Raw genomic sequence first — 288,358 nt, forward strand, 5'->3', positions numbered from 1 at the left:
CCTGTGGGAAAGGGGTATAAGGAACGAGAATTCACTGAGGTCAAAGTTGTGTATGGAGTCTTCAGTGGCAGTTGGGGGTCATACCCAGATAAAATTGGAATTCTGTGCTCCTGTAGATTTTATTACCCCCATCCAGTTTGGTTTCATACCCGTTCCAGAGTCAATGGATGCCAGGAAAACAAGGCCTGATTCCTAGCAAGGACCCACTGAGCTCCCTCTCTGTCCACAGACCTCACTAGCATATGTGTATACATGCTGCTGCGTGTTTGGCGTTGGTTCTAATTTCCTTAAAATAGTCAGAGATAATTTTGTGTGATAAAAAAGGCTTATTTCTTTGATAAATGCAAGACCCATAGACCTCCTTCTATTTTAAGCAAAATTAGCTTTCTTTCTTTTTTTTTTTTTTTTGTAAAATAGGAGGAAAAAATATTGCCCATCCTGTGTGTGGCCTGAAGGCAACCCTCAAAACATCTGAAAGGTTATCTGTCAAAGTTTTTAAAAGGAAATATATTGTTCTTAATTATTCTTATCTCATTTTTATATAATACTTGGTGGATTTATTTTTTTAATCTATAATCTTATGCCAAAAGAGGCCATTTAGGCTCATTTTTATTTGCAGACTGATACAGAGACAAAATCTACAGGACTATGTTTAACCATTTTAAATTCTCCTTTCCATTCCTTCTCCTTTCAACTAGAAAAGGACTTTTGTGCTGCAGACCACATCTGACCTAGGGTCAGTGCCTTCCCTGCAGGCCAGTGGGGAAGGCCTGAGAGAGCTCTGGGCCAGCAGGCAGCCATATATTTCTTCCATAATCCTGTGTGCGTGGGCGAAGTATCAGGCAAAGGTATAAATAAAGTGTTCTGACTCCACATATGGTATTTTGGGTTTACAAATCCTTCATAAACTTTTTCCACTCCTATCAGCAGTTTTATTCATTATGGGACATCCAGCGAGTCTCCTTTCGGGATTATTTGAGAAGCAGCAAAGACTTCCTGTGAAAGGAGCATGTTTGCTGTAAGATTTGTGCGAAGATTGAGTGCCTGTGGGAGAATAATCCCGATGTAGTCAGATCTCAAATGTTCGGTGGGGTTTCCCCTGTCATGGACTTTCATGTTCTCAGCACATGGATGCTATAGGAGCTCAGCCCCTAAGATGGAAAAGTGCATTTTCGCTTTCCTCTAGGGTACCAGGGTCAGGTCCATGATCTGACTGACGTGTTTTCTCCTTTCTGTCTGCCTTCAGTTTGTGTTTTTACTGATTTGGGGGGGGGGGGGAGTCCAAAATGAGAAATCAGGCCTGAAACTTACAATTTTAAAATTTGAAAACTGAGGTAGGCTCAATGTATCCAGACAAATTGAAATCACGTTCGTATTTCCAACTCTGTGAGCCACTGGGCTTTGGCCAGGTTTTAGAAAGAGTATATCTTGGATCAAAAATAGCCAATAGAGGAGTGTGTCCCAGGAGGAAAAGTATTTAGACACAGATCCTTGGGTGGTCTCATTCACAGGAACAAAGAGAAAGATCCCCTACTGACCCATAACTGGAGTAACAAATGTCCATGGCCAAGCTTGGCATAGGATGCTACAGCATATCAGTCAATATAATTCAAAGCCCTGATATCTCTCTCTCTCTCTCTCTCTCTCTCTCTCTCTCTCTCTCTCTCTCTCTCTCTCTCTCTCTCTCACACACACACACACACACACACACACACATACACACCTGTCTGCATGATTGCAAACTCTGTGCCCCAACCTGGAATTGATTGAGGATGAATGTACTGAATAAATCAAGAGTACAAGTGCCAGACTAGATGGTGCCATGCTTTTCTGTTTGCTTCCATCCCTAGTCATCATCAGATGATGTTGATCCTACCTACTAGGGACAATACAAATGTACCCTTTTAACCACAGGGGCACCACATTGCACTTCAGTAATTCACTCTCAGGGCTCTTTATTATTATTCCAGGAGGGCATCCTCAGCTGCAGTCAGACCAGCATGTATGTGGGAACCTTAGAGAAGGACCCACCTTGTAGCTAATAAATGAATAAAGCTTCAGCTTTGGCCCTTTTCAGTTGCACAGGCCTCTTCCAAGAGCTGGGAGGAGCCCTTGTAATGTGTTCGCACGGTTGTGTATTCTTGTAAAATGTATTATAAGCAAGATATATTTAGCCATTGTTGGTTAAGACTGTTTTCTCTTTCAGTTCCAACTTCCCCTCCATGTTCCTACTGCGGGGGTGTCAGTGCAGTCACGAGCACTCTGGGTCTCCAGCTAGAGGGAAGTTGAGTTGGGAATACATTTAGTGTGGGCTAAGGAGGGGATATTTTTGTGGTTGGTAGTTGTTTCCAAGTGCACTTAGGTTATTGCTAACCCTCCTGGTGTAAGAACAGTTTCTAGGAACACTCCTACAGCCCCTGCACAGACGCAGCCAGCCACATGACAGGAAGTAGAGGGCCAGCATCAGATCATGATGTAAAAGCGCCCTACCAGCCTCTGACACCAGCCATATATGTAGAGTCAAGGACAAGCAAAGTTTAAAATGCACAAAGCAGGAAGCTTGTCTGTGGGAAATTCTTCTGAAGTCTGATGACTAAATTGTAAGCATTGGACTTTATTTTCAGTAACAAATAGAACAGAAGTCCTCTCCTTTCAGGAATATAGTATGCCACATTATGTATAAAATCGCAAATGCATGGTGCCTGTTTTCTCTTTTAATGAGAATTCTAGAGAAAAGTGTTATTGGAATTCCCATGCTTTGACCTATGAGGATGGTATTTGTTATCATCCTAAAATTTGTATTTTATTGTGATTTATTTCCTCCTTTTAAATAATTATTCCATTTTGTACCAAATTGAGTATTCTTGGCTTTGAAATTTCTTTTCCTTAATGAGGACTCTCTAAGTCTTCTTTAAGCAAAAGGCCCTAGAAAGTCTGAACCAGAAACAGTCTGTCCCCCAGGTTGTAGTCAGGCGAGTCTTTCTAAAGCAGGAATTTAATAGGTGACAAACCTCTAATACAAATCCTTTGATGATTTTCATCTCTTTATAAACTGGCACCTGCTACTGCACCCTCTATCTTCCTCCTTCCTCTCCCTCCCTGTGCACCAGAAACTGGCCAGCCCCCAGCACCTGGTATGCACAGCTTTGTCATTTGCTCCACCTCCTGTGCCCATGTGTTTCCCTCTAATCACAGATTATTTCAAATATTTGTTTGCTTGTTTGATAAACTATTGGTCCTTCATAATGTAGCAAGGCAAGGCTGAGGGTTGTAGCTCAGTGATACAGCACTTGCCTAGCATGCATGAGGCCCTGGGTTCCATCCTCATCATCACAAAAAAAATATATAGCAAGGGAGAAAATTACACTGATGAGCTGGAAACTGGCCAGGAGTAGCACTGGCATAGGGTGGCCTGAAGGAATTTAAGTGATACAGCCAGTCTTTGTGAGCTAGCTTAGGCCCAGAGCACAAGGATCAGTAGGAAGTTTCCCAGATATACCCGGTGCCTGGGTTCTGGCTTGACATAGAGCAGATGCAGAATGCAGGCTGTTAACGGAGTTCAGGAAGCATTCCGCAGCCTGTCCATCCCCTAGTGCTCTGCAGCAGAGCGGATGCACCCTGGGCGGCTAGCTCCTTCCTACTTTATATCCTGTGATGCTCTTTTGCTTCAATGACTGTCTGGTCTGGATTTGGGACATTTCTGGCCACTCTCATTCTCATCCTCAAATCCAGGGATTCTGCTTTGTCCCTCTTTCAAGACCAGAGCTATGGGGATGCCCTGGAGAAAGCCATTTTTTTTTTCCTCCTTCATTCTTCATTTATCAGGGCTGTCTCATTTTTCTTTTCATTCTTAATTAGTATCTCCCAAGGAAATGATATCTATAAATAGAATTCATCTTATATTTGTGACTCAAGAGTCCAAACCACATGTGTCCAAACCAGTGTGGTAAGTGCAGTTGTAGATTTTCTTTGATTTCGTGGGATGGTATTATTAGCACCAACATTTATGATAATAAAGCAAAGGCCAATTATTGTTTACAACATTTACTGAAAGCCTTTTCAAGCAAGCACTTTTTCATTATTTAGTGTGGGCTTTAATTAGTCACAGGACTGTTATACTAAATTAACTCAGAGTTCTATTAAAATGTGCAGATTATGTCCCCCTCTTTATTTCCTTTCCTGTCATCTTCTCTCTGTGTGTCATCCAATCTTTTCCTTCAGTTCAAAGATTTACATGTAAGAAAGATGGCTCCAAGTCCCAATCCTCCCCTGCTGCCTTAGAATGACATTATGTATCAAGAAAAGATATAAGGAGACTCTGGGAAATTTCCAGGCCAAAGAAAGCAAACGTTAAATCTGTCATTCTTTAGGCATGGCCTCAGAGAACTTTGCAGAGCAATCTGGTGCTTAGTTTTTTGGGGAATAATGGAAACAGTTTCCTTCACATCCCCAATATTTCATTTTCTACATATTCAGTTAGCTAATAAATAGCCACTCAGTTTCTCTGGCCAGACAGAGCGACAAATACTGCTCTTCCTCTGAATCTTACCAGCTGCAAATACACATAGAAAAATTTGCTCTTCAGATTGTGTTATCTTCTGTGTTACTTCATTTAGAAAGCAGAGGGAAGAGGCCTTAAGGACAGAGTCTGGCATGTACCTGTCCTCAAAGAAGGTAGAAGTTCACCCATTGTATTGGTTCATTTTCTGAAGCTATAACTGATACCAGACTGGGAAACATTTTTTTTTCTTACAGTTCTGGAGACTGGGAAGTCCAAGATTGAGGAGCTGGTGAGGGTATTTTTGTTGGTGGACTCCATTGCAGAATCCCAAGGTGGCAAAGGGCCTTACATGGTGAGACAGCCCAAGCAAGCCAAAGACAGCTCCATTTTATACTAGTCATGCCCTCAATAACCAATTAATCCACTAATCCATGAAATTATTAATCTATCCATGAGGGCAGAGCCCTTGTGACCCAATCAACTCTTAAAGGTCTCACCTTGTTCTGTCTCCTAATACTTCAAAATGGGGATTAAATTTCACCATGAGTTTCAATAGGGGACAGTCAAACACAGTGCCATTGTTCTGTCAACTTGACCTTGAGGAGTAAGTAAGAGAAGCAAGCGTGTCTCTCAGCCTCTTTTCTCCAGGCCAGAGATCTATAAGTAAGATCAGTTTGAAAGTTGATCTACCTGAAGTGTACTATATTCTGTTGGATTTTCCTTTAAATCCCTACTGGATGAATGGGTTTGGGAGCTATTGATAGGAGATAGACTACAACTTCCAAAATACAATTTCACCCAGCTGGACTTGATATCAAATGTCAAGGACCAGAGAATCATAACAATCTAGACATTTTTTTTTTAAGAGTGAAATGCTTTCAAGGACGTTTGCTGTTATTCTAACAAACTACAGTCCAATTTCTTATTCCACAAAATGCTGATCCTTCTTTCATCTCTTGTAAGAAATAAGGGTTACAGTAGGATCAAGGGCACAGGCTGGGAGTATAAGATAAATGACAACTTACCACGCCTTCTAGAGGATACAGAAAGGAGGTTATTTATTTTATGCAAAAATAGTTATAACTCTTATATGTGCTCAGATCTATTTTGCCCCAAGAGATAAGTGATCTTTTTTTTTTTTTTCTGGAAGATAATTAATAGTTTCTTATCTAGATTTCCCTTGTCCAAATTAAGCTGCTAGGCAGGATAGGAGAAAAACATGGGCATGTTCAGTGTGTTAATTATAAGGTTATAAAATGTAACCCAAATGCAATGGACTTAAAAATTCTGAGATCTGTACCAAAAATGAATCACAGAAGGACAGAGATACTGCAAAACATTCAAGAAGTGACCGTTGCCATTCAGAGTGAAAAACCAGCCTCTACTCAGAGCAAAGCCTGTCCAAGGAAAGGGGAGTGACCTTTGTCCTTGGAAAGACCCAGGGAGCACTCCTAGGCACAAATCCACCCTACTGAGTTGTTGATCTACAAATACCAGGAGAGATCTTTTGCGCCAAGTGTCCCTGACTCAGTCAGGCTAGGTGGAGACCCATAGTAACTCCTTAGCAGCCACCAATCAGCCTGAGACAGGGAAATACCTGCGATGCCAGATGACTCTCCCAGTAGTTTATGGTGGTTGATAACATGTAGTTCCCATGGTTTCCCAACATGTTATCATGGCCTAAACCAATCAGTTCAAACGAATCCCCCTCTTGGATTAACCAATCACCCCTACCCAACTCCCCCGCCAGTGAATGTGCTAATCAATGTTAAGAGTTGTTTTATGATTTTCCCTTGGTGTGTAATGATATGCTAAGAGATGCTATGATGTATGTAAAGTCCCTGCCTTCTCCAAAGAGTGTATACAACTGCTGCAAACCCTGGGCTTGGGGCCTCTCAGCGTCACCAGTTGCTGTGTGAGCATGGAGGACCGAGCTAGCTCACAATAAACACCTCTTTGCTGCTTACATCGATCTTGGTCTCCGGTGGTCTTTTGGGGGTCCCGAATTCGAGCATAGCAATTGCTTATTTATAATTTCTTTGAATAAAACTTATGTTCTCTTCTTTTTAATTTTTTGATTTGTCCACTCTTTCAATGGGTTATATCAAGTGTTCGGTGGAAGGATTGGATACAACCACACCATGGATATTTTGAGACAGAGATGTGTTCAATGCTTTGAAAAGTCAATAGACAAGATAAGCAAATAAAGACTCTGACTGGCATCAAGTTCTCCGGCATCTACATTGCTTATCTGCTCCATATCCTGCACACTAAGGGACTGAGAGCACATGGCAAGCCTAAGAGGTCAGCAGGCAGCCTGGCCTCCACTGGATAGTTTTTTGCTAATGTAACTGTGAAGGTAAGGAAGGACTAACAAAGAGACAAAGGGAAAGTTTTTCTACTTCCAAATCTTGTGATAACCTGGTATTTGGACTTGAAGCCATGTCCTCCTGGAGTTGGGGTGGATTCCTCTTGTTTTGCTTTCTCTGGAGCAAATCCCTTTAGTGCTAATATCTTACATCAAATCTGATGCTTTCATTTTCTTCATAAATCTCATTGCCTCCCACAAATTGCATTTTGTTAAAAAAAAAAAGTTGGAGATAAGTTTGAAAATGAAAAAAAAAACTTCATATTGCATATATGATATTCATTTTTATATTCTTAGTTGCTCAAATTCTATCCTTTTGCTTAATTTCCAGGGCAGAATACTGCAGGGAAACCATTTAGCTATTTACACTTCTCACAAACACTCAGGGCATGTAAGCAGTGATCTGGATGCCCAGGCCCACCTCTAGGTGCCAATACTCTTCTACTGAAGCCAGATTTAAAGATAGGTTAGTGTAGTTAGGTAGATTGGGGTCTAATATCCAGTATAATAAAGAAAATGAAGACCTTAAGGAGAATGGAGTCCAGGCAACTAGAACAACACCTGGGGAAATTGAAATGTTAATGTCCCCAAGGCCTGGAACCCATCCTAAAGAATTGCTAATGAAGTAGCTCCAGCAAACCTGGAGGTGCTAATCAAACCACCCCAGGCCCTTTCTTCCCAGATTACTCCTCCCTGTCCTATCACTAGATCTCCCACCTTTTGGCCTTCCCACCTGCATTCTATCACTGCAGGATAGAGGAAAATAAAGGACAGGAATGTGGGAGGACTAAAAGAAGACCTTAGCTATAAAAAAGGAAAGACCTCCCCCTTCCAAGGATTATGCCTTTCTGGTCCCCTGATTCCTCATGGAGGAAATCTTTTCTGTGTGCTTCTCTGATGTTATACTTCAGCATTGGGAAACAAGGACTCACCAGTAAACAGTGGTAACAATACCTTGCAGGTGGAGGGAGTGGAGCTGAGACTTTGGGAGGAAAGGATTTCTACTCCAAACAAAGTCAGCTGCCTTAGTTCCACATTTCTTTGTCCTCTGTTGCCTTCCCTAATACATTTCTGTGTTCTACCACACTTCTCACCACCTCTTTCTTTCCCATCCTCCTCCTTTTTCTTTTTGGTACTGGCGATTGAACCCAGGTGTGCTTTATCACTGAGCCACACCCCCAGCTATTTTTATCTTTTATTTTGAGACAGGGTCTCACTAAATTGATAAGATCGGCTATCCATCTTACTCAGTCTCCCAAGCCATTGGGATGATAGGCATGCACCACCATACCTGGCTCATCCTCCCTCTTGAGTTTAAATCTGTATTCCAGAATCTCTCCACCATGGGCCCACCTGTCTCTGCCACCCAATACTGAATGTCTCCCGAGCATCCCACTATGTTTCAGGTGTGGCACATACCAGATATGATTATTCCAAGTGGCTGGTTTTTGGCAAGTCCCATATTGTACATTTTTCCCCCTAAATCTTCAATCCTTTGTGTATTTTAGGAGGAAATTTAATCCATCTGTTTCTGGTTCATTTGCTATTATAGTAATTCTCCAGAACCTTTTGTTTTAAGACTTATTTGATGTTCAAGAAGCCTTATGAACTTTTTCACAGGATTTTGAAAACATCCTTCCTAGAACCAGGAAGCAGTCTTTGGCCAGTTATCAATCAATTTCAACATGACACTGTGTGATTTTAATTTAAGACCTTCATTAGCTGAAAGGTGTCTTCTCACTCCTATTATGCAATTGTTCAGACTACAACAGGCTATTGCATCCCTCAGGAAGATACCTAATTAGGAAAGATTACTTGTACCTAATTAGGAAAGTTTACTTGTACCTAATTAGGAAAGATTACTTGTATCTGGAGGGCAAAGCCTTATTATATATCAATAGTTACAGGGTTAGGTGGATGGGAAGCCCTAAGAAGATGGCTTTAGAGTTTAAACCGTTTATGGTAATTCTTGCACTGTTATGAATATGAAGAATCTAAGAGCCAATCATCCTGGTTACTGACAGAAAGACTTATACATTACATCATTAAAGCTAGTCAATAGAATTGGATGGTGGCTAAAGTGGGATTTTGTATGAGATTAAGTCTTTAAGGATGTATGTCACTGTAAGTGGAGTTTCTTGTACAATGATATGTAGACAACGGGGGGCTAGAGTTTTCGTTCCAAGAAAGTGAAAGAAGTGAGAATAGTTTTCACAGTTGTAACTTTGCTACACCTGGGAAATTGTACACGAAGTGAAGTGTAGACTGGTTGTTGAGATGTCTAGACCATTCCTTCTGTAGGTGTGGATAAGGAATTTGCTATAGGAGGGAAAGTTGCGGTAGCAAGTGTTCTCTGGGAAAATTAGTCTCTAATGGTGCATGCATGGCATACAGTCATGGCATCCCAAACAACTAGTACTGAATGCTCAGTCTATGAAGAATATGAGTGGGAACTGGGGCTTGGTGGTGTTCACCCTTAGAGGTCGGTATGCAGCCAGTATGAGCTGGGGTCCATCCTGGTGGGTCATTGCCCATGTTTTGTTGGTGGCTAATTACTTTGTAGCTTTCTCTTTTGGTTTACAATTTGTAAGTCATGCACAAGCTTTCCGGAACATAGTTGGGGTTTGAGAGCCATGACAAGCAGTAATAAGCAGCAATTGATTTTGATACAAAACATGTATCTTCCACCAGAACAGTATTACACAGATTGCATGGTAGGAATCACACCAGGAACAATTAGGAGAGAAAAAAGTTAATTGGTTGAGAAGAGAGATCCAGTTTTATCACAGTTAGGAGCCCAGCTATAGGCCACCTTCAGACCTGTACCACCTCTAATTCAAAAAGTGAATTTTCTGTGTGGTCAAACATGAGCCTTCTTTCCAGGGAATGGAAAGCTTCTTAAATGGCCAACTTGGTAAGAGCAGCAGTCAGTCCAGGCCTGTCCTTGTCACCAGAATCTCTTCTCCTTCTTCTCCAAGTTTACAAATCCTATATACACCTTTCAAGTGCAACTGAAGCCCCAGCTTTTCAGACAGCTTCCTTTGGTGTCCTACGTGACAATCCTGTTCATTTTCTAGGTGGACACTGACAGTACATGAAGTTTTGTTGGTGTTACTTTGCATGGGTAGGTAGTCTTCTTATAGATGTGTGTCTGATCTTCACTATTCTGTGGTTACCTTCTCCAGGACTAGGATTCTATCTGCCCTGCTTTGGTTTTCAATGCCTTACATAGAACCTGCTATACAGAAAAATCCCTGAAGCTCCCAACGCCTTCTGAACACTATTGTCATTCCACGTGGCCAGGCTGCATAGTTTTTTGGTGAATTTTTTCATCTGAGAGAATATACTGCTGAGAAAGAAGGTAAGAAAAAGGGATCAGGCTATAGCAGAAATGAGAGTTTGAGAGGTGGCCATGGTGGAATGGGAGGGATGGGTATGGTGGTTCATGCACAAAAGGCCACTTATCTGTGTGTCCTGGGCATGATGAGAACTCAAAGTCCATGACAAAACAAAAACAAGCATTTGGCTTTGGGTTCATGAGGTCAGATAATATGGAGCAGCCAGAATTGCTGTCTTCTCTTTTGGGAACTTTCTGTTTTCCTGCCTGGTATATCTCACCAAAATGAAGATGCAGATCAGCAACATGATAACTGTTATACCATATTTTCTCTGCCCCCTTTCTCTCTCTAGTACAGAGAACATATGCCATCCCCATGAGGGGCACTTACTAATTCAATATAATTTAAATCAAACTTTACTTACAGTGTACATTTTATGAAATGCCCAGTCTCCAGACTACCATAATTTTAAGTCACTCTCGGAGCTCTACTATCTATATATAATGCCACCTCCTTTTAAATTTATTAATTTACACTATTTTTTTATTGTACTGGTAACCCACTGTAACAAATTTTCAATGTTAGGGACTTTCTTCTGCCCAGAAAGCATGCCAAGAGATAATATGGTGTGAAACCAAGGGAAAAGCAGAGATGTCGACCTAAACAGTCTCATGAGAAAATGTGACGATTTGCATCAGTAACCGTCTTTAATGCCACTTGGAGGCCATATGACAAGTCAGAAAAAGACATGTTGGATCTGGATCTGTGAATGTAGTTGTTCATTTGGACGAGCACAGGATCAGGAATATCTATGGGAAAGAAGCTAGAATGGAATTTTTTGAAGAGTGAACTGGAGGTAAAAATAGAGACTTTTGCAGAATATTTTCATTGCGATTTTTATTCTCCTCCTATTAAGCAGATGACAAGGGCTACATGTTCGTGTTCATGAAAAACTTAGGAAGAGAATACAATGCACAGACTAGGAAGAGAGAACAGAGAATCAATGAAAGATACCTCTTCAGGTAATTATTCTCGTGTCCAACTGCATTTTCAGGAGGATATGTAAAAAGATCTTACATCCTCCAATTCCATTCCAGTGACATCCAGGCCTGAAAATCACTGGACAAGATATAATTGTTATTTATGCTTTTTCCATATAAATTTATTTTAAAAGATTTTCCATAAATCTTAGCATTTTCTGAATGCACAATAATAAGCAGGAAGAATGTTTTTTCTTCTTCCTAAGAGTTACCTTAATTTCATTTTTTTTGGCTAATTTGCAAAGCTAAAACTTTAGATCAATGACAAATAAAATAAGTAAGAGTGGACATCCTGGTATTCTTTCTGAATTCTCATGTTTCCTGTGCAAATTATGATATTGGCTATTGATTTATTATCCATATTCTTCCCTGTGTCATGAAAGTATCCACTTAGTAGCATGAGCCTTAATTTTGCATAACATAAAAAATGAATGCTTCTGTTTCAGGATTTACTATAATGATAATATGATTTTCCTCCTAGAACTTACTGTGACAAATTATAATGGAGTTTGCACTTCTAATCCATTCTTGCATTCTTATAATAAATTCAACTTTCACACAAATATTTGTTGTCTCATTAATTAGATTTTGTCTAAGAATGTTTAAGAATATATAAGACAATTTTTTATTGTTCATATTTTACAAAGGCCTGTTTTCTTTCTTCTATTACATTGTCCAATTTTGACATAATAGCTGTGCTAAAATGAAATAGATTGAAATAGATTGTTTCTCCTGTTTTTCCAAGTAGCAGATTATATTAGTTAAGGTGGCTCTGTCTAGTTGTTACCACGAGCCACCCTCAAATCTCAGAGGCTAAACCCAACATGTTTATTTCTTTAATTCTCAATGACGACAGAGTTGGATGTGGGCTGGGGGCTGTGGCATGGTAGAGCTGATTCATTCTGGCTCATGAGAACTGGTTGTGTGTCTCTTCCCAATTTTGTGATCACACTGTGACATCACATTGGTTACCTAAATTCTGCCAGAGTGGGAGCACTTCATTATAGAAACTGACAAGTGCTACCAAGAGAGTCCCCCATCTCCATCACCAAAAGCTGGTTGTTCGACATTTACCAGCTCATCACCACTTATTGGGTGGATCTCCTGGGCCTCTGAGCGATGACTCAAGGATCCTGTCTCTATTCCATCCTATGATTCTGAGCTCTCAGGGTGCTTCACTTTGAGCTGCAAGAAAGGGGAGGGGAGCCTATAAGAGCCTCTAGGACCTTTTTATAGGTCAGGACTGGAAGTAATTTCTTTCTTTTTTTTTTTTTCTGACATTCCACTGGCCACCACTTGTCAAAAAGATCCTTTTAAATGTAAGGAATATGAAAATGGCATCCTTCTATGTATATATCTTCTTTGGGACTTTTCATTTTGTCTACTTATCTGTCTATTCTGGCCCTGGACTAAGTTTTCTCATTGCTACAGTTTCCTATTTTGCATGTCCATTTCTCTTTCCTTGCCCTCACCTCTGCAATATTTTATTTTATATCCTTAACACTTTGATTTTAGCGACCATTTCTCAAATTCTAAGGAAAAAAATCCCATTTGTACTATATTCAAACTGCATGAAATTTATAGATTTTTGAGGATAAAATTGACATATATATGTCAAAATAAATCCATATTACATTGTGAGGTTGACTAACACTAAATAACTCCTCAATTCCTAGAATTGAATCTGTTAGAGCACTTAGGTATTTTTTAATAATGTATTCAATATAGAATGAATGCAAAGTGATTTAGAATTTTCACATGTAATTGACAAATAGGATTGCTTTTTAGTCCCAGCCTTGATCTTTCCTCCCCAGTTCCCTTTTTATATCATTGTCAGATTTTACTAGACACCTGAGAAAAATAAATCAAGAATGATCCCATCCTTTTCTATGCATAATAGCAGTTCAAATGGCCTGATTCTGTTCCTTGAATCATCTGACATTATTTACTAACTTTTAAAGTGTATTCTACCATTTTGTTTTCTTCCATTGTCTATTTCTTTGCATTGATTATTTTAGTTATTTGAGTCTTATAAAATTATTCCTTTAGTTGAAATTTTCAAAATCACTAGCACAAAACTGATCATGGGATTTGTGCCAGGGGAAGGAGGAGTGGGGAACATACTGGGTTGGGGCACTTTCTGAGATAATGGGAAGTTCTACATCTTGGTTATGGTGGTGCTTTCGTGACGTGTAAATTTGCCAAAACTGATGGAAATTTACCCTTGAAACTGGTGCATTTTACTGCAAACAAGCGGTAATTCAATAAAGCTGATTTCTTTACAAAGTCTTTTATATTCACTTATTTTCAATGTATCAGTCAAATACAAAATGTAGTCATATTTTTCAATTTTGTGTTTGTGATCATAATAAGAATGCTTTCATCTTTCATTTGATTTCATTTTGTTTTGTTTTCTGTTTTAAGGTTTTCAAGCAGTTTCTTTTGTTTACAGCTCTTGTTCTCTAAATTGGTTTCTTTTTTTGATTTTTTTTTTTCAATAGAGAAGGAGAAGATGTGAACTTAATTTTCAATTCTGATTCCTCTAATTCTCAATGTCAACAGTTAAGCAGTATCTACTGGCCTCCTGGATGATGAAAGCAGCTATCTTAACTTCTTCCCATCATCAGTCTTTCCCATCATCAGCCACATACAGTGGGCTCAGAGTAAGAGCACCATCATCCATGCATCATCTTTGGGTTGATGGCAAGTATCTCCTCATAGAAAGGACAAGTTCACTGGTACAATATCCATTACAGTGTCAGGTACCACATGTGCTTATGAAATGAATGCAAATGTGTATTAGAAAATAATTTTATTGGTAGGACACTAGAAGTGAGAAATAGTGATCACCTTGGTCTCAATTTCTTGCTTCTTATTCAGTACTAATGGCAACTGGAAGCTCTCATCCTGCCTAACATTGACTAAGCAATGTGTCAGTTTTACGAGTTGGGTAAATGAGGAAAATAACTGCTAAATATCTAATGTAAAACAGGAATTACACCTAGTCTCTGGAGAGGAAAGCTTAGTATACATACTACACTACCATCCTCTCCCCAAGAATTATAATCTGTAATTTATCATGGAAGAGGGTGACCCAGGATCCTGGTTGGTCAGAGGTTAAAAGAATATCCTGGAATGAAGGGCTCTCATTGTGCTAAAACCCAAGGTCTCCAGCAAACCAGGGAAGTTTGAAAAAAAATTGGAATAAGCTGACTACCCTAAATATCCAGCTGACACATAAGGCATTTATTTCAGTGACATAGATGACACAACATGTTTTATAGCAACATAGAAGAGCCCCTGCATAAGTCTGAAATTTTAGATAGCTGGCTATAACACTGCTATACACCATGGTCACTATAGCAGATGGAATTTACACAGTAAGTAATTTTTCACATGATCTGAGAGGGTTTCAATAAAGGATCAAACTTTGATGGTATTTATAGATCTTGAGGACCTGGGGACCATGCTTGCCCTGGCAATTGCACGTCCTCTCTTGGGTTTTGGAGACTGTGTTGAAACTTACAGACTCTTTCTGACTCTGCTCTGCTGTCATCAAAAAGTACCACACATTGAACAAAAGTGCTAAGTCACTGGGCCCATGGGGTTAGCTCATTTCGAAAACGGAACTGGCCTTTCTACCCAAAGCCAGAGAAATGTTGAAAACATAAAACAACAAAAAATCTGTGGTGTGTTTGTAAAACCCAAGACTCTAACCCTGATCTAAACCAGACTGCTCTCCTCCTGGCTTCCTCCCTTTTTCCCTTAATTAAGCTAACTGGAAAGAAAAGGCTTTCATCAGAGCAAGACGGCAATCTTCCTACCCTCATCTCTAGGACGAAAACAGAGAATCTGGTCTGGAATTGAATTTGAAATATTAAAGAAAAATGACTACCAGCTTAATGCTGTCACTGTCCTATGTTTATTTTTCTTTCTTTTATGTCTGATGTCAAGGAGAAAACAATGTCATCTGCTGGAAACTTGAGCATGTTTGCATTTTGAGATAATTAGAATTAATGTTGGAGGGCCAAACCAGCACCGAGCAGTCCCTGTGCTTCCCATGTGTGTAAAACATTTTGTAATGACTTTCACTTAATCTGGGAGCCTGGCAGGCTGCCACAAGCCACCTAGATCCAAGCAACAAAGTTACTTTTTCAAAAAGGAAAATTGAGACGTTGGACATTAGAAATTAGGGCATCGGTAAAGTAGTTAGGACTCTGCAGATTGCTTTATCGTTTTGCATTTCTCTTCCATCTATATTTCTTCCTTTTGCAGCTTGGAGGAATGTGCTTCCAGCACACACAGCATGCAGCAGCAGACCTGCATCATCCCTCAGCTATTGTGAAGGAGAGTCTATCAGAGGAAGGCAGTGGATGTCTGTAAGGATCTCTAAACCCAAGGAGTCAGGCTCTGAGAGATCATCTGTGAGATTTGTTCAGTGAGAGGACCCAGACACAATGAATACTGGTTGGAGGGCAGGCAGTAGTTGACAGGATGTTTAACTTTTCCATAAACTGTTTTGCCAACTGAACACACAGTCTGTGTGATTCATGCATACGAAGCTCTTGCTTAAAATCTTTCAGTAGCCTCTCATTACCCACAGGGTAAAAACCCAAATTCCTAAACCTCTTGGTATAAAGCTCAAGTCTTTTCTTGAATCTTGTCATCCTCAACTCCCTAGATTCATTTCTTTAGTGCCACAAGTCACAGATACCAAATGCCTGGCAGTTCCCTGAACATAAGATTCTGTTCCATGTACATCATTCCTTTCCATTGAGGAGGCTACGATTCACCTTCATGCATAATCTAGCACTTTGCATCTGGTAGGGGAGGGGCTCAATATTTTGTTGTACAAGTGAATTTCAAAACTTTATGCAAGCATCACTTTTTCTGACTCCTCTACATGGAATACGGACTCCATTCTCTGGGCTTCCACAATTTTTAAGAGGTCAGGAATATTGCTAAATATTCCACAATATATAGGATAGCCTCCACAACAAGGAAATATCCAGCCCAAAATATCAACAGTGCCAAGGTTGAGAAAACTGTTCAGCAGAACTCATTTTTTTTAGAATCGTCATCTTAGGGGACATCTGTCTCCTCTGCTGATTGGTAAGCTCCTTATGTCAGGGTCCATATCTCAATTATCATTGCATTCTCATTGTTTAACACAGTGTCTAGCATTTGCAAGATAAATGTTGAGTGAGTGAACAAAGGGTCAGAGCATTGCAGAACTACTGAGTAGTAATCACTCTCTGAGGAATTATGAAAAACACAGAGCTCTTTTCCACATGGAACAATATGAATTCTAAGTTGCCCAGCTTCAAGAAAATGGCATCTCTCCACTCTTTTCACTCCATACGGATTTTTTTTCCCCCCAATGGTTCATAACTTTGCCAGTAGTACTATGTTGGGGAGCCCCTTCTGCCTTGGGAGAAGTAGCTTCTACCACGCTGCACTTTTCTCAACCCCTAAAAATTCACACTAAAGGTTGACATTCTATTTTTATGCCAACTCTCAAAAGCTTGGTCTTTGTAATTGGTGTCAGCTATAGCATTTCAGAATGCCCCATAAATAGACCCTGTTTGGGAGCTTTTCGAAGTGCTATTTTGATACTTCTTCCCCGGGTATTCACTTGGACTCCAGCCATTTGTCAGGGGAACCATTTGAAAAGGCAATTTGGAAGCCCACCCACATGATCCTGGTACCTCTTTCTTCTTGCTGATGGTATTAGACTAAAATTGGTCTGGTTTTGACTTTACCCACCCCTCTCACTAAATAACTAGATTATGTTTAGAATAAGAACTCAAAGCATAATGGATTAACTGTGGAGTTTGTGTTTCTCAGAAGCTTTAGCAAGAACCTCCTCTTTGCATTGTAATTCCTCCATAGAATTGTAGTTTGCTTGGAAGCACTGCAAGCAAATTATGGTCATAGTTGATGTTTGTCATAATAAAAATGTGAGGGGTACGATTTTTATTTAAATGTGTCCTCCCAGGAGTGGCCAGGACATTTAGGGAGAATCATCCTGCTTTGCTAAACATTTGGGGTGGGGTTATCCTTACCAAACAAATAAAAGCATGCACAGTTCTGCTTAGATCCCTGTGAGAATTAAGCTCACTTGGTAACATTTTTTCCATTGTTCCATGAGAGAATTTCACCCAACAGTCTTTGTGAAATGTGAATTTATTACATTGAAGATTATGTGTTGGACTTAATAAAATAATTTGTGAATCTTAATGAGCATGTTTCACAATGACCATTTGCTTTATTTTAAAGAATTAACAAATAATTATCACGCATTATGACATGCAAACAGTAGATGAGGATTTAAAGAAACATAGCACTTGAAATTGACATTCTACCCAAAGAACTTGGAGAGGGACCAGGATGCATAGCTGCAAAAGTCGTACAGAGAGACCATGACAATGACTGATTGGCAGCTAAGTCGGGGAGAAAGGCAGAGTTCATAAAATGAAGTAGATGCAAGTATGGATTAAAGATCTTAGAGAAGCTTTCATCAAAGAAATAGAATTGATGAATAGTTTTTCAAACCCTGTTCTGGAGCATCCTGGTGCTTAAATTTGGAACCCTCAGAATGGTCATATGATGGGTTTGCTTATTGTATGTCTTCTCTTTCTCTGACCTTGTCAGCATCTGGAGGGCAGAAGCTGCAGTTATCATCTCTTATCTGCATAGCAGTTGGCACAGTGTCTATTAGTGAGAAGATCTCAGCAAAGGTTATAGTTGAATAGAAATGGACAATTCTCCGTGGTGTCATTTCTTAAAAGTGCCCACTATCATGACATCAGAACCAGACACCAAAGAATTTTTTGTCTTCCATAGTGTCAAAGGAGGAGGAGTAGCCAATTGCAGCTCTGCAATCATGACTCAACACCATCGTTTTATTTTGTTTTTATTTATTTTTTTATTTTATGTTTTTTTTTTTTTTTTTTGCTGGATCAAAGTCCAATTGCTTTTGTTCTTTTCAAGGGTTATAAAGAATTAGAATTTGTCCTTTGTGCCCACTTAAAATAGTTTATTCAGTTTTAATCTCCCATCCACATTCTTAAAATGACTCAATACAAAATAATTCAAAGGCCACATTTAAAATAAAATCAAATTCTGCAAGTCAATGCCTTCATCTCTTTTTTCATGGCCTAATTCACAACTTCTTTAGAGCCTGGAATCTACTCCAGGGCAACTCTGCAAATATTCGGTATTTAATTGCAGTTTGTAGTTTGGGATCGTTATTCATGCTCATGAATTGCATTGCATTTACACATAAATTTTACTTGTCTAATTTACTAATTACTGAGAAGGAGTAATGTGGCGGCATCTTAATCTAGGAAAAACATCTCGAACGCTTTTGCACACGTTTTGTATTTGGCATAACCTAAAACACATTTCCCCACAAAAACTTTTCCCCTTAACTCTTAAGCCCCTGAGTATTTCAATGGAAACACAATACTTTTTATCTGGATTCATTTACACTCTCATTTACTCATCAGCATGGTGTTTTGTAAGAGATATTTAATATTCTCCAAGAGCCCTTTTTTCTCCCGCACATTTCAAAGTTTTTCCTGTAGGAAACACTGTGTTCCAAGCCATAAATTGAGTCTGAATCCAGAAAACAGGAGTTGGGGGAAGCCATAAATTTCAAATGAGTTCCAAGTGGTACTGATCTAAACTGCCCATTATACATATAATGTGGTTACCAAAATGAGGATTGAGTGCTCTGAATGAAGAAGACTTTTTAAATTTGGTGGCATTAATTTACCACCAGTGCAGATGGTTAGGAAATAGTAACTTGCATCCTCTCTCTCTCACTTGGTTGACTGAAGATGGCTTCTTTTTCAGGAAACAGGTGTCACTACTGAAGAATTCTCTCTGAGAGTAATCAGCTTCCCGTGGAGTAACTTTCTCCTCCTGGAAATGAAGTCTCAGCATCACGAGTAACCAGCCTATCACAGTAGCCAGAGGATTCTCCCACACAGGACCTGCTGAATAATACCATACTGGTGCTAACTCTTCCTGCAACTCATGCATGGCTGATAGCTAACTATCTTGGTGAATTTATTTTTATTGCAAGTATTGGAAAACAGTTCTAGTGAGCTAGTTAAAAAGGACATTTGTTGGAAGGATACCAAAGCCTTCCTTAGAAAGTCAAAGAAAAGTTAAAAATCCAGTTCCTTAAGATACAGGACCAAAGGGACAGTGTCAAGGAGGCTGCTTAGGACCCAGTGGGACAGATGCATTGGACAAATCACAGAACCCAATACACAGGTTGGGCAGTCAGTCACCCAGGTGAGATCTAATAGTACCAACTATTATAATAGCTTCCTAACTGCTTAAACTTTGATCTGTTCTTTCTTTCTTCTTCTCTTCAGTGGGAATATTGTGGCCACCCTATTCACTTTGATTTTAAAAATACTTTTTCCTTATATTATTGTAATTACAATACTATTTATCTATAGTGCTGAATATATTATTATCATTTACAGATTTTACATGAAAAATTTTCCTCTTATTTTCTATATTATTTGCTTATGTTGAACTCCTGAGACTATAGGTTTTCAACATGATCAAACAATTTTTGTAACTAACTCACTCTGGGAAGATAGCTTTCTCTCCATCACAGTGAATCAAAAAATTCTCTTCAACTCTGAAAGCTTATAACCAATGGGATTTTTTTCTTTGTGACAAGAATATCCCCAAACCTAAGAAACCTGGCTTTAAGGAATTTAGTTTCTTTCTTTCAAATATTTGGTTTTCAAATAAAATAATTTTAAAAGCAATTATTTCATCAATACATCTCCCCGAATGGATGCACATGAAACTAATACTTAATTACTAATCACATAAAGTCATAGATTAATGTTTTTCAAAAATAATAGGATTTATGTAAGAATTTATTTATGAATTACTAATGGAAAATCAACAGTCTGTTTTGAACTACTTAAGTCTATGCATTTCAAATATGGTGAATTTCTGTTTGTGGCCAAAGGATGCTGAAGGCCAGGTAAAACTTACTCCTTACAACTCTAGACATTGTAAAAAATTTTATCCTACATCTAAGAAGTAGACCTATTTAAGGACTGAAAATAAAACACAGCCTTATTGAAGGCAGATCCTCCAGCTACCCTATTTACTGGTGTGCTTGCCAACATGAATCCAAAGTGCTCTTTCTGGGGAATCATCACATCCATGTTCCAAAGGTTTAAAAAATCCTTGCAGAGAGGAAAGTCAGTAATGTGGTCTTTCTCTTTTCTCTGATTTTACTGGGTCAAAAGAAAAACCTGTAAATAGAGCTTGCTTTAATCATCTGCCAAACACATGGACTCAAGGTTTTCTTCCACGGGGAGGAGGTCTTGTGGTCAGTCCAAGGGAACAGTACCCACAAGGAGGGGAAAATATGCTTCAGGAAGCACCTTCTTCTTAGGTGTACATACATTCAACATTTTTAACTCTCTTGGAAGATAATATTCAGAAGGCAAGAGGCATCTATAGTAAAGAAATAAGTTATTGGTAGAGAGCACTGAGGCAATATAATATTTCATCTATTCTCAATAGTGCACTGCACATGCTTATAAATTTAATGGGTCTGAAAGAAATCAGGCTGTGGTCAAATAAAAATTTGAACTTAAAATGCCTTAAAACATGTTTCTAATCGATTATAGGTTTTTGCATAGAAGCTTTAGAAGGATATTATGGTTTGGAAATATTTATAATCATAAAGCAATAAAGCAAAAGGGCATGAAGAGAGACATCAGTTCCATGCTCCGGTTTAGCAGATGAGGGAGTCAAGAACTAGAGAAATGAGTTCCTCCAAATGACCTGGTCATTATTTGGCAGGTTGTAAACCAGAATTGGATTTCACGACTTTTAATAGTATTTTCCAGTTCATTTGGATTGAAGTGTGAATTCTGATTTAAGGATTTGTGAAAACAATTTGCAATTCCACCATCAAATATGGTCTGTGAACTCTTTATGCTATGAGCTTTCATAGAGGACATGAAAAAGAGTAGGATAATTTCTGCCCTAACTAATCTGTGAATTAAATAATAATATGAATATCAGGTTCCATCAGTCATAGAAAGTGAAATTCTTAGTAATATTTTGCATAAATTAATTGAATTAATAAATTTGATTAGAACTTTATATTTACTTCTATTCAAAAGCAGAATGCAGTTAAATATGTGCAATGATTACATTGGAAAAAGGAAGCAGTTTAGTCAGGCTTAGTTTCCTTACTTGTATCATAGGGAAAATAATTGCTACTTGCTATGATTGACAGGAGTCTTCAATAAGATAACTTCTACATGTGTATTGGCTTATTGACAGAAGTTATCAATAAGGTAACTTCTACATGTGTAAACATGTTCCATCTACTTTGTGGATGCTAGTTTCCTTGAGGAATAACTAATATTCTTTTAGGAATATTAAAATCCTCATAATTTCATGACTTCAATTCTTTAGGATGAGACATAGCATAAATTCATTGACACACAAAGAACTCAGAAATGAATTCAAGGACATTGGTTAAGAATATTAATTTAGTTCTCCTTAATTTTATCTGGACTTGTCAAACGGCTATACAAGTTCAGATCTCCAGTCTTTTGTGTGTCATTGCTTCATGAGGCTGGCTTTCAGCTTTGGTAGGTAAGGGCATTCACCCCTCAGTACTCGAGTTATTCCTTCAAATACCTACTGATCTGGTTCTCTCCTCAAAATAATGTCCATGAGCAATTTGTCAATGTGACCTTATTTAGAAATAAGTTCTTTATAGATGTAATCAAGTTGAGGTCATACTGAATTACTGTGGGCCCCAAATTCACTATGACTATTGTCCTTGTAACAAGGGTCATTAGAGATACAGAAGATGCAGATAAAGAATGCTCAGGGTTGCAGCAATCACCAGAACAAACAAAGACAGATCCTTCACTAGAGGTTTCAGAGAGAACCTGTCCCTGCTGACTTTTTGGTATTGGACATCTGGACTCTTAAGAACTGCCCGAGAATATACTTTTCTTCTTGAAAGACACTTATTTTGTGGTTATTTGTTACAGCAACCCCAGGAAACTAATGCACTGGCTCGTCTGAAGGTCATGAGGTTTGCCAGTGATTCTGTAGACCATCCTCTGTATTATACCAGTTTGAATGGAATTCCCTTAATTTTCCAGCCTTGATACAGGATTTGGATTTCTGTAATCTACACCATCCCTATTGTTTCCTTCAGAAAGAATGCTGAAAAATGAGGTCACCTCAAGTCTCTCTGCCAAGGAGTCCAGACTTATATTCTCCTCTTCAACATTATGGCTTAGATTCTCTTTGGGACCAGACAAGTTCCCAGTCCTAATGAAGCAGAGAACTGCAAAATCCAGAATGCCTTGGAGAAGTATCATTAGTGAGCAATTATGACAACTGGGAATTTTAGGCAAGAACATATTTGTGGTTAATTGGCCTTCTGGATATTAAAGTGAGTTTTAGCATTTGGGCCTTCCCTATTGAACTTCCTCATTAATCCCGTTCTATAGTGAAGGTGCATAAGACATGGTGTGAGAAATGGGTTTCTATTCACTGGCGTGCACTGTAGTTTCTCAGTTAATGTCAGATTAAGCTCATATATGCCATCTTGGGTGAGTGTGACATATTTGACTTCATTCATATGATATTAATATTAAATGTAAAGAGCAGTATATTAAAATGTATTATATAGAGTAAACCTCCTTAATATTTACTAGCCATATAAAGAGTATGTGCACGTAAACATTTAATATTAATCAGTATATTTTATCTGTCTTTTCCATTCCAGTCTTCACTCCATTAAAAAACAATTGCAGGAAACTTCCATTTGGGCCTCTGGGTCATTCCTCATTCAAAATGTCCTTTCAACAAACAAAGCTGTGTGCAGCCCTGAGCTGGAACAAAAAACTACAAAAAATGAAGGCCAAACATAGTTTTATGTTTCAGAGCTAATATTTTTGTAATGGGAAAATACACACACACATACAACACACACAAATTTAGGACAAAATGGAAAAAGACTGTGCATATGAAGAAAAAAGATCAATTAGCTCTTTATGAGAGAGTCAAATCAATCTTCAGAGATAAAATGTGAATATGTGAACTGGTCTTAGGAAGTGAGAAGGTGCAAGAAGGGCCAGGGGAAGGTCTGAAAAAGTAGGTTCTTAAACTCATATCCTGTCCAAGCAACACTATTTTCAGACCCGATTAGTCTACCTGCAGCACAGTTCTGCACATCCCTTGACACATCTCTCCGTCCCTTAATCTGTACCTGTTGCTTCCATAGCAACGTTTTGACACCTCAGCAAGAATTTAAGACATTCCATAATCATATTTCAATTTTATTTCTGTTTCTTTCCTATCCCCTACTCTGCTCCCTCTGCACAGCATTTCCTAGGACGTTGCCTTCATACCTGCAAGTTTCTAATCCTACTTCCTTTAACCATCTTCATCCAAGTTTCCAATATTTCAGAACCCAGCTTAACATCACCTCCTCCAGAAATTCTTCTTTTTACTTTCAGTTTGAAGTGTTCTTCATGTTTCTAAATTCCCAAACCACTTTCTCCATTCCTCTCTCATGATATGTGTGATGAATTGTATTAAATTTCTCAAATATTTGCAGCCTGTGCAATGGTGCCCACCCCATGTCTTCTCCCTGGTTCTCTACTGACATCAGAGGGGGCCTATGATGGTCCCTGGTCAATGGAACCTGAGAGAATGTGGTGTGCCTTTTCTATACAGAAGCTCTCTGTGCTGTTCCACCTGATGCTGCCATAAAGCCAACATGTCCCCCAGGGGCCATTCCTTCTGCCTGATTCCATGGACGATGGCAACATGGAGCAGAAGAGCAGCTGAGCATGAAGCACTGTTACTACATGAGAACTGTTGAAGCTATTTGTGGTTGTATTATCAATGTATAGTCTACTGTAAGATCATCTGTATGACAGGCCTTATTGTCCTTCATAAAAGATCAATATTTGTATTTGTAACATTTCTTCATTATTAGGCTATTGAGCTCCTTTAAAATCTATGTGGGATTCCCCCAATGAACTTATCATTCCCACCACAGGGATGGGCATTCAGTAGTTGTTGACTAAATATTTATTGATTTGCATGATAAATGAATGTGTAATTTCAGAAAGTAGTGTACACATGCACTGGTAGGAGCCTTCAAAGAGGGGTAAAGGAGGCTGTGAAGAAGAGGGGAAAAGAATCAGCTCATCTTTTAGCCTTAGCTTGGTCCAACTCTTTTTCCTTAATGACTCTGTGACCTGTGGGCTGCATTATGAATTATCTAAAGAGAGATTTATTATTAATCTATCCCTTTCATCACAAACCCAGTGAGAGATGTCCATGGGATGACTGGAGCATTTGCAAAGCACTCCTTGCACTGGGGAGAGTTGAAGGGCTTGGTTGGATGACTGGATTGCTGAGTCAGGCCTTAGTGACAACATGTAGATTGCTGTGATAAAATGTGCCTGGGACTCCAGTACTTGTAGGGTCAAGTGATGCTTGTTTGTTTCTAATGGAGCTGAAGAGACTCACAAATATGCATGCACATGCACACACACACACACACAGAGAGAGAGAGAGAGAGAGAGAGAGAGAGAGAGAGAGAGAGAGAGCGCAAAGCCAGGAATGTGGCCACCTTCAATAGTGAAACCCATCAATAAGAAGCTGAAGGTTAATAGAGATATTCCCTGAGATTTTTTTTACTTGGAGTGTAGATCTTTAAGGATCAAGCAAAACTAATGGAAACTCTAGAGAACAAAGGAATACCTGAAGGGAAAGAAGTAAGCCTCACTCATCTACGACAATAATGTTCTTCATTTCCTCTTTCCACTCCAACTTCTTTCTATTCTGACCTGATAATAAAACATTTGGCAAGATTAGGGCCATTGGAGGGTGAAGTCGCAGCAGGAGAAAGAAGAGATTACTTAACCTTAATTAAGGCTGCAGGTCTCTAGATGAGGAAGGTGGAAATCAGACATTAAATAAAGTTTGGTGTTTTGATTAAATCTTTGGGTATTTTGACTGTAGCATTAAGACTTTCAAAGTTATCACTTACTGTAGCTGGGGTGTACTTCAGGGGTGGAGCATGTGTTTAACAAACAGGAGGCCCTGTGTTTAATCCCCAGCACCACCTCCCACCCCGCAAAAACAAGTTTACTTAGCATCTATTACCCATCTGTTACCTAGGATTAAACAGAAAATTCAACTGATGTTTTTATATAGAGGTCATTGAAAGTAACCTCCTTAAATAATTGTAATGAGATAGTAAGGGAGGAGTAAATAACAATTATAATAATAAGTTGCATAACAATTACATAACAGTTGCCCTTATTATCATACTGGTTAAATTTATCTTGGAACTAGACTCCTTCATGACAACTGGGCCTGATCCAAGGAGAAGGTACCCAAGGAAGATAGTGAGAAGCTAAGAGCCTGCTAAGAGAAGGATTGGAACCACCTTGGGTGTCCCATGGAAATAAGCATCTCTAGAGACTGGGGAATCTGGATTTATGTAGAGAGAGCTCAAGAACCAAAATCAGATCATTTTCACCCAAAGAAGGGGCCTGGGGCAGAAAGAGAGGTATTCTCATTACCATTATGAACACTCGATAAGCCGTGACTGTCTGTCTTCCTGCTCCCCTTCCCCAACCCCAGCGTGGGGACAGCAGTCGAAGAAATGTTTCCAAAACCTTAGAGTGAAGGCCGTCTGAATTCCAAACTGATGATGTGATTTTAATCCTCATTTTAATATCTGGTTCAGGTCGAGTCAAAGAGGCAATTATTAAGGCACAAATGCATTGTTCCTGAGTTACATGAAAAATCATCTGGATTCCTTTCTCCCTTGCTCTCTCTCCCAGTGGCAGCCCTTAAACAAGCCTCCCTCCCCAGCCTCCTTTTTTGCTCCTGACCTCCCTTCATCTCCAGAGAGTTGAGCAATTTTGATACCTCTCTCAGAGTGATCTTATTTCCTGGCTGTATTCTCTTAAGGCACTTTTTTTTGTTTGTTTTTTACCTTACTAGGGCAAAAAAAAAATGGAGGGAGTCCTGAGGTGTCAATATGATACAATGCAAAAGAGGAGATGGATCTCTCCTCTTTTGATGAAACTTCTGGGAGTGGGGCTCTTCAGTAGGCACCCTTCAGACCACTCTTCCTTATTTTTATACATTTGAATGTGTGAGGACTGCAAATACATTGCATTTGTACAATAAAGTCTGTGTGTCACCGCAACAGAATATCACGGCTCCTGATCTCTCCCTTAGAGATCACCCTACAGTAGGAAGAACACTGGCTTTAAGAATGGACACATCTGTCAGAGTTCCAGCTGTTAGATTTTGTACCTTCCATCACTGAGCCATTTATTACTGCAACATAATTTCCAAAAACACTTTCTCTGTGGGGAGTGCTGGGGAGACATTGGGGGCTTACTGATCTAGAATATGAGTGCTTGCCTTCAAGCAACCTTTAGTATAATGGGGGAGATGGACATAGTGACAAATAAATAGGGAGCCATGTGACTAGCATAAATTTGGAGGTATGTGGTCTTCCTGTTACTCTGTGGGGAACTGAAGTGGACGTGGAGAATGGTTATGAGCTCACTGGTTGGACATCACACCAAGTGGAGGACATGCCAGGTATGTATTGATCCACAGGGGATTGGAGTGACATGGTGCATCTGAAGGAGTGTTCATTTTTCCATATGAGCTTAGCACAGGGTGGTGCTGGGAAGAGGTGGAAGGTGAAGACAGAAAGACAGGCAGGGGCAGGATCTTGATATTATGCAGAGCCCTGTAAGCCTTGCTAAAGAGACTGTATTTTATCATGCATACAGTGGAAGTCACTAATGAGTTTCATGCCAGGGAAAGTCTGTGATCATATTTATGTTTTTTAAAACTTTCTTTGAAGGAAGGGTTTGAAGGAAAAAAAAATTGAAGACTGTAAGAGGAAAGCTAGGATATTGCTCAACAGTTAAAGTGCAATAAAATGAATTTATGACGTACAGAGGGAATGGAGAGATGTCTTAAGTTACGTTATCTGAGAAGCAGACACAACAATATTTGAATGCAATTAGTTTATTTTGGAGAGCACAGAAATAGGATAGTAAGTTCGAGAAGTGGCAGAAAGAAGGAAGCAAAAGAGGATGCAAGAATGATCCGTTTCCCATGGTGGAACTGAAGCTGAATCCTGCCAGTACCCTTTATGGAGTCTGTTAAGCATTGCCCCATTCCTTTAGGGGAATCGAAGGTTATTTATGGACCAACTTCCATCTGTCATTGATTGGGGTTCTCTCCCAAGAGTACTAGCTTCCTGACACTTTAGGCTTGCCTTGGACATATGCAGAATAGGTTTCCGAAGACACCTGAATCCCTTAGGTGGAGAAATTCGAGGTTTTGACGTCAGAAACAATTGACACACCCTGCTGTGATGTGTGTCCAGGGGAAACAGGGTGCCAACAGTGTCTGAAGTGGGAGGTAACAAGTTAGGAGGCAGAATGAGTAAAGAATATAAGGGATAAAAGGGAGGGAACAATCTGGAATAATTTCCAACTTTCTGATAAGAGTGCCTGTATAAATATTAATGAGCTCTAATTAAGTATAAGGAGGAGTTGAAGACTGTGGATTGAAAACAAAAATTGAGTGCAAAAAGTTTCTTAAGCTCTCTGAATTTCAAGTTTTCTTTTTTAAATACAAGAACACCTATATTAAAGTGTTAGTATAAGAATTAAATGATCCAATATTTATGAAGAATTGAGTTAGGTCTCTAGGATGAAATGAATGCTCAATAATAAGCAATATTTATTGGGTGGTTGTTATATAAAGAGAAATTATTTTTATGAACTTTATTTGCATTATCTCATTTAATTCCCAGGAGCCTACAGTAGTTACCACTCTTAGTCCCATAATATTTAAATGGATTCACTGCAGTGCATTGTGAAAACCCATCACATATTATTTGAACAACACCAAAATTAGTGGAAGAAAGGAAATAATTAAAAATCAGGGCTGAAATCAATGAAGTTGAAACAAAAGAAACAATTTAAAAAATTGGTAAAACAAAAAGCTGGTTCTCAGAGGAGGACATACAATCAATCAATAAGTACATGAAAAAATGCTCACTATCGCTAGCAGTCAGAGAAATGCAAATCAAAACCACCCTAAGATACCATCTCACTCCAGTAAGATTGGCAGCCATCATGAAGTCCAACAACAACAAGTGCTGGAGAGGATGCGGGGAAAAGGGTACACTTGTTCATTGTTGGTGGGACTGCAAATTGGTGCAGCCAATTTGGAAAGCAGTATGGAGATTCCTTGGAAAGCTGGGAATGAAACGGCCATTTGACCCAGCTATTCCCCTTCTTGGTCTATTCCCTAAAGACCTAATAAGAGCATGCTACAGGGACACTGCTACATCGATGTTCATAGCAGCACAATTCACAATAGCAAGATTGTGGAACCAACCTAGATGCCCTTCAATAGATGAATGGATAAAAAAAATGTGGCATTTATACACAATGGAGAATTACTCTGCATTAAAAAATGACAAAATCATAGAATTTGGAGGGAAATGGATGGCATTAGAGCAGATTATGCTAAGTGAAGCTAGCCAATCTTTAAAAAACAAATGCCAAATGGCTCCTTTGATATAAGGGGAGTAACCAAGGACAGGGTAGGGACGAAGAGCTTGAGAAGAAGATTAACATTAAACAGGGATGAGAGGTGGGAGGGAAAGGGAGTGAGAAGGGAAATCGCATGGAAATGGAAGGTGATCCTCAGGGTTATAAAAAATTACATATAAGAGGAAAGGAAGGGTAAAACAAAATAATACAAGTGGAAGAAATGATTTACAGTAGAGGGGGTAGAGAGAGAAAAGGAGAGGAGAGGGGAGGGGAGGGGAGGGGGGATAGTAGAGAATAGGACAAACAGCAGAATACATCAGTCACTAGAATGGCAATATGTAAATCAATGGAAGGGTAACTGATGTGATACAGCAATCTGTATACGGGGTAAAATTGGGAGTTCATAACCCACTTGAATCAAACTGTGAAATATGATATATTAAGAACTATGTAATGTTTTGAACGACCAACAATAAAAAAAAAAGATTAAAAAGAAACCAAAAAACAGAAAAACCCAAAAAGCTGGTTCTTTTAAAAAAAATAAAATTGACAAACCCTTAGCCACCCTAATAAAAAGAAGGAGAGAGAAAACTCAAATTTCTAAAATTCATGATGAAAAAGGAAATATCATTACAGACACCACTGTAATATAGAAGACATTTAGAAACTATTTTGAAAATGTATACTCCAATAAAACAGAAAACCTCAAAGACACCAAGAAATTTCTAGAGGCATATAATCTATCCAAACTCAACCAGGAGAATACGCACAATTTAAACAGGTCAATTTTTCAAGCAAGAAAGTAGAAGATGCCATTAAAAGCCTATCAATCAAGAAAAGCCCAGGACCAGATGGATTCTCAGCTGAGTTCTACAAGACCTACAAAAAAGAATTAATTCCTATACTCCTCAAATTATTCCATGAAATAGAAAAGGAGGGAACCCTTCCAGCCTCATTCTATGAGACTAGTATCATCCTGATACGAAAAGCAGACAGAGACACATCAAGGAAAGAAAATTTCAGACCAATATCCCTGATGAACATTGATGCAAAAATTCTCAACGAAATTTTGACAAATTGCATAAAAAACATATTTTAAAAATAGTGCACTATGATTAAGTGGGGTTCATTCCAGAGATGCAAGGTTGGTTCAACATATGGAAATCAATAAACATAACTCATCACATCAATAGACTTAAAGAATCATATGATTATATCAACTGATGCAGAGAAAGCATTTGACCAAATGCAGCACTCTTTCATGTTCAAAACACTAGAAAAACTAGGGATAGTAGGAATATACCTCAACATTGTAAAAGCTATCTGTCCTAAACCCAAGGCCAACATCATTCTAAATGGAGAAAAATTGGAAGCATTCCCTCTAAAAACTGGAAAAAGAAAGGGATGCCCTCTTTAACCACTGCTATTAACATAGTCCTTGAAACCCTAGCAGAGAAATTAGATGAAAGAAATTAAAGGGATACAAATAGAAAAAGAGAACTCAAACTATTATTATTTGCAAATGACATGATTATATACTTAGAGGACCCAAAAAAATTCCACCAGAAAACTTCTAGAATGAATAAATGAATTCAGCAAAGTAGCAGAATATAAAATCAATACCAATAAATCAAATGCATTTCTATACATCAGTGATGAATCCTCTGAAAGAGAAATTAGGAAAAGTACCCCCTTCACAATAAAATTTTTTCAGAAAAAATAAAATAAGTGGAAATCAATTTAACAAAAGAGGTGAAAAGATCTCTACAATGAAAACTACAGAACACTAAAGAAAGAAATTGAAGAAGACCTTAGAAGATGGAAAGATCTCCCATGCTCTTGGATAGGCAGAATTAATATTGTTAAAAATGACCACACTACCCAAAGCACTACACAGATTCAATGTGATTCCAATTAAAATCCCAACATCATTCCTTATAGAAATAGAAAAAATAATCATGAAATTCAGTTGGAAAAATAAGAGACTCAAAATAACCAAGCAATCCTTAGCAAGAAGAGTGAAGCAGGAGGTATCACAATACCAGACCTTAAACTATACTACAAACCTACAGTAACAAAAATGGCATGGTATTGGCCCCAAAATAGACAGGTAGGCCAATGATACAGAATAGGAGACACAGAAACATACCCACATAAATACATTTATATCATACTAGACAGAGGCACCAAAAAGATATTTTTGGAGAAAAGATATTCACTTCAACAAATGGTGCTGGGAAAACTGGAAATCCACATGCAGTAAAATGAAACTAAACCCCTATATCTCAGCATGCACAAAACTTAACTCAAAGAGGGCCAACAACCTAGGAATTAGATCAGAGACCCTGAGCCTAAGAGAAAGAAAAAAAAAGCCCAAATCTTCATCATGTGGGATTAGGCCCCAACTTCCTTAACAAGACTCCTTAAGTGCAAGAAATAAAATCAAGAATCAATAAATGGGTTAGATTCAAACTAAAAAAAGCTTCTTTTCAGCAAAAGAAACAATCAGGTAAAGAGAGAACCTAGATTTGGGGAACAAATTTTTGTCACATGCATGTCAGAGCACTAATCTCCAGGATATATAAAGAACTTAAAAAACTGAACACCAAAAATAACAAACAACTCAATCAATAAATGGGCTAAGAAGCTGAACAGACACTTCTCAGAAGAAGATATACAATTGATCAACAAATATATGAAAAAAATGTTCAACATCTTTAGTAATTAGAGAAATATAAATCAAAACTACTCTAAGATTTCATCTCACTTCAGTCAGAATGGCAATTATCAAGAATATAAGGGGGCTGTAGCTGTAGCTCAATAACAGAGTGCATGCCTGTGTGAGGCATGTGTGAGGCACTGGGTTCAATCCCCAACACCATATAAAAATAAACAAGTAAAACAAAGGCATTCTGTCCATCTACAATTACAATAATAAAAAAAAATACAAGCAACAATAAGTGTTGGTGAGGACATTGGGGGATAAGGTACACTCATACATTGCTGATGGGACTGCAAATTAGTGCAACCACTCTGGAAAGCAGTATGGAGATTCATTAGAAAACTTGGAATGGAACCACCATTTAACCCAGCTATCTCACTCTTTGCTCTATACCCAAAGGACTTAAAAATAGCATACTACAGTGATGTAACCACATCAGTGTTTATAGCAGCACAATTTACAATAGCCACACTGTGGAACCAACATAGATACCCTTCAATGGATAAAGAAACTGTGATAAATATATATATATATATATATATATATATATATAATTATTCAGCAATAAAAGAAAATTATGGCATTTGCAGTTAAATGGATGGAGTTGGAGAATATCATGCTAAGTGAAGTAAGCTAATCCCAAAAGACTAAGGGCTGAATGTTTTCTCTGATAAGTGGATGCTCATCCATGGGGGGTGAGGGTGGGATGAGTGAAGGAACTTTGGATTAGCCAAAGGGGAGGGAGGAATGGGGAGGAGGCATGGAGATAGGAAAGATGGTAGAAAAATGAGAAAGTAATGTAATATAAACATAACATAAATATAAACATATCATATAAATATAAACATGAAATATAAATGTCCACTGTATAAACTACAGGAGCAACCAACCCAGTAGCTCTCATTACTGATAAATTAAGAAATTATTGCTCCTTCAGTATCAATGGCCAGTTTATGTCAAACTTTTATGGTTGGTCTGCTAACATTTTAAATGTTTGAACTATAAGAGTAATAATTTTTTTTTAATGAGACTTTGGAAAAATAAAGCTATGGTAATCGAGATAGTATGGTATTGATGAAAGAATAGAGAAATCAATGAATAAAACAGAAAAGAAATCTCCAAGTTTTAGGGTGGTAATATTAGTTTGTATCATACTATGATGATAAATACTATGATGATACATATATTGCAGTATATATTTATCAAAACCACAGAGTGTATCACCTAGAGTGAATCTTTATGTAGGCTATGGTGCTTGGGTAATAATGGTGTGTCAGTGTAGGTTTTCAATTGTAGTGATACACTATTCTGGTATAGGATGCTGATAGTGGCGTAAGTGGAGGTTGCATTTTTGTAGAGGCAAGGGTCTATGGGAACACTGTAATTCCTGTTCAGTTTTGCTGTGAACCTTAAATTCCCTTAAAGGGCAAATTCTACAAAAGGGGAAAAATGGGCAAACTACATACATAGACATTTATTCAAAGAAGATATACAAATGGCCAAAAAGCACATAAAAAGATTCTCAGTATCACTAATCATTAGAAAAATTAAACCCCTATGAGATACCAATTTGGAGTGGCTAATATATATATAAAATTTGTAGAGACAGAAAGAATGTTGGTTTCCAGGGGTTGGAGTAGAGGGAAAAGTAGGACTTCCTGTTTAACATATACAAAGTTTCAGATTGGGAAGATTCTGGAATTGGATGTTGGTAGTAGTTGCATAAGAGTACAAATGTACCTAATACTACAGAATGGTTTACTCAAAAGTGGTTAAAACAGTAAATTGTATGCTAAGGATATTTCGTAGCAACAAAAATAGAATGAGGAGCCTTAGTATCTAGAGATAAAGAAGACAAGAAAAATGTAAAACCAGACACACGCAAATCCACCATATATGAAGCCATTGGCTTTAAAAATAAACTAGAAATGTTTAAAAATATGAATTGCATAATCAATAGCACCATAAGTCTTAATTGATAAATTGAAAAATGCATAATGAGCGAATGTTCTGGAACTGAAGGAGACAACATTGTAAAAGTCAAGGCTTTCTTTTATTTTTGTGTTTTAACTTTTTTATCTAAAGAAATTCTATTCAAAAAGTGAACAAAGTGTACCAAATAGCCATCTGGTAAGAAAAAGGTAAATAATAGTTAAAAAAAAAAAAGTAATAATAGCCAAGAAAATGTTGAAAAAGAAGAAATTAGTGTTGATAAAAAATTACAGTACTGAAGGTAGTGTAATTCTAAGGCATAAAATAATCACTGGAAGAATGAAAAAGGAATCTGGGAAACAAATGCACGAGAAACTGCCTTTGTATACAATTAGGTTTGTTAAAATATTTGTACATAAAGGAGTAGAAGAAAACATAAAAAATATTAACAGTAATTGTCTTGTTTTACAGATTACCCATGATTTTTACAACTTTTGCTTCTTTTTGTGTATTTTGTAGGTTTTCAGCAGTGATCAATATAGACTTTATAGTCAAGGAAGGATATTGTTTTCAAAAAGGAAAAAAAAAAAAAAGAAAATGTCTCCTGCCAGCCTGGAATAGCCTGGCTCTGCTCTTTTGAAACGTCCATTAGCCTTGGTGCTGATGTCTCCCCTGAGCAGCCTTGTGGACTTTATACTCTTTGCTCCCACATTCAGCTTAATGTGTGGGCAGAGAGAGCAGAAAATGCTGATCTTGAGGAAACACTGTGAGATGCTATCGGGAAGAAATTAAGAAGTAGTTTTAAATGAAGATCGGGGGATTTGTCAACAAATTGGAAAGAATCCAGAGAAGAACCAAGGAATGACTGAGGACCTGGGGCTGAAGGCTAGACTTGAGAGCACAGATGAAAAAGAGGATATGTTTTACTTGGCTAGACACTGAGTTGAGACTTTAAAACAGTATTGGAGCCCAATCAAACCACCATTAAGAACTGCCAGGCAGATCCCCATCCTGAATGACCCCCAAAGGTTAAAAAAAATAAAATAAAATAAAAAATAAACTCTTACAATTTCCAGTACTTTTTAGTTCAACCTGAGGTTAAAGACGATATCTTCTACAGAGTACAGATTGCTTTTGCATGAATGCCAAGAGCTCATCTTCATTAAGGGATGTGTATTAAGAATGCAAATATTGTATAGAGGAAATGAGCCTCTTTAGCTGAAGAGACTCCTGGTGACAGAAGGTGCTGACATGGCTGGAGTGAGTCAGAATTTTTTCCAGGTATGCTCAGTACAAATGCTCTGACCAAATGGTCTTTTCTTTTTGTGGTTCACTTTTCCTGCTTGTTTTCTCTTCACTTGGTGAAACAGAGGGTTGTTGAGAAAGTGATGACTGAAAAAGAAACAGAGACACACAGAAAAAAGTGAGGCTAAAAGAGGCCCTGGAAGAGACCTGGGGAGGCCCCCAGAGGGAGAGAGGGCATACCTGACAATGAGCCAGAAATTCAGGAATTATGCTGAGATAAATGCTGCAGCAGAGAGAATCCAGGAGCCAACAGGAAGGAAGAGAGGGCTCAGTGATCTGTCCTGGGGTGGGGCACAGCAGGGGATCTTGACTCATTTGTACTTGTTCAGACTTAAAAGGAGAACAGAGATCTGTGGCAAGCCAGTACTGGTTATTTTTAATATGCCATTGTAATTGGGTAACAGGAAAGAATGCAAAAGAAAACTTAGAATGGAGCCTGTATTACCTCTTGAGATTTTCTCAAAAAAAATGATGATTTCCCCTGCATCCAGGTAGCTCTGCTAGTCTCCTGTGGCCTCTTGGCCATCCTGTGCTCTAGCCAGGGAGAGAGGGTTGGGCTTATGAGTTCTGTTCTTCCCTATTCCTATGGTTGACATCTTAAAATAGATGCTGTCAGAGGTATCAAGCTGGGCAATTCAAACGGGTTGCTTCACTCAGAGACCCTTAAATCCCATCACAAGGGCAGTTAATTGGAAATTTGTATATTTAGATGAACTCCTTTTTGATCTTGCCTTACACACCATATCTGGTGAGTTGAAGATCTGGGATTTTCTATCAGTAAACAAAAGCATGCACTTAAGATTGTACTCCTGGTCATTTTCCTCTTGCTTATTCAGGGACATGTCACTAAAGTGACATAATAAAACAAACATCTCTACTTTTCTATCTTTTCATGGTTTGATCATAAAAATACAAAAATCTCTTGAGGAAGAACATTTTAAAAAATCCAAATTTATCTTGATTAATTCTTCACTAACAGGAATATTTTAATTCAGTTTGGGATTATCATCATGTCAAAATGACAGAGATGATGGTACAAGAAACAATGTATCATATTGAAGGAAAATACAAATCTATGACACTACTCAAAAAAATGTTTACCTGTTTCTACAGTTGGAGCTGCCTATCCGAAGATCTGTTGAATTGTTTGCTTGCTCTTCAGGGTTAATTATTCTGGATTGAAACATGGATTCTTTTGAAATATGATGCATTTATACATTAATATGCAATTAAATCAACATGCTTGCCTTGGTGATGTGCTCTCAGTGATGAGGACAAGACCCATACCATTTGGATTCCACCTCTGTAGTCTGTGGTGTAGGGCAAGAGTTCTCAGAGCACATCACATAAGAAGAAAGCCACAAAGGAACCGGAGCCAGATCAGACATATCTGCATACCAGAATTGCTTTGGGAACATTTTGAAACATACTTTTGGATTTAATGGGAACTCCATGGTGAGACCTAGGAATTTATAATTTTTTATGTATGGACTATCATTGTGAACAACTGAACTGGACAACCTTTTATTTCCCTGCCTAGAGTTTTTGAACATGTCCTCAAGTATGATTACCAACTTAATGTACTCAGATGCTAATTATATCCTTCAGGAGCAAAAAAAAAAAAAAAAAAAAAAAAATTCTTCAATATGGAAATTAGATGATATCTCTCAATGTTTTGATCACCAATTCTATCTAATAGCTCTAGAGTTACATGAACGTCATGTAGTGGGTACATGTTTGTTTGAACAAAGATAACCATGTTGATTTTATTGGTTCATTTTTTTTAACCATATCAGCTTTATTAGGGTGAATTAATTTGAAATCATGTTCTGATTTCAGGTGAACATTATTTTGAAACTTTAGAAAACATGGCCCTTTAGTAACTCTCCTGAGGCCACAAGCAAATTAAGTTTCATGGTAGCTGTTTATTGCATGATAACCTATTTGCTAACTTTTCCTTAATAAGTTTATTTTAAGATATTCATGGGTGTTTTATGATGGGACAGGGATGTAGAAGAAAGGAAAAGAAAGAATGGGGGATGTGGGTATTCTAAATAATGCTCCAAGTCTGTGGGCCTAACTGTGGGTTAGTGCTCAGACTGTAGGCTGAAAGGCAGAGGAGGATGGACATTGACTCACTGTCACCAACTCTGAGTAAGACTTTTGACCTTTTGGTGTCTTAGTGACTGAATCCAAAAGCAAAGAAGCAGTGGGAAAAAGCAACACGGTCAAACTGTCCATGAAATCTCCTAGGTAAATACGTGATGATATTGGAGTTGAGTGTTCTTGTGACCTTCTGTGGCTTCTTTAGTCTGGGGAGTTATCTTCATTGCAACAGACAACCCTGTCATTTTCGCTTTGTGGTAACAAGGAGAAAGTCTCTGATGTGGAACTCTGGATCACTGTGTGAGCTAAGAAAAGAATAGTCATCTCATCCTTCCACCCACCAGCTCCAGGTCTATCCAGAACAGAGGCAGAGAGTCTCCCATGTAATTGGTTTTTTTTAAAAAAATCAACTTTATCATGTCCATTTTAAGCTCGTAGTTTGAAGAAGAATTTTGACAAATGCAAACACTTGAGTAATGGCCACTAAATCACCATATACAATCGTTTCTTCAATCCTTAAACATTTCTTTGTGTTCCTACCTGGAAAACCTTTCTCCCTTCCCAGTGTTAGTCAACCCCTTATCTGCTTTTAATCATTGTAAATTAGATAGGTCTTTTCTAGACTTCTCTCTAGATGCAGCCATATCATATGTATTCTTTTACATCTGGTTTCTTTAATTCAACGTGATGGTTTTGAGATTCACCCATGAAGTTGCCTCTATCAGTAGTTTGTATACTTTTATTGCTGAATAGTCTTCCATTGTATAATCATATCACAATTTATATCTTTATCTGCCAATGGACACTTGAGTTATTTCCAGGTCAGGTCGTTATGAATAAAGGTATTATAATCATTTTTGTGTGCCTGCCACATGAACATCCATTTCAATTTCTCCTGGGTAAATTTCTCAGGAAGAAATTGTGCTGTTTGTAATAGGTATTTGGTTAACTTTGGCAGACTGCTGAACAGTGTCCCCAAAGTGACTGCCCCATTGCACATTCCCACCAACAGTGTATGAGGGTTCTAATTTCTCCACAACTTCTCTAACACTTGTCATTAGTTGTCTTTTTTCATTCTAGCCATTCTTGCAGGTGTGTGTAGTGCTATCTCCTTGTAGTTTTACTTGAAAAGTTCCTGATGATGAAGGATGTTGAACAGCTTTTCGTGTGCTTATTGGCCATTTCATTGTTCATGCTATTAGTTGTAGATCAGAAACTTTTTAGTTGTTAATAAGTTGAAGAAGCTGTTTACTATGTGATGTGTCTGGCCTTCTCCTTGTGAGCAGAGGAACAGTAGACTCCACTGCCCCACCAATGGTGGAATCCCTGAGGTCTACCCCATGAAGTCAGCCCATCCACTGCCACCTCAGCCTCCCAGGAAGGATGAGTACAGTGAGCCTCACCTCTACCACATCCTTTTCCCCAAGTTCACTCTTCCTTCTCAGTTCACTTATGGACATTACAGAAGCCTTTTATTCTCCTTCAAGTCTTCCCACAGAGTTTGCCTTGGATTTGCCAGTTAAAAAAAAAAAATTTGCTTTTGTAAAATCAACTCACAGAGATCCACTCTGGTTGATCTATTTTCCATGGTCTCCATCCTTGAGATGTTTCTTACTTGGACAAAAATAATAACCATAGCACAGCCTTTGGTTATGAGGTGCCAACCAGATTCCCTGTTTTAAATTGATACCATCATTTCCCCAGCTGCTAGGGATGTTGGCTACTGATAGCTCACAATTAAGTCAACCCAATGGAATTGCGCTCTGTTGAAAAGAGCTGTCTTGTCTTGTGATGCTTCACTCTCTTGAGAGTTGCTGTGCACAATACAGAGAATGAATGCTTTGGTCCGGAAATAAGTAGTTCCGGCCTTCTTTCCTCAATTCAGGATATCTTTGAAGGGTTAGGTCAGCTTTAAGCTTTCAGTGGGATCAACTGAGCCCTTCTTGCCAAGGCATTGGAGTTCACATTGTCCCTCTTCCCAATCCTGCTTCCATCTGCCTGCAAATCTGTCTCAGAGTGTGTTTTCCTGGGCAGATTAGTTTCCTGTGGCTGTAATGACAAAGCATTACCAACTGGGTGACTTAAAACACTTAAAGCAGAAACTTATTTTCTCATAACTCAAAAATTCAGAAATCTGAGTCAAAGTGTTGGCAGGATTGGTTTCTTTCTCCTTTTTTTTTTTTTTTTTTTTTTGCTTCTCTTCCAGCTGCTGGTGTTTGCTGGCAATCATTAGTTCTTCTAGGCTTATGGACCCATCACCCCAATGCCTGCCTCTGTCTTCACATCACTTTCTCTTCTGTGTGTTCCTTAAAAGGACACTTTTCATTGGATGTTAAGTCCACTCGGATAATTGGGGATGGTCTCATCTCAAACCCTTTCATTTCATTTTATCTGCCAGATCCTTTTCCCGAATATAATTGCATTCTCTTGTTCTGGGCAGACACATCATTTGAGACAGCACCATTTAATTCATTACCCTAAAAATCAGTTAGTATGGTGGAATATAGAGCTCTAAAAAGCATATTTAAAAATTGGGTTTAGGAGCCCGAACCAGTCACCAACTGACCATCACTAGGGGTGAATGAAACCCCTGGATTTCAACAGGAGGGGTCAATTATTTAAACTTTCACTGTGGTAAACTGGGATGGAAAAGATGTACTCTGGCAAGCTGTCTCAGAGGTTCAAGTCAAGCAGTAAATATCAGGGCTGTGGAAGCAAATGGATATTATATTAGGAAAGACAATGAAAGCCTGATAGTGATTAGTCACAATTTAAAGTGAATGTAAAAACCATACCTCCTTACTGGCAGCATATAAAAGACTCTCATCTTCTGCAGGTGGTGAGCCAAAAAAGTCTAGAATCAGTTTCAGGATCTAATTAGAAGAGTAGCCAAGCCTCAGAGGGGGCTATTTTCTTTATCTTGGTAGACTGTCCCTTTCAAGGAAGGGCCCTGATTGGAAAGGAGTGGGACCCTAAGGCTTGGAATAGCTTGTCCAAATTGATGTACACAAAATCTTGAGTTCCTGAAAATCTGGGCTTACAAAGGTAGATAATTCTCCTTGAAACAGTCTATACTTTAGGTAATATAGAGAACTCTGAAAAAAATAACTTGTTTCTCTCCATTAGAATCAGTGCCCACCTCCACTCCTGGCCATCAGAACAATCTCTGGCTTCATGTCATAACACAATTACGTGGGAAAGTTCTGGATCTGCTAAAGGAGGAAGGGACTAGATCCCCCAGAGAAAGGAAGATCTAGACCACAGTTACTGGAAGACAGCTGGAGGTTGGGTAGGAACTGGATGCTGAGGGTGTTGGCTCAAAGGGTAAGCATAATATATTTGGATAAGTTGAGAGGTTCTTTTTAAAAAGCTTGTTCTAATTAGTTATACATGACAGTAGAATGTATTTTGACACACCATAAGTAAATGGAGTACAACTTCTCATTGTACATGATGTAGAATCACACCGATCATGCAATCATATACACATAGGGTAATAATGTCTGATTCATCCTACTACCCTTACTACTCCCATACCCTCTCCCCTCCCTTCTTTCCCCTCTGCCTAAGTCAATATACCTCTATTTCCTATACCCACGCCCCCATTGTGAATTAGTATCCATATAGCCAATAAAACACTCAGTCTTTGGTTTTTGTGGATTGGATTATTTCACTTAGTATGATATTCTCCATTTCCATCCATAAGCAAATTCCATAATTTTGTTCTTCTTTAAGGATGAATAATATTCCCTTGTGTATATATACTACATTTCCTCATTCATTCATCCTTAGAAGGTCATCTAGATTGGTTCTGTGGTTTGGCTATTTGTGAGTTGAGCTGCTAAAAATATGGCTGCTTCACTGTAGTATGCTGACCTTAAGTCCTTTGGATATAAACCTAGGATAGGATAGCTGGGTCAAATAGTGGTTCCATTCCAAATTTTCAGAGGAATCCTGCTTTCCATAGAGATTACACCGATTTACAGTCCAACCAGAAACGTATGAATGTGCTTTTCTCCCCATATCCTTGCCATCGTTCATTGTTGCTTGTATTTTTGATAGTTGTATTGTATTTTTGATAGTTGCCATTCTGACTGAAGTGAAATGAAGTCTGTATTTATTTATTTATTTATTAGAGAGGATTGAACTCAGGGGCACTCAAACACTGAACCACTTCCTCAACCCTATTTTGTATTTTATTTAGAGACAGGGTATCCCTGAGTTATTTAGTGCTTTGCTTTTGCTAAGGCTGGCTTTGAACTTGAGATCCTCCTGCCTTAGCCTTCCTTCCAAGCCGCTGGGATTACAGGCATGTGCCATCACACCTGGAAAGATGAAATCTTAGAGTAGTTTTGATTTGCATTTCAGGTGAGAGTTTCTAAATATGGAAACACTCTACTGTGATGTGGAAGCTTGACCCTGGCATAGCTTGACCCTGGCATAGCTTGACCCTAAACGATGGTGTTAATATATTGCTTTAATGGCTTCTGAGGCTCAGAGAAAGCAACAGCCCATGTCAAGATGGAACTGCCATGATTCCTTTATTACACACAGGGACAAAAGGATCAACGAGTTTAGAGAAACAGATGTGCTAGAATAAAGCCAGAAAACCCAGCTGCCCACTGTACCTCAGGAGGTCCTGGAGAGCCTCATTCTCCAAAGTGACAAGGAATGTGCTGGGGAGAGTGGCACAGCATTATTAAGAAGTACCCGTAGGAGATGCCATTTCAGAACTGATAGCCACAAGCATGAAAGGCTCCTAAAATAGTAGAGGGCAGGTGGTGGAGCATAACTGTCAGAAGAAAAGTGGCTGCTTGAGTATCCTCAAGACCAGGCAGCTGGCTTCCTACAGGAGGCAGCATTTAGGAGAAAGAGCGTGCCAAGTGCAAGGTGCCCTTGAAAGGACCTGGTCTTGGATGTAATTTCCACAGCATTATATTTGAAGGAAAGGAATCACTATGATAGGTGCACACACAGGGAAGGAAAATCAGTTTTACCTTTTGAAAGGAAAACTGTCAAAGATCTTGAACTTGCAAGTATATTTCAAAACGACCTAAGGGAAAGTGTTGGGGGAATTAATGCTTCTTATCATGGCAACCTAAGAGTCTGTGGGTATCAAAGTCATGGTTTCCAAAGGGAACATTGTCACTGGGGACATTGAGATTTAAGCTACAGCTGTTGCCGAGTCACTAAAGGACCTGTGTCAAGGAACCAGTAGGTAAAGGAAGGGGCTGATATCCTTGCTTAGGGACATTGGCCCAATTACTAGATGGAGAAATGGTTGCTTTACTGAATGGGGAATGCACAAATTTGGCCCCCACTGGGACATTTATTTTCATTTTCCTATTCAATTTTGTCAGTCAAATGACCCCAGCCTAGGAGTCTGAGAAATACCACCCAGGTAAGCCACCTGGAATGGAAAAGTAAAAAAGTAATCTAAAACAAATAACAGAGGGAGATGATGAGCATCAGTTTAGTCTCCAAGAATAAAGACTGCAGCCAGTTTGCAGTTCATCTCACTAAGCTTTGTGCAGTTTTCCTGCAGAACAAGAGCATTTGCAATCTTGGAGGAATTTTATCCACTTGGGGTCAATTTATCTCATGGAGAAAGTACCTCTGGGTCTCTTCAGGACTCAAGGACTCATTTCTCCAGTAGGTGGATGTTACCCACTGGTGGCTTACACCCAATTTGCTCAGAAACAGCCCTTAGCTGAAAAATGGAGGCTTGCCCAATGTAATACCTCCCTCTCTGGGGGCTATTGCATCCAGTGACTAGTGGGATCTGAAGGTATGAAGTCCAGTCCCCTTGACTCAAATTGGGAAATTTCTGGAAGACTATCCCAGCTACATAGCTTTTGGTGGAGTCATAAGATAACCTGCTGCAATTTCACTGTAGTTCACCTTCCTCTTCCTCTGCCTAGCCCTCTTGTCTTCACTGTCTTGGGCTGCTGCTCTCAATTACATTCCCATAGGGTCCCAACACTGATAGTGACCTTAGCACTTGATTCCCTTAGAATGCCATCACTGATAGTGAGCTTAGCACCTGATTCCCATAGAATGCCATCAGTGACCCCACAATTTATATAATGTTTACTGAGCCAATTCATAGGTCTAAGTTCTTTACATATATTGTCCCTTTAGGTCCACTCAATAATTCTATAAAGAAGCTATTATTTTGGGCTGGGGTTGTAGCTCAGCGGCAGAACACTTGCCTAGCATGCATGAAACACTGGGTTCGATTCTCAGCACCACATAAAAATCAACAAATAAAATAAAGGCATTCTATCCATCTACAACTACAAAAAAAGTTAAAAAAGAAGCTATTATTTGTATTTGCATTGTACAGATAAGAAATTGAAAATCACTTGTTGAAGTTCACAGAGATAATAAATGGCAGTCACCTTTAGACTCAGATCTGACTCTAGAACCTGAAGTCTTGACAGCTACCTTTGAATTTCCCTTATTTCATGGTCCTAAGATTATGATATTTATGTAGCATAAAAACTTGTTCATAATCTTGGATAGGCTCCTAAATGATAATACAGACATATTAAAGGTTTGAGTTAGCTTTGCTGCAGTAACAACCCTAAAGTCTCAATGTTTAGTAAAGACCAACATAGATTTCTCATCCATCCTATGTGTTGGCAGCTCTGACTAGGCTGTGATGACTTTCCTTCCCACATCTTCTTCTAGAACTGATGCTCAGAGTTCAGTTCCTGTTTGGGGTCTGATCTCTTTATGGCAGAGAAAGAAGGTCAAAAAACCTGATGGAAACTTGTGATGGGATATGTTACATTTACTCACTTCAACAAGTTACTTTGCAAGCCCAGAGACAATGACCTTCTCACTGGGAAAGGGAGAGTGATTATAAACAATAATGCCATTGACTGTGGTATTCATGTCAGGGTAAAAGCAAATTAATAATCCACTTCCACCAGTTAAACAATTTAAACTCAGAAAATATTTCCATAATGTGTCTTAGGTGCTGGGGTCACCATGATTGTCAACTGTTTCAGTAACTCATGGTGTTTATTCTTTTGGCTACTTATCAGAGATGCAGTATACCTCAGGGACCCTCTTCCCCACTTACTGGGATTCTCAGAAGAAATGCTAGTGTGTTACCAGCCTACAAAGACTTCCCTATCAGGGAACTTGTGAAGAAGAATGGGAAACTTAGTTGGCCACATCACTTTTGAAAGAAGGCAACATTTTTCAAATTTCCATTGCCTAAAAAATAGGATTACACAGAGGGGATAAAGTTCTCAGCTTAATACAAGTGCAGAGGAGTTGAAAGGGTCTACTTAAATTCAAGTTTCAGGGGGCTAGCAGAGAGGCATTTACAAAGTCAAATACCCTGTGCTAGAGAGGGGACATAGCAAGTAGAGATGCTTTGAGGCTTTACCAGACAAGCTTCTGTGATTGTGCAGTAAATCTTGTCTTTCCTCCAAGTTGGGGATCCTTTTTGTGGCTATAAGAAAGACCCCTGTTCTCACCACAAGTGTTAGGGAGATGTAAGTAAGCAAAAGCAGGATGCCTAGATTTAACATCATGGAAGAAAGCAAAGAAGGATAGTAAAGTTCTTCATTTTGCAAGAGAGGCTTTTGGCCTTATATTTTTGATGTGAAAATCGTGATTTGAAAATACCTTTTCCTCCAATGTGCTTTCTGTCAATTTTGGTACCACTGAGACCCAAGGAACACTACTTGGCTGGCTGCCAAACTAAATACATCTTGGCCAAGCTCCTAATAATGGAAACTAACATGTGGTGGGAAAACGTCTTAAGGATGTTTTGTAGAATAAAAAGTTCCTGATGAGATTGCAGAAACAATCATTTCTTCTTTGCTCTTTAAACCTAAATAAAATAGATTAAATCTATCAGCTTTCTTTTGTTCCCTTAGTACAGACTTAAATTCCAAATGGTTAGCTTCAACTAGTAACATTGTAAGGATTTTCTTAAGTTTGTATCTATTAAAGGGAAGCTCATATATGATAAGGAAGTTTCAAAATACAGTTTTTCCCCCAAATATAAAATACTTAGTTTCATATTTATTCAGTTGGATTCATATCCGGGTGCTATTAGATGAAAATTATGAATTATTTAAAAAATTTTTTGACTAGAACATTAAAAAAAAAAAACTAACGCACCCACTTTACCATAACAACTGCAGGGATCTAGAGTAAAGCTAGTGACATTGACATGTTGTCTATTCACTTGACTGAAGTTTGTGCTATTGCATGACAGCAACTGATGTTTCTAGTTCTATAAGCACCCTCATATCTGCCTGTACTGATGAGTATACTTTGTCTCAGATACAACATCCTCATTTGGGAAATACAAATTTTGTGATTATTTACATGCATGTCACCTTCATTTTGGCTTTAGAAAAGATAATGGCATGAGTCAGAGCTATTGGAATCATCCACAGCATCCAGCGCCTTTTTTCCCCCCTATCAACATCTGTTTTATTTCTATGTGAATGGGGCTAACCATCCCTTTATTTTGAAATTAATTAATTAGAGTCAAGGAAAGACTTTTAGAAACTTGTCCAGGGAGCAAAAGTGTTTTACTTTTTGATTTCAACAAAAACAGAAGTTTAAATTTTGTTTTTTGAAAAGTACTTTTTCTGAAGACTGTTTTAAAAAGATAATGGTCCAAAGAAACAAATTTCCAAAGTTTTGTGAGTTTGGTGACTGACTTGCTGGCAGTTTGCTGCTACACCAATGCCCTGAGTCTGTCTTTCAGACACTGACTCCATTAGAAGCAGGGTGAAGCAACACCTTAGAGCTACATGAAACTTTGATCCATGCATCATGACAGGTTCTAAGATATTTACTAATGAAAAATATTGCTCAGGTCATGTGCACATGCAATACTCATAGAAAAAGAAGTTAAAATCCAGGAGGGGATGTGTTAGATTTAGAACTAAGAAGATGGATATCATGTGAATTTTTTTTACTTTTAATTAATTAATTAATTAATTAACTTTGGTACCAGGGATTGAACTCAGGGGCACTTATCCACTGAACCACATCTCCAGCCCTTTTAATTTTTTTATTTTGAGATAGGGTCTTCCTAACTTGCTTAGGGCTTCACTAAATTGCAGAAGTAGCCTTGAACTTGTGATCTTCCTGTCTCAGCCTTTCAAGTCCCTGGGATTATATGTATGTGTTATTGTGATGGGAAATTTGTGAATTTCTGAAGAAACATTTTTAAATTAAGAAGAGTCAAGTGATATGCAAGTGGCCCCATTTTCAAGGATTTCACACAACATCTCTTCTTAAAATAAAAACTACTTGATGTTTGAATATACCTTATACTTTGGGGTTTTATTTTTAAAATTAGGCTTACCTCTGCTTTTGCAAGGCCATACCTAGTGGTATAAGTTATTCATTGTTTTAATTATTTATTTGTTCAAAAGATATTTATTGACTTTCTATTATTTGTTGGCAATGGGAATACAATAATTTGGACTTAGGCACTAAATAAATAAAAGAAGAAGCTTCAGTTGTGAGAAGTGTCATTGAGGAAGTGAACAGTGGTATTAGAAGGACTTTGAGGTGGTGGTGGTTGGAGTATGGGATGCCTGTGTTCAGGGTGGTCAAGCTGGGTGTACCTAAGACACAGAAAGGAACCAACAGTGCAAAGATCCAAGGGGAAACCACCCAGGCAGAGTGGGCTAGCACAGGCAGACTCTGAGATGGTAAAGGGCTTGGTGTGCATTGAAACAGAATGGAGCCCCCCGTGGCAGGTGCACCGTGAGACGAGATTGTTAAGAAGCGTCCATTTTCTTCTAAGTGCAAACCAGGGGGGTGCAGGTGGGGGAACCATGTAATCTGATTTAAATCAGAATCATAACAACATTAAAAGATAGCAGTTATGGGCCTCACTTACATCATTAAAATTATTGGTCTTTCACGCCACCAAATTTTCTCCTTTGTACTAGATATTTACAGATATCTGATTCCTTATATGTGTTGCGAAGTTTCCAATTCTTGGGATCTGCTCTCCTTTAGTCTTTCCTTCTCAACACTCACAGCAATGTCCCTGATCATATTCTGCCTTTATCCTTCTTGGTTCAAGATGTTCTTGTCACTGGGTTGACGATGTACTCCCTGGATAAAGCCATTACTCTGTCATTTTCTCATGATGTCACCTCTGTAACTGGCTTCAACAGTTTTCCTTTACTGCACTCTGACAGTTTCTACAAGCAAAATGAAGAACACAGTCTCCTTCTATTTGTGTTCAAATGTGTAAAGTGCAAGGAATAGGCAGGGTTGGCTGGCATGGGAACAGCCCTAGGGGAAAGACATTACAGAGTACATGGCAAAAAGGGTTGAAGAAGCAACCTGTCCATACCAGTCACTGTAGATACACGTTTCCCAGACCAGAGCAGAGGTAAAATCCAAGAACATCTATTTGAACTGTTGCAATTCTAAGACTGCTGTATTCTAAGAGGATACTCTCAATATAAATCTTCCGATTTCTGAAATTAAAAAAACTATGCCTGAAGCATCTTATTTATGTCCTGGACAATACTGGAGAAAGAATTTGCCATTGGTACTAATAGATGGGCTCAGAGTTGTCACATGTGATTAGACATTCAGCAATACTGTTGTCAAGGGTTTCCCTCTGGGGAGGGTGAAAGCCCAAGGGAAATCCATCCTTAAGGTTTGACTGAGGTTCTCAGAGTTCATTGTATTTTATGGGAGAGCAATCTTATGGTTCACAACTCCTTTCAGCAGAGGAAATTCATCCATAGCGTCCATGCATACACCATGAGTTAGGTCAGGGAATTTTAGGTTTGACTAGGCAAGGGCTGCTCTGCTTGGCAGAGTTCTCCAACCTTCTAAGGGAGGAACTCTGTAGCCCTCTATAGATTTGGAAAAACAGGATAAAAAGGGAGTATTGTGGTTAGAGTTGCCTTAGGAAAAAATTATTATGGGGAATTCATGGAAAAACATTGCTTTCCAATTTCAGAACTACTCAAAATATCTGGTAGGCTAAATATAGAAAACCGTTCACAACCTTGCAGGTCCTAAGGTCTGGTTAAATGTGAGCTCTCGGGGGAGGGTTTCCTCTCCTCCCTTTTTCTCTTTCATTCTTTCTCTCTTTCCTTATTTCCTTCTCAAGCTACCCTGGAAGCTTAACCAAGAATAATTGTTAAATAGAAATCTTAATTGTTGTCCTAGTACAGCTGTTATTTAATTTAAAAAAATATTAAGTGATGTTAATGAAATTTCCCTCTGAAAAATAACAGCTGAGATGAAACATGGAATGTTTCTCAAACTCAATGAGGTCACAAACACATCTTTCAGAAAATGCTCTATAAAGTTTGCGCAACTCAAAGGAATGCTGCAATCACCCAGTGTTCTACTAAGAATTATAGCAGAGGTAATTCAAAGAATTTTGTACATTGGACTGGAAAAATATTGCTCTTTGTGCCCACTAAAATAGATATGTATCCACAGGAGGGAATTAAGATTGGTGTAAAGTAAAACTCCATTCTATGAAGTGTGAGGCCTAAAATTCACTTCTAAATAGAACCAACAAAATGAATTCACTGTTGATATAACTTTTGGTTATCTTGTTCCCTTCTCGAAGGATGTGTGGGGGGATATCCATAATATTCAAGCGTTTTCTCCTACTTTACAATGGATGTAGAGTCTAATTTCATTGTCTATAGTAGTTGTGTAGAGTCTTTGCAAACCAAGTGAACAAATATTGAGCAAATGCTTCTGGGAAAAAGACTAAGTTAGAGCCCACAAGTCTCTCATCACAACCTGTTCATCAACCGATCAATGCATAGTCTCTTATTTTAAGTATGTTTCTGTTCAAAGACTCCTTATTTAATATATATGGTTAGTTCATCCCATGGTTAACAGCTCCATAACTTATTCCTGCATGAAGATTCTTTAACACACATACACATTTTTTTTCCACAAGGCACACGACAGCCTCCTTGTGTTTTATGAACATCAGGCAGCATTTTAGCACTAAGCTTAGGGGACATTTTAAATACTAAAATCATCAAGAAAAATTGCAAAAAAAAAAACTCGCATTAGATTGACAGTGTGAAGGACTCTTGTTTAGAATAAAAGGACTGGAATAAGGAGGCAGATAATGATCCATCCTTATTCCATCTCAGCTAGAATCAGGCATTTTGAATTTTTACCAGTCTGTGCGTGTCTATGAATGGCCATGAAAGCCCAGGAACTGTTGCTTTGGGAGTTACAAATATATTTTAGGCAGGTGGATTTACAAATAAAAATTTTGTTAATAATAAGAATCAACTGTGTATGCACATATACATGTATTTCCCATTCTTTTCAACTCTGTCCTTGTCAAAAGTTCTTCTACATATGCATTGGGGAAGACTCTAGGCAACTACATTCCGTTGAAAGAGAAACTAGATGCTGGCAAGTGCACGTCTAAGAAGGGTAGAATTTACAATAAGTTGAAATGTGCTGGTTCATGCTGTACCCAAACAATTCATAGATTTGGAAAACTAGACGCAGTAGGACCATCTCTGTGTGTATGTGTCTTTAGTTTAATCCTCAAGGCATGGTCACACACAGAATTTTTGAGGGTTACTGGTAAAGTGGAAGACTGGCAGGTGTCAAAGGGACCTTCTCCTCCCATAAACAGGATGGCTGAATCCACTCGAATCCATTCTAATGCTTCAACATGATTCCTGGCTAATAGATGAAAAGGCAATTTTTATATGACAAAAAAAGAAGCAAAGCTAACCTCTTGGGAAGCCTGGAGTGATGCTGAAGTAGCACGTGGGCTTTGGGGTTTAGGACAGAGGGAATCAGACAAGGGCAGAAGGTAAGCCTCACCCACAAGACCATGAAGCTGGAATCCAGCTTCTCTGCACTAACTAGGAGCCTCACCGTCTGCCATCTCTGTGCAAAGGGGTGAAGAAACTACCCACAAGGCTTGAGAAATGACCAGTGTTGTCATTCCTAAAAGATAAAAGACGATAAATCTGTGCTGATGGGAGTAGCCCACACGTTCTCTTCCCTTGATGGGAATTCATGTGAAAGAATAATAAATCAATGGACGACATTTCTGAAGCCTAGCTAATTCAGTCCTTTTCCATTACCAGAGGCAAATGGAATTTTTATAGGGAACATAATCATCCTAATTGATAAACACTAATAAAATATTATAAATCATGTGAAAAACACCACCATTAAGGAGACACAACCATTACAGCAAAAGGGAGAATTAGTATTCTAAACTTATAATAAAAATCTTGAAAGAGAATAGAAAATATTTTAAAATTGAAACATAAAAAGAAGGAAAATAAATTATAACAAGAGAAAAAAGGCAATAGTAACAAAGAACTCTATGCTGAATTAAAACAGAAATTTTAGAAAATTATGACTATATTAAAAATTCTGTGCTTAATTTAAATCCCAACTTAGACACTTTTGAAGAGAGATTCAGTAAGCTGGAAAATATATCTATCAAAATAATACACAAAAAGAAGAAGAAAAAAATGGAGAGGGCGTGTTTTAAAACCAAGCTTTCAAACATGTGGACTGTTTTAACATAAAAAAATATACAGAAAAACCGCAAAAATGGGAAGTTACACTCTATATGTATATTAATCAAGATACACTCTACTGTCATATATATCTAAAAGAATTTTTTAAAATGATAAAGAAAAGTAAAATTAAAGAATTCTTAAGTTGAAACATTGTTCAGAAGGCAGATATAAAAGTTGATCACCTTTAAGTTGTGTTGAGTCAAATACATTTTTAAAAATTTTAGTGGTGTATAATAATTTTTTCCTTAGTTCCTGAGAAGGGAGCCTCTAACATTTGGAGTTTTCCGAATGATAGGAGTGTCTTTATTATTCATATATAATAATGAAAATAATAAATAATACAACTGTAATTTTAAGTGTACTGCTTTCCTATGTTTCAGATCACTCTAGTGAATTTCAGAAGTTGAGTACTCTGAATGGTGAGTGGAAACTTCTAGTTTTAGTCAGTTGATCACAGCATGGGTGGCTTGGAATCCCCAGGCATGTGACTTGCGTCTGAGTGAGGGTAGACTTGTAGAGGACTCTGCCCTGCTCTGTGGCATATGACCCAACTCTGGGTAGTTGATCTCAGAAGTCATTGTAAACAGCAACCACTGAAATAGGAATGAAATGAATAACTTCCAACTCTGTCGATGATAAAAGAAGAATAAAGTAAGCTTGATTAATTCACCAGAAAACTGAAGAGGAGAAAAAATAAACCAAGGAAAATCATGGTAAAAAGGGAAATACAAGGTAAGATGGTAGAAATAAAGCCAAGTGTATCCACCCTGATGACAATGAATGCACCTTTCTTTCATCTTTTAACTTAGGACTTCTCTCAGCTATTCTCTTAACCTTTTCCAGGAAGTAGTCTCTAACACACCTGTGTGGGATTGGGTGTCCCCTGTGAGCTTTCATGTTGGCTCCTTCTATTACCTGCTCCTACCCCAAAGACGAAAGGGGTTCAAGCCTTAGGGTGGGGACCTCCACTTTGCAAGCTCACTGCAGAGTGAGCCTCTCCCAGAGCCTGGCCTACTGCAGAGATGCCAAGCATTTTTCTCATAGCAACTTGATGCATTTTTAGTTATAGATCTTAAAAGTTATTTCAAGTTCATTTAAAAACAAGGGCATCACAGAGGGGGGAAAAAAGCACAGAATTACCAAAATTTTCTCAGAAGCAATTGTGATTGATATACATTTTCTGACTCCTTCTTAGGTACGCTTGGAATCATACAAAGATGTATGTGATATGTTCTCTCTGTTCTCTCTTTTTATTTCTGCTTAGAAATGTATTTTGGTCATTTTTATCATGTTCATAGAGGTTGTCTTTCCTCATCAGTTAATATAGATGTATGTTCTATATGATCATTTTAAATTTTTGCATAGTATTCCATTAGATGAAAATAATTACAATAATCATCAACATTTATTGAGTGACTACTTTGAGCTATGTATTATGTTAAGTACTTTGTAGTCATTGCTTTATTTAATCTTCACAGGAATTTATGAGACCTATCTATGATTAGTTTTCCACTTTGCTGTTGAGGAAACTATGGATCAGAGATGAGTATTGCCAGGGACTGTTTGAGACCATTGTCTACATCCTTCACTACTGCTTTCTGGTATCCTGCCACATTGAACATGCCTCTACTGGTGGATGATTAAGGTTTTTCATTATTATTATTTTTGCAATAATAAACAAAATGTTGGAAAATAGAGATAACATGCGAGTTTATTATCGTGACCATTTTGCTGTTCTATCTTTCCTCTCCCTTGGCCTTTTTCTTGTTACTTAAATGTGGAAAAAAGAAATTCAGAATTCCATCACACTCATTTTTATGAAATATGCTAGTACTTGGTATAGGCAGGCCCTCAAGACTCCTTGGAATCAGGAAATCTTTAGCTCATTGTACGCCATTTAAAACAAATTCCTTGGAAATTCTTCAATGCTCACTTCGAATTTGATTAAGATCCTACTTCATGGCAGTTACTGTGGATTCAATTACACCAGGAACTTAGGTTATTGCTCTTTGAGAAGGACTGAAAAGTGGTTAGCTTCCCTTTTATAAAAAAATATTGTCATGAAGAATAAAGCAACAAATTTTCTCAGTTGGAAAGGTGTTGATACACATTTGCCAAACTTCCCAATTTATAGTTTGTGAAATGAAGACAGATGACATTTCCTACTTCACTATAACATGTAATTTAAGGAACTAGAAATCTGGAGATGGAGGACTCAGAGAACGGGAAAAATTCCTTTTGGATTAAAGTTACTGCTTCATTTCCCCCCGCCCAATTATAATTACCATAAACATTTTCCCATCTTTGTCCTCTTTTTAATGGTGACTCAAAATGAGATAAAAATTAAAATGCAGAACTTCCTTTATGTAATCAAGTTGCAGTTCTCTTCAGCTCGATTTATTTCACCTAAAATGGGTGTCTAGGAGAAACAAGCACAAAAGGCATAAGTTGGCCTGAGTGATGAGAATTAATTCACGTTTCTTACATAAACAATGCTAATATGCAGTCACTGTTATCGATTTACAGAGAAGATGCTACATTCAATCATGCCATCTTTTTAAGAGAATGTATACCTGCCTCTTTCCTGGAGTACCTTGTAGCTGCTCAGAGTTGCTGGGAAAACAGGTTGCACTGAATTGATCTGAACCAGAGTCTCCATAGACCTCATGACTTTTTGTTTGCAAATACTTTCCCATTAATTCCTAATTCAGTTGCCTCTGGCTTGCCCAGTGCAGACTCTTTGGTCCCATTTCAAAGTTTTGCTCAGTTGTTAAGGAAATATTTGGAGATGTCTTCTGTGAAGTAGCCAACATTCTCACATATTTTTTCAAGTTAGCCCCTTGTGTTGTTCTCTAGGGCTCCTAGAGATGCCAAATATTGGCACACATGCCCACAAAAACACCTGCTGTGATCTGTGTGGAAATTCAGAGAAAGTCCCTTCCTTCCATTCATTGGTTTGGGCTTTGGTTTCCTTTGCATCTCATTTACAATGTTTCCTTAGTCTCCCTATAAATAGAGGCCTAAAGGAGATAACTGTTCATTCTGTCCCCAAAAGTAAACTTTTAACACACTTCCTTTCCCTGGTATAGAGATTCCAAATGATACTAACTCTGTAGAGTTACTTGGACATGCATGAATTCTAATGAGCACAAATATACCCAGACTGAGGTTGCTGTTTTAGATTTAGAATGAACTTGGATAAGATAGAGAATTTCCCTACTCTACTCTCAATGGCTGATCCAAAAACTCTGTGAATCCTGTTTTACAATATTGGATATTAATGAAATCTGAAGTGTCCAAGTGACTTACTAATAACTACAGAACCTTGGAAGCAGAGTTATTATACATGAATATTTGGTACACTAAAAAAATGTTCTTCACCAAAAAACGTAGGAATGTGGTTGTTTGACTGTCATAAATATAGGGTTGACATATGAGATCATTGCAAGTTCAGAATAGCATAATATTAACAAACTGGAAGTTTTGATACTGGGAGAGAAACATTTCATGAAATAAAAAGGGTAAGACTTAATCTTGATCACTGTAGAGATGTTTCTTTTTATACCATTTGCAGTTTCTATAGACTTAACCTGGGTCAGAAAATACACAGTAGAGATGAGATTTGCTGCTTTCCAGAAAAGAAAAATAAAGGTGATTATTTTGGTGAAAAAGAGGAAATCATTTGCTTATGCCTCAGGCCTTAAGAAAGCACTAGGATTACATCCCAAGTTAGCATGATAGTCCTATCTACTTAGAATCAGTGGAGTGGCAGTAATTATCTGGTTGAAAAATCAACACTTTCTTTACTCGTTTCTTCTCATCAACTATGAAAACTGGTCCATATAAGCAGAGAAAATAAGTTGAAGCCATATAACTGCCTTTCTTTCCTCTTGCTTGATCTAACTTTGCAGCAGAAAATGTATTCAAATGAAGACAAGTGACATTAGTAAAATGAAATAGGTTATATGATCTCATCACTGTTTCTTAAATTTTAATGTGAATGTACATCACCTAGAGTAGGACCTTGTTAAAATGTTCATTCTGATATAGCAGGTTCTGACATGACCTGAAATCCTGAAGTTTAGCAAGCTCTGAAATGATGTTCATGCTGCTAAGGACCCAGATGTTGTTAATGGTGCTGAAGACTACACCTTGTACCGTGCTATAGTTTGGATCTTAATATTCTCCCAATGTATGGAAGGTTTGGTCCCCAGACCATGACATTATTGGGAGGTGGTAGAACCTTCAGAAAGTAAGATTTAGTTAAAGAAAATAAGATCAATTTGTTAAGTTAGGCCCTTGAAGAGGATATTAAGCTTCTGGTCTCTCTTCTTCCCTCTGTCTGTTTTGACGCCACCATGAGAAAAATACTCTCTTCGGCCACATGTTACCACCATAATGTACCATACCACCTCAGGCCAAAAGCAACAAGGCCAGGAGATCATGATCTGAAACTTCTAAAACCATAGGCCAAAATAATCCTTTCCTCCTTTTAAGTTGATTATCTGGGGTGTTTTTTCACAGTAACAGAAAACTGATTAATAAGTAGCTAAAAATAAAGAGATGTTTAAGCTGTTTTTTTTTTCCTTTGCCATTCTTTATATAGCCACATAGCCAACCCATTTGTACCTCTGAGATTTAAAGCTGAAAACTAAAAGTATTTGCAGCTTAATGTTTGCTGGTTAAGTAATTGTGGTAAAGGCTTAATGTAAAGAAGCTACAAACTGAGAGCATTATGTTAAGTTTAATAATCCAGGCACAGATAGACAAATGCTCTGTGTCCTTACTTATTTGTGTAAGCTAAAAGTTGTTTTCATAGGAGCAAAAAAAAAAAAAAATAGAACAGGGGTTACCAGAGGCCAGAAGGGGAAAGGGAAGGAACATAGAAAGAGGTAAGATAATAGGTTAAAAATATATATATTGTTAGAGAGGAGGAATTAATTCTAGCATTCTATAGAGCAGTGGGATGACTGTAGTCTAGCAGAATTTATTATTTATTTCAAAATAACTAGAAGAGTCCAAAGGTTCCCAACACATAGAAATGATAAATGTTCGAAGAGACAGAGATGGTAATTCACTGATTTGATTGTACACATTGTATACATATAACGAGTTATTGTACTATCCCCCATAAGTATTTACAAATATTATGTGTCAATTAAAAAACAAAGATTCTAATTTAGTAGGCAGGGGTGAGGTCTGAAATGCTGCATTTCAAACATATTGCCAGGAAGCATCAAAGCTGCTGGTTCAAGGATCAAACTTTGAATGGTCAAGGTCTCTAAGGAACAGAATTTACAAAAATCTGCACCCCCCCTTTTTCTTTTCTTTTGTCTTTTTGCTCATTGTTTCACAATGTTCGTGCCTGGTGCCTGTCCTGCGATCCCAAAGCCCGGAGGTGTCCAGACTGGTGTGCATCCCAGGCCACGTGGATGGCTGAGACAAATTATTGTAACCCAGAGAATTCCCTACATGACCAGGACTGCCTCTGTTTTTTCCCATTTTGAATAAATTGAAGTCAGCAGGATTTTTGTCACTTCTCACTTCTGCCCAATTCAAGTTTCTGTCTGCACATGTGTGTACGGATTATGTGGAAGCAAAGGAAAAGTCAGGTTCCATCAGCCGCACACCAGACAGCTCTTCATTTCCTAGGTTGGCAGTGGCAACCCAGTGCAGTTTTCCATATGTACTTCACCTTTGTTCCCCCAAGTTGCGTCTACAGTGCATCCTCCCTCACCCCTCTCTGACTTCATTGTCAGCTTCCAGTTTCAGTCAAGGCTCTAACTGTTGGCCACTGACCCTGGAGGAGAAACAACACAGAGCAATCCCAAGACCCTGTTAACCTGTGCCCTGTGACGTTACCCTATCTTCTTTCTCATTACACATCCAGACACCTCCAGATGGTCTTTTGTTTCTGTGCTAAACAAACATATACAGGGAGGCTTTTCTCTATGGATTTCTTCTGAACTCATATTGCACAAGCGTGAAAACCGGAAAACATCCCACTTCCTACCAGCCAGTTGAAACTTTCCTGATGACAGTCCTAAGTAACCACAAAAGGCAATGAGTTCACATTTCAGTTGGGAGGATTTCCCCTCCCCTCCTCTCCTGTCACTGAGGCATAGAGTTCCCAGCTGATTTCTCCATCTGGTCCAGCCATTCCTGGAAACCTGCTTCCAAAGATGTCAATGAGAAGATGCGGAAGAGTTGCCTGGGAAAGGGAGGTTATGTGGTCTAGTGGCTCTTTCGTGGGCCTGCTGCCTATTTTATTTTTATTGTTATAATTATGTTGTTATATTAATACTAATAATGACAATTATTATTTTGTGGTGCCGGGGATTGGACCCAGGGCCACATAAGCATTCTCCCACTGAGTTACATCCTCAGCGCTGCTGCCTAGAAACACAATTCTTACTTTGTTAAAGAGATATGAGCCACTAACTCCATTTCTTTTTCTTTTCTTTCTTTCTTTCTTTTTTTTCTTTCTTTTTTTTTTTTTTTTTTTTTTGTAGTAGGATTGAATCCAGGAACACTTTACCACTGAGCCACATCCCCAGCCCTTTTTATTCTTTAGTTAGAGACAGGTCTCACCAAGCTGCTTAGGCCCTTGCTAAATTGCTGAGGCTGACTTCAAACATGTGATTCTCCTGCCTCAGTCTCCAGAGCTGCTGGGATTACAGATGTGACCACCATGCCCAGGTAGTAAATTCTTCCAAATAAAATAAACAATAAAGAATAAAAGTGGTGAGGACATACAGAGGAGTTACAATTCCTCACTGGGTACACCTTAGGCAGTAAAAATTTCAAAGATTGATCTTATACATAACATCTCAATTGACTTAGACAAAATACAAACCATAATTCTAGCAAAAAAGGCCTTTACTAAACACACACTCACATTATATAGAAAACGGCCTTAATGCAATACAATGTCTTCAATATTGAAGCGCATACCATAACTCCTGCCACTCTCTAGCTTTTCTCAGTGTTTATCCAAGCAGGAGGGCTACATGGTCTCAGAGAGAACAAATCAATCAGTGTTTCCAGGAGTTAGTTTTTCCAAACTGGGTGAGAAAAAATTTTAGAAATGTAATTACTTGTGGGTCAGATTAAGATGCTGTATGATGGAATGATATTATGCAAAGCAAACTGTGTCATTGAGAGGCAAAGAGTTAACACAGGAGGATCACAAGTCCAAAGTTCAAAGAAGTTTCAGCAACTTAGAGAGGCCCTAAGCATCTCAGGGAGACCCTGTCCCTAAATAAAATATGAAAAAGGCTGGGGATGTGGCTCAGTGGTTAAGTGCCCCTGGGTTAAAGCTCTGGACCAAAAAAAAGAAAAAAAAAAAACACAAAGCAAAATGACTGTAATGGTGGTATGGATGCAGGGAATGATCAAGGTTTCCCCTAGGACCTTTTATGGGACAGAAAATATTCACCACAATGTAGAATCCCAGGAATTTGAGGAAACCCACATTCAAAGATTGCATACACCTAACCCCACTCTAACCCAATGGGTGCCTTCTTGGAGACTGTCTGCGTGTTTTACCACATTACTTCAGCAATTTCCATTACAAAAGAAGACTGTATCCTTTACCCATGGCATTGATGAGCACAGAAACCCAACTTTTTTCATGTGGCTCTAGAGGAGATACCACTGTTATTCTTATTTCAATCAGACAGAGAACAATACCTTCCTGAATGGACAACCAGTTGTAGTACTTGGCCTTTTGATGTTCCAGACTTTGTGGAATATGGCAGTAAACACACTATTGTTCCCTTTATGCTTTTCAAATTCAGAGCTAAATAATTCACATATGTTACCACTTTTATACCTCTCCATGTCCCTTTAAAGTAGATGCCAGGATCCAGACATTACAAATCTTCCCTTTTGAAGATAGAAGAGTTGAAGTTACTTAGCTGAATTGGTGGGATGGTTGGATCCTTAGAGGATGGCTCTTGTTCTCCCTAGTAAGGATCAGTTGCTCAGGAAAGATCTTGAGAAATCTGCAAGAGACTGACTATAATCAATTCATGTAAAAAAATAAGGCAGTCCTCATTCTTCTATCTGATCATGTTCAAAATTTTTGTGGCAGTTACTTAAGCAAATTTTATAATAGAATTTTTTTACCACAGGCTATAATCAATTCCAGGTAAATTAAGGGATTAACTGTCAAAAGCAATCCCTTAAAAACCTTAGAAAATTATTTAATTGAATGTCTTTTAGATATTAGGGTTGTTTCTTTCTTAAGCAATAACTACAGAAGAAAATATCAATGAGTTTACATATGAAATTGAGAGTTTCCATTCACCAAATAATACCATAAACTTGAACGACATATTTTTAACATATCAGTAAAGAACATAACAGGATATGAGAAAGATTTCTATAAGTAGATGAGGAAAAGAAAAGCAACCCAATAAGAAAATTTAAAAAAAGAACTATATTGATTTTTTGCAGGGGAAGGGGCTACCCAGGATTGAACTCAGGGGTACTCAACCACTGAGCCACATCCCTATCCCTATTTTGTATTTTATTTAGAGACGGGTTTTCACTGAGTTGCTTAGCACCTTGCTTTTGCTGAGGCTGGCTTTGAACTCATGATCCTCCTGCCTCAGCCTCTCTAGACACTGCGATTACAGGTATGCACCACTGCACCTGGCAATACTGGCATTTTACTAAAAGATATACATACAGTTTAACATAAACAAGTGACAAGTTGACAAGGTGCCTTCTTTTTATTTTAGGGGAAATATTGTATGGGTAAAGATGAGGTGTAATAGGCACTCTGATACATGCTGTTGATAGAAAAGCAAATTAGAACCACTTTGTAAAGCAGTTTTGCACTATTTAATGAAATGGATATAAATTCTTATGATCTAGCAATTCTATCCCCTGACACACACACCACACATCAGCAGGCCTGTTTCGAATAATACGGTGTTAATGGAAGCTTCTGCACATTGGAAACATGTCCTTGCTTTGTACAGTTCCATGGGGACCAAAGTAACAGTGATAAGTTACCTCTGAATCTGCAGAGAGGACACAGCACTGATATACACAAGTTTTAGATAACATGGCACTGTGAAAAGTAAGGATTAGATGTCTGTGTGTATATATATATTCAAAAGAAATTTATGCATATGTGGACCAAGATAAAGGACAGGAATATTCATTGCAATATTTTTTTATCTAACACTTGGAAAAAAAGTCTAAATGTTTATTAAAAATAGAATGGGTATCATATTTTTTTTAGAAGATGCAGTTTTAGGGAAGGGAACGGGGAATTAGGGGAGGGAGAAGAGAGAGGAGGACAAGAGGGAGTAGAAGGGAAGGTAGATATGATCAAAGTACGATATGTACATGTATGAAAATGTCATAGTGAAAACCATTAATTTGTACAGTTAATTTTTGAATAAGTATAAACAAAAATAAATTAATTAAATAAATCAAGGGAAATAGAATAGATGAGCAAATGCAGTATATGTATGTTAACTGAATAGTGAACAGCAGTGAAAGAGACAGCTACTGCTGCACAACAAGGTGCATGAGTTTTAGAAGCACAATTTGAGACAAAGAAGTAAGACATAAAAAAGAGACTATGTAATATAAATCAATTTTTATAAAATAAAAAAAATATTTTATCTGTGGATTCACACATATTTGCTCAAGAAAAAATCAGAAAATATTATTAACAAGAGTTAGCTAGATAGTGGTTACTTCTCCTTGGGAGGGAAGAATTAGTTTCGGGTACATACAAAAGGTTTTCTGTGCTTTAGGATCATTCTGCTTCTTGGCCTAAGTTTTAGCTATATATGATACCATAATGTGCTAATTATTTAACATTTTTTGAAAAACACAGAATATTAGAATATAAGACCCATTAAGTGCAATTTAGACTAGTTCCATTCAAAGTCTAAATTAATTTAAAAAAAAATGGAAATAATTGAATTTTGGTCCTAAAACTTGTATGCTTTCCCAAAACCTTGGGAACCATAAAAACAGATTTTCTGATTTCAACAGAGAGATTTCAACTCAAAGGTTTTGTGGGTGGGGACTTATAATCTAAGGTTTAAAAAATTCCCTAAGTGATTTTGAGGGAGCCAGCCCAAGGACTATCATTTGAAGTTAATGGTCTGGCTGGCACTGAACACCTGCACTGAACACCTGCACAGATAGAAAGATTTACTTTTTGCACCTTAAATAAAGCCCCATGACTATATTTAGAAATTTAAGTGAACAAAAATAAAATAAATGCAACTATTTACTGTCTTTCAGAAGAGATATTAGCTTTTATTGTTATTTAAAGAAAATTTCAATGTCCCTTTCTGGATACCTGGTACAAATTTGCACAGAATCGTTCCCAGTTTTCATCAAGCTACATTGGTGAACTTTTGAACAATGCTACCTTATATCTTATGGAATAGAAATACTCTGAACTTAAGAGAAATACTGCTTAATACAAATAATTTGCACTTTGTTCACTTTCTATTGATTATTTCTTTTGCCTACATAAAAATTATAGATGTTATCTTTTAAAAAATATTTTCAATGTATTTTTTGAGGAACTGTTGAAATGTAATCATCCCTTTAAAATTAAGTAGTAGACAAGATTGCTTCTGTCTCTAGTCTAGTCAAAATTGTGTTGGAGATCCTAGCCTACAAAATGACCCAAGAAAAGATATTAAAGACTTCAAGTTTGGGAAAATGGGCATAAAAAAATGTCATTATTTCAGAGGATAGTATTGTCTATGTAAGAAAACATAAATGCATCCATGGATAAATTACTTAGAAATAGGTGAATTCAGCAAGTTGACAAGATCTAAGACCGATATTCATAAGTCTGTTGCTTCTCTTAGTAGTACTTGTTTTCAATATGATGAAAATTTAATGTTGACTAATAAGGGAAGAAGTATGTCTGGGTAAAACAGCATTCTCTAAAATTGCAGTGAGTTCTATGGTTGTGGCTTACCACTTAACCAATCACTTCAGAAGTTAAAACTCTTAATTAAATTAATTGCTAGTTGGTAGTGAGATGGGTTAACATTGGTCTATCCCAGGAGACAAAGGAGATTCTTTACTGCAGAACTTTATAAAAAACAACAACATTGACAAAAATGAAATTGAGGATTCCACACTATGAAAAGAGCCTGTATGCAAAATACTCAATTACTATCAAGAGTAGTTATTCTATGAATACAACAAGCCACAATAATAAAATATTATTCTGACTGCAACTCCCACTTTCTTCTAATAAATTTGGTGAAACACAAAAGGATGGGAGAGTGGAGGATCATTGTTTAAATCCCTTTTATTTTATTGTTGTTATCTTGTCCAGATGCTGAGATCCCTGTGGCTTTCTGGGTATCTGGTACAAATTTGCACAGGAAGGGTTACCACACATCAAACTTAATTAGAAGTATTAGGTTTGTTTTTAGTTGCAATTGCTTAGTGTTCTTGAGTTTAGTAGAAAAAGATGTAGTGGCAACAGAAAAGATGAAATGCCTAGGAAAAAAGCAAGAATTGTGTAAAATCTATGTGAAGAAACTTTAAATCACTGAGACACATAAAGATAAAATTGAAAACTTGGAAAGGCATATCCTATTCTCAGATGAGAAGACTCAACATTCTAATGAGGCCAATTCCCCTACAATCAAACTACAAATGTATCATGAGCCTAGTAAAAGTACTACTGCAATACTTTTAGAACTATATAAAATTATTTTCAAGTTTATAAGAAAAATAACTGCAAAAGAATTATCTATAAAAACCAAAGAGAAAGAATAACTACAGAATTATAACTATGTTAACTATATAGGTCTATAGTAATTAAAATAGCATGCTGTGAGACTATAAATAAACAACTAGATCAACAAAATTGCATAGACATCCCAGAATCTTACCCAAAGAAATATGGGGATTTAGAATAAAAAAGCTATTAGTGTGTATCAGTGAATAAATATATTTTTTTAAAAAAATTTTTTAGTAGTCAATGGACCTTTATTTATTTATACATGGTGCTAGGAATCAAACCCAGTGCTTCACATATGCTAGGCAAGCACTCTACCACTGAGCCACAACCGTAGCCCAAATATGTTTTTTAAAATAAATGATTTGAAGACATTTGAATAATTACTTAAGAAATATGACAATTGATTTTTGTCCCTTTCCTTACATTAAAATAAATACAAATCAAATTCAAAAGTAAATAAGGAAATTACAATACTACTGGAAGAGCATTTCCATCTATTCTCACTAAGGGACAGATTTTTTGAAAGTGTCACATACTAAAAAAGGAAACACTGATAAATTTCATTATAAATCAATGAAATATTTCTGTGAAAAATGTTATGTGCTATTGAAGAATACAGTTATGAGCTTAACACTTAAAAATTATCTGAATAAATACTTTTACACTTGTTAAAATCAAAAGACAGTTGCATAGAAAAGAGATTATATGGGCTGGGGGTGTAGCTCAGTAGAAGAATACTTGCCTTGCAGGTGTAACTCAACCTGTTATAATAATCACTAATAGAAGTGTAAGGCCCTGGGTTTTTGCTTTAGTCACTGAAGGAAACAAACAAACAAACAAACAAGATTTTATTTGTCTCTCAAATGCTAGCTGTATGAATCACAAGACTACTTTTGTACTTTATATAATTAAGTTTTTTGTTCCTTTGCTTGTTTAAGACAAAATAAGCAGAAAGAATAGGTTCCTGGATGCTAATGTTGCAAACCCAAGCCTACCATTCCAGTCCTGTGGAATCATACTATACAGTTACTTTGAAGGAAAATAGGATCCTTGGATTGCACTGGAGTGATGTATCAGTAAATCTTGCAATATGCTACAGTTATTAAGAAAGGAGAGGTAGAACTCTTGAGTACTTTCAGTCTTATATTTACTTGTTCAGTCATTCTATAATATTGCTAAAAAATATTTGTTAGAGATGGGGATGATAGTCATGGACAAGATGCAAATTGACTTGTCTGCTTCAGATTAGGGCAGTCTTTTAAAAAAAAAATTACTGGGACCAAGAAATTGTGTCATTCTTTTTTTTTTTTTTTTTTTTTTTTTTTTTTAGAATTGCCAGTTGAAGGTGGTCAACAAATTTAAATTTATGTCCTTGTTTAAATATAATTTTTGAAACAAACATTTTTCCTAAATTTTAGACTTGGTAATAGTATGAATTACTGAAGATATTTGTATTCATTGCTTATTGTGGCAACAATAATGTATTTGATTAAGTAACCAGAGTGGCAAATTTAATCTTGAGTATTCTATGGTTCATCTCTTCATCTACTTTTCTGGTAGTATTACTTAAGAAGGGGAAAACTGTGAAGCTCATCTATTTGTGAGTTCCAGACTCTTTTAGCATTAGTTGTGAGTTGGTTTTTATTTGATGAAAGTGTTTTGGGGGGTCAGTTGTGTAAGGTACTCCTAAATTAACATAAATGTATTCACCTGGGTTTTCTCCTTTATATAGACTAGATATTATTTTATATTACTTTTATAGTTAATAGATATTCAACTAACTTTGCAAGAACATTTCACATACCTTTCCTTCTTCCTTGAAACCCATTTGCTTTCTCAGATAGCTTCTGCCTCTTGGAGTCCTAAAGTACCCTAAGAAGTGGTTCAAAGGTGAACTAGGTACTAAGCAGTATTTTCAAAGCAGAGTAATAGCCTGGTATGTGTCCTTTTGAGTTCCATACAAATAAATCAACCACGGATCATAAAACTCAACCTGTAATAACAATCACTAATATTTCATAAATCGCCAACTGGTTTGAAAACCTGTTCAAATATTTTGTACCACCCACAAAAGCTGTTGTAATAAACTGCTTGGTTATAAAAATCACGTAACACTTAATTATTGGCATTATCATGTTTATTTGTTCTCTCATTCTCTCTTTTTGGAAACAAAATTCTTGGTTTGAAAAACAACTTTCCGGTGGCATTTCCTATTCTGAATTGTGATGTGAATTTTAAGTTAAAAAATAAACTTGGGCAATGATACAAATGAAATTGGATCTTTTTAAAAATAAGAGATCCCAAACTATAATTTTCAATGAGTCACTAATGATTAATATAATAACAATTTTCATAGTGAATTTACTGCAGTATAGAAAAGCCACTATGGAAACCCATAAAAGTGCTGTAGTTTGTCAAAGTTTTAGATTAATTTTTTTTTTTTGCAAGAGTAATAACTTGGAAACTATAAACATGTGCCTGGGTGTAGCATGGGGAATTTTGGATTTAAAAAATAAAGGAGATGAGGTCCTGGCTTATTTCTACTGGCTAGGACTTTAGTTTCTGAGGTACTAAGAAATATTTGTGTGCTTTGCATTCTACTAGAGATGGATATTCCAGCAACCATGAGGCTTTGCCATTGTGCCTGTCTATATAATGAGTATATTGTTTTAAAAAAAATCCTCAGGTAAGTAGGGAATCTATTTTGCTCCACAAGCCAGGGTCAAGAATTTTGTTAGCTCAGCCAAGTACTAGAAATATGTAGGAAAAAAAGAAGAGTTTCCCAATTTCAATGAAACGTGAACCAGTTAGCTGATAATATATTTAATGGGCATTTTGTTGCATAGCAGGGATCTTTGCCTTTCTGATGGGTACTGATCTCAGGAAATCAAGTACAATTGCCAAGCAACTGCCAAGCATCCTAATCATGGTCTACTTGCAGAGTGCCTCTGCTCAGTGTCTTAACTTCTGGGATAATGGGTAACCTCTTTTGTTCACACTTTCCTGTATAAACTAGATTAAAATCTCAGGCCACTTCTGGAAAGATGAATTAATTAAGTAGGAAAGAAGTACCCATGATAAAGTGGGAAATCTAAATGAGGGCAAATCTAAATTTGCCTTACAGCATCTATGTAAAACCATCAATCAAAGAGCAAATGGACATTTCACCGATGGGAATCAACATCTACCAGGTGTGGGGGAAAAGTGTGAAAAACACCTAGCACCTCTTAAAAGGCCTTCAAATTAATTTCAGCTGTTAAACCCTCTGAGCCCACATTATGTAATTTCTCTTTCTGTGGGGTTGCAGCCATCCTGTATCTTAACTATGCAGAAGGAAGTTAAACCACAGGGATGGGCGACTTACCAAAACATTGGGAGAAGTCTAATTAGAATTTTAATTAGGTTTGGTAACTTCTTTACTTTTCCCCTACAAGTTATGTTTTGGCTTTTGGGTGGTCATATGAACTGTTTGGATGAGGAAGTATGTTCTAATTCTGAATAAGAGTCATTACCCTCATGGCACAGCATGGACTACCCCATTCTCAGAGGAGCCTCACATGTCAGATGAAGATCTGAGTAGTAAATTCCTGCAGACCATAAGATGTGGACAGATGGAAACACACCTGAAAGAAGAAGATAATATGTTATATTACTATCATTCTGTAGTAGATGTTTGGTTGATATTCCCCAACACCCACATCTCCATCCACCCCACTAGTACACACTAGTGTGTTAGACAGCTTTCTGTTGCTGCAACAAAAAGCCTGAGAAAAACAACTTAAAGGGGAAAGGATTTATTTTGGCTCATGGTATTAGAGGTTTCAGTCCATGATCACTTACCTCTGTTGTTTCTAGACCTGTCTTGAGGCAGAACATTGTGGCAGGGAGTGCATGTTAGAGCAAAGCTTCGCACCTCAAGGTGCCCAGGAAGCAAAGAGAGAGAGGAAAGGCCCAAGATTCCAGTACACCCTTCAAGGGCATGCCTCCAAGGATCTACTTCCTCAAACTAGTTTCCACCTTCTCCCATTAGCCCATTAAACTATTAATACATCAATGGTTTAATCCATTGAAGAGGTCAACACTCTCATGATCCAATCACCTCGCAAAGGCTCCACCTCTGAAAATTGCTGCCTTGGGGACCGGGCCTTTAACACATGAGCTTTTATGGAACAGTTCAGACTCAAACCATAACAACTAGTAATTTATCCCTCTGGCTGGTGATTGCTTCTGGAATTGTCAGGCGTAAGCCAATCAGGGTCAAAGAAGTATGAGGAGAATTCAGAAAAGTTTAAAGAATCAGAGAGAATCACACATACACATACAGTTAAAATGGGGCACAAGCACAGCTTCTACGCTGCCAGGAATGGAAAACCAACCCTCAGATACCGTGTTGCCTCCTGGTCCCCATTCTTACCTAACAGTCCCCAGATCAAAGATGCATATGTTCTTTACTGTAACTAAACCAAACTCAGAATGAAGTTGCCCTCATCAATATCTAGATGAGGGGATGCAAACACCTAGATCTCTTTGATGGTATTCAAGAACTACCATATCAGTCCAAGTTCTTTACCTGTCTCCCTGTCATGTGAATTAATATATTTTCTCATTATACAAGTCAGTTTGAGTTGGGTTTTTTCTGCTCTTGAAATAGAAATCCTAACCAATATACAATTACACTTCACTTATATTGTTTTGGGGGTCCGTATGTTGTCTGGTTACCCTCCCCCGCAGGGGATCTGCTCTTCTTGGTCCCAGAAGGTGGACCATCCTAGACCGACTGGTCCCAGTGTTCTCTGATCTCTGATTCAGATCAGTCTGCAGTGGGGCCACCAGGAGGACATGGGAGGACAGAGGAAGAGTTGGGATGTTTCTTCTCCTGGCTTAGAAGCTTTCTACTGGCTTAGAAACTGACTCTCCATGACCACAGCTCCTTTAGGGTGACCTTCCTCCTTGTCTCAATAACATGTATTTCCTGCTCTCTTCCTTCTGTCCCAGGGGTGGTGACAGTTCTCTGTTCCCTGTCCCAATATCCCTTGCTCAAATCTTTAAATTTGTCCATACCTCTGGAAGTGGTCCTTTCACTAAAATCTCTGCATTTGAACTGTTTGTGGGGAATTCTGTTTTCTTCTAGAACTTTGATGCTCTCTGCTTTCTGTTTCAGTTTCTGGCTTTCATTTATTTAAAGTGATGAAATTCTTCAACCCTGATCCATAAGCAAAATTGATTGGGGCGGAGACTGGCATTTGATAAGGATTTGAAACCATTTTCATTCTGCTTATTGGCTGACTTCGAGTGAGAGGTGAACAAAGATTTTTGCAAGTATTTTAGACTTTGTGGGACAAGCAGTATCTGTGGCAACCATCAACTCTGCCACTTTGAAAGCATATGTTGCAGTAGATTTTTATTAAAAAAAAAAAAAAGGTGGTGGAGCCAGATTTGATGTCCAGACTACAGACTACAGGCTTCTTCTGACCTCTGAGTTAGTTCATTTGGTTTATGGCTCCTGAGTGTGGGAACAAGATTTTAGTCTCCCAGACAGATTCAGATGAGAATGCTTTGTGAGGAAAGTTTTTTGTTTATAAGGTGAGGTTTGCATATGATAAAGCCATTCCAGGGAGATGATTTTTATGTTAAAAATAGCATGGGAGAGTAATTTCCTTTTTCTACCAGCAGAGAGACACAGAAAAACGTGGTAATGACCAGAATGGGAGCACTCCACACTTGGCCGTGCCTTCCAAACTCCTCTCTGGAGTCTGAGATGGATTCCTAGGTCCAGGGAAAAGCGTTAGGTTTGAGAAGCCAATTTACTACTTACTACTTTCTGTCAAGAACAGACAGGAACTCCCAAGGTGGCCCCAGAGACTAGAGGAAAGTTTAGATTGGCAAGCAACATGAAGATCTACTACAATGCCATATATTCCCAAGAGCCTTTTTCTGTTTTTCAAGGTCAAAAAATCCCTTCCCTTTGTGGTTTTCCCATAGGACTTTCTCTGCTATAGCTTTCTTGGAGCCGTTATGACGTAAGTGTGGTAATTATCTTTGCACATCTATGCCCTTCACTGCTAGGTAGCAAAGACCTGTGCACACACAGACTCAGCTCATCTCCCTGTGTACCATGAAGCACAGCACTGTTCTTTACCTAGGGTGGATGCTCACTACCTACTCAAGTGAGCTGAATTTTAATTTTGAAATAAATTCTAGGCCTGTCTTTCATATATCAGAGCCTGGGATAAGATCATGAATGCAGACATGACTAAATATTTAATAGGTGCACATTAAACTAACTAGACCTTTCTATGCCTTTAGCCTGGATTGTGCTCCCATCCCTGACTCTACGGCCTGCTCAGTGGAGATTACCCTTGGAATCTGGAGACAGTATCCCTGGGCCAACCCTGTTATTTTCAGTGTAGAGGTTGCAAAGTCTGGGGACAGAGCAGGGGGAAACTCAGTCCAGGCTCAGGACCTCTAGACGGTTCTGGGTGAAACTGGGGAGTCCAGTGCTCAAGCTTCCTGGGGAGGCTAGGTCAGGAGACTTTCCTTATGCCTCATTTGTCTAAATTGAGATTTCTAGGTAGTTCTAAAGCTTTCCTAGATCCATGCCATCAAAGAGGAAGGGGAGAACAGAACAGATACCTAAGGAATTGGTTTGCTATCCATCTGCTTTGGGCAATGGGGGAGGGGCAGGGGCCGCAGCCAGCTTAAGCAAAGCAGTTCTCCCAGGGCACGGGTGGAGACCACATCCTTCCTGTCATCCCTTGTCCTCTTTCCCTATAATACTCTCAATCATTCTCATCTTGCTTTTTCTTGATCTGGGGATTCTGTTCAGTTCATGTTTCCTTTTTGCATGATTTGCTCATTCAAATAGTTAATGAACTTCCTAAAATCTTTTGGCACAGAAAAAAAAAATCAAGCATCTTTTTTTGCACATTGGGATATCTGGGGCGCTGGGCAGAGATCCTCTCAACCCAGTCCATGGATACCTGGAGAATATTGTATCTTCCCAGCGAATCTGCCCACTGAATCATTTGCTACGGTTGGTGTGTATCAGTGATCAGATTTTCTTTTTGGCTTGCTGAAATATACACCACTGGGCCCCATATCCAGAGTTTCTCATTTAGTGGACTGGGATAAAACCCCCAAATTCACACATCTTACAAGTTCCCAGGTGATGCTACTTGCTTGGGTCACCACGTGAGACCCAGGGGTATATAGGATCGTGTATTCAGAGACCCCAAAATAACTGTGTCTCATAATTCTACAGACAAGCAGTGGGTTACCCTAGCTGGCACTGGCCCCAAGATATTGTTAGAAACTTGATCTTTAGTAGCTGGGAAAAAAGGGAAAATGTTTAAAGCTGCAAGCAATTTCCAGTCTCTAAGGGTAGGGACATGAATTTACCTCAGAGGCAAATTGTTGCTTTTGGTCTGGGAAAACCACTTGAGTCTGCCATTTATTTACAAAAATGTAAATCAAATATTCACCCACTGTTCTAGAGGGAAATGTGGAGTCAGTATTAACCCGAACACAGATGTTTTAGACTGAGAAGTTAAGTGTTCTATTTGATAGCATAAATTTTGGTGCAAGAATGAGCCAAACTTCTGTCTCGGAGACATACTTGTCTGGCGGGGAGGGTGTGTATATTCTAGGGTTTTTAGGCCTGTCTGATTTTAAGGGTACTTTTCTATAAGCGGTTGCCTATTCTTATAGCTCTGTGTGTGCAAGTTTGTGTGTAGAGTTGTTTTCCAGAACTCCAGACCGAGACCCGAGGACTGAGGAGAGAAGAGCATCCATAGAACCACATCTCCAACAGGCACTTGGTATGTCTTACACAGGGTTACTTCTGCAGAATAACTCAACACATAGACTGTTACTGACTATTATTTTCTAAGGTAATTTTTCTATTGGGTGGAGGAGTTTTCTCTGGTGGAAAAAATATTTCCATTTTCAGTCTACGTGGGAAAAAGTTGATTCTCAGCCTCAAAATACATGAAGGAAAGAGATGGTACTCTGAGAGAGAGAAGAGATTCTCCTCTTGACATCCAAAGGCAGATGGTCCTTGATTTTCAGGACAGCTAATCCCTTGGGGGACCTCAGGTGATTGTGGGAGAAGGAGGTGGCGTGAACTGGAAGCTAGACTGGGGGAGGAATGCAAACAGATGGTAGGGGTTCTTGAAGAGAGTTTGGGGACCATGAGCCACAAATTTCTTTGCTTCTATTCCAAGATTGCACTTCTTTCCTTAGAACTTGGGTTTTTGGTGAAATATTGTTCAAAGTTAGAGTTTAGTCTCTGTTGGAACATGAATATTTAAAAGAAGAATAATATGTAACAAGCTTGGAACTAATTGCTAAAGAGAGGACAGGGCTCATGTCCAAGGCCAGTTCTCAAGGACAGTGTGAGGCTCAGCTAAGGATTACTGCAGGGGTAACACAGAAAGTCAGGAGGGGGCAAGCCAGGCATAAATTGGAAGACATGTAAGGAGGGGCAAATATTTTTATGGACAGGTTGGACTTCAAGATCAACCATGATAAACCTGGATATTTGAGTTAGAAAGGGAGTATAGTTGGCTCATTTGGCTACACATTACAGAGAATTTGCAAACAGGAATTATAGATGAACACCCATCCAAAAGATCAGATACCAGTAGAAAGAATTCCCTTTCTTTAATAGGATAAGGTAATTCAAATCTTCATGACAAGTGAATACATCCAAAGCTACATCAGCAAGAAATGGAACTCTTTATGTGCAGATTTTAGATAAGAAATAAAGTTTCATTGTATGAGCTTCAAAAACTCCCTCTAATTAGGCAATATGATTTCCATCAACTCAATTAATCTTCCATGGCACCTATATAAAAACCCTAAACATAGAAGGAAATAAAACCAAGTTAGAGCAACATGAAGGGTTGCGTAGGTGCAGGAGGTCACTAAAGAAAATCAATTTTCCTGTAATTTACTTGAGAGCTCCAAAAATAACAATCAAAGATCAATTTGGAACCAGATTTTTCCCTACTCCATCATGACTCCTTGAGCCTAGCAGACTGACCAAGGCCATCCAGAAGGTGGGACATCTTGACTTTAGCCAAAGTAAGCATATTTGTGCAGAAAACCCAAACAATTTGGGGGGAAGAAGCCAACATGTAACACATGCTGATTCAGTGAAAACGTGAATATATATCTAGTACATCAAAGAGTTGGAACAAGGACAGTACAATGTGGGTGCAGGAGCCTTCACAGTGACCACCAATAACTCACTCTGGGAGAGCTGTGGATTTTGCAGAAGACAGTATTGCCTAACTAGGAGGGTTAATCTAGTTAATATCTCATTGTATCCATTGGTTTCTTGATCTTACAAAACTCAAAACAATGAGTATCCTACCCCAATGTTTTGATGAAGGTCAAAGCTATTATGTTCTTTAATAATTACTCTTTAGGAGTTTTAATAACATTTCAATGGAAGGTTCATGTGACTAAATACAGATTGCATACAGAAACATTTATAGACTTCATTGAGTGGCCTCCTGTCTTATGCCTCAATGTCTCCTTTTGAAAAAGATTTGCATTTTGTTCAGACTATGAAACATTTAAAAATTGTTTTCCCTTATTAATAGGAAAATTGAGGCACACTGTTTTCTACTTAGAATATATTATGGTCTAATTGGCACTGGACAGTATTTCTTGACTGTATAATTTTTCCCTGGTTGCATAATTTCCTTGGGAAAAACCAGTGGTATGTAATTATCTTTTGACCACATTTTTCTAGTAGACATTTCAGAGAGCTTTACCAATATTTTCCTATCCATCTCCCACCTCTCTGAGCAAAGGAGACAGTGAAGAACACACAGCAAAGTAGTTTGTCCAGCACTATATGACGAGTTTAGCAGGGCTTGGGCCCCATGCTTCTAACCAGGGCCAGCACACATGTTGATATTTTTATGGTGAAGCTACTGTCTCTATGATGCCAAGAACAAAAACAAAAACAGTGGCATTCTGTGGGTGAAATTTATGAACACTTGAGAATTGAAGACAGTGGACATCAGAACTAGAGGGCATCTGGCTTTGCTTGAAATAAATTTGTTTTTTTTTCTCTTGTCATATGGACTGTACACTTTCTTAAGACCCTTGGTTTTTAGGACCTTTGTATTTCAAAGACCATCAAATATTTCTCATTAGCTTACCCTTCACTCATCAGAATAGTTGTCTTGCAAGGTTCATTTTGATGCCAAAGTGTTTGGGTGACTTTTAAAAGTATGTTTTGAAAGAGTTCTCCTTTGAAGTTATCAATTGACCTTTTTGGCAAATGCGAGTGGAATTAAAATTCTAATTCAAATTGACACGGATAATTCATTAAGTTTTTAAAGACTCTCATCTTGAAGATATTTATGATATATTTGGCAATTAGATCCTTTAGCATGTTACCCGAAATATTGGCTGTTTAACAGTCTGAAAAGAAAGCAGTAGAGAAGAGTGCCAGGAAACTTAAAGTTCCATGGTTGATTTAATTCATTTCTGCAGCAGCTACTGCTGCTTTTCAAGGCACTGAACCCTGTGTTTGGATGAATATGAAGCATGATCTTTGCTTTCAAGGGGGTTTACCTTTGAATGGGGGAGAAAGAAACTCACACACAAAGGTAATAAAAGCTGTACTGGGTACAAAGAGCCTTGAAAGCACAGAGGTGGGAGAAATCATTTTATGTTAAACAAGAAAGGCTTGGTGGCTCAGGCTGCCTTTGAACTTTGCAGTGGTTTGGGAATATTGCCCAGGGAGAAGAGGGCTGGGGTACTCATTCAGGTGGACTAAAGGAAACAGGAGCTAATTCAGGAAAGAGTGATTGGTCTGATGAGAACCAAACCCAGGTTTTCCATCTTAGTAGCCCTCTCCAAACATACTTATAAAGCATTAAGCAGAGATAATCAATCACAATGAACTACTATAAAGATCTGTGTGATCTTTTTACCCTCCCCATTTTATAACAATGACTCAAATAGCCTGTCACAAAGGACAAATGGCTGGTTGAAACTTAAAGCTTTGGGTCCTGGACACCTCCAGGCATCTAGATGACCAATGTCATACCCTTGATTCTCATGCAGTGATCCTGAATCCAAGTCTGTTTGCTGGTCTGGATATTGGCCTTTCTTTGGCTCTGTATCTTGGAAATATTGCTATTATATAATAAAAGATTTAAATATAAGTTTGTCTGGAATATTTGCAATCCCTAATTAGCATGTTCTCTCTCAGTGTGGGTTTTTTTTTTTTTACTGACTATAGGGGATTTATCCTTATGGTGAATAAAATGTTAGTCAATGATGTGCCTCCCCACAGGTATGTGTGACTTTCCATTGAGTGCTGGGAAGACAATTTAGACATTTCTGTTTCCATTCAAATGTGAAAATAGAAAAGAAGTTTTACTAACAGGTAGTGTACAACAACAGGGGTGTGAAGCTCAGAGTCTCATGTCAACCTCTCCATGTTGAGTGTGAAGGCAGAGTGTCAATGGGTATGACCTTAGGTTTTTGCTCTCACTGGGACTTGCTGCGGTTTATTTTATATGTTAAGTGAACTTCTTCAGCATGGGTCTATAATGTTGTCATTTTGCATTATTACATTTTATTATATTATCAGTTTAAACTCAACAAAATGCTCAGACATCCTAAAAATTTTCTATAAAGAAGTCATGAATTGAAGATTCTTCTAATAACGCAAGCCCGAGTGAGAAGCATGAATGGGGGCAGAGTGACCAAACTTTCTCAAGTGCTTCTGCCATGTAATGATGTTAAAAACAGGGCAGCCTATTCTGATCTACGAAATTGGCCACAAAATTAATACATGTATGTATGTATGTATGTATGTGTATATTTATCTTTCTTTATCTCTCTAATGATATATATATATATATATAATTACTAGGAAAAACATTTAGATAGGGATTTTCAAGACTTATTGTTAAGGATGATTTTGTTCTAAGAATATATGTCATTCCCTGAGTTAATAGTAGTAAATATAATTTATAAATAGACACATATTAAGATATATGCTTAAAATGTTGAAGATCACTAAATACAAACATTCTCTTCTCTGTGTCCCATACCTGAGAGGAAAAGCATCCCAATGAGCATTATGTCATAGATGGGGTAACATCTGATGCTATTTCTCTGTTCTGCAATAAAGCATGACCTATGTGCTATTTTCCTGGGCCACACTGCCAAATTCTTGCAGTTTGGAGTCTCTTTTCTAGATTTCATGCTGAGCATCTCCATTCATTTTAGCATTCTATCTTTAGCTGTCTTAGTCACACCCTGTTTGTTTTTCTTTAGGCCTGGGACCATTGGATTATAAATTATATTTTGCCAAATATGTTTCTAATCTATTATATTTGGATTGTGCCAAGAGGTCACTGTCAATGTGCTATCTGAAAAGAGCACCTTTATTTACATTTAATAAAGAAAAATTGCAATAAAGACATTGATAGACTAAAATGGAGAATGGATTTTTCCCCAAATCTGAGCTTTTTCTGTACTATGGAATTTCATTTATAATGCAAGAAAAATTAGAGTGGAAATAAAAAATAATTACATGTATTTTTACTAAAGATGGCATAGAGTTGACATACTTCCAAGGTGAACAAGGGTACAGATGTGTTTTTCTACTTTCTCAGTGGCAATATTGGAGCAAGTGGTTACAATTAAATGACATGTCCAAAGTGGATCCCATACTAACCACTTGATTAGATTCTCCTAAAGTCTGTGTTTCCCTCCAGAATTCTTAGGAAGGGTAAAAATGCTTGGTACTGAAAGCTTATGTATTTTTCAAGTTAAAAATAGTTAAAATTTTCTAATTGTTTTTAGTCTCCTCTCCCTTTTCAGCCAAGGGTCCTGGGTAAAGGATATAATACTCTTCCAACTCCTGGGATTTAATAAGAGGATCTGATAATATAATGTTCTTTGAGATCTGCTGGCCTTGTAATGTGTCCTCCCCTCTCCACTTGAGTGGAACCACAAAACACTAAGAGTCAGAGGATAGGAGAGAGCTCATACTTACCACCAGCTTAGAAGTAAAATGTCATGTTAACAAGATAAAGCTATCAAATGAGATGGTACAAACTAGAGTAGGCTTCTCACCATTGATTGATTAAACCTGACAAAAGGAAAGAACTATGGGGGAGGTGAAGCACACCATTTTAAATGATGAACCTGAGCACCCTATTCCACAATGACAAAAAAATGGTTGTCGCTAGACTCTCTCAGAAGAAATCAATAGTGAAGACTGAAATCAATTAGTGAAACAGTGAAATCAAACCAAAAGTGAAATTGGTGAGTGAATCAATGCAAAACGGGTTTTATTGTTTCCTGCTAGGTGATATCAAGTACCTGATCTGAATGAGTTAATTTAGTTTATCAAACTCCCTAATTTACAGGAACTAGTGCATATCCTAAGAGAATGTTGCTCACTGTCCCTCTGCAATTTATGTCACCCTACAGGAATGTTAATTTCCCTTCAGTGCCTTGTCCACATTATGTAATGTGCCTTATCCTTCTGCATTTACCATTTAAGGTTTTGGGAGCTCTGCTTGGGGAGGTTAGCTAGTGGGGTCTTTCTCCAAGGTTCACTGAAGGCTTTAATCTAACCCTCAGTTCCTCTGCAGGCTGTATCAAGTTCTAATTGCAGCTAAGCAACCCAGAAACTAATTTTGAGGCCAGAGTCCAGCCTCATGCACATCTAGGAGGCCTGAGCCACTTAGCACAATGAACATATTTCCTTCAAACTACTATAAGTGTCATATCAATAAGGCCAAATAGGCCCCAACAGGCCAGCCTGTCAGCTTTCTATCATGGGGCAATGGGGGCCAGAGAAATGCCTTAGCATACATTGGAGGAGGTTTATTTGCATGGAAAAGTGCAGAAAGAAGGCTCACCACAAGAGACTAGACATTTTGGCAGAATGAGGACTTAAGATTTTTAGATTTCTTTTTAGCTTAATGCAATTAAGATTGATTGTCACATTATCACCATGAACAAAGTTGGGTAATGAAAGATTGAGTATAGCAACATCATTTAGAAGAAGGATCAAGCACATGCCCGTCTCAAATATAGGTGCCAGCAATCAACGTGGATACTGAGGGGCAGTTATTAAAATTATGTAGCTTACTGTAATTATCTCAAAAAATCATTTTCCTTTTTCTCAAAAGATAATAGAGATAGGAGTATTTTGTGTGTGTGTGTGTGTGTGTGTGTGTGTGTGTTCCCATTCATGTGCTCATGAGTACACCCTTGCTTTTGCCTGCGTGTGTTTGTCATATAACTTGAAAGAAGTGCAAGTTTTAGCTGGAGGGAAAGCTTTTTATAGCAGAGTTATAAATCACTTCAAGGAGTGAGTTGCTGTTAAGAGCTGACAGCTCACGAGTAGAGTGACCATGCCAGACATGCCATTCAAAGAAGGTTGGACACCAGTCTTATTTGTCATCTAAAATGGAAGTGATATGTTCTTGGGAAAACTACACAAGCAGGCAAGATTTAGCATTCCTGTCATTTGCACTATCTTTGGATGGAACTAGAAGGAGGTGTTAGTATGATGTAATATATAATATTGAGCATGAAGTGATTAAGCAGTTGTATGTGGAGCTACTGTTTGGGCAAGGTAGAGACAGAAATATTGTTTATTGTTACACCAAAATTCTGGCTACCATGTTGTTCAATAAATGATCCATTTGCAGTTAGGACTCCAAGAAGTAAGTTATTGGATCTGTGTGCCACACTTTATAACCTTTTCTCATCATATAATGAGAACTCCAACCCTAGAGAGAGCTAGAGATGGAATGTGTGGTACAGCAAGAGTTAAAGCTAAAATCAATAAAGAATAACAGAAGTGTCTTGTCTATTTTCTGTTGTTAATAATACAATCCCACAGACTTAATAAATTGTAAAGGAAAGAGCTTCATAGTATTGGTATGTCAAGGGGCTGCATCTGGTGATGTCTTCCTTGTTGGAAAAAATCTAAAGACAGCTCAAGATCACAGAGCCATAGACAGGGAGCTCAGCAGAGACTTAGCCAAACTGGCTTTTATAGTAGACCCCTGTGGTAATAATCTTTTAATTCACTAATCATATATGTGGGTTGGTCCATTTGTGAAAGCAAAATCCTAATTACTTCTTAAGGGTACCTCCTGATTCTACCTCTTAACTCTCATAACGGGGAATTCATTTCAACATCAGTTTCAGAAGGAACAATCCATATGCAAACCATAGCAGGAAGTCAAAAAGAGTAAAAATCCATTGAGAGTTCACGTGTGAGGGTGCAAACCTGTAATTCTAGAGACTTGAGAGGCTGAGGCAAGAGTATCATGTATTCAAGGCCAGTCTCAGCAATCTAATGAGACCCTGTCTTAAAATAATAAGAAGAATTTTAAAAAACAGAACCAAGAATATAGCTTGGCAATAGAGAACCCCTGGATTCAATTCCCAGAAACACAAAACACACACACACACACACACACACACACACACACACACACTAACACACACAGTCCATTGAGAAAGAATCCTCTTTAAGCAAGAGATTAAGTCATTGGTCTAGGAAGCAGGAAGTAGGCCTCCCAGAACTCTGGCCTAACAGTCATGAATAATGGAAGACACACATGTCTAGACCAGATAAGAACTCATCTCTATTTCCCCTTGTAGCACAGTTCCCGAATGCAAAGGAACTGGAGACTGGTATCAGAAACCACCATATTTTCCTTAGATTTCATTGGCTACAACTTTGTAACTTGACTGGTGTGAAAGTTGGACTTCTGAAAAAAAAGTGGTTTAAAAAAAAAAGGACAATTAATATAAGAAAAAAACATGCTCTGTTGCAAAAAATTCGTCTTTTTTGTGCCATATCAACTACTTCATGCAAAATTAAATATTAGGAAGAGCTTATTTATGAAAGAAACAAATCATGCACAATATCAGTTATAGGTAGAGGTAGTTCAGCAAAAAGGATCTGGAAGTTGTTCTCAACTGTTATTAAAAATTCTCTCTGAAGAAGCCTCTGTTGCATTCAGTGTTAGCCAGACTTGACCTTTAATATGGTTTCACCATTGTGTCTGCTCTCCTGCGTCTACCTCTAGGTGAAGCTGGGGTCAAGGTCAGCAGCATGTTCACTGTTTTTAGCCTAGCAGAGAACCATCATTCTAGCTGGAGCTGTGTCTCCTGCTTTTTTTTCATTTATGGTCCTTCCAGTGATATGAATTAATGCTTTCCTTGCTTAATTTCAGATTGAAAAAAAAAAAACTACTGGGCAAATACATGCAACATTTCAGAAATTATTGCCTTCGTATTTTTGAACAGTATTAATTTCTCCCTCATTTTCTTCCTTTATATAGATATGAGTTTTAACATATAATTTATATACATTTAATTTACACATAGCTTTATGTATCTATATAAATCTCGAGTAAATTGAGAAATGGCTATAATTCTCATTACAGAGTTAAGGGTTTATTTTTAAATTTTATCATATGCAAATATCTGAAGCAGTAGACTTTCACTGATTATCCCAGCCAAGATCCTATTGTGCAGAACAGGCAAAACCAGATAAGCAGCATCCTTTACAGCCCTCTGCCTTAGTGAGGCTTATTTCTGTCTGGGAATGCAACTTGCTATAATAGCTCCACCAGATGGGACACTTAACACTGTCAGCACCCCGTTCTGCCCCAATATGCCACTGTATATGCTCGATGGATGAGGATGAAATGAGGGCAGTGTTCTCCTTGAATTAAACATGGAGCATTTGCAAAACATCAGGATGAAGATTTAATTCAATAATTTGGAAATAGAGGTGGATTTAGGTAACTCGTTGCATTGCCTGAGTTATTCCCTTTTCCATCACGTAGCAAAGTTTATTCTGACCACATTGATCCTCTTCTGTCAATCTCACTGACTTTACCCTTTTGTAGAATTAAAATAAAAATCATGGCACTTGTTATTAAAGTCTCAGTGTTCACACTTCAAGATGCTCATAGAAATTCCTGCACATTAATAGTTCACAAAATCCAGTGTCTTTTCATTTCCTTCAGGTTCCCCTGTGTCTGACAAAGAGTCAACTCTGTAAATAAATGAAGGAATGCATCATAGAGGCCTTGGCATAGTGTCCTCTTTGTGTCTCTGTTTTGGGAAGATAGAATTTTAAAAATCCATTGATAGCAAAGATTGAGAAAGAGTCCCCTCTTTGCTACCATCCATTCCCATAATCCAATGTTGCTGCCTCAATAACTGGTTTCCTTTTTCTTTTCATTTAAATAGTGTCTAACCTCCAACCCTCACTACATTCTTTCGGTCTGTGCTTTGTGTGATATTTAGATACAATCGCTGTGGAGTTCTTCTTCCCCTAACCAAAGTTCCATAGGAAGTGGCCAGAATGAGGGCTGACTATCTGTGGGTACTGCTTAGCTGCTCTAAGCATGTAGGAGCTGCAAAAGGTATTTTCTTGCTGCATTTCCTTTACACTCATGCACTTGAAACTCTAATAATAAGGTTTCATTTAGGGAAAAGTAAGTTGTTCTCTGTCAATGAGGCAGATCATTACTTTTCCATTTGCTAGCGTGGATATCATGCTGTCTTTCACAATTCACATGCTACAAACACACCGATCAATGAGAGGCAATATGAGTTATTTTTTCAATAAACAGCATACGATATTGTGCTGATCCAGGCATAGTACGTCATTCAGACCCCTAGTGAGCAATAACACGTATTTATAAAATTACTGGCTGGTTTGGAAATATGGCTTACAATATCTCTTTTCCTCTGTGAAGCTAAATTATTTATTTCAGTTCAACTCCAAGGCATTTCATGATTAGACTCTATGAAAAAGCAGCAAAACATTGAGGTTAAGAGAGTCTGAACTTTGGAAACAGAAAGGTCTTGATTAGAGTCCAGGCTCTGTTGTGAATGTCCAACCAACTTTCTGCAACTTACACGTCAAACCCACCTGACAGAGTTATTTGTCTTTTCAAACCTTGGAATAAGAAACAAAGGAGACATGAGTTGTGTAGTGCCTGATACCTAATACGCGTCTAAGAAAGGTAACTTCTAACTACATTCAACTGATTCAATCTTGGTATGGTAGACAAACCTCATCCACAGAGTATAAAGGAATTCTTCATCTGCTTAACATTATTATAACTTCCCAGGATAATATTCCACCTCCACCCTTGGACTTTTATGGTATTATTCCAGTTGGCTCTCTCATACCTCTTAGGCTTCTCACTACCACATTGTTCTTTCCTAGCCATTAAGTTCATCCTTGGCATCTTATTCTTGTTTTCCCACTAAGTCAATCCATCAGCACCCCTGTGAATTAGTCCTCTGAAATTCACTCACTCCTTTCCATGTCCATAACCTCTGCTGCAGCCCAGGCCCCGTAAACCAACTGAAATTTAAATAAATTGTCCCCAGTCAAATCTCTATTTCAAACCCTTCTTCAGTCTCATCCTCAGATCACGGATGTTACCACCATCTACCAGGCTCTGTGGGGCTTTGCTCCACCTGTCCAGTTTCACACGGATTCATTTCCCCTCTTTATTTCAACCATGCTGGCCTCCACCTCTTAGAAGCCAGGGGGTTTTGATGAAGCAATGATTGATTTTTCTCTTCCTGCTTGCACTTAGCATTTCTAACCAAGAAAAAAGAAATTTAGAACTTCCTTTTCCTTCCAAATGCATGGAGAGGTTTAGTGAGTTCTTATTTTCCATGGACTTTTGAAGAGTCTCACATAAAATGTCAAAAACAAGCCCAATATATTATTATGATTTGAATTAGGTCCAAACAACTTTGATATTTCCAGTAGGAATGAAATTATTAAACCAACTGCCATTCCCCTTAGCGTATGTGAACTTCAATTTCTAGGCCAAAGTCCAGCTACAAAAGTGCTGACATTTTGAATGTTATATAGTTAAAAAAAAAAAAAAAAAGGTAATGGAGTGTTTAGTTGCTTTGAAAATGTATACTTTGGGATTTAGTTGCAGGTGTCAAAGCAAGTTAGTCAAGTGACAGTGAAACATTCAAGGTGTATACATAATTCACCAGGAGGCCAGCAGCTTCAAAGTACCATTGGAAGTGAAGTCCCAGTGTATACAGCAGAAATCTGTTCTGTAATAATTTCTGGGTGACAATCTAACAGAGCCTCCTCCTCTATCCCTGCTACTATTCTGGTACCTCCATTTTATTTTTGTCTTGACTGGCAAGCACTCAGAGATAACCAAAAATGAGGCCAAATGATGGTAATGATAGTTTGGACTATAGTTTAAAGCTCGGAAGGTACTACAGACAGCTGTTTGAGGGCATCCAACTACAAAAATGTCTTTATGCTATGAAAGCTGCCCAGGATGGAAATTCCTGGTTCTTCTGACACTTAGAGATATCTTCTGGAATATATGGCCAACACTTTAGTGGTGCTACCTGCTACCCCCTTGGTCACAACTGGGCAGGGACATGGCAGGGGGTGGTAGCATGTGTGTTGCTGACATCTGGCCTTTTATTAATTCTTTTTTCTATCATCATCTAAACTTCCTAGACATGAGTGAAAAAATAATGTTGAACTTATTGTTTTCAGTTTTGGTCAGCCAATATTAATCATTAAAGACTTTAATCTTCAAAGATGAACATTTCTACTAATACCAACATCCATTGGCCACTTATTGCTATGGGAATATTATGACAATTTTTGGAGATTGAAGGACCAACCCTCTGTTATATTGGGCCCCTTTGCTATGCCCTTCAGAGCACTTACTCTATTCACAAAATTTATACCATCTATAATAATTGGCACTACCAGACTGGAAGTGCTTTATGAGTACAGGAGTCCTGCCCATATTATTCATTGTGGTTTCCCCACACATTAGATCTAAAGTAGGTACTGCATAACTTTTTAAAAAGAATGGGTAAATAGAAGTAATCCCAAACCAAAGAAAACAACATAAAATGAGACTCCTTTAATATTATAGGGTATATATAGAGAAAATTTATTGCTGTATTTTTAATTAGAGTAACTTTTACTACTTCCTAAAAATAATGTAAAAATAGTTATTTATAATAGCAAAAGGTAAAAAGAAAAATAAATAATAAACTGGACTTTGTTAAATTAAAAAACTTTCTGCTCTGTGAAAGACACTGTCAAAAGAGTGAAAAGGCAATCCAAGACAGGAAAAAATATTTGCAAAAGACATATCCAATAAAGGCCCATCATCCAAACCATGCAAAGTACTCTTAAAACTCAACAATGAGAAATCAAACAACCTAATTTAAAAATGGGCAAAAGACCTGAACAGACATCTCATCAAAGAAGATGTGCAGATAACCAATAAGCATATGAAAAGATGCTCAACATCATATAGTCTGAGGGAAATTCAAATTAAAACAAGAATGTGATACACATAGTGGAATGGCCAAAATTCAAAACCCTGACAATAACAAGTGCTGTTGAGGATGTGGAGCAACAGGAACACTCATTCTTTGCTGGTGGGAGTGTGAGATGATTCAGTCACTTTGGAAGACAGTTTGATGGTTTCTTACAAAGTCAAAGGAACTCATCATACGCTTTGATACAGTGATCATGCTACTGGGTATTTATTCAAAGGGACTGAAAACATGTTCATGTAAAAATCCGCACATGGATGCTTATAGCAGCTTTAATAATTTTGTCAAAATGTGAAGAAATTAAGATAAAAAGTAGGTGGATGTATACATAAACTGCAGTATAACTAGACAATGGACTCTTATTCAACACAAAAGAAAGAGATGAAAGTCATGAAAAGACCTGGGGGAAATTTAAACATATATAGTAGTGCCTCCTTATCCTGGGTGATTCATTCCAAGACCCTTAGCAGATGTTTGAAATTGAAAATAAGGCTGAACCCCATAGGAGCTATGTTTTTCTTATATGTACTTACCTTTGATAGAGCTTAGTTCATAAATTAGGCACAATAAGATATTAACAAAAATAACTAATGATAAAATAGAACAATGACAACAATATACCCTAATAAAAGTTATGTGTCTGTGATCTCTTTCTCTTAAAAAGTCTTATTTGAACACTAGCACTGTGATACCATGGACACGAATCCGATAATCAAGTGACTAATGGATGGGTATGGTATTTGCTATGGTACAGACAAAAGGATGATTCACATCCTTAGAGGAATGAAGCTGGTTGGCTCAAGATTATATTATGATACTCAAAAGAGCAGGCAAGTTAAAACTTATAAATTGTTTATTTCTGGAATTTCCTATTTAATATTTTTGAACCATAGTTGGTTTTAAGTAGCTTGACTCTGCAGAAAGTGAAACCATAGTTGCCAGGTATGGGGGAAGGGAGGGCTACTGTACTGCTAAGTGAAAGAAGCCAATCTGAAAAGGTTAATATTGTATAATTTCAGCTACGTGAGACTCTGGAAAAGACAGAAAAAAATGCAGACACTAAAAAGATCAACAGAATACAACAGACACTAGTATGGCAATATGTAAAAAAGTGGATGTGTAACCGATGTGATTCTGCAATCTGTATATGGGGTAAAAATGGGAGTTCATAATCCACTTGAATCAAATGTATGAAATATGATATGTCTAGAACTATGTAATGTTTTGAACAACTAATAACAAAAATTTTTAAAAAACAAAAAATAAAAAAAAATAAAAAGATCAGTACTTGTCAGAGGTTAGGAAGGAAAGGGAAAAATTGGTGCTGTAGAGATTTCTGGGGCAGTTAAGTATTCTGTGGTGGTGGGATCCATGCTATCAATTTGTCCAAACACGTATACCACCATAAGTGACCCATAATGTCTCTGGGTAAAAATAATGTGTTCATGTAGTAGGTAGGTCAATTGTAGTAACAAAGGTATCACTCTGACAGCAGATGTTGATAATTACAGAGGTTTTACATGTGTGGTGGGGTTGTCGGCTATATGCAAATCTCTATACTTTCCCAAGGTCTGAATACTGGTCCATATCCAGCTGTTTTCTTAACCCTATTCTTTTAGAGAAAGAAAGCAACTGATAAGATGAGGAGAATATCAAAAGAAGTAGGTTCTGAGACCTGCTCTGACCAAGGGACCCAAAGACAGATGGATAGGCTTCTATCCCAGCCCTAAAAGAGTTGCCAGGAGATATGTAGCACTGAAAAAAAAAAAAAAACTAAATAAAAACACAGGACAATAAAATCCCTCTTGAGACAGGGCATGACTAATTGTTACATGAATTTTACTAAATGTCAGAGTACAGAGGAAAGAGAGAGGGATGGATGAGGCCTGGAGCAGCCCAGCAAGAGGATTCCATACAGAGCAGCTGATCCTGAACTTAGCCCAGAAGGATGAGCACAATGAGGATGGGTGGAGGGGATGTAAGAGATGCAAGGGGCAATGTAAACAAATGTGGCATATTGGAAGTTGTGTTCTGCAGTGTGTTCTCAAGTGAATAGTTCAGGTTTCTCTACCTCTGAGAAAAATGTGACATTTTTGGTCAAGTCAGCAGTATTTTTCCCCTTTTGTTTCTCCAACTATAAAATGGAGATGTTATTTACCGTGGTCCTTCCCCACAGATATGTTGAAAGGGTTAAAGAATTCTGCAAAGCTTTAGGGTCTCTCTAAAGCAGTTATGCAAAGCCAAATTGTAATCACCACTGTTGTCTTTTGTTGTTGGTTTTTATTATTGTTATTATAAAATAGACCCTGGGGAAACATAACTTTAAGGATGGTCATAGCCTGCTGAAACAATTAACTGTCTCCTTGTGCCCCACCTGATGGAAAAGCCTGGCAGAAGCTTGGCCCCCACAGATCCTTCTTTAGCAGTCTCTGCTGTTGAAGATGTCTCTCCTGGGGCTGGGGCTAGAACCTGCTTCTGTCATATTTTGTACAAGAGTAATTCATAGATAGGTTTATGTGTGTGTGTGTGTATGTGTGTGTGTTTATACACAGATTTATATATATATACACACACACATGTTTATATATACATATATATAACATACATACATATATATATATTCCATACATGCAATTTATTAGAAAATGAAATAGTTACTGACATTTAATTATCAATAAATTTCAGATAAGAATCTAGAATTCTGGCTTCTTTGTCATAGATATACATAAATGGGCCCAAATTTTAGTGCCTATCACAGCAAGAATCAGTCTACTGAATGTATGTTCACACCTTGACCAAGCTCTATTTGGCCTTAATCCTCATGGGTCAACTGCCAGCCCTGAGAAAGGTTCATTAAGATCCTTTGGCTACATCTGCCTACTTTCCATCTGAAGCACTGTCTGAACGAGGTAGGCTGCCGGTAAGGACTGCACTGGGTAAGGGAGCTGCCGGGGCTGAGTTGAACAGGACAGAGGTGGCATAGCTGTTTGCCAGTCTGTGGAAAACAAGCCAAAGGCAGAAAGAAGGGATCTGAATTCAGAGCCTGGAGCCAAAAACCAGAGCCAGGAAGTTGGGCATTAATGTCTCCCCTTGGAATATGAGAGCCAACAGCAAGAATTCTGGAGCCAATTCCACAAGCCCTGAATATCTGCCAGAACATGCTCTTTAATGACACTGCTTATTTTTATAAGGTAGTCCACACTTGTACATTAGAACACTGGAGAAAATGCACATGTGTCCTTACATCTGTATGCAATTATACCCAAACCAAAGCCTACCACCAGCAATTCTGACATAGCAATCAATATATCAATTCTGATATAATAGTTTCATTTCTGAAAAGCTCCAGAAATTCTTCATGTATGATCTGAAGCCAGGTTTGAAAGCTCCTCTTTTAGGTGAGGCTAAACTTCCTATGATGCACCCACTCCATTCTCTAAATAATGAAAGCTAGTTATCTGGAGATTCCTCTTTCTTTTTTGGTTTCCTAAGATTTCGTCTGGGTGAATGAAGGTGGATTACTGTTTCTTAGGTGGGAAGGCTGGCACCTCTGTTATCGCTTTTGTCTTCCTAGTCACTGCAGCTCAAGCTCATGCTGGTGAAGCATGATTTGGCCATTCTTGACATGGTCAGGACATGACAGCCTCTGTGATTGACATAGACCCAGACTGGCTTATGTGAATGCCATGAACTCCTCAGAGCCTATGTCAGCCTATGTTTAGCTGTTCTCCTTGGCTCAGACAGTCAACCCAGAGGACTTTTCTACGCTGGGTCCCACACCAGTCCCTCTATCTCCTGCCCCTGAGTATCCCTCAGGGTTTAGGCCAATTATGCACTTTGTTTATACCATAAGAAATTAACCTGGCTTTCCAAAATGTAATAGACCACTATCACATTGAATCATCTATCATTTTACTTTGAAGGGGTATTGCTTGTGTGGGTGTGAAGGCAGCCTTTAAAGGGGATTGTAACCCAAAATCTTATTAAAATTAGAATAAACACACCCTGACCTCTGTTTCCCCCACAATCAGCTTACTTTACTCTCCCTCCTATTCAATTGTAAGTATTAGATGAAAAGTTTATTATTTTAGAAAAAAGAATGTAAGTCCAAAATCACTCTTATTGGAAAAGGGAAACCTTGCACACTGTTGGTAGAAATGCAAATTAGAACAGCAATTATGGAAAACAGTATGGAGGTTGCTCAAAAAATTAAAAATAGAACTACCATATGATCCAAATCTACCACTTTCTCCAAAAGAAACAAAATCACTATCTCCCTGTTTATTGCAGCACTATTCACAAGAGCCAAAATGTGGAAACAACCTAAATGTCCATTGATTAATGAATAAAGAAGAGAGAGAGAGAGAGAGAGAGAGAGAGAGAGAGAGAGAGAGAGAGGAAAATAGAATACCATTCCATCATACAAAGAGTAAAATCCTGTTTTTTTGTGACATCTTGTATTATGGTTTGAATGTGAAGTGTCCCCCCAAAGCTCATGTGTGAAAGAGAGAAAGAAGGTTTAGAGGAGAAATGAATGAACCATGAGAGCTTTAACTCAATCAGTAAATTAATCCCATAATGGGGATTAATTGAGTGGGAACTGAAGGCAGGTAGGGTGTAGCTGGAGGAGCATGCCATTAGGGTATATATGTTATATCTGGAGAGTAGAGTCTCTCTTTGCTCTCTGATCACCACGTGAGCCACTTCCCTTTACCACACTCTTCTGTCATGTTGTTCTGCCTCATCTCAAGCACCAAGGAATGGAGCTGGCCGTCTAAGACTTCTGAATCTGTGATCCCCCAGATAAACTTTTCCTCCTCTATAATTGTTCTGGTCAGGTCTTTTAGTCACTGCAATGAAAAAGCTGACTAAATTGGTACTGAGAAGTGGGGTTGTTGCTGTGACTAACCTGACCATGCAGTTCAGAAGCTTTTGGAGCTTTTTAGAATTTGTGGGAAGAATTTTGACATGTTTAGCAGAGCAAGCTGGAACAGATGTAGATTGTTGTAAGCAGAGCTTAATGGATGATTCTGGTGGGAATTCAAAAGACCAGAATGCCAATAGGACTGTAGACAGTGAAGAAAGGGCTCAAAAGAGTTCAGAGAAAAAAATCTATTTGGATTATAGGCTATTCATGTTATATTGTGCCTAAAAAGTTGTCTGCATTTTGCTGGTTTTCTGAGACTTTGTGTGAGCTGATTTTTAAAAGTGATGAACTTCTTTATCTGGCGGAAGAAATTTCTAGGCAGCATAGCATTCAGACAGTGGCATGGCTTTCCTTGGCAGCTTTTAGGCAAGTTTATTTTGATATTCAGGGGCAGAAAGTAGAGTAGAAAGATTTGAAAACTTGGACTTGAAAGATGAGAGTAATACTGGGGAAATTGAAGTTGTTAAAGACATTGCTGCCACTAAAGAAATGCTAAAGACTTTGCCCAGAGCCAATAAGAAAGATGGCTTGAGGGCATCTCAGGATTTAGCAAAATTATACCCATCTCAGACTCTGGGGAGTAAAAGTAAAAATTCTCTTGAGAAGGAACCAGTGGGGAACCCTTCTTGCACAAGGGGGGCAAAGAAGTTTTTTTTTTAATGTGTTCAGCCCCCCTCAGGCTACTGCAGCTGAGGTCCCTGGAGGATTGGTTGCAGTTCAATATGGCAGCAGACCTTGATAGCAACCATGAGGTACTGGTTCTGCAGGAATGAAGCATGCTAGAGTTAGGGGGTCATGGAGGCTTCCACCAAGATTCCAAAGGAAGTCTCAGGAGGTTAGGCACAGTGATACTGGGATGGAGTTCCAAAGAAAGCCATCCATGGAAATGCAAGAAGAAAACAGAAGTTGCAGTGAAGACTCCTGAGATTAAGAAATGCCAGTAATGTGGGATGTCTGCCAAGGAAAGCTGCAGGAATTGAGCAGAGAAAAAATAAGAGAGAGGCCATGTAGGCTGAAAGCAGAAAAGCTACAGGGGCAGAATTGTACAAGTCTTTTGGAGAGAACATTATAATGCCATGTATCCCTGATGCTCAACATGGAGCTACAGGACTTGTTTGCTCAGCTGGATTTTGGTCTTGTTTTGGTCCCATCCTTTTTTTCTATGCCCTGATTTTTCTGAGTGGAAATGTTTACTCTATAGCTTTATATATTGGATACTTGTAAATTGCTTTTTTTAAAAAAAATGTTTCAATAGTCTATTTTTTGTATATTTTTTATTTGTTTTGATTAGTTGTACATGAAAGTAGAAATGCATTCTTTTTGGGGGGTACTGGGAATTGAACTCAGGGGCACTTAACCACTGTGCCACATACTCAGCCTTATTTTGTATTTTATTTAGAGATAGAATCTCACTGAGTTACTTAGTGCCTTGCTTTTGCTGAGGCTGACTTTAAAATTGTGATCCTCCTGCCTCAGCCTCTGGAACTGTTGGGATTAACTGGTGTGCACCACCATGCCTGGCAGTAGAATGCATTTTGACACATCATACATAAATTATCATGTTTATACACCTTGAATATATACAATTTTTACTTGTCAATTAACTTTAGGGGGACTTGGGGGGAGCCCAGGGATGCTTTATCACTGGGCTACATCCCCCAATCTTTTTATTATTTATTTTGAGACAGGATCTCTTTAAGTTGTTGAATCTGGTCTTGAACTTGCATTCCTTTTGTCTCAACTTCCTGGGTCACTGTGCCCGACTGTCTGTTAAATATTTTTAAATTAAAAAACAAACAAAATCACTCTTATGTATTGAAGAAGTGGTCTAAAACAAGATCTGGGGTGAGGGGGGAATGAACAACTGAAGAAGGAAAAATAACAGGAGGTTGGTGCTCTGTGTCCTGCATATTGTTGGCCATATTTCCTTAGAAATATGGAGAAAAGAGTACTCCAGGCACAGCGCGCATTTCCTTAAGAGACAACCTTTGGAATTCTGCCCTATCTCTTCTTGGATCCCTACCGTGTAGTGCAGAAGAAAACCTAAGGGGCTCATTATCACTCCGTGTTCCTAAAATAAAACATAGGGCTAGTGGGTCTCCATCAACTTCCCTCTGAAACTTCTTACTTGAGCCTCCCATGATTTTTCCAACCAAAAGACACACCAGAATTTGTAAACACTCACTTTCCCACCACAAAGCCTATGATTTCTTCAACCAAAGAACTGCAAAGCAAAGCTACTCATCCTTCTATTTACAAAGCTCCAGATTGAAATATTACAATAACTAAGTGTCTTTAAGTATCCTCAATCACTGACCCCCTTCCTATGAGTTCCAAGCCACCTGCCTTTACATTTACTAAGAAGATGGAAACTACATTGGCTCCCTTATTCTATTTTTAAGGGATTTATCTTTTTGCCACTTCATGGTATTATCTTTTTATTCAAAATTTACTTAAAAGAGGACTTAAAGAGGACATGAAAGATCAGTTTATATTTCACTATAAAAATAAATGAGATATAAAATATATACCATAAGAAAGGGGAACAAAATAACCCAGAGCTAGAATGAATCATGTGCCACTTAATGATGGGAATGTGTTCTGAGAAATGTGTCCTTAGGTGATTTTGTTGTGTCGTCATCACAACATCTACCATACCACATACCTGGGCTGTCTGGATGGCCTGTTGCTCCCTGCCTACAAACCTGTGGAACACAGTACTCCGTTGAATACCGTGGTCAATCATAGTACAGGGGTAAACATTTACATCTCTCAATATACTTGAACATAGAAAATGTATAGCAAACCATAGTAGAAAGGATAAAATGGGACCCCCATATAGGGCACTCGCTATGACAGGAGCTCACAGGACTAGAGACTTCCCCAGACATGCCAGTGAGTGGTGAGGGACTGAGCAGGCCTAGGCTATGACCTCACACTCCTCTAGACTTACAAACACTGTGCATCTATGCCACATTAAATTTACATCAAAACTATCCTTCTTCAATAATAACCTAACCTTAACTCCCCATAATGGTTTTACCATATGAAATTTTAATTTTTTTAAAACTTTGACTCCTTTGTAATGACACTTTGCTTAAAGCACAAACACATTATGTAGCTGTATGAAAAAAAAAAACATTTTCTCTCTTTTATCCTTATTTTCTAAATTTATTTTGCTTAAAAATTATTTTTATTTTTAATTATTTTGATTTTTAAGCTTTTTTTTTTTTTGAACACCAAGATGCAAACACACATTAGCCTAGGCCTACACAGGGTGCAGAGGGTCATCATCAATATCACTGTCTTTCATCTCCGCACCTTGTCCCACTGGAAGGGCTTCAGGGGCCATAACATGCATGCAACTGTCATCTCCTAAGACAACAATGTATTCTTCTGGAATCCCTCCTGAAGGACCTGCCTGAGGAATTTTTGTAGTTAAATCTTTTTTTTTTTTTTAATAAGTAGAAGGACCGCACTTTTAATGAATGACAAAAAGTATAGTATATCAAACACTTAAACCAGTACCACCATCATTTATATCATTGTAAGTATTGTATACCTGTAATGTACATAATTGCATGTGCTGCACTTTTGTATGACTGGTACTATAGTAGGATTGTTTCACCTGTATCACCCCAATACACGAGTAAGGTGCTATGCTATGACACTATGGTGGTTACAACATCACAAGGCAATGGCAAGTTTTCAGCCCTTTTATCATCTTATGGGATCACCATCTTTTATGCCATCCATTGTTGACCAAAATCTTATGCAGCATACAACATTAGTGACATGGATGTACACACCTTGGAATTTTTCCTCTTGCTAGATGTGGGCCCAAATATTATTTTTCTAAAATATCTTTAAAGTTTCCATAGTGTCCATAAGGTTACACAAAATTAGTTCCATAAAAGAGCAAAGATTTCCTAAAGCGAGACTCCACACAGTTCTCCAAGACTCTTCATGGAAGGAGACTGTATAAAGAAATGACAATATCTTCTCAACAGACATATGATAGATATACAGAGTGGTCAATTCCAATTTCTCCAAGTAGAGGATGAGGTCATCATTTTTTGTGAAACAATCTACAAGTGGTATTATGCCTATCCAGGAATTCAACTTGCTAATCAGCTGGCTTGATACAAGAATTAAATTCAAGCTATCTATTAGGGTAAGTCCTCCGTGGATTGATTGCCGTTTATCTGGTTAAGCTTTTGAATGGTGCAGGATTACAGTGAATTTAAGAATATCTACCTAATCAAACATGCAATTCAGATATTTGACAGGGCTAGTTAAGGGTAGAGCCATATGGTCTTTGTAGTCACCCTGTCCACTTAACGCAAACAATCCAAGGGAGTAAGGTCAAAAGAAAATTCACATAAAAACTCTAAATGTCTAAAGATAAATGAAGGTACCCTTAGACCGTGCTGGTAGCCTCATAGGTTAGCATAATATTGTTGCTAGGCATTGTGTTAATAGGTGGACTGATGTATATCCTTTGGTCAAAAAATTCTATCTCTAGATTGTTACCTAAGGAATTACTTAAGAATGTGCAGATATTAATGTATAATGATATTTGTCCTATCACTGTGTAAATTTATGAAAAAAAACAATGGAAATACTCTAAAAGGCCATCTCTATAGGCAATGGAATACTATCTCATTATCAATCATGATGTCTTAGATGAATATTTATAGTCATGGTCAGTAATTATTATATATTGCTAAATTTTTTTAAAAACATTTAAAAAAATTAAAAAAAATTTTTTTAATTTTTTTTTTTTTTGCTAAAAAGTAGAGGTAGTGATCCAATTTTATGAAATGAATTACCTGTTTATCATGATGCACGGGTAATAGTTGACTTAGTATGAAATGAGTTTCCCTTTATTGCCTTCCAGGAAGCCCTATCATTACCCAATTCTTTCTTCTTTAACATTAGAGTTCATATATTTCTACTCACTTTCCATAATTAAAAATATTCTCTAGTTTGAAATTTCAATCTCAAATCCAGTCCCAATGTCATCCCCTGTTCCCTGGGTGTCAATTTGAGAATTTTGGAATGAGAGGAGGCTGTGCTGCTCTTGCTAGGGAGAAAGAAAAGGAAACTTCTTTCTCCTTACTGATCTGCCTGTGTCTCTGATAAGTGCTGACATACTTTTCCATCAAGTACTCTAAAGACCCCACTTGTCCTGAATTCAAGGTTTCCTGCTCCATGATCTTCTCTGATCACCAAAGTCCCAAATAGTATCTCATAAATAAAAACAAATTTATCATACACCTGTAATACCAGTGACTTAGAAGGCTGAGGCAGGAGGATTTCAAGTTCAAGACCAACCTCAGCTACTTAGTGAGTCCCTGTCTCCAAATAAAAAACAAAAAAAGGGGTAGGGATGTGGCTCAGTGGTTAAGCATCTCTGGGTTCAACCCCCAGTACCAAAAAACAAACAAAAACCCACCAAACAAACATATCTATCCACTCCCAGAAATAAGTTCTGAAAGATTACATATTGATGTGCTGTCCATAATGTTTATTTAACAAACTATGGTATCTATAATGTTCAGCAGTCTTCTTGCCTACGTGCTGTAATTTTTTTAATCCTAAACCTGCTTTGCTCTTATGATGAAGGGGATAAATAAGAACAATCTTATTTTAAGAAAACAAATGTTTATCCTAATAGGAAATAATATGAAAGCAATAATAAAAAAAGAGCAACAATAACAACAACAACAAAAATATCAAGCTGAGCAACAGATATCTGGCATAAAGAAGCACTATGTGTGATTTTATCTATGTAAGTTTCGAAAACAAATACAACTGATATATAGTGATACATATCAGATTGCACAGATAAAGAGAGCAGTAGAATGACTATAGAGATCTCAAGGGAAATTTCTGGGGTCATAGAAACCTCCATCTCTTTTTTTTTTTTTAAAGAGAGAGTGAGAGAGAGAAAGAGAGAGAGAGAATTTTAATATTTATTTTTTAGTTATAGGTGGACACAACATCTTTGTATGTGGTGCTGAGAATTGAACCCGGGCCGCACGCGTGCCAGGTGAGCGCGCTACCGCTTGAGCCACATCCCCAGCCCCAAACCTCCATGTCTTTATTGTTGTGATTATTTGAGGTAGATATGTTTCTCCTAATTCAGTGAATTGTACAGAAATATTCATGTGTTTATTGTGGTGATTATTTGGGTAGGTATATTTGTCCTAATTCATTGGATTATATACTTAAAATGGCTGTTTTTGTCTATATAAATTATGGCTATCACGTGGATATTTAGAGAAAGGTTTTTTTTTTCCTTTGTGTGAAATTTGTGAGGTATGAGAAAACTATAAAACTCTTAAGAAAAAATATTGGGGTTAATCTTTATGACCTTGCATTTGGCAATAAATTTTTGAACATGATATTAAAAGCATAAGCAGAAAATAGGAAAGCTAAATTTTATCAAATTAAAGTTTTGTGCATTGAAAAACACTATCAAGAAAGCAGAAAGACAATTCATAAAATGGAAGAAAATATTTGCAAATCATATAGTTGATAAGGGTCTATTATTCAGAGTATATAAAGAATGTTTAAAACTCAACAACAAAAGACAAAGAATCTAATTTTTAAAAATTGTCCAAAGACTTAAAAGGACACTTCTTCAAACAGACATTCAAATAGGCACAATGAAAAAGTGCTTTATGTCATTAGTCATTAGGTAAATGCAAATCAAAACCATAATGTGGTACTACTTCACACCCACTAAGATGGCTATAGTTAAAAAAAAAAAAAAACGAAAACAAGTATTGGGGAGGATGTGAAGAAATTGGAACCTTCAAAGATCACTGGTAAGAATGAAAAATTATGCAACTGCCTTGGGAAACACTTTGGAGATTTTTCCAAAAGTTAAACATGGAATCATCATAAGACCCAGCAACTCCATTTCTGAATATAAAAAGAATTGAAAGCAGGTGTTCAAACCAAAATTTGTACAAAATTGTTCAGAACAGTACTGTTCACAAAGCCAAAAGATGAAAACAATGCAAGTGTCCATGATGCATTGAATGAATAAACCAAATGTGGTGTATCCATACAATGGAATATCACTCTTCCATTAAAAGTAGTGAAGTACTGATATATGATAAGGGAAGTAAAGATTACATGCTACAAGGATGAACTATAGAAGCCAGACTCTGAAACTCAAATACTGTATGATTTCATTTATATGAAATATCCAAACTAGATCAATTCATAGAGATAGAATAAAGACTAATATTTGCCAAAGGATTGGGAAGGGGGAAATGGTGGGCATGGTGTTTCCTTTAGGGTAATGAAAATGTTCAGATGATAGTGGTGACAGTTTTATAATATTGTGAAGGTATTTAATGCATTGAGTTTTGCACTTAAAATGGCTAAAGTGATGAATTTTGTGTTATATGTATTTTATCACAATAAAAATATCAGTGAACCAAAAGTCCAGAAACAATCACATATTCTTCACTGTATTTATATTTCCTATCTTGATTGAGTTCCTTGTACCTTTTTTCTTTGGGATTGATCTGTTCCCTGTGGTGGAGACCTGATTTTTCTCAGCCTGACATGGGCTTGAATGAGGCTGCCTCATTCAGGCAAGTAGTCTTAGCAAGACCATTTAGCCCCTATCTAAATCCCGTCATCTACAGTATTAATAATAATGTGCTTTTTTGGTCTCATTTGATTTCTTCATCTACCACTCTACATTTCCCGTTTTAAGTTGGGAGGGAAGAAGGATACTACTTTTTGAAACTTCCTCATAAACACTTTCCCCAACTAAAAGCACTCTCACTTAATCCATAGTTCTAAACCATAAATCATGGCCACAGTTAACCTCTGAACTTCCTAAGTTAGGTGCAAACACTCACCTTGATTATTCAAAAATATTTCTAGCCAGAAACAAAAACCACAACAAAGTACATCTATTTTTGAGCAATGAAACTTTCTGATCTGGCTAAAAGCTAAACTTATAAAATGTGCTTTATATAATCAAATAGATTGGCCTACTCTAATCATAAAATATTTAAATGCAGGGAGACATTTAAAAACAACATTTCAATGTTTTTTATCTTTCCTTGTTTTTCTGCATATCTCTATCTTCTTTCATCTGTACATCACTCTTCCTTAAAGAGTGTGACTTCAGGGAGGTAATCCAGGGCTGTGAAGGAAAAATATTATTTACAACTGTAAAATGAGTTCTCAATATATCAGTAAGTATGGTATTCATTTCAAACTTGAAAACTTGCTATTGGAAATCACCAACTTCTTTCTAAACAAAAAGTACCTATATTTTATAAAACTGATATCTGAATTGGATGCTTTTAAAAATTCTTAGTTTCACACCAAAAGGGATATAGAAATTTTGTGTAACATACAAAGAGGAGGTGAGGAGTTTAAGAAATGGAAAGATAAAATTTGGAGAAAGAAATTCTGATGGGCAATAAAATAAATACCCTTAAACATTTGAAGAGCTTAGCCCCAGGGTTTAATGGGCCATAGATTTTGTCTCATTATCCAATTTTCTTCTAGAAAAACAATGATTTCTTAACAACGAGAATTACAAAATAGAGGAATAAACTCCCATCAGAGGCAAGAGAGTTTGAAGGAAGATGGTTTGTGTGACAGGGACATTCTTCTTCTGATGGATTGGTGCAAGCTTGTTGAAGCCATTGATGATGGATATTGCATGCTTTCCTTCCTCTCCTCTAAATCTTTGTTTTTGGAGAGAGGGCTGCCAGGGACTGAACTCAAGGGCACTCGACCACTGAGCCACATCCTAAGCCTTATTTTGTATTTTATTTAGAGACAAGTATAACTGAGTTGCTTAGCACTTTGCTATTTTGCTGAGACTGGCTTTGAACCCTCAATCTTCCTGCCTCAGCCTCCTGAGGCATTGGGATTACAGGCCTGTGCACTTTCAGATATGGAGAAAATTGGAGAATCCAATGGCTATGACTTCAAGGAGGAAGGAGTGTGGTCCACAGGACTCTCTTTCTTTCTTCCTTCCTTCTTTTCTTTCTTCCTTTCTCTATCTCTCTTTCTTTTTTTGTAGTTATGCTAGTCAAGTGCTCTATCACTGACCTATACCCTAGCCCTCATTACTCTTTTTTTTGGGGGGGTGGGTATTACTGGAGATTGAATTCAAGGGCACTTGACCACTGAGCCACATCCTTCGCCCTATTTTGTATTTTATTTAGAGACAGGGTCTCACTGAGTTGCTTTTGCCTCACTTTTGCTGAGGCTGATTTTGAACTCTCTATCTGATCCTCCTGCCTAAAAAGTGTTAGTAACAAATGGGCCATACACATTGTTACCATTTAGGTTTGTGTTCCACTTTAATATTACAAGCTGTGTCCTCAGACTTGTAGTATTTAGATATAAAAGGTATCTTAGATACAGAGCTAAATGAAAAATCAATTTTCACAAATATTAAAAGAACACAGTTTTATTTATGTAAATAGCAAAACATCTCTATATAGAGATACAGATTTAAGATATATATAGAGATACAGATTTAAGATTGAAAATTTCTTATATTCCAGTCACTGTATTAATTGCTTTATAAAAACAATCTGATTTAAAACTCAAAGGAGATGCACATGATGCTTACTATTATTATTGTTGTTAGAGAAGAGGAAACTGAGGCACACAGGTCAATAACATGCCAAATGGTCATTATGTAATTATATGAAAATACACAGAAAAAGCCCAAGAGAAAAATTCATAAAACTGATAATAGTTCTATCATGACATCTCTACCTTTATGACCTCATCTTAACATAATTACCTCTCAAGTATAAGTACCATTGCTTTGGGGATTAGGTTTTCAGCATATGAATTTGGAGAGTACCCCTCAGAAAGGGCAGAGTTCAAAGATCAGGGAATAATTTTATTCATCCCAAGTTTCCAGGCTGCAGCCTGGAGAGTCAGTGAGGCTCCCCTTAAGTGTGCATCATGTACCCGGAAGGGTCCCAGATGGTTGAGAGATTCTCTTTTATGATTGTCCTTGTGTTCCTATCTGAACACAACCCCGTTGCCCACCATGATGTGACTATATTCAACACTCCTCACTTGCTTGCTACCTTTGGTTCCAGGTCTGCATCAATGAAAGAATTTTCTCTGCTACTAATACTGGCATTTTAAATTGTTTAGTGTGTGCACACAGGTTCTGCAGAGAAAATTGTAACATTTTCTACAAAAATAGCACTGCTCTGGAACAAATTGTGTCAAATCTTCCCCAGGACAGTCAGAGGATGCTTTAATAATACTAGCTAAACTTCTCTCTTTATGCCATCTTTAACTGGATTCCAATGGTAGTACCCATGAACCTTGGGGTGCTTTGACCCTGAGCTGTGTTCCCTACTTGGACACTCTGCTCTGAAGTTAGGGGAAAGCATTCTCTCCTCTCTTCTTTCAAGAGTCAACTTGTTAGTATCTTAAGAACTCAACTTTAATTTCTTCATTATTTCTTCAAGAAAGCCTATCAGAGGCACATACAGACATTACCTGCCAGTATACAACTTGGGATCTTGTTTCCCAAGTTAGACATGCAGATTCGGTTTCCTGCTCTTCTTTGTCTCCAGATACTTATAAAACACTTTCCTGAAGATAAAGTTGGAAAAAACAGGACTTGTATGGAATGTGTGTACTCCTTAATCACTTGAAAAGTTAAAAAAAAGTGATGTGTTTGTTTACCTCAGCCTTAATGAGGATAAAATATGGAAAAATACATTTATATGAATATTCCATTGTAACCCAAACATTTATCCTTCTTCCTTACTGTGCTTTTGCATATTGAGTATTTTCTAGTGTCACTGTGTGTGTATGTTGCACTCCAAAGTTAAAGTTCTGCTTGTAGCTTTGTCCTCTAGAAAACTGAGGAAGATAATATTTAACTATATCAGTGACATAGACATTCTGGTGTGTTCTTTGCTCAGTGAATACATGTGAAAGAAATAGAAATCATCTTTCATGAAACTCTGCAGGACAGGACACCCATTAAGTTGACCAGAATTAAAACAAAGAGGAAACTGGTGTTGGTGAGGATGTGAAGAAATCAGGATCCTCATGCATTTCTGTTGTCTTTATTTGGTTCTCAGTCTTTTGTGAAAGATAGACCTTCTGGTACACAATTTCAGTGGGACCTTTCAGCTTTTAGAAGCATTATTCGGAATTTGAAAGATATTACTCCACAGGCTTCTGGCTTCCATTATAACTGATGAGAAGTCTGCTACCAATTTACTTGTTGTTCCTTGTAGGGGTTCTTTTGGTCTTCTGCTTCTATCATTAGTATTATTATCATTTTTTTGGTATTTAAAGTTTTAGTAGGCAGTGTTGTTATAGTCTATAAGTTGAATGTCCCCCAAAGGGCCATGTTTAAGCACTTACTCCCCAGGTTGGTGTTTTGGGGAGGTGGTGGATCTTTTAAGAGGTGGGGCCTAGTGAGAGGTTTTTAGGTCTTTGGGGGAATGCTCTTGAAAAGTACTGTAGGACCCTGGACACCCTATTTCTCTGTTTTGCTCCCTGACCATTAAGTTAGTGATTTTGTTTTACCACATGCTCCTTACCATGAAATGCTGCCTTACCACAGGCCCAAAAGCAATGGAACCAAATCATTATGGACTGTAACCTCCAAAAGTGGGAGCCAAAATAATTGTTTTTCTCATTATATGGTAATTATCTTATCTCAGTAATTTGGTTCTAGTTATGGAAAGCCTAGTGACACAAGAGTCTACATATTATTATTATTATTATTATTAGTAGTAGTAGTAGTTAGTAATAGTAGTAGTAGTATTTTAACTGCTTAAAATTTATTTCTTCCTCCCTTCCATTTTTCCTTTCTTTTTTTCCCCCAGTATGGCTTCTTTTCTTCATGCTCTCTGAAATATTTTTCAGTCAGTGTCTTTTATATGTAACCTCCCATTCATTCTCTGCTTCTGGTACTCATATGATATTTTCTAGATCTTCTTACTCCGTCTTCCAAATCTTTTAATTTTTTCCATCTCTTTGTCTTTGTGTACAGCATTTGGAATAGTGTTGCTCCATCTATTTTCCAGTTCAACAATTCTCTTTAAATTCTTTAAATATTTTGTGCAATTTTTTATGACCTCTCTCTTACGATTTCAGTATTTGAAATTCTATGAAGATCTAAATTTGTTGGCTCTGTATATGACTTCTCTTTACTTTCACTTGAGGTTTTTCTTTTTTTTCTTACTTTTATTTATGTTTTCACTTGTATGCTTGGTTGACTTTAATCTGTGGAAAACTTGATGGCCTAAATTGATGACGATTCTTTTTCCAGGGAGGGTTTACATTTAATTCAGCTGGGTGATGGCTATTCTGGGACAAGGCTAGTCTTTTGGATCAGAGTGCCTCAGAACCAAAGGCCAGTTTTCAGCTCAGGGTATTTTCTTTTGCTTTACTTTTAGAGACATCTTTGCAATCTGTCAGCCCAGCAATACCAATTTTCTTTTAATATAGAATTTGAAGCAAGAGAGCCACTAAGGGCTTTGTGTCCTTTTATTGCTGGCAATAGACAGTTCTACTTTAAATTGGTTGACTTTATATTTTGCCAAACTTATTTTGTATACTAAGGGGCCTAAGAAATAAACAATAGGAAATATTAGATCTTTTAACCCTTCACCACAAGCCAAAATCCTTTCAACAACATGAATTATTATTATTATTATTATTTTGCACTCAGAGAGTAACATTAAGCTAATTTCTCTGTGAACATTCTTTTGATTTAGTCACAGAACTAAGCCTGGTTTCTTTTGTTAAAACAAGAGCCAAACTATATGCTTTGGGCCATGTCCCCATTTGGTTAACAGCACCCCATTTTTTATTTGTGTTTGTCAATCTAAAAAAATGAAAAATTATCCAAAGAATAATGCTATTTATTTGGGAATAACTGACCACTGCATTGGACATATGCATACCATAGTGAACTATAAGCATACTCAAAGAAGTCCAGGAAAAAAAAGAAGGTGTTAAAGGCAAAAAGAAAAAGTGAGTGTGAGGAGTTGGGAGAATTTTTGTAAGGTGCTTTAATACAAAATTCATTGACTTAGGAGGTTTTGGCAGGAGTTGACAGCTGCTCTTCAATGGAGGTGTCACTGGGCCAATGGCCTGATGAGAGAATCTTGTCTGAATTGTTTGGTCTTGAAGAATGATAAAGATAATCTTTGTTACAGAAATCTATATATACATGTGAGGCATGGAGTGCATGGGTGTGTGTAGAGCAAGAAGAAATCTCTTTGGGGCCTTTAAAAGTTCTTGAGAATGTTCTTTTCTGAGGCAGGCATGAGTCTTTCCCTTTCATAAACTCCTAGATCTAATTCTGTCGGGATCTGACAAGAATGGTTTCATTTTGGTTTTATTAACTTTCACATATTAAAGAATACACGTTAAAGGGTTATAAAATCATGACTCTTATACAGATACAAAATGAACACCTGTCAGTGACTGTATTTAACACATACTTATGTAAACATTAAAATACACGTATACATAGGCAAATGAGGAACGCTGACATGAGTTTATAAAAAGATGGAAAACAAGTCTAAACAAGGCCAATAATCATTGTGTTCTACTGTGCACTGTTCATTTTTTATTTTTATGGACAAAAATCATTTACATCATCAGTTTTGTCTTTTACAACTTAATACAATTTTGAAATAACAAAAAAATAATAGTAATTAAAGTTGGAGATAATCTGGATGGGCCCATTAGACAAGACTCTAGTAAATTTTTTAGTTCATTTAAAATTCTTTCACAATTTTCCCCTACATTTCTTCTTTGTGTGTTTAAGTGTCTTTCACTTCCTTAACTAAATATTATCTTAAAAATGTGAGGCATGCTGTATCTCAGAAGCAGCTGGGCAGTTGAGGAAAGAGAGAAATAGTTTTCATGTTTGATTTTAGACTATTAAGAAGAATTTTTAAAGACCTAAAAATAAAGAAAAAAAAATTCTGGGTGCCCTTTCAGTGGAATGGCAGCACCACCCAGCAGATCATCCTGTGGTCACATCCTGTGCTCATATCTTACTTTAGTATGTTCATCCCAATCAGACTTAATAAGGAGTACATCATTGACTCAGTCACTAGCAATTCCGACAGGCGGAAGGTGACATCTAGAAAGATGATCATAATAGAAATTATTTCTGCCCATTGCAATACAAATAATTCCTGTTCATAGCTATTCAAATAGATTTTTTTTCTAGTAGAGAATATGTCTGTGTAATCATAGGCTCATTAGAGCCAGTTTTGACATCTTACTGCTACTAGCACTAATTCATGAGTTAAATGAAAATCTTCAACACGTTCAATTTATATTTCTATGAGAGTGATGACTCTACTGCTTTGAAAACTATCTTTTAGTGATATTTTGATTAAACATTATGGGGCTATGAAAATGCTCCCAGAGCATTCTCCTAGCCCCTCCCTAAATTCATAAAAACATAGAATACAGAAATCTTAGTTTAAAGGGTCCAGAACCACTTCCAAATCCCTCTTTGAGATTTACCTGGAGAATCTGAAAACCCCCTAGCTATTTTCTGTTATCCTTTTCTCTGTTACTATCACTTAGTATCGTTCTTGAAAAAACAATGGTCCTGCCCAGGCGGATGCAATTCCTTGCCACCTTTGAGATGCCCCTGCTGGTCTTACACTGCTGCCCAGTGTGTAGTGAGGGGAAGGAAGGGCAGAAGAGGTGCTTACTCTTGCTGTTGCAGTTCTTCCAATGTGGTGCTGCTGCGGGACAGTGTCGGAACAGGCCACGGTGGTGCTTCCAGCAAGGGCCACTCCATTACTCTACAAATCAGACCCCAAAGGAAAACATTTGCCAAAGGGGAATAGGGTTCTGGCTCCCTGATATAGGAGGCACTGGGGCCTGTTCCTAAGCAGATCTTCTGGAAGTGGGTCAATGTTCTGGGGAGGGGCTGTTTGTGTGAATCTAAATTGTAGCAGGTTAGATGTTCAGAACATGCTCTTAATGAGACCATTTATAACCAGGAAGTCTGTTGGCTGCTTTTTGTCCTTCTCCATCCAAAGATTTAGGACTTGTCAACAAGAGTCTTCACATCTTCCCTTATCAAGTCCAGTTGGCATTCCCATGAGAATAAAACCCTCTGGCAAATTTGATGCTCACATCTTACTTTAGTATGTTCATCCTGATCAAGGATGATAGCCAATAGCAGGGGATTCCTCATTCCACTGAAATATCCCATTCATCTTCTTTTGCATTGTTTAAAAAATATCTTTAAGGAAATAAATCTTAGGATAATAATAATGATTGCCCATTAGCATCATTATTCATGTTCCCCTTATTTATACTCTTATAACATCACAAGTGAACTTGCCTCCCTATCTGAAGCCTTTTTTTCATTTCTACTTCTTTATTGCTCTTATTCTCATTATCAGTGCTTCATTTTCTCACTAATGTCCTCCACTGAAAAGTGACATTTATATTTTACTCCAAATAACTGCTCTGACCTTAGTCCCCTAGAGACCTTCTTCATGTTCTCTGAAGGTCGACCTTTTTATTTTCTTTTTTTCCCCCAGCACTTTATAAACCCTCCAATGAACTCTTGAGAGTTTTTAAAATAATTCTCTGCTAATTAATAGACCTCTTTTCTACTCTGTAAGACTTACATATTGTAGAAATCTTTATAAGTTTTTGATCATTTTGCAAGAAGAAGCTATAGATTCTCATTATCTTCAGAAGTATACATTTCTTCATTACAAAGAGAAAAATGAATGAATAGATGCTTTGTTTTTCTGTCTTTCACTATACTTATCATTCATTTACTTCTTGGAATATATTTATTAAGTGCAAGGCAGTGTGGTCAATACTTGGAATAAAAGAGGGGATGAAATGATCATTGGCCGTTAGGAAGTCCTTGTCTATTGAGTGCTATAGACACATAAACCAAGGCAATATCATGCATTTTATTAATGGAATGTGAAGAAAGCCCTCTGAGAACAGGAAATGTGTCTGTGTTAGACCATTGGAGAGGAGAGACAATAGGAGTTTTCCTGGTAGGACACACAGGGAGGCATACATAGCACACCAGGAAAAGAAAAGCAGCAAGTGAGAATAAGGAAAAGTGAAGAACTATGGCATCTTGAGAAAGTCTCAGTTGGCTGTAAGCTTTGGGGAATAAAGGCATGTGGGAGAAGAATGTACAGAGGGGCCAGAAAGCAATAATCCTTATATGTGATGTTGATAAATTTCCATTTGTTCTTCAGGGGATGATGAGATATTGGACACTTTAAAGTCTGAATGGGCTTGAGGCATCGAAGCAGTTTGAAAGGTTATTGGAGGAATGCAATTTCCAGGACACAGGAACTATTTAGTAGTTTAGTTTAGGTGAAAGATTAGTGAACCATAGAAGTAGAGATAAGAGTGGGAATTCATAATAACAGGCATACAACAAAACCTTGTTAAACATACAACATAGAGATTAAAAAGGAAACGGTCAGAGCCTGTGGACCCATGATATTTGTGGAGGGAAAGGCAGAAAAGAATCAAGGATTTTGAGATTTTGACTTGGGGCATCTGTGTAAATTTTGGATTATTGATTGAGACATGTAAATTTACGAGGAGGAAAAGGATGGGCAGTGGAACTATTAACTTAGTTCAATTAATACCATAATAAAATATGAGTTTCCTGGTGGTCCTCAACTTGAGAGAGAAGACAGTACTTCAAAGGAAAAGTGAAAACAACAATTTTATTTCAGATGCTAAACCTTGTGCGAGGTGCTTCAGGCTGGTGTCGAGGGGACAATGTAGAGATTTCAATGATTTAGGAAAGGTATTGCCTTTCTGGATTCTGGTAATTTTCTTTTCTAGAGGTTCCTCTTGATTGCAAAATTCACACTACATCCTCTGGTCACATAGAATTAATCCAGAAATTACTCCAGGGTTCTTGGAGAAAAATGTAAAAATTATTATAAATACAAAACCAGAAGTTATGGCATGAGATATTAAGTGGTCTGGGTAACCATGTAAGTTGGGTATATCTGTGGCTGACCAAAGTTCTTGAAGGCTTACAGGCAAGTTTTCTATAAATTCCAATTTATACTTGACAATTGGTGTTTCCCACATAATATATTTTTAAGACATTAAACACAGATTTTGACAAATTCATGGTCACTTATGGGCTGTGGAAGACAAAGGAATGCACAGTCTGTGAATAGAACAAGGCAGTGGGTGTTCCTGGAAGAACCCATGGAAAACAAGTAAGATTCTATCCCTCCTTTCAGTAAGTCTGTGGTAGAAATAGATAGCAAAATAAAATCTGAAGGAACTTGGTGATTTTGGTGAAAGAGACAGAGATTCAATTGAGATATATGGAACCCTTAAGGGATGGGATACCAGACTCAGTAACAGTTAGAAAAAGGCAAGGGTAGAGTGGAGACCCTGCTTAAGAGTAGGTGATATCGGTCCCAAGTTTTTGATGGTGGGAAGTGGCTAGCCAGATCAAAAAGGATGCATGGAAGACATTTCAGAGAGAGAAAAGGCTGCAGGATACAGAAGCAAGACCAGCTGCCATGTGGGCGAGTACATGGACCTTTGCACACTACCATGTGCAGGAGTCTAGAGGCAGAGGCAGCTGGAACAGGAGCATTGAGGAGTTAAGGGGGGGGTTGTTTGGGGTGAAGAACTTGAACCACACCCACAGAGGATGGCTGAAGCTATCCAGTGATACTAAGCAGGGGACCAATGTGCCACCCAGCAGCTCTGTGGAAAACTGATGGGAGAAGAACCTGGAGAAGGGGAACTCAATTAGCACTTGCAGTAGACCAAGTGAGAAATGTTGAAGGCCTGAATCAGATTACAATAACAGGGATGGAGAGGTGGGGCAGATCCAAAATATATATTAGGGTGGTAAAATGGATGGTGAGCTGAGACTTTGAGGCTATTGTTCAAGGTGGTGAATATGAGAGATGTGGAATGTGAAGCCCAAGTTCTTGAAGAAGCCCTGTCTACAGTAAAGATCTTGCAGACTGTTTAACCTTGGCTGAGGAGAGCATCTTGATTGTGGGTGATGGAAACCCAAGGGGCAAAACCAAAATTACCTTAGGCAACCTTAGTCCCTTTAATCACCATTCACTTTCAACTTCTATGTCTGACCTAATCTCCTTGTGACTATTAGCAAACCTCTGGAATGTATCTCTAAGTTTGGCCACCAATCCTATAGCCAAGAAAGCTGAAACCAAGCAAAAAGATTTCCCCCTTTTGATGAAACCTTATCTCATGCTGCCACCAATGTATTTGATAAATGTGTTGATTTATGACCTTCTTTATTATATGGCTGTAAAAGTACAGGTAACCTTTTCCACAGCACAACATATCATTTAGAATAATTTGAATCCATGTTCCTGAAACATGATCACTCATATTTGGCTTGGAATACTGCCTTATTTCCTTAAAGCAGAGTTTTTATTTTACATCAATAGGAAATTTGATGAATTTAGCTATAGGCATGCTAAATTTGAGGTCTCTAAGAATACCAAGAGAGCTGTCCAGGCTAGAAGCAGATTCAGGCCCTTGACTACAGGTGAGTGTTGCAATGGGGACAGTGATGACAGGGACGATGGTGCAGGTTCACTGGGCACTTCCTCTGTGTGAAGCACTGCATTGTTTCACATTCAATAGCTTAGGTGATTCTTGCTCTGCTTTATTCTTCATAGCTCCTGTCGTTGTTGATATTGATCCATTTGCTCATTTGTTCAATGTCTGTGGAACAATGTAACAGAAATGCCACATGGACAAGGATTTTTAAGGTGGTTTTTATCTTTACATAGTATAGAGGATGTACTCAAAAAATGTTGACAAATAAATGATGGAAACTTTGTGATAACTGTAACACATAGGGGTGATTGCTTTTCCAATTTCATGAATTTTTAAAAAAAAGGAAGCTCAAGGAATTACATATATTATCCCAGGTCACATGGCTCATTAGTAGAAGTTTCCAGATTCAAATGAGGGTCTTTATGATTCAGAAGTTAGGATCTTAACCACTCTTCAGACCAATACTAGCACAAGTGTTTATTAAAACCACAAGAAGATATGAATTGGATTCCCCAGGAAGAATGTGTAGAGTAAAAAAGGCAAGAAAGGTAAAGAGGAAATCCTACATAGCCCCAAATGTTGTGAAAGGAAGAAGCTCCAGAAATAAAATAAAATAAAATAAAATAAAATATGAAGAGCAGTACTAGAGAAATAATACAAGATAGATAAAGGAATGATGTTCCAGAAACTGAAGAAGGACAGCTTGCCCTTCTTTGGTGAGGGAGTACTCACTAGTGTCAAACTCAACTTATATTTTTTAGGAAGGAAGGCTATGGAAAGGAAAAAGTCTGTAAATTGAGTGTCCTGTGGCTGACAATGGTTTGAGGAGTTAGGTATAGTTGTTCATCACAGCAGTAAGGAAGAGTGGAGACCATGGAATGATGTAACAGAAGCCAGTCTACAGGAAAGGACTGAGTGAAAGAGAGTGGGAGTCCTATTGTGGACAGTAGTGCCCATTAGTTGGCCATGAGAGCAAAGAGAAAAACAGGACAGTGATCAGTAAGAAAAAAGTGAGGAAGCATTTCTTTATTCAGATGGGAGAGGATCCAGCTTTTTGGCTTATGCTTGACTGAGAATGAAAATATGCTTGTACCTGGGGTATTTGGATGGTTATCCATGTGTTTAAAGAGTGAATGAATCAACAGAATCTAATAATGGCTTTAAATCTGCTTTGAAAATTGGAAAATGCTCTGCTCGGCTTGATCTTTGGAGAATTGTGCCTTCAAAATCCCCACCTTATACTTCATCAGTGGAAGGTTCTTGCCCCATCACTCCTTACCCTGTCATGGGGAACTATGTGTCCTGCCCCACACCACTATTATTATAGGGAGTTTACAGGGGAAACTGTCTTATCTCTCAAGGAGAGGGAGGGCATCCTGCATTATTTATAGCTCTGCCAGTGTCTCTGTGCTTTGAGGAGATCCAAGAGGGTCTGACAGTGCAGGCCCTTGCTGGCCACAAGGTCAGTCCACGCCCACTGTGGTGAGGCACCAGCTTGTCCTTCCCCTGCTAACAAAAAGAGGCTGGAGATTGTCCATTCCATTCCAGGGATGGGTTGCCTGAAGTCAGAAGCAGCTACATTACTGGCACAACCCAGTGCAAAATGAAAACAGGTGGGACCTTGTTAAACTACAATTATGAACTTCCAGTCAGTGACAGCAGAACATTAAATCAAGTGCAGGTTCTTCTGAGCATAAAGTCCCATCCCAACGTCCCAGAAGTGAGCTCAGGAAGTCATCTTTTGCAGGAACGGCTACTAAAGGTCTACTGTTTGAATGTTTGCTTTGGTTTTCAGAGTATGAGGTATCTTTGCAAATGTGACCATTCCTGAAATTTTTCTATTAATTAAATTATTTACTCAGACTAACATATATACTCATGTGGTTTATCCCCCATCTTTCTGGCAAGTCCTTTTCTTTCTCCTTTGTGGGATCCTCATCACTGCTTCCAAAGTCCTATCCTTAAACTTCTTTTCTCCTTTCTTGCTACACTACCTAGGGAGTAACTCATTTGCTTTCATTCCTGGGAACCAAGGCAGGAAATTTCCCTAGCTTACAAATTTGGTGAGTTCCTGATAATGTGAACCTATAGCTATTATTTGGATTTGATATTATATCTTCCCTTGGGTGTCCATTAAATGTTCAAAGATTTTCCCACAGGTGACTGCAGAGCAACACAAATACTTTTAAAAATGCAGGTCTATAATCTCTTATCCATAATTCAGGGGGAGAAAAAAACAACTAGACAAATATTTTTAAAATACATTATTTGAACTGATATGAGATGATTTAGTAGCATTTATCCCACTTATTGTGAATATTTACATTTTTTAATGAGTTTGAGTGTTTTCCTGGCCCCAGTGGGGGTGTTACACAATACACAGTGTGTGCTCATCTTACCTTCCAAAAACTACAACCAATCCTGAATTTTGGCCCACACAGGTTATGATTTAGAAATTGTAGCCCTGTGTTAATATTCACATTGGGAAACGATTTTCACTAGTCAATGCATAGTGTATTACCATTTGATTTGTAGACAAACTCTTTGGGAATGCAATTCAATGGACGTATAAGGTACCTCTTTCTTTTATATTCAAATAAAGGCTAAAAACTATGGTTACATTCTTCCCATATAGTTCCATTTCTTTGGGAATATTTGGTGACTACATGGGGTTTTAATATTTAAGTCTTAAATCTTCAGCAACCAATTAGTCACATATTTATTAATATTTATTTTGTTGAGTTAATAACCCTATGTATAAATACTATACTTAAGAGGTAACTCTTCACAGAAGAACTATGATCAGTCAACAAATATATGAAAAAAAATCCAACCATCTCTAGAAATTAAAGAAATGCAAATTAAAAGTACATTGAGATTTCATCTCACTCATCAAAATCATCACGTGACTGCAATTATAAAGAATACAAGTAACAATAAATGTTGATGAGAATTTGGGGAAAAAGGTATTCTTACACATTATTGGTGGTACTACAAATTGGTGCAACCACTCTGGAAAGCAGTGTGGAGATTTCTCAGAACACTTGGAATGAATCCACCATTTGACCCAGTTACTCCCTCCTCAGTATATACCCAAAGGACTTAAAATCAGCATATGATAGTGACATGGGCATATCAATGTTTATGACAGCTCAATTCACAATAGCTTAGCTATGCAGCCAACCTAGGTACCTTCAACAAATGAATGGATAAAGAAAATTTGGGACATACACAATGAAATTTTACTCAGTCATAAAGAAGAATTAAATTATGGCATTTGTCAGTAAATGAATGGGACTGGTAACTATCATGCTAAGTAATAAGCATGATAAGCAAATAAGCCAGTCCCCCAGAACAAAAGGCCAAATGTTTTCTCTGATATGTAGACACTAAATTACATGAGGCAGAGAGAAGGGAAAACTAGAAACATTTTGGATTAGACAAAGGGGAATGAAGGGAAATGAAAAGGGATGGGAATAGAAAAGACAGTAGAGTGAAGAGAACATAGTTTTCCTATGTTCACATATAAATATACTACCAGTATAATTTCACATCATGTACAACCACAAGAATGAGATGTTAAACTCCATGTATGTGTGTCAAAATATTCTACTCCATGTTTAACTAAAAAGAACCAGTTGGAATTTTTTTAAAAAGAGTTACCTACTTTCAAAAATATGACATTACTGCAATCAATGAACATTTTAACTTCATTGGACCCAAACAAGCCAACTGCAGCCATCAAACAGATTTAATTGAAGGTGGAGTCATTCAAGGAGCAATGAAATTATTTTCTTTTCTATGTGAAGTGTATGTGCCTGATGGGAATTTACAGATTTGTAGTGAATTAATACTGAGCAATAATAAATTGTTCAACCTCAAAAGTAGGTTGATTTGAGATGAATCCCTGTTTACCAGATAAGCAAACTGACAAACAGGAAGAAAGAAGATACTCTGTATTATACCTTTGAATTTACTGTTAGCCCAAAGAAAAGTTGCTTAGTACTTTGTCATCATTTTCTTCCTCCTCCCCTTATCCCCCCCTCTCTCCTCCTCCTTCCTTTTTTCTGTAGTTCAATGCCATTCGCTAACTGTTCATTCTTTTTTGATTTAGACTTTCTATAATCCTCATTGGCTCCAGGCATTTTTATGTTCTCTTGTAAAGCATACACCTGATGTCTTCAAGGTAAATGATTATCATTTTGAAGACAGAACTAAAAACAGTAAGAATTACATGAGGCATAGGATGAGTTTTATGAGCCAATCTAAGAAACCCATTAGTTGATTGAGCCATTGAGGTTTAATACATAGAACTCTGAGGAAGATTGAGTGACTGTGATTGTACACATAAAAATGGGTGAGATTTTTTTAAACAGTCCTAAAATTAGGATTTGATACATTTGATAAACTTTGATTCATTTGATACAATTATGTTTTGATACAATTTACTAAGAGTGACTGTTAACAAAGCATCAGAGAGACTGATGCTAGTCAGGTTAGAGAAGGATGCCAGTCTCCACTGAACTTCAGTAAAGACTTCACATTAATTTGATGTTCTTTACAGTTTGGTGCCATAAATTACAGTTGAAATTTCCCTTCAAGGAAACAGAGGCATGGAGACATTTAATAGTATACCTATTCCAGAAATGAAGTCAGAGCACTAAATTAAAACGTAGGGCATCTGAGGATTCCATATCTGATATCACCCATTTAGCCATATAAAGGATGAATTGAGTCACCAGTGAAAATTCTGGGGGAGGGGGGACCCTAAAATAATTTCTTCTGACTATGCTACATCTTATCTTGCCACACTGTGGGTGATAGAGCCTGTCCTCATTATCTTATGCCCAACCATGAGCCCTTGTGTAGGAGAAGTGAGAAAAGTGAAGTCTGGGGTGTGATTTTGATTGTCATGTGGGAAGAGAATGTAAACGACTCCCTCCCGAGGACCAGGGATCTGAGTGTGCAGGCCTTTAAAGATGGATCCAGGGCACGGCACTCTCTTCTCTGCCTGACAGCCGAGAGCGCACCTCCTACTTGCTTGGCCACGAGCACACATTTTTAATAAGGCATCAGTTGAGCAGCAGAATAGCGGATATGAGTTTTAATTGCATTCTGCTTCCCATAAACTCCATCCCTTCACTGTGAACGAAAATATCACCACCTTGAGGGTCCACAAGGTGACCTGGGAAGTCACCAAGATTTGCATAAAAATTCTGGTGAAGATTCAACCCACTTCACCAGCCTATGGTGCAAAATCAGGTCTCCTTTACGCTGGTGTCCAGATCATCTGGTGTCCAGCCCTTGTCCTAGTGATCCTGACAAAGCTGTCCTTCTGGAGTTCCCTAACTCCCAGAGGTTGGGGGGGATCTTTAGAAAGGAATCTGATAATGAATAACTGTGGCAACTGGGGAAAATGAAATGTTTGGCCATTTCCCTTGAGGTTGACCCTTTCTCTGGGCTGCTGCCTCTGCATGGTGCTGCCAACTGAACCCGGGGTTTGAGAATTTCAGAGCAAGTTTAGAAGCTCCAAGGTACTGAAGTGCACCTGGCCCTGTTTCTGAGCACAGGGTGTGGAAGACACTGCTTCCCCACTCAGGCTAGGCTCATTCTTATTCATGATTGCTTCACGCCAAACTAGGTCCCGATTAACACATAGTCCTATCACTTTACACTCACACACTGACATGTTCCCTTGGGTATGCCATTTTACCTTTACAGGGATCCAGGAAAGCTTTTAGAACTTGCTATGCCAGAAACAGCTCTCTCCATCAGCAACTCGGGCACTGATGTTGAACCTAAATCCAACTCCCTTGGGACCACCATGTCTCATCTCAGGCCATTGGATATCCTCCACTAACTTAGAAACTGGATGCTTTGATTCCTTTCCTTCTATATGGCTATTTGTTCCTTCATAAGAATCTGTTGATAGAAACAGATGCAAAGGAGAGAGATAACGCCCAGCTTTATCCACTGTGCAAACTGTGACTCAGCAACTTCCTATGCCAAGGAGAAAGCCAGCATGTGCTTGTCTCATATCACATTTTTAAACATGACTACCTGCTTTTTCCCCTGAGAGTCTGCTAAGCTGCTAAAATTAGAAACGACCAGAGATGTTGGATGCCAGTTTTCCAGAAGAAAAAAAAAATTACAAGTGATACAAACAAGCAAATTCAAATAAATAGATTCTCCATCCCCCTAAACAGTGCTATTTTGAACTATGAAGTCATCTCAGGAGAAATACTATTATTGAGGAAGAATAGATGATTTCTGATAAAAGTAATGTTTTATGTGTGAAAAAGTAGCCACCAACATAGATATTCTGTTAGGGACCCAGAGAGAGTCCATGGGACCCAATACAGATTGCACAAACCAGGTCAAAAAAGCAGCTCCAAAAGCCAAAACTGTTTGAGTGCTGACATGATACCACAAGTGAAAAACCCCACAGCATGAAATTTTGTTTCATGCACACAAGTATTCACAACATTGTATAAAATTACCTTTGGGCTCCGAGCACAAGGTTCATATGGAACATAGATGGATTTTGTATTTAGACTTGTGTCCCGTCCAAAGTATCTCATTATGTATGTGTACATTTCCAAAATCTGAAAAAATCCAGAATCCAAAACACTGCTGATGTCATATATGAAGGGATACACAACCTGCACTATAGCCAGGAAATTTGAGTGTAGGATGAGGAATATTCCACTTGAGTCATACAATGTTCAAAGATGCTTAACTTGCTGGACAATGAGACGTGGAACACAAGGGTAACCTGTCAAGTCCCAAGTAAACTAGAGCTAAGAGTATTCCACACACATTTCCTGTGGATAGATATAAGGCTGGACAACTTTACCCCATGCCAGTTCAGACAGGGTGGAATCACATCAAACATTAGACTAGATTTCAAGATCAGCAAACAAAGCAAACATTATGTGTAATTAAGATGGAAAAAAAAGTGCTCCAATGCACCTGCAGAATGTATTGTGTGTGTGTGTGTGTGTGTGTGTGTGTGTGTGTGTGTGTGTGTGTGCACCAACCCAAAAGAACATCAGAGTCATATCTGTTTCCACTATTCTTGGGCATATGCGTTGAGTGGAGTGGCAGGTGGAATCACCCACAATATTGTAATGTTCTATTTCTTTCAAGTGCATCTGAATTACAGATCACATTACTTAAATGTGCATATGATGCGACCACACTGCAAGTGGGAAGGGGAGATGTGCACACGCAAGGTCTTAAAAAAGTACATCACACAGGGAGAGGCAATGTTCACCAAGAAGTGCAAAGGAAAATATCCTTCTTAAAATAATTTTTTGTGTCAAAACAGGGAAAATAATTTTGGGGTGCTCTCAATAAGTTGCCAGTGTGAGATGAAGCCAAAAAATAAAAGAGGCTAAATGAGAGAGTGACACAATTCTTGAAACATGTTCTAAAGTATTTCTAGATTTTCTAAATATTTTATAGTGTTTCTCAGTCCAGGCGACCACACAATTTCTCCTATTGTACTAGTAGTTCCTTGTCTGTCTTTTTTCTCCTTCCCCCTCATCTTCCCAGCCTCTAAATTTTGGGCTCCCACTGGTCTTTGTCTTTGGATCTCTTCTTTCCTATGTATATAATTGCTTACTTGATGTTGCTTCCATTCCCATGGCTTTATAGACTATGTATTATGGTTCAGATATGAGGTGTCTTCCAAAAGCTCATATGAGAGACAATGCAGGAAAGTTGAGAGATGAAATGATTGGGTTATGAAAGCCTCAACCTAATTGGTGCTTTAATCTCTTGGGTAGGGATTATCTGGGTGGCAACTCTAGGCAAGTAAGTTGTGGCTGGAGGAGATGGGTCACAAAGGGGTGTGACTTTGGGGTGTATGGTAAGCCCAGCTTATAGGTTCTCTCTGTTTTCTAATTGTCATGTTCTGGACTGCTTTCCTCTGTTATATCCTTCTGCCCTGATGTTCTGCCTCATTTGGGATACAGAGCCAAGGAATCAACCACCTATGGACTGAGATCTCTGAAACCATGAGCCCCAAATAAACTACACCCAACCCCTGTAATTGTTCTTGGCAGATTTATTGGTCACAGTGGTAAAAATGCTGACTCAACCACTATATATACCCTGATGGCTCTGCATGTATATCTGAAGCTCCAAGCTCTAGAGTCACCTATCAATCACCCATCTCACATTCCCACTCTGATGCAGTAGGCATCTTAGGCAAATGTGTCTAAGAATGACCCTTTGATTCCCCATTTCCAACATACTCTCTCTTCCTTCCACATATCCCATCTTTGTCAGTGGTCACTATTTATCCAATTGCTCAGGTCAAAAATCTGGTATCAATCTTCATTTTCTCTTTTTTTATTTATTTATTTTTTTCTCTCTCCATGTGTAATTCACCACCAAATCCCACTGCATAAATATTTAACATATATGCACCATCAACCTGATTATCATCTTTCTTGGTACCATCCTGGTCCAGGCCACCAGCATCTCTTTCTTGGATCACTGCCATCTTTTAACTGGTATTCCTTCTTCTACTCCAGACTCACCCACACTGTTCTTCTCATAGTAGTCAGTGATACCTTTTTAATCTACAAATCAGAGCATGTGTCTCTTTAATTCCAAAGTTTCAGATGGTTTCCCCACTGTGGCTAGAGTGAAAATTTCAAGTCTCCATGGCTTTTAAGACTCTCCCTGACTCCTCCATCTGACCCTTGCCCAAGTAGTCTTCAGTTAAATCTTGTGATTTTGTGACTTTGCCCCCAGCTACCTTTTTTTTTTTTAACTAACTTTGGATTTGGGGCTTTTAATAGTTCCCAGAACCACATTAAACTCTTCATCTTATAGGAACACTTTTGTTTGCTAGTTCCTTCATCCTGCAACCCCCTTTTGTAGTTTTAATACAACTGGCTCTGTACAACAATGACAAAAAGCCATTTGCAGAAGAGAAGAGTATAATCAAAAGAACTAACCAGGATTTACTCCACACTTCAGATCTTCAGCACCATGGATTCAACTGTGTTGGAAAGAAGAGGGAAGTTGTTGTTTAAATCAAATTTGTGAGTGAATTGTTAATCAAAATACATTTTTAATAAAGCAAATATTGCGTGATTTGCTCAACTGTTGTAAAAAATACAGATGGAAAATTCACTATAGCATAGTGGAAGGCAAATTTTGAGGTGATATTTAGAAGAAAGAATTAAAAATATTTTGTATTCATGGCACCTCCAATTGATACTTCTCAACAAGAGTTCCTGTGGTTTCAGAGAAAGCCAGCTATGCATACTTTTATCAGAAGCAACCACATTGCAAAACTTCTGTATTGGTTCTAATAATAGTTGATTCATTTAAGTTTTCTCAGTAGTGTATCTGGGATATATTACAAGAATATTATACCCCAATTGAGCAGTAGTATGCATGAGGCAATGGAAAAAAATCTTAAAATGTGGATAGTCAGAAAATGGAACTTTCCTTTAATAAAATAAAACAAAACAATGACATACTTCAATTGATGAAGGTGGAAATTTAAACCATAAACAACTCAAGAAAGGTAAAACTCTATGAAAGTACCTGAGGTAAATATCAAAATCAATAAATCTACAGATGACATACATACTTGTAAATGTCAATTAGAAATATAAATGCATCACTCAAAGCAGCTTTTTAAAAATAATTGCATATTATGAAATTAATCAAGCAATAAAAAAATGGATCTATTATTCCAAGCTGATTAATACTAATTAAGAAAAAAAGTAAAAATATACCAAATGTTTTATGGCAAATATTATTAGACTCAAGAGCTACTGAAAATCAGAAATGTGTAACTTAAAATGTCTCTCCGATGAGAGACCAGGAGACTTAAAATGTCTCTCTGAAGCAGGCTCAGTATAATCAAAAGCTTTTACTTTCAAATCACTGTAGGATAGAAAATAAAAACCATAATGTTGATATAATTGTTAAGTATCTTTGTGAATTGAAAAACACCACCACCACATCACTTTCATTTTGTACAATGTTGGTTGTAAACATAGGGATACAAACATAAATGTAATATGTTGTAGTCATTAACACTATATCCACTAATTTTTTTTTCAAAAAGCTTGGGCCCATAAAAGGATGCTAATATTCAGAAGATAAATTAATATATATTTATTTAATTTTTATTCAAAAAGCATGAGTATGTTTTTTGTTTATAAGTTCATAAAACGCTTAGAACACACTTAGCAGTATTAAGATACAAATCTTCAATAAAAATTTTCAAGTCATAGATATTGAACAGGTCAAAATGCCCTGAAGTCATACATGAATAAAAATATATTTTATTGCATTTATAAACTTTAATATCATTATTTTTATGCCTTTGTTTAGTATTTAGTATGCAAAATTTAATATGCCCAAATATTGGTGTTCTCCTTTTTCTTTATTAATAGAACAGATCACTTTTAGCGATAAACCAGAATGAAGACTTATTTCCCACTTTCCCTTGCAGCTAGGTTCAGTCATGTGACTACATTTTAGCACAACTTCTAGTAAATATTCTTCCAAGGATGGGGTGCACTTTTCTTTATCACTTCCTTCTTCCTCTTGGTGGATTGGCGTGCAAGCAGCTGTCTGCGACTCTGGAGCCTCAGTGGAGGATAGCTAAGCGACAAAGGTGTAAGTAGTTGATGAAAAGAAGCAGCAAGGAGTGCAGGTTAATCTTCCAATAGGGCAGTAAAGGAAGTCTGGGGCTGAACCTTGTGGGAGAGAGTCAAGTTTGGGAGCCAGCGGATGGTGCCTTTTCTGGGATAGGGAGGGGAGGAGAGTGGAGAATCTGCAATGTTTGTAGTCTGAATTCAAAGAAAGATTTATCACACTAATTAGAACAAAGAGAAAAAGAAAGAGTTACCATTGAAGGGAGAGAAAAAACGGAACAAACTATTGGAACAAATATCTAAGAAGAGTTGGAAGATTATAGCAAATGGGGATATCTCCCAATGAATGGAGATAAATTTAAATGTGTAGGGTAAGGAAATAAAAAATTCAGTAGCATCAGTTTTTTTTTTTTAACTTAAGTAAACCATATGATAAAAAGCAGGGAAATAGACAAGCTTTAATAATATTTGAGGGGTTAGGAAATCAGCAAATGGTAGAGAGGAAAGAGAATGGGGAGTTTTCCCGAGGCCTTGGCTGTAAAGACCTGTCATGAACAGGAAGCAAAGCAATACAACTGTCATCGGCAGCACTTTGCAGCTCAGAAAGTAGAGTGGGTCATAGTGAATCATTAGGCTGTGAGGGGATCGACTACTTGCTGAGGCTTACAGAGCAGATCAAAGGGTCGGTGGAAATGAGTGTGTTGATGACAGCGTGGTTGAAATAACAAGTCATGAAGTCTACACAAGCTAGAGAATGAGTTGGAATAGGAGGGATTGAGAACCTGGTTAAATAGAGACAAGCAGGGAGCTCAGGCGTGGTCATGCAGTCAGTGGGTAGAGCAGACGTGAAGATGATGTGGCAACCAGGGAGCCTGTTGGTCCACCCAGGGAGACATAGAATGCAGGAGTTCAGAGGCAGAGCAGAGAGTCCAGGAGGTAGCAGTGGATGGAGTTAAAGCAAAGAGAGAGGGGAACAGTAAGAAGAGAAGGAATCAAAGCCTGTGAAGCTGAGATATGAAATACCTCATCCAAATGAAAGTTGAAGTCACCCAAGGTTTTGAAAGGAAAAAGTTTAAAGAAGGAAATTGATCCAGGCCCCAACTTTGTTCCAGAGGCCGTGGCTGTAAACCAAAAACTAACAGCATGGAGATGTACAGTCACTGGAAATAAGCCAGTGAGCCAAACAACGGGTTTTTTTGTAAACGTAAAACCCACAAAATGTGTACCATTAGTTCCATTTTAAAGTATTTTAAGAAAATGTTTTTATTACTCTTTGGCCACTGAGAGTGAGATATGTTGAATCCTTACTGTTGTTATTATCTTCCTAAGAATAACAATATTTTGGTGGTTAGGACAGAGCCATGCAAGACCTCTGTGCTATTGATTTCTTACTTTTTTCTTATTCCAGTAGAGGGCACTCAAAGCTCAAATAAATGTGTATAATCATTTTTACTGCAATTGATTTATATAACTAAAACTCATATTTACATGAAAAAAGAGAAATTTTGATCTCCTAAGATTTAATTACTAGTCATGCATGGACATTTCACTAAAATGAGATGAGATCTTATGAATGGCAAAACAAGGACAGGCCTCCATGGACATTGCCTCCATACTCACTTAGCACCTACTAAAAATAGAAAGGACAGACTCTGGTCTAAAAAACAAGATGGGCTTCTAAACATCAGGCCTACAATAGATACTAGATCCTCAAGTTCCATTTCATTCCCACCTGGACCACTTTGAGAAGGGTTTTCAATAAACTAGGGATCATCTTGTAGGCTATAGGGCAGATAATATCGTTTAGTGAAACAAGTCTAAGAATTAAGGCAGAAATCATTTTGTAACTAGAGAAGCCACCTCTGGCAAATACATAGCACAGATGAATGAGATCACTGACAGAGAGTTTGCAGCCACTGTGAGCAGCCCACAGGAAGTACTTAGGACAGTGGTGTTTTAGAGAGCTGTGAAAATCTAAGTATCTTCAGTACTTGAGGGGAGACTATCTTCCAAGCACAAGATTAACTTCATGTGGCTTTGGCTGCCAATCTGGCAGGATGATAGTAGAAGATGTGAACAGTGGTAACAAGTGGTAACATCGCTGTCAGCATTTCATCAAACACCCTTCTGGAGGAGTTAGACCCTGGGGTCAAATGATTCTACAGTAATCATCTCTGACACAGCTGATCTAGGCTGCTATGATCCAAACACCGTGGCTTTTCCAAACAGAAGATGGTTTGGTTTGGCCTTACTTCTTATGCCATATAAGGATTATTTGTGGGGAGTGAATAGGAATCTCGATAGCATCCTTCGATGGTGGTGATCTATCAGTATGAATTAGCTTCTTTGGTAGAATTCAGTTAAAGGGAAGGGAAGACTCTTTCCAGAAAAAGTCTTTTTTGGCAGGATGGTAACCCTGGCTTTCTAAAGAGTGTGTCATGACTTACTTGCAACATATTTTTTTCCAAAGCATTTGTTGCAAGATTCTGAAACATTACGATTTAAACAACTTCCCTTATCTGCCCTCTGCCTTCACCAGACATACAGCCATCCAAGCACTCATAAACTGAGCCTTGTCATTTCTGGAATATCTTAGGCCTGGGGTTTTCCAGTCATATTATAGCTGCATCAACTCCCCTACGCTCAGCGTGCACATGCTTGTGGGATGAAGGTCTGAGAAGCTATGCAAAATGTATTTTTTTTAAAAAACGTGTTCCCTTTTCCCTAATAACATGACAACACAAGATAAAGGATTTAGAATTTAAGACCCTGAGGGTGTCCAAACATCAATAATGAAAACTGAGCAACTTTAAGATTATGAGTTAAATATAGAATATATATTTATGTCTTGGTGTAAATGTTGGGCATGTCTAGCCTTGCCACATATTGTTGAAAGACCAGGGGCAGCTGTCTCATTGTTTATTCTTTTTCTCAGCTCTCTGACATTGACTTGATTTATAGTTGTTAAGTGATAAATTACAAGGTTGAGTCTAGTTTCTAACCCTCTGGTTAAATATTTCCCATTACCTGGTTAGGCAAGCTAAATATTTTATTTAAAATGACCGTGATGATATTAGAGCAGATTATGCTAAGTGAAGTTAGCCAATCCCTAAAAAAAAAAAAAAAAATGCCAGTATAAGGGAGGTGACTCAAAATGGGGTAGGGAGGAAGAGCATGAGAAGAAAATTACCTCTAGATAGGGAAAAGAGGTAGGAGGGAAAGGAAAGGAGAAGGGGAATTGCACAGAAGATGGAAGGAGACCCTCATTGTTATACAAAATACATGTATGATGATGTGAGGGGAAAAAAACAGAAATGTGTCACATTAGATTGGGTAGAGAGAAGTGATGGGAGGGGATGGGAGGGGAAGGGTGGATAGGAAGGGCAGCAGAATAAAATAGACACTAGTATTGCTGTATTGTATATACGTGTCTGTATAACCAATGTGATTCTGCAACCTGTACACTCAGAAAAATGAGAAATTATACCCCATTTGATTCAAATGTATGATATGTCAAGATCATTGTATTGTCATTTGCAAGTAATAAAAAAAATAAAATGACTGCGATGATCATAAGAAAATCATTCAAATGTGAGTCATAATTTAGGTAGGACATTTTTTCCTCTGTGAATCTCAGTTACTCCTTTTCCATCTTAACCAAATAGTCTCCAGATTCTGTGCCTCTAGTGATGGTTTTTGTATCAGTCAGGATGGATTCTGCTGCAAGCAGCAAAAGACTTGTCAAAAAGTGGCTTAATAAATGAAGGCTGGGTATGGTCTTACCTAACAGGAAGCCTGGGTGCTGGGGGTAATTCTGGGGAAGTTCAGAGAGTCACTCAGTGATGTCATCTGTTCTGCAATAACCTTGGCTTTTTCTTCTTCAGGGTCACAAGATGGCTGTTCCCAGTATCACATCCTCACACATTGATGTTCAGAGACAAGGCTATAAGTATTTTTCTTATTTCCATTTTCTTAATGGCATGAAAAACTTTTTCATGAGTTCCAGACTTTACCTCACTGGTAAGCAGAGTGTAATGCACCCATCCCTTGGTAAATCACCTCTCCAGATAATAAAGTCACCAGAGATATAGATCAATCAAGATGCACCGGCGTAGAATTCCACCTGCCCTGGAATATGAGGTGAACATGAACAAAGTGAGGGTTCAGAGAAGAAAGAGTGATGGTGAGCGCTGTGAACGGTGATCCTGTGTGTATGACATTCCCTGCTCATCTATGCTGCTTGTAAGGATGTGCAGAGACCTGCTCAGTCACCCACTGAATGACAAGTATTTGTATCCAATGGATATAATTACAGTAGGTAGACACTGCCCTCATTACTCCACAGTTTGAACATATTTGCAGTTGGTTAAAGTACTTGGGAGCACACAAAAGTCTCCACATGTTCAATTCCTGCAGAAGGATCTCCTAAACCTCCTTTCACTCAATTGAATCCTGAACCTTAAAGACATCCCATGATATAGATCATGGTAGAAGTTGCTGCATGGTTACTTCAGGAATCTCGCTAAAGTATGAAATCAGAGGTGACTTATGACCAGGAGAAAAGCCACACAGCTCTCACTTTTGGTCCTTTCACCTCTGGCCTCACTGCGTGAGGGGGATGGAGAGAGAATGGGGCAAGAGGAGACTAGAGTTCCTCCTTCTCTGAGTCCAGCTGAGCTGGGCCTGTAATTTGGAGTTCTAAGAGACTGTCACAATGGAAGAGAAACTGAGTTCATCAATTATAAGAGAGCTGAGGTCCAAAATACCAGAAGGTGAATCAGGATGTTCTCAACAGTCAGAGGAGCAGGGCAGAGGCGGATGTCAGTTGAGAAATGGATCAAAAAATTCAGAGCCAGGACACTGTGAGTAAGAGAAAGCACACCATGATCAAGGGAACAAGTGGAGAGAGGGAGAACTGAGCCCTGGATGGACATGTGGGTCCCTCAGCCTGGCTGAACTGGGAGCAGCTGAGATAAAAATAGTCCTGGGAGTTGTTTACATCATCCAATTATTGAGGTTTTGACAGCACCAGCAATGAAAACAAGAATACATTTCTAATTCTCTAGAAGTTGAGAGTGCTTTTTTTGGAATCCAAAGCTATTTATCCTCCAAATAATCTGAGGTTCTGTCAACTGCTTTGCTCTTGTATTTTAACCTCATCTTACTCAAGATGATTTCTAGATTTAGGTATCATTATTCACAGACAGTAAAAATATGTCTTCAGGACAAATGAGTTGACATGAAATCTTTTGTGTCTGCCCACCTATTAATGCATAAACTCTCAAAGGAGTAACCTAAAGATACTATGCATGTAAATTTGGGTTCAGATGACAATTTAGTCTACAGATTCTCACTATGTGGAACAAGTAAGCTGTCTTTTCTTTTATGAAAAATCAGAATGGTTTTGGAGTGGTGTGCTTTCTCTTACTCTCTAACCATATCTGTGTCTATATCGCAGTTGGGAAAACTTGTGGTTTCAAATGACAAGACTTGAATAATAGTAACTTAAGAAGTAGAAGCTAGCATTTCTCAGGTGACAATATGTTTGAAGGCAGATAGTCTGAGAACCGCTCTTTTATCTTTTTGCTCTGCCATTCTGAACATGATGGCTTATTGCCTCAATGTTTAAAAAAAAATGTCTACTTCAGCTCTAACCATCACATCTCACATCTGTGTTCAAGGCAAAAGGAAAGAAAATTGCTGACACCCTCTGTCTTTGTATCAAGAAAGGATATACTTCATTGGCCAATAGTGAGTCCCGGTGCTTGCTACAAAGAAAGCTGAGAAAGTATCTTTATTATTTTTTCATTCTTTGGAAAGGAGATGGCCAAAGAAGAATGAGGTGTAAATGAACTTGTCTAACAATGACTGCCACACCTTGCTAAAATAAAGGCCCGGCACAGGGAAGCTATTAAAATCCAAATGCTTATTTTTGTTTTAACTTGGAGACTTTTATAGGTTTTTCCTATTTAAATGAAACTTTGTGTGGCATTCCATAACAGCCCCTGAAAATTACGAGTGACAACTAAAGCTTCAGAGACTGGATTTAGAAACATTCTGGGAATTGACAAGTAGAAATACAAAAAAATAAATAAATAAATAAAATCTAATACATTTACTTCTTTGCCTTCTAATTTTTCTTATACCTGTCTTTTCATAAAAGGATTTCTGTAGTCTTATAAAAGTTTACAAATTATTACAAAGTAGGACAAATTAAAATTGGAGCAGAAGAAGTATAAATATGGAGCACAAGGAGTACAAGAGGCAGGGAGTGACGGGAAGAAGGACTCTGACTGGATATGCACTCGGTGTTGAGTGAACTCCAAAATTGCCTTTCAACTCACTTTCAGTCAATAAGAAAAGTCAAGGCAGTTGCATATACAGTCCACTATTCATATAAAATGAAAACAGAACAAGTGTTTTCAGGAAGAACACAGAAAAAGGGTCCTCAGTCCATCTATTTCATTTACTTGTCAAATTTCTTTTCCTTTTCCTTTGACTCAGGTTTCTTCTGGGAAAACAAAACAAAACAAAACAAAACAAAAAAACCCTGTTCTGAATTTCTTCCGTTGTAGTGGGAATTAATTATTTCTGGGACCTGGAACAGAAACCAGCTGGGAGAGAAGGTACCCACCCATAGGTGCCTTCCTCCCTCCCCAGTGTCACTCGAGCTACCTCTTGGTACAGAGGTCTTTGCAACTGCTTGGCCACATAAAATGTTTTTTCAGTACTTCTCCTGTTTAGGGTCATCTTATTATTATTATACTGTAAAAAATATATATATATATATATATAATAATTTTATTGTACTTCCTTTCTTGGGTTGAAAGAGAAATGAAATATATATTTTTGGCTTGCTCCGTGTCTTCCAGTGGCTCATTCAATCTTCCTGCTGCCGTGGGAGGAGTCACATATTACAGTTGGGTTAAATTATTTGCCCAAGGTTAGAACTAATCAATGGCAGAGCTGGGATTTGGGTTGGCATCTGACTCCAAAGCCCAGGTCCCTCCCATAATACCACTTCAAAGAGACTGCATTTATTCATAAAGCTGAGGCCCGCCATCAGAGTCGGACATCTGAGGTTAGGTCAATCTCTCCTACTCCCTCTGCTTCTCTGCCAGTTTCTCTGAAGGCTATAGTAGGAAGATTCCTGGACTTAAAATTAGAAAGCTGTGTGACCATGTTATAATTCACTGAAGACTTCTCAAAGCCAAGTTTACTCATCTGTGGAGTGGGGACAATGATTACACCCCCGCTCTCTTCAGGGCAATAAGGGTAGTGGCCGGGAGGGATTGGCATCAAACTCCGATGAGGTCCTATTTGTTGAAAATGCTTTGGAAAATTTATGAGCTTTAATCACATCCAATGAATTATTATTTTTCTTTTATTTATTACTGTGATCTCAAGATGTTGTAATAGAATCCTCCTTCTTTGGTTTTCAGCAATTGGGTCACTTTTTAAGGAAAATATGGATGTTCTTTTCAGAAGGGAAAGATAAATGGTTTTGACTTCGACATTTTCCAAGGCTGAGCACTGACTCCATGAGCCTCCGTTACTCTTGACACTTAATACAATCTGCAAAGAATCGATTGTTCATTTCTGCCTTCCCGCTAAGCCTCAGGTGAGGTCGCCCGTTATAGTCAGAGCTGTGTTTCCAGCACTTACCATAGGGTTAGGGTAGATCAATAGGAATTTGGGGAATCTTAATTTTGTGAGGTTACTTAGGCAGTTTCTCAAAGATTGCCGCAGTCTTGGCTGCGCACAAGATCACGAGCCACTCACAGCTTTGTAGATTCAAACAGCAATTCTTTATTCCCGAACTCACACCGGCCTCTACACACGTTCTGGGGAAATTCGCGTTCTCCCGCACAATTCACGTCCCAAATCTTTCTCAATTCCCACGAGAACTCAGTGGGAACTCAGGCAGCAGGAACGCCCTACTCCCAGCAGCAATAAACTTAAACCTCGAACTTCCCTAAAACCCATATTGTCTTAAACCGGGAACGCCCTAAACTTGTCTTAAACCAGGAAGCCTTAAACCCAAGGACGGGATACTCCCTAAAACCTGATCAGCTCTAAACCCGGATCCACCCTGGTCCTTGAGCAAGGTCACCTTACTAAAGCATACATGCAATGTCCCAGCGAATGTCCTCTAAGCCACATGGAGTACGCTGGCAAGGAAATTTCGATGCATCAATCCTACTTGGCAATGGCCCTCAGCAAAAGATAAAGAAGTAAATTTTTCTTAGCAGTTATTTACCTGCTACTGGGGTTATAACTTTGGAATTGAAGGGCATTGAGGATCCTGTCAAAGGTGAAGGTGGTCTCATGAGGCTAAACCTACTCAGAGGTGAGGGAGAAAGGACTAATGCTGGAGGAGTAAGCAGAGGACCTGTTGGATAAAATTGATGATAACTGATTGACATTTTAGTGCCTCCCTAAAACATGAATTATTGTATTTACACAGACACAAAGTGATGCATATATAGGCCTATCTGAGTAGGCTCATGTGCATGGACACATGAGACACTTAAGTCTGAAGAGCATTCCTTGGGAAGATGGACAACTTTGGAAAGTCAGCTATTAGCAGAAACAGTAGCCATCACTTGGGCACTTCCTGTCACTTGCCACTGTACCACCTCATGGCTTTCCAATCCTCTGCCTCTGCCTCTAAGGTTTCTTAAAGAAATTAATATGTAGAGATTTCCTTTCTTTCCTCCTTCCTTCCCTCCCCCGTCTCTCTTTCTTTTTCCTAATAATGAATGGATGCAAACCAAATTCAGCTGGTACCTAGAATCCAGGAACATATTCTTGGACTGGACTACCTGGAAACAAGAAATTTGAAACAAGTTCCTCCCAGCATGATGCCCTAACCACTAATGTAATTTTGGGTGGTACACATATGCAAGACAAGGAGTAATGGGCTGAGTCTCAAAAGGAAAATGGAAACATTCAAGAGACACAGAAGGGAAAATCTTTCTGACTGTGTGCTCAATCCAGCAATGGAATAAATTACTTGGGGAAACATTTATGGCTCCCTAAATAGAGGTGTTCAGGAGGAAAGTGAGATGGAACACATGCTCTTGCTGTCATCGTTAAGCAGAGTTTATTCAGTGTGGACAGGGTTGGAGGTAGTGTTCCAAAGGCAAAAACACCCCCATTCATGTGGAAAGGTGTAAGAAAGAGCTGCATTTTGGTAACTTTGGGCTGTGGTGGAACTCTTGACTCCAGAAGAGCCTGTAGTTGGTTAGCCACAATGACTCCATGGCCCCTTTACAAACTCAGAGATGCATTCTGCTTGGAAAACCGTGTCTCAGTCATGTTACAAATACAGAGACATCAATTATTGCTGTGATCACTAAGATGTTTAGAATTCTACATGTTGTCTTATTTGTTACCATATTTTAACTAATTACCAATCAGTCACATATCTTGCTTCTTGGGTATTTGACAGAGAACATTGTGATTAGAAATGGCAACTAAGTCATGAGGTGTATTGTCTAATTTGAATAGAAACATGATGGGTAACAGAAATGGTTTGAAAAATGGGTTGGGAAAGTATACATGAGACATAGAGAAAGGTAAGAAAAGTCTAGAAAGGATTTTATCCTTATCCAGAATCTTATAGTATATTAGAAGGAAAAATTGGTTGATCAATTTTATTCCATAAAAAACTGCTCTTTCTTAGAATCCCTTCAGGGATAGAAAACAGAAACATATTTAAATTATTTCATTGTTTCACAGAAAAGCCATCGTCCTGATTCCATTTTTTTGTTATCTTCACTACCTATGTGAAGCTGAAGTTCTCTGAAGAAGCTGACTCTATATTGAACATCCTGCAGACTGTTTGATCTTGGTTGAGGAGGAGAATATCATGATTGTGAAGAGATAGAATCTATACTTCAAGGGCCAGAATTACCCTGGGCTATCTTAGTACCTTTAATTGCCATCCACTTTCAACCTTTGAATCTGACCTAACCTCCTCGTTACTATTTAGTAAATCTCTGGAATGCATCCTTAATCTCAGCAGCCCTCCAGTCTCTACCAACCTACAGCAAAGAATGCTATAACATGACATTAGAAACTCAGGGAAAAGATTTCCCCCTTTTGCTGAAATCTTGTCCTATCTAATGCTCCCACCAATGTATTTGGTTAACATATTCTATATGGGCTTGCTTGTTCTGTGGCTATACAGATATATGTAACCTCTTTCATGGAACAACATATCATTTAGGGCAACATGAATCCATGTTACTGGGCCATGTCACTCATACTTGGCTCAGAATATTTTCTTATTCCCTTATAGCAGAATTGTTCTTTTATATTGACACTGACAGACAACCAGGTAAAGAATTTGGGGGATATTATTATTAACTCTGATTTTCTAGGGTCTGACTAGCCAACATGCATTGACCCACAAAATGAAACAGCACTTATCATCAGAAAAAAAAAAAAAAAAGAAAAATATTTTCCTCCCTCCATTTCTGGACTTCTGGCTACAACTGAATATTCTTCCCCCTTCTAGATGAAATAGATGAAACTTCCCCAAGGGCCTAGGATATTTCCCCTTTTCCTCTTTCTCCTTTCTTCTGCCCCTTCCATGTTTACAAAAATATTGGGACTCTTAGAAAATAAAAGGACCGATACTAACTCATTGAATCTGGCATCATCCCATTTGTGATATGCTCCTACAGAATTGGACATGGAAGCACCTGTATAAAAGTGTGCATTGAAAATTGTAGGATTTCACATTTACTACAGGTGAGACTATCAGAATCATTGATCTTTGGAAGAATGCTTGCTAGAATCTAAGAATTACTAATTACCTTCCTTCCAGGGCATTTTGCCGGCTTACAGAAGTCAGAGAAGTTCTGTAATAGAGGCACAGAGTTGACATTCTTTAATTTCAAATAGCTCTCTATCAAACATGTTTCAGCTCTTTACAGCTAAAAAAAAAAAAAAAAAAGTTAAAAGAAAAAAGACCAAAAAAAGTTATGTAGTTGAAAAGTTCCCATGATGTTTATTTTTCAGTGGAAAAGGATTCTTTCTAAAAGTATTTACTAATAGAAGCACATTTTTAAATTTTGGAGTTTTGAAACAGTCAAAGCAAAAGTAGTCAAAGCAAAAGTGATCCAAAAAGAGAAAATGATATGATAAAAGAAATAATCTAGAAAGAAATAAAGGTTGAAAAAAAAGAGCTAAGAGATTTAAAAAGGATTTTATAGAAACTAAAGTTACAAACAGCATTAAAAGATGCTCTGGAGGTTGTGAAGGACAAGGTGACTCCCCCCCCCGCCCCCCCAAAAATTCAACACTGATAGGAGTGACACACCTTACTGACTCTTTAGGGAAGAAGAAGAAACCACCAACGGTGGAATCCTGAGAGAAGGAAGATATGGGGTTCACAAAGTGGAAATCCAGACTAGGAACCGGAGAGGAAGTCAGGCTACCTGAAAACTTTCTTGAGCTAAAAAAGAAATACCAGGGTGTACCGATTGAAAATAACTAAACATTTTTCAGGAAATGTTAATACAAGGTGTCACCTACCATTCCATCATGAGTTTCTGAAATATAAAAGTCAAAAAAAGAAAAAAATAAAGATAAATTTTAAGCATCTGTGAGAAGAAAAAAAAGTTAAAAAGACTTTAACAGGCTAACTTTGAGCGTATGAAAGATAAGGCTGGCTTCAGCCTCCTTCAGAAGCAAAAGGAAAACCACAGAAAGAGAACAACAGAATATAAAGATTATGGGATTATTACCTGAGAATTTGATTCAGTTGAGTTTGTATTCATGTGTGACAATCAGAAACATGTTCTTGGATGTGCTCCACTTCAATGAGATGTGTAATCCCAGGCTGTGTTTGAGAAACTATGGGTAGATATATGCTATGGTATGGTTTTGAGCTTAACCATGAAAGTGGGTGTTGGGTATTTGTAAAACATTTTATCTAAGGTGATGAAATATCTTATAAAATATTTCCTTGAATTCCCACAAAACCCTGGGAAACAAGCAGTTGATTTATGGACTCTATATTTAGAGAAAGAAGGGTTTAGTTAAGTGATGCATCTTAAGATCTCTCTAGTACAAATAAAATCAGGATCATGTCTTCCCATTCTTAATGCAGAGGATACTGCTTATCAGATTAGTATTGCCTCTTTCTGTCTTGATTTAATATTAGAAAGTTTCTGTAATAAAAATTTGAAAAAAGAAGGAAACTGGCTTGAAGGGTTGACCATGCTTAAAATAAATTCCTCTTTCTTTCCCAGGACTAGGTTAGTGCTTATGTTTCATTAGAAGCTTTCTTTAGAGTCTAGTAACAATTCGTTAACTTTAACAGGGAAAGTCTTTCCATAACAATGTATTTTTTTAGTTTGGGGGTTCTTATGATGTGCCAGACACTCTTCTAGGCAATAGGGTTAAGACACAGAGAGCTAAACCAAGTCAGCCCATAGAATTAGAGTGAGAGGACAGATACCTACTGAGCCTACTGAAAAAGGCACCAGCTCTGGAAAGCAACAAGCCAGCTCTGGTAACTGACATATGCTACCTTGAAAATGAAGGGACAACCTAGGACCAGCAGGCATCAGGAAAATCAAAGCCGTAAAGGGTGAACAAGCAGAAAGTTTGATGATGCAGAAAACAGAAATTATTCAGGGTAAAGAACGGAAAGTATCTTTTCTAAAGGCACTTTTAAAATGTCCTTATTAATCTTTTAAATGAGATTAAATCCAAAGACAGAAAAAAAAAACAGACTAATACAAACACTTTTACAATAATTTTAACAGAATAAAGTTAAAACAAAAGTAGAAGAGATGGAAGGCAAAATTGAAGAAGTCTCAGAAGACACAGGAAAAAATATGGAAAATAAGAAAGAAAAAACAATGGAAGTATTAATCCAAAGGGTCCAACATATAATTAACAGCAGTGATCTGTGGTGGTACAATGTACTTTTATTGTGTGACCATTATTGTTATTGTTTATATATTAGGAAAAAAAGAGCAAATATTTGTTGAGATTTTAATTGTGTTAGATCCTGGGCAAAGGTCCTAATCATAATGTCTTGTTTAATTATCCGATCAATTTTTAAAAACAGAACAGAGATTCTATATTAAAGAAATATTTAGAAAGTATATGGTTATAATGTGTTTCTTAACTGTATTTAGTTTCAGGAAAGTGAAAATAGTCAAGGGATAACTTTTTTGGGTGATTGGATGATAACAATTGAGATTGAAATTCAAAAGTAGAAACTGGTTTTGGGGGAAACAAGATGAATTAGTGTTATCATGTTGAAGCAATTTAATAGACATCTAAATGGATAAAACCAATGGATGGGTGTAAATAGAGTCTGAAGTTCAGGGGAAAGGAGGAATCAGAAAGTTTTGTGAATCACCAAAGTCATCTGTTAAAACCAGAGGTTGGACACAATCACTGAAATCCAAATCTAGACTGAGAAGAACAGAAAGCCAAGAAGAAGGAAACCTAGTGGAGAGGCTGGGAGGAAGCCCTCAGTGAGTGGGGACACAGGGACATTAGAGTCTATCTAGACAGCTGTGGAATGAGAGAAGTTTGGGGAGGGCGTGGCCAAGGAAAGAAACAAATACACTGAAATTTTCTGTGTAGAAAGTTGTTAGTAATGTTTGTCAGAGATATTTATTGGCTTTCTGGGAATGAGCCAGATTACAATTATAAGTAAATGAGGATTTAATTCATCAAGTTCTTCATCTTCATGGATTTTGATATCTATGTATGTGTATTTTTAAGATTAAAAGAGATACAATGTCTGAAGAGCATTTACCAATGGATTCAGCACATAGTACATGCCCCTCAAATGCAGATTTCATTGATAACTTATAGTGACTGAATGCATGGATTTGGAACCTGGATAGAGTTAGATTCATAGTCTAGCTCTGCCATCATATAATTGTGTAAACTAGAACTTATCAATTTGTTAATATGTGTTTTCTTTCATTTGTAATATTGGAGTGGTGGAGCATCTACCTTCTAAAACAATTTCAGGTATGTATGTTATTTTTTCATATTTTGAATGGTATACAAATAACTAAATATTTGTGTTGTGTCATTGAGCATTTTAGTTTGTGAATTGGCATTGTGAGGGTTTTCCAGGTAAATGGGGAACACAATTTATTTTAATATTGGTTTGTATTTGTTCACCCTAGCATTCTCTTTTTTTCTCAAATGACTGGTAGAAAGCCAGGTCTTGCCTTGGGTACTTTGGTAGGGTAGATGCTTCTTAAATCTGGAAAAAGTAATAGTAGGTGTCTGGTACAAATGAGGGAGACTGGCACCTACCTCCCAGCAGTATTGGAGACTCTCAGGGGGCTGAAAAGTTCCCAGGGAGGGCGTCAAGGACTCAGTCCTTGAGAACTTGTGCAACCAAGACTCTTGAGTCTCAGCACTGACTAGTGGAGACCTTGAAAATCTTAGAAAGAAGGACTTTTCTGTGTCTAAGACCCAGAAAACTTTAGGATAGGGTAAGGGAAAAAATTTCATAATAGGTCTGACATCCCATTTATTTGGGTTCGTTTGAGGACTAAAGAAATGTAATGTGTCTGGCATATGAATCTGCATCCCAAAAAATCTTACCAGTGGGCACATTCATATCCATATCCATCTACCAAGAAGTACTTGTAACTTTTTCTCCATGTTGCTGAGTTTTGCTCATATTTTTATTTCTTTAGCTATTACACCAACCAGAAGTTTAAAAAATAAAAGGCCTCATAGTTAAGAATGAGGAACAATTTAGCTACAATCTGCATAGAACAAACAGAAAGAAGGATACCTGTGAGATGATGAACCACACTTCATGCTCTCCAGCCCAACAAGACAGTGAAGAAGTTAGACAACTCTTTCATTCTTTATCACTACCCCAACCAATTCCAACCCAGAATTATGTGTTGGTAGAAATTTGGTGACTTCAGACAGAGTGAGATTCACTTACTGGCATATGTCAAATTGAAATCTCATGATGGACATGTAATGCAATCATATAAAAATAAAGTTGCCTCTCCTGACTATATATAAATTAAGATTTCTCCCCACTCTGATACTTCTAGAAGTTTTTGTCTTGTGTAATACCTTCATGGGAGCAGGTATAACAAGAACCAGATGAATGGTACTATACTAACTAGACAGATGTTCTAAATTTATATTTTTATTCATCGTTAGTACTCTTCTATTATCTATTGATAGATGTAAGCATTATACTTAAAAACTTATTCATGGCATGAGAAGTGACTATAGTACCTGCCATATATATCATATTCTCAGTGTGACAGTTCAAGATCAATTAATCTTTGCTTGTCAGCCTTTGGCACCACCCCAAATAAAGATCTTCTAAGAATCTGTCCTTCCCAGGAATTCCATCCAATAGACTCTGGGCTTCTACCTACCTCTCTTCCTCTCTCCCTGCACCCTTTGCAAATAACTCACTTGTTCCATTGTAAATAAACTGCCACTCACTCTCAGTTTTTACCCTAAATCTTCGCTTTATCATCTGACTTTTTTTTCTGACATTGACTCCTCCATGGGGTTTCTTCCTCCAATCAACCATGCATATTTTCCTGAGGTTCCCAGATCTGGAAGACATAAGTGAGAATTGGGGTGAGTAGGAACCACTACTCTTATTGGACTCTTATTGCCATCCACTGCTGCTCCAAATGAGAAGACAACAAAACATAGTGTTAAAATGGATGAGCCTTATTGTCAGTTTTCCTGGATTGAACCCTAGCTCCATCCAAACTCCCTAGGACAAATTATTTGGTCTTTCTAAGACTCAATGGCTTTATCTGTAAATGGCAATAATAAGAGAACCTACTTCAAAAGGCTGCTCACTGGACTAAAGATTACACATAGATCAAACACTTTGTACCATGACCAGCAGACATGAGTGCCTGACCATTAATAACTCTTGATAGCAATATCTTCATTGCATTTTCACCCTCATATAAAACAGCCTTGAGGCTCTGACTACCCCATTGTGCATCTTGGTGCCTGATACCCACTCCAGGTTTATTATTATTTTTTAAAACTCTCTCTTAGGACTTTCATGCCCACTCCACATAAGAAATCCATCCCCATGACCATGCCTTACACTGTTTCACTATTCACAATTATTTACCCTTTGAAATCTTAAACTTCAGTATTCTATTTTCTGAGAACTATTTTCCTTCCTATCAGCTCTATGTCATTTCACACATTATGTACACTTCACCCCATTAATACTTCTGATCCCTAGATATTTTTCACAGAGTATTCATTCCTTTCTAGCTTCACTCTTTCCTTCACCAAAATCAGATAGGCACCTATCAGGTTGTTTGTTTGTTTGTTTTTTAAGACATTTTCTCTTACTCTCACTTTTTTTTTTGGGGGGGGGTCCTGTTGTGGCTCCTGCTCTTCCTGACTTGGGAACACTCTGCATGTACTGTCCAAAATAGCCACATTTCACATGTAACCAATGTCTACTCAATTGCACAGCACAGATTATTGGACATTTCATCATGGAAGAAAGTTCTACTGGACAGCAATCCTTTATCTAAGCATTTGATTTTCTCTCCTCTACATCTTGGGATAAAAAACATTGCTGGGTGAGATGGAACAGCTTCAGTGCATCCACTTTCAGTGGTCTTTATGAGGACCTGGAGCTCTTCTAGATTAGCTTCATCTCTGTGTTTGCCAGCTTTCCATCACTGCAGGCAAAATACTTGAGCTAGTCAACTTAGAAGGAGGAGGGGCTTATTGTGGCTCATGGTTTCAGAGGTTTCTGTCCATTGCTGCTTAGCACCATTGCCTTTGGTCCTGTGGCAGCACAGTACAACATGGCAGGAAGCACATCGTGGAGCACGTTGCTCACCTCTCTTGGCCAGAAAGCAAAGAGAGAGAGAGGAAAAGGAGGGGCCAGGGTCCATATATGTTCTTCTAGGAAATGCCCCAGTGACCTAACTTGCTTCCACTAGGCCATACTCCTGAAGGTTCCACCACCTCCTAATAGCACCATGGGCTGGGGACCAAGCCATCAACACATGCAACATTGTGAGGATGGGGACATTCCATATCTAACCATAGCAAGCTTCTACTCCTTCTACCACCATGATAAAATTTCCAACTGTCTTTGCATGTCTCCTACCCCATCACATTTACCCTCTTTGCATTTTTCTCAGCAGGTGAACTTACTCTTTTTCTCAATGAAAATGAATGAAAACTCTCATCATGTCCTCTGACAATTATAATCATGTTTCTATATGACTTTTTATCTCCTTTCACCCATGCTTAGAATTCATTCACTAGCTAACAAATATTTTTGAGCCTCTACTACATGCTACATTTTAGGTGCTGAGATTTAGTTGTTAACATAAATTTTTATCCTTATTTTACAGTTGTCAAGTAGACAATAAATAAATATTTAAGACAGTGATAAGTATGATGTAGAAAAATAGAACAGGGAATATATTAGGATATGCGAGATTGTTGTTAGTTGATATTTCGTACTGATGAATCCAAGAAGACCTCATGGAGTTAGCTGACAAGAAAATCAGAGAGAGCTATGGGATACCTGGTGAGGAGTACCTAGGAGAGGAAGAGAGTTGCAGAGGCTTGAGGCATGCATAGGATTGTGTATTGGAGGAGACCCATGTGGGAATAAAGAAAGCAAAGAGTAACAGAGAAAAAGATATGGTCAAGGACATACCCAGATCAACTAGCCCAATTCTACCATGGTGAGGACTTTGAAACCATGGTAGAGTATAAGTATAGAGGAAAGACCTTATCTGGCTTATAATTTTGAAGTGTCATTTTGAGTGTTGAGTCCTGAATACCCTGTAAGGGTAAGAATGGAAGAAGAAAACATTCTAGGAGCATATTGTAATAATTCAATATGATGGTGAATTTAAGTCAATTGGGATGGTGGAATGGCAGTGATGGAGGGGGTCAGAAATGGTTTGAAAAACATCAGTCCATCATTTTGGGGGAGTACTGGGGATTGAACTTGGGAACACTGGGCCACTGAGATATATCCCCAACCCTATTTTATATCTTATTTAGACAAGGTCTCAGTGAGTTGCTTAGTCCCTCGACATTACTAAGGCTGGCTTTGAACTCCTGATCTTCCTGCTTCAGCTTCCCGAGCAGGTGGGATTACTAGTTCATCATTTGTTAGTACTGCAGGAAATTTGCTTCTCTCCCTTCTCTTAATTCTCGGTGGACACAACATCTTTGTTGGTATGTGGTGCTGAGGATCGAACCCGGGCCACAAGCATGCCAGACGAGCATGCTACCGCTTGAGCCACATCCCCAGCCCCATCCCTTCTCTTGTATCTTGAAGCTATCCTTCTTTATTTGCTTATTTCTCTCAAAAGAGAAAATGTTCAACTTTTTTTTTTTGGGGGGGGGGGTGGAGTAACTGGGATTGAACTCAGGGACACTCGACTGCTGAGCCACATCCCCAGCCCTATTTTGTATTTTATTTATAAACAGTGTCTCACTGAGTTGCTTAGTGCCTTGCTTTTTCTGAGGCTGGAGTTGAAATCATGATCATCCTGTCTTAGCCTCCCAAGCTGCTGGGGTTACAGACAAGCACCACTGTGTCCGACTCAACTTTCTTGTGTCTTAAAATTAAAAGATTTGTTTCCAATCTGCAATTTCCCCATCTCTAGTCCTTATTCCATTTCTTTACAACTTTTCAAAGAGTGTTCTATCTAACTGAATCCCTTTAGTAATCTCATCTCCTTTTCTTCCCACTGAAATTTGCCTCAAATCACAAAGTTCTGGCCTCAGGCAGGCCAAAACCAACCGGCACTGGTCTGAATATTGTCAGATCTGTTAGACTTTTTTTGTTTGTGTCTTAATGATTGCCCTACTTCATCTGACACCTCAAAATTCTCACTTTTCTTGGTTTCCTTGACAATGCTGCCTATCCCATTTTCTCTTCCATATCTGGATCCCTCTCAAAATTCTTCATGGGTTTCTCTTCTTCCACTCATCTCTTAAATATGAGACTGTCTTTAAGTTTTGATTCCTCTCAAACTCAGTACATGGGGTACTGTGAGAAATAAACCCCCCAAATGATGATTCTTCCAAATCAATAATAGGAAATTAATATTCTTAGTCTATGGTGTTTTAAGATTGAAATTCTAACTCAGGGTCCGAGATACCAGATAGCTATCAGAGACTCCAGAGTGAGCATTATGTAAAAGATCATGAGAGAGAACAGAGAAAAGTTTTGTAAGATGCTTCCAGTAAATGCATCTGCCTTGTGTGAGCCCCCGCTCTATCCAACTGCCACAGTTAATCTTCAACTTGAGTGACAGAACATAGTCCCAACAGTGGCCCCTGCAGTTGAGAAGAGCTACGTATTGATGTTTGACTCCTACCTGATAAAATATACATTGGTCTATGGCAAGGTAGAGGGGAAAAAAGGAGAGGATTATGTTTGTGAATAAACCATCTTGCACCAATGGGGGACCAGAGAAATGTATGTTTTCCATGGACCAAATTCAGTCTCTGTTGTAGGGAAGGGTAGGGCATAGGACTGTCTCATTTCTACTCAAGAGGAGGACCCAGGAGGAGAACACACCAACCAAGAGCTGTATGTGGTTGACTCTGGGCAAACAAGGCCTGTATGGGAGCAGACAGCCACCAGAGGAGCATGAACCATGTTGGGACTACTATAAGAGAAGGGAAAAGCAAGAGGGGAGCAGCCAGCCAATAGAAGGCTACAACCCATAGAATGGCAGCTGCAGGTGGAAAGACCCAAAGATTAGAACACAAGCCAGGTGTAAGCATCTGCCCTGCCTGGAGTGCACTCGGTCAACTTAGTTCTCCCTCAGTATGTTTTGTTAATGGAGGTACAGGCTCATCTCTAGAGATGGAGGAAAGGAGGACTTGTCAAAAGTTGAGAAAACAAAATGAGGCACAAGAGCTGTAAATATGGGGGATAAGGTAAAATAAAGTACACATAGCAGTTAAAAAAAATGGGTTGTAGACTTCAGCATCTTTTGAACCCAGTTAATTTCAAAGCCAGGTGAGGAGCCAAGATCTACAGGATATTCCCCCAGTAGAAAAGGCTGTGTTCACAACTTGGCTGTATAGACCCTGACCACCCAGGTCACTTGGGAGCTCCTGCCTGTGGTCTCAGCTCTTTTTTTGAGTCTCAAGAAGCCTTTAGTATTTGGTCCTCCAACTGAAGAGCTAAGACAAGGTTTAAATGGTATTCAGAAAGGTAGAATACTTTTTGGTGGGCAGAGTGTGTTATTCTATTAAAAACTAGTTAAGAGAAAATAAATAAAATGGCAACAAAGAGCTTATGCATACATCCTGCAACTAACAAAAAAAAGAGCTAAACCAAATAGCAAAGAAAGCTAAAGTGCAAACTCAAAATCTGAAGAAATTTTAAACCAACAATTTGCTTATACATTCAAGAAAACTTTAGAAAGAGATAAAAAACACCGTCAAAACCAGTAGAATTGAGGAAGGGGATCTGAGGGAGGGAGGAGGGGTAAGAAAGGAGGAGTACTAGGGATTGAGAATGAGTAAAATATTTGCATTTATGACTATGTCAAAATGAACCCCATTATTAGTTACAGCCATCATGTACCAATAAAAACATTTTTTTAAATTTCAGTAGAATTTTGGGAGATGAAAAATGTTCTCTCCATTTCTGAAGGACATTAACCATGTCTCCCATTTTCTCTGGATAGGTAAATTCTAGGGAACTAACTTACCTATGTTTCTTCCCTCCTTCCTGCTCTCTCTCTTCCTTTTCTTCTTTTAGCCCCCATAGTGCTTGCATTTTAAAAATGAATAACTATCATCATTATAATCATAAAAATCCACTTTAATGAAAAATAAATACTGTTTAATGATATACTGTCATTAAATGACAAACTTTAAGTAGCTACAGGTAGAGAAACCTAGAATTATCTACAGTTGTTATAAAGTCCTGGGACTAGGGAATACTATTTTAATCAAGATAGCTGCTGGATGTAAACTTGAGTCAGATACACAAAAAGATCTGAGATATATAAAACTACAATTAAAAGAACAACATTAGAACTGGAAAAATGTAAATGGAATTAGACAGAAAGCTTAGCAACAGACACCTGATCAGCAGAACAAAGTATGGGGATCATACTTGTGCATATTCAGTAAGTGATAAAAATACCTTCCCAAAAGAAAATTCCCTAAGTGGTGCTTATTCAGTCTTTGGAAAATAATTTTAAAAATTTTAAGAAGTGTATAGCTTTTCTTTTTTCTGTTTATTAAACTACATTTCATATATTTTGCACTAAAAAGTAAAACATCATACTTTGAAGAAATAGAGATGAATATAGATTTGATTTCCTAAAACTCAGCATAAAAAATATTCCTAGAATGGTCTATGTAAAAATGTAAGCCCTATTTTGAGTTTAAACACTGTAAACAAAAGTTATATGCAAATGAAAAATGGGGAAAAATCACAGTAAGATATATTCATACAAATTTATTTATGTAATGAAATACTATTTAAAATGTAAATAGTCATTACATGCCTATAATCCCAGCAACTCAGGAGGCTGAGGCAGGAGGATTGCAAGTTCAAGGCCAGCCTCAGCAAATTAGTGAGATCCTGTCTCAAAAATAAAATTAAAAAGTGGCTAGGAATGTAGCTGAGTGGTAGAGCACCACTAGCTTCTATTCCCAGTAACAACACACACACAAAGTATATGACATGAAGAATGACTCAATAGAAATTTGTGCAAATGGGCAATAAAATGTTTATTCTTAACTAATAACTTAAAAACCCAGATTGAAACAAAATGTATACCAAATTTGGCCTGAAAGAAAAGTGGGGGGACTATGATAATATCAAAGATAAAACATGGCCCTTATAATATTAGTTAGAATGTAAACAGTTAAAAACTGTTCAGAGGGCAGTTTATGTATATAAATAAAGTTATATATATATGTATATGATGTATATGGATCTTAAATATGTTTATGTTCTTAGATTCATTATACAACTTCTAGGAATTTAAATCAAGGAAGTAACCAGAGATGCACTCAAAAACGTAAAAAAGATGTCTGGATACTAGTAATCATTACAAAGTTTAGCTATGTGAGTGGTGCATATCTGTAATCCCAGCAACTAGGGAGGCTAAGGTAGGAGGATGGCAAGTTCAAGGATGACTTTAGCAATTTACCTATACCCTGTCTCAAAAATCAAAAAGAAATAAAAAGATCTGGGAATATAGTTCAGGGGTTAAAAAAAAAAAAAGGAAAAACCCTGGGTTCATTCCCTAGTATTCCCCCCACCAAAAAATAGTAAATGGAAAAAAAAATAGTAAATGGGTTTTAAAATAAGCAATTTACTTGATAGTTTACTGCCCAGTCATTGTTTTCAAGAACTAATTTTGGCCATTGATAGTACACAACATATAATAATGGGTGAAAAATATCATTTTACAAAATTACAATTCAATTGCAATTTTGTTTTACACATACACCAAAATTTTAATAGTTATTTCTGAATAAGATCATCACATGTGATTTATATTTTTAAAATTTTCAAACATTTTCTATATTTTATAAAGAATAAGTACTACTTTTAAAATGAGGATGCATGTTATCTAAAAGCAATGATCTGGGGCTAGATGAAGAAAAGGTGCCCCTCTTCGCTACCTTTATAGGGTTTCCTTCTATCCAGAGGCACCAGAAGAGGGAGCCTCTGCCTCTTCCCACTAGCATAATATATCAATCACCTGGCAGGTCTGGAATATTCTACATGTCAGTAGGATTCACTTTCCCTGGTGGTCAAATTTTCCAGGTCTTTCAGAAATATTCATAAAAGGATTACGTAGTTTTAAGTAGCCTTGTGAAAGCTTCCTCCAGTGGTAGTATTAACAAACACTCTGTGTTAATGATTTGTGCTTGAGAAACCCTTTGCCCTGGTTCCACGTAGGCAGCTGCTGGAATTCAGAAGTATCTCTGCATCTGGAAAAGACCAGAGCAAAATATGGATCTACTTGAAGACTTTGCCTTAGCAGCCACAAAAAGTTTCATGGAAATGACCAGTTTCACAAATGCAACCCAAGGGGCTGATTTAGCTACCAACAAGTAACTATACCTGAGATCTCTCCTATGCTACTTAAAAAAAAAAAAAAAAAAATGTGTGCTATTCTTCATGGTGCCAGTTAGGGGCAGCAGATATCCTGGCATTCTTTGTCACTTGAAGGAAGCTTCCAATCTGAAGATCTTAAAGTTGTTATATTTTATTATTTTATTTACTACGTTACATGGTCTGGCAGTTCTTTCCTGCACCAGCATATCATTCTGGAAGCCAAACCTGCCTCCTAGTCAAGTGCTTATAATTCAATACAGAGCAAAGGTGAACCTAAGTAATAAATTATCCTATATAATTACTGCATTCTGCAATAGCTGAGTTTCATCATTATCTAAATATTACAAAGCCACAGCCTTCTCTTTTGGTCTTCTCATTGTGTCTCTCATGCATGCCTAAGTAAGCTTTATTTTGACTCTTTAAAATACCCTCAGGATGGGACTGCAAAAAAGGGGATGAGTGAAGACATCTATAAAATGGCTCTGTAAGGGCCCCAAGATGCTGGTTTAAAAGGATGAAGCACAGCTCTGACTGTGATAAAAACATTTATTTTTTCTGATGCATATAATATTATGGAGACACACCTTTTCATATATCTATACACACATATACTATATATGTATATATATATGCATATATATATATATATATATATATATACTATATATATATATATATATATATATATATATACATTCACTATTAAATGGCCGAACAATTTTGTCTGTTTAAAAAGAAATGACAATAACAAGAAGCTGAGATCTTGAGAATCTTTGAGTCAATGTCTTTTTTTGATTGTAATCCTGTGCCTCTTTCAGTTTTCATAAGTTCTTCATAATTAGTAGTAGGTGGGAAACTGGACCACAAAGAGGTAGGCTGACTTACAACTTTCCACCAGTGACATAGCTGAGTGTGTGACTGGGTGTCCCCCACACCAGTCTACCCTGGTGGCTAGTCACAGAACGTGTGTGCATCTCTCCAGAGCACTACAATGCTGGACACAGAAAGTTCAGTTCAGCCAGCAAAACTTTTTAAGTAAAAGAACAGAAATAATGCCAGTGAGCAATATTTACTGGCACATTCTATGAGCCTTACATGTTTTAATTCATTCATGCCTCACAGCAATCCTATCCATGAGGGAGGTGCATTACTATCAGCATTTACTAATCATCTACCGCTGAGAGGTACAGTTATTCACTTAGCATCCTCCAGTTTGAAAGTGGTGAATCTTGAATTTCAATCCAGGTTATCTAACTATAAGACCCATACTATTAACCACAACCTTTTACTACAACTCCAAATGGAGTTTTTACATTTCAAAGCCCAGGTGTGCAGAGCCATGCAAGGATCACCATGAGGCCATGCAAGGCAGTGCCCATCTGGACCCTCAAGGTCCTCTTTATGATGGCTGTCTTCTCCAATCAGATGTCACCACCAGGATTAGAGAGAACCCAGAGTCATCTGAGATGCTCTCATTCTAGAAACTGCCTCCATCTCAAGCTCAGCAAGAAGCTATTTGTAGGAGGACATTCCTTCCTGGAACAGGATCCTTAGTGAGATTTGGCCCTTCCATGTCTGCATCTGAAAAGCTAAGCTTTTCTCTGGGAGTTTGAATTGAAGGTTAGGGATGATTGCTCAGAGGGGGGAAAGTGTGAAATGGTAATCACTTTCATATGACACTTGAGAAATGTTATAATAAAGCTGAGTAAATTGGAGCATGAGTTAGCCGGTCCTTTGCCTAATGATGTCACCCACTTTGTGCTTCCTCCAGCTTTATGATTAATAAAAGGGGATTATTACAGTAACTCACTCCTAGTGGGCAGCAGTGACGTCAGCAGCAGCTGAGCAAACTGACTGCATTTAGTCGTGCGTGTGTATGTGGGCATTTTTTTTTTTTCCCTGTGACTAACATGAAGCTAGCAGCATCTAATAAAACAAAACCTCCTTGAAAGTTGAGGAACTTATTGGTTGAACTCTTTTCTACAGGGAGCACCATTTTAATTATTCTCATTTCATAACTAAATGATGTTGAAGTTGGCCAAAATTAATATATTGGCTTACCTCCCCCATTTCATTAAGTGATCACGAATTAACCCCTGGCCTTTGGGAGAGATTTACTGGGAATTTTTTTCCTTCTAGTATAATGGCTCTTCTTTCATTTATCATTCTATTCCATAATTCAAGAGCAGCTCAATTCATCTATGACAAAGGACTATGGTCAGATTATTTCTTGAAAGTTTAAGGCTAGTTGTAGAATTCAATGATTCCAATGAAACTCCCCCAAAATATCGTACTTACAGTTTGCTTTTCCACATCAATTGAGACTGAGAGAAGTCCTGCTTGCTATTTCACCTTTGCAAACTTGACCTTCCTAAAATTAGAGTGGAACACCTGGAAATATTTACTAATTGAGCTGTTGCCAGAATGCCCGGTCAGTGTACGTTCATGAGAGTACACAATGCCCGTGGACAGTGGCACTCTGCTCTTGCTGGCCTGGATGTGCCTGTGAGCTGCTCCCACAGAGGGGTAGGACCTTTGGACTCTATTAGGACATGAGGGAGGCAGCATACTGATAAACACACACACACACACACACACACACACACACACACACACACACAGGGCGGCACTCAGGCTTTTCCATTGGCTTTTGCCCTCCAAAGCTATAATTTGGGAAGAGGTTGTGGGGGTATCTTTGTGGATAAGCAAAACTGGATTAAAATCAAGATCTCTGCTCTTATCAATCCAATGGAATCTATATGCTAAACCTCTGTGTTCTCAAATCATCAACATGGAACTTATTACCCGAGGGGATCCAGGTGAGAAAAATGATAATGACAATCTGTTATATGTTCCTTGGGGAGTATTTTTCAATAGTCTTCTGGGGAAAATAAGAAGATCAATTGCTGTTGCAGATGTTTCCTGATTGGGTTAGAAGTGAGTTATGACAAACAATTTAGAAATACATGTTGGTTAAGAAGAACTTTGAGAGCATTTTTATTCAGTCGAAGTTAGTGTGTGTGTGTGTTTGTGTGGGGGGGTGTGTTTGTGTGTGTGTGTGGCTTTTATTCAATATATAATTCTCTATAGAGATTGTAAGTGATTATTGATTACTCAATATTGAGTTTTTTGTATGTATTAAATGGTTGCTTCTTGGGAAGAAATCCAAGCATTTCTGAATCATTTGGAAGTTGATTGAAGCCTTTGGTTCCAAAATGACCATTTACCTGAGGAGACTGTGAATCATATCTTAGAGGAGATGACAAAGCGTCGGAGTATCTAAGATGTTCCCCTTGTGGCTCTCTTCATCTTAAAATGAACTCTGACCTACCTTCTCCTTTCTGCATGACCCAAGTCACTCAGGGACTAAGCCATGAACCAGGGAAGTTAGTCCTCATCAGCTGCACAATAGCATTTCACATGAAAGCTAGTTTGATCCAGGAAACTTCCCTTTTGTGAGTTTCACTATTTGTTGGTTATTATTATTTTCTGTGATGAGGGCTTCTTCTCTATATCTTCCCAGACCTCTCAGGAGAGCAACACCTGGAGGAGCATGGCTTTCCTTTAAAACCCACCACTTCCTTATGAAAAGGAAGATTAGAGAATATAATGTTCCTTGGAACAAGCATTAGGATTTAGCCAAGCCCTCTACTTTATCTCTTCAGATATTGATTGTCTGTCATTCCCTAAGGTATTAAACAAATAAAATCAAGCTATATCATATATATTTATTTTGTTTTTAAAAAATATTTATTTATTTTTATTTGATTGAGAGAAAAGCATGGTAATCTCATGCTTGTGAATTTGACTTCAGGGAATTCTCTGTTGCATGGATTTATCTGATACTGAATTGATAAAATGAACAACCAATTCTCCATTCATTTACTCTTTTTCATGAGTCCGTTGCCTCCTAACAGCTTAGGAGTGGGCCAGCTCATCTTACTTTGTTGCTGATCACCAAGATCCTGCTTTGGGTTTTAACCAAAGCAGGAAATGCATTTGAGGCCATATAAGAAAACTGGTTGGATTAACAATGTGCTGGTGAGGAACTCTGGTATTGGTAGTCTGGTGTGGATTTCCAGAGGTCAGACAGCACATTTGCAAGAGAAAGCAGAATCACTTGAACTATTAATATTTTGCATAGCTGTAATATTTTTGAGTGTTACAAGTTGGATTTCCAAAACCTCTTGCAGCATGGATGGAAAGGAAATTAGATAAAACTTTATCACTCTAAATCAGGATTTCTCAACTGCAGAACAATTGACATTTGGGCCAGATCCTTCCTCTGTTGTGGGAACTGTTCTGTGCAATGCAGAATGTTTAGCAGCATCCCTGGCCTCTACCCACTAGATGCCAGTAGAACCTCCCTACCAGTTGTGAGAACCAAAAAATGCCTTCCAATGTTGTCAAATGTCTGCTGGGGAGCAAAATCACCCAGTAGGAAACCACTACTCTGGGATGAAGAATAACAGTTTACTTATTGGATAGTTGTTCTTTTTTCTTTTCCTAATTGTTTTAGTTTGAGCATCTGGTGCACCCTCTCTAACCCTCCCTGCCCCAGAGCCTTCAGACAAGGGCATTCCCAAATACTCTGAGAATAGGTGCTCTTACAGAGCACAAGGCCTTGTGGGATATTCTGGTGATTCTGAGAAAAAAAAAATGTGAGGCTTAGGAACTGAGTTCTGGATTAACCATTTCTAACCTTGTTGTTGTGGATGGATTTGGAAGGAATTTTAACGTTTCCTTCTTTCCTGGTTTTCAACTATTCATTCAGTGATTTAAGTTAAAGGCAAAACAGCTTCCCAGTTTAATTTTGACTGTGAAATGCTAATCCATCTTTGTCCCAAATCTTTCTTCCTAACATTCAGCCCAAGCTATGTGCAGGCACGCTGTCCAGGAAACAGGCAGGGTTTGCCAGTCCCATATTCAATTTAAACTATTTGATGAAACCCTTAGGCACCAACTCCTGCAATCTACTGCAGCAAATACCATTCTGGATCCTGCCCACGTTTTCTGGATACTGTGCTGCTTCTCTGAGGGAGTCACCACTCACCAACCAGGCCAGGTTTTCCTGCCTGAGCCCAGAATAACTCAGCTGCTAAGAACACCTCGCCAGTCCTTTTGATTTCTCTCCATAGTCACGTTTTATGTTCAGTTTCCCAGACGGGATGAAGCAGAAATCATGCTTCTTTGGAAACAGATTTTTTTTTTTTTCCATAGGAAGGAACTAAAACACCCTGAATCGTCAGCAGCCTCTGAACCCCCAGCCTTGTGTCATTTAGCTGAATCAGAGGACAACTTCCCAGTCACCTGCTTGGGGTGTTCACATCTCCTGGCTTGCATTTTTTTTTTTTTTTAACTGAATCACAGCAATCCGTGAGCAGCAGATAAAATAACAGGGCCATGAAAAATGGCCCCCTTTTCCAGGCCTGTCTCCTTGTTCCAGGAGTAGTGAGGAAAGAGACCAATTAATAGCCTGGATGGAAGCCGAAGGACATACGGTTTGCTTAAGAAGAAAAGTGAACATTCTTGCTTCCTGATCTATGCCAACTTTGTATGGGGACAGCTGCTGCCACGGGTAAACACCACTAACAGTACAGGGTTAGCCATGCCCCTAAGGTATGTGTCACCCACCGAAAGCCACAGGCCAGCACCGGGATGCAGGTCTCTCCCCCATGCACACAATTGAGCTCTTATCCTCAAACGAACTTTGTTTTTTGACCAGCTCGCTAATTGTGATTGAAAACACCAGCTCCCCAGCAATGCACAAGCATTGGAGTTAGCAGCAGCAAGACAGGCCCTAATTGCTCCATTTACATAAAAGTAGAAACATACAACTTCTAAATATAAATCTCTGGCACATCTTTCCTTTTGCAATTACAGTAAAATAAGGTACCAGTTTCCCTCCCGGCTCCTTCTCGCAGCAAGCTGCTCCACCGGGTTCGCTAGTGGCTGCTCTTCGAGGCGAGCACAGAGCCATGCAAATGCTCCAGCGTGGAGTTGGGAGCTTTGTGAAGTAGCCAGTAAATCAGACCGCCTCCGCTAGGTGAATAACGCGGTGGCAGCGGGCCACTCTGCTAGTGCAGTAGCTGCTAGGACCGAACTCCACACTGAGAAAGGGGCCAGTTTGCGGGTGCGGGTGCGTGAGCGCTCCCCAGCTCGCCTCTGTCCGCTGGGGAGCCCGCCGGCCCCACTGCAGGTCTTGGTCCCTGACATTTGCTGTGGTTACAGTCCCTGGCACTGAGGGCTGGGTTCAGAGATTCCCAGCTGCACTCACTGAACAGTGATTTTTTTTTTTCCTCCCTGAATTCTTTAGCTGCCAAAAGGGGGGAAAAATCAAGAGCTGCTCTTAAAAGAAGTTGCCCTTGCTGGTGCTCAGGGTAAAAATAGAGGCGGCCGCTTGGAACGGCTTGGCCCTGACTCCAGGCATCCCGCGAGCTGGGCTCGAGCAGCGCGTTCCGGCGTGATCCCTGGAAGCTGCCAGCAGGTGTTGCTCAAGGTACAGTAGCAGGGCCGAGAAGCCGGGACCCGAAGGGCCTGGGGTGTGGGGAAACTCTGGGGGAGGGGGCAGGAAGTGAAAGAGAAACCAAACCGAGGAAGGAAAAAGGAGATTCTTGTCAGGAGCTGAGCTGACCAGCTCATGCCCTGGGCCCTTGAGTTTGGCAGGGAAAAGCTAATTCCTAGTCCAGAATATTCCACAGAAGCTATTTTAACCTGCCTGCTTCCACTACCACCCCCACCTTGATTTGTACTGACTGAGGAGGCTTTTCCACTGTGGTTTAGCTCTGAGGTTGGGGATTCAGGTAGAGAATGACATCAGAGCTGCTAGGTGGCATTAGATAGCCAAGGTGGTTTCAGAGCCACATATATGGCATGGCCCCAGGAGTCCAGGGTCTTGTGACACAGATGTTTCAAATGAACCTCCAGTCTTATTGAGAACATCACTTATTATTTTCTGAGCACTGGGCTTGACCCTGCAGTTTAGTAGTATGAATCCCATTACATAGATGGGAACGCTAAGGCCTGAGTTTACCTGATGAGGGAGCATTGGAACTGCAGTCTGATCTGGGTTCCTCTGGGGCCCCCACACTGTTTTGGGGGGGAGGTATAGTGGTACTTAGCACAACAGGATTCATGCAAATGCCAGGGGGTGAGCTTAGATGCACTGGATGCCATTGGTCTCCACTCAGTATCACCTCCCCCTCCCCCCCAAATGGGGAAGTTCCTTTCTTATAAGGGGTTTCAGTTCATCCCACTCTACACTGAAGGGCAGACATGGAATTCATCATCATTGATCCTGTTTCTGTCGTTGCCACTCAGATCCCCTCTCTTCCTCTACAACCGAATGACTTTATTTCCTACTTCAGTTCTGTATATGCAGTTCTTAGAATACTTTTCTCCCCTCCTCCTCCACTTACAGCTAGCACCCACACTTTCTCTGTATCTAGCCAAGAGAGACCCTCTCACATAGAAAACTCCTGGTGTCCTAAAGGAACCTACTTCAGACACACATCAGGAGGCCAGAGCCTCTATATTTTGCTTGTGGGCACAGTGAAAAGTTTATTTTATGCATGTTAAATCCTGCATACAAAACAACATATCAGGTCATATGGCTTTCATTAGCTCCCAATTTTGCACATTTTATCCAACTTGTCATGGGAACCCTGCTTGTGCTTCAGTTATACTCCTTCAAACAACCCTTCTCCATCAGACTTGTCTGAGGATTCCCCCCTCCTGTGTTATTTTTGAGACTTGCCAGTGCCCTTCCTCCCAAACCTAACTTTACCCCTGTTTCAAGGAGCATTTGCCTCTTTTCATTAATCTCATTTTATATTTGTAACAATTTAGAAATCATAGGACTTGAAGTTCTGGTTAAAAAAAAAAAAGATGTGTGATTTTTTTTTTTCCCTAGTTAGAATGGGATTCTAAAGACCTGGGAAGGATACTTATGAAGTTCATTTGCAGAGAATGAATATTTCCCAGGTTCTTGGTGATAAATGATTTATGAAGCAGGCATTCAATTTCAAGATGTAAAATAATAGTGCGGGTCAGGGGAGGCAAGACCATCATCGTATGGGTATACATATTTTCCCTCAATGAAATAGCTATTTAAAAAAAATTAAATTAGAATACCTATAAAGAACACTGTGAATTTTCTTCCTGTAAAAGACAATAAAATACTCTGTAAATAGAAACAACCTCACAAAGTAACAGATGTTTTATGTAAAGACATAAAACTGAACCTGAATATAACGAGACGTGTGTGTATGAGTAGTAAAAGTTGAAAGTTGGACATTCGTTGAGATCTATTTAATTCCAATATTTTTGTAAAAGGTAGACTAGTCACAGCCAGAGGTTTCACTGGCTCGGTGCATCACCCTAGTAGTGTCTCAGAAGCTAAGAGGGATTTCCATTAGATAATGAATTATGAAATGTCTCACACTGGAAAAACCAGTCATCTGCTGATGTCATTTCTGATTCTAACCAATCCCAAACAAAGCCCCAGCCCTCCTCTGTTCGAGTGGTACCAATGTGTGAGTGTACAAATAAGTAGTACAGTATAAAACTTCACAGTGCCAATACCATGAAGAGGAACTCAGACAGCTCTTACCACATGATACAAGAGCCGACTGGTGAGAGAGAAGGGACCAGAAAGGTAATGCTTTTTCCTTCTTACTTATGAGCTCTTTGCACATTCTGAATCAGAATGGATAGGAAGAATTTTACAACTTATTGGCACTTCCCTGGGCATTGTAATTTGTACCTTTTAAATTTTTTTTCTATTCAGGCAGGTTAATATAGCTTTTAACAGTCCTAGAGCATGCAAATAGATTATGTTTATACAACCCACTCAGCACATATATACAAGTACATATGCCAAAGAGAAAGCTATTTTTAAGAGTTACATTTGCAAACAGTAAATTCAGGGAACACACACATACTCACATGCAGAGAGAATCCAAATATTGATAAGTTGCACTTATCTAAATGCTACTATTAGGTCTCTTGAGTTGTTTGGAGTCATTAAACTTTTAGTTCTATTTCAGACTCTCTTGTAAAACTTAATTGGGCTGCAACAGGCTTTGGGTACTGTATCTGTGACTCCAAATAGGTGGGCAATGTTAAATATTAGACTACAATGATGTTTTATTAAACCATTATAATGCAAATACCCCCTCTTCCCTCATCTTTTCACCATCTCCTGCTAAAAAACATGAGACTTCTAGGTAATGTGGACAAAGTCTTATCCCCAATAGCAGAGCAATTAATGTTCCTGGAGCTGAAACCCCAAAGATGTTAGAGAGCCTACTACAGAGAAAGTCTTGCAAATAGTTTTTTGTTTTTGAAAAGGGGACAGCCTATGCAATTCAGAAAAGCACTGTTACCTCTGCAAACTGTAATTTTAACTTAGTGTCACAATTTTATCGTTATCTCCCCCTTGTACTCAGATCTTATGTGTGTAGTAATACTTATTAACTCTTTTCCAGCCAAGCTACCTTGCTTGACTAGAATGCTCTGAACACACTAGGTGTCAGATATAAGCTGACTGTATCTACAGAAACCAAGAGGGCTTATGTGTGGGAAAGAAACCGAAAAGGAAGGAAAGCTTTAACAGATGGACCCCTTAAAGATACTTCTGCAAGATAAAAGCAATAAGACAGAAAATGAAAAAAAAAAAAAAAAAGGAGCTGGGGGGGGGGTAAAAAAAAAGCCTCAGAAAGGCATTGTTTAAACATGCACATTTTTCTTTTTCTGTGAGCACTAAAATCCATGATGATTTCATCTAGGCTGTTCCTTTGAGGGAAAAGGGAGCAGTGGAGGAGTCTCTCCATGAATGTACTGGTCAGGACTGGGCAGGGGACAAGCTGAAAAAACTATCACATGACAGAGAAAAATAATTTGCCAATATATTTTAGAGATTCTTTCCCCATAGGGCCAGTTATTCACGTCATACGAGTACACTCTTTTTATGAAAGAATGTGGGAAAGGCCAAATGAATTTTGTGTTTTATCTGTGAAGTCGGGGCAAGGGGTGGTAGGCTGTAATTTGTGAAAGGGGGCAGCGAGAGAGAGGAGAGAGAAAAGTGCTTCCTAGAACTTAGACATGTTAAGTGCTGTCTGTCCTTTGGCTCTTTCTGTGCCCTGCTACATTGCCCAGTTGGGAAAAGTAAAGTATGTTCTGTGGCCCCAAACAAAAGTTCTGTTGCACTCCCTCCCATCGCCAGCCTGGGGTTGAAGACCCTGGACATTTAAATATGAATGAATGGGGGAAAAGGAGCCACTCTGGATTCCCTGGGGCAGAGCTCACAGTAGCATGCCCCTGGGCCCCTCTCCCCTGACCTCTGCTACCTGTCAGCCCCACCTTAGCCAGGTGGGTGGGTCATCACCCAGGGCAGTGGAGGTGGAGTGGAGGGGCTGCGGGGGCAGACTTTTCCAATCAAACTATCCCTGTGGATTGAGATAGTGCCTTTGGTTGGGTTTTATTTTTCCCCCTCCAAAAAAGGAAGAAGGTGAAGCAAGGGGACTAGGCTGAGAAAGAAGGGGGGGGGGGAAGAAAGAAAGAAAAAGAAAAGAAGAAGAAGTGAACAAAATGAGGAGAATTTATTGTAGAGGGAACGTAGAACCCCCGAGAATGGTGATATTTGAAGAGAGGTGTGTGAGAGGGAGCAACGAGCAGAAGGAAAGCAGCCTGTCAGAAAACGGGCTGTCCCTCCCTCCCTCCCTAATCACAGCCTTTACTCACAGACAAACTCCCTCCCTCTCCCATTCACTCACTCACTTAGGGCCAATCGTTCTCTCTCTCTCTCTCTCTCTCTCTCTCTCTCTCTCTCTCTCTCTCTCTCTCTTTCCCTCTCTCTCTCTCTTTCCCTCTCTCTCCCTCTCCCTCTCTCTCTCTCTCCCTTTCCCCCCCTTTCCCTCTCTCTTCTCTCCCCCTCTCTCCTCTCTCTCTCTGTCTCTCTCCCTCCCATCCTCTCTCTGTCTCTGTCTCCCCCCCACCCTGTCTCTCCCTCCCTCCCTCTCTCCCTCCCTCCCTCTCTCCCTCCCTCCCTCCTTCCTTCTCTTTTACTCGGAGACAGTCAGAACTCTCCTCCCTGACAGCCACAAACCTACAGCACTGACTGCATTCAGAGAGGGAACCTGCAAACAAAACTTCACAGAAAACTTTTTGCTCTTGTTCCAGAGAATTTGCTGAAGAGGAGAAGGAAAAAAAAAATCCAAAAAAACCTGTGCGTGAGGGGGGAGGAAAAGCAGGGCCTTTTTTTTTTTTTTTTAAAAAAAGGCAATCACAACAACTTTTCCTGCCAGGATGCCCTTGCTTTGGCTGAGAGGATTTCTGTGGGCAAGTTGCTGGATTATAGTGAGGAGTTCCCCCACCCCAGGATCCGAGGGGCACAGCGCAGCCCCCGACTGTCCGTCCTGTGCGCTGGCCACCCTCCCAAAGGATGTACCCAACTCTCAGCCAGAGATGGTGGAGGCCGTAAAGAAGCACATTTTAAACATGCTGCATTTGAAGAAGAGACCCGATGTCACCCAGCCGGTGCCCAAGGCGGCGCTTCTGAACGCGATCAGAAAGCTTCATGTGGGCAAAGTGGGGGAGAACGGGTATGTGGAGATTGAGGATGACATTGGAAGGAGGGCAGAAATGAATGAACTTATGGAGCAGACTTCGGAGATCATCACGTTTGCGGAATCAGGTTGGTGCTGGCATTTGCGGGGGGTGGGGGGTGGGGGTGGAGGGAGTGAGGGCGGGGGCAGTAAAATATATTTCTTTTGCAGTCCTAGGAGGAACTTCTTTTCTCTCCCGCTGGAAACTGCCTGGGAAGGTTATTAGTTGTTAGGTAGCAGACAGGGAGGAGTGGGAGAGGACTCCACAGAAATGGAATGATCGGGTGAGCTCTGCCTGGAGATGACTAGCTTACACTTGCTAAACTCAGCCGGTCACCCAGGGAGGAAGCTCTTGGGCCAATCTGGAGCTAGAAGCCAATCTGAGAGGGGCTCTCTCGCTGCCCTGCCTATGAAACCAGATCTGAGCAGTCAGATGGAAGCTGGGCATTTTCGGATGCTAGAGGAAACAGAGTTGTTCTTCAGGTCCTCATCCAAAGTTTTTATTGGGGGTGGGATGCGAGAGTGCAGGGGATCAGAGTAGATTGGCATAAAGTCATTACCTAAAACAAACCTTTCCTTTGAAAGTCCAATCTGGGGCCACATGAGAGACACAGGACATACATACTAGTGACAGTCATTTTTACCTTTAGAAACTGTCTGCAAGTGCACAGCACATACTAGGCAGTAAAAAGCTACTTTAGTGGACAGTTGACAATGAACCAGCAGTCACTTTTGGAGCAGTGACTTTTGCTCTCTGTACAAAAAAAAAAAAAAGCCAAAAGAAAATCCCAAAAAAACCCCAGTTTTGTTCTTTGTAAAGTTACCAGGAACTCTCTGCCAAGGAATGCAACCTTGACAAAGTGCTCTCAGATACTACAGTGAACTCTCACTCTATCCTTAAGAGGAAGAACTTTAATAAATAGATTCTAATTGTTGGCCCACGACCACAGTAACCTGTTGCTGAATAGAAAATACCTGTCAAAACTATGGGTGGTGGACTTGGAGCCAGGCTATTTTTATAGTTACAGGACACAGATCTTTTTGCATGCCTACAAGCCCATGCACGCTGGGCACACAGATGTGTTAATACCATGTTGCTTTCATGGTAATGCCAGGCTAAAGAATCAGATCGCTTGCCAAATCCGTTTGAAAGGAATGCCATTGTTTTGTTTGGTAGAGCATATGGCCAGTAAAGTATGTGCAGGGACTCCCAGCATTTTGTTTAAAAGTTTGCCGCAGCAGTATAAACAATTAAGGCAACACTCAGAATTTCCAATCCTGAAAACCTGTTGACTCAGATGTTCTGTTTTCAAGAAAGCCATGGGAGACCACAGCATCTTTTTGGGGGAAAGGATAGCCTGCAGGTTTCATGGTTTCCCCCTGTGGAAGAAGCCTCAGTGGCCCTAAGCTTCCTGGGCAGGTTAGATATCTCCCCTGAAGCCTCTGTGGTTTAAGGAAGATCCAACTTACTTCCTGAGAGTTCTTTTTGGATGCAGCCCCCCCCCCCCAAAGCATTGTGACTTTATCTTCTGAAACTTATTGAGAAAAAAGTCAGGTTGGAGTTTTCAAGTTACCACCTGATTTTCCTCAAGCTTTTCTTGTGGATATGAAGGAAAGGAAATACTGTGACATTGAGCTGTGCCAGTAGAGTGAATTCCAGTGGTCTAGAGGTTTGCTGTGTATGAAGGGACCCAGGTTGTGTTTTTATATGCCAACCTCCACCTCTGACGGCCATGGGTGCAGCTTCTACTCACTTGGCTCTAATCACATAGGTTAAGTATGCCTATGCTTCTGATCACTTTTAACTGTACATGCTAGCAATATGTCTCTCCTTCTGACTTACTGGACTTGTACAGAAAAGCACTCTCTTGGCATTTAGAGATTTGGCAGCGAAAGAATTGTACCATTTACATTCCTTCTTACTTATGGCCCTCGACTCAGTGCTAATCGATCTCTCAGTTATATAGGATCTTGTCATTTTTTACTTCTCTGTTTGGGATTTAGTTTGGGAGAAAATGAGTTACTTTTTAAAAAGGCAGTTTATGTTGACTAAAGTTTAAGGTTTGTAATGGGAAACTTCTCCTGGTTGAGTTTACGTCTTGACTTTGGATTCTTACAGGAGGGCTTAGTACAATTGCTTACTTTTCTCTTCTGAGAAGTTATAGACATCAACTTCAAGTGGATTTAATATAATTTCACAGATTTTATGATTGCTATATGAAATATAGCAATTTATATTGCTATTCTCTAAACCGTACCATGCAAGCATTTTGTTGCCGATTTTGCCTACCTAGGAAACATATTTGTCATTTGAATACTTGTAGTGAATATATAAAAATGATGGGCAAAGATCTATGTCTTGTTGCTTTTGGAATAATACAACTTTAATGACATTCCAACTATGTGGAACGTCCTGGTTCTTAGAGAATAAAGAGGGCATGCACTTTACTTTTCTTTATAACTATTTGGACAGAATAAAATTCAGACATAAGTGTCACCCATGAGCATGCCATAGATGTGTCTTTCAACATCAATATTCCTCAGTCTTGGGAGGCATGTTTAATTTTGGCCTCCCCCCCCCCCTGATTGTTTAATAAAGCCACGGCATGACCACTGCAGTGGAGAGATCACAAAGCTGAAGGTGCCTTGAACTCTTTTAACTGAATTTGTTCCATTGTGCTCAGCTTTTCAAAAATGATGTGAGTTATTGGCTGAACAGCGAAATCATTCTAAGGCTTTCTGAAATTTATCCAACAAATAAGAATGATTTTCTTATTATGGCTATCACTCAGGATTGCTCCCCAAAACTAGTGTGTTCTTTGCAGGGCTGGCCCCAAATCCTCAATGTTTATATAAGTCCTGGCTTCAAAGGGAAGGCAGTAGGGATGAGTAAAATGAAGCCAACTACCACTTTGTCAATGAAACTAAAGCAGAGGCCTTTTTGCTTGGTATATCTCATTTTGCTTTCTCTTGATTCATGACAGTAGCCTGTCAGTCAACATACAATAACAGTATACCGTTGGGTTTCCACAGGCTGCCAAATCTAGATGCTGATTCTCATGGTTAACTTAGCAATTGAGAGCGCTTATTTCAGAAAGATGGGGAAAGACAAAGGATACACCAAGAAATGGATAATGCTCCCCTAGCCTAGGCATTGTTGAAAGCAGCACGTAAATCTCCTCTCTTGGAGGATGCCACTTACAGTACATTTGAGATAGAAGTGTGCACTGCTCAAACAGGTGTCTTCCCAGGATTCCTTGGTGACTATTTTCCCTACCACCACCCCAGGAAAGGCATCTCAAAGTGGAGTTGACTCCCACCCTTCCATTCCCCACCTGTCTTCTGAGCTGTCCTGTGAATCACTCCTCCGCTTGAACCTCTGAACTTTTAGGGGTTACACACTTTCTTCTCGGAATAATGGGGAAAGATTGGCCACAAGAGGGCGCATTCCAAAGACTTTTGGTCTTCATCTGTTCATCTGGGAAAGGCAGTCGCGCCTACTGGAAGCCCCAGTCTGTAGCACCCTAATCTTGGTGATTATCAATTACTTCCTGTCCCTTCTCATCCTGCTGAAAAAGTTAGGATTTTGTGGGATGGGAGAAACACGACTACCTGTAATACATTAAAAGAGACGGAAGGCGAGGAAATGGGAATGCTAGTGATACATGTGAACATTCCGGAGCTCTATGGAAGGCAGACGAGTGATAAATTTCAAAAGCAAACAAAGCAGAGCATGGAGAAATGTGACCATGAATCATCAACGATACTGATTTGCTCACGAGTCTCTCCCTAATACGGTCGTCTGAGTTTTACAAAAACATCTTCCATCTCCCCTGATTCTGTTGCCTGGTTTGCCTGACTTATCAACACTTCTCACCAGCGACAAATGACAAGTGACTTCGAAAAGGGAGGAAAAAGGCTATTTATTTAACGCCTGGTAGGAACATGGTGTTCAGCTGCTGAGGATGCGAACTGGGGGTGTGGAGAGGATTGGAGGGGGCGAAGATGTGGAAGAGATTAATAGTGGTTTTCGGCCTGTGCAGTAGGTGAGCAGGAATGGGGGTGGGGGAGATGTCAGGGTAGAAATTCAGTTTTTACATTTGAAGAATTGGAGTAATGCCTTCCCAGGCACTTTCCTTGAAAATACTTATTTATCTTGGCCCCTTCTTCTGCTAAAAAATACTTCAGCATGATCTCTTTAGCTGTATGTAGTACAGAATTCTTCATACTCGATTGGTTCTTGGGTTCAAAACCAAAAGTGTAAAAGTTCTCAGGAACTTTAGAAATCTCTAAAATACGGTAGGTTGACCCTTGAGAATTTTTTTTTTTTAGGAAGCTAAGACCCCCTCATTAATATCCCCCAATATTTAACCTTCTTATTCATTACCACTTAAGTGGAAGAGTCATATGCGATGAATGTTTGTGACTGAACATTTACAACTGAACATTTACAATAATGCGGATTCCAAGGAGAGAAATTGAGACTAAAAAGTAAAAGCAGTCAGTCAAGATAACTTACAACCAAACCCATAGTTCTTCTACAGGCAGGATCCTCTACTGTAGGTCAAAGGAGGAATAACCCTTAAATACCCTGCTTGCTGCCTTTTGCAGAAACTCCTGGAAGCAGTCCAGATGCAAAGTTAGTGCTTAGAGAACACACACGCTGTAAATGGCAGCTCTCTATGCTCTGCCATTGACTATGCCATATCTAGGCACAGGGAAACCTTGATGAAGAATGGAAAATTAAAGTAACAGACGCTTTTTACAGCAAGGCTTTCCTCCCCCCATGGTGAGTTAAATAAGCTCTATAAACAGCAAGGCTTTCCACATTAACATTAGAGACATAATTATTACCCATATATAAAAGGGCAGCATACTTTACGCAGGACCCTGGTGAGCAAAACAAAACAAAACAAAACCGAAACACTGCATGTGTGTATTGCTTATTTAATTGGAAGTGTTAAGACACCCACAAATCTGAGATGCTGGACTTTTGGATGAGCAGCCTTTTGCATTCTAAGGTGGGGGAAGGGAACAACAAGGGGGCTCACCAGCTTAACCCTTGGCATGCCTTCATGATTGAGTTATTGAAAAATTCTGAAAGCAAAGGAGAATGTGTTACAAACACCTTTCCTTCCAGCTTATGCAGTCTTTCCTCCATCCAGCCCTCCCACCAGGCAACATTTCAAAGATATTCTCTGTAAGGTGCAAAATTGATCCCTACCCAGTTTTCTGCACCATTTTTCTCTCCCTTTGGGATGTGTCCACCAAGCTCACAGGGGTTTAAGTGATGAGATATTATCACCCACATGGGTTTGCGTGGGACTTTCTTAGTGAATTACTCAGGCAGAGCAGGCTGTGATACAAACCTTGCTCACCAGCTTTGGGAGGGAAAAAAATAGCACAGAAGATGAAAAGAATATTATCAGAGAGTAGGTAATGAAAGGTTAGCAAAGCAACTAGCTATATCTGGATAGCTAGAAAACAGTGTAGGAACTCAGGGCACACCTGTACAAACTCATGTCGTACCTGCTCACGAAGCATTATGGGAGGCTTCCATTTCAGGATTTTTCAGCACCAGATATTTAAGTCAAACCTGAAACTGATTAGTAATTGATCCTAAACATCCCAGCCTTAGGCAACCTTCTTCCATTTTTCAAATTGTTATGCGTAGAGATTTGCAGATTGGGGGCATCCTGAGAGCGACACTGCAGTACAGCAATCTCCCTCAGATAATATAGACATAGAGGGAATATAACAAATTGACTATTTATTGTATTTTTTCATCCCTAAGAAATCTAAGGGTTGTCATAGATTTCTGAAACCGACAGCCCTGATAAACAGTAATTCCATGTCAGCTTCTAGCCAGCTCATTCTCCCCACCCCCTTCTGCAATGAAAGCTAATGTAAAAGAAAAAAAATATGCACTGCTTAATCAGTCAGAATACAATAGAACCTGTAAAATGTACCTGCATATGAGGTAGACATTAGGAAGACTTGACTCTCTCTCTTCCCCCTGTCCTCCTGAGCATTATGGCAACAGCATTTTCATGAAATTGGATCTCAGTTTTATTTTTTTCCCTGATAAAATATCATGCAATATACAAATAGCAGTTCCAGAAATGGACACCAGGAGAAGGAGGCGACAGGCATGTCAATTAGTAAGGGGAAAATCCAAATGTCAGAAATATGGGGGAGAGAGAAAGCAGGCAGGCAGTGGATGCAGCTACAGGGAACAGTCTTTCAGTTCAGATAATTAAACTGATGCATAAATCAGCACCCGTGCTTCCCCACAACACACAGGCGATGCCATACAGTTAATTATCAGCCAAGACCAGTGCGAAAGTCATTTTATGATGACTCTCTGATCCTAATATAACAGCACCTGACAGATTGAGCCCCCTCTAATGAGTACTCTCTTTGTACAATCCTCTCTCAGGAACACTAAATCATTTGCTTCCAAGTACAGCTGCCTGTGAAGAAGGGGTGGGGCTAGATCGTGCATTAGAAACCTGCTCTTGTGAAACGAGGGGCAGTCCTGCAGGGCTGTGTGATGGGCATCATGTGGCCTTGCCCTCCCCAGACCCACAAAAGCAGTTTGCATGTGGTTGTCACTTGTTTGGGTTGACCAATTAACCCTCCCTTGTCCCCCCACCCCCAAGCCTCTGTGCCTGGCTCTGGATTTTATTCATGGAAAGTTCAGCATGAGGATTATCATGGCCATCTAGCCACCTTCACCCTTCCCCACTTCCCCCAGGTCAAGCATGTATGAGGGCAGAGCAGAGCCTGGGGTGGAGGGGATGTGTTACCTGTTACCTGAAATCCAATGATCCTTCCCATCCAGGGCATTAGTCAGGTTTGCTTTCCTAGCAAAACAATATACAAACTTATGTCCTCTGGCTTCTTTTAGCAGCTACTATCTCTCTGTCTATTGAGTGACACTCTGTCCAGCTTAGGATGTCAGAAGCTGTCCTGCACAGAGGCAGAAGGGGAAGCAGCATGCAGCTTGTCAATATTCTCCACCAAGTAGGGCCGAGGTGCCCATACATAGGAGCAGGAACCTGCAGGTTCTTCTGGGCCAGTAGCAGAGGCTGGGAACATTTCTGTCAGCCTCTCTCTCTGGTCTCCATTGGACCTTATCGCCTGAAAATCAGCTTCTGATTGCCATTTTAGATTAAGTGATCTTCCTTAATTGTTTGCTTTCTTAAAAACAACAACAAAAACACCATCAATTCTTAGCAAGGGGTAATATAGGATTCACATTTAAAAAAAAAAAAGTCATCATGCTTTCTAAAATAAGACAGCTTCCCCCTCTAACTGCTCCCTGCTCTGGTGTTCTCTCTAATCACAAACCCTGCTTTATTATTCATTTCAACTCCTGCCAGATACATGAGGTTGGAGTCAGAGGAACTCCCGTGCCACCACCATCATCATCGTGGCAAGTTTGTACAAAGATGCCAGAGAACCCTTCATATCCATATGCAGCACTTCTTGGCCCTTGCCTCAGTGAATTTACCACTATCATAATCACAGTGTGCAGAGCGTGTTAAATTAAGAACAGAATCGACAGTGCGCGGTGCACAGAAAAGCCTGCCTTCTGCCGCAGAGAACTTGAAACTGTGCCTGAAATTTATAGTACCGTAAACATCTCAGGGCCTCGAGTGATAAGTACGGCTGGATTTCCGTTAGCTAGGCAGGGAGATCCTCCTAGGGAGTTGTGACTTCTAAGATGAACTTCTTGAAGATTGCTCCCAGATTTGTACCTGGGATCCATGTACAGTGGACAGTTGTAAATAGGCCCGGTGCTCAGGTAAAGAGGACCTGTTTCTATACACCACCGAGTGGTAAACAGGGAAGCGAGGGAAAATATTTGATTAATCAAAGGATTCTAGTCAGAACACCTGCTTCTTGGAGTAAATGGTGCTGCATAATAAACATACAGGTGCATATGAAAAAAAAAAAGGAACTGGATGACTTTCTAATTTTAGAATGAGGCTAGAAATGAATGGTTGCTGAAGCCACTATTCTGACAATGCAAGGATTTCCCTTGTGTTAGCAGCCGTTCCCATTTGAAATATGTTTTGGGGGCTCATTTAGTACATTATAAAGGGGCAGAGGCAAAGTGAAGGATTCAGAGGTAGAAGGTGGCTCTTACTTTAATAGAACTCAATGCTAAGAATGCCTCCATTTGTTAAGTAGGGATCGAGTAATTGCCTACTCTGTTCTAAACACTAGACTATGGCAGTGAATGAGATATTCAAATAAGACCTCAGACCTCTGGCATCCTAAACTAGACTGGCAAGAGGGTGGTGGCCAAGAAGATGAGAGGGAAAACTTTTGGAGGAAGTGTAGTCCAATCTGAAAACTGAAACATTATTAAGATCAGCCACTCAGGGCAGTGAGCTGGGGATGGGGCAGCAGTATCTAGGCAGCAGGGACAGCAGGTATCACTGCCTACAGGTGAGCCACAGCATGGGATTCATCACCCCTCAAGGAAATACCTTGAAACTGGACCACTGAGAGCAGGGTGCTGGGTAAGAGCTGGAGTTGAAGGCTGACACAGAGTTCAAAGTCCTGGGGAGTTGCCTTTGGATGCTGAGAGCTATAGGAAGTCAGGAAAGGACTCAAAAGAGTGGGTGGTGTGATCAGATCCATCTTTGGGGAAGAATCCTTTAGTAGCTTAATGGAAAAAGGACTAGGAAGAGCCTGACTGGATCCTACAGAGTTCACTTTAAAGAAAAGCCTGCTGCAGTGAAAGATCCCAGGATTGAGGTGATAGAGGAATGAGGGCAGGGAGTGACAGGGAAGGGGAGGCCAGCTCAAAGTGCTGCCCATACTGAGCTATACTTCGGGGTGGGGAGAGGGTGTTGGCCTGTTCATGTGAGAATATTCCCATAGCTTTCTAGAGTGTGTGGAGTGCTTTCATTTTGTTCTCCTACTTGGTCCTTCTGAGCCTGTGAGATAATAGGTCAAATATCATTATGTCATTCCCATTTCATAGAAGATGAAATTGAGATTAAGCAGTGAGGCAATAGACACAGGACAGCAGGCCCTCTTCATTCTAAACCAAGGGATTGCAAACCTTTTTTTTTTTCCATCAGAGGCCAGAGGGCAAATATTTTAGGCTTTTTGGTCCAGAGTCTTATATCTACTCAATTCTGTATTATAGTGCAAATGTGGCCTTAAGCAACTTAGAAAGAGATGAGTATAGCTGTTGCTGTAGAACTTTATTTATGGGCACTAAAGTTTGAATTTCCCATGTTACAAAATATGAGTTTTCTTCAACCATTTAAGAATATAAAAACCAATCTTGAGGGCCAGTCTGAAATGGATTTGGCCAATGGGCTGTCCAATTTGCTGTCCCCTGTGTTAGACCCTCTATAGCAGAAGACTCTTGCTTGCCTAGAAAAATAGTGAGTAGATGCAAACACTGGAATTAACAACTGTTCCTGTTCTATTTTGTGCTGCGTTTTGTCTTCAGGCACAGCCAGGAAGACTCTGCACTTTGAGATTTCCAAGGAAGGCAGTGACTTGTCTGTGGTGGAGCGTGCGGAAATCTGGCTCTTCCTGAAAGTCCCCAAGGCCAACAGAACCAGGACCAAAGTCACCATCCGCCTCTTTCAGCAGCAGAAGCACCCACAGGGCAGCTTGGACACAGGGGACGAGGCCGAGGAAGTAGGCTTAAAGGGGGAGAGGAGTGAACTGTTGCTATCTGAGAAGGTGGTGGATGCTCGGAAGAGCACCTGGCACATCTTTCCTGTCTCCAGCAGCATCCAGCGATTGCTGGACCAGGGCAAGAGCTCCCTGGATGTGCGGATTGCCTGTGAGCAGTGCCAAGAGAGCGGCGCCAGCCTGGTGCTCCTGGGCAAGAAGAAGAAGAAAGAAGAAGACGGGGATGGGAAGAAGAAGGATGGAGGTGAAGGAGCAGCAGATGAGGAGAAGGAGCAGTCACACAGACCCTTCCTCATGCTGCAGGCTCGGCAGTCAGAAGACCACCCTCACCGCCGGCGACGGCGGGGCCTGGAGTGTGACGGCAAGGTCAACATCTGCTGTAAGAAACAGTTCTTTGTCAGCTTCAAGGACATTGGCTGGAACGACTGGATCATCGCTCCCTCGGGCTATCATGCCAACTACTGCGAGGGTGAGTGCCCGAGCCACATAGCAGGCACGTCGGGGTCCTCACTGTCCTTTCACTCGACAGTCATCAACCACTACCGCATGCGGGGTCACAGCCCCTTTGCCAACCTCAAGTCGTGCTGTGTGCCCACCAAGCTGAGACCCATGTCCATGCTGTACTATGACGATGGGCAAAACATCATCAAAAAGGACATTCAGAACATGATCGTGGAGGAGTGTGGGTGTTCCTAGAGTCACCCACCCTGGGGGGCGGGGGGAAGGGAACTAGGGTTGATCAGAGAAGACAGTGGCAAAATGAAGAAAAAAAAAATTTAAGGTTTCTGAGTTTAACAACCAGAAAAAACAGAAATTAAAAAACAAACAAAAAAACAAAAAACAAAAAAAAATGAACAAAAAAAAAAGAGACAAAAACTAAAAACATGATGAAATAGATGAAGGAGGATGTGGGAAAAAAAAAAAAAATCCTTAGCCAGGGCTCAGAGATGAAGCAGTGAAGGAGACAGGAATTGGGAGGGAAAGGGAGAAGGGTGTACCCTTCATTTCTTCCGAAATCAAACTGATGACCTCAGTTGTTTAACCGGGTATTGTCCTCTCCCCCCTTGCGGTTCCCCTGTGAGCTCCAAGTCACCTTGTCTAGTCTGCAGTAACCGTGGACTAGCATGATCCAAATTATGTCTAGAAAGCCATGAGTTTGGAAGGGCCAGTCCCACCCAGCTACCCAGGTCACATGCATGTCTGTGTGACACTGTGTCTGCATGTCACCAGACATGCCCACACAGGCGTTTCCACACACCACATACACACACATACCAGTAAAAGAACAGGCGTGTGCAGGTGGTCACACTTTCTTTTTCTGCACCACTTTCGCAACAAGACAAAACAAAACAAAACAAAAAACCAACATTAAAAAAAAATTGAGAACAAGAATGGGAAGAATGAAAGATCAAGGAAAAAAGAATACCAAGTTACATTTCGTTAAGGTGCTTATGATCTTAGAACTATGCAACCTAATAGGTTTGAAACTGTTTACCTGAGAGAGAACAAAAAGAGAGACTTTTTTGTATCGGAAGTAACCTGATTAATTTTTATTTTCTTCAAGGAGAGATACTTGAAAGGAATATGTTTGTCCATCTGTTGGATCCAAACATTTCTATATTTTGTAAATGTTGTTTTTTTTTTTTTTATCGTTTACTATTTGCACTACAATGGTGTTTGACCTGTCTAATCCTTATTTAACAAGTATTTTCTTTGGGTGGGGGTGGGGGTGGGGTTTAAGAGCTGCACTTAATGTGAGCTATAAAAGAACTGCTACAGCACACAAAATAGCTATTTTTATTATTATAATTATAATTATTATTATTATTTTGTACCTTAAAAAAATAGACACATACACCAAAGACATTTGTGTGAGCCTTTAAACAGTCTGTCTGTGGTTGGTATCATTTACCATCAATGAGTCAGGGGTTGAGATTCAAGGTTGAGTAGGGGGGGGATTGTGTTCAGGCTTAAAAGCCCTGAGAAGTTTGGTTTTTGACTCCTTTTACATCCATGAAACAGGACATTTCATACTGGATGTGCAGTAGTTGTACACTGTTGGATATCAAGTTCAAATTCATGAGACTACATGCTTGTATGTGTATATATACATTGCTTGTGCATACGCATATCTGTATGTATATATACATGTATTGTACCATGTCCATACACATTTTAAGCACTTCAGGCTGTCATTTTTTAATGTTCTTAAAGCAATGAATGTTTGTGTGCAAAACACAGTATTTTTAAGAAGGATAGGCTATAGTTTTTGCTTTTACTCTGAACTAGGTGGGCACATTTCAAATATTTGGTTGGGAAAAAGTCTGGAAATTCCAGTGAATATTCAGCAAGGCCCTCTTTAAATGTACAGGGATCAAACTCCCTCCTCTTTCTTGTCCCCACCACCCCTACAAGTTATCCCCTGTGGGGAAAACAGGATATTAATCAAAACTGTAGGTTAATTTTTTTCAATTTCTATTTATTATCTATTGGAATCAATCTTAAATCAGAAACTTTTTCGGAAAAAAATTAATCTGTAGACCAGAATAAAAGAGTTGAGTGCATTTTTTTTTTTAATGGTGTAGGCCTGATTTTGAGAGATATTACTTGCACCCACTAGATTAAGTAATGTCAGTACTTAAATAATTTGGAGGAAGATGTATAAGAGAATGGGAGTTAAGGAAGAGAAGGGTTAAAAAAAAAGTTGGGATAAGGGCAGCAGTATGAATTTCTAATATTTAATTTACATTCAAAACTCGATATGTAAGTTTGTATGTATCAATTCAGATTCAAAAAGGGAAAGAGTATTTGTCTTATAAATCTCAAAAGTATTGCTTAAAGCTAAGTTTCTAATTTATTCAGTTTTTTGCTTGCCTAGAACAGCTAATAAGTCATTCATTTATGTGCTGATGAAAATACAGAGCCTTCTTTTTACTGACTTGTTTGAAACTGCAAACATTTGAAAAAATCGGAAAAATTTCTAATTGAGAAAAATTACATTCATCAGTATTTTGTAAGATGTTGAAGCTTTTAGCCTTATGTCAATCCATAGTTTATAAAAAAAGGAGTTTTAGGAAAACGAAATATCAGTGAGAAACCAAATATTACAAGAGGTGGTTTATCTTGTCAAAAATTATATTAAGTCAGTATAGTATAAAATTAGGCTATGTGTAGGAAAATTTGCCTCATTACTGGGGCAAATATACTTACCACATTCGAGGGGCCTGCCTGTCTTATGCAGGAAAGAACATGGACTGCATGAGAAGCTCATTAGTGGATTCTAATTAAGGTCCTTTGACCTTGGATATCATGCATGTGGGGAAGGTAGGTATGGGGAGGGAAGTTAGGGAAAGAAGTAGATGGCATTTCAACTTCACCAGTTTTTATGAAAATCTTGGAGGGCCTCAAACTGCTGCTTCTTTGGTACTGGAACTAATACTGGAACCTGTGGTCATAGTGTGAGGAAATAGGTCCTACTTCATCTTGTGCTAAGAGATGGTCAAGGCCACAGGAAAGAACAGGCACTTGCAAAGGCAGCCATGTGGGGTTCCCATTCATCTCAAATGAATTTGCCATTTCGTTAAGTCCTTTCTTTCGCTCCTAGTGGTAAGAGGGGTTTGATTAGTGCCATAGCAATTTAAAACTGAGTGAAATGAAATTCCATATGACGATATTTGGATTAGAAATTAAATGATAGGTTGGTCACACACCCACAAACTTTAACCCTGTTTCATTAAATTTTTATGGCCTTGTGTTAGAATTATGAATTGCTACATCTTTAAAAATACAAAGCCCCGGTGAACCACTGCTCTTTACACAGCCATATGGGGCCAAAATGATCAGCTTTTAATTCCTGTCATATTGGGTTCTTGGCAGTAGGTTTTACCTTATAGAAGGGTGGCTGTGTTGTATCCCACTATCTCTCCACTCCTTCTCTAGGGCTGATATCTAGGCTCCTAAATATTTGCCCACACTAATTCTAGAAACCTGGAAAAGCACTTGCCCTCAGTATATCTCTTAAAGAAAAAATAAGTATTTTGTAGACTGAATCGAAATTTTCTTTTTTTTTTCCAAAAAAGTAAAGTGAATTCTAGCACACCGAGTTGTGATTTTCTTATCTCAGAAGACCAGCAAATTTCACATATGTTTAAGATTGATTCCACACTCCATTTTCAACGCAAGTCCTTGCATTCTCCTCAAAGGAAGAGCAAGTAAAAATTTTTCTGCTCTTGTAGATTGAACTTTAGGAGGTGACTCTAAAAAAAACAGAGCAAATATGTCTCAGTTGTATTAAACATAGATTCAAATTATCATGTTCCCTTGAAAATATGAGTTCCTGTGGGCCTTTTGGCAACTTCCCTTTTCAATGTAGAGAAAAACTTAGTCACCCTGAAAACCTACATAATAAATGAAACTTGTAGATGTGGGCAGAAGGTTTGGGGGTGGACATTGTATGTGTTTAAATTAAACCCTGTATTACGGAGAAGCTATTGTATGGGTCAGAGAAAATGAATGCTAAGAAGCTGTTCACATCTTCAAGAGCAGAAGCAAACCACATGTCTCAGCTATATTATTATTTATTTTTATGCATAAAGTGAATCATTTCTTCTGTATTAATTTTCAATGGGTTTTACCCTCTATTTAAATGCTTTGAAAAACAGTGCATTGACAATGGGTTGATATTTTTCTTTAAAAGAAAAATATAATTATGAAAGCCAAGATAATCTGAAGCCTGTTTTGTTTTAAAACTTTATGTTCTGTGGTTGATGTTGTTTGTTTGTTTGTTTTTATTTTTATTTTGTGGGTCCTTTCTTTTTTGCATACTACATGCAGTTCTTTAACCAATGTCTGTTTGGCTAATGTAATTAAAGTTGTTAATTTATATGAGTGCATTTCAACTATGTCAATGGTTTCTTAATATTTATTGTGTAGAAGTACTGGTAATTTTTTTATTTACAATATGTTTAAAGAGATAACAGTTTGATATGTTTTCATGTGTTTATAGCAGAAGTTATTTATTTCTATGGCATTCCAGCGGATATTTTGGTGTTTGCGAGGCATGCAGTCAATATTTTGTACAGTTAGTGGACAGTATTCAGCAACGCCTGATAGCTTCTTTGGCCTTATGTTAAATAAAAAGACCTGTTTGGGATTTATTTTTTTATTTTTATTTTTATTTTATGTCTTTCTTATTGATTTTCCACGATCAACTTTGCACACATATTGCCACAATCTTTGCTGGATGATAATTTTGTTTCTATGTGTTTATCCAGAAGAGGAGGAGAAACAGACTGGTTATGGGGACAGAGTACAAACTGTGCAGTGATAGAGCTCAAGTATTTCCATATCAGAGGCTGGCAATAGGCTGTACATGCTTGGGCCAGCTATATTTTTATTTTATTTATTTTGTTCTTTTCCTATGTCTCCAACTGTACTAGTAACTACTTCTAGGAAATAAAGAGGTATTATTTCCTTTCCTCCTTCCTTCTTTCTTTCTACCTTCTTTCTTCCTCCTTTCCTTTCTGGCTAGAAAACTAGAAAGATATAGCTCAACCAGAGGTCGAGAACTATGTACATGCAAAAGAACCATACTTTGTCCTAATACCATGACCAAGAGAACCAATTTGGAAGTGAAAGTAAAGTGCAGTATTAATTTAACTGTTTCTTCTTTAGTTTTCGTCTAGTATCTATGTCCATCCCTAAGGTTATATGGGGAAAATAGCTTTCATAAATGTCTATATGGACCAAGAATGTCCCTATGCATAACTTTATTTGATATTTGCATATCATTATTTTAAGTACCCTGCACAATAGGTGTGACCCCAGCTCTGACAGAGGAATCTCAGGTAGAGTTAAGTGACATTAGTAATAACAAGGTTTCCAACTCAGGTCTATCTATTTCACTTCTAAAATTAATTTTCTTTTAGCTTTTCCCTAATTTCATTTTTTGTGTTAATTTTTTTTTCATACATGAAGAAAAAAGGGAGATTGGATTGAGTATGAAACACACAGCTTCTTAACACAGGCACTTTATAATCTCCAGATAGTTCACTTGCACTTATCTCCATGTGAAATCTAAATTTATGTAAATTCACCCCAAACTCTTTATTTCAGCAGGAGAGTTCCAATTTTCTTGAATTAGAAAATGAGAATTATTGGAGTTTTGCTCCATATTTTTAATTTTGTTTTAGTTTTCTATTTTTATTTTTTTTTGCTAGAGGAAATCTTTTGTCTGAAGTACTCTGAGTCCAGTTGCTATCTGTGTGTGCGCATGCATAACTATGTGCATTGACCTCCATTTACTGCCAAGTTTAATAACGAATGCATGTTAGGAGTGAGGTAAAAAGCACACTGAATTATAAATGAGTAATATTGTTATGAAATTTCTATAGATGTTATAATCTGGACAAAAAGAACTGAAAGAAAACAAAATATTTTAATATGTATATATATATGCACCCATGTACACACACATACACACACAATAAAAAAGGGAGTGAGAATATGTCATGATTCCACACCTAAATCCACATCATGTAGGGATTTAATCCTTTCTCGGGAAAAACAAAAATTTTGTCTGAGGAAGGGATTGCCAAAAAGGACTAGAGCAGTGTAATGATTCCTTTTTGTGTCAAATAATTCCTTTTTTTTTTTTTTTTGCCCCTTTTCACCAATCCAATTTTAAGTCTTCTCTTTGGCCCATAAAAACACAAGATTCATTAGAAATTCTCCATTACGCCCTCTCAGGCTTTCTTTAATTGTCAAGTAATTAATGCCCACAATAAGGAAAATAGAAAAGGCAAATTTGTTTGTCCATACGCAAAGAATCATGGAGTGGTTTTAAGACTTTTTGGAAGTACACAATTGCCCTGCTTGACGAAGTTCAAGTTCAAGAAGAGCCTATGATCCTAGGATTTCCACCATGACTCCAAATTCACCCAGTGGACACCAGGGAAACATTTTTCTTGCAGAAAGCTTGGCAATTGAGATCTAGAGGTAGTTTGGGGAAAAGAGTAGGCTGAATGATTGAGTAAAAATAATGTGGAATCTTCCGTTTGTTTTTGTTTTGTTTCAATTGATTTTTCCTTGGGAAGAAGTCATTGCTGAGGGAAGGTTCATCACTGTCAAAAAGAGGGTTGAGAAAGCCACCCAGGGCCAGAGTTAATTTGCTGCTGTAATGCTTGCTGCCATGGTGGTAGTCCTGCCTGCATCTCTGTGATGTGGGAGACACAATGTTCTAACACAAATACTATAATGTGGCAACAAAAGATCTCAGGAATCCGCCTTTTATTAATGAAGTTGTTTCAGCACAGTGGAGTACCAAAATCTAAGTCATTTGAAAAGCTTGGTACTCACATGGGATAGAAGCAGTCATTAAGGGGAAACTGTCCCATTGTGAGAGAAAGAAAGAAAAGAAAAGAAAAAAAAAAAAAGACAAACATTGCTAATCTATGCCAGAAACAGGCAGGCCTAAGGCAGGAGGATGAAAAAACACTGTGCTTCAAAGTGTTTATTGTGCTGGAGCTTCCAAGCACTTTGAAGACGGTCATCAAACCCTTCTAAATGGAACCAGGGAGACTTCTTGCCATTGAGCTCAACAACAAATGTTTGTGCTTCATGGCCATCTTATTTATCCCTCAAAGACTTTTAGTAATGTTGTCATACAAAAACTAATGTTCCATCTGAGTAATCATAACCTAAACACAATCAAATTGCCAACTAGATGAAATGGTTTGGGTTGTTGCAATAGCATATCTGTAGTAGCCATTATTATACCAAGATATTATGGGGTTCACAATTCTGAAATCAACTCACTCTAATGTCTGAAATAGTGAATTGAAGCAAGTCTTCTTTGGTTTGTGGACTAGCCCATAATGCCATGAAGTCATTTTTAATGACCTCAGGTTAAATACTTGGTGCAGGCAAGTATAGCCCCTTCCTTTTAGACTTTGGACAGGATGTCAATTACATTTAAAAATCTAGCAACTTGGGTTCTTTGGATCATTTGATTAGCTACTATATGAAAATGGTCTGGGTACAGGACTCAAGAGTGGTTTCTGAGCTCAGTATTGCTTGCTTGGTGGATAGGATGACTCTCTGATTCCTTTAACATTGGCCTGACCAATATCCCCAGAAAGCCAAGTATCAACAGGTATAGAAAAAAAAATATATAAACTTGCCTTCCTTTTCCTAATTTATCCAGTTCTCACTAAGGATCCAAGCAACCCACATCCCTCTTGCAACTAGGCATTACAGTAGGGTGAGGGACAGTGATACATGAACAGCTTTTATCTTTGGATTATAAACAATTCACAAAACAGGAAATATGATTCTGACTAAATCTATCTATCACTTGGGAGCTTGATTCTGAAAGTAGCCCAGAATTGGTACTACATAGATTAAGCACTGGAAGTTAATGCTATGGAAAATGAAATCTTTGTAATATTTAGCATTCAGATGATCAAAAATGGAAGGAAAGGAGATGAAATCCAGGGGTGGTAAGGACAAGGGTGGTTGTTTCTCAACTGTGCCAGGGATTTGTCAGAGAATAATCTGAGGGAGTTATGGATAGATTTCCTCTTGAAATTAAATTTTGTGAGGTTTTTTTGTTGTGTTCCTGAAGGATGAGAAAGGGTCAGGGGAAATTGATGGGGGACCACATCCTCCATCAGCAGTCTTCAGAACTCAGATCTAGACCCTTGGAAAGAGGCTGCAGGTGGAAATGGAAGGATTTCCTTACCTCAAGAATTCATTGTAAAGGCACAGGTCCTTGGTTCCTATGTAAAAATTGTGATTCTCTATGAAAGAGAGGGGCATTTTTCTTGATTTTGTTGCAAAATCACCACCATGTATGTTGTATGGAAAATGAGCCAACAACCTTGGGAACCATAGGAGAAGGGACCTTCATCAGAGTTTGACGTTCACAAGGTGGCCTCTGAAAGTAGTGGCAGTGTGATAGGCCCCAAAGAGAGTGGGGTGCATGAGACATCTGAGGCTTCTCAGACATAAATGTGCAAAAGTTAGAGCGAGGGTCTCTTTTCAAAGTTCTACTTTGAAAAGATGAGTTAAGAACTAATGAAATTTGGTTGATTTATTTTTTAATATAACTTTGCTTTTACAAATTTGCAATGGTGGAGGGAACTAAATTTATATCAGAATTGCATACAATGACAGTAAAGTGTGGTAGATCCTCAAGAATGTTAGTTGTTGAACCCAATCCAAACAAACAACAAAAATACTTGTCTTGCTAATGAAGATCTCTAGAATAACTTGAAAATTTGCATTAGATTTTGCATAAGAAGTGAGGCCCAGGAAGCAATACCTATGAATTGCTTGAAGGAAGGACTTGGACAAAATAAAAGCCAGACTTGGAAATAGTTTCCCCTGTACAAAAGTACCTGAGAGAAACTAATTAGGAAGTGTATAGATATACCACATATTTATTTAACAATCTCCTATAAAGTTATTATATGCTGGGCCCTGTTCTGAATACTTTAAGTCTTATAAGAATTCTACCTCCACTTTTTCAAAGATAGATCTTAACTTCCATTTCACAAATGAGAAAAAATGTTATAGAGAATAGTTAAGTAACTCCTTCAAGGAGAAACACCTGGGTTACAACAGAACTGGGGTACAATCCCAGAATTGAACCCCATCCTGCACTGGCTTTCTACCAACAGCATGATTGCCATTCCCCCATATTTCTGCTGATGCCATACAACTGCCTTGGTCTACTTCTACATATGGTTTGCATATTTATAGCTGTTGCAACCAACAAGTTCTTCAGCTGGTAATCTGCACAGAGGAGGCACTGTAGTGAAGAGGAAAGGATGCTGGATCATGAGTTGGGAAATCCAAGCTTTATCCTGCTTCAGTCACAAAAATGACTGCCATATGAAGTCACATTGACATCTTTGGATTTCAACATCTACATCTATAAAAAGCACTGAGTGAGACTCTTTCAAGCACATTAACCTCAAAATTCTAAATTCCAAAGAAGCTAGGCACAGGCTAGACACAGATCTTTTGGCCAAAGTACCCACATTTCCCTTCATAACAGATTATTACCATGGGCACCTGACAAATCATCAGATTTATACATTTAAATAGACTGAGGGTTTTTTTTAATGTTACAATAATTACTTTTAGTTATAATGGCACCAACAGTAAAATATCTGACTTAATTACTTGTTGTGGGAAAAAAATTGTCAAAAACCACTCAACCAAGAAGACTAGAGAATTGCTTCAGAATTATCCACGTAGTCTTTAAAAAGAAGAGGCTGAAGCAAAGAGAGGAGGTGTGGAGACATGAAATGTGTCTCATCCTAGGTTGTGATGAGACATAAATGTTTCTTTATCTATCCCAATCCCCCCAACCAATGTTTGGCCATTATGGTTATTTTTTTGCATGATTTTTTGTGTTTCTGGATCCATGTTTCACTTGGCATATCATTAGCTTTCTCCTGTTTTTCACTGTTCATTGAGAGAGTATATGTTTTTACTGCTCTGTTTTATTTGCTATTATTCTTGATATTTCTGTTGGATATTCTTCTTCTAGTTAGTTCTGAAAGTCTACAGAGAAGTTCATGAAGAGTTAAATGTTTAGGCAGAAAGATTTCAAATGGAACACCAGACCCTACACCAGAAATTCTCCTAGTTAATGTACATAATCACCTGGGAAGCTTATTAATATTCATATTGTTATTTTTCACCTACCAGAGATTTTGAGATAATAGGTTAGAATAGGACTTGGCAACACACAATTTGTCAAAGTTCTGGAACAGTGGCTTGGTGCTTCCCACTTTTATAATTATCTGGCAGGTCAGTAGAGGGGAAGGGCTCTGTGACAACAAGATTTTTAGTTGTTTTTTTTTTTTAAAGAAGATGGAAATATACCTATTAGAAAAACTGGAACATGCTCTACCATATTAATGACCTTGAATTCTTCTCTGAGAGGAAGTAGATGGTCTATTGGCTCAAGCTTGCCATAAGTTACTCCTATGCATGAACAGGGATTCCTCTTCTCAGTCTTTTCCAGAGTCATGGGTAGTATGTTAGTCATTGCTATAGTTTGGTTAAGTGTTCCCCAAAGACCCATGTGTGGGAGGCTTGGTTGCCAATTCATGGCACTATTGGGAGGTGATAGAACCTGTAAGTATGGGGCCTACTAGGCGGAAGTTAAATCACTGTGGGTGTGCTCTTGAGTGGAATATGGGGACCCAGCCCATTTCTCTCTCCCTTTTACTTTCAAGCTGTATCATGAGGTGAGCAGATCATTCCACCATATATTCCTCATGATGGTATGCTGCCTTGCTACAGGCTTAAAAGCAATAAGCCCAACTAACCACAGACCCAAACCTCTGAAACTATTAGCAGCAATAAGCTTTTCCACTTTTGAAGTTGATTATACCAGGTATTTCCTTACAGCCACACAAAGCTGACTAATAGTTTTCCATCACTATAACAGAATACCTTAGATAACTAATTCGTGAAGAGAAAAGGCTTATCTTTGCTCATGATTTTGGATGTTTCAGTTTCTCATTGGTTGGTAGCATTGTTTGGGGCCTGAACCAAGGCAATGTATCCTGGTGGGAGCACTTGGTAGAGCAAAACTACTCATATCATCAACCAGGAAGCAAAAGAGAAATAAGAGCCTGTGTCGCACAATTCTCTTTGCAGGCATGCCCCCAATAACCTAAAGAACTCCCATGAGGCCCCATCTCTTGAAATGTCAAAGCATCTCCCAATAGTGCCACCTTTAATACCAAACTTCAACATATGGGCTTTGGGTATTTGTTCAAGATCTAAACTACAGAAGGTAGAAAGCTCATAGTATAGTGACATCAGAATTGAATACATTTGCCAAAAGATTGTTAACCATGGTCCAACTAGAACTGGACATTTTTTTTTAACTGTATATTTAAGGCTTAGCGATATATTCTCACCATTTTGTTTTTTTTTCTTTTTACATTTACTATGAAGCAAGTTTAATAATCTTATAGTTCCTCTCTGAGAAATGTGAACTTGATTTCACATGCATGGCAAATGTGCACCATTAACTTTACTGCAAACTGTATATACATGAAAAAAAAAACTGGAATTGAGTTCTGGACAGAGTGCTGAACATACTCCATCCAGGATGTCCTTTTCCTCTGTGATATGATCTTGAACTAGATATTTTGTTGAACTAGTTATTTTGATTTTCGATTTATTCCTCTGTAGGGTAGAGCAAATGGTACCTAGTTTGTTGATGTCCCTGGGGTACTGTAAGGGTGAGAACATGTCAAACTGCTTTAGGGATTTAAGAATCATAAACACAATCTTCCAGGCTATTAATTTGTTTCTAATCTTTATTTTATTAAATCCAACGATATAATGTATACCAGTCACTCATTGTACGACTAAGAGATGAACTTATGATAAAGGAGCACATCTGTTCAAATATGAATATTAAGGAACGAGAGTGAGCATGCAGTACAATCTTGGTCAAGCTATATTTCTGACAGGACATTTTTAAAATCAAAAGCTGTTTTTCCATAAAGTTTTCAAGGAAAGCCAATCTCAAATTCTCTTTGGATTGAATGGTTCACATTTACTCTATCACTCTAATGTAAATTCATTAGAAATGCTTTTTTTTTGGAGATCCATCATCTTCTAGAGACATACTGCAGAAAATTTTTCTATTTGAAAAGACAGAGAGCTGCTTTAACACATGGAGAGGGTACATGTTATTAGAACAAGCAGAGCTGAGTTAACTGTCAGTAGAGCAAAGTGTTGGAAGATGTTTCTAATCATTATAGTTAGGCATGCCCTATAATGTTTGACTTACAAGTTTTTCTTTTCTTTTTTTTTCTTAGCCAGTGTATTAAAGTATAAGTAAATACAATAAAATGCATACCATAATGATGAATAGAATAGCTTCCAGATTAGATAATACAAATTTTAGGCTTAAAACTTAGCAGCTATTTGGCATTGGACAAACTATTTAAATTCAACAACCATTTTTTTTTCTTTCCCCTCTTTAAATTTGGGAATGATAGTATCTACCTGATAGGGCCATTTAGAAAAGTTCAAGTGAAAATTCATCTTAATAGCAGAGCTCAGTGTCTGACATGGTGAATTCACTATCAACCCCTGTAAGAAGTATTTATATTTTTTATATCCCTACCCTCCAAGGATTATCAGAAATACATTCTACAATCATATCCTGAACTTATGAATCCCAGGACTTGAGTTCCAACAGTGGCCCCATAGGATGTCTTGGAGCAGATGTGCTTCTTGTTTTCTCTCTCTGTTGTTAATCATGGAGGGTTGTATTTTACCCAGACAGCTTTCTTTAATGATCTTGCTGTTAACAATCCATTTCAGCTTAATCCACTTCTTGGGGTAGTAAATTTTATTGTGCAATGTATAAATTAAAGTAGTACCTAGTTTCTTTGGATTGATATAAATCAAAGGGTCTTATGTAAAGAATGCTTTTTTTCATAAAAAGAACTTTTTAAATATTAAAAATAAGTTAGTGTATATTTGTTTAAAAGTAGAAACATGACCAAACAGGTACAAATAATAAGGATATGTGTTGCTTATGTAATTGAAGACCACATTTTCAGGTACAATATAGTTGTGTCACTAGTTCTATCCATAATTCTCTTATAGCTCCATTTATTAGTGTTTTGACTTTACCATTAGGCTCATGATGCCAACAAGGCCCTTAGCAGATATCTGGGCCTTGTTCATCTTCACTTACATCCAACCACAGATCACTTCCCATAGCTTTCCTTTAAAAGCAAAGAAGAAATTACTGGTAAGTCTTTCCTGGTAACTTTCAGGCTCAAGTTAGCAAAGGCCAATTCTAAGGGCAGAAAGCTATATTTGACTCAGACAAATAGAACCAACTACTGGAAGATCAGTTCCCTAAGTTATATTGCTACTAGATAACATGGAATTGGGTTGGGTTCAAGTTGATGGAACTCTTTGTACAGCGTCTCCATCTTTTATATCCTTTTATATACATTCCTGAATGTAATTTACCCATATTGATGATGCAGAAATTACTCAGTAGTAATCTCAGTGGCTTCTATGTAATTGGGCAGTATTTTCTGTTTTCAAACTAAATAGTTCCAGGCTCTTTTTGAATTCATGACTGCTCTTCTAAATACTTTGTCTACTCAGTCATTGTGATGTTAACAATTAAAGTTCTGGTAGACAGAAATCCCCTTTCCCAATTTTGCTTTGGTATAGGAGAAAAATCATAGGAAATCTCTTTAAGGACCCACTGACTCTGGGAGTCATGGACAATCCTTGTGTCCACTGTAAGACACATTATCTGATGCTCTCAGAAGGTTGAACATGTATAGCTAGATGGTCATTCTGAGTAATACCTGTGCACATTTGCTCTCACTGGTGGAGTTGTGTGCTTACTAAGGCTCAGGTGTGTTTGTTCCCAATTTTTTAATGCCATTCATATTTGTGACTGTACCACAAGAAATATTGAAATATGAGGACAGCATAAACAATATCTAACCTACATATAATTAATTGATTCAGTAAAAGTTAAAGGGACCAGGTATGGTAGTGTATACCTGTAATCCCAGCAGCTTGGAAGGCCGAGGCAAGAGAATCTCAAGTTCAAAGCCAGCCGAAGCAAAAGCAAGGTGCTAAGCAACTCAGTGAGACTGTGTCTCTAAATAAAAAGTACAAAGTAGGACTGGGGATGTGGCTTAGTGGTTGAGTGCCCCTGAGTTCAATCCCTGGTACTCCCCTCCAAAAAAAAAAAAAAAATTAAAGGAAAATCATGAAAACATTTGCAACTAAATTATCCCTAGGAGAGACAATTATAAAAGAATAAAGAAAAGAAAGGCAACCAAATATAGAAAGGTAGAAAGGTTCTACATTCAAATAATTTTACAGGGTTCTTTAAGTTCTTGTTCTGTTGTAGAGATTATAGAAAATGCATTGGAAATGTGATTCACACAGGAAACATGATGACATCTTCTAATGGGCAGATCCACTCTCAAAGAAGAGGCCTTAACCTTTAAAAACAGCCTGATAAATGAATGTACAATGAAATATTTAGGTTAAAACCAAATATTAAGGGCCTAAGTCATTTGTACAATTACCTTTTTTTACCCTTTTTAAGTGACTTCTCCGTTAACCAGCTGATTTCACATCAGTTAAGAAGGCTTTTATGATATATTGGAAAAATTAGGTAGTGGAAGTTTGTAAGTGTGTGTGTGCTGTCTGTGAGTGTGTGTGTGTGGGGGGGTGGAGAATAGGTGTGATGAGGAGTGGTGTTGGTCTACAAGAGTAAAAAATGCTGACATCATGCAAGGTTTAAGTCATTGAGACTTCAGGCAATGTTTATATTTAATAAATAGAAAAGCATACAAATGTATATTGTTTAGTACCGTTGAATAACTACTTAAAAATGTTAAAGGTGTTAAAAATTCTTTGTATTTGGAAAGAAAGGGGACTGATAACAGTGGAGAGGGGGCTACTGAGAGAGGAATGTTGTTCCTTTATATGTTTAACGATTCTGATTTTTTAAATTGTGTGCGAATTTTATTCTTCTAAATATAAAATATCAAACAATAGCATATATTAGAACTGATTTGTTGGTTTGGTAGCCAGTCTCAAGCAGAGCTTCCAGTAAGTCTTGCTTCTTGGCATTCACACCCTTGTGTAACCTCCTTTCTCATCACACATGATCTCAGGGCTGCTCTGTGTCACCTATAACTGGATGTACAGATGTGATGGTAACTCACTTCCAAGATCAGATTATAAAATACCCTCTGGCTTCTGTCTCCATCTTATTTTCTCCTCTTAGTCTCTGTCTCAGTATGACTATCCCTCTCCTTGGATCATTCACTTTGAGGGAAATCAGCCTTCATGCCATAAGAAGCCTTATGAAAGTTCAAGGGGAGAAACTAAAGCCTCCTGAAAAGTTCTTTGAGTCTCATTCCTTATTTATAAGTTTTAGATAATTGGGCTTTCCTTGTGAATTATTGTGAAATTTGGATTGCAAATATATACAATTCGAGACAAGGTGTAGACCCTCAACCACAGCTGACTTTATCATTCTAAGCATTATTAATACTACGGATATAGTTATTAAAGTTGCCAAAGTCATTCAGCTTGTGTGTGGCAGAGACAGGATCCAGCACAGATCTATCTGCATTCTTAATCCATGGCCTCTCCAGTATTCACTGGTAGAAACAGACAACCCTGGGATATTCAGGTAAAAATTCATGTTTTGTGAATTGTGAGAATTACTTTATTTCTCTTTCAGTGACCTCTGCAAAGAAGGAACCTCCAGTTAGTCTAAGGGGATCCCTAGTACCATAAGACAGAGTAATAAAAGTCAGAGTCAGCTTTACAGAATTGCATGCTTAGAGAAAAAGGAAAAAGAGAAGAAAATAAATACTGTATAACAGCTTAAGGTGAAGGAAATGTGGATAAAATGACCTGCCAGAAAGTGTTTTGATAAGAAAGGTAGGGAGTAGACTTAAGGGGGGGCCAAAAGATGGTTGCAATAAGAGAAAAGACCTATATACTGGCATTGATGAGTGGGTGTGGTTAACTATATATGGAAAGATTTGATGTCTATCACTAGGAGAAATATAAAGGAAGGCCCCCTGTAGATTTGAATCCAGAATCTATAAAGCTCCCAGGTTTGCAATAAGGCAAGTCAGGGTCAGGGAAGATATTAATATTGAGCCAAAACCAGAAAATGTTTCTTTAACAAGTTAGAAGAGCTCATCTTGCCTAGAAGGTACAAATGAAATCAGTCAAGCCAGATGGGTAATATCCTCAACTGTGAGATCTGGAAAAGACTGACAAAAAAGAAGGGATGGGATGAAATGCTGTATGTTTGTGGTGATCAGCTTTCTGTCACTCTAGCAAATATCTGAGATAAATCAACAGAGAAGAGTTTTATCTTGGCCCACATTTTTGGAGGTTTCAGTTCATGATCAATTGGTGCGATTGCCATGGGTCTATGACAAGGCACCACACTGTGTGTGGCAGAAGTGTGTGGCAGAGCAAAACTCACGGTCAAAACAGAAGAAGAGGAGAGGGTTGGAATTCCACTATCTCCTGCAAGAACACACCTCCAGTGACCTGAAGAGCTCCCACTTGGCCCCACTCTCAAAGATTCTACCACCCGCCTATACTCCATGGTGAGAATTGAGACTACATCACGTGGATCTTTGGGAATCATTAAAATCCAAACAGCAAGGATTATTCTTGGTTTTGTGAGATGGGCACCAAGGGATTGGTTGTTTTACGGGAACACACTGTATCAAGTGTGGTAAAAATTAGTTGTTCACTTAACTATTTTGCGACTGTATAGGATGAATATTCCTCAAGACTCAAGACAGAGGCATTTGATGTCAGTGGTATAGAATCTGGGAAGGACATTTTCCATCCCCCATACTTGGTCATCAAACGGGATTCTTAACTAATGGTTAAGAGACAGCCCACAGTACAGGATGGCTGTACTGATGGAAATGGTCCTCGATAGGAAAGGAAATAAGGAGGCACCATGATTAGGTGTCATTGAAGAAGAGGAAGAGTACATTTCCTGAACCCAGTGAAAAGCAGAAATGGCATGTTATAAATGCTTGATTAACTAGAGCGTGAGCTCCCTAATGGGCAGGAGCTCTGTCTGCTTCCTTTAGAACTCTGGCCTTACCCCTAAAGAATGTCCATCACAAAAATTTCAATATATACTTAAATGAATAGATGAATGAATGATGAGGGAGTGGCACATCCTGTGATGGAGTTAGACATGTGGATCTGAACATGGGAGAGAGGTCTTCGCACAATGTAGATGTGGGAGCCATTTAATCAAGGATTTGGATACAGTTCCAAGGAGAAAAGGGGAAATAAGGAGCATATGAGGAAACCAGGGAGGACTGAAGTTAGAGGAGTGAAAAGAAGAAGATATGAAAGATTCAAGGATGTGGCCACTGAGGTGGGAATAATGCTAGGAAAGAATTTTAAGAGAAATCACAGAAACAAAGTATACAGAAGGGAATATTCAAAGGGGACAAATACCACAAAAACTAAGAAGACTAAGGAAAATACTGACTAAAAAATAACTCAAAGACTTTGGCCACAGCCATTTCATTAGAATAATAAAGACAAATTAGATTATGTTTATTTAAAAAAAATTTTCGTGCTAGGGGTTGAACCCAGGACCTCATACATCTAGACAAGCCCTCTACCACTGAGCTACAACCCAGCCTGTACTCATTATTATTATTATTATTTATTAAATTTTGAGACAGCACTTACTAAGTTGCCTGGGCTGGCCTTGAACTTATGGTCCTCCAGCCGTAGTTTCCCGAGTTGCTGAAACTGTAGGTGTGGGCTACCATACCAGGTTCACAGATTATTTTATTGAAGAAGTTAATGGAAAGTCAAGAGGCAAAACAAAGGAATGTATTATTTCAATGAACTTGACTGATAAGGGAAAGAAAGACATCAGACAGTCATATGAGAAAGGCAGAAAATGTGGGATAGCTTCTTTTAAAGACTGATGTCAGCATACTTGAACTTTTAACTCAGATTTCAGCTTGGATGGTTTAGACTCTTGAGGCCAAAATAAAATGACCCCAATAACATTGCAAAGTAGGGGTTGTTGTGAATGTTGGGAAAAGGGTTTTCAATTGATTATATTCTTATGATCTCCTCTGGCTTCCTCTAACCTCATACTTATTCAGATTTTTCAACTATCACTGAATTTACCAGACTAGGGTCAAGGAAATAAAAGTAAAAATGGTGCAGCACTGGCTCCGGGCTTAAAATGGAGTTGGAAGCACTAATCAAATGTGCAGAAGACACATTCTCTGCTGAACCTTTGAACTAAGTTACACACACACACACACACACACACACACACACACACACACACCTAAGTAAGAGCTGACCTTTGAAACATTGTTCATCTCTGCTGATCTTCTGTGCAGTGAACTCTTTTCCCCAAACTATCAAGAGATTGAGACATGTCCCAATCCCTTTCTCACAGAACAGCTTCACTTCTGCCAGTGTCAATCATAATTCCTGACTAACAAATGATGTAATTAACAACCCTCTTGTGGCCTAAAGCTTTAAATACAGCCACCATTTTGTAGTACCTGGGAGCACATTTTCAAGATTGTTGAAATCTGTGTTTTCCAAGATTGAAATGATAATTGACCCTAAATAAATTTAATTTCTTTCTTCTCGATGAGGTTATTTTTTTTCTAAGTCAGCAACAGAAACTCATCTCTTTTGTCTTCAATTAAATTCTGTGTCCATTGGTAATTAATGGGTATTTGTTGGGTATTGCTGAGAGCATGATATTAGCCATTTTATACTTCTAGAATAAGCTCAATTCCCATTTTCTAAGAGCCCATTCTTGATTTGGATGATTCCTGACTCTACACATTAAAGAGAAATCCTTTCTCAGTTACCTTTGGGAATCCTCCTCCTGTAGTAAACCTCAAATATCACTGTTTCCTCAACTCAGAGCTTACTTGAATTTTGGTATGGGATTATACATGTATTTGAATTTGTGGCCACTGCTATGTTGAGTGTTCCACTCCAAAAATACAATATATATTTGGTGTTTATTCAGCTCTTCTTGGATTTCTTACTTTTTCCTCAGGATTTTTCCTTCTCTTTCGTACCCTTTACCAGAGAATTATAATCCATCATACCCCATGGTTCATTTCAGATAACACAAGACTTTTCTTGACCTACAGAGTATTTTTTAAAAGTTTTACATTTAAAATATATTTTGAGATTGACATACGGTTTTTAAAAATAATACAGAGCTCTCATGTATTCTTTGCTCAGTTTACCCAATGGTAGTGCCTTGGAAAATTTTAGTGCAATATCACAATAAGAATAGAGACACTCAAGATACAGAACATTTCTACCACAAAAAGATCCCTTTGTTGTCCTTTTTAATGAGAGTCATGTCCCTTGTACTCCCACTTCTCCTCAATGTGTAGAAACCATTAATCTGTCCTCCGTTTCTATAGTTTTGACATTTCAACATATTATGTGAATAGACTCATATATTTTATTGGATGGATGTACCACAGTTTGTTTAAGTGTTCACTTATTGAAGCACATTTGAGTTGTTTCTAATTTTCATCTATTATGGATAAATGTTCATTTGCAGGCTTTTACAGGAAAATAAGCCTTCATCTCTCTGGAATAAATGACTAAGAGTGCAATTTCTGGATTATATGGTGGTTACATGATGAGTTTTATAAGAAACTAACAAACTGTTTCCCCAGTGGTAGGTACCATCTATTTTATATTCCTACCAGCAATGTATGAGTGATCCATGTTCTCTGCATCCTTGCTACTATTTGGAATTATGATTATTTTTATTTTAACCATTCTGATAGTTGGGGAGTGGGATCCTACTGTAGTTTTAATTTGCATTTTCCTAATGGTTCTGATGTTGAATATCTTTCCAGGTGCTTATTTGCTGTATGTCTTTCTATTTTGATATCCCTGAATTCATCTTTCTCTCCATTCTCTAATTATGTTGTTACTCTTCTTTTGAAGAGTTTGGAGAGTCTTTTCCAAATTATATGGTTTGCAGTATTTTCACCCTCTCAACAGAATCTTTTAGAGAACAGTATTTAATTTTGAAAGAGCCCAATATACCAATTGTATTTTCACGGAACATTCTTTTAGTTTCAAGCCTAAGAGTTCTTTACCTAATCACAGATCCTCAAGTTTTCTCCTATTCTTTTGTTGGGGGAGGGGTACTGGGGTTGAACTCAGGGTCACTTGACCATTGAGCTACATCCCCAGCCCTATTTTTGTATTTTACTTAGAGACAGGGTCTCACTGAGTTGTTTAACACCTCACTTTTGCTGAAGCTGGCTTTGAACTCACAATCTTCTTGCCTCAGCCTACTGAGCAGCTGGAATTATAGGCGTGGGCCACCACACCTGGCTTCTCCTATTCCTTTTGTTTTAAATTTTTTAAAAATAATTTTGTGTTATATGTTTAAACCACAATCCATTTTGGATTAATTGTTGTGTAAATTGATACACTTAGGTGGAGTCATGCCTGTTGATCTGTCCCACCATCATGTGTTGACAAGTTTTCTTTCCTCCATTGAAATTCTTTTGTACCTTTGTCAAAAATTAGTCAGGCATATTTCTTTGACTCTATTTCTGGGTTCTGGACTATGTTTCCTTGATCTATATCCCTCTCCCAATATTGCATATCACACAGTCTTGCTTATTGTAGGTGTCTAGTAAGTCTTCCACTTTGTTCTTCTCTTTTAAAACTGTTTTAGCTATTATAGTTCCCCTGTTTTCACATAAGTTTTAGAATAATCTTATAGCTACAAAAAGCTCACTTGAATTTTGGTATGGGATTATACATGTATTTGAATTTGTGGGCACTGCTATATTGAGTGTTCTACTCCATTAATACAATATTTTTTTTTTATTTATTCAGCTCTTCTTGGTTTTCCTTTAGCATATAAGCTCTGTGCAGGTTTTATTAGTTTTATTTCAAAACAATTCTTTATTTTAAATGCTATAAGTGGTATTGTATTTTTAATTTTAGTATCTAAATATTCATTGCAACTATATAGAAATACAATTTATTTTTGTATGTTTTCCTTATATACTGTGACCTTGCTGAAAATGCTTATTCATTCTAGGAATGTTTTGGTACATTTCTTGGGATTTTCTGTCATTCATAAAGGGATGCTTTTATTTTTCCTTTATATCAATATGCCTCTTTTTTTTTTTTTGCTTTATTTCACTAGCTAGAACTTCAAGCTCTATTTAAAACAGAGTTGAATAGAAGTGGACTTCCTTGCCTTGTTGCTGATCCTAGAGAGGTTTTCCATTCTTTACTATTCAATATAATGTTAGCTATAGGTTTTTTAAATTGATTTTATTTTTTTTAAATACATGACAGCAGAATGCATTATAATTCTTATTACACATATTAAGCACAATTTTTCATATCTCTGTTTCTATACAAAGTAGTCTGACACCCAATTCGTGTCTTCATACATGTACTTTGGATAATGATGCCCATCACATTCCACCATCCTTGCTAATCCCCTTCCTCCTCCCATTCCCTCCTTCCCCTCTGCCCTATCTAGAATTCATCCATTCCTCCCATACTCCCCCTCCCTACCCTACTATGAGTCAGCCTCCTTATATCAGAGAAAACATTCGGCATTTGTTATTTTGGGATTGGCTAACTTCACTTAGCATTATCTTCTCCAATGCCATTCATTTACCTGCAAATGCCATGATTTTATCCTCTTTTATTGCTGAGTAAAATTCCATTGTGTATATATGCTACATTTTTTAATCCATTGATCCTCTGAAGGGCATCTAGGCTGGCTCCACAGTTTAGCTATTGTGAATTGTGCTGCTATAAACATTGATGTGGCTGTGTCCCTATCAAACTAAAGATGTTCCCCTCTATTCCTGCTCCATCCCCAGCTCCCTCACCCACACCAACTTCCAAGAGTTTCTAACCATGAATGGGTATTAGATTCTGCTGTGGTTTCTTTAAAATTATTTTTTTTACCCAATTCTAACATTTTTCTCCCTTTTAGCTCTTATAAGCTATTGATTATCATTTTTCATTTAGTTTTACATCTTCTTGATTCTTGGTAAATGAATGATTATCAGTGGAAACATGAACATTTTCATATCCTGATGTGCAACCAACTTCAGGTCATACTAAAACCTCCTATTTTTGGTGCCCATTGTTGTCTGTACCACCTCTTTAATTCAACAGCACCACAGATTGGTTTCCTGGGTTTACTACTTCTGACCTTCCAGAGGCATATTCATTTCATCCAAACCAAATGTGAGATGTGAGATGAAGAGGGGAAAAGCAAAAGTGAGAGATGTGAAGTTCAAATATTTAAAAAGGTCACAAAGCTATCCTGCTGTAAACAAGAGTGCCGGGTAAGTTATTGTCCACAGGCAGGGACGGGAAATATAGGTTCACAGTGAGCCCTGCACATGACTTCAAAGATATGAACATACCAGTTGGCAATAAATATTTATAAAATGAGACTTAGATTGACCATTAGCCCTCCACATATTCCTTCTACACAATGAAATATGAAGCTTAATTCATGACAAAGACAAGCAGAAAAAATAATAGAGGACCTAAATTTAGGCTTGAGTAAATGTTCAGATTTATTTTAAAATATGGATATAAACACATAACCATTATAGTCAAAACCAGAACTTTAAATAGTCACAACTGGCAGGGTGCGGTGGCTCACACCCATAATTTCAGCATCTTGGGAGGCTGAGGCAGGAGGATAACAAATTCGAGGTCAGCCTTTGCAACTTAGAAGACCCTCAGCAACTTAGTAAGACCTTGTCTCAAAATTAAATAATAAAAAATGACAAAAGTACTAGGAATGCAGCTTAGTGCACCCCTGTGTTAAATCCCCTGTACCAAAAAAAAAAAAAAAAAGCCACAACTAGTTTGCATTCATATCTCTTGGTTTCTTCTATGTTTCTTATGAAATAATTTTTTCTCAATTTATAGTTTCTTTTCATAATATCTCATCACATCCAATACAACTACAGATACCCTCGCCTTGTGAAGCATGTGACTCAATTGTTAAAATAAAGAACAGAAGCTCTTGACTCAAGAGAGGGCATATTTATTTCATCCAAACCAAATTTTCAAACTGCCTTCAAGGTCTAGGCTAAGCAATTCCCAGCACAGCTTCTAATGTAGAGTCTTCCTTTTATGCTGATCTTCCTCTAAATCTATCTATTATGAACCAAAAAGTTTCAGAATTGAACATAACAGAGGGGTTTAGGTGAAATGCAGTGCTTATTCCAAATTCTGGTCTTTCTGAACTCCTTGATGATTGTGCCTCATTTTCTTTACTTGAAGACAATAAGAAGCAACTCACTAATGAGACAAACTAATTTAGGCTAAGGAACTGACATTTGCTATACCTTCCAAATGAGAGGATTGCTTTCCCAGGGACCTTCCGGGTCTCTACCTCTGATGTGTGACTGTTGTGGTCACCCAGTCTGAGGTGCTATCCAAACTGTATCATTTAGGCAAGGTCTAATAAACTAGTACAGTCTTTAAAGTTACAGGTTATGGTATAGAAAAACAAGTATACTGTTTAGAGTTAGGTGATACAAGATCACATCTCACAGAGATGAACTTAAACCCGTTATTTAGAATTTCTGGGGATTCTCCTGAACTCAAGAGATCCTCTGGCCTCCGGCTCCCACATTGGGGCTAGCACCTTGCCAAGTTTTTATGAAGGTTTTGAAAAACATTGTTTCATCGTCTACTTCACTGTAGTCTTTGAACTTCCTGCCCAGTGAGGTCAAGTAAAAGAATTGTGATCACTCCCCTTTCACTAAAGTAAAAATTATGTAGATAAATGGAGGGTGGAGAAAGAGAAGAGTTATCTAAAGCCATGTGGCTAATTTGTTTAGAACCAAGTCAAGAAACTTCTTTATGCTGATCTTTTATATGTAGTGGTTCAGTTTAATAGAATTCAAAGTCTAGTGATAATGCCCTTTTCACTGAACAAAAGAAATTAAGATATTTCCAGGCAAGAGCACTTTTGTTATGGCACCCACCAAGTTCTTTGTAGAACTCATTTGCAGTTCACTGAATACAATTCCTATACCTCTACAATGGTTAGTTGTGACATATTAAAGTGTATACTTTAAATGTTAACAAGATTGAAATCTCTTCTTTAATTCACCCTCCTGTAGGCTGAAACATCACTACCAGTTTACAGATACACAGATTGAAGCAGAAGAGAGTTAAGCACCTTGGACTGCAGTTTGCCTGCAACCAGGAAAGAAAGGAGTGGGGTCTCAAACACCTGGCTCTAATCCTGCCTGGTTAATCCCCTGCCTTGTGACCTTGACCAAGTTATTTGGTCTCATGAGCCTTGGTTTTCTCAGATATAAAGATGTGATGAGGTTGAGGAGGGGGATGATAACTACCTCATAGGAATATTGTGAAAATTAAAGAAAACATGCTTGAAAATTGTTCACACACTATCAGAAACATAATAAACATTCATTCCTTTGTTTCCTTTCCTCCCACATATTGTCTTCAGTGTTATCTTTTAGGGGGCTGAGATCAACGTACTAAATTTCCAATTTGCGTAGAAGCTCAGAATGTTTGCTCTTCTTTACAAACTAGGAGTTTCAACTAGTTAGATCTCGTATTCAATAAATGCCTAAGTAATTTACTTGAATGAAGAATTCGCTGTGAACATTTCTTATATTTGTGTGTTTGTTTGTTTTTTAACATTTCAAGGGGGCTAGAGCATTGATGAACTTTTAGAGAGAGGCTTTGTTTGTTTGTTGCTTTCTATTTTGAAAATACTTACTAATGAAATTTGTAAAGGCAGCTGGTCTACCCTCAAGGCAACCCCAAAACAGAAAAGAACAGATCCACTGAAAGTCTGACCTGGAATCCAAGTAATTGAACTGATGAGCCCTTCTGATAAAAAATAAACTGTGTTAAAAACTAGACTGGCTCTTTCTTCATGCTCTCTTAGAGGGGAAAATGATCCTATCTCTGAAGTCGCCAAATATTTTGTAAGCTACAGCGAGCTAAAAATGAAAAATAAGTTGTTCTCTATACAGAAACTTTTTTGTGTTACTAAATATTCGGTTAAGATAGTCAAAAGCATACATGGAATTAAGCACATTAGCTTGTAGATACAAAGATTTTTGAAGGTGTGGGAGTTGGGGGAAGTCCACAGGTTTAACAATATGTGGAGACTTGAATTTACCTTTAGGACTGTAAAAACACATATAAACATGGTGGGTCTACCACATGCTGTAGACTGTATTAGTCTATGGGATAGCTCCATGTAGATTTAGATTCTTGTTTGCTTATCTAGTTATTGTATATGCTGGTGAAATTGGGAACTCATCCATTTGATAAAAATTTACTAAATGTTTACTAGGTTCCAGACAACGTTCTAAGCCCAAGGGACACAGTAGTGAAAGAACTTTAGGTAATTTATTTTCTAGCACAGGAAGATAGTCATGTGTTAATACATAGTATATACTAGTTAGTATATTAAGGTAGGGTATGAGTGTATATAGTTATTATCACAACTTAATGTGTCCAAGGCTCAAAAATGAACAAAAGAGATCGCCAGATGTCTATTCAGTGAAATGCCTTGTCTTGAAGGTTCTCTAGGGATTATTTGAGTCTATATGCTATTTACCTTGGACAATATTTGATTGACTATGCTATTTTATAATGCTGTAGGGATGGAACTGAAGTTGCAAAAGCTGATAGGGGTGCAAAATTCCTATCCAGAGAAAAGAAAATTTTTACTGTCATGGAAATACGTGTGTGTGTGTGTGTGTGTGTGTGTAGCATAATGCTAATGTATAATTTTCAAAAAGGCCAAAGTCATGAATCTCATATAAACATAAAATAATATAAATCTTGGTGACCTAGTATAAACATCTTACTGGCTCATTCATTAATGAACTAAACAGAATCTTTGGGCTGTGATGTACCTTAGTGGTAAGCCACTTGCCTAGCATGTGAAGGCCCTAGTTTGATCCTGTATCAATTTTTTATTTTTTACTTTTTTTAAAGTTTATGTTTGAATGACAATGACAATCATGACTTTTGCCTTTTTCAAAATTATACATTAGCATTAAGCTATAGGTATGTGAACTATTTTGTTTGTGTATAATAAGGTGTATTATAAGGTAAAATGTGCTAGAAAGAAACAATTTATAGAAAAGAGATCAAGGAGGAGAATTCCAAGCAGAGGAAACTACCTGGGCAGAAATCCAGGGATATAATCTATCTATGTGTCCTGGGCACAGCGAAAAGGATCAAGGGTCAGGAGCAGATGAAGTCATAGAAGGATAGAAGGCAGATCTAAACTTGAAAAACCAGAAAAGACTTTGGCTTTTGTCTGGATGCATGGAAAACTCAAAGTTCATAACAGTTGTGGGGTGTGGATAAGAAGAAAAAAAGAGAGAACCATAGCTTCACCCTCACCTTTGCCTAGGCCATCTCAAGAGCTGCACGATGTATGTAGGGCTTACCCAGTTCATCCTGGAGAGGGCACATGGGGAAGAGGCTCTCTCACAGCAGTGGTCTCTATTTCCTGGTCAGAGGACTCCTGCCTAGGTGCTCAAACTGCATCAGGTGAAAAAGAGGGAGAAAAGGAAGGCTCTTACCATCCCCTTCTTATGGCCTGCTAAGAAAATTATCAACCTGAGGAGGGTCTTGAAACTGTGGGGCCCATAGCAGGAGCACTAAGGGTTGAACTGGGGCAGGTTGGAATATTTTGAACATAGTTGTGAAATAACCAGATCTGAATAGTAAAAGAATCCTTGTAATCACTGAGTAGAAAATATATTAATAGTGGGGGGAAAAAGTATAAACAAGGGTTCAAATTAATAGTCTCTGTTATTACAGGAAAATGTGATGTTTGATTGAAACTAGTGGTAACCTGGGCAGTCCTGAATAAGGCTTGCATTCTGAATATGTGCTGCAGATAGAGCAGATTTACAGCTGCTTTGGATATGGCCTCTGAGAGGAAAAGGGAATTCAGAGATGACTAGAAGTTCCAGCCTGATTACCTGGAAGGATGGAAGAATGAGGTTCACTTTACCTGAACTTCATGTTTTTCTTTCAAAATGCTGCATTTTCACTTTCTCAAGAGAAGATAAGCTGGGAGAGAACCCTGTGAGGACATGATTAGGGTTTTCTTTTTATTTGGGAGTGTGGTGCTTAAGACCAGAGTTCAGGAGAAGCTCTCATTGGGGGACATACCTAGAAAGTTCAAGATGAGGGAAATCTGGGAGTGAGGCAAGGGTGTTACCCTTCTCAGTGAGTCAAAAATTATTTTCCAAATTTTCACTTATATCCTCAAATTCCAGTGAAGTCTCCGAAAGTTTGGAGCTTGGTCTTCACTATCATCTTTGCTGTCACTCTGGGGAATTGAGGCAAAAGCTTGTTCTCAAACTCAAAGACAAAGGCAAATGCTGTACAGCATCCTTGAAAGAATCCAGGCCTTAGGTGGTGAGAGGTGACTTTCCGTGACCTTCTCATGTGAAGACCACAGCATCAATTCAGAGCTACCTGTCTCCACTGATCTCTGATGAAAATGACACAGGATGAAACATTCTTGAGAGAGGGAGGCCCTGGTTTGAGCCTGGATTTCCCACAGCCTATTGGAGTGGATGCTGGTGCTCTTTAACCTCAGACAGTGAGTTCTCACCGACTAGTGCTATCAGGAAGATGCCTGACCTATTCCATAACTAATGAGAAATAATGGTGCATAACCAAAATTACAACCACTTGAATTAAATATCAGGGTTTCAGAAAATCATCAGTAACAAAACAAACCATTCAGTATGATGAGATTTGTTTGCATGACTATGTTGGTAAATGTCCTGAGAACAGTCGGTGAGCCACTGCACACAGGATGATGCTACCAGGGACTCCATCCATCTCAAAACACTCTACCTGAGGATGAATTCAAGACACACCGGAGTCTCTGGACTTCTTCTTGCACACTTATGGAGATCTGCTATTTGTTGAATCTTGCACCTGGATATTTTTAAAGAGTTTACACAGTGTTCTCAGTTGCAGCTCAATAAATCTATAACTTTGTCCTGATGATATGATAGTCTGACTTATTGTGTAAAACATTTTAGTTTTTGGTAATGGGAATTGAACCCAGAACCTTGCATATATTAGGCACATGCACATATTAGGCAAACGCTGTACAGTATCCTCAGTCCTTGTTAAACTTCTTTCCAAGTCAGTTATCTTCCTCTTGTTTTCCTCTTCATGTGTCATTTCCTTCTAGTTTGAGATGGAACAGCCACCATACCATCAATTCTATATCACTCATCAGAGCATTTTTCAGTTTCTAACCCGGGCTTGCTTTTCTTTTCCTAAAGAGAAGGATAACATCATTGACATTCAACAATCTTACTTTTTTTTTCCCCCCAGAAGGCATGGCAAGTTGTGAGGCATTGGTTTCCTTTAGTGGTGGTAACAAATTACCATGAATTTGGTGGCTTCAAACAACAGAAATTGATTCTTTTGCAGGTTTAGAGGCCAGAATTCCAAAAGTAAGGTATCAAGGGATCATGCACTGACCAGCACCTGTAGGGAAGACAGGCATCTCTTACTTCTTACAGCTTTGGTGGCTCTGGGCATTCTTGGTTTGTGGTACATCACTACAATATCTGCTCCATCTTTGATATGGCCTTCTGTTCTGTGTCTGTGTCTTTTCTTCTTCTGTTTGCCTCCAATCTTCCTCTGTCTCTTGTGAGTACATTTATCATCCGATGTTGGGTTCAACCAGATAACAGAGGATGAACTCATCTCATAATTTTTAACTTAATTAGATTTGCAAAGATCCTTTCCCAAATAAGGTCATATTCACAGGGTTCAGGAATTAAGACATGGACATATCTCTTTAGGACCACAATTCAACTCACAATAGTCAGTCGATGTAGGGAATGTACTTGGTTTTGTGGTCTTTGTTTCAACTGTTGGCTATCAAAAATGATCTTAGCTCAGTGATAGAGTGCTTGCCCAGCATGCATGAGGAACTGGGTTTGATTCTTAGCACCACATATGAATAAATGAATAAAATAAGATTCATCAACATCTAAAAAAATATTTTTTTAAAATGATCTCGCCCATGTGAATTTCAGGAAGAAACAGAAGTCCCTTAGTTCCAGGTTGAGCAGTCATGGTATATGAGTCTGCTTTTTATTAAGCACTGGTGTTCAAACACCTTTGACCAAACACAAACATTCCTTCTTCATTGTAAATTATAAACCATAAGCATATAATGTGCTAAGTATAAAGAATTTACTTAAGAATCATACCAAGTTTTGGTGAGGCTTATATAGTCAGCTTTGTATATGTCCTAATTTTTAAAAGAAGAGAAAAAAACCTCAGGATTTCAACACTGCACTGTAGGCTGTCAGATTTAGCAAGTATCCAAAGGAATAATGAGATTTTTATTAAAGGAAAATATTTTCTGGTAAGAAGTCTTCAATACTTCAAAGAAAGATTACACTGGCTACATGATAGCAACAGTATGCAAAGACATAATGACCACAAATAGTAATCAATTCAGACCTAAACTTCCAATGAATAGAAAGCCACAACTTGAATTCAGAAACAGTGTATAACTCTATTAGTTAAGATGGAGACACTATAGATAAATATAGCAATGTGAGCCTTCCATTTTGAACAAGCTTTATTAATTATGCGAATTAGTAAATTCAGTCTGCAAGTGCACATCTATAACTTTCATTGGCCACATGGGTTATGGTCCCAATAGTAGACTTTGACTCAAAGTATGTTCATGTGTATGTTTGTGTGCTAACATATGCTCATCATTTAGACATGTGCAATGCACTCCTTCTTCTGTAAGAAATAACTTGTGAGTGACTGAAATTTGAAACACATGTTGTTGCCATAATAAGATAGGGTACCAAGGAAGAACTTAACTAATGTGATTAGCAAAGATCTAGGGGTTTCTAAGCAATTCTATTATATGTAGACGTTCTGGTACAAGCACATGAAAATTGATGAATGGTTTTGATTTAGAAGTATAATACTCTAATTATAGTACAGAAACAAGTTATAAATCCATTAAGAATTGGAAATGGCAGAATGCATAGGATTTGGGTGCATCTCAATGACACTTAAACATAGCCTATTAGAAATGTTTTTTACAGGATCCTCCTACATTAAGAATTTCAAGAAACAAGGAGATTTGGAGTACTCCCATTTCCATTCACATGAAATAATTTTCATCAACATTATCATTGACATGCTCTATAAGTCTTTCTGATTTAGCTCTGAGTTATGATGGAAAATGTTTGCATTTACACTGAGTTTGGTAATTAAATCCTTGTGGGAATGCCTGAAATTTACCATGGAAATACAAAAGAAATATACCTACAAGTATTCCTTGTACTTAGAATTTAGACAACAAGCGGATTCTCTGTGGGGTTAGGCAAAGCATCCCAAAGTATTGCAAAGGTAGGAAATTGGTGGTAGTGGTGTGGTTCTTTCTGGTACCAGATTTATAAAACAATGCATAGCCCATCTCCTGAGTCAGCAAGTTGAAGATTAAGGCAAAGGTAGGATTCTAGGGCCTTAGATTCACTGGTGCTTGTACATCTCTCTGCAAATGTGACATAATTAAAATAATTTCTGCTAACACTTATGCTTCTTCAGGATAAGCATAACTTACCTGTGCTGATTGCCTAGGTCAATTGACTTTTGTAACTGGGTATTATTGGGGGTAGTGGTGTGAGACTGGCTGGTTGATGGATGAAGTAAACCTAATTTTTTTTTCCACTTGACTTAAGGAATGTTAAGGAAGCCTCATTATGAGGCACCATGACAGATATCATTAGAAGAATTGTGCTAGCCACCAAGGAGTGTGATAATTTAGAACATTATTTTCAAACAGTTTCATGTTCCAAAAGCCAAACTATTAAATGGGAATGATTTACATGGATACTGGAAACTATTCTTTCAGAATCAGTCGAGCCCCAAACCTGGAAACTTACTCCACTCCTTCCTCTGCTCAGCTCCACTTCCCTTGGGGTCCCCTGAGACAGAATTGTGACATTCCATGACACATTGTTTGGGTTTGACAAATCATTCATTTACCATGAAGATCTGGAGACATACTGCCTTAGACCCAGGAAATGATCTCATCTCCTATTTTTTCTCTTATTCACTTTCATGATGTCTTTATTTTTCTTTTCTTATCTCTCTTTCTCCTTTTTTTTTTTTACAATTTTGTTTTAAAAGTTTGATGTGTCATTTTTCCCAAAATTACACAATCATAATAAGTCTCCTCCTAAGGTTAGCTCAATCTTACCCTTGGGAAGAATAATTTCACATTTTGTTGTATGTAATCAGAGAGCCTTCTTCATCCATTATCACCTTCTCAACCTTGTTTTCCTTTCTGAAACCCATTTTGTGTAGCCTGACTATGGAGACTTTCTAATGTATGTGCAAAAGATTCTTTGCTATCTATATTATTGAGTTTAAACCTATTGTTTCATGTACATGCTTCTGAGTTCATCTTCCCCTTGTCCTCCGGACCCTTTTTCTAAAGCATTGTAATTGCTGTCCAAAAAACCAGTCCTCATGCAATCCTCTATCCTGAAATGATAACATCTGTTAGCTCACCACATCAGCTATAGGAATCCTGAGACTTGATTGAGAGGACATCACAGGACTAGATTGTCTGCATATCTGTCCACCCACCTGTTCTTGACATCATGGTGGGAAGTCTATTTACTATGGGAAGAGAATCTGGATGGAAGAGATTGTTCTCTGTTTGAATATGAGTATTCATAATCATAATTTCCTTTCTTTTCCTTCTGCCTCTCTCTCTCCCCCGACCCTTCTCCCTGTTTGTGTTTCCCTAATGGTTGGTATAAAATATGTTATAGAATATCTGCAGGTGATTATTTAACAAGCAATACTTAAATTTCTTCAAAATCAAATTCTTACGACATGAAATACAGTGAGCAGTGGCCAAGAAATTTAACCCCAAATAAATGCAAGTCATTAGTAAGGTAATGTGCATGTCCAATGTTTGTCTTCTCTCTCTTTTACTCTCAGTCACTATTTACAACAGATAAAAAAAATTAAAAATAGCAAATTATAGAAGACAAGTTTTTCCTACTATGTCTGTACAGCAAGCTTGTCTCTGCAGAGCAGGGAGTCTGGGAATGTTTCATTGGTACATTCTGCCATAAGCTGTTAACATTCAGCACAATGGAAAGTTAGTGTATGCTGAACCAGATCACTACCAGTTTCTAATTAAGAGCCAGCCTGTGTTACAATGGTGATGTGGCCTGTTACCACTGTCTCTGCAGATGGAGAAAACATACCCCTTGCCACTTGTGGAGAATCCAAGTATCATTTCTTTCTGGGGAGCCTTGTCTTCTTCTTTATTATTGGACATGACCTCAGAATACAGACTGCCATAGTGACTTCTTTTTCCTCATCATACAACCTGATTTCGGTGATGCTGTTGGGTAAGCATAAGGGGAGGGGAATCTGTCACCCTAAGGGTTTTAGTCTGGAAGGTAAATCCTTGGGTAGGGCTGGGTTTGCCTGTACGGCTCTTTCTTCCCTGTAGGAAAAGAGTGTGTCATGATGATGATCCACTGTGGCTTGATACACATACTTCTGGTTGAATGGAGGACCATCTTTTCTATCTATGTTTTTGTTTGGGAAGAAAAATACTAAAACAGAAAATTCTTCCCCAACTCCAGAGATTTGTAGCTAGTGCCCTCCTGAAAGAATAATGAAGTTGTTCATTAAGTGCTTGGTATGCTCCTAGGAGCTGGCTTTGGTTCTATGGCATGGGAATGGGGGTAGAGAAAAAGCCACAGTCCTCTCTGCCAGAAAACAGGCATGGCTGACCTTTCCAGTGGGCAGATGTGCCAGCTGCCAGCTTCTCCGCCCAACTGCCTGCCCCAGTTTCAGAAATGACACCATTAGAGTTTAATTCCTTTGGGTCTGGAAGTCTTTTTAGTCTGCAAACATTCTCTATTACCTGCTCCTCACAATAAATTGTAGATAGGCAGATATCTCTGGGAGTGTTGAATTCATTGAAAACAAAGACCAATTAATGAAAATGAAATTTAGATTTCCGAAATTGTAAAAGAGTGTGTTTTACTTTTTTTTTTTTTTGGTGAAGGTTCTGAGCTTAGGTTTATAAGGTTAAGTATATATTTTAAAATGCAATCTCCAACAAGGCAAGGGACTAATTTCTTTTTCCCATTTGTACAGTGTTCATAACAAGAATGTTCATGAGACATTCTCTCAATGACTCTTAGAATTCTAGAAGTGTAAAGCAAAGCACTTAAACATCTTTTAATAATTGTCCACATGTGGAACACTAGTAAAATCATAGAGATTATTCTGATCTGAGAAACTATTTTCACAATTTTCTTTCATATGGCGAATTTCATTTCAAATTTAAATTAAAATGTGCAAGCTCTTATTGATAGAGTCCCAAGTATTGTCAAAACCCATAAACACATACAGAGCATCATAGACAAAGCAGAAACAGATGGAAATAAACACAAATACTGAATGGTTATAGTAGAGTGGAGCCCCCTTTTTATTGAATCAATGATATAGAGGTAAAAATCTAGTTTTGCTGAAATAACAGAGTGTATTTCTTACTCTTTGGTTTGATTTCTGTGAGGTGTTGAAGCACATTATATTCCTGCTGGGTATTCCAATAAATTTTTGACAGTTACGTTTTTTGAAATGGAAAGATCAAAGCTGGGCACCAATTGTGTGCAGAGCCTTGGAAATAGGACATCAAGGAATACCAGTCAGTTGTGTACCCTCCCCACTTTTATCCTCCCAGGAAATACTGTGTGCTTTTATCCATTAGAGGCCACTTCTGGTGACCTACTTATACATTTGGGATGTGTTATGGAATGAAGGCCAACTGCCCTGCTGGCGAAGCTGGAAGATATACAAACCCAGAGGACTCTATGGTAGTATTTGGGCACACAAAACATGCTCATGGCCATGTGCCTGCAATAACAACAGGACTTTGGTTATTATTTTCTGACTATAAGACCTTTACTTTCTTGAAGGTATCCACAGTTCAGAAAAAATTCAGCTACAACTGGAACCCTAAATTCACTCAGGAAATGTGGCAGGAATATGTGAGACATATTCCTGGTCTTGAGCCAGCAACATAGGCACAGTAACACCAGCGACTTAAGGGTTGGAAATGTGGTTTCAATAAGATTGTTCTCAAGGAAATGTGTGGATTGGAGATAATTTAGATCTACGTGGAGACTTGAGCAGACCTCTACAAAACACTGGGATAAGTATCTGAGATCTGTGTAACAGAAAAAAAAAAAAAAACATTGAATTTAGTAAAAGGCTCATATTCCTTCCTAGGTCATCTCCTTTAATATTCAATATTACATGCTGCCAGATAGCATGGTTTGTTGGGAGATATATATATATTTTTTTGTCTTCCACTCGAAAGTTTACTTTGGACAAATTGTAACACAGATACCAATAATACAGATAGAATTTTGAAGGACAAGATTATTTATTGATTTATGTTTTACAAGAGAAGTACATGAATGTGTGTATGTTTGTAAAGTAACATGATATACGTAGACTCTAAAGCTACTTAGTAGTTAAAAATGTCATGATTCAACTAGGTCAGTCTAAATCTTGCACAGGGTAGGTAGAGATTTTTGCATTCAAAGATGTTGTTGTCGTACAAAGGCCATTTTTAGTTTGCATGACTCTAATGGCTGTAAAAACACAAACACAAAAACAAAACAGACAAAACCCCTGAACAATTTTTGTGTGTATTTGCTACAAAGCAGAGCAAGTAATAATCTCCATCCAGGTATGGCACAGCATAGATTCCATCAGCTTTCCTGCCTTCTTCTGTTAGTTTGTGTTTTGGCACATACGATTGGAGCTCAATGCCCTTTTTTGTTATGTTGCAGAGGGAGAAGGCTCTGGTTGTAGCTGCAAGTTTGGCTCCAGAGCAATTAGATGTGTTGAACCTCAGAAAAATCTCAGACAGTGAGATTAGTTCCTGTACAAGTATTCAAAGGTTTATGGACACAAAGCTCATCTGAACTCTCTAAACCTATGGAGTCTGCCAAGTTGGCTGGAAAAACTGACAGGATTGGGCTTTTTCCCAAGCCTTCCATCACTTTCACTCTGATCCCTGCCAGAAGTCAAACAAGAAAAAGCCTTTCTTGTCGTGTTTTGACACCCCCTGCTCTAGTCCCTGCTATAAACTCTGCATCCAAATATTTCAGCATATCAACTGAAGGTTGATAATATACATGGGCAAGGGTTCAAAGGGTGGCTGAGAGTCTGAAAAAGGGTCACTCAACCTCCCATAAATAATGTACTACTAGAATAAATGAAAAAGTGACTGATCTCAGGGCCGGCCTTGTTAGCGGTGCCCTTTCCTACCACTTGGGTGACTCCAGTAGCACAGTACTGGGGGCAGTGTCCAGTTTAATAGGCATTCTCTAAGACTACAAAAAAATGACATCTATAATTGAAAAAAATCTCTCCTATGATGAAAGAAAAAGAAAACCAGAATCCCTTAAAGTGGTGGGGTATAAATATAAAAGTTGGACATAGCCATAGGAAAAGCTGAAATTTCATTCCTTCATTATACCCTTTTTTTTTTTTTTTTTTTTTTTTTTTTTTTGGTACTGGGTAGTAAACCCAGGGGGAAATAACCACTGAGACACATCCATAGTTTTTTTTATTTTTTTATTTAGAAACCGGGTCTTACTAAATTGCTTAGTGCCTAAGTAACTGAAATTGGCTTTGAACTCCTGATCCTCCTGCCTCAGCCTCCTGAGTCACTGAGATTGCAGGCATGTACCACTGTACCCAGCTAAATTTTAACCTGGTGTATCCACATATGATTTCTAATGTGAACCACACTACTATATTTTATTTTCCACTTAGTATTTGACATTAGTTTATTTCATGTTATTCCTTAATCAATATTATGTGGCTCAATATCTGAAAAATATCTGAGGTGAGTATTATCTTAAGTTGCCTCCACTATAAGCATATGGACTTAACATGATTTTAATCATTAAAACTAAAGGATATCAGCTTTATCCAGGGTATTCTGCTCCAGGATTGTACAATAGCAGTCAATAGCACTTTGATTTATGCTAGGCAACATTTTGTCCAAAGAGTCTGTTTCAAATGTTTTTAAAATTGCACGTTATAACTGATGGATTTATATAATCAATTTACTGGGTGACAACCAGACATTTCAAAAGTGAAATGGAGAAACCATACAAGAATAGAAAATACAAGAGTCCATTCTATGCAGCATGAGTAACTAGTGCAAGTATCTATTTTTTTGTTTCAGTTACATATATGTGTGAGTACCCATGTCCTGGTCATCACATAGACTGTGATTCTCCCCATGGGTCACTGTCAAAAGGTTTGACAGCCATTGATTTGCCAACAAATGGTAACTTTGAGGTATCAGTACTCTTAGTTTACATTTTAACTTATGTCTGTTTTCACCACCGAGGCCAGAGTAGGACCTGTATGAATGAGATCATATCCCTTGCTTAGAACCCACCAATGGCTTCCCCTTGTGCTCTCCTACGGTCTCTGACCCTGTATCTCCTGACACTCCCCTTCACTCACTCTCTGAGACAGGTGTGATTCCTTGTGGTACTCAAAGGTTTCAGGGGCCTCAGTTCTAAATAGGTTGCTCTTTTGCCTGGAGTTGCTTTTTCCAGGACATGACTCTTTCCCTCACATCTTTTAAATTTCTCTCGGGTATGTCTTTCAATCTTTCAATCATTCCCTTTAAAATTGTGGATTAATGGCTATATAGGAAGAAGAGAGACCTCTGTTTCCCATACCGCCCTACACACCCCCTCATTCTGTACTGGGTTTTTTTTTTTGTTTTTTTTTCCTGGCTCTTGCTATCCTGATTCACTTATTGTGCCATTTAGTTTCTGTCTCTCTTGACTAAAGTGTGAACTCCACAGAGACAAGAATTTGTATGCTCTGTCTGGGTATGTATACCTCTGACACTGAAAGCTATGTGTGCCGCAATGCAGGTGCTTAGTGGAATCTATTTGTGCAATTGTGGCATTTACAGAAGTGCATTCAAATCCATGCACTGCAACACTTTTCTTTGCCTCTGGTCAGTTACAAGTGGTAGAAATCTTTGGCTAATTCTCATGAACTGCTGCTCCTCCCTCCATTCTGCTATGGAGTGGGAGTCACTGAGTGCTTTCCCCATGGCTCATACTAAGCACAGAAGATGACTAGATGAAAGGCCCATGTCAAAAACTCAAACCTTCTGGTCCCCATGTCCTTTGGTAATCTAGTCCACACTGACCTTTCAAATCCCATTACTTATTTCTCTTCGCTTTTCACAAGCTTCTTACTGCACACTCAGACCCTATTTTTGAACTCTAATGAAACTGTAGTCCTCTGGATGTATTATTTCATATTGTCCTATTGCCTGATACTTTCCTGGCTTTTTATTAGAGAACTCTTATTTATTAATCTAGAATAAAAACATTTCACCTTGTTTATGAACAGTTTTCCCTTGCTATGGTTTGAAGTTGCTTCTGCCCATTCATGGCTTGGAAATTTAATCCTCAAATTAAAATTCATAGGTGATATAGTATTTGAAGGTGAGGTCATTAGGGGATAAATGGGGTTGGATGAGGACATGAGGATGGGGCCCTTGAGGGGATCAATGGCTGTATAGGAGGAAAAGAGACCTGTGTGTGTTGACTTTTCCTCACCATGTGATGCCTCCTAACACATCACCATGTAGCAGGGAGGCCCTTGCCAGATGCAGACACTCAATCTTGGACTTTCCAGCCCCCAGAACTGTGAGCTCAATGAATTTATGATTTTTATAATTTACCTAGCCTGCAATATTCTGTTATAGTCACAGAAAATGGATTAAGACATTCCTTTTTGCCCCCCCTGCTTCATCCAAGAATTTTTGGAGACTGAGAAGCAGCCTGCTGAGTAAAAGAAGACATGGCAAGTCAAACCAGACTTTACCATTTACTATCTATATGAACTTGGGCAAATTATGTTACCTTGGTCTTCTTACCTGTAGTGTGTGTGTGTGTGTGTGTGTGTGTGTGTGTATGTATCTCATGGGGACATCCTAAATTTATTAAAGTGTCATTATCAAACCTTATGGCAACTATGGAAAGTATATATGTCACTTTACTCTTCTCTCAAGTACTGTATGCATATCCTTATCAGCACTCTTCCATTTGGGACAATTGATTATTTATTCATCTGTCTTGTATAATTGAAGTTCCTGAAGGCCAGGGCCATGTCCTAACTGCCCCCCCTTTTATATTTTTCCTTGCAGCTCCCAACATGGTTCCCATAACAGGTGCTCTGCCAGTGCTTGTATAAAAGTGATGATGATGATACTGATATAATTATAAGTGGCTACTACTTATTTAGGGCCATTGTGTCAAGGTGTTACATGAACCACCTTGTCAATTCCTCACCATAGTGCTGTGAGTCTCTGCGCTTACGGCCCCCATCTTACAGATGAGGTAACTAATTCTCACAAAAGTTTAAATAATTCAGCCAAAGGTGCAGAGCTCTGATGGGACAGACCTGGGGTTCGAAGGCAGTGAGTGCATTGAATGAGCTTCAAGCTATAGACCACACCTCTGAGTGGAATTTTCTTGTTTCAGGGGTAAGCCCTTGGTCAATCCTGATGCTATTTCCATGGTTCCCCACTCTACATACAAAACAATCCTGCCGGACAGGCCCAAACATCTGGCCAATGAGAACTGGACAAGACTCCATCTGGAAGCCATCAGCGCCTCTCATGGGTCAGCTGCAAAGGATTTTATTTCAAATGACCCAATACATTTCCTCTGCTTCCCCTTCACAGACAAATTTGTTGGCTGCACTATTCTGATATCTTAGGGGTAAAGGGGCCATTTTAATGGCAAGTTAATCTCAAATCAGTGAATTCCCAAATGATATTTGCTATTGTCAAAGAGTAAGTTTCCATGTTTCCAACCAAATCTACTTCAGAAACATTAAAATTTCTTCCATAGATTCCAGGTATATCTGAGAGCTCAGACTGGTCCTAATTGTGCAAATGTACTATCTTTTCTACTCATTTAAACAATCTGAAGGCACATTGCCTTATTTCCAACCAATTTTCTCCTTTAAGATTAAGAATTTGAAGGTATGTATTTCCTCAGCTTCCTCCTAACTGACCATGAGACCAAAAGGTGGAAAGTCAGAGAACTCCACTATAATCCCTTGTAAGCAACATTAATCACTTCCTCACACTTCACACCTTGATAAAGGGCAAAATTAAGGTACTAGGGTTAACTAGAGCCACAATGAAATCTTTGATTTCTATTTCACTCCCTTAACTCATAGTTATCAATCCAGCCAGAAAATCTCAGCTAAGTGCTTAATGATACATGTTCAGACTTAGAAACAATATGTAGAGACTTAAAAACAACAACAACAACAAAGTACACCAATTCCCTTTTCCACTCTTAACAAGAACAACAACAAAAAACTCACCTTAATACTTCTATTGCAATATTCTGAAACCATACTTTTTTTTTTTCAGGAAACAAAACACCAGAATCAATGAATCAATGATCAGATGAGTTTTCTAAGCAGTCAGTGTAGCATTTCTAAAAGTTTCCAAAAGCTCGCTGATCTAATCAGGAAGGAGAAATACTTTAAGAACCAAACAGTGTGTCCACATAGCAACATGCAATTACAATTTGAAATGCATGATTACTTTTCACGTGATTTCTTTTGCTCACGAAGCCATGCAATTCCTAAAGTTACATTAGTAAAAAAAAGTTGGAGCGGCAATCTTCTTAGTAAAATATGAAGCGATCTTTAAAAATTAATTATTTTTAAATTTTACACACACATACACAGAACCATCTTAATTTATCACCTAAAAATGAAGTTCTAGAAATTGTCAGATCAAGAGATGTTCACATCTTTAAAAAGTATATATTTCAGGAAATTGCTTTCCAGGAAAGTTGTATTACCCTATACACACAATGGCAAATGAAAATTAATTTTTTAAATAAAAGAAATAGTTACATGGATAAATCATATTGAGACCAAATAAAATGTAATAAATGTATATCATGCACTATTGAAATATGTAAGGCAATAGTGGTGTCTACCTTGGTTTACCATGTTAGCTCTTAACAAAGTGTGATACACTGTATTCTCTTGCATCCGGGCAATAGGCAAAAAAAAAAAAAAAAAAAAGTGATAGGATCAATGGTGTTAAGTGTGTATGTGGGCTGGGGCTCAGCCTTTGGCCTTCTGAGTAGCACTGTTCACTTTTGTAATTCTCTCCTTATGCATCCTTACTTTTTAGCTTAGTATATTCAATGGTTCCTGGATAATGTGTCTCAAAATTATTGAAATTTAATTAGAAAAATGTCATCATTAGGAAATTTTAGGCTAAAAAATAAATTCAGATGTGCGATTAGTATATAAAATGTCTTGGTATATCTATTCTTTAGGCTTACATAAAATAGTGACCCTCATTCTTTAATTTAGTACTTATTGAATGCTGTATAGGTATTAGACCCTGTGGTACAGACTGAGTAGTCAGTGGTGAACTAAACATTTTTGTTCTTGTCCTTATGGAGTTCATATCCAAGTAAATACAGAATCAAACATTCATTAATTGCTATGAAGTATTGACTGCTATAAAATGACACAAGAGTGAAGGGGAATAGGAATATTTTGTATGAATAAGTGTCTTTTTCACAGTTGAATAAGTAACCAGATCAACAAATGGGAATTCTAACAGGTCCATAATAGTTTCAACATAGAGTTTACCATAGGAACCAGATATTTCACTCCAAGGTATGTACCTAAGAGCAATGAAACTTACATCTGTACAAAATCTTATACCCAAATGTTCATAGTAGCATTATTCAGAATAAATAAAAGTGTAAATAACTGATGAATGTGTAGATTTAAAGTGGAATTTTCAAAATATGGAATATTATATGTTAAGAAAAAGAAATGGAGTCTTGATACATGCTACAACATGGATGCAACTTAGAAATACCATGCTAAGTAAAAGAAGCCAACACAGAAAGCCACAGATTATATAATTCCTTTTATATTTAATGTCTGGAATAGCCCAATCTATGAAGATAGAAAGTACACTAGTGGTTGCTTGGGCTTGAGGTGGTATGGTGGGGGAAAATGAAGAGTGACTTCATTTTCCCCCACCATACCAGAAGTTCTTTTGGAGTAATGAAAATGTTCTAAAATTGACAGTTCATGGTTTGTACAATTCTGTGAATGAACAAAAAAACAATTGAATTATACATTTTGAATGAGTATGGAATGTGAGTTATATATCAAAAAAGCTGTTATATTAAAAAGGAAAAAAATGGGAGCACTTTGGGAGATTCATTAATCAAGCATGAATCCATTAGTTGAGGTCTGTGGGAAAAGAAGTCGGTGTTGATTTTTTTCTTACCTTGGGCTCCCTGGAAACTCATTTTCCTGTGGAAAAATTAGAATAAAGCTCATCACATTTTACATCAGTCAAGTCACTTTATTACATGTCATTTTAGCTGCCAAAAACCACAAATTGGCTTAATATACAATCATTGATCAATGAGCCTCATTTCTCCCTAATTTTTTGCATATGTTATATTATAGCCAGTGGAGATTAAGGAGGGGGGGTCATATAACTTTAAAATGTCTGCAGGATGTGCAATATGCAATAATCTCCATCAAACTTTCAGAAGATGTCCAGCAGCCTTTGGTTGTCCGTGAACTTTCTAGCATACAATAAAAGTTGGAGTTTTCCTTGGAGTTTTTGCTAAAAATTATGATCACTATATAAATCATGGTCAGTGAGCTATAGTAGCTGTTTCAGTATTTTAATTAAACATAGAATCAGATTTCTTCTAAAGTTGAGAAAAACATTCTCAAGCCACACTTTAGTCCCCTTTTAAAGGTGATTTATCCATTAAACATCCAACTGTAATGCCAGGAGATATAGTTGTGCTTGGACTCTCAATTCTAACAAAGGAGATCATCTCCAAAATGCAATGTCCTGGACCATGGGCATGGAATGGCTACCATCTAAGAATGATGGACAAAGCAGAAGATTCTAAGAGTAACCAAGCTTTTTGGGTTCTCTTAAATTTTATTTTTAACTGACATAGGACATGGATATTGAATGACTTTTTTAAACATTGGCAGGAGATAGGACTTTTCTGAGGAGCTGGATATTATCCTTGCCAAGCTCTCAGTGGGATGTGGCTCTGTATTTGAGGTTGAAGTCAGATTCCCTTTGAACTATCCTAGGATTTTTTTTTCCTTTATGCTGTTGTTTTTTTATAAGAGAAAAAAATGTAAATTGCTTTTCCTTATGCTTTAAAATATATACAACACAAAAATTTATATGAAAATGTATACAGTAAACTGGAAGATAATATATCAATTTAAATAGAGGTTATCTATAGTTTAGGATAATTTGTTTTCAAAATTTTCTGCAAAGAAGTTTTATTATATCCATGTCAGAGAAAAAAAAATGTGCCCTTGAAATTTTTCTAGGAATGTCAGTTACTTACTTGCTTCTTATTTTAAGGTAGCATCTGGAATTTTAGTTATTCTAGTGCTGAGTCCTCTGTTTATTACCTCATAGAGCATGGGTTTTGGAGTCAGACAAATTAAGGTTTCAATCTCTGCCTTGGATGACAAGAAGAGAACTAATATAAGATGCTGGTTCCTGATGCCAAATCTGACTCTGGAGATGAAATGAAAACAGGGGAGGAGTTGATTATGCAAAGATCTCAAAAATTTTGAAAAATTCATAAGAGACAAATATGGAAAACAGGGGAACACCAGTCAAGGGAAGAAGTCGAATAAATAACCTGAAAGGAGGAAATTACTTAGAATACTAACTCTGAGGGGAACAAAACACTCTTGGATTAGCAGAGATCAATGAGGTTAATCTTGTCTTCCTTCTACCTTAGAGCAGGTGCTTATAACAGAAAAAGGTTATACTTCTTCAAATAAGTGTATTGAAAGGTTCTTGGGAGATAAGGGAAATGGGGAGAGGATAGTCCCAGGTTGTAATTTCATAGTTCTTCCCACTTCAAACATCCCCACAGTGAAACTTTCAGTATGACATCACAATGGTGATGCATGTCATTATACATATATGTTAAAATTCATAGAATCTATTATCACCAAGAGTAAGCCCAATGTATGCTGTAGACTGTAAATGACAATTATATGTAAATGTAGTTCATCAATTGCAAGAAATGAGCCATCATGTGCCAAAAATTGTTGCAGGGCGTAGGAGAGGTTATATATTTGTAGGGACAGGGAGTGTAAGGGAAGATTCTTTCTTAATTTTCTTGTGAACCTAAAGATTGCTCCAAAATAATTTATTAATTTTTTTAAAAAGAGAAGGGTTATTGCACTAATTATAATGTAATTTAATATCATAAGTAATCAATTCACTTCCAAATTTGAAATATAGTGCAACAGGGGAAAGTGACATTATCTTAGTAACTGTAAAAATAAAATTCAATGTCTATTTATGATAAAATTCTCCAAAAAGAATTAGAAGATATTTCCCTAACTTTATTCAATCTATCTATTTAAGGAAACTCCAATAAATACAAGTTTTAATTAATGCACATTAGACACACAATCATGTAGGGAGCAAGGCAAAGAAAGCTACTCATTACTGTTCTAGCCATGGACCCTGAAGGTCCTGTCTAAAACAATATGACATAAAAAAGATGCAAGGGTCTTAAGAATTGAGAATAAAAAGACATAAGTATTCTATTTAAAGGTATTATAATCATCTTTACTGAAACCCCAATGGAATTAGCATATATTGATTATTATACCAAAGTAAATCAAGTTGATAAGCAAAGTCAGGTTATAAGAATCAGTGATTCCCTTTCACACTAACAATAATTTAATATGAAATAAGACCCTCTTCACAAACACACACACACAAACCAGCAACTAAAAAATACCTAGAAATTAACCTATTCAAGAAGCAAAGAAGAGGGGTTTTTTTTAAACAAATGTATAAAAATGTAAAGCACTGTTAAAAGATTCAAATTGAGATCTGAATAAATAGAGGTTATGGACCATGTCCATGGATGACACAACCCAACATTGTTTTTAAAACATTTCTTCCCAAGGTAATTTATTCATTCCCATATAAAATTTACACAAAATTCAAGGAGAATTTTATTAAGTGGCTTGGCAAAATGATTCCAAAGTGGATATGAAAAAAAAATAAATATATGTTACATAACCCAAATTTTGTAAAAAAGAAAAGAACAAAATGACCCTAGTATTTGAAGATGGGGTGGACAGTATATATGGTTTACAAATTATTTAGAAATACTACACAAATCAAATCACAACTATTAAAAATAATGTGCTATTGGCACAAGTATGACCATATAATAGAAGAGAGAGCCTGGTGTATATACGAGAACAGGTATTTAAGCAACACCATAAATCAACAATTTAAAAAATGGATTGCTTATTAGAAGCTCTTAGGGATTCTGGCTTTCTACATGGAGAAAAATCAAACCCTTGGTATTCATCAGATAAAAGTGAAGTCCAGGTGAAATAAAACTTAGAGGTGAAATACAACATATTAAATTGATAGAAAAAATGCTAAAAGAAAAGCTTCATGACTTTTGGATGAAAATTTTTAGCTAGATCTAAAAATCATGAACCACAAAAACAAAATACTTTTATACATTTAATGTGAGGAGGCTGGGAATGCGGCTCAGTGTTTGCCTCTAATGCATTAAGCTCTGGGTTCAATCCTAAGTATGGCTAAAAAAATAATAATCATAATCATTAATAAAATTAGGGTTATTGTTTAAGGAAGGAATTCCAGACAAAGATAACAGATTGAGAGATGTTTAACAGAAATAAAAGATTAATATTGTGATATAAAAGTAAAAATTTACCAGAAAATGACAGAAAACACTGTAGAAAAATGGATATTTTAAACATTGAAAATACAAAGGAGAAGTCAAAATGGCTAGCATGGGGTGAAGACACACTTGGTCTCTGTAACAATTAGCAAATGTAATGTCATAAAACTTTACATCCATTACAGTGGCAAAAAATAGAAAGTTGTACCATACCAAGAATAATAGGAAATGGGGAAAAGGTAAATACTTTCACTTAAGTGAGAGAGTCCATTTTATGTGAATTCTGGAAAACTCTAGGCAGCACTTAATAAAATTGAAAATGTTGTTATCTTATGATTCAGAAATAACTTCCTGAGACTAGGCCTTTAAAAAGACTTTGGTCCATAAAAGATTATGTTTGGAGTTGTTTATTGCTTCCTGGAGGTAGCAGTGATTTTAGAGAGATCTAGAAATATCTAACAAAGGGCAGCGGATGTATATGATGGAATACTATGTAGTAATCAGCAGCAATAAACTACAACCTCATTATGAAAACTGTGGAGTTTAAAAAACAGAATGATACCCACAATATAACATTTAAGCAAATTAAAAGCAGGCACTAAAATGCTATTTTTCAAGGAGACATCCAAGGAGTTGTTTGAAACACATTAGATTGGTGGCTTTGATGGGGAGATTGATGGCACAGTGCACTTAGAAATGCTGAGTAAAACATAAAATCAAGCACAAAAGGACGTTGCATGCTGATAATTAGCGTACCACAAACTGAACAGTAAGATGAACTCAAATCTCTTCGAGACACGTATACACATACACATAACCTAAAAATTCAAATCATAGCTCCACCCTTTAGAGCTGTGACATTCATGGTTGAATCACTTTACTTCTCAGAGCTTTAGTTTCCTGAACTGTAAAAGGTAGTGGGGGGGAATAATGCCTCATTCTTTCAAATTATGAGTAAATGAGATAAAGTGTAGCAAGCTCTGAGCCAAGTGTTAAAGCAAGGTGAGTGTCCCTTGGGGCCAGCTGCCAGGCAACTCTTCATGGGACTTGGGGTTTAAAACAGAGTCCTTGATGTCAGATGGGTTTGCTGCTTTTAAAATTAGTTGTATCCGGGCGCAGTGGCACACATCTGTAATCCCAGCAGCTTGGGAGGCTGAGGCAGGAGGATTGCAAGCTCAAAGCGAACCTCAGCAACAGCGAGGCACTAAGCAACTCAGTGAGACCTGTTTCTAAATAAAATACAAAAATAGTGCTAGAGATGTGGCTCAGGGATCAAATGCCCCTGAGTTCAACCCCTAGTACTCCCCCGCAAAATAAAAACTTTCTCTGCCAGTAACCAGCTGTGACTGGCTACCCTGTCATTTATTCTGTTCTTTAAGCCATAGATCTACTCCCTGTAAAGTGTGTATAGAATAAGGAGTTCTATATCATGAAGGTCACACACCAGCAATGTTAGCAATGTTCTTAGCTAAGAGCCAGTACAAAATAAGTTTCCAATGAACATTTAGCATTTTTACTAATCATTTGCTAAAATCTTTAAAATTGACATTTTGGTTCATCAGGTATTCCATGAAAAAAAAAATAACTATCTCCATTACATACCCAATCACACAACTTCCTTCCTTGAGACAACCAATCATGGTACTTAAATATGTAGCAAAGGGCTCCACACACCCTTCCGTTTTTTTGTGTGTACTTTATATTAAACATGAATTTAAATCTTAAAATACAATAAAATTAGTAATTTTGTCTTAGTAATTATCAATTTTGTCAATGACATCTTAAACTGGCATTTTGTCCCCCTTGTGTGTGATGAATAGAATGACCACTACTACAGTCTGGTAAAACTTCCTTAATTCACACTAAGGTGCCAATAGTCATACCTACCATTTATTCTGGAAATAACATTTGATGGTCATTTTGAAAACAGCTCTGGGTTCATAAAACTCTGGACTCAACCTTGAGTCTTTGTATCTAATGTATTGAAGTTGGGATTTCCCTCTTATTTCCCAAGGTAGGGTCTTCCATATTCGACATCCAACCATCACCCTGATGTGATATGAAAGGAGAACTGAGGAAGAAATGTGTTTGAAAGAGATAGACAAAGGAATAAGAAGAAAATGTGGGTGTGTGGGTGTGTGTGTGTGGCATGCACACATGGAGAGGATAGATTTGGTGGGGCACCATCATCCCATCACATAAGAAGAAACACTGTCTAGAATTCATGAACACATGCGGTCTGGTAAAGGACAACAGTGGAACCAGTCTTCAGTTCCTACTGATTTTACCTGTGAGCAATGGGTCTCATAGAAAAGGACTTCTCTGTTTAAGGCAACTCTGTCATTGTCATCCAAGCTTCAGAAGGTAACAATTAACCATTAATCCTCCCCCACTGGCAGACCATTCCTCTACTGTGATTTAATCCACAGACTCATTGGGGCAGTAAGAAAAGGAGATGCATGCCTACTCATTAGGACTTTTTTAGTGCCCTCTTGATACTTTCCCTTAAGTCCATGTGCTGTTTAGGAAATTCTGATTGCCCACAGCTATCATCACCAATTACTCCTTTTATGAATGGATAACCATTGTCAGGTTCAGCATCCCACAACCCCAATATTTCATGAATATATATGTTGCACCTCCCATTTATCTTATTTTCACTCTGCCCTTACCACCATCCCTCTCATTCTTCCCCTTCAACCCCATGATTATTAGCTGCTTGGTAATAAGGTATAAATCACTTTTTATGGCTTCTTCACCGTATTTCTGCTAACAGCTACCATACCACATTAATGTTACATTATACACCCCAAAGGGAGGGGTATGACCCACACACACACTTTCTAACAGATTTATTACAGGGCCCAACCACTAGGCCCATGAACCTATTCATCTTGTGGCACCAGGAGCCTAATATATCCTGTTATCCCAACCCAGAAGCACTTCAGGGAAATGTCAATGTAGGAAACACTGATAGTATGCAGTCAGTTTAAATATTTGACTTTTTAACAAAGGAGATACTGTATCTCCAGTATTGTTTGTCAGGCAATTATAAAATGCATTAAAATAAATTCTTTCCTTTACCATCCAAATCCCCTCCTATATACATACATACATAGGAGAAAACGTTGAGAGTAACATTGTATTCTATTTTTTTTTCTTATCAGAGATTCATGATTTTTAACTTCACTGCCTTTTCAAACTTAACCCTGGTGAGTGTCATGGAGACACAGGGTGGTACAGAAGCAGCTTCTGGGAAAGCAGACATGGGAGGGAGGCAGGAAATTTACATGGGAAGAGTAGAACTTGCTCCTAGACTCAAGGTCATCCATAAAAGGCAAATTAGCACTGGGACCTAGGAGACTCCCATATTACCTTGTGCTACTTGAGGTTTAAAACTTCATTTATGTGGCCTAAAGAATGAGTAGTCCGAAGTACAGGTGAAAAGGGGCTAGATACCTGAAGATACCCTGAGAGATATAGGGCTAGGTCCCCTCTCAGCCTTTACAGCCTCTTGACACTAGCACACTGGCTTTTGTTGTCCTCATTGCAAAGGGAGATCAGGTTATGCTTGCAGCCCTGTTCTGGCAATTAGGTTAAGTAACTTGCCTGAAGTCAACCAGGAGATCACTGTAGGACCCAGATGAGAACAGTGGATCAACTATCAGTCTAGTGCCTTTGCTGTGATACTTTTGGTGTGAAATAGAAAAATATCACAGCAGGAGCAGCAGAAGAGAAAAAGGGGTCCGGGCACCATCTGGTCTTGTCAATTAAGACCTGGCCACAGTGGGGGCTAACCTCACAAACTTACCCACAAAGCACAGTGTACCTTACATAATAGGCACCCAAAACTATATTATTATTACTACTACATCAAACTATCTCCAACAGCATTGTCAAATTTGATGGTAACTCTTTTCATGATTCATCTCTTTTCAGGAATGTGCTCTATTTCATAAAATAATTTACTTATGATTATTAATTGTTTCCTTACATCAGAAGCCATGTTTCTAAAATAAGAAAACTTTAAGAGTTTATTAAAGGACAACTAAAAAAAAAACTTTACTCAGATGATTATTTTGATATATTTCCTTCTAGTCTTTTTATTCTTTCACATGTGCACACACACACACACATTCTTTAATGAAATTGGGATCATACAGTCTATTTATCTTGTGTACATAAAAAAACATATGAGAACACTTCAGGCTTTAAAATAGTGTGATCTCTAAATGGCTCCATAAAACAGCACATGAATGTGAGTTAATAATGGATTAACCCAATTAATGATGGCTTACATGGATTGGCTCTCCTTACATTGGACATTTAAGCTATTTGCAGCTTTTCTGTTTCCATAAACATTATGCAATAAGCATATTCATGTACCAATTTTCCATGATTATTTACTTGATTATTTTCTTAAGATAAATTCTGAGGTAGAATTACTGAATCAAAGTATGTAAAAGTTTTGAAAACTCATGATACATTTTAACAAATTAGTTTTCTGACTGATTATCCCAGTTTTTACAAGGACATGAGGATAGTTATCTCACTATATAATAAATGATAGTATTTATTATTTTTATTCCTTCTCAATTTACTGGGAAAATATTATTATACTGATTATTTGAATATATACAGTCACTATTGATTATTTTTCTACACTTTTGTTGGCTCTTTGCTTTTCTTCTTATTTGAATATTTTCTTTATGTCCAATCTTCATTTTTCTACCGAGAAGTCAATACTAACATGGTAGACATGTTAAGAGCTTTTTTACTATTAAAGACATTACCCCTTTGCTGTCCATTTGTTACAATTTTCCATGTGGCTTATCATGTTTGAATTTCATTTATTAAGTCTTGTTCAAACATTTGAAATTCTAGAATTTGGCCCCCTGTGCTTTTATATAAGAAAGATATTGTCCCTTTCAATATCCTTTTGCCATCTAAGTACAACTTTTATTTTTATAATTAAAATTTTTTATTTCAATTGATTGGAAATTGAGTTTAGCTTAAGGTCTAAAATGAGATTTTTCTTCTTTTTTTTTTCAAAGAGCTATATTTCCCTCAATAATATAGTGAATAATTTATTCTTTCTTCAATATTTTTATTTTATTATTTAAAAATATGTGTGTTTGGGGGAAACTCATCTAAATTTTTTTTGTATTCACCTCATTAATTGGTAAGTCAAGAAAGCTGGGTAAAGTATGACAGAAAGTTGTTTTTTACCCATCTTGAATATTTTACTATGTGATTTATTTGTTAATCTTCAGTGCAGTTCTAAGACTTAGTTGAGTATACCTCATTGACTGGAATTCTCTTTCCCTCTTTCTTATATAAACTATACCCTCATGGCATCATTTCTATTTTCTGGATTTAGATATTTAAAATTATTTTTAAGTTTGTAGAACTTAAAAATGAAAACCAATATTAGAATCATTGTATGTTTTCTGATTTTTATTGGTTGGTTTTATTGTTTTCTGATCTTTATTTTCACTAGTTTTTATTCAGACTTAAGTTTTGTCTGATCTTTGTATTCAATATAGTTTTCAGCATATCAACAACTCTCGTTAACACAAATATTCTGCATAACAAAAATAATACAAAATCAACTATATGAAGACTTTGGAGAGAGAAATCATTGACTTGGGAAACAATTAACTGTATGGCTCTTCCCTCATGAGTGAATTAAACCTTTCATATGATGAATGAATTCATGAGTTGTCTCAAGAGTGGGTCTGCAATTAAAGCCATTTTGGCTAGGTCTCTGCTAGGTCCCTGTCTCTTGCCATGTGATGAATTGCACTGTCTCAGGACTCTGCCAGCAAAAAGGCCATCACCATATGTGGTCTCTCAACTTTGGACCAGAACCTCTTTACTTTATAACTTACCAGTCTGTGGTATTGTGTTATTAGTAACAGAAAATGAACTAAGGTGGCAACACAGACACACATGCATACATACACGCATTTATTTACTTGAATCCCTAAATATTCTGGTTTCTGAGCATTGGTAACTTTGCTTTATAAAGGAAATGGAAAGTGTTGGATTGTGCACATTTGTTTAAAAGAGCTCTTTACAATATGTACATACATATGTGTGTGAATATGTTTTTATATTGATATAGCCTGGTTAGGGCTAGCGATTCTTTCTCAAATGTTTTTTTTTCCGTTTCCATACCAGTAAGTAGTGCTTTAATTTTATCCTTATAACACATTTTTATAGGGTTTAGGGAGAGAACTATCACATTATTATTTTTTAAATGTTTTTAGTGAATGTCACCTGTGAGGCCTTCCAGATGAATTTTAGAATGATTTAGAATTTAGAATAATTTTATTAACTTCCATGAAAAAATTTACCCACAGGATCTTGATTGTCATTGTTTCAAGCATATACAATAACTGGAAAGATTTTATTTACCTGGCCACATCTTATGCCTCTGCTTATTCCAGTCTTGCCAGGACTATGCACTCTGCTCAGGTTGCTCACAGCCCCTGGGGATGCTGTTGTCAACCAAGCAGTGGGATCTCCACTCTGGAGAAACTGAAGGTTCCCTGCTCTTGTGGATGGAACAGACTGTCTTCAGGGTCTTCTGATCCCTTCTTTCTCCACAGAACTTCCTTTTACTCTGCCTCTTGCAACCAGCTCCTTCTGCAGATACCACCTTTGGAAACCTCCCCATAGTTTCTCATTGCTGTATCCTCTCAGCTGAACCCAGTTATGGTTCAGCTGCCTTCGGGCCTAACACTTCTCTGGATTATTTTTACTGTGATTACATTACGAGACAGAAAATGTACTAGAATTCTGCTGGCATAATCAGATGTTAGGATTTGAAAATGAGATATTAAGAAGACTGCGTCAGAGGAAGGGCCTTTATCCTGAGTTAATCTATTCATGCTTTTGGCTATCTTGGGGAAGTCAATTTTCACCTCTTGATTTCTAGTTTCCTTATGTGTAAAACAAAGGGCCTTGAGCCATTTAAAGTTCCCTTTGGACCCTAGTATTTGTTGTCAAAAAAAATCTTAGGCTGCAAGCCATAAGATCAAGTACTATACAATTATTCTGCTATGATTCAAATAAATTTCTATTTTGTGCACACAATATGCTGGTGGATACACAATTCGCTGTGGTTTCCATTTTTTTCTGGGTCTGTAATTATGTTTCAGAATCTTTGGAAACACTGATTGGGAAAAGGAGACCTCTAGGACTTTGAACAAATTAGAAAATCCTGCTCCTTCTGGAAAGATGGCTGTAATTTCCAGGCACTCTTTCCTCCCACTGATGTCAGCTTGAGTCTGGGACCACAACGTGGCAAGCAGTCAGGGGTTCCATATTAGTCCCCACTGGCCTCTGACACTTGGATACTGTGGGAAGTACACGGCAGACACTAACTGGGCCAGCACCCCACACACTGCTTCTTGGACCTCTTCCTGGAGTATGTGGAGTGGCAAGACTGCTGAGAGATACAGGGTCCTTGGGAAAGGTCTATGGTGCCTTGGCTTCCCTAGCAGAGTCCACGGGAGGTGGCACCAAGACAGGGTGGTCTATTGTTCATACAAGGCGAAGGCCAGGGACATAAACCACATTATAGAGATTTCCAGTTACAGAGATCTCCATGTTTTGGCTTTCCACAATTCAGAATGTGAGTCCCACATGTACTAACCCAGTGAAAAAAGTCTTCTCTGTAGTCTTGCCATCTACTTACTCCAAAGCTGTGTCCAGGAAGTGGCCATAGAGTTTCTGCTTTCTGTCCCATCAATATGCCTGTTGTCTTCACAAGGTCTAACTTTAAAAAAAAAATGGAAGAGAGATCATTGATTTTTCCAAATATATACGTGTTCAGTTTAGTTAAATTTAAATGATTATTGCATTTTTTTTTGTTTTTACTGATCATCTCATTTGGCATAATGATCTCCTAGTATGCAAACTAGTGTTAAAGTTTATATCTGAGTGGTCCCCAAAGCTCATATGTTAGGCAATGTAACCAAGTCCAGAGGTGGGGCTTTTGGAAGATAATTGGATCATGAGGTCTCTAACCTCATCAGTGGATTAATCCATTTGATGGTTTAATAAATTTAATGGACTACTGGGTGGTATCTTTAGGCATGTAGAGCATGGCTGGATGAAGTAGCTCACTGCAAGCAAGCCCTTGGGGCTTGTCCTAGTTCTTCTTTCTCTCTCCATCTTTCTCTTTCTCTCCGCTTCCAAGTTTCTTTGAGCTGAGCACTGTTCTGTCACACCCTTCCACCATAGTGTTCTGCCTTACCTCTGTCTCAGACCAAAGAAGCTGCCAGTGACCCTGAGCTAAGTCCTATGAAACCATGAACCAAAGTACATCTTTCCTCCTCTAAGTCGGACTTGTCAGGTATTTTGGGCACAACAACCAAACGCTGACTAACACAGCTAGCTTGTAAAGAAAGCAGAATTAAACATTTGTGACTGTGAGCTCTTCTATGGAACATCAGCTTCAACCACACAAAACTGGCATTTTTCTGGGTCAAAATGATCAGATGTTAGCAATTTTATGTGATTCCGCTTAAACAGAATTATAAAATGACGGGCACAATAAAAACATAAGTACCATTAATTTGCAAATCTCTTTTATTTCTCCATAGTGCCCTAAACTTCTCGTATTTGATGGAGATAGTTGGTCTTAAGCTTATTGCCTCAGAGGACAGATGTGACAAAAACAGACTTCTCTCAGACTTTGATGTCCCCAAAGCCCAAGCTCTTAGAAAGTAGTTTGCACATGGCAGGGGAAGGAATGGGGGCAAGGAGAGTAGAGGCAGGGTTGGTTTTCACAACTGGAGCTGGGGTGCTATTGGTGTCAGGTGGTTAGGAACCAGGGATGCTGTCAGACACCCTCTGTACAGAGGAGGACCCTCAAGACAAAGAAGCATCAGATGCCCAAAGTCAACTGTCAAGGTTGAGAACCCCTGTCTTGAGGGATCTTGGAAACTCAGGAGTAAATAAAATATTTCATAGAAACATACTGGACAGATTCTCTCCCTCAGGCAAATGCCCCCTTTCCTCCAAGACTAGAAAAATATGTCAAACTGAGGACTGAAAAGAGGCCTCTTCTCAGTCCTCTTAGAATTTATTCTGTATTTGAGTACAGTAAACATCAGAACTTCACAAGGCTGCTGGACTTGTTTGTAAAACATTTTCAGAGTAGAGTGTGAAATGAGTGTTTCAGTTCCGTTCTTTCTGGGTGATTACTTATTCACTGACGACAAGCAGTTTCTGGACTGACGCTTTCCCTGGGGCTTCGATGCTACTGTACACAGGCCTGAGTGACTGGGGACAGCAGCTAGCAACACTTACAGGCTGCTGGGAGGGTTCCGAACATCTCGGCTTTGAGTTTTAACTTGCAAAGGATTCTCATATTCTGAAGTGTTTATTCATGGCAGAGGTAACAAACTGTCCTGTTCATTCATTAATGCAACACCTCAAATTCAGAGTAGGTGCAGTGCTTCTACTAACCCTGTCTTTTCATAACAGTTGCTGAGAAATATCATCCTAGGGAATTTTAAGTGACTTTAAACTTTCATCACACATTAGAAAAGGACGGGAAAGATTTTGGGGGGTGGGAAATTACAAATGTACGTATTAAATTTTAAATATTAAAATTTACTTATAATATATTTCCCTAAAGATTCCCCAAGTTTTCTAATATTTTTAGAAATTTTACATTTCTAAATGTACATGTTACATTTATACATAAAATGTCACATTTTTTTAATACCCAAAAATAGTTTTCTAAGATCATTAAACTAAAACAAGCTTTTTTTTTTTTTTTTTTTTTTTTTTTTATTCTCTGTTAAGGTGTGTTTGAAACTACGATGTAGAAGGGTGACGAAACAGAAATGGGGCAAATCTTTCCCTAAGGAAAGCTATTTTCTTTTTCTGGAGGATATAAAGGGGTATAAAGTTCTTCACACTCATGAATTTATGTAAAAAAGAAATTGATTATCTTTAATGATATCTTTAATAAGACTTATATTTCTATGGGGAGATTTTAACATTAAATGCAATGGTTATCTAGTGGGGAACTAGTCTGACCCATTAAGATTTAAGGAGTTTTGCAAGGAGACAAAGGTCATAAATACTCAAATCATATCACTATCTAATTATTTTATTTAATAATATTTATTTAATATTTTACACAGTGGGTGTGTTTTCTAACAATGAGCCATTGTGCATCTCTTCCTAACTCCATTTTCAATGAGAACAGGTTGGCAACTTAAAAACTGTCATGTTGGGAACATTTGCACCAAGGAAATTAGCAAATCTGATCAAGACTTCCTTCCCTCCCTACCCCCAGACTACTCCCCATTGACTACTAAACATTTACAAGCCAATCAATGATAATAACCATGATAGCATATCCAAACCAGGTCCTGGAAAAGTCTTTGCCACCCTATTATCAAACTAGGTGGAAAACCAAAGCTTGTGGTAAATGCAGAGACAGAGGTCTTCTTCTTAAGCCAAACCCACAGAAAATGCTGGAAGGTGGCTCTCTTCTAGGCTTGCCATCTACTCTTAGTAAAAAGAAAAATTCTCTTATGATGGGAAGAAAAAAGATTCTTTGTATATTATATTCTACTTTAAGAGTGGAATATAATATACAAAGAAGAGGGAAAGGCAGGTAAAGAGTGAAAAGGAAGAATACAGAAATCTCACCTCACCATGGTTTGTCATGGGACTCTGCAAGTCATTTTAACTTTCTCTCTCTGCATAGGAATTCAAAGGATTTTAAAGACAGGAATGAAATGGCCGGGATTTTCTTTTAGAAAGACCCTTCCTTCTCTGATGTCTGGCTATAGCCTAGAGAGAAGGAGTCTACTTAGAACATGGAAACTTCTCATTCCAGTGAAAAAGTCATATACTGAACAGTCTGGACACAGGATGGTGGGCTAGTTTATCAATGTCACATGTTATTGGCTCAAGGCATACTGCTAAGCACAAAGTGATAGATATTCAGTAACTCCTTGATCAATAAAAGAAAAGATGGCTCATCCATGCTAATTTCTGTGCTCTATAATCTTTCCTCAGGGTTAGAACTGGTTTTACCTGAAGGCAGTAGGATGTGTTAAATGACATCTGCATGACACACCCCCACCCAAGTCCCACATCTCTCAATTTGCATTGTGGTTAGTTTTCTACATTGAAATAAATTTTTACATTAGAATAAATTTCCTCACAGTGAGTGAAGAAAAAAAAATGAAGGATTATAACCTAGAGCAGTAGTTTTTAAACTTTTAACTAAGATTCAATGTAAGAAATATATATTTTTAGCATGATTCAGTAGGCATATTACATAAAAATATGTGTCGAGATAGAAAGGTAACAACACTTGTATAAATTATTAGCCACCTTCATTCTATTTCATTATTAAATGCTGTTTAAGACTCTCTAAATTGATTTCATAACCCACAAATGTGTCAAAATCCACAGACCAGAAAACACTTTTCTGGTGAGAGGAGAAAAATATCATTAATTTTTTTTTATTCAAGGACAATATTTAGTATAGTTGTAAAAAATGACAGTATGTTGGTTATAGCTATGGAATTCTCCATCTTTGCCCAGATAGTGAGTCTCTGTTTTACTCTGGGAGTGTTATTCCTAGCAAGATTTGTCAGTGTGATATTATCAGAAGCTTGTCTCATTTCATGTGTGATATGGCCTGAATGTTTGAGCACCCTCCACCCATTTTTTCCTGTTGATGTCCTAACCCTCAGTGTGATGGTATTTGAAGGTGGAGCCCTTGGGGTATAATTAGATTTAGATAAAGTCTGAGAGTAGGGCCCTCATGATGAGATTTGTGTCCTTAGAAGAATAGGAAGAGAGGCCAGGAGAAGAGATCTCTCTCCCTCTTCACCACATGAGAACACAGAGAGAACATGACTGTCTACAAGCCAGGAAGAGAGCCCTCCATGGGAAACAGAATCCATCAGCTCCTTGATGTCGGATTTCCCAGCTTTCAGAACTGTGAGAGACAAATGTCTATTGCTTAAGCCACCCAGTCTATGGCATTTTGCTATAGCAGCCTGAATTGATTAAAACAGTGTGTGATCCACCTGCTTTTCCAGTAAAAGCCAGTAGTGATTCTCCATCTGGGAGATTCTCAAGAAGGCAAACCAACTTTTCCCATCATGTTCTCATTGAAAAATGTAATAAAATTTCTCAAATAAACATGTAAACGTAACCCAAACCCAGATAACTTAGGAAACTCATTAGTATAAGAACACAGGAATAATACAGCATTCTGTGCCGGCATCCTGCTGTCAGTATGATGCACTGATGGATTCTCAGCTACTCTGTTGCTCTCCTGAAGGACACTATCTTTGCAGTATCCAACAGAATTTGGAACACACTGTACACTTGGTGAAATAAACAGTTTGAAAAAGAAAGTTGATTAATTTCTTCATCGGTTGAAGTTCCATAAGTATGAACTAGTGGTGTTATTTTGAAAGGTAGATATATAGCTGAGCACAGGTGGGTTACACATTTTGACCAGATACTTGAAGATCAATACTTTGTAGTAATTGCAAAAACTCTGTCCCTTTAACTTCTTACATCTTTCTTCCCCCAGGTAGTACAGTTCTCCCTATTGCTTTCCTGGCCTGATCTTGAGATTGTAATGGGTGGATCCAAGATCTATGGAAAAAGATGTCATAGGTTCTGCTACATGATGGATGATCATCATGTACAACTTACATTTGTCAGTAGCCACTTCTCACGGGAGTCTGAAGAACTCCACTGGGTCCTTCCCCTATATAGAAGCCAATGCTGGAAAATCTATGGCTAGTGAGACATCATTGTTAAAGACTGCTTACCAAAGGACTGCTATGCCAAAGGCTTTGTGATTCCAGTTCCTAATGAGAAAAAAAATACTTTGATTAATTACATTTTGTGAGGTTGGTGAACTTGAGAAATGCTTCAGGTGGCTAGAAAGAAAGCCTGGAACTTTAAGTAACAAACGCTTGGATGAACTCAAGCATTCCCAGTTTTCCTGTGCTTAATATGTTACATTGCTATGTTGATATGTAATGTCACAGATGGTAATATTAGTCATGAAAGAACAAAGAAGCCAAGTTCATAGCCAAATGAAAGTTAAAAGGAGGGGACAAAAAAGTGAATTTACCCCATAGACAGGTTTTTCTTATTGAAAACATCTTAAACACCATGGAACACCTTCCCAAGATCCATGTGTTGGCATGAGCAGATGGGGAAGACTGTAAATCTCAAAACTGGCCTAGTTCCCACTAAAGCTAGGAGTGTGGTGAAATCAAATTCAGCAATGAATGGATGATCCTAATTTAACAATGGGCAGCCTTCCCACAAATTCTCATGCAAACCAGTGGTGGCTTCCTCTTTTTTTAATTAACTACACAGCCTTTTCCAACCAGAAGATTTAAATGTTTACTTCTGTTTTCTTTGCGTCATTTGCATTTCTTTCGATTGTAAAAGGAAATTAACCCCTTAGGCCTATAAGGGCATCCTTTGGAAGAAATAGACAAAATTGGGGGGAAAAAATGACCAAGTGAAGCTTTGCAAGAGATGAAAACCATTCACAACCCACAGTCCTGTCTAGCTAAATGAGAATGACCAGGATTCCAAATGCTAATAGTGGAATCATTTATATGCCACAGATGGTGTTCTTTGGAAAGCATCAAGGTAGGTAGCAAAGCAAAATCTGGATTCAGATAATGCTACTTTGACCTCCCCACCCCACCCCAATTCTTTAAATCCCTAAGAAGAAAGAGCAGGTTAGATATTGAATCACTGTAGAGCAATGCAAAAGGTAAATTCCTTTTCTACTGGAGAAATTACAGAGAATCCTTCTCCCCCTCAACCTTCAGATGAAATGTAGGAGGTAAAAAGAAAAGAGGAGTATTTCACCTACTCAGTATTTCTATTGTTGATTCATTTTGACACATGCATTCTACTCATCTCAGGCACCTGGGCTATGACTAAGAGAGGATGTGAGAGCTGACTCTGACTACAAGAGCTATATTTGGAGGGTGTAGCAACAGAGAAGAAGGGCTGGCTTGGGTACTCTAAATGGTTGTAGTACAGGATAATTAGATGGAATTGTACACGGAAAAAATTTGTTAGAGTTACCAAAAATATTTCCTAACGAGAAGCCTGTTGTGCTCTGAAGTAGTCAAAGGGATGCAATGAATATTTCATCTCTTGAAACATTTAACAGAGCAAGAGATGCAGGAATAGAAAGTATATCTTAAAGCTTTTTTTTTTCTTTTTTCTTTTTTCCTTTTGGATAAAGAAAGGGGATCATGCATCTTCCTGGACCTTTATTTCTGTTTCAAGTCCTAGGGCAGAGAGCGTGATACCATAGAGAAGGCATTTCCCAACAGGGAAACCAAAATCATAAGAGCTGTAAAATGGTGGAGATAAATCTTATTTCTCTGTCTTATGTTGCGAACAAACAAATGTTCTCCACTTTTTCTGCTACTTACTTTGCTTTAACAGATTACTCCTTTAGTAGTTCCACTCCTAAAAAAAAAAAAAAATGCAGATATTACCAGTTTATTGACTTTGAGGAGAGGTAGTTTACAGAAAAAAAGGACTAGCACTCATGACATTTTGAGAATAAAATAATAGGTACCAGAGAAGTATTACCTAAACAGAGGGTTACCATTCCAGAGAAAGGAAGAAAGAAAAGGCAGAAGCTTTGAGGTTGGGTTCTATACAATACTCAATTAGGCAATTAAATCAGGCTTTATACATTTGACTAAAACTGAGGATTGAGCCCTGGGTTTCTTAACCAGTAAGCTACATCCTCTTTTAATATTTTATTTAGAGACAGAGTCTTACTGATTTGTTTAGGGCCTCACTAAATTACTGAGGCAGGCTTTGAACTCAAGATCCTCCTACTTCAGCCACCCAAGCCACTGGGATTAAAGGCATGTACCACCATGGTTTCACTTTTAACTTACAGTAATGTGGCTACTTAAAGACATAAATTAGTTCAGCTATTTCTGGGTATATTTCATGGTCATTTCAAATCTGAATTTTGCTTCATTCTGATTCTGATTCAGCAGGCTTCAGTAAAGTCTGAGATTCTGTTTCTTTAACAGACTCCTCAGTGATGCTGATGCTGCTGGGACCAGGAACCACAGTTTTCAATTATATCACTGCCTGCTCTTAATCTTATGTTCTATGACTACAAACTAGAAAAAGGTATTTCTTTTTCTTTAATGTACCCAAGGAATGAATAAATAATATTGTTTCATATTGCTCCTGTATTTCCTAAAGTCATATCAAGACTTTGATGGCATAATACAAATCATTTAAATCCAGTGGTCTCCAATCCCAATGGCCCATTAGAATCACCAGGGGATTTTTGAAAAATAGAAATGCCAGCCCCTACCCAAAAACAAGAGAGAATCTATGAGGATAAGATCAAAAAATTCTCCCAATCTACTAATTAGAAACTTTTCAAATTTACAGAATAACATATTGATTATCTTTACCATAATACCAATATCTTTACCATAATAGCTTAATGATTACCAATATATCCATATGCATAAATCTATCAACTGTTAACATTTATCATATTTAAATTATTTAGGCCTTCATTTTTTTTCCAAGGAAGTAGGTCTTAAGTGGGGGGAATTTTACCTTTGAGGACATTTAGCAATGTCTGAAGACATTTATGTTTTCAAAAGTAGAGGACAAGGAGCAGTTTGTGACATTGATAACTAAAAGATTGAAACAAGGAATTGTCAAACATCCAATAATGCACCCAGGTTGGTCCTCCAGAACAAAGTTTATTCAATTTATAAGGTCAAGAGTGAAGACCTTAGGAAACTCTGATTTAAATATGTTTAATACTGAACCATTTGAAAGTAATTTGAAGATATTTTCAACTATCTCTCCTGAATATCTTAATAGCTCCAAAATTAAGCATGTTCTCCCATATAACCATAATGTCAATATCATGCTTAAAAGGATGAACAATGAGTCCTTAATGTCTTCTAATAATGAGTCCATATTCAGATGTCTCAACTGTACTTTATAAGTTTTTAGATTTTTTCTGAACTAGAATCCAGTTGCATTTTGTGTTGAAAATAAAAAATATTTCTTTAGTTGTTTAAAATTTATATCAGTCCTATAAACATTGTAAAAATTGTTTTGGAAGAAAGCAATCCGATTATCTCACATGTTAAATTGGATTTGATTGTTTCTTCCTGTTTCTGTTTCATTGTTTAATTTATTTTTTCTATTCCTTATATTTCCTATGAAATAGATGTTAAGTGTATACAAGATCTTGATTAGATTCAAATAAAATTTCAGAATATTTAGATGCACTTATATCACATGGTAGCAAGAGCTATATGACTTCTGGTTCTCCTATAGTAATATATCTAAATAAGATTACTTGGATCAGGTAATGAACTTTCTGTATTTTATGCTTCATTTTCCACTTCTGGTTAATAAGCACTGTTTCAGGTTATTCTTGATACCTGTGAGTATTCTAATCCTCAACAAATTTCACTTTACTGCTTTAGTACACAAGGATTTTCCTTGCATGAATCATTGGAGGGTGTAGAACATCATACTTATTCATTTATTAATGATTTTAAATTCTATTATCTCTGCTTGTTAGCTTTCTTTAAAGGGGAATAAACTACCATTTTTTTCCTAAAAAGGCAAGATAAATATTTACTTCTTTAACTTCAAATTTTCTGAATAGATTTCATAAGAAATTGACATAATAATGACTTAACAAGTAATATAGAATTTTCTGTATCAAAACATAGGCCCCCAAATAATCAAATATAGTAAGTGATGTCACAAACTCTTTAATCAGAAAAAAAAAAGAAAAACTGCAAGGTTTTCTTTATAGTCTTTTAGAGTATTGAAAATAGAATATATATTGATATACTTTGGAGGGTACTTCAATGTGAACTTCTAGAAGGGGATTTACTTTTATAAAGATACATGTATCAACTCTTTGAAGAAAGATGGATTAAAAGTCATCATGTTGAAACAAATTCTTGCATAACTGGGAATATGTTTGGATGATCTGGTTAAAAAGTCTCTCCTGAATTCATGGGTGGTAAGAGATATGCAAAAGTCAAACTCTCTTAAGACAATAGTTGAACAAATGTTAACCTAGGTTCTTGAGTTAAAAAGACTGTTGTATTTGGAAATCATCATTTTCCATGGAGGAAAATGAACATATTATAGGAAGCAACTAGTACAGGTTTTATCCCTTTGTTTTAAAGCCTTGACTTCTTGATTTTTTTTTTTATCCCAGAATTTCATCTCAGTTACTTTTCTTTGAGAAGAGCAATTTTTAGTTTATTGGTCATTCTCAATTCACTTTGACATGATACATTAGATTCTTAGACCAGATCCCATACCTATACCTGAGGAGGTAAAAATTAGTTCCTTTAATTCACTGTCTTAGATCTGGCCGTAAAAGAGAGCTCTGCCTTCACTTCATAACATGGTAAATTTGTTTTTATGATGAATAAATGGGCAGTTAGCACCAAAAAGTTGCAGGCACCATCCAGATGTTTCAAAACTTGACTAAACACATGGAACCAGTCACATGGAAGCTTCTGTTAGCCGAATGCACAATCTGGAGAGAATATGCATTTTTTCAAGATCTGGAAAATTTAACAGTATCTGGCAGTTACTTCATTTTCAAGATAATCCTGTCATTGTTTCTGGTTAAAAGCAGGGGTGGGGATAGGGGATCCAAAGGCAATGGTTTGGTGGCTTGTGGAAATTGGGTGGAGATGTTGTCACATTGGAGCCTTGGAGTGTGAGCACAAATAAGCTTTGTGGAAAGGAACCTGTAATCAGGTTACTCTAGGTTACTTGAGGACCTATGTGTTGGGGGTGTGATGAGAGAGTGAGGGCAAGAGGAAAAGGAGAACCAGAAAACAAGTTCTGTGGACACAAAGCCTAACTCACTCAGACTTTCACTTTTAAATGATTGTTTAGCTGGTCCTTAATCCTTAGCCAAGTGGCTCCCTCAGGACTTATTAATTCATTATTTTATCTTTTAAAGATGTGCCATGAAAACAAGCATTTCTAAAATTACAAAACCATCTTCCCGGTCAGGCTTTGCTTGGTGGGCAAGGCTTGATGAATTAAGTAGTGGACAGTCATGATGGTTCAGCCAGGGCTCTGCTTTCTCTCATCATCATCCCTAGTTGCCATGGCAAAAGAGTACACCATCGCCAACTAGCACATGTACATGTTGTTAAAAAGAAACCAATCACTGGGCAAGTGACTTCTCAATTTTCTTTTCATTGAATGGAGAAATTTCCTTTAATGCCCCTTACGGAACATGCAAAAGTAGAAATCTACAAATCTGCTTCCAAAGAGGGGAAGAACAAGACCATCCTGATCTCTTGTTTGTTCTGTAAAATACTAATTTCACCCTGGTTAAAGATCCATGATAGAATCTATCAGAGAGATTGGTGATTTAAATATGTATTAATATCTAAAAAATATGAGAGAAATTCTTCTGTTAGTAGAAGGGTTGCACTTCCGTCTCCTTAGACAGGAACTCCCTCTAATTGGAGAAACTGACATATTTTCAATGGTTAAAAAGCTTGGTCCATCAGCTAGGAAAGCCTTATATTATATGTTCTTTCCTTGAAAGAACTATATTTATATTTGATTAAGTACACAATATATTATCTATGTATATATTTACATAGATATTTACTTAACATATTACATAACATAGTTACCCTTAAGCCTAGAACCTATAAAGAACAAATAAAATGTTATAATCCAAAGAATAACATCATGAAGAATGTAGTAGAAAACAAAAATGACCTATGCAAACTGCAAATTGATCGATGTTGTCTGTAGTTTCTTAGGGTCCTATAAAAAAGACCAAATAGGAACAAATTATAGGTTCTGAGTTACAATTATAAAGTTCTTCAAGAGAGGTTCTCCATTTTTGTCTGTAGCCCTATTACTTCTTATTTACTTGATTACATTACTCATCATTCCAAAATATTTGTTAGATATCTATTGTGTGCTAGCCTTGTGCCAGATATTTAGAAATGAAAGAATGAACACAGAGATGGCCTCTTGGGGAATTTCTGTCTTGGGAAATATTGATGTATAAACATGATTGATGTATAAGCATGAGCTAAAGATGCTACAGTGGAAAAAAATATCTGTAGGTGGTAGAGTCTCAGACAAAGGAAAAGCAAATTCTGTTCCTTGATCAAGATAGTTTGATAAAACATGGAAATTTGAAGTTGCCAATTACAATTGCTCCTATATCAAAACAGTCACCAATTCTTCCTAACAGAGTGGAAACAGTTTTCTGAGTAGTCTCCTACATGATCAGAAGTGAACAATGCATGTATTTTTGTTGTTGTTTGTATTCTTCCTTTACATAGTTCTACAATAAACCAAGGTGGCCAGAATCTGGGTATAAGCCCAGAATGAGGGCTTAATTGACATGGAAAGGTAATGGAGATGAGATCACCCTGTGAGTAGCCACCTAAAAGTGACAGATGCCAACAGGGAGAAAGAAAAACATTCAAGGACCACAGGAGAAAAAGAGGAAAGGGGAAAAGAAATTCAAAAGGGAAATCGAAAAAATAAAATTAGTAGAAATTATTCAAAAATACCTTAACCTATGGGAATTAAATTTATGGTGACAGGAAGTGTTATTGGATAGTAAAGAGGAAACTACAAGCCAGGCCTCAAAAAGTAGGCAAGATGACAGCACTTTCTATTGTTGTTGCAGGCAAAGAAGTTTAGTGTCAAGTCATCTGTATGACAAAATCTGTTACAAATCCTTCCATCTCAACATTACATTAACACACAGGGGTTCATTTTCAAAGCAGTTGAGGGGAAGGGAGTCACTCTATATCCCCAAATAAATAGGAGTTGTGTGTCTGAAATTCCTCAGAACACTGCAAAACATAGCTCCCTTTAATGTCATTATATATTTTAACCATTTGAAACCAATTTATTACAGACATTAAAGTATTCCTGTCTGCAGTCGAGCTGGCACACAGCACTTCCTACGTTAAACATTTCCAACAAGCTCCCATTCACGCCGCTCCTGGTGTTGCTGAAGTTTCTGAGCTTTTCTTAAGTGGCTCACTTACCCGGAGACATTTCTGAATCAGGGAGCACAATGACAACCACCCCTAATCGAAGAGACCCCTGAGAGTCCCAGAAATTCTTCCTGTGCCTCTCAGGAAGTGACACTTCACAACATGGAAGTTCTTCATTCAGCCTAGACAAGAAAAGTCAGCTTCCAGCTGAGAGTTCCACATCTATAACTGCTTATTTGTCTGGAATGCTGCTTAGGCAACCCTGGCAGTAAGGAGACCTGTGTGATCTTGACTTTGACCTTCCATGGCCTCAGAACAACACAGGGACATTTTCTTCTAGTGTTGCCTCTCCCTCTCCCTCCCTTCCTTCCTCCCTTTCTTTCTCCCTTCCTTTCTTCTCCCTCCCTTCCTCCTTCTTATCCTGTGTTTTCTCTTGCCTTCCATTTCTTTCTTCTTTCTTTACCTTCCTCTTCCCTCTTTTTGTTCTATTTATCTTGATTTCTTTATCTTTTCCCATTTTCTTTGCCCCATGCACCAGACTTACATTCAGAACCCAATAAGAACAAAGAGCAATTCTATTATTTTATATACTGAGTGTTTTGGTCAGCTTTTTCAGTGCTGTGATCAAAAGACCTGACAAGAACAATTTTAGAGAAGGAAAAATTGATTTGGGACTCATGGTTTTAGAGGTCTCAATCTATAGACAGCTGGCTCTGTGGATCTGGGCCCAAAGTGAGGCAGAACATTAGGGAAGAAGAGTGTGGCAGAGGAAAGTAGCTCAGAACCTCACACCAGAAAGCAGAAAGAGAGTCACTCTTCAGAGACAAAATATATACCCCAAAGGCAGGCCCCCAATGACCCACCTCCTCCAGCCACACCCTATATGCCTTCAGTTAAGACTTAGTTAATCCCCATCAAGGAATTAACACACTTATTGGGTTAAGGCTCTCATAACCCAATCATATCACCTCTAAACTTTCTTACATTGTCACATACATGAGCTTTTGAGTGACAACTCATACCTAAACCATCATACTGAGCAAATAGAACTAGTGGAACAGACATCAGTCAAAAACCTCTGCAAACCTTCCAGTTACTGAATTTTCATATGAAGTAAAACAACATATTCAAAGTAATATAGCTGCAGGTTTTAATTATGCTTAGAATATAAATGTCAATATAAATGCCTCTCTAGGATGATAGCGTGGATGGATCTGTCCATTCCCAATCTTGCTCATCATGGTCAACAATGGACCACAGGAAGTAATCATGATGGTGCTTTTTTTTTTTTTTAAGTGATGAAAACTAAATTTTTCATTTTACCTCCTAACTTCCCTGAGAAGTTTCCCTGCTTGAGGAGAAACCTTGACACACTGACCTCTGGTTTTGTGATTATCCTGTGTTCTCCTTGTGTTCTACTTCCTGGCCTCTTCTGCAGTGGACATTATGGCTGCCATCCCTCCAGTGAATACATTGGGTTCCAGCTCTTTGCGGACATGCCATTGCCCTGCAGTTTTTTGGTACAAGAATGAGTAAGCCTAGGGCTATTTTGGACAGTGAGATACAAGGAGAGGCTATCCCTGGGTTGCTAGGAAAGTGATCCCACTCACTACCTCTCCTATCCCCATGTGAGCCTTAGTTAATCCCCATCAAGGTATTAACACACTTATTGTCTCCATTGCTGCTGGCAGCCATCCAATGACTCTAAAGGAACCAGTGACGGGATCAAGTTGATGCCCCAGTGAACAGAGGCGGAAAGAATTAGAAAGACATATTACCCTGGCACTGTTCAACCCACCCTGAAACCTACCTGTCTCTGGATTTCTTGTTATATGTAATAATAAATATCCTTACTTTAGGTATGATTTAAAGTAGATTAAAAGAAGCCAGAAACATCCTAGTTGATAACATGTTATAATTTAAGAAAAAAAATCTTTGAAAGACTTTAAATAGAGAAGATTGGGGAGCAAAGGAAGAGATAAAAAAAAAAAGTGGGTTGGAGAAGAGAGACAGAAGTGTAGCCTTACCAGCGATCCAAGAGCTGGAAGTTGAGGCTAACATCAAGGTTTATGATCTCAATCTTGCTCTTTCTACATTTTTGAAGACACTCGTCAGTCCTTAACTTCTCCACATACAATACCTTCATTTCTCTCATTTATATCTAATCTGAGGAAAATATGATTTAGAGATTGTGAGAAGCTTGAAAAGCCTTGTGATCCTGTCCCTGGGTAACCTTGGGAAATATCTCTCAGTTTCCCAGCAGAGAAAATCCTTCACTGATTTTTGTTTTTCAGTTCACATGAAGAACTCATATCCCATTGCCTGCTTTCCAGCTTTTGTCTTTATCTGGTATCTAGTTACTTCAAAACTAATATGTTTAACCATTCTATTGGTGTATAAAAACTTCCCGCTTCCTCCATTAGTATCCTAATTTAGGAAAGCCTTTCCTTTGCCTGGATATTTCAATAAATTATCTGACATCCCCATTTCTGTCCTTGGTTCTAAGACATAGACAAATCTCCAAAGAGAGGTAGAGCATATGTCAGACTAGGTCCCACCATTCCATCTCTTTTCCATGAAGCCTTCCCTGGATTGTCTCTTTCTCCAGTCTACTCTATTTTTTCCATAACACTTATTACTATGCAATAGCCTATTTATTTTATTCATTTGTTTATTAAACACCTTCCCTTGCTCCATGAGGTTCAGGATGTACTTATTGCTAAGCCACCAGCACTCAGAAAAGCACCCAGCATAAAGTCATCACTAGATAAGTATTTATTGATAAATATTTATTTATTGTTTTAAATGGCCTATGAAGTCCTACTTCATCCACCTCCCCACCCTTAGGCCACCCAGACTTCTGTCTCCATTGCTCATCTATACATTGGACTCCTCACAAGCCTTGGACATGCCAAACAATTCTCATCTCAGGCAGGGCCTTGACCTATATAATCCCTTCTTCTTTCTGTTGTTGGGAAGCTCTTTTTGCAGATGTCTGCCCAGGTCACCCCTTCACTTCCTTTAGATCTCTGCTCAGATAACTGGGCAGCAGAATCTTCCCGGACCACCTGTCACAAAGTGATCTCCTCCACCCTGTACTTCCCATTCCCTTTGGCCAGCATTTTCTTTCTCTACAGAACTGCCACCATCTCACACAGTGACCTCCTGCATATAGGTTTCTTTACTGGTTTATTGCCTATGCCCCTTGCCCATTCTGCCTCATTCGAATGTAGAGGTTAACTTTGTTTTGTTGGCTACTATATTCTAGCCTGGAACTTAGTAGTTGCTTGATAAATATTGTTGAATCAATGAAGGATTTTATATGGGCTTTGAAGCTATTAATCTTTCCAATTACATTGATTTCAAATATTTCTCCCCCTTTCACATTTGACTTAAAATTCTTTGTTATTTTTTACATAGAGCAGCAGTTAATTTTTATGAGGTCAATTCTTTTTCTTTGTACGTACACTTGCCTGAAAAGTTCTTCCTGACCCTAACATCTGTTAAAGATACATCTATGTTTTTTAAAATGCTTTATCGTTTTATTTTATTTTTTTGCTTTTTAATCTCAACATATCCGGAATTTTGTGTGTGAGTTGTAAATTGACTATTTTCTAAAAAACAATTTTCTGTATATAATAAAGATTTTTGACTAATCCATCCAATAATATTTGTCTATCTTTATCTTTCTATTTATAGATAATTTTAGATTTTTTTTCCAAGTGTGAGTAAAATGTTATTTTAGTCATTAAAATTTTATGATGTGGTTTAATAGTAAAGGAAAAAAATGCTCTAATGTTTCTTTATTTCCTTTTAATTTTTTAACCTATTAAAACAATATTATTAAGATTTTGACTTGAAGTGTGTTGAACATCCTTATTAATTAAAGAAACAGAGAATTATCACAATATTTTAATACATATTGTGATTCCAATGACAGTGTTCTAAAATAAAACGTCTTGGTGAAAATATCATCCGCCAGTTTTTTCCTCTGTAAAGCTAGTATTTTTTTCCTCTTTTAATTAGTAAATATTTGGGGAATGAGGCATGGACACCATGAAACCGTTCTCCTCAAACTTTTATTCAATAATTTTCTCATCCCCTAGTGGATCTTGCCAGCAGCATTCTTTCCTTGAAGATCTAATGGTGAGTCCCTCATTTCTTGGAGGTTCTCCCTTCTCTCCCATGTGTTTATTCAGTTATTTATGTGTAAGAGTAAGAATTAATGCATATTTATTTTAGTCTACAGATTACAGTCCAGTACTGTTTTCATTCACTTTGTGATTCACTTTGTGATTCAAGGTCTTGTCTACTAGAAGCATTTAGTTAGCTTCTTTGACCTTTGGATATATCCTGTGCCTTTAGTGTTTCCTTATCCCTGATACCACAAGGTTCTCCAGGACTAGCTTGCATTTTTCATGATCTAATCCTAGAGTTGACCATTTCTCCAAAGAAAGTTGTGGCAAACTCCTAATTATTCAACATGGGTAAAACAACTTGCATAGTGTGGATTTATTTTTTCCCCCACATGTAACCATTTTTAGAATATGAGAATGTTTACTATTCTACTGTAAAAAAGAGAAATAGTTTAGGAATCAGAAAAAAATGCCATTTTTGATATCTTTTATTTGAACCTTCTTGATTGATAGCTTTTTTGAAATCTGATATGATTCTTAGAGATTTCTTCTAACATACCATGATCTTAGCTTCTAATTTCCAGAAATAATCAGATCCCTGCTGTCTATTCTACAAATGAGTTTCAAGAGACCCCATCTTCTCCATGTCTCTCCTTCATTCTCTCTGTTCCACCCTCTGGTGCTAGAGGCATCTCCACAGACCTAGGAATCCCCACCACACCATATATGACTGACACTAGCATAGCCCCTTACCCTCATTTTGTAGATACATTTTACAGATAAGCACATTGTAGTTTACAGTAAAATGAGTTCTCCAAATTTACAGAGTGAGTCAAGTTGAGAATAGAACTGTGTCTGGGGCCCATGCAAGTGTTCTTTCAGTTTCACTGAACATTGCTGAAGGGGGTAGGATTATATAAGTTCCTAAAAGTCTGGATAAAGGAAGTCAAAAAGTGAACACTAAAATGGACAGAACCCAGATTAGACAATAAACAAAGCAAACTTCACTGACAACAAAATAAATGGCTTTAGGAGAAATTTTCTAAATAGAAATTTAACTTAGCTAAAGCCCACCTGATGTAAGCATGGCTGCTCTATCATGCACTCAGTGTTACTTACTCTCAAGACTTTTAAGTAAGAGTTATATTTGGTAAACTGAAATCTTATGCTACCCAAAGCCAAGGCTTATTTGTCCTGTTGGTTTTTAATATGCAAAAATATCTTAAGAGAAATATGCATAAAAATCATATATGCATAAATGATTTCCCACCCTTTTTCTGGTGATGATAAACTCAATTTTATTTATTAGTCTCATCTTTCAGGTGATCATGCCATCTTCCTGGTAAACAAGATTTTAATTCCTGTTCTGCTTTTTAAAAACAATTTTTAAAAAAAATATTTATTTTTTAGGACACAATATCTTTATTTTACATTTATGTGGTCCTGAGGATGGAACCCAGTGCCTCATACTTGTTGGGTGAGTGCTCTACCACTGAGCCCCAGCCCCAGCCCCTAAAAACAAATTTAACCTACTATCTTTACCAAGTTCCAATTGCTTTTCCCTCCCTCTCTTGCTTCCTTCCTTCCCTCCTCTTTCTCTCCCCCTTACTCTATTTCTCTGTTTTGCAGTACTGAAGATTGAACCCAAGGACACTGTACCATGAACTACATCCCCAGCCCTGTTTAAAATGTTTAAAAAGGTGGCACACACCTGTAATCCCAGTGGCTTGGAAGGCTGTGACAGGAGGATCTGGAGTTCAAAGCCAGCCTCAGCAAAAAGCAAGGCACTAAGCAACTCAGTGAGACCCTGTCTCTAAATAAGAGCCAAAATAGGGCTGGGGATGTGGCTCAGTGGTGGAGTGCTCCTGAGTTCAACCCCCAGTACCCCCGCTTGCAAAAATTTAAAAAATTCTGAGGTAGGGTCTTGCTAAGTTGCCCAGACCGGACTGGAACTTGCATTTCTATTGCCTCAGCCTCTAGATTTGTTGGGTTTATAGGTATATACCGCCACACCCAGCTCTGAGAGTTTATTTTTTAAACAATGCTTCTATTTTGCATTAATATCCTTTTTACGTATGTGACATTTTAAATATGTATTGGTTACAATCAGGTAATAAACTGTAATGATCTGTTAGGAATTGGTAAACATATGAGAGGAAGAATAAAGGAAATGGTAAAAGAACTACTTTAAGGTAATCATTACACTGTATAAGAAAAAGCATATCTTCAGGAACATTGATAAATTTTCAGTTAGAGACTCACATTCATTTGGCTTGAAAAGGGGAAGAAATAAGTGATGTTATTCTAAGCATCTACTTCAGGTCCTTTAACCAAATAAGAGTACTGTAATCCTAAAAATAAAGGGATGACTTCTGACTTTTCCTCTTTATCCGTATTCTTAATGATTTACTTGTTGTAGAATAAAATCTCTAAAATGATCTGGCTTGCATTTTTATGGCATACAGAATAATGATTTCTAAAGAAGTTCCCATCCTATTTCCCAAAACATGTGTATATATCATGTTATGCATACAGGGGACTTAAGATAGCAGATGGAATTAAGGTTGATAATCAATAGAACTTAAAATAAGAGGTTTTCCTGGATTATCTGTGTAGGCCCAAAGAAATCACAATTTCAGAGAAGAAGAGGGGGGCAAAAGAAGAATTCAATCAGAGAGAGGGCTTTGAAGATGTTGTGCCATTGGCTCTAATGAGAAAGGAAGTGGCCACAGACCAAGAAATGTAGGCAGTTCCAGAAGCTGAAAATATGTGCAAACAGAGTCTCCCCTCCGGCTTTCTAAAGAAACACAGCCCTACCAACACCTTGAACCTAACCCAGTGAGACCCCTTCTGACTTCTGATTTCCAGAAATGTAAGACAAAATTTATATTGTTTTAAACCACCATATTTATAGTAATTGGTTACATCAGCAATGGGTAACAAATACGATTTAAAAACATTTTTACCTACCATAAAAACAAGTTTACACAAACCTTTTACGAAGGAAGTTTAGGGATTAATGAAATGAACGAAAACCTGAAATACTCATCTGAGAGTATGTGGTAGTCAAAGAAAGAAAGAATACACTACAAAGTTTAGAAAGTGGAACTTCTGAAAGTTTAGTGAAAAGTTTGCATTACTCCATAACATGAAGTTTTGAAAGGAAATATAACTTTAGAAGGTTGGAAAGTTCTCAAAAGATGTAATTATGACTGTATAATCCTATAGATTGAATTGTATGAAGCCACAGAAGGCATGCTTATCAAATATGTAGATGGCATGAAGCCTGGCAAGAGAATGAACACATTGTATGTCAGAACCAGAATTGAAACAACAAAAAAAAATCTTGTCAGTCTGTAGCAATGGGATGAATCTCTAAAAAGATAGAAGTTAACAGGGATTAACATAAGATCCTACACTTTGGTCCAAAAACCCAACTGCCCAACTGCAGTTGGAAGTGATGTAGCATAGCGGAATGTGATAAAACGACTGTTGAGTTTTAATAAACCGAAAAGTTAAAGAGATATGGTAATGAAATAATAGAAGTGCTAAACATATCCAAAAAAGTTTTTTTTTTTTTTCAACCATTGTCTGCTGGTCCGATCATATAAGGCAATTGAGTGGTTCTGGGTCTCTTAGGAGAAAGGAATCAATAAAATAAATATGTGTTATACTAAATAGAAATGAAACATAGCTGGAGACATTCAGAGGTTTTGCTGAAGAAAAGAGGATTTCACATTAAAAGAGAGGAGGGGAATGATAGTTCTCATCCATATTTTAAGGATTTATGAGTCAAAGATACTAGGTTTGTTGTAATTGACTCTGAAGAATAGAACTAAGACTGATGAGCAGAAGCTCAGGAAGGTAGATTTCAATTCGATATAAAGGAAAAGTTATAATCAAATTGACCTAAAAGTCAAAGGGGCTGTTGAAGTGTGGGTTACCCATTAATGAAAGCTGTCAAACACAAACTAGGTCACTACTTAGAGAATGTTGTGAAATTCATTCAAACAGTAAAAGAAAATTTAGGTCAGATTACCATACAGTTTCTGAGGCTATGTCTGAGGACTGTAGAGAAAAATAATTGCTTATATCAGACTTGTTATAATTAATTCTTTATAAGAACAAGATTAATTTGTTGGGCAGTATGCCCGTATCTTGGTAATAATAAACTATATGGATGTGGGAACACTTCTCGGAAAAGAGTAGAAAACATTAAATTTCAGGGAACTTTGAAAGATTTACTTTCTTACTGTGGCTTTTCATGCTGTGGTACTTACTGTGAATAGTGGCATTGAATTCATAGGAAGCTTGGTTCTCAGAAGAGCTGACTAAAATCTCACTATTGAATTGAAGAGGAAAAGAAGAATTCAGCTTCAAATGTTCAAAACTGTATTCATATTGTAATAGTAAACAGTTTTCTGAGAAATGCCATGTACTCGTTTCAGAATCCCCTGCAATGCTTCTCCTGTCAAGCCATAAAAGTCCCAGCCCTGAAGACCTGTGACTTTCCAGTTTCCAGAGCACAGGGACACCCTAGGCTTTCAAAGCCTTTTCATACTAGTGCAGCCCGGGAAAGACTTTGTTGGCATTTTTAGATCTACAATCCTCTTTTTACCTTTCAAATATCTTCTTAGTTTTTCCCAGATTTATCACTTTAATCTCTCTCTTTCAACTCTATTGTTTTCATTCTATTGCTCTCCACTTGAATTGCTAAAAACTCTCTTATAGTCCATTGTGATATATAAAACCACCATTTTCCAAAACCTAAAAGAAATAAAATGCAGAGTGGAAGAGCTTGGAGACGCAGGGGAAAGCATACTTTGAATTTTTGATTCACAGTCTTCTTGGGAAAGGCTGAGCCTTGCTAACTGAGAGCACTGGTGAGGACTTGGTCCATCCGGTTCATAGATATGTATTCAGAAAGAGTGAAATTTGAGAAAGAACATAATCAGATGAAAAAAGAAATAAGAGATTGAATTTGTGAGGGAATGAGTGTTCTTTGTTAATGTGATAGTTATTATTTTTGTGTGTCCACTTGCTAGGCCACCAAACCGAGTTTTACTCAAACATTTGTCTTGTTACTTCTCTGAGGGTGTAGTTTAGATATGACTGATATTCACATTAATACACTTTGAGTAAAGTACATTATCTTTTATTTTTTTTGATTGCATCATCATTTATTTAACGAGGTTCCTGTGTAGGTTAAGTCTGCTTTAAATTTTTTACTCTCACTACAACACTACACTCTATTTCTTTGTCTTATGTTTTTTTAAAATTTATTTTCATTTTTTTATTGTTGGTTGTTCAAAACATTACATAGTTCTTGATATATCATATTTCACACTTTGATTCAAGTGGGTTATGAACTCCCATTTTTATCCTGTATACAGATTGCAGAATCACATCAGTATCCTTTATAACATGAATGGGCCTCACCCAATCAGCTGAAGGCCTTAAGAGGCCTTATGAGGAAGAAATAATTCTGACTGTACACTGCCATTAGGCTTGAGACTATTAAAATATATATATACATATACATATTATGTAATATATATAATATAATATATTTATATATATTTATTTATATTTATATATTCATATATATTATATAAATCAACATTTTCCTGGGTCTCCAGTTTGCTGTCCTGTTTTCGATTTTGGATTTCTCAGCCCCCACTATTACATGAGCCAATCTCTTAAAATAAGTAAATTTCTTGTCATACCTATACCTATATCAACACTTATACTGTGTCCTATCTGTTTTATTTCTCTGGAGAACCCTGAGTAATACAATCATGAATGTTTTTAATCCCTTGTTTACTCACTCCACTTTCCTTCTTCTATTTCTATTGTTGAAATTTACCTTTCCCTTGGGAAAGATAGGATATGCTTCCACAAAACTTTCTGTATCAAGGCATTTCTATATCTGTTTTTACTACAGAACCATACCTGGTATAATGGTATCAGAAAAATCTGAATTTTAGCACATTTTTAAAAGAAATTAACTCATAGATATGTATATCTTCCTATCGAGAAAAAAGAAAATATGATAAACTTCATGAACACTTCCTCCAGGATTCATTTGAAAGGATCATCTGAAATCATATATGCGATGCAACTTTTCAGGAAAAAAAAAGCCATACCACACATTAAATATTTTTCTTTCTTTTGATGACTTCAACCTCATTGAAGGACTTTTCTGGAGTACAGGAAGTACAGAGTAGAAACCAAATTGGTGGAGTCCAATAAATATCATTGAGAATCTACCATGAGAAAAATGTTGGGCTACCTGGAAGGAATATTTATTCTATGATTTTGTGCAAGCTTACAGACTGGTAGGGATGACTCTCATATAGATATTTATATAACTCTAGGGTAGGTAGATCTAGAAAAAAATGCTTTAAGAGACTTAAAAGCAATGGTTTACTATGGAATTGTAAGGTAAATAATTTAAGGTTGATAAGAAAAAATCACAATAGATTTTTTGAAGAAGAAATAAAATATGTTGGTTTTTAAATGAAGGATAAGAATTCAATAAATATCCAAGGAAAGTATCTTCTAGATAATTATAATAGAAAATAATATGAATTTATTCCCTATTATGTTTTGAATCCAGGTTGTGTAACATTAGGGATTGTTATTTGCACTTTTCCAGCATGACCTTATTTAATTCTGTTAAGAAGTGCATTATTAATAGTCCCATGTTGGGGCTGGGGATATGGCTCAAGCAGTAGCATGCTTGCCTGGAATTCGTGGGGTGCTGGGTTCAATCCTCAGCACCACATAAAAATAAAAAAATAAAGATGTTGTGTCCACCAAAAACTAAAAAATAAATTTAAAAAAATTCATTCTCTCTCTCTCTCTCTCTCTCTCTCTCTCTCTCTCTCTCTCTCTCTCTCTCTCTCTTTCTCTCTCTCTCTCTTAAAAAAATAGGCCCATATTATAGATGCAGAAAGAAGGCCTTGAAAGATAATTAAATGGTCCAGGGTCACATACTTTGAGCTTGCCAAAGCAAATACTTGAATTCAGAATGTTTAATTCTGAAGATCAAGCTCTTAACTGTCAAACATCAATGCTTTTTAAATCAAGAACTAGTAGAGTCAACATCTAGAAGTGGACAAATGTGGGGTGAGTTTTCAATGTGATTGAGAAACAGCATAATTAAACTTCTACGCAAGACAATGTAGAAGCCAGAAGTTCAGAAATTCACTGCCTGGTATAATATATCAGGATTAAATGCTGGATTAAATGTTAAAAATAACTCAAGTAAATTATCATTGTGAATAAAGTTAATTAAGATATTCCCTCAGAGGTTGGCAATCATTAGTCTGAAATTGTAACAAATTTGAGAAGGTTGGTATTTGTCCTAGGCATGTCTACCAAGGTTTGATGACCTAAAGCCCAGATATCGTTGTTCTATAGACTTTAGGGACAGGAGAGAAAGCTGTAGGTTGAGCATGACAGATAGAGACTTCTGCAGGAAGGTAAAACACCTGAAAGTTGATGTTCCTGGTGATTCATTTCACACCCCCACACAAGTCATTAGTAGAAGCAGATGCTTGGCTCAGGATGGAATAAAAAGGAAAAAAAAAAAAAGATTCTCAAGCCTATCCCCATGGGATAGGAACTAGAATTAAAACAGGTATGAATACTGGGAAATCCTTAAAGGTGGTGGTGGAAAAGAGACTGTGAGGCTGAGAAGCTGAGCAGAATTTTTGGTCATGATAAGGAGCTTACCAATAAGATAGGAGTAGCAGCAAACACCACAGGCTTTGAATTAAGAACTTTAAATGGCTGTACATAATGAGTAATGATTAGATGGAATAAGATTACTGTTCATAATGAATAAAGCACATTCCAAATTAACTAAATATCAGACTACAAGACATCTGTAACAATGGAAAACATCATCTCTAGAGGGATATTACGTTTTCAAGAGGTTTAATTTGTCTCTTTGATTTTTCATAATGATGTTTGACTTTCCATGAGAAACAGTTACCATGCATTTCATTAGACAAAACAATTGATTGAAAACTCAGGAACAAAACAGACCAGATAATAAAATCCAAAATGATCTGACATGTTGTAATTAGTAGACTCATGAGATTATTATACCTTCACAAAATTAGATGGAAAATTTAGTGGATTATTAACTCTACAAAAGGAATAAAACAAACGCACAAAGAAAAAAATGTACATTTATTTCAAGCAAAAACTCAGTGAAAAAAATTAAGAACAGTGTAAGCTCAGCTAAATCAAGAATTAGTGAACTGGGAGGATATAGTTCATTAGGAAATACACAACTGGAAAACATAGAAACAAATGGGTAAGAAAAGTAAACTAAACCAAAATATTCAAACAAAAGAAACTCAAAACCATCGTAAGAAATGAAGGATATCAAACTGACAATTCAAATAGAATTTCAAAGCTTAAAGCATAATAAAAAGAAAATGATAAATATAGAAACAACATACACTAAGCCGTATCATTGTAAAAGTAATTCAAATCAGAGAAAATGAACAAAACAAAACAAAACAAAAACCTTGAAAGCAGCCAGAAAGAGAAAACAACATTGCTTTCAACAATTTCAATAATACAATACTTTGATTAACTTTATGGGCATAAATTTAAACAAATTCATGAACAAGATGATGGAAGCCAAAAGAGAGTGAAATGGCATTTTTATATATATTAATTTTTTTATTTGTTCTTTTTAGTTATACATGACAGTAGAATGTATTTTGACATATTATACATGCATGAAGTGGAGTTACACTGGTTGTAGATTCATATATGAACATAGGAAAGTAATGTCCAATTCATTATACTGTCTTTCTTATTCCCATCCTTCCTCCTTTCCCTTCATTCCCCTTTGTCTGATTTAAAGACCTTCTATTCTTCCCTCTTACCCCTCACCCCACTTATTGTATGTTAGCAAATGCATGTCAGGGGGAACATTTGGCCTTTGTTTTTTGGGGGGATTGGCTTGTCTCACTTGTCAGGATAGTCTCCAGTTCCATCCATTTACTGGCAAATGCCATAATTTCATTCTTCTTTAAGGCTGAGTAATATTCTGTTATATATATTATAATATTCTGTTATATATATATCACATTTTTCTTTATCCATTCATCTGTTGAAGGGAACCTAGGTTTGGTTCTATAGCTTAGCTATTGTGAATTGAGTTGCTATAAACATTGATATGGCTGCATCACTGTAGTATGCTGATTGTAAATCCTTTGGGTATAAGCTAAGGAGGGGATAACTGGGTTGAATGGAATAGAATAGAAGACATAGAGACAAACCCACATAAATATAGTTATCTCATACTAGACAAAGGAGTCATAAACATACATTGGAGAAAAGATAGCCTTTCCAATAAATGGTTCTTTGAAAACTGGAAATCCATATGTAGCAAAATGAAATTAAACCCCATCTCTCACCCTGCACAAAACTCAACTCAAAATGGATCAAGGACTTGGGCATTAGACTAAAGACCCTACACCTACTAGAAGAAAAAGTAGACCCAATCTCTATCGTGTCAGCTTAGGAACCAAATTCCTTAATAAGACTCTTGAAGCACAAGAAGTAAAATAAAAAATCAAAAAATGGTATGGTTTCAAACTAAAAAGCTTCTTCACACCAAAGGAATCTTTGCCACCTGCACCTCAGACACAGCATTAATCTCTAGGATATATTAAAAACTCAAAAAACTTAACACCAAAAAAACTAACTCCATCAATAAATGGGTTAAGGAACTGAACAGATATTTCAGAGAACAAGAAATATAGTCAGGCAACAAATATGTAAAAAAAATGTTCAACATATCTAGCAATTAAAGAAAAGCAAATTAAAACTACACTGAGATTTTATCTCACTCCAGTCAGAATGGCAATTATATAGAATTCAAGTAACAATAAATGTTGATAAGGATGTGGGGGGAAGTTCTACTTACAAATTGCTGGTAAGACTGCAAATTGGTGCAACCACTATGGAAAGCAGTATGGAGATTCCTCAGAAACTTGGAATCGAACCACCATTTGACCCATTTATCTCACTCCTAGGAGTATATTTCAGTGATGCAGTCACATCAATGTAGCAGCTCAGTTCACTATAGCTAAACTCTGGAACCAACTTAGGTGCCCTTCAACAGATGAATTGTGGTATATATACAAAATGGGGTATTACTCAGCCTTAAATAAGAATGAAATTATGGCATTTGCTGGTAAATGGATGCAACTAGAGAATATCATGCTAAGTAAAATAAGCCAATCCCAAAGAATCAAAGACTGATTTTTTTTTTAATCTGATATGTGGATGCTAATTCACAATAAGCGGGCAGGGGAATTGTGGTACTTTGGATTATACAGAGGGGAGTGAAGAGAGGAGTGGGGTATGGGAGCAGAAATGATGGTAGAATGAATCAGACATTATTACCTTATATCATATGTGAGTATATGACCAGTGTAACTCTACATCATGTACAACCAGAAGAATGAGAAGTTATACCCCATTTATGTAAGATGTGTCAAAATGTATTCTACTGTCGTGTATAACTAAAGAGAACAAATTAATTTTTTAAAAAAGAGTAGCAATTTTCAATAGTACAAATAACAATAAATGTTGGCGAGGATGTAGGGAAAAGATACACTCATACATTGCTGGTGGGACTGCAAATTGGTGCAACCACTCTGGAAAGGAAATAGAGATTCCTCAGAAAACTTGGAATGGAACCACTGTTTGACCCAGAAATGGCAACTTTAAAGTCCTAACAGTGAATAACTGCCAATCTTGAATTCTATATGAAACGAATTGTTCCTTTGAAGATGATGTTGACTTCTATACCAGCAAAAATGTTCTTTGAAAATGAATGTAAGTAAATACAATTCTGGTGAAAAAGCTAATCATCAGACATACACACATTTAGAAAAGAAAAATAAAGAAGGAAAAAAAAGAAAAACAAACACAATTTTTCAGAAAGAAAAAATTTGATCTTAGATGGGATAAAATAAAGGAGAAATGAAGGGCAAAGAAAGGAATCAATATAGACATACATCTAAATGACTATTGGCTACACATAATAAGTATATCATGTAAAGATTTAAACATATGGGGAATTAATATTGTCATTTTAACTACAATAATGCAAAAATCAAAGATGATATTATTTAAAGTCTTTGCATTATAATGAAATTGTGAAAGTATTCATATAAACTCAAAAATTGATAGATGCATGGTATAATTTATAGTTTAGCTATTAAATGAAGAATTAAAAATATATATAACTAATAAACTAATAGAAAGCAGATGGGGAACATTTTGAAATTAATCAATATAGAAGAAAGCAAGAAATCAAAAAAAGTCAGAGTGTGGGACTATTAGAAATTAAGTAGTACAGTGCTAGATGAAAATTCAATTACATCCATAATTTTTTAAAAAATGTAAGAGGACTAAATACATTGATTCAAAAACCAAAGCTCTGGGTAGATTAAAAAGGAAAGCTAAACTATATGCTTCTTCCATGGGATTTGTTAAAGAGAAAGAGTGAAAGCAAAACAATATAAAGGTATTTAGCATGCATATTTTGACAAAAATAAATCCAGTGTAATTCCTAACATCAAACAAAGTATACTTTAAAGCAAGAACATTACTAGAAATAAACGTTTTCTCTGATGTAAGGAGGCTGACTCATGGTGGGGTAGGGATGGGGAGCATGGGAGAATTAGATGAATTCTAGATAGGGAAGAGAGGTGGGAGGGAGAGGGAGGGGACAGGGGATTAACAAGGATGATGGAATGGGATGGTCATCATTATCTAAAGTACATGTATGAAGACACGAGTTGGTGTCAACATACTTTATATACAACCAAAGATATGAAAAATTGTGCTGTATATGTGTAATAAGAATTGTAATGCATTCTGATGTCATTTATTTTTTAAAAATCAATAAAAAAAGAAAAAAATGATCAATGGCAAAAAATAAAAAAAGAAATAAAGAGGAATATTGATGAAGTTATAAAGGTCAGTCTACCAAAAAGACAAAAATAACTTGAAATGTATTTTAATTTAACCCAGCAATAGAACTTCAATATATTTCAATAAAAATTGACAAAACTAGGGCTGGGGATGTGGCTCAAGTGGTAGCGTGCTCGTCTGGCGTGCGTGCGGCCCGGGTTCGATCCTCAGCACCAAATACAAACAACGATGTTGTGTCCACCGATAACTAAAAAATAAATATTAAAAAAATTCTCTCTCTCTTCCTCTATCACTCTCTCTTTAAAAAAAATTGACAAAACTAAATTGGAACTGACACTAATTTTATCAAACAGTAGCAATAATGTCTAGTTAAAGAGATTTAAAAAATCTATAAGTACAACCCAATCTGGAAAGGAATAACTGGAGTTACAGTGTTCTAAATTTCTTTTATGATCTGGTAGGGAAGGTAAATATGTTAACAAATTTTACAGTTTTATGAGTTAATATACAAATTAAAATTTCTAGAATAATCTCTAAAAGAGTAGACTAAATTGCATTTAACTTCTAAACCAAGTCTGGATAAAACAGAAAGAAAGGGGAGGGGACCTCAATCTGAAGATATAAAATGAAAGGAGAATAAAAGGAGGAAACCCTCACACTCCTTAGGATAAAAAACCAGATCCAAAACTCATAAAATAACATGTTGGCAAGGATGTGTAGAAACTGGAACCCTTGTGCACTGTTGGTGGGATTGTAAAATAGTACAATTGCTATGAAATACAGTATGGCAGTCCCTCAAAAAAAATAAATATGGAGCTACAGTATAATTCAGCAATCCTATTTCTGAATATATATCCAAGAGAATCAAAATCAGGGTTTTAAAGAGATATTTGTTCACCCATGCTTACTGCAACTCTACACCTAACAGCCAAGAGATACAAGCAACACAAATGTCAGCTCACAGACAAATTGACAAACAAAATATACAAAGGTTGGAATATTAGTCTTAAAAAGGAAGGGAATCCTGTCACATGCTACAACATGGATAAACATTGATGACACTTTGCTAAGTGAAAGAAGCTAGTCACAGAAAGACAAATACTATATGATTCCACTTATATTATATATCTTAAGAAGTCAAATTCAATGGAACCATCATTTGACCCAGCTATTCCTCTTCTTGAACTATACCCAAAGGACCTAAAAACAGCATATTACAAGGACACAGCCACATCAATGTTTATAGCTGCACAATTCACAGTAGCTAAACTGTGGAGCCAGCCTAGATGTCCTTCAGTGGATGAATGGATAAAAAAATGTGGCATTTATACACAATGGTATATTACTCAGCAATAAGAAAAATAAGATCATGACATTTGCAGGGAAATGGATGGCATTAGAGAAGATTATGTTAAGTGAAGTTAGCCAATCCCCAAAAAACAAATGCTGAATGTCTTCTCTGAGATAAGGGGGGTGACTCAGAATGGGGTTGGGAGGGAGAGCAAGAAAGGAAGATTACCTCTAGATAAGGAATAGGGGTGGGAGGGAAAGGGAGGGAGAAGGGGAGTAGCATGGATGGTAAAAGGAGACCCTCATCACTATACAAAATACACGTATGAAGATGTGAATTTGGTGTAAACATACCTTATATATAATTAGAGATATGATAAATTATGATATAATGGTGTATTAAGAATCGTAATGCAAAATAAGTTAAAAAAAGATAAAAAAGAAGATAAATTCATAGAAATAGAAAGTAAAATGGTGATTATTAGTGGCTAGGGAGAAGGGAAGAATTCAGTTTTGGAAGGTGGAAAAGTTCTTCACAATAATGTTCAAATCCTTAGCACTATTGAATTGTATACTTATAAAATAAGGTCAGGTAGGTACTAAACATAATAAACTATGGGCTTACAAATAATAAACAAGATTTTTTATTACAAAACTAGTACTAAGAGTAAAATGAATCATTTTATATGGGTAACATATATTCTTAAGATTTTTATTGCAAAGCTATAAGCATTTAACAGCAAAGCTTTGCAACATATAAATCAAAACATTAACCAAATAGAAAAAAATGAATCAACCTTTCTTTCGAGAGGGAAATTTCAATGCATCTTTTTAATACATTTTCACACAAAGAAGACACATCAAGCACACCCATAGACCAAGTGCACAAATATAAAGATAGGGAAGATTTGAAAAATACAGTTAACATACTTAAACTAACTGACAATTACAGACCAATGTATGTCTAAAAATATTTGTTATTTTTAAGATGCTAACATTTACTAAATTCAACTAAGTACTTGAGTTTCAGTGAAATTTAAAAGGGATCCAATATCATAATTTCAAAAAATTATGATCATAATGAAATTATTTTAGAAATGATTAACTCAAAGATGACTTTAGAAAGTCCACACATTTAGAAAATTTAAGGTACTTCTTAAGTGTCTACAAGGCGAAGAAATATCATGAAAGAAATTTTAAAGTACTCACTGTGGAATTCTGATTCAATAAAATGTATAGAAAAATATATAGCCATAAATGCTTAAATTAAAATGAAAGAAATATTGAAAGATAAAAACTACTAACAAATAACAAATTACCCCAAAACTTAGTGATTTAAAATAACACATTATTTTATAGTCTTGGTGGGTCAGGAATTTAGAGTGGCTTGTTTTGGTGATGTAGCCTCAGGCTTTCTCATAAGATTGCAGTCAAGATGTTGCTGAGGGCTAGAAGTCATCCAAAACCTTGACTAGGGGTTAACATGTTTATTTCTAATGTGGCTCATTCCTGTTTCTTGCTCTGTGAGCTTATCTTAGGGTGACCTAACATCTGAGTTTGCCTACAGCTGAAATTTTATTAGGAATGTAAGATGTTCAGGGCTAAAACTGAGAAAGCCCCAGACAAACCAGAGCAGCTGGTCACCTTAGCCTCCCAAAGGACTATAAAAGCGAACTCTGTAGGGCTCTAAGATTAGAGCAAAGAAGGAGGCCACAATGCCTTTAATGACCCAGTGTCAGAAGTCATACATTATCATTCTGCCATAAACTAGTCATTAGAAGCAATTCAGTAGCCCAGTGACAATCAGAAAGAAGTCTCCATCTTTTGGAAAGAAAAGCATTAAAGAATTTGTTTTTATTTTTGGTGGTGGTGGGAGTTGGGTACTGGGTATTGAACTCAGGGACACTCAACCATGGAGTCACATCCCCAGCCCTTTTTTGTATTTTTATTTAGAGACAGGGTCTCACTGACTTGCTTAGCACCTTGCTGTTGCTGGCTTTGAACTCATGTCCTTTTTTGACATGTTTTATTTATTATTCATTTGTTTATTTTTGTGGCGCTGGGGGATTTAACCTATGGTCTCATGCACATTAGGCAAGTGCTCTACCACTGAGTTATACTGTTGATATATTTTAAAATTGCAAGAATGAATGTCCAACTGAAGAAGTTAGAAAAATTCAACAGAGTAAACACAAAGCAGAAGAAGGGAGTTAAGCCAGATGTAGCACCTGGTTTAACTGGAGTGATGAGTCCCCTCTATCCTGGATGCAGGGGTATACCAGCTCCACACTCCCCCCCACCCATAGCCAGATGGGAGGGTCTCCTGCTGGGAGGGGTGAGTCCCCTCTACCTTGGATGCTGGGGAATACAAACCCCCTTCAACACCCAGTTGGGAGGGTCTCCCATCTGGAGGGGGGAGTCCACTCTACCCTAGCTGCAGCGGTATATGAGCCCCCCTCCCCCTCTCCCCCCGAAACTCAGGTGGGAGGGGTCTCTTGCCTGGAAGGGACTTTAGATACTTGGGAGGCTGAGGAAGGACAATCTTAAGTTTAAGGCAAGACTGGTCAACTTAATGAGAACCTGTCTCAAAATATTAAAAAACAAAAATGCCCTGTGATAGAACATCATTAGGTTTAATCCCCAGTACCACAAAAGAAAAAGAAAGAACAGAGTAAAAAGTCAAGAGAAAGATATCAAAGATCTAAATAAATGAAGAGACATAGTGTGTGCATTGATTGAAACATTCAACATAGTAAAAGATGTCAATTCTAATCAAACTGGTTTAAATCTTCATATAATTTTAGTTAAGATGTCAGGAATGTTTGGTAGAAAATCTATGTAATAAACCAAAAGAAGAATAGTTAAAAGAGTTTTAGAAAAAAATAATAAATTTGAAGAGTGTACACTACTATTTTAACATTTGATATAATGTATAATAATCAAGAAAGTATAGTTTAGATCAGTGAAAAAAAATGTAGTGTCTAGAAATAGATCCACACAAATACGGCCAATTGATTTTAACAAAGGTGCAGAAGCAATTCAAGGGGGAAATAGTCTCTTTAACACAGGTATTGAAATCATTGGATAACTCTTTACAAAAATATGAACTTTGAGCTGCACTTCATACCTTATAGGAATATCAGCTCATGATGAATAATATCCAATTCATGTGTAAAAAACAACAACAATAACAACAACAACAACAACAACAAACCCTACATCACTTTTAGAATAAAACATGAAAAAAATTTCATGACTTTGGGTTAAAAATTTCTTAGATATAACAAAAAAAGAATAATTTACAAAAGAAAAAGTATTAAATTATTAGACTTCATCAAAAATTTTAAAAGGTTTGTTCTGTGAAAGACATTACTGTCAAAGACAAACTATGGAATTAGAGAAAATGTTTGGAAATCACAAGTCGCATATTCAACAAAAACCTGTATATAGAATATATATAAAACTATGAAAATTTAAGAGCAAGTTTTAGTTTTTACCTCAAATATTCTCCAAAGGACCAATTGCTAAAGCTTGGTCCCCAAGGAGGTGCTATTGGGAGGAGATGGGGCCTATTGAGAGGTCCTCAGGTCACTGGGTTGTGCTCTTGAAGGGTATCATGGAATCCTGGCTCATCCTCAATCTCTTTTGCTTCCTGACCGCGAGGTTAGTGGTTTTGCCCTGCCATGCATTCCTTCCAACATGTGTTATCTCTTCATGGACTAGAACCTCCTAAACTCTGAGCCCAAATAAGAATTTTCTCTTTATAATTTTATAAACTCAGATATTTTGATTGTGACAAAAACTAAATTAAAATGTTAACAAAACACTTGAACAGACACTTCATCAAATTGGATATAAGGATTATAAATAAGCACATTGGCCATTAGGGCAATTCAAATTGAAACTGTTATGATATACTACTTCACACCTATTAGAATAGCTAACATAGAAAAAAATGCCCAACAATATCACATGCTGATAAACATATTGAACAACTGGATCTATCAGTTGTTGGTAGGCATGCAAAATGGTATAGACAATCTGGAAAAGAGTTTAGCAGTTTCTTATAAAGTCAAACATACATTTACCATATGGTGCAGTAATCTCACTCCTGGGTATTGAACCTAGAGGAATGAAGGCTTATGTTCACATAAAATCTATATATGAATGTTTATGGCAATTCTATTTACAATTACCCCAAACTGAAAATAACCTGAATATTCTTCACTGGCTGTATGGCTAAACAAATTATTGTACATGCATACCATTAAGTATTGCTCAAGAATAGAAAGAATTATTGATGCACACAATAATGCAACTGAGTCAATGCATTATGCTGAGTGCAAGAGGCCAGCCTCAAAAGATTACATACGGTGTGATTCCATTTGTATGACATTCTTGAAAGATAAAACTGTGGTGATGGAGAACAGATTGTAGTTGTTTGGGGATAGGAGTAGCTGGAGGATATGACTATAAAAGGATATCGAGAGAGAGAGATTTGAGGGATTATGGAACTGCTCTGTATCCTAATTGTGGTCATGGTCACATAAATCTATCCATATGTTAAAATTCATAGAACTGCACACTGGAGAAAATAAAGTTTATTGAATGTAAATTTAAGAAAGAATATTGGGAATAAAACAAGGGAAAGGTTAATTTTTTAACAAGAAAAATGAAGCAAATGAATCAAGAAATGAAAGGTAACATGATTAATGTCAAAGAAATTTAAATTGTAATTAAAGAATATTACAAACAAGCTTACACCAATGCATTTCAAAACTTCACTGAAATGGATACATTTTTAGAAAAAGATATACAACCTAAACTATGATTTTGTTTGAAGAAACATTTTAAATAAATGAATTAGTAGTTGAAAATAATCTCACAAAGCAAGCTTCAGGCCTAAAGTTATAGGTGGATTTTCTCAAATTATCAGGAAATTTATAATTTCAATTAGATTGAAATAAATATTGATAATTACAGGGAGGATAACTTCCAAGTGATTTTGTGCATTTACTATATGCTTGATATCAAAACTGAAAAAAAAGCTTATCAGAAAGGAAAGACAATGATTTCAATGTCACTTATCAGCATTGATGGGAGAGCAAAGTGAATCTAATAAATCTAGTGAGTTCAGATATTTATAATGGGCAGTATAATTAAGGTTGGTTGATTTTACAACTGCAAGGTTGACTCATACTTTAAAAATTATGAAGGACTGGGATTGTAGCTCAGTGATAAAGCACTTGACTAGCATGCACAAGGCCTTGGGTTCAATGTCCACCATGGCAAAAAACAGTATTAATATTATTTGCCATATTAACAAACTAAAACCAAAATTATACAATTATACCATTAGACAACAAAAATTCCTTGATAATTTAAGCATATATTCATGAGATAATATATGGACTATCTGGGGGCCAGAAGTGAATATCCTTAAGATAAAAGGCATGTATAAAAATACCTATAACAAACATTGTATCCAATGGATAAATATCAAAAACATTTAATGTAATTTTAATTATTCATTAAAAAATCACAAATATTCAATTTCTTGATTTCTTTTCAATAATGTAGTAAAAATCCTTTCTAAAAAGTAAAAGTATAAAGCTATAAGAATTGATAAAATTGAGGGCTAGAGGTGTAGGTCAGTGGTAGAACACTTGCCCAGCATGTGTGAGGTCCTGAGATTCTATGCCCAGTACCAAAGGGTGGTGGTTGGAAGAAGAATTGACAAAAGTAAATTTTCTGTCTGCTTACCATGAAAGACAAGAAAGAGATTGCAATTTTCAAAGGTACCATTTAAAAACGATGATGATGCCAGGTACCCGGACATAAATTTCTCACATTATTTTCCAATCATTCATATAACACAGACAAAACATATCTAAGGCATGCATGAAAGTAGAACACAATAATTGTGTTTGCTAAATACACCATATTTATAAAGACAGACTCAGGATCATGAACTGCTCTATGGGTTCAAAACAATGGCAATTTAAAGTTCTTACAGGGTTTTTATTTTTAGTTTTCTAACCTGTCAGCATAGTTTTAAAATTTATGTAGAAAAGCAAAGGGTCAGGAATCACTATCATGTTTCTGAAGAGGATAGGCCGTGGAGACTTGTCTTCTGAAGTAGTAGGAGTTATTTTACACGTGTAGAGATTGAAAGGGTAGAATTGGTGCAAAAATGAACCAGTGTCTTAATAAAAAGAATAAAAGTAGAGAAGCAATTTCCCATTTCTATGATAGGAGAAGAATGGGCTCATCTATTAAGCTCAGACTTCCTCAAGACATGATTGTGCTTCCTTGTGAAAGAATGAACATCATAACCGGAGAAATAAGGTGTATGTTTGACACCCTACAGGAGATAATTCCTGGGTCATTAAATACTTTACATGTAAAAATCAAAAGTCTAAGACATCTGTTACAAGTTAAAAACCATAAGTGGATTTCTTCCAGATCTTTATTATATAGGAAAATGCTAAAAAGAAAATAATTTTTAGAAATATTTTTAGGTGTAGATGGACACAATACCTTTATTTTGTTTATATGTGGTGCTGAGGATCCAACCCAGGGCCTCACACGTGCTAGGCGAGCGCTCTTCTGCTGAGCCACAACCCCAGCCCAGAAAATAATTTTTAAACCAACAAGAACAGAGTGGTGGCACATGCCTGTAATACCAACAACTCAGGAGGCTGAGCAAGAGGATCATAAGTTCAAGGCCACTCTCGGCAACTTAACAAGACCATGTTTCTAAATACAAATATAAAAAGAATTGGGAATGGAACTCCATGGTAGAGCAGCCTGGGTTCAATCTCCAGTACCAAAAATGATAGACAAATAAATAAGAGTGATATATTTTATTATAATAATTGATATTTATCTAAAGAATTAATAAGAATAAAATAACATACTGCAAATAGGGAAATTTTTGTAATGCATCTAACTAATACAACTTATATAAAGCATATGTATAATCATTGATATATTTTACATACATAGAAAAGCATGTTCACAGAAATATTACAGATGAGCAAATAATAAAAAGAAATTCACTGAAGCATCTATGTTTGACTATGTTACCAAGTTCATAAATGTTCATATTATATATGATCCTATGACACATAACAATATATCCATCAATGATGGTCACATACACAGCAGTGGTCTCATAAAATTATAATAGAGCTAAAAAATTTCTATTTCCTAGTGACATAGCAGCCATCTCTACATCTGAGCACAATGCTTTGCTCATATTTCTGGTGACACTGGGGTAAACAAACTGCGCCCCCAGTCTATAACAGAGCAGTACGTACAATTGTGTACATAACATTTGACAATGGCACCAAATGACCATGCTGCTGATTTATGTATTTACTACATTTTTATTGTTATTTTGGAGTGCACTCCTTCTACTTATAAAAACAAAGTTTGCTGTAAAACAGTGTGCCATGGTAGGCAAGCAGCAGCCTCATACATCTCATGTTTACCAAGTCTCTTGATTGCATCATGTTTTCTTGTGCTTGATTTAGTCTGAGGTAGTTTTGTTCTTCATTGCCTTAGGGGCAATAGGCTATACCATTTATGGGGGGTAGGCTGTGCCATCTGGGTTTGTGTAAGTACACTCTGGTGTTCACCTAATCACTAAATCACCTAATGATGCATTTCTCAGAATGTACCCCTTGCTTAAGTAATGTATGACTGTACTTTCATTGTGAACTGTATCCTTTTACAAATGAAACTTTGTGTGTATACTATATTTTAGCATCACAGGGGACTAGCGTAAAAATCTTTTAGTGAATGTCTGTCTCCTTCATACTTTATAGGATTTTTTAAAAAGATTTTCTCATTTGGATTCATTTGTCAACCTTAAACATATTTCAAGTGTTTCTTTTTCAGATTTAAACAGAATGGAATATGTTTAAGTCTTAGATACATTTCTTTTTTTTATTGTTGGTCATTCAAAACATTAGATACATTTCTTTAAGGTCTTCATGAATAAGTCTCTTAAGCTTTTGATTATTTATTTGTAAATTTGGGCTTTTTAATCCTTGAAAAATATGCTTGTTTAAGATTTCAAATGTATTTGTTTAATATGAGTAATCTACCTATTTTACCATTTCTAATTTGTTGATAACCAGTTGATGCACAAGCAGATTAGATTTGTTCATTAGTGTTTAGAAAATAAATTCCTAGATAGGTTTATTAATTTTACTGCTCTGATACTTTTTTATTAATTTGTTTCTGACTTTTATTCTTTATTAAATATTTCCTTCTGTCTGACTTTGGAATATTTTCTATTCTTTTCCTTAAGATTTTAAGCAGGTATTTAATTTTATTATTTTTCTCTATTTTTTTAAAATGAACATGCCCAAATTTTGGCTATCATAATTTCTTCTAATTTTGAATCTATAAACTTTAAATTAGAATTATATTTTGCAAATACTTAATTATTGAGCTCTTTCTATTCTTATTTGACCTTGTACTTTAACATACATTTTTCATTTAAATATATTGAAGATTTTAAATTTTCACTACTATGCATTTGTATTTGTATTATGTATATACATATATATTGAACAATTTATTATTAAACAATATACAGGCTTTTAAAAATTACATAGACTTTATGTGGCATAATATAAAACAAGTTTTATAGATAAGACATTGATGCTTAAGAATAAGGCATAATTTCGGTTTTGTGACCTAGATAAATCCACTGAGCATATTGTTGATGATCTACATATTTTGTTTATTTTTATTTATATGTTAAAAACAAGTGACCACTAGTCTCCATCAAAGGGGAAAATCTAATCTAAAATCTAAGACCAAGGCTTCCTCCTCAACAGGTAGAGCAAGCCATTTTGTGTACCTTTGTATTTCAGAGCTAAAGAGAAATTTTTCCCAATCAGCTTAGCCTGGAGATTGGAGAACTTTGCAGGGATCTGCAGATTGGGGTTACTGAAGAAACTGCCTCTTTCTTCCCCAGGCTTTGGAATTTTCCAGCAGAGATTTCATTGATGGATATTAGCACAGAAGTATGGCGCCACCTGCACACTTCTACTCATCTTAGTAACAGTATCCCTGGGAGGCCACCTGTGTGCTCTGGAGCAGCAGTGGACATCAGTCTCTAAGGCTCTCCTGTGTTCTGGCTCCTCAGTTCAGCATCAAATATAGTTTTTATAGACAGCAGAAAGTGCCAAGAGTGCTTTTGTCTCCTACTTGATGATTTGCAAATAGTAGATATTCAATAAATAGGCCTGTATTAAATTAAACTGTACTTCTGTATATCAAGGACCAGTGAAATATAGGATCGTGAAAAGCTAATAATTTTTCTCAAATATTGCTGTTGTTATTTAGGAATAAATGAGAGTATCCTGTAAAGCAATAACAAAGTACATATTTGACAGATGCGATGCTGATTTTTAAATTTTTTTTGTGTTATGTTAGTTGTTTTCCAATAAATAAAACATTATTTAAAAATGAATGCCTCAAAAATTTGTAAAACTTTAGCAACATTTAAATCAATAGCTGTATACTTTCTGGAATATTCTCTGATGGTTTAGAAGTTTCCTGGATGAGGATCTCTCAAAGCCAGCCTCAGCCAAAGTGAGGTGCTAAGTAACTCAGTGAGATCCTATCTCTAAATAAAATTCAAAATAGGACTGGGGATGTGTCTCAGTGGTCAAGTGCCCCTGAGTTCAATCCCCAGTACTCCCCAGTAAATAAATAAATAAGCAAATAAATAAAAACAAAAAGTTTCCTGTATTTCAGAGGAAGTGAAGGTATTAATGAAAAAAAATTTATCCCACATTTGTGCTTCTAGATTATCAAATTTTATCCTTTCCAATAACACACCAAATTGCAGAAAATCTCCCAGCAGACAGTCAGCTCTTTTTGAGAGTCAGAAGACGCCTTTTATTCAGGTTTGATGCAAACATGGAAGCTTCAGACCTCATACTCTCCAGTTTTTATTTTGAAACCTCATACTCAGTGTTTGGGGATTCCACTGCACAATCACTTTAATGGAGCTGATACATCAAACGGTGAGATTTGTTATGAATTTGTTGTGCAACCTTAATGAAAAGACTTACTCAATCTGGGTTATCATTTTTTTTTTTGTACTCCTGAGAAAGGTACTTGTCTAATGTATCGATTTGTCTTTTTGTGGCTCATGCTTTTTGTATTATATTTAAGAATCTTTTGCCAAATCCAAAGTCATAAATATTTTTTTTTTGAGAGAGAGAGAGAGAGAGAGAGAGAGAGAGAGAGAGAGAGAGAGAATACCTTTTTTTTTTTTTTGTAGATGGACACAACACAATGCCTTTATTATTGTGTGGTGCTGAGGATCAAACCCGGGTCCCACTTGTGCTAGGCAAACACTCTATTGCTGAGCCACAATCCCAGCCCAAAGTCATAAATATTTACCTCTATGTTTCCTTCTAAGAGTTTTAACTCTTACACTTAGGTCTTTGATCTATTCTAAGTCATTTTTGCATACGACTATCCAGCTTTCTCAGCATCATTTATTGAAAAACACTATTCTTTCTCCATTCAATGGTCTTTATATACTTTTTAAAAAATCAATTGATCATAAATGTATGAGTTTTTGGGAGAAGCTCAATTCCATTCCACTGATCTACCTATCCATCTCTGCATAAGTACCATGCCACCTTGATTCCTATGGCTTTGTAGTTATGTTTTGAAATAAAAAAATATGAGTCCTTCTCCTTTTTTCCTGCTTTTTCAAGATTGATTTTGGCTATTCTGGATCTCTTGAAATTTCTGTTGAATGTTAGAATCAGTTTGTCAATTTCTGCAAAATCAGTGGCATTTTGATTGGGATTGTATTAAATCTAAAGATATAGGGAGAAATGGCATTCTGACTACACTAAGTCTTTCAATTTATGAACCTGTGATTTTTTCCTATATGTTTATATATTTAATTTCTTCCAGCAGAATATGTTGTGCATAGCAGGTCACAGCAGATTGCAAGGGGCCTCTGTTCATTTCTCCTAATGATTCCTAAACTGGGTTGAGGTGTGATTGGGGTAAAGGTTGGAGTAAAGAATCTTGGAAAAGAGAGCTTTAAAGTGCATCCATTACCCCTACATGTGCTGATATCCTTCTTCACCAAGACTTACTGACCCACTGCAGGTTTCCTGTGCTGCAGGTAAGGAAACTGAAGCACAGATAAATGACTTCCTCCAAGCCAGTAGATTTTAGGTACCTAATGAATATTAAATATTTTATAATAAGTATAAAAGTTTTAAATAAAACATGATACATCCATCAGAATAAAATGAATTATAGATTTTAAATTATGTTTTTTAAAAAGGTAAATTTAAAATCCTCAAAAATCACTGGGATGTAGCCAATACATACTTTGCCAATATTTTTTTTCCTGATGTCTCACTTATAAAATGTGACTTTGAGAATCATAGTCTTCCTTTTCATTTATAAGAGAATAGAATGATATATTTGAACATCTGCCCTCAGTCCTACCCATACTTTGATTGAAGGAGTACAGAATAGCAATGGATAATTCAAGACATATGTCTTAATGGTGCAATGGCTTTTTATGTGATTTGAATTAACATCTTTCTAGTTAAAGTTCTCAAATAAATTTTAAATTTGAGAATTACTTCTGGAAATGATTTTTATAATATTCTATGGATAAGAAAGTTTTTACATCATCTTCCCATCTTTGCTCACTTATAACATTTTCTTTTTCAATGTTTACATTTTCTGTATTTAGTTTTTCATCTGTGTCCTTTAAAGTCCATATCAGAGTTTAGTATTATATTATCTCATATAGACTCAAGATTGTTAATCCTCTCTTACTAAAAGTTACAGTTTGCAAGGGAATACCGTTCCTCTAAGGTGACAAGCCAGGAAAATAAATGCCTTAATAACTTGACAGAAGCTCAAAAAAAAAAAAATCTAATGGTGGGTGGTCTTCCCTCCATGGTAAATCTTAAACCTGGTCCTCACTCACATAAATGAGATGTGAATGGCAAACCTTTAAATATTTGGTCTTGTCTTTAAAATAGTATGAGTAACGATAATATACAAAAGTACAGTACGGCCTTAAGGGTAGTCTAAATCTTAAGCATTCCACTCGACTATACTGTGTTGGATGCAGAGAACTTAGATAGTGTCAAGACTTAAGGTTTATGTGGAAGGCTTGGCGGAATGGGCTGAGATTTTGGTTGCAACTCAGAGAACTGAAGTGCACTAGTTGTACAACAACTCTGGTGTGAAGAGGGCAACTTTCCCCTATGGGAACTGTCAAGTGAAGTCTTAGGAGCACTCCTCCCTTTTGAATGGAAAATTTTATTCTGTGCCACTGTATATTGGGTATGTGGAAATTGCTTTTGATCTTTACTGTGGATCATAGCCAAGAGTTTGCCTTGAGTCTCAAAGAAAACCTTTCACTTGGAGTGTGGGGCAATGCTAGAACTGTAAGACTATGGGGAATCTTTGATATGGACTAAATTCAGTTTGCATTGTGAGATGAACATGAGAATTTTAGGGGGGAGAAGAATATTATGGCTTGGAGATAAGGTGTCCCCCCAGAGCAGCTATGTTACTACAAGAAGTGAAATGATTAGATTTTGAGAGCTGTAACCTAATCAGTGGGTTAATCCATTTGATGGGTTAATAATTATTATGGGTTAACTGAGTGGTAACTATAGACAAGAGGGACATGGAAGGAAGTGGGTTATTGGGGGCATGTCTTTTTGGTTATACATTTTGTCTCTGGTTCTTTGCTTACCCCCCTACACCCCGTGTGTGTGTGTGTGTGTGTATGTGTGTGTGTGTGTGTGTGTGTGTGTGTTCTTCAGAACTACTCTGAGCTGATCAGTTTTCCTTACCAGGCCCTTCCACCATGATCTTCTGTCTCATCTTGGGCCCAGAGAAATGGAGTCTACTGTCTACGGACTGAATCTCTTTAGCCATGAAACCAAAATAAACCTTTCTTCCTTTAAGTTTTTTTACTTAGGTATTTTTGTCACAATGACAGAAACCTGACTAACACACAAATGCCTGTGGTTGGGAGTGAAAAATCACACATAGATATGACCTAGAACTGGACTTCTGAATGACAATTGTTTTTCTTCTTTTCCTAATCTCACTATTAGTAGTGTAGTTCTAGGTGTCATATTGGATGATGAAGATGAGAACCACGCATGAAAGATGGCAGAAAGTGAGCTAGAAGGATACTAGGTCCCTTAAGACTTTGTGGAACCAAATTGCTAGGCTCTGACTCTTCCTGGACCAGCCTTAGCTCTCTTCTTTCATGTGACTAAAGGAAATACATTCCAACTTGCTTCACACCCTTTTTTTTTTTAAATTTGCTATACTGATCCCTAATAAATATAATCAGTTTAAAATACATGGCCTTTGAAAAGTGAGCATATTATCCACTTTTTGTTCATTAATTTATGGTCTGTGAGGCTGGGGATGATAATGATACATATAGTACACATTATATGTGCCTGAGAAAAACTGTTCACTTCATGCCTTTGTATTTATTTTTAATTTTGCTAACCCAGTCAGTATAGAAAGGAATGTTCACTATTCACTCTCTTCTCATTTAGCACTTACTATAAACTCACAATTTTATTTTATAGTTTTCTATCAGATCTATTATGCAAAAGGTATTCCCTCTTTGTCCCAATTTGGTATAATGAGTTTCTGAAAACTACTTCTGTTCATATGACATTCTCTATAACAATTTGCATTTTTACCTCTACCCATTCTGTGTATCTAGTAAACTCCTCCAACTTTGGCTTCTTACCATTCAATTAAGGCTTGATGGACCATTTTTCTTCCATTGACAACTGTTTCTAGTTAAGAAAATATACTCTGGAAGTAGACCCTTACTCTGAGCTTTATGCCTTCCAAGGATACATGTGCCAACTTTTTATGGGATTTCTCTAGCGAATTATCTGTCTTGACAGCATTTTTTTTTTCTTCGGGAGAGGAGAGTCTGCTGGCTTCCAGATTTTCCATCACACCATGTCATAACCCATGTCTCTCATTCACTGCTACTAAATGACTGTGATGAATGCCAAAACCAGAACCTATCTACTAAATGACTCTTATTCAAAAATATATTGTAACAGGACCTGGGTTTGGATGGGGGGTACAGGGGGCAGGCCAAGTTTCAGCATTTAGCTCTTTGCCTCATCCTGTCTGCTTAATAACCAGGGATCAGATGATGGCTACCATTTCCCTTCTGGGAGGAAATTAGGTCTGATTCTTTTCCTGGTTGTGAAGTATACGGTTCCTGGCTGATTCAGAATGTAATTTAGCTGCTTCCTTCAAACAGGGAGGCCTCAGAGCAGAGCTTCCATTAGGGAGACTGAATCATGGCAACAACATCCACTGAGCTAAAAGATTCCAATGAAAATCCTAACATCAGTGATGAGGATTTGTTTCTAGCATTTTTGAGATATTACCATTTATTTACAACTCAGACAATAAATATTTTATGTAGAGAATCCTATTGAACTTACTTTGAGTGAGACACCATACTGAATCCTGGGGTTATTATAGCTAAATAGAAGTTCAAAGTCTCCTGTAGAGAACACACAAAGAACAGGTAAGTTACAAGTTTCCTATATGACTGGTGTGTAAGGGTGCTGGGGACAGGTAATACTGAAAAGGTCAGGGAAGGCTTCCCCAAGGAGTTGCTCCTTCAACTTATTAACTATACATCTTAATGGAAAGACTATTTAGGGGTCTTTATTTTATCCATTATTGATAATAAATAGTCTCATACACTTCAAATTTAACTGTTCTCTGTCATATGTTAGGGACCATTCAAGGCATTTTTTTGATTTATCTCTTTATTGAACTGTGCAATCAATGGAGCAAGCACAGTACAAATTTCTTTGTGGAAGAAAGAATTGCTAAGTGTTATACATGCTGTGAGTGCTGAAGAATAACCTAAGTGGGGTTTTGAAACACATTGTAAACATGATTTATTTTTATTTATTCAAATATTAAATAAATACTTAATAAATGAATAAAACATTCAATTAAGATAATCTAACAAATATAGTAAATAAATTAATAAGTAAAATAAAATATCAAATACATTTTTGATATATTAAACATTAAATCACATGGCACCTTTGTCAGAACTCTGTGTTCAAGATAGTTATGCTGAGCAGCAGGTGTTATAAAAAACAGTCCTGATCTAGGTAGAAGGCCTTTTGGACACACTTATAAATCCCACAGTCTTCTTGCAGCACTTCAAATGTAAATGAAACTTCTTTAGACTTACTCATTTCACAACAAGAAATGTCAGAGAATGCTGGATAAAGAAGCAGAACTGTTTTCTTCCCTCAGCTGCATCTATATCAGCAGAAAATTGTGAGCTCATATTGGGGAGTTCCCTATTTCAAAGTTGCCTCCATTCTACTTTCTGAAGCAAGGAAGCTCCTATTCACCTGGTATAATGCCCCCAAACATCCCAGATGCCATTGGCTCTTTGATGTTTATTTCCTGGAAGTAAATCACAAGCTCCTTGAGGACAGGTCAATGTGACCCTTACTTACCCCATAGTCAACCGTACTGAATAGAACTTGGCACATACAGTGCACTCAGACAATGACAGTTGAATGGAGGAGGGAATTACAATGAATCTGTGGGAATGAGCCAACTTGGGTAGAAACTCCAGAGATGGATGTAATAGAATTCAGGAAGGGAGACTTCCAGCATCCTCTCACATGGAGATATGTCCTACTTCAACAACAGTGAACTGTAAAATTCCTGCACAGTTGCTGAAGAAGCCAGCCACCTTGCTCTGTGTGATACTATCACATATGTAATCTAAAACAAGAGACAGAAAGCTTTTTTTAGGAAAAAGCTAGTATTTTTAGTATTTGTGTTATTGTAGGCCATACTTCTCTGGAGTAACTATTCAACTTGACTGGTTCAGTGGTGTAACCCAAAGCAGCCCTAGATGATAGGTTAACCAACAGGCATGGCTGTGGTCTAAGCTTCACTTATAAAATGTGTCACTGAGCCATGTTTGGCCCATGAGCTGTGGCTTACCAACCTGTGATCTATAACTAAAAAGGACAGTGCAATCTATGATGTCATGGTTCTCATTCTGCCCACCTCTGCCAAATCTTGATTTCATGAGCACTGCCTTGAAGACAAACCTTGGGCAAAATGCCAAGATAAGTAAGTTAAGATTTAAACCTCCTCCACTGAATCAGGCTAAGTCCTCTGAAATACTGACACTGGGAATGGCTATGTGTTTTTATTATTTTATCTTTCTGGGATTTTTGAGTTGTGCTGTTTCAGGAATTTTGCATAATAAGCTTTCACTGTGGTTATGATAGGAAGATTCTGTCCATGATAAAGAACTTTCATGAGTCAGCCTCCTTATATCAGAGAAAACATTCAGCATTTGTTTTGTGGGGATTGGCTAACTTCACTTAGCATTGTCTTGTCCAATGCCATCCATTTACCTGCAGATGCCATGATTTTATTCTCTTTTATTGCTGAATAAAATTCCATTGTGTATATGTACCACATTTTTTTTTTATCCATTCATCCACTGAAGGGCATCTAGATTGACTCCATAGTTTAGCTATTCTGAATTGTGCTGCTATAAACATTGATGTGGCTGTGTCCCTGTAGTATGCTGTTTTTAAGTCCTCCGGGTATAAACTGAGGAGAGGATTAGCTGGGTCAAATGGTGGTTCCATTCCCAGATTTCCAAGGAATCTCCATACTGCTTCCATATAGGCTGCACCAATTTGCAGTCCCACCAGCAATGTATGAGTGAGTGTACCTTTCCCCCACATCCTCACCAACACTTCTTGTTGTTTGTCTTCATAATAGCTACCATTCTGACTGGAGTGAGATGATATCTTAGAATAGTTTTGATTTGCATTTCTCTGATTGCTGGAGATGATTTTTCATATATTTGATGACTGGCTCTCTGTTCACCTCACAGATTATTTCTTTTGCTGAGAAGAAACTTTTTAGTTTGATTCTATCCCACTGATTCTTGGTTTTAAATCTTACACTATAGGAGTCTTATTAAGGAAGTTGGAGCCTAATCCTACATGATGGAGGTTAGAGCCTATTTTTTTTTTCTATTAGATGCAGAATCTCTGGTTTAATTCCTAGGTCCTTGATCCATTTTGAGTTAAGTTTTTTGCATGGTGAGAGATATGGTTTAAATTTCATTTTGTTGCATATGGATTTCCAGTTTTCCCAGCACCAATTGTTGAAGAGGCTATCTCTTCTCCAATGCATGTTTTTGGCACCTTTGTCTAATATAAGATAATTGTAATTTTGTGGTTAGACTCTATGTCCTCAATTTTGTACCATTGGTCTACCAGTCTGTTTTGGTGCCAATTCCATGCTGTTTTTGTTACTATTGCTTTATAGTATGGTTTAAGTTCTGGTATAGCGATGCCACCTGATTCGCTCTTCCTGCTAAGGATTGCTTTAGCTATTCTGGGGCTCTTATTTTTCCAAATGAATTTCATGATTGCTTTTCCTATTTCTATGAGGAATGCCATTGGTATTTTGATTGGAATTGCATTAAATCTGTATAGTGCTTTTGGTAGTGTGGTCATTTTGATAATATTAATTCTGCCGACCCAAAGCAAGGTTGATCTTTCCATTTGATATAAGGAGGCTGACTCATAGTGGGGTAGGGAGGGGGAACACAATAGGAATAGATGAATTCTAGATAGGGAAGAAGGGAGGGAGGGAAAGGGAGGAGGCAGGGGATTAGCAAGGATGGTGGAATGTGAAGGATATCATTATCCAAAGTACACGTATGAAGACACGAGTTGGGTATCAACCTACTATACATATAAACAGAGATATGAAAAATTATGGTTTATATGTGTAATAAGAATTATAATGTAAAAAAAAGTACATGTATATAGATATGAACTGGCTGGCGTGAACATACTTTATATACACCAATATGAAAAATTGTGCTCTATATGTGTAATACAAATCATAATGCATTCTACTGTCATGTATTTAAAAAACAAAATCATTAAAATAAAAAGAACTATCATTCCTAAAGGATGGGTTTGGGTTAGTATGAAAGTGTGGGTAGACACAAATGAGCACTTGCTATCAAATTCATAGCACCAGAGAAAAATATTATAGAGGAGGTGAGGCACTCACCTCTGCTGAAGGTTTACCAGGTACAGATAGACTTTATGCTGTGTCTTTATCATCTTAGGCTGTTATAACAAAACCTGACAGATTGGGTAGTCTAAATACTTATTTTTCACAATACTGTAGACTAGGAATTACAATCAAGGTGTTGGCAGATTTGGTTTTTTGTGAAGGCTCCCTGGCTTGCAGACAGCTGCCTTCTTGCTATTTCCCCACATGATGGAGAAGCAATTCTGGTGTCTCTTCCTCTTCTTATAAAGACACAAATGCCCTATGGAGGTTTCACCCTCTTGATCTCGTCTAAACCAATCACTCCCCAAAGGCCCTACCTCCTAACATCATCACATTGAGGTAGGGGAACTTTAACACATGAATTTGTGGGGGACACAAATATTCAGTTCATAAAACACCGGGAGGACATAAACATTAAAATCCCAAACCCCAGTGTCAAGGAACATAGTTATTTTAGTTAGTTTTCCATCATTGTGACCAAAGCACTCAACAAAAATAATTGAAGGAGCAAAAGTTTATTTGGGTTCATGGTTTCAGAGGTTCACTCTATGGTTGATCAAATCTGAAGCTTTGAGTCTGAGGTGGGACAGAACCTCATGGCAGAAGAGTGTGGTGGAAGAAAAACAGCCCAGGACATGGCAACAGGAAGAAGAGAGAGGGGACTCTGCTCATTGGGTACAAGATATAAATCCCAAAGTCACACTCCTAGTGACCTGCCTTCTGTTAACTCCTGCTTCCAGTTAACTCCCAGTTAATCCATATCAGTGAATTAATGTACTGATTAGGTTAAAGCTCTCATAACCCAATCTTTCACCTCTGAAAATCCCTACATTGTCTCAGGCATAAGCTTTTGGGGAACACTTCACACCTAAACCATCACAATATTTCAGTTTAGAAAAAAAATAGATAAATTGATGTTAGGTTTTCAGGCTTTGTTCTGTCTATTTGGCAGGGAAATTTGTTCTCAGTCATTTCTGTGGTTTTCCTCTGTAATAAAAGGCACCCCCGGCTCTCTACCTTCAGGCCACATGAGTTGCTTCTGAAACCTTCAATCTGTGTAGATCTGAGCTTTCATCAATGTGCCCTGAGCCTGAGAATATTGGGGAAGGCTGAGAGCTGTTTTGTCCTTTGTACGGCTTTCCTTCACAATTCTTTGAGGTCTTACTACCCACCTCTCCACTGCTACACGAATGTTTATAGGTTTCTCTTTCACTTTCCAACCTCCAGTTTTCTTTGTTTCTGCTGTGCCTCTCCCATCCCCTATGACACTGAGATCTCCTCTGAGAACCTGGAAAATGAAGAAAGGACAAGATGTACGTTTCTAGTGAGACAGAGTTTTCCTTCAGGTGATGAAAAGTCCTTGACTTTTTCCTTGAAGGAAATCCAAAGATTTTGTGAGTTTGTGTGTGTGTGTGTGTGTGTGTGTGTGTGTGTGTGTGTGTGCTGGGGAGGGGATTCAAAATACAAATTAACATCTCAAAAATATTCATATGTTACACGTTGTTTTATGTAATCACCGCGCCATTCCTAGAAAAGATATAGATGAAGAATGTGTGGTTTGGGGGAGTTAAGTAACCTCCAGAGCTCACAAGACTTCCTAGTAGAGCTGACCTCTGATTTGTCTGCCTCAGCCCTCTGGCTGCTTCCACTGGGCTACACTGCCTTCCCACTAATTCCTTGGGCTATTGCTAAAGCAGCCTAGCTTCCCAAGGGAACTTTTCTTATTCTGTGTTTAAATAATCTTAGCTCCTAGTGGCTTAGGCTGTCAACAGCGAAGACCTCATCTTCCTTTACATCCAGATATAAACTTGATCCCAAGGGTAATTTCTGGCAGACAAACCTGGCTAGTGTGGTCATGGATTGGACCAGAAGGGAAATACTCCAATTCTTATATGAAATTCATCAGCTGTTAAGTATCTTCAAATTTTCCTCTAATAGTCTCATTAGGGATCTGGAACCTGTCTTCAGAAAAGCAGCATCATTCACCACTGGCTTTTTGAGGGATTATAGTATACATTGAATAGGAATTATAGCCAATTGTGGTTACATTCTTAATTTAAGAAAAAAAAGAAGTAAACTAATCCTTGGGTCTGTTTTCCTGAGATAAGGGGAAACTATAAGAATTGGGTTTGTTTACTTATATATTTTTTTTCTGGATGGAGCCACATTCAATGTTTACATTAACATAACAATTCAGAGCAAAGTCAAAACATTTAAATTACATTTTCTACATATTCCAGGAAGAGGGTACCATATGCACTAAGACACTAAAGTGAGAGAATGAACAGAATGTTCAGAATATTTCATCTGGTATGGATCTAGCTAAGGATTTATAGACGTGAAGGTAATAGATAAATTTTTTATCTCATAAATAATAGAGATTCATTGATGAATGCTGAAGAGAAGTAACAATCAAGTTTTATGGTTTACAAAAAATATAATAATAATAATAATACCTCTCCAGTGAAAGTGTATAAGTATGATGGAACAGAAAACTGAAATTAGAGAAAATAGTTAGAAATAGCATTAGTCCTGATGAGAAAGATAAAGAGCCTATCAGATACTTAGTCCTCATGATGTATTTCATGTGTTTTTATATTTTCTATACTTTCCTACAATTAAGTGAGATTGTATAACTCATTCTGGTCAGTAGCCTGTCATTGCTGTCTTCACTTATAAGTTGCATCACTTTTCGCTTAAGGCAGTGGAGAACTGATCTGTTTCTTCTTTTATCTCTTCTCTTTCATCAGAGATCACAAAAACTTGAGATAGCAGAGTCACAAGATGGCAGCAGAATGGATCCTGACTTATCACATAGAAGAGGGCCACTCTGGCAATCAGTCAACCTCCAACTGAATTGGGTAAATCTGTAACAAACTTTTGTTATCCTAAGCCACAAAGATATCCAAGTTTGACAGCCATTGCAGCTAATGTTAATCATCCATCATCCTGGTGGATACAAAATATCCAAACCAAGACACAATAGCAGCATTTGGAAGAAGAAAAAATATTTAAGAGGTAAAATGAAGGAGACAATGGCTGGTGTTGAGAGTAAGAATTGAATGGCCACCCTGAGCTTGTAGCCTGAGAGGATGGCAATGCCATTTACCTAGACATATGGGGAGGAAGTGGGAGAAAGAAGAAGGTGTTGAGTTTAAAGTGCCTGAAAAACATAGGAGGTAAGGTTTCCAGATGGCAGTGGAAAATACATGTCTGGCACTTAGGAAAGTGGTCACTGCTGGAAACTGGCTTGGGATTCATCCTTCTTGAGCAATAAAGTGAGAAAAGAGGAGAGGAAGTCCAAAGTGGAAAGGTCTAAGGGTAAGATGTGAGGAAAGTAGAATTACCCACGCAAAGAGATAAAGAAGGGGGGGGGGATGGAAAGAAAAAATCAAGAGGTTGTAGAAGATAAATTCAGAGCTGGCCAGTATATACAATATGCTCCTGCAAGCAATGGCTTCCACAAGATAAGTACCAGCCCCAATCTGGCTGACAGATATTAACAGGTACATGATGATTGATATGAATCAATTTGGTGGAATACAAAATTAGATAGTAAGAGTAAAGAAAAGGGCTGTATATGGTTATGGGGAATATACCTATCGATTTTCTTTTTTTCTTTTAACTTTATTTATTGTAACATTTTATTATAACAAACACCAAACATTCAGAAAAGTTGAAAAAATGTGCACTGAATACCCATATACATAATCAGCTCTAAGATTCTCAAGCTGATATTCTGCTTTGTCTCATCCCAGGCACTGGTGTAGAGGCCTCTTCTATCCATTGTCTTTGGTGCTCATAAACTACACATGGTTCTGCAGAATCCCCATCCCCCTGCCTGCTTCTCCACCAGCCAGGCTGATCCTTTTCTCCTCTGAGTACCTGTGGCAATTATAGACTTAGATGCACAATGTAAAAAGTACAGTCCTCTTTTGGCCTTTCATATCCTTGGGGTCTACATAGTGGACTCAACCACCTGCAGATTGAAAATTTTTGAATAACAACAACAAAAGATTGCTCCAGTTCCGAACATGTACAGACTTTTTTCTTGTTGTTATTCCACAAACAAAAGAATGTAATAACGATTTCTGCAGCATCACATTGTAGTGGGTATTATAAGTAATTGAGAGATGATTTAAACAAAATGGGAGGATGTGTGTAGCTTATGTGTAGTGTAAATACTATGCCATTTTATTTATTTATTTATTTCATTTTTTGTGGTGCTGGAGATCATTTCCAGGGAATCTCTGTGGGCTCCTCTTCCACTCTTTCTGTGAATTTTTACTTCTAGCTTCTCTCTTCCTTCCTCACAAATATTACCTATCCAGTTTCTTTGTTCAAATCTTTCTGCCTAGACATTGCAAAAAAAAAAAAAAAAGACCTTATTTCTTAAAGCTATGGTCTATGTGTGAGAAAAACATTTGAAGCTGTCATCATAAGCATCATCTTCAATGAATGTTGAAGCTACATATAACTTCAGAGGCAGTTCCTGCTATATAGGAAATTTATTCTAATTCCAGAAATGGATCACACACCAAGAGTGACCAAATGGATGCAAATGCCTAGAGGATGACAAGTGCTAAAATAATGATTTAAGCAATAAATCGCTCCATGACTCTGGGATAGAGGCTGGGGCAGACTGAAGAAATTTCCTTAGGGGAAAGAACACTGGGGTAGAGTTTGAGAAAAGGGAGAATGAAGACAAGGTAAATAAAAGGACAGATTGGCACCGAGTAGACAAAGACCAGGAAGAGGCAAAGGCCTACAGATAGAAGAGTATGTGCCATGTTCTGAGTAGGCCCTCTGTATTGTGCCACCATATGAAAGAATATTCAAAATGTGGTTCAAATCAACATGGCCCTCTGAGATTGTTTAAGAGAGTGGCTCACTGTATTTGTCAGCTCTCCATCAATATATTCCAGCGATAAATCAATTTCTAAGGAAAAAAGATTTATTTTGACTCTGAGGTTTGAAGGTTTCAATCCATGATAAACTGGCCCTGTTACTTTTAGTCCTAGAGTGAGGCAGCCTGTCATGGCAGAACAAAACAGCTCACTCTGTGTCCAGGAATTAAAAGAAAGAAGGAGGAAGATCCAGGTTCCCCCTGTTTCCTTCAGGGACACTCCCTCATTGATCTAAAGACCTCCCACCAGGTCCCACCTCTTAAGATTTCTACCACCTTTCAACACCACCAAGCTGATGACTAAGCCCTTAACCCATGGACTTTTGGGAGACATCCTAGGTCCAAACAATAGCACTCGGTCTGTGTATATTTATATAAACACTAGACATGGGCTGGACAAGAGGCCAGACAGAAAGATCAGGACCATGTTCATGCCATTATGAAGGCATTTATATTGCTCATAAGGACGATTGGAGGTTTTTGAAGAAAGGAGTAAATTGGGAAGAATTGCATTGGAGAAATTCCTCTAGGAGAAGTATCTAGGTTAATTTTCAAAGTTAAAATAGTAGAGGCAGGGAGAAGAAGAAGAAAACCATTGCAGGAGTCCAGATTTTAGGCGGTGACATTTTTAATTGTAATATTGGGTCTGGAAAGTGAACAAGTCAATAGCTTATACACTATGGTCAGAACTCAAAAACTTAAGCAGTTGGGGAAGTTGAGAATCAGATACCATTTGGGTAGAAACAGGATTGATTTTTGTTTGGAAAATGCTGATTTGGAAACTGTAGAAAGTCTCATAGGAGACATGGAGTTAAGGTGAGAATGTGGGACCGAAATTTGAGCATGTTTGCTTGGGCTATAGATGGAGGTCGGAGGGGTAAATAGGATATCCCAATCATTGAAAGTTCAGATAAAGAAGAGAGTGAAAGACTTAAGCCTCTGGTGCTACTGTATTTGAAGGTTGGAGAAGAAAGTGTTGCTGAAAGAAGTAATCTGCCCACAGAGAAGGACACAGAATGGGCAAACTTCAAGGGAGAGAGGGTTTCATGTGGAGGTAAGTGGCTGTACTGTCAAAGTGCCAACGAAAATACCACGTGGAGAATCTCCTGAACTCTAAATTTCCTCCTCTGTCCTTGGAGCAGTTATCACAACAGTAGCTGAGATAGATTACAAAGGGTCAGGGCTGCCATGTGCTTCTTTCTGGAAATGCCTTCTGGAGATGGCAAGAGGTGACCTTCAAGCCAGTTCCCTACAGAAAACTGCCCGCTCTGCTGTGAAGCAGTTAGAGGCAAAGTCCTTGGCTAAGAGCTTCCAGGGAGCCAAGCAGATGGCAGCTCTGTTGACTGCAGCTGCAAACAGCTTCATCTTCACTTTAATTTCCAGGAGCCAGAGGAGCTCAGAGATAGTTAACAGCTGTCTACCTGTAGGGACTCAAATGATCTCAGCGCCATCGAACCATCATATACACAAGAGTGACTTGGCAATTCATCCAAAAGATTCCTGGTGGCCTGAAAGAGCTATCTGAAGTCCTCCTTGCTGCTCCCACTGTGGGGCTTTTACTGGTTCAAAATAGAATAAAATACCCTTTAATGACGACCTTCCACCAAATGAAAATACACTAAAACACAACTGTTGGTTGTTCTTTCTGAATATAATTATCTTACTTGGAAGTTTCTTTTCATAACAACCTCTCAGGGAAATATTTGTCCTTTATTTCTTGAAATCTATAGCCTAATCCATGGTGTTTAGAATAAGGAATGTTAAACATCAGCTAGAATCACTGCCAAACTCAAGTCCTGCCAGGCTATTGTGGAATTTCTATGAATATTTGAAAGCAAACAACTGGTTATGGGAAGTGCAGGGTTTGTTAGTGATGTCACATGACACAGAATGTAGTGTTAGGCTATTAGATAATAAACATCGAGGCAACTCCACTCTTGAGCCCACTCTTGAGAAAGCAGTTTTCTATCAAGTGCTGGATTGAAATGTATTTCAAAAAAAAAAAAAAAAAAAGAAGCACATGGCTGGCCCTGACCTTGGGCAATCTTAGCTACTGCCCTGCAACTGCCCCAAGGATGGGGGTGGGGTGGGGGAATGTTAGAGAATTCTGGAGAATTCAGGGGTATTTATTTTTAAGACTTCACAGTCAGTAATGGGAGACAATTTTTTTGAAATTAATATATATGGATGCACTCCAGCCAGAATAGAAGGCACATGGAATGCACTTATCTTCCCTTTGTACTTCTGTATACACACCACCTCAACACTCAGTGGCTTAAAACAACAAAGACTTAACACTTCTCATCATGAAATGATAAGCTGGGTGGTCCTTTTTCTCCACATGGTGGTGTCAGCTGGTGGTCACCTTGAATTCAGTTAGGAGCTCAGCCAGAATTAGAGGGTTAAGATGGCTTCATTTATATGTCTGTCAACTCATCTGTGACGACTGAAATAGTTAAGGATGGGGGTCTCTGTTGCTTGCTCTCTCTCTCTCTCCCTCTCTCTCTCTCTCTCAGTCTCTTTTGCTCTTCTCTCCAATGGGGTTGTTAGGCTCCTTGCACTGTAGCTCAGGCTCCAAGAAAGCAAAGAAGAATGTGCCAAGCCCCAAACTTGGCATAGTGTCTGTTGATCAAAGCATATGAAACGGCCAGTCCAAATTCAAGTGAAAGTGAAATAGATTGCTCCTCTTACTGGGAGGAGAGGCTTGGGAAGAATTGTTGGCAGCTGTCTATGGAGATCCACAAAATAATACATATTGGTTAACTAAATGAAAATTGTCCTGCTTCCATGTACTTGCTTGTGGCCTAAATGAAGGAAATGCCAGATATTCCCATGGTTCAAACCACTCCCCTGGATACTTTTAAATCACTGAAACACACAAACACTTCCAGATTTGCCCCTGGGTGGTACTTGTTGGTACACTTTGGTTGGTAGGACATGGTGATGAGCTCAATAATGAAATCTGAAAGTGAGAGAGAGCCAAGCTACAGTAGGGACCTGCTGTTAAGGTCATGGGTGGATTAAAGAGTACTATCATAGCTGCAGGGGTGGTTTCTGGTGAAGGTAGCTTCACATTTAATCTCATAAGTGATTCTGACCATTATCAATATCTGGGGCCTCGATTTTGGGAATAGAAGATAGGAGATGGGGAATCTCAGGCAAGAGTATATTTCTCGAGGTAAGTGAATGAAGTAGATGTGGTCGAAACATCTTCCCATCAGGAACAGATCTTGCTAGTGGTTGAGATGTGCTATGGTTTGGATGTTGTTGGTCCCCTTTTATAGTTTGCAGTTTGCTTTCTTTTGTCCCCTAAACAATAATATGTTGGAAACTTGATTCTCAGTGTGACTGTGTTGAGATGGTGGGATCTTTAAGGGGTGGAGCCTAGTGGAAGGTAGTTAAGTCATTGGGAATGCTGCCCTTAGGAGGGTGAATGTAGTTCCCACAGCACTCTAGTTATTTTCTGAGAGGGTAGGCTGTTTTAAAAAGAATAAGACTTCCCCCTCCCACATCTTGCTTCCTTGCTCACCATGTGATCCCTGCCTCTTGCATATGCCATGATGCCATCGAATACATTGTGATACAGTCAAGGGGACCTCACCAGAGGCCAAACAGAGGGTGCCTTCCAATCTTGGGCTAAACTTCCAATCTGTAAGCTAAACTCCCTTGTTAAATGGAGTATCCAGCATCAAGTAGTTTGTTATAGCAACAGAAAATGGGCTAATACGATGAGTAAGGAAGGATCCTTGATGAAAGAGAAGTGACCAGGATCTATGGTTGGGTCCCAGTTACTATATAAAGTTCTGAAAGTATCTCAGAACTGGCAGATACTGTAGTTAAGTCATATCCCAAATGAATAAGAAATCATGTAAAATACACAATTTCATTGAAAATACTTAGAAAAACATCTAGCTCCACAGGAAACACTCAGATACTATAGATTTGCCTTTACCTGCATTCTGAGCTTCTGAGTGTTTTAGAAATTCTGTGTGTGTATGTGTGTGTGTGTGTGTGTGTGTGTGTGTGTGTGTGTGTGTGTGTGTAGGTGGTTGGAGAAAAGATGTGCAATGTAAGTGCTCAGAATTCACAGATTCACTTTACTTAAAGAGAATGTTAAACACCCAAAAGTCTGAGTTCATCGATTAAAAAGGGAAACAACCGTAGTAACAATTTCTTAAGGGAGTATTTTGAGGAATAAGGAGTTAAGATTCACATAATCCTTAATGTTTCAGTTGCCACATACTAAGTCTCAAAGACCATAAGTAAAACCCTTTTCACCTTATGTCAAAATTTTAAAGATGATTGAACTTTATGTTTTCCTAAAACTATGCTATCACCAAGTGCTAGATTTGAATCTTGTCCCACATAGATAATTCTCAATATTTTGTTTACAAGGAAACATAACTTTTAAACATAAGTTGTATTTCTAAATACTTGCTCCCTGCTGGATGACCATGGTGTTTATAGAAGTCCATCACCACCCCCATCCCCAATCCAAGTATTAGATCTTGATAAAATTACCAGCATCCAAAATCATGAATTTTGTATGAATTTGCCTTTGGAGACAACATCCACTGTCTTTTGGGTGACCCTTGTTTTCAGCGGCCTTCTCAAAGGATGGTTCTTCAACCATCTAAACCACAAAGATGATCTTATTAGATCATTCTGAGAAATGAAAAACCAACTCAACCACTTTAACAGCATGATTGTATAGATATGATGTTATGATTGATCTCAAATATGGAAAGAATTGAACTTTTTTTGTGTGTCATAGCTTTGAACTTTGGCTTGTAACAGAGTAGGAATTCCACAGAGTAGTGAAGAGCCCATCCACAAACAAAATAAGGAACCAGATGCCCTTTTCCCCAGATTTGTGTGGGAAAAAGTATAGTGTTAGCATAGAGTAGATTTCATGCCAAAACTTTGTAAATATCTTATGCCTTGTGCTCTGTAAACCCTAATCACACTGCACATCACTTATGCAACCTCAGCTATTTATGGGGGTTGGGAAGGAAAATGTGATTAACTCCAAGCAGAGAGTTCTGCCTTCAAACCTCCCAATGATTCCTGTATTCTCAATATTTACTCCATTTTAAAAAGAACTGTTTCTATGGAGAGCATACATACTCACAAGAATGCCTTCATCAATTTCCTGCCACCAGAAAATAAAAGTCGCATTTAAAACAAAAGAAGTCTACCACACAATTAAGGACATGATTGAATTTTATCTGAGAAGTATTCAGTGCCCACGGTAGAGTGGAAAAGTGCAATGATTGTCAAGCTATAATGTGTATATGTTTAAATTCAACATGAGATCCTCAAGATAATGTTCATGGGCGTAATTTTCTCACTGCTATTGCATGCTGTTTGTACAGCATTTAAGCACAGTGAAATATGCAATCATAAATATCTGGTGGATTCTCATTGCAACTTAGGGAACAATGGCACTAGCAGGGGGGCGTGTTCACCTCGTATGTAGCTTGCCTCACTTTATGTGCCAACAGATAACAGAACTTAAGGATCCTTCTTATTCATTGACTTCAAATCTTCTGGGAATGCAGGGACAAACTAGGTGTATAATTCAAAGGGGAAAATTTGAAATACAGGCAGCACAGATTCTCTAAAGAAGGCTGTGTCCTGCTTTTTAATTCTCTAACTTCTCTCGCATGAATTGTCCCTTCGTTCTCCAACATCAGATCAGATCATCTAGGTTGCTATGTGAGTTGTTGTCAATAATACCAGTGGCCACAACAGACCGCTCCTTAAATTTCAGTGGCTTATCCCAACCAAGATTTATTCCTTGCTTATACAAAGTCATGTGGGTTCGCCTCCATCCTGGAGTGACACTGTCTGGAGCACCTGCCTCAAGGTTGTCGAGAGAGGGAAACAGGAACAGAGAGGAAATAGAATCTACCTTGAGCTAAAAGGGGCACTCCTTACTTCTTCTCACAGTCTACCCTCCAAAGCTATTCATTCACATGACCTTAACTACCAAGGAAGCTGAGAAGGATAAGGCAGTGCATGGAATATTTGCGAACACTATGTGTTGTGGTTTGGGTATTTTTTGAGTATCCTCCAGGGTCCATTGGGACTGGAGGCTTGGTCACCAGGGTGGTGACACTGGAATATGGTAGAACCTTTAAGAGGTAGGGCCTTGTGGGAAGTCCTTAGGTCACTGGGAGTATGAAGTGGTTCTCACGTGAATTCTTGAGTTTTTCCAAGAGGGTTGTTATAAAAAGAACAAGCTTGGCCCCTCCCATCTTCTCTGCTCCTGGTGGGAAATTTCATCAGCTTGCTCATTCATTTACCCCCACCATTGCTCTCTGTGCCATGTGGTAAAGCAACCAAAAAGTGGGCCCTCGCCACAAAGCTTGTATTGTGTAGACGTCAACCTCCAGAACCATGAGCTACATGTATTTCTTTCCTTCCTAAGTGGTTTGTACCAGGAATTTTCATTTGTGACAAAAAGCTGACAAATACAACATATCTGTGCCACCCTTGGCTAAATCTAGGTTCTAATTTTCAGGTGTTATAAAGGTGCTGGAGAGAAAGAAAGCAGTGAGTGCCCAGGCACTGGTCCATTGGTTCATTGGTTCCTCACCTGGGCTGGCAGGTGAGGAGAAATAAGGAGTGGATAGAGAGATGAGATGGAACTGAAATACAAAAGAAATGGAAAAGAAAAAGTTCCCTTACTCCAGAGATAAAGAGGGCAAGAAGATGTGTGAGGGAACTTGGTTTTAAGGGCACATTGTTCAGATTCAATAAGGTAAAACACTTCACTTCACCACTCCTGCAGCTCAGCCTTGTCTGGCTGATGGTCTAAAGTTGAAGATTTTTTATTCTCTTCTCTCCTCTGAACTCTGCCTCTGTGTTTGCAATAGCCTTATATGCTTCTTTGCTCAGAGTTATCTTATTCTTAATTAAACAGAAATGAGTACCTCACCCTCCAAAGTGGCTTGCTCCCAAAGTGCGTCTTGGTCACTCAGGATTCCAAGTCCTACTCATCCAGGCTTAAAATTTAGACTACCCATTAATCCCCCTATTTGCCGTCTCAGTGAGTTATCCATTGAATCCTGTTTTGGGCTTATTGAGTTGTTGGATTCTGTTTTGGATGGAGCCAGCCTGTCCTGTGTTTGCTCCCTTTCCTGCCATTTCTTTTATCATCCTATTCTGGGCCCTGATCATCTTAGTCATAGATGACTCCAGAAGCCTACCAGAGTTCAGTTGCTATCTGTCCTGCACACTGTCACAAGATTAGTCTTCATTCAACACTGCATTCACAAGATTGCACAAAAATCTTCATTGCTTCTTTTTTTTTCTTCCACAATCTACATTCAAAAACCTGTGATTATTTTTGTTCCACCCACCCTGTACAGTGAACCTAAAGTCCTTACCGCTTCATTACTTGTATACTGCATACCACTTCAATTTCTTTCCTTAATGTGTTCCTCTTTGTATATCTCATAGCAATTAGCAGTATTCCTAGCATAGAGTGAGGGCTTATTGAATATGTTTTGCATAAACAAAGAGTAGAAGCTCAATAGATATTTGAATCAAGACAGGAGGGACCTGGGTTTAAATACCAATGGGACAGATCCTCTTGGGATAGAACCTTTCAAAATCCTTTTATGTTTGAAGGATGTTGATGGAAAATCAATGTGATAAAGACCTATTGAAACTTATTTAATTCAATACTATAGTTTCTCTTCACTCTGAATTTTTAATTGTCCCTATAACAGCCTACATGAAATAGAGACAATTAAAAATTATTGATAATTTCACATGCATACATCTACTCTGTCACACAAATTTAATATTTTAAATTTTTAGTACCACTGGGGTTACTTTTCATAGAGTTATTCCTTTTTCTCTTTCAAATAGAATACCATGGTGCATTTTTCCCCCATAAATTTTGGGACATGTCAGGGAGACAGTTCCTTTTCTACCCTTCTTGTACTTCATGAACTGTGCTTCCCTCACCTTATTCCACTCATTAATTTATCTTCTCATCCCTCTTCCATTATTATCTTTATTATTTTTTTAAACCCTTCTCTCTTTTTTCTCTGCTATGGTCACTGCCATCTTTTACATCTCACTCTCTACTCCCTGAGATAAAATAAGTCAAAGGTAACAGGTATACTCTAGAACAGTGTGATCTATATGAGACAAATGTTTTAGACACACAGAAGTATTTGCCAGTGGTTAGAAAAATCACAAGAATTTTACTCTACATATTCAGCAAATTAGTATTAGCAAAACAAATGTAATAAGGGCCCTTCTTAAAGATGACTACGGTTTACTAAACAACTGAGGACCATTTCATGTTCTCCCCTTATCAGCAGTTTGACTTTCCAAAGTTTCAGTTACCCATGGTCACTCATAGCCTAAATATATTCAAAGGAAAATTCCAGAAATAAATAATTCATAAATTTTAAGTAGCTTTTCTCATAGTATATTATTATAATTGTTCTATTTTATTATGTATTATTGCTGTTACTGTGTTAATGTGCCCAATTTATCAATTAACCCTTTATTATAGTCATATAAAAAATAGTATGTATGGAGTTCAGTACAATCTGCAGTTTGAAACACCTACTGGGGATTTTAGAAGGTATCCCTACAGATAAGGGGGGTGGCTGCTATAAGTAATTGGAGGGGCAGGTGAAGGGTGGAGGGCCCTCTACAATAATACCAAATATAATAACCAAGTAAATAGCAAATATAATGACTTGAAAGGTCCTTCACAGTGTTCCTCACTGTGACAGCCAAACCCTGGGTCTTGGAGGCAGCCTGCTTGTGGGCGAATCTTATTCCACTTCAGCATAGCTGCATGGTCTTCAGTGAAGTACTTATTTGTATCTCTCTTTCTTCATAAAATGAAGATAATAATAGCTGCTGCCTCACTTAGTTGTCTTAAGATTTGAATTTGCCCATAGGCAAAGGTGCTTGAACAGGACCTAATTTATGTATTAAGATGGTCTCCAATATCATGTGTTATTTTTGTATTATTGAAGCATGAGAAATGTAAAGGGTGACTTTAATTAATACTGTGACTTTTAAAATTCAGGGAGTACCTATGACAAATTAGGCTTCTTAAATAACAAAGCATTGTACAACATCCTAGCCTCTGAGTTGCTGGATTTAAATTTAGAATAGTCCATAAATGAACAAGATTAAAAGTTAGGATTATGTAGAAAATAAAAACAATGTTTTTAACTTGAAGCAGTATGGTCCAACTGGATTCTCCCTATTAAAAACAAATAACCAAACAAAGAAAAATAAAACAACTCTATGATAAAATAAATGTGAGAAAAACTACAGGTTTTTCTTTTCCTACTAGAATTTAACAGTATTCTTTAGTATGTTAACAGCTTTGATGAATTTTCACAGGAAAGACTTATTTTTAAATTCTTTAACACAGGTTTTCTCAAATTATTTCATCATGAGAAAACTTCCAGGGCAGGAATAGTCATTTTTGTCACAGATATATCCTACCACTAGCACACAGTAGGTGCTCAATACACATGGCTGCATGTCTTAAGGAGGAATACATTAGGAAAGTGCTTGGAAAACAGAAGTGTGTTTGCCCTGACTTAGATTATTCCCTTGGAATCTGTGCTTTATAAATGAGTTAAATTTCTCACCAAGCAGCAAGCTCAGGAGATGTTTGAAGGAACATATTCAAAGTCAATAGTGAACATTCTCTGACATATAGTAGGATTGGGGCCCATTGGTGTCAAGGGGCTGACTCTGTCTTTGGAAGATAGTCAGGAGGCAGGTTCTGAGAGACCAATGCCTATAGGAAAAATTCCAAAAGTCTCTTATGGCATTTTGCTGGCCTCAGGCGGGTGTAATCTGAACTGCTGAGGAATCAAAATAGAGGAGCAATGGCAGCCAACTAACCAATTCATTTTTTTTTTTCTTGCGATGGAGACTGGATCAACAGCTTCCATAAAAACCTGTGCCAGATGGTACCATGAGGGAGAAGAACCCCTCCAAAGATGATAAATAAATGCCACCAAAAAAGGCTTCGGGGCTGCAGCAACAGACTTTTGTTTATGCACAATCACGATCTCAACAGCAACAGCAAAATCCTTGCTCATAAAATTACCTTGGCTGCTTCTCTATGTAAAATGTGAAAAGGAAACAAATCATTTTCCTGATACATGAGCTCACCGCTTATCTGAAATCAGTTACACACTGCAAAAAACCCTCTTTTACCCCCTGCCTAGTAAGTCCCATTAGTACACAATGTAATTTCACAGCTAGCGCTTGGGGAACTTTCTGGAAGCATTTTAGGCTGAAATAGTGAAGTAGAGGGTGTCATGGGTCTGGTTAATTTCAGAATATTGAAGTGTTGGAATTACAATGTGATGACAGGATTCATCAGAAGGATTTATTTCTTTGGGCCTGTGGCCTAATGAATTGGAAAATATTTTCCTATGTCTTCTCCTTCAGCCCTAAATTAAAGTGACACGTTTTATTAAAAAAGTGTCATTTTTACATATTAATGTATGAATTATGGTATGGCACATATGACAATAATGTCATCTGGGTGAAACATTTTAGTGATCGCGCGTGTTGATTTTCATTTCACTTAGAAGTGAGAACATAGAAAGAAAAGTATCTATGGAAAGCTTTATTATGTGTGTATGTTATCCAAATACACTGTGTAAATGTGTAGGGATTTTATGTGACGGCTCTTATATACATCTGCCTGGGCCCTGTGTTTGGGGATGTAATTGCCTGAACTTGCACTGTTTTGTAGGGCAAAGAGAGATGAGAGGTAAAATAAAAATCTGGTCCATTTTCAGTTCAGACTCATGGTGATATAGTCATTCAAAATGGCACAGCTAATGGAAATTGCTGGGCAATGGACTGAGGAGACCTCAAATAATTCTAATTTTGTTTAAGTCTAACCAAAGGATGGTGAATCTTACACCTTTCATTCTCAGATACATTTGGGAATTCTGCAAGGGTCATTTTTGGCACACTGTGTCAGAATGACATTGCTACATTGCCTACACACATCTGTCAAGAGCATGAGTCATTCTTTCTTGATAAACAAAGCTAGAAATACTGAAACAAATGAACTGGAAGTGACCTGATGTCACTCAACCAATTCTCTCAGGACTAAAAGCACAAAAGTTAGGTGAAAACGAAGTTGTTAAAATAGAGAACTTTTGATGAAGATGAATATTGAAATATATATACCTACATATATATACATATATATTATATATACTACATATTACTTATATTTGAATTAATTCTATATCTATATTCACATCTGTATGTCTATTTACCTGTGTCCATTTGACTAGATTTTATGGTTTATGCCCTTAAAAATAGCTTGGAAATTTGAGAGACATTAAGGCTATGACATATAAAAAGAAGATAATGAGATTATCTTTAATTTATCTATTAAGATTAGATTTCACTAATATCAATAATATCAACTTATCTCAAAAGTATCAAGTTATCAGGAATTGAATAAGCAGTGGTACCTAAACAATGGTTTAGACTATTGTACTTTAATGTATTTTAAAAATCTAATGATGATAAACCAAATGACCCATATTTGAAATCAACTAGAATATCATTCTTGGATCTATCTATGTTCTTCAAGCATTTTATATATATAATATATATAATTGTGTGTGTGTGTAATTTTTGGTGACTTCATTTGTTAGATTTGATACAACTATTTTGTTTTAGTAAATTTGAGTTGCTTAACAAACTACCAATAAGGTTGGTAGTTTGTAAAAAAGCAGAGATTAATTTCCCATAGATCTGAAAGCTGGAAGTCTAAGACCAAGGCAATAGCCAAGTCAGGTCTGGTAAGGACTACTTTCAGTTTCATAGGTGGCACCTTCTTGCTGTGTTTGCACGTGGCAGGAGTTAATGAGCTCCCTGGGGTTTCCTTCATAGGGGTATTAATCCCATTGATGAGGAATAAGCACTTATAAAAGAGAATCATTAGTGAATGACACTAATCCCATTCACTTTCTAAAATACCCCTTCCTAATCACCTTCAGGATTTGAATTTCAATATATGAATTTGGGGAGGATAAAAAAGTTCAGACCATTTATCCCTAATTCTATAACTTCTAGCTATCTCTGGATCCTCTGTTTATTAAACGTGTCTACTGGGCATGTCTACTATATATGGGTGTTTATCATCTAAAATTCAGTTTCACATCTGAAACTCAACAAGTCCAATAGAGCTCTCCCCATTTTACCTTTTTTGGCTGTCCTCAAATCTACTGTTAGAGTATTCATGTACTTAAAGGCATTCATGTCTTCATGGCTGCCAAATTTATAATCTCTCCATCAGCCCTCACATCCTATAGCTCTTTTAGACCTATAAACCTACTTCCTGAAATATCAGAGACATTCCCTTGTCTGCACCCCACTGCCTCTGCCTTAGATCAGCAATACTTATTTTTTAATCTAGAATATTACAACAGCATCTATTTCTTCCTATTTCTACTTGCTACTGTGTTAAACTGTATTTTAACTTTCTGCAAATATTATCTTTCCAAACAACAAGTCTAATCTTGTTACTTCCTTACTTAAAATCCTTGGGTGGAAATCTGTTGCAAATCATTTGCCATCTATCCATACCACCTTCTCTTCTGGTACCCCCACTTTCTGCTCCCTCCCAAGCGTGCTGTGCTCCATCCACTCCAAATTGCATGGCTTTTCATACTTTGGAACATTACGTGTGTAGATTTCTCTACTTGGAATGAATACCTTTTCCCTTGGTCTCAAGACTGGAGAATTTGTTCCCCTCCCCCGCCCCCAATTCAAATGCTGACCTCTCAGTGCAACCTTCCTGGGCTCTTCCACATACAATTTATTATTTATTCCAGCTTCCTAAGAGTCCCCATCACACTGTATTTTTATTCCTAACTAAATGGTGAAAGAATACCTCAGGCCAAGGAATATATTCATCTGTGCAGAGGAAGGCAAAATGGATACGTATGCCAGTGCCTGGCACTCAGTAGGTGTTTGATAGCTGTTTACTGAGTGAAGAAATGATCAAATGGGTGACCACTTAGCCCCTCTTGATTTCCAAGATGATAAAGGAGGTGAGAGAGGATATGCTGTATAGTAAACATAACTATTTCTCAGATTAGGGAACAGCCTTAGCCAAGTTACTGTCCAAATTGTGTTTTGTGTTCTAAAAGATAAATCAATTCCTCCAAGACTCCAAGTCACCACTTTGTGAATTATTAACAAAATATATCATTATCCTGGCCTTGAGTTGAAAGCCCCATGACATGATTTCAAATTCACAGCATATAATTTCCAAGAGCTAGTCTACATTCAATGAACAAATTGTATTTAATATACCAAATTTTGAGGTCTGTTGGGATTCCAAAACACTTTTAAAATTTGTAATGTGTTTGGAGTCTGTTTTATAGTTAAACATATGTACTTAATGTTATACAAAATTACATACAAGAGGAAGTGAGGGGAAAGGGGAAAAAAACCAAGGGGGAGAAATGAATTATAGTAGATGGGATAGAGAGAGAAGATGGGAGGGGAGGGGAAAGGAGGGGGGATAGTAGAGGATAGGAAAGGCAGCAGAATACAACAGACACTAGTATGGCATTATGTAAAACAGTGGATATGTAACCAATGCGATTCTGAAATCTGTATATGGGGTAAAAATGGGAGTTCATAACCCACTTGAATCAAATGTGTGAAATATGATATGTCAAGAACTATGTAATGTTTTGAACAACCAATAATAAAAATTAAAAAAATAATAATAAGAAGATAAAAGTTGGTATGAACTTAATCTCTATAAAAGGAATCACAAAAATGTTTAGAAAAATGTTACGAAACTACTTGTTTCAGTGCTTTAAATATAGTTTCACTTGCTTTGAGAAATAATTTCTTTTTAAGAGCATTATAATTTAAAAAAAATGAATATCTAAAAGCTGGTATAATAAGGAAACAGAAGAAATTACAAAACTAACAGTTGTTATTATTAGTATACCAGGGACTTAAAACTTGTTAGTGTCCACTATTTTACTCTGAATATGTTTTGGAAACACAGCAGGAGACTGGGCTTTACAATGAAATGGGCCTAACCTTTCTCTAGAAGTATGTTAACATCAAATAAAACCCAGCAGATCAATAGTTCAAAAGGACAGGTTTGGTCTTACTAGAAGCAACTATTTATGATTTGAATGTCATTTCCAGGAGACCAGACAAAAATTTAGTATTAAAGCCAGACAGAAATTTCTCATGACCATCTTAACTTCAGTCCCATTTAGCTAATAATCACATTCAACACTGAAATCAGAGCAATGTGACCAGTCCAGGTGTCCTATACCTGGGAAAGAGACGAGAACTTTGGGATGAGCCACTCTGAGCACTGTCAGAAAGAATATTTAAATCTTGGGCTGGGGATGTGGCTCAGCAGTAGAGTGCTTGCCTAATACGTGCAAGGCCCTGGGTTCAATCCTCAGCACCACATAAAAATAATTAAACAAAATAAAGGTATTGTGTCAAACTGCAACTAAAAAATAAAATATATTTTTAAAAAAGAAAGTAATCTCATTAATTTTTCTCATTAAACCAAATATTATTAGTCAGTAGCACCATTTCATGTGATTCTGATTTCACCTTCTCTTCTCTCAGAAGTGTCAATATTATCTTCTTCCTTTAAAAAAAGATTACATTCATTTTTATCAAGTGGCAATTCTTAACCAAAAGAAGGAACTCTACTTGGATACTTTTCATGTTTCTGTTCTTTCTTAATCTTAGTTTAATGTTTCACTGTTTCAAAGTCTCCTCAACTCCTGGAACTGGTGGCTTCCTTTCTGAAGTATCTACCATAAATATGTCTGTTCCTATCATCCTTTCTCCTTCATAGCCCTCTGCGTCTGCAGCAGGTACTACAGTCGTAGAAATTTCAGAGTTAGTAAGCTGAATTTCTCTCCTCATTGTTTTTTGCCCTCACTGTGTTCTTTATTAGCATGATTTTTCAAGACCTTCTTGCTATCAGTGCTACGTAACATCATTTTTCCAACCTCCTTCCTCATATCCAATCTCTTTCAAACAATGAAATAATGCCCGCTTCAACTTTCTTTGTCCTGGAGGCTCCAGTAAAATAATTGCCCTTCAATAACACTAACAATGAGAGTTTATCAGCTGAGAGAGAACAACCCCCCAGGAAATAGGGAGGGAGTACCCAGTAGACTTTTGGGTGATACTTTTTCTCGCTTACTCACATTCTTTCCTATGATCTGAATGTTTGTGTCTCCAACACAATTTTATATGCTGAATCTTGATCACCAAAGTTTTAGAAGGTAGGGGCCTTTGAGAGGTGATTAGGTAAAGAGTAGAACCTTCTTGAATGAGAATAGTCCCCTTATACAAGAGCTTTCGGGTTGTTGCCTTGCATTTCTACCATGTGAAGACACAGAAGTTGGCATGTCCTCACTACACTTTGATTTTTGATATCCCAACTTCTAGAAATATGAGAAATACATAGTTTATGTTACCCAGTTTAAAGCATTTTGCTATAGAAGTCCAAAAACACTTCCTACCTAATACACAATATCCCCAAATATGTTCCATGGTATTCTAATCACTTTGGATGTTCTCTGGAAAGAAAAGTTTCCAGGTTCACTAAGTTTGGAAACTGCCTATTTATCTTTCTCTTATAGATTCATAACACTAAAAGTTCAAAGAAACCCAACTGTAATAAAACCTGAGAGCTAAACAAACCAGAGATGCCTTTGTATTTTTGCCATACATCCTTTAAATTTAATTGTGATTTTGTGAAACTTCTGATATTGATGGGATGGATGTTCTGCAGAAAAATGAACACACTTTGGAGGTGGAGATGAGAAGTCGCAAGGGGACATGGCAGGAGGTCACCCACAGTTGTGCCACACAGTTGATGCCAACAAGCCAGACATGACTTGTGCCCGTCTTATTCTTCCACTGTCTGAGGAATGACCCATGGTCATAACCCATGAGCAAACATAGGGTCCAACCTTAAGCCACGAACATGAATTCATTTGCTTACGGAGAGGCTGAACACAGCAGTGTAAGATCTGGAAATAGCTTTGCTTTTTTCCCATCACTGTTTTCAAATCCCTCCTGTCAATGTCCACTCCATGTCAATTCAGCAGTGTGACTAGAAGATACTGCCATTTTAAACTTTATAAAATCTAGCGCAAGCCAAATGTTTATAAATTTAAAATTTTATAAATTAATCTTTTATTGAAATTTAAAACATCATCCTTCTCCACACTTCTGGCCTGACCTGAGATTCCCTTCACCAGCAGTAGGGAGGGGAGACACAACCTGTCTTCAGAAACCCATTATATGGGTGGCACCATCCTTTATAGGGGTTTATGGGTAGGTTCATCTGAGCCGCCATTTGCCCTGCCCCACACATTGTGTGGCAGCAGAAAACCCTCTTGATTATTTTTCAAGATGGCTTGAGCCTGCACCCACACCATCCAGGAATTCTTGCTTATCCTTACTCCACCACACTCTGAAGTGTAGTCAGCTCCTGCTGCTCACCCTTGTTCCTGTGTTACTGCTCAGCCCATCTGGGATTCTCAGGCATCTGGGGGGAGAGGGGAAATCCAGGCTTTCTCTGTACACAGATCCTTCCCCCAACCCCCAAAGGTATGAGTCATCTTTCTCACTCCAGCTGGAAACCTGTGGATATCTATGATCCTCCAGCATCCAGCTGGCAGGAGATATAGATCCTCTTTCCTCTCTCAGACCACCTCAATGTCTGTGAGTATACCTCCAGCCGCTCACTACTTGGGTTAAGGCATGGGGGCAGCAGGGGAAGAAGAAAAAAAGTTTCAGTGCTCTTCATTCTCCTGGACTTACTTCAAAGAAATGACTTTTCTTCCTCTCTACTGAAACCTTACTGTTCTCTTTTTATAGACTCTCTGGGGTGATTTAGGAAGGCTTAGATACTGCTTAGCAAGCTCTGTCGGGGAGTATCTAATCTAGTGCCTCCTTTTGGAATGCAGTGATACTTAAAAAGCCATTAGGCTAAGCTTAAGGCTTTAGTTAAAATTCTCAGACAAGAGGAAATGTTCCATTCCATAACCTGTTTTGAGGTCCAAGAACCAGACACCGCCTACTTGGCTATCTCTACACCACCATTTTGTGAACTATAGGCCTCACTAGTTGGTTGAATTAGGACCAAGCAACATTTGAGGAGTTGATGTTTACTCTCACAGAAATGTTTCTCCTTTCTTCCTCCAAATAGCTCAGAGCAGCACTGGAAGAGGATGACCTGTGGTTTGAGGGATGGAAGAGGCAATTCTGAGCCAGCCAAGTAAAAAAACCACTGGCAGAAATTCTCTAGCGGATGGCCAGTTACGAACCTCCTCCACCTTCTCTTGGATGGTAAGTGCTCATTCTCGCCATGAAAATATCAATGCTGTGTGGGTGCCAGGAAAATCTAGACGGTGCTAATGTTATATCAAGAATAACAATAAAAACTGTAATTGAACTGTCATAGAACGGGAAAAATAAAGTTGAAGGAGACATTTTTATCTTAAAAATCCCAAGTGCTATAGAGTTTCCCAGGAAAATGGGGCCAACATTGAAGTCCCTGGGGTCAGGGTCACACCTGGCTTCAGAAGTATAGCATTACTGGGACCTGGCATTGGGATTGGGCATAGAAGAGGTGCTCAATAAACAATGTTCAGTGAATAAGTGATTGGTTCCTTGTGACAGTTTAAAAAGAGACATTAGAAAATTTTGGTGGTCACACTTGAGATATTTTGTGAAGAAAACAATTAGCTGTATAAGCTATAAATCTGTATTTCATTTTAAAATTTATTACCGCATTCAAAAAATTGCTCATATATTTATGCCAAACATGTTGAAAGGCCTTAGGGAAATAAGAGAAAAGCAAATTCCGGCCTCAAAGACCTTACCTTTTAGAGGGGAGAGAGGCCAACAAATAAGTACAGTGAGAAAACATAACTTTAAAGGGGGTGTATACTCAGTACAGCTGGGAGGAAGAAGGCTCTACATCTGCTTTGGGGAGGAAGTACCATTTGAACTGTGATAAAATCTTGAGGCAGATTTTATAGGCTACAAATTGAGGGAGAAGGCAGAAATGCATAAGTTTGAGGGAGCCTACAGTTTTCACTGCTGGGGAACCTAATGGTAAAGGATTACAGAGAAGGTTGCTAGACAGATGTTGATGAGAGCATTGTCAATCACTTTTGAGGAAAATAATTGTGCAGTTTTAATTGAAAGTCAGCCATTGCTAATTGATGTGTAGGATGCAGAAAGGAATAATTGTCCCAGTTGTCCCAGCCCTAGACCTCTTGATCATGTTCCTAGGCTAAGCTCTTGGCTCAGAAACCACACCATGAATGAAATTCAGCAGAGAAGTTTCAGCCCAGCAATGAATCCTACCACAAGAGCTGATTAGAGACTCCCTAGCCACCATCCTGCCCTAGATCTAACATTATAACAAAAAGCAGGATGGACACTAACAATTCAGACAAGAAACAAAATGTTTCTAAGTGTCTGGATTTTAAGCACAATTCCAATCCTTTGAAGTTAGAGTTACGTTTAGCCTTTTAGCCTTGGCCAACATTTTGGTCCAATGAACAAAATAATAATGATAATGAAAAACTTTGGTTTAAAAAGTTTAACAGATCAAAAGGCCAAACAGGCTTCCTGGGCCCAAATTCTGTCTTACACAATAAAATTTGGATGGATTATTTTTAACTTATAATTTAAAAAGCACATAAATTATAATTATTTTATTTCTATCAAACTACTCATGTATCAAAAATCAAAAGGAAATTTGATTGGCATTTGATTTTGCCAAACATTGAGTATTTATGTATGATGTCAAGAGACATATTCCTTAAACCAAAAGTCATGAACATCGATTTTAAATAGTCTATATTGTAAGTGGAGCTGAAATTGAAAAGTCATAAGGGGTAGCTTTCCTTAACTCTGAAGAGACACCATATCCTCCCTGTCCATATTCCAGAGGGAAACCACACATCACTAATGAGGAAGAGCAGGAGCACCAGGTGGGTACTAAGAGCATCAACTTGGCAAAACTCTCCCTTTCATAAGGTAGCTGAAGTTAAAGGGAAAAAAAAATCAATTCCAAACTTCAATGAATAAAAATATTCCCTAAAGCCAAAAGCAATAATTTGGGGATGAAATTGGTCATTTTAAACTTATTTTTAAAAGTCTACTTAATGTGTTGACTGACCCATGCAAACTAAAGCAGAAAAATTGTGCTTACTTATGATCTAGCTTTACATATTTTAACTGGTCACTCACCTTCTGGTCTTAGTCACCCACCTATCAGATACTTGCCTCACAGGGAACAATGTCATTTTGTAACATTCTAAATGCTGTATGTATCTTAAGTGCTGAAAGATGAAAATATTTTTTTTTAAAAATCATGGAGAACACAAAAATTCTGCCATAAAGGAAACAACCAGAAACAATCTACTGCGGAAAAGTGACTGTAATTCATATTGATTTGTCTTTAGAACTTTTATTTGCTTACTTTTGCTTATGGCTATAAATATAGAAATGTCAATCATCTCAAAGCCCTTCAGATTTTTACTATAGGTTGAGAGTCTCCAAAGAACTGGGAAATAATGCGGCAAAACGTTTTAAACAAAGGCTCCACAATCAAACAGGAAAGGATTTGAATGTAGGCTCCAATCAGTTGTGTGTTTTTAGTCAGACAACTAAACAGCTCTGAAACTCATTTTCTCACCTACAAATTAGATAGGGAAGGAAGAATCACCAGGGCATAGAGCAGGACCTAGGAACTAGCTTTTTAGTGTTAGCAGCAATAGGAGGGCCCCAGTGACAGACAGCTGGTGCTGTGGAAGCACTCAGGCACTGCCCAAACCTTGATCAGGCAGGGAGGAAGGAATGAATGTTCCTGTCACTTTCCCTTCTAACACCAAATGTCCCTCTGATGTGTTGCATTTATCAACCCACCCAATAGAAATTCAGAGGCCAGGGAGTTTAGGTGGTGCTTGCTGCAGAGATCAGTTCTCCGTGGGCCAGCACAGGGTGGAAAGGGTCGAGATGGACAGGAAGCAAACTGAGAAAACTCAGCACAAAGTGATAAAATAATATTTGTCCTTTGTTCATTTGAACTTCTCTATTCCCTTTTTGCCATGTGCACATTCTTAACAACGATGTCTACAGAAGTTTTAAATTTCAATGAAGTCCAACTCACCAGTTTTATTTCTTTCACAGATTGTGCCTTTTGTGTTGTACATAAAAATTCACTGCCAAACTCAAGGTCATGTAGATTTTTTTTTCCTGTTATCTTCTAGGAGTTTTACAGTTTTGCATTTTTCATTTACATTTATGATCCTTTTTGAGCAATTTCAGAAATCTATAAAGTCTGCATCTAGATGCAGTTTTTAAACATGTGAATGTCCAGCTGTTCCTGCCTCATGAGTTGAAAATACTAACCGTTCTACTTGGAATTGTCTTTGTTCATTTGCCAAAATCAGTGCCCGTTTTACTTTAAATCTATTTCCACGTTGTCTAATTTATTCGAGTCACTTATTCATCTATTCCTTCACAATATCACACTCTCTTGATTATTGTATAGCTATAATAAGTCTTTAAGTTGGGTAGTGTTTGTTTTGTAATTTTATTTCTCTTAAATCTTATAATGATTTTTCTGGCATCTGCCTATAAGCTTCAGAATCAGTTATCTATATCCACAAAATAACTTTCTGGAACTTTTATTAGTATTGCATGGAATCCATAAATCAAGGTTGGAAGATTTGACATCTTAAGAATATTGAATCTTACTGTTGTTAAACCAAATACCTCTCCATTTGCTTATCTCTGAGTACTTTCATCAGAGTTTTGTGGTTTTCTTCATATATATGATATATGTATTTTGTTATTTTTATAGCTAAGTATTTAGCTATAAAAATAGCTAAATATTTAGGGTGCTAATATAAA

General features: G+C 37.7%; 1 protein-coding gene and 1 long non-coding RNA gene across 6 annotated transcripts; one reads left to right on the forward strand and one right to left on the reverse strand.

The window, feature by feature from the left end:
* Positions 1-17,495: 17,495 nt before the first annotated feature.
* On the reverse strand, positions 17,496-157,787 carry LOC120891983 (uncharacterized). Of its 3 annotated transcripts, none has more exons than XR_013435044.1 (6): positions 157,509-157,787; positions 115,162-115,205; positions 65,787-65,897; positions 35,041-58,528; positions 34,623-34,947; positions 17,496-20,751 (listed from the first exon to the last, which is right to left on the reverse strand). It is a non-coding gene; the product is annotated as an uncharacterized LOC120891983 (long non-coding RNA). The 3 variants fall into 3 exon arrangements; XR_013435046.1 differs by lacking the exon at positions 17,496-20,751 and having other exon boundaries at positions 32,186-34,947; positions 35,041-35,190; positions 35,962-58,528; XR_013435045.1 differs by lacking the exon at positions 17,496-20,751 and having other exon boundaries at positions 32,186-34,947; positions 35,041-35,394; positions 35,962-58,528.
* Positions 142,559-166,367, forward strand: Inhba (inhibin subunit beta A). 3 transcript variants are annotated; one of them, XM_078039830.1, is made up of 4 exons: positions 142,559-142,752; positions 146,250-146,432; positions 151,115-151,628; positions 161,021-166,367. In XM_078039830.1, exons 3-4 carry the CDS (start codon positions 151,241-151,243, stop codon positions 161,905-161,907), a joined length of 1,275 nt encoding a protein of 424 aa, XP_077895956.1. In that variant the 5' UTR covers positions 142,559-142,752; positions 146,250-146,432; positions 151,115-151,240; the 3' UTR covers positions 161,908-166,367. The 3 variants fall into 3 exon arrangements, with proteins under 3 accessions (XP_077895956.1, XP_077895957.1, XP_077895958.1); XM_078039831.1 differs by lacking the exons at positions 142,559-142,752; positions 146,250-146,432 and adding an exon at positions 147,856-148,589; XM_078039832.1 differs by lacking the exons at positions 142,559-142,752; positions 146,250-146,432 and adding an exon at positions 147,856-148,589 and having other exon boundaries at positions 151,240-151,628.
* The last annotated feature ends 121,991 nt before the right edge of the window (positions 166,368-288,358 follow it).

Source organism: Ictidomys tridecemlineatus, chromosome 2, assembly GCF_052094955.1.
Source record: "Ictidomys tridecemlineatus isolate mIctTri1 chromosome 2, mIctTri1.hap1, whole genome shotgun sequence".
NCBI lineage: Eukaryota > Metazoa > Chordata > Mammalia > Rodentia > Sciuridae > Ictidomys > Ictidomys tridecemlineatus.

Excerpts from the sequence above, each read along its gene's own strand:
- Inhba (XM_078039830.1), top strand. The coding sequence starts at position 151,241 with ATGCCCTTGCTTTGGCTGAGAGGATTTCTGTGGGCAAGTTGCTGGATT. Across the intron at positions 151,629-161,020 it reads CATCACGTTTGCGGAATCAG|GCACAGCCAGGAAGACTCTG; the intron begins GTTGGTGCTGGC and ends TTTTGTCTTCAG.